This window comes from Aulonocara sp. 'chitande type north' Nkhata Bay, linkage group LG12 (assembly GCF_057382095.1).
Source record: "Aulonocara sp. 'chitande type north' Nkhata Bay isolate Kocher_YH1m ecotype deep benthic linkage group LG12, A_spYH_male_GT1.1, whole genome shotgun sequence".
NCBI classification, from domain to species: Eukaryota; Metazoa; Chordata; class Actinopteri; order Cichliformes; family Cichlidae; genus Aulonocara; species Aulonocara sp. 'chitande type north' Nkhata Bay.
The window spans coordinates 24,717,831-24,994,202 of record NC_141355.1 but is presented as its reverse complement, the minus strand read 5'-3'; the positions used below and the strand labels follow the sequence as shown (position 1 = coordinate 24,994,202).

At 40.4% G+C, this 276,372-nt stretch overlaps 5 protein-coding genes and 1 long non-coding RNA gene across 18 annotated transcripts in view; all 6 read right to left on the bottom strand.

The window, feature by feature from the left end:
* Positions 1-487, bottom strand: part of grid2 (glutamate receptor, ionotropic, delta 2) — a 576,013-nt gene extending 575,526 nt beyond the window's left edge. For all 3 annotated transcript variants that reach the window (XR_015131855.1, XM_086314608.1, XM_086314609.1), the window contains exon 1: positions 1-487. This exon is cut by the window's left edge and continues 594 nt beyond it. The gene's annotated coding sequence lies outside the window, so the exon portion shown is untranslated.
* Positions 488-33,805: 33,318 nt separating this feature from the next.
* On the bottom strand, positions 33,806-47,200 carry LOC147317547 (uncharacterized). The gene is made up of 3 exons (XR_015131677.1): positions 47,051-47,200; positions 46,853-46,961; positions 33,806-34,164 (listed from the first exon to the last, which is right to left on the bottom strand). It is a non-coding gene; the product is annotated as an uncharacterized LOC147317547 (long non-coding RNA).
* A 10,918-nt stretch (positions 47,201-58,118) lies between these two features.
* Positions 58,119-187,985, bottom strand: ccser1 (coiled-coil serine-rich protein 1). Of its 2 annotated transcripts, none has more exons than XM_086314606.1 (11): positions 187,787-187,985; positions 181,673-182,690; positions 180,569-180,986; positions 174,862-175,046; positions 163,343-163,433; positions 160,730-160,835; positions 139,602-139,776; positions 130,788-130,865; positions 119,265-119,342; positions 112,930-113,010; positions 58,119-59,610 (listed from the first exon to the last, which is right to left on the bottom strand). In XM_086314606.1, exons 2-11 carry the CDS (start codon positions 182,663-182,665, stop codon positions 58,789-58,791), a joined length of 3,027 nt encoding a protein of 1,008 aa, XP_086170732.1. In that variant the 5' UTR covers positions 182,666-182,690; positions 187,787-187,985; the 3' UTR covers positions 58,119-58,788. The 2 variants fall into 2 exon arrangements, with proteins under 2 accessions (XP_086170732.1, XP_086170733.1); XM_086314607.1 differs by having other exon boundaries at positions 187,916-187,977.
* Positions 187,986-192,138: 4,153 nt separating this feature from the next.
* Positions 192,139-222,282, bottom strand: trim36 (tripartite motif containing 36). Of its 7 annotated transcripts, none has more exons than XM_086314598.1 (14): positions 221,910-222,282; positions 217,416-217,662; positions 212,727-212,792; positions 208,647-208,990; positions 207,051-207,197; positions 205,814-205,909; positions 204,283-204,420; positions 204,008-204,123; positions 202,850-202,971; positions 197,378-197,495; positions 197,081-197,286; positions 193,428-193,611; positions 193,100-193,213; positions 192,139-192,684 (listed from the first exon to the last, which is right to left on the bottom strand). In XM_086314598.1, the coding sequence occupies exons 1-14, from the start codon at positions 221,970-221,972 to the stop codon at positions 192,315-192,317; spliced, it is 2,331 nt and encodes a 776-aa protein (XP_086170724.1). In that variant the 5' UTR covers positions 221,973-222,282; the 3' UTR covers positions 192,139-192,314. The 7 variants fall into 7 exon arrangements, with proteins under 7 accessions (XP_086170724.1, XP_086170725.1, XP_086170731.1 ...); XM_086314599.1 differs by having other exon boundaries at positions 217,428-217,662; XM_086314605.1 differs by lacking the exon at positions 212,727-212,792 and adding an exon at positions 209,881-209,961 and having other exon boundaries at positions 217,428-217,662.
* Positions 222,283-226,518: 4,236 nt separating this feature from the next.
* On the bottom strand, positions 226,519-245,692 carry pggt1b (protein geranylgeranyltransferase type I, beta subunit). 2 transcript variants are annotated; one of them, XM_086314597.1, is made up of 10 exons: positions 245,536-245,674; positions 243,978-244,111; positions 243,189-243,307; positions 241,875-241,939; positions 241,447-241,598; positions 239,611-239,743; positions 238,553-238,598; positions 235,163-235,347; positions 233,825-233,933; positions 226,519-229,835 (listed from the first exon to the last, which is right to left on the bottom strand). In XM_086314597.1, exons 3-10 carry the CDS (start codon positions 243,232-243,234, stop codon positions 229,669-229,671), a joined length of 903 nt encoding a protein of 300 aa, XP_086170723.1. In that variant the 5' UTR covers positions 243,235-243,307; positions 243,978-244,111; positions 245,536-245,674; the 3' UTR covers positions 226,519-229,668. The 2 variants fall into 2 exon arrangements, with proteins under 2 accessions (XP_086170723.1, XP_086170722.1); XM_086314596.1 differs by lacking the exon at positions 243,978-244,111 and having other exon boundaries at positions 245,536-245,692.
* Positions 245,693-245,875: 183 nt separating this feature from the next.
* On the bottom strand, positions 245,876-251,742 carry ccdc112 (coiled-coil domain containing 112). 3 transcript variants are annotated; one of them, XM_086314595.1, is made up of 14 exons: positions 251,713-251,742; positions 250,858-250,985; positions 250,322-250,443; positions 249,990-250,079; positions 248,952-249,027; positions 248,538-248,664; positions 248,221-248,337; positions 247,928-248,065; positions 247,316-247,437; positions 247,007-247,133; positions 246,649-246,816; positions 246,333-246,431; positions 246,074-246,192; positions 245,876-245,959 (listed from the first exon to the last, which is right to left on the bottom strand). In XM_086314595.1, exons 1-14 carry the CDS (start codon positions 251,725-251,727, stop codon positions 245,929-245,931), a joined length of 1,479 nt encoding a protein of 492 aa, XP_086170721.1. In that variant the 5' UTR covers positions 251,728-251,742; the 3' UTR covers positions 245,876-245,928. The 3 variants fall into 3 exon arrangements, with proteins under 3 accessions (XP_086170721.1, XP_086170718.1, XP_086170719.1); XM_086314592.1 differs by lacking the exon at positions 251,713-251,742 and adding an exon at positions 251,481-251,670 and having other exon boundaries at positions 250,858-250,988; XM_086314593.1 differs by lacking the exon at positions 251,713-251,742 and adding an exon at positions 251,481-251,668.
* Between the last annotated feature and the right edge of the window lie 24,630 nt (positions 251,743-276,372).

Below are 276,372 nucleotides of genomic sequence, written 5' to 3'. Positions count from 1 at the left end.
CAGCAGCAGCAGCCTCAACGGAGCAAGCCAACGGCCAAAACTTCCATTTATCCCAAAGGCTGTCTTTTTATTGTTCCTTCACCTAGCCACCGTTTAACCACCACAACAGGCAGAGCACCTTGACAAAACCCAGCAGCGACTTTTGACAGTCAATACAAGAAATGATGAAAAGCCTTGTCACATGGCATTAACACGGAGAGGTACCATATTCCGGAATTATCTGTAGCTTCCTGAAGAGATGAGAGAAAGAGGAGGGGGCTCTAACACGTATAGTATAGAGAGCTCCAAAAGCCACTATTATTTTCTTCGCCAGGAGGGGGGAAACGTAGGCTGGGCTACCAGGAGAAAAATTAACCGAGGGTGCGCGCAGCGACACTCCCGCGGTCCGCACTCCGTATGCGGGTGTTAGCGTCGGCCCCAGCAGCACGCGCGGTGGCTGGTAAAGAGGAGGTATGCTGCGTCCGTGAGGGGTGGGGGGGAAGAGAGAGGGGTGGGGTTGGAGTGAAGAGAGAGAGAGAGAGAGAGAGAGAGAGAGAAAGAGAGGAGGAGACCCAGGAGAGAGATAAAGAGAAAGAAGCGGCAGCAACTGTGAGCAGCAGCAGTTGCCAGCCGGGGCGCGCATCTACTGTCTGGAATTACCTTGGTGAAAGACAGATGAAATGTGAATATCAGGGAGGGCGGGGGATGCAGAGGGGAGTCTAACGAAGAGACAGACAGATGAGGAGAGGGGTAATCTGCTTTGCCACGGGCACTTCACTCAGCCGTTGATAGCTAACCCCCTTGTACAACAGGAGGTGGTGATGGGGATGCCAGTTTCTGTGCTGTATGAGGTTATCCGTCTCATCAACTGGACACTTTTTACATAAAAAACATTTCCATTAACTTTACCCTGCTGTGATGTTTTGTTTTAACGCGATCCTGTCTTTTTTTCTGATCAGTTCACTCAGTCACACCGCATCCTTGGAGCTGTCTTTCATACATTTCTATGTCCGAACTGGTTTCATTTCTCTCTGTGTCTTGTAGTTAGCTTAGTTTCCCCACAGTTATTCCCACCACGATTTACTACTCTCTACTCTGTCCTCCTCTGTCGCCCTTCCCTGCCTCCCTGGAAAGATGAAGTCCCCTGTGTTGCTCTTAATCTGCCCCAGACCGTGGATTAGAGATTATAAGGCCTGGGAGCCACAGGCTACTACTGGACTGACTATTTTATACGCATTCAAGGAATGAGGGATTAAACTGACAACAAAACTAAGACTGTCAAAGTTGCTCTCTCATGTCCTTGTTTCATCCCATTGATTTATTATTAAATGTTTATATAACCACTCACTTTGTATTTTACTACTACTTCTCTTCCAAAGTGACCTGTCTCACACCTGGTGACAGCTGGGATAGGTTCCAGCCCAGCTGCCACCCTAAATTGGACAAGTGGAAGAAAATGAATAGATGGAAACTAAATGAAAGACTTCAATCATGCAAAGTCCAGCGTTTTGCATTAAAAATAAAATACTTATAAAAAGTGGCTGGTAAAGAGGCGGTATGGTGTGTCCATGAGGATATCACTGATATTAAATAAATGAACAGAGAGAAAAGAGAGATCTTTGAAAGCATTCATTCATTTTATGTTTCACTTCTGTTTCTACTGTCAAGCAAAGTGATTTTTTAAAGTTTCCTTATATTTTTAATTTTCATTTTTGTCATTTTATTGCTTATGATAACCAAAAAATTTGTGTCTTTCTAGGGTGCTGGTTCCATTCCAACACATAACAGGTAAGAGCCTATTTATTATTATGGATACGCCTTTTATTCAGGCAGCTCACACAAAATTACAAGCATTTCTTCTGTTCTGGCACGCTGAGGCATTTGCACCCCAATTCCTGAATTTTAAAACAGTGCATAGCCACAAACTTTAAAGCACTCTTTGGCAAGTTTTATGGCTTGCTAAAAAAAACATTTAGCAGGTTGTATAATATGATATAATTAATTCATGAAAACCATTTTTAAAAAAGAGCTGTCTCAAATTTCTAGTGATTTATTTCTGTGTCATGAAATAATTAGTAAAATGGATTTTTATTTTTGTAGTGAACTCTCCAGTAAAGCGAGACCTTCAGCTAGAGCTTAAATGTCTAACATGTTGGAAAATACTTGACAGCCGTTGAGTAAACAGACAAAGTGAGACCTTGACCACCACTCAGATGATTGCATCCCTGCTCACCAGTTTATGTATTTTTGATAATCACTGCTTTAAAAGAGTAAAATCTTGCACCAGATGGACAGTGAACCGTCAGACCTAGATATCTATCCTGAATTTGGCAGAAGATTGATCCCTAACTGTAATTCCTCTATTACTGGTGCCCCAGAAGCTGAGGACGGTGTGGATAATGATAGTATCCTGTCACTTTGCAATGAATGAATGTACAAATATGGTATCTGGGAGTTGTAAAACTACCTATACTATATCTATATATCTATATCTATAATATAGATAGATAGATATGGATATAGATATAGATATATATCCATATTACTTCAGGATACAAAATAGTGAAATTAAAAACTTTTCATGCCTAATATCATCCATAAAAACAGCTGAAAATGGTTTAAAAATGGTGGCTTTCAAATGGATTGTGTTGTATATACATGACTATTTAATTCCATTTGCTCAGGAACTTTTATTACACTAGCTTCCTTATTAGTCTCATTTTTCAACAAGAAATTAGCCTAACAGAATTCAATACACAAAATTCTGAAATAGATTAAATGGAACTGTAGTCAGATGTTATCTGCTGGTGTCAACACTGTCATGGAACCTGTTCACATAACAATGAAGAAAGTCACTGAGAAGCTTGTTACTTGTTACTTAAGCTGTTTTGCACCATTTAACTAACCAAAAAGTTAACTGTCAGCAAAAAGTCATGAAACATATGCGACCGACCGACAGACAGTTATAATTTCACCCAAAAATGTGACCTCTTTCTAAAGGACTAAACCAAACCAGCAATTAAAAGCAAATATAAACAAGTAAATGAAAACCAGACAAAGACCAAGTGAAAACCAAGAAAAGCAAAAAGCTAAATACATCTCCCAAACAGGACATGAACCACGGTCTCTTCAAAGAGGATCACAATCTCTCATAATGCTACATTTGGTGCTTCCAGACAGATGCAGTAGACACAGATAATTAGTATAAAATATGGATAAACTTATCATAGCTGATTTTTAGGAGAACACAAGTTACAACAAACATAGTGACTCAACACTACAGTACTAAACTCACACAGCTTATAACACCCCGCCCTAGTCATCTCTCTGGAGAAGCAGGTGTCTGCAGCTACCCTGTCCTTGATGCCCATTATTGAGCAGGAACCCAGCACCATCAGCTGGCAGAGGCCATCATACTGCTAAAAGCTCAACTGAGAAGAACCTTTTTTCAGTCCTCCCCAAATAGCAAGGCCTCACCAAACAGAGGATTTAACCCTAAAACAATCCATTAAAAAGGAAATCTTCTTCATATCTCTGAGACAACAGCCGCCTCTGAAAGCTTTTGATTCTCTGGGATGAAATTTGTGTGTCACACTAGAAAACAAATACACTTTTTACTTAAGCAATGAATGTCACCACCGCTCTTTACCCCATAAGCAATAATAGCAAAGGAAAAACTTTTTGACTATAAAAATGGGTTTTGAGTTTTTTAGTAAACTCATGTTAAAAGCAAGGGCACTTGTGCTTAGGTACTGCAGTTAAGTAAATGTCAAATATTGTAAAATGTTAGTAAAGTATTGCTTGTTTTTTCTAATTTATTGGAACATATACATACACAACTCTTTGATTTATTTACATTATATTTACTACAACTTACTATGTATCATAACATACTTTTTCAACGCTATGCTGATGATACCCAACTTTATTTATCAATGAAGCCAGATGATACACATTCATTTGTGAAACTACAAGAATGTCTTAAAAACATAAAGGTCTGGATGATCTCCAGTTTCCAGCTTCTTAGTTCAGATAAAGCTGAGGTTATTGTACTCATCCCTGACAATCTTAGAAACAGGGTGTCTAACCAAATACTTTCTCTGGATGACATTACCTTGTCTATCAGAAACACTGGGAAGAATCTTGGAGTAACTTTTGATCAGGATATGTCCTTTTATGTGCATACTACAAATATGTAGGACTGCTTTTTTGCATTTGCTCAATATCTGTAAAATTTGAAACATCCTGCCTCAGAGTGATGCTGAAAGACTAGTTCATGCATTTATTACTTATATAGTCAACTACTTTAATCCATTATTATCAGGTTGTTTTAAAAGCTCCTGGAAAAGCCTTTAGTTCATCCAAAATGCTGCAGTGAGAGTACTGACAGGATACCAATATTTGCTCCATATTAGCTTTCTTCAATGACTCCCATGATTTGTGGTTTTTTTTGGTCCTGTCTTTTTTTGCTTTCTTTTTTCCCTTCATCATCCCTCAGGAGATAGCCACCAATCCCTGAGCCTGGTTCTGTTGGACGTTTCTTGCTTCAAAAAAGGGAGTTTTTCCTTTCCTCTGTTGTCAGTCACTCATAGGGGGTTGTTTCATTTTATCTCTATTATCATGATGTCTTTGCCCTACACTATAAAGGACCTTGAGGTTGCAGTTGTTTTGATTTGGTTCTATATCAGTAAAAATGAATTGAATTGAATATATTTAACTCTGTAATCTGGGTCACAAAGTATTTTCTGTTTTAATTTACACACCCATCTCTCCTGGTATCTGTTTGATAGCAAGTGAATTAAAAATAAATTAAGGACAACAATGACTAAATCTGTTTGCAAGAGTAAATACATCAAAAGCTCATCCATTATTCTGAAATGACTGTTGCTCTTTATTTGTGCAACTTAGTAGAATTACCTTGGAGGTTTATGGGATTGTAAGTGTAGTAGAGTTATTATCTGGGTACTACAGAGAGAAAAAACACAAAAAAGGCACATTCGGAAAACAGAAAAAATGTGCTCAAACCTCACAGAGTAGATTAATTCAGGTTTTAGCTGGGTGGCTTATTGTTATGCATATCTACAACAGTCAACTGCTCTCAAGGACATTGTCTGTCTTGGGGGGTAAGAGTAGATGAAGTTGTTCATTTGTATATTCATGTGGACATGGACGTGTGTGTGTGAGTTAATGTCAGCTGTTTTGCACATTGTATAAGCTAACCATGCTTGAAGCCATTAAGCATGCCACTGAAGCCATTAAGTGGCAGGCCAGTAAAAGCCAACATTATTGTGACAGAAGCAAAACCTGCTATCAAGAGGGTGCATCCTCTGAGTGCATCTGTTTGTGTGTGTTATGTTTGTGTGTCAGCATGTACGTGCTTTCAAACAAAAGACCAGACAGCAATTATTAAGCCCGAGCACCGTTAGAGACTTTCAAATGGTCTGCAACCCACAGAGATGATTTATTCTCAAACAGAAGACAAAGAACAAAGATCAGTTGAGTTGTGTTTTTCATAAACAAAACCAAAACTGTTTTTTGCTTTTTGTTTTTTGGTTTGTTTGGGTTTTTTTGGAGCGGGGTGTCTATGATTTAAGAACTAAGTTGAACTGTGTCAAACGATATTTAAACGGCAAAACATTATCTTCTGTTTGGGTCAACAATTTTTATTGCTTTCCCTTTTCCTTTTCTGTCACCATGCAAACAATACCAAGCAGCTGTGTGGTAGTTGGAAACCAATTACACTGTATTTTGTATGTGGTATTAAGTGCATCTTGCTGAAAAATCATTTTCTGCAGGCAAGGTTGAAAATGAAGCCACACACAGAGAGTACAATATCACCAACATCAACAATGTGAAGCTATCTATCAAAACCCTTCCTGTGGATGTAATGAATTCAATGAATTACCACAGTTCTGCTAATGATAGTAAGTGCTTCTTTATTTATAGTTGGTGTTTATCTAGCAATATGTTAGAGGTGCTTCAGTTGTCCACCTACCTATGGTTTTTGCATGCTAATGGCTACCTAATGTGGCAGAGAGGAATGTTTTTTCTGGCATCACAGGACCCAGTCTAATCCCAAACATACCCAAGCAACATGCCACAAAGCTCCCACAGAGATCCTTATTCCCAGGCACCGTAAATCTAACTGTGGCATTAAGATCACGCATGCACACAACCACCACCCAGAGCTAAACTTCGTGAATAATTGATGTTAATTAAAGTTTTTTTTCTTATCTAAGAGTGGTCGGACTAACAGAAACAAGCAGGACTTGCAGACAAACAGAGCGAGAGGGGAGGAAAAAGAACAAAGGGTAAGGTGAAAAGAGCGGAGAGGAGTTTTTGGAAAAGGTGTGTGTTGTGCAAAGATAAGAAACGTGATCAAGGCACCTGCATGTGCTCTTTGTGTGCGTGTGCGCATCGTGTCTCTATTTGCATTCTAACTGCATTCAAAATCTTGATTCCCTACCACACTTACCTCTCTATCACATGTCAGGGCTTAAATGAAGAATTCTGAAGAGAGCCATAAACTGAAATCCCTTTATCTCCTCTATTCCACTTGACCCAGGAGATTAAGAAAAAGGGTATGGTGGGGAGAACTGGTAATGGGTAGGGTGGGGTGTGGAGTGAGATGCGGTGGGCACTGGCAGGCAGAGATTTGAAAGACTGAGAACATAAGAAAGACTGAGCGAAAGAGTTAAATCCTAGCCTGGGGCCTTGCTATTGAGCTAAGAAAGGTGCTGAGAGGAGCTTCTCAGGCCTTACACAGGACCACACCTTTTTTTTTTTTTAAATTTAACCCTCTCCTTCATTCTGTTAGTTTTCTGTTTCCTTGAAAATCTAATGACTGTGAATGTCAAGTGAATGAGGAATGAAGACATTTCCCTTACAACAACGTAAAGGTGAAGATTTTAGTTGGAAGCATACATTGCTTTAAACATTGTTGACACACAATTTTTTATATCTAAGAACATACATTACGAGGGACTCAGTGTAGGAAGGAAAATTGCTTTTTTATGCATTCATTCACTGTAACATGTGTTGGCTTTACTAAAAGGTGTGTGAAATAACTACTCTGTGTTCAGAGGAAGCAAGTGTGCTAACACACTTGGGTGTATTTTTAAATGTATTAGCCAGATGTAATAAAGGTGTTTAATTTTTAACTGCCTTTTTTATGTAATACCCTATTTGTAGAACAGAGCATTTTATTTCATTCTTAATAAATGTAGCTGTTGCAGGTTTGCCAGACGGTAACATACGCATTTTTGGGGAGCTGTCCTTATACAATGGTGCTGAAATGTTCAGCTGGACTCCAGCTCAGCTCTGGAGCTCTCCAATATGATGGTGCTGAAAGCCCAAACAAAGCCTCTCCAGTTTCACATGTGGAATAATAGCCATCTTCGAACAGTATAAAGGCTCTCATGCTGGAAAATGAAACTTCAGACAAAATCTTTCTAGCATCAATGTAAAGAATTTAAACATTATTTAGTATCAGAGGGTCACCAATAAACTTGTAAAGGTACAACAGTATATACTGTAACTGAACAAATTAACAATCAAGATCTCCAAAAGTTGATTCTGTTCATCTGGATGTAGTGTTTTCAGTGGGAGAAATTCTACGTCCACATGAACAGAATCAACTTTTGGAGAATTACTTACCTGGATGATTGAGAATGCATCAAGACGTAATAATCAAGATGTAAATACGCTAAGTATGAATATGGACATGCATTTTCTGTCTATGTTTGAGATAATATGTTAAACTTCTAACATGTCTGGTTACGCCCTCCTCTTAATACAGAATGTACTCAGTGTTCACAACCGTAACTTCATGTAAAATAACACATTACCTACAGGCATAGACAGATTTAGTAAAAGACATATGCTTGTGTTTACTCTGCATCCAGCTTAGGAAGTGGTTAATTACATATAAAACCCCACATGCTGCAGACCTGTTGAAACCCTTCTGATTAGGATCTTTTACCCATTCCTTTAAAACACATTTTTGAGGTTGCACCTCCTAAACTCAGGAATAGCCTTCCTCATCAGGCTGGCTGAATCTGCAGTAAACAACTGCTGAAAACTCATTTTTAACAACCTAGCATTTCCTTCATCTTAATCTTAAACTTTTGCCTTCTTGTTTTTCTGCTGTGTGTTATGGGAGTGTGTATGCAGGAATGAACATAAGTTTGTCTTTTTGACTGAGCTTCTTTGTATGTTTGGACACTTTTGTTTAATGTGTGGTTTTATCCAAGTGTTTTTAACATGCTCAATATTACATTTAGTAATAAAAATGAGAAGTTTGGGGGGGTTACATTTTTTTGGAACTATTCACTGCATTTGCTTCTGAAGTCAGTGCAACATTTCATCCATTTAAAGTGATGAACAACACCATGAGTGCATACATTTTGCAAATAGTTACTAGTGGAAATACATACAGTCTCTGGAAAATATCAGCAGCTGGCTGTGCCAGTGGGCTTATATAACATGAAGGTTGTGTGGCTGGTGTGCATCATTGCAGCTGTCCATCAGGTACAGTCAGGAATCTATTTAGTGCAGGCATACACTGTTGGAGAAAAGTCTGACTACTGATATTCTGCTTTAGTTCTTTTGGTGAACTGATCAGCTTCTATTATACCACGTGACGAAATATTTGGCAATAAGAAGCTTTTGCAAATAAATAAGCCAGCAGCCATCTACTAAGGGTGGGAATTTAAAATGGCATTCAAACAGCATTGGGAGCTGTGCTTGCTCAGTGGAGCTAAAATATGGTAATATAGGCCATTAACATGTGATATTTGGTGGATGCTTTTATGCTAAGCGGCTTACACTTCCATGAGTGAGAATCTTTTTCAGCATGAATGACCCCAGTGGTAGTTGAACCACCTATAACTAGAAGTGGTCCCCTGTAACCTTCAATAGACTCGATCTCTGTATTTTATTTTCCTCTCGAAACTGCATTAAAAAAATGCAAAAAATTCTGGTTCTTTTTTTTGTATTTAAGCTCTCCTATATTATATATCTATCTCTATCTATACATATAAATATATACATATAGCTATATACAGACAGACAAACTGATAGATAGATATAATGTGAGCATTGATTATTAGTGCATGGATTGTAAATGTATACTGAAAATTCTTTGGTGAATGGCTGGAAGCTGTGAAATAAATTTAAGACACTGGGCAGTATAACAGGACACAGGAGTCCTGTTACCAGTGCTGCTCAAGGTTGAGTTGAAATGTTGGTGCCATCAGTAAATATTTTTTTCACCATTTAATTTTTTAGGGGAAGCTACTTTCTTATACAAATTCCCAAGGATTTTCTAATGGTTGTTTTGTAAGGGGCCGTGATCCACTGTGCACTCATACAATTTAACATCTATTAAATTACAAATGGTAAATATAAAATCACCATAAATTTACTTTAAGGCTGATACATCTCACCTGCACGGAAAAACCCGCTGTCCTCAAATAAGTGTTCCACACTGAAACTGATCTAAGTATATGCTAAACATGTCACGGTCCTGGGTCTCCTGACCCAGCGTTTTTAGTTCTTTGTGATTTTCGTATTATTGTACTTGTGTGTGATTTATTCTATGGCTTCTAGTTTTGATCCCTTGCCCTTCATGTCTCTCTGTGTCCCCTCTGTTCTGTGTAATTGTGTCTTTGCATGTTTGAGTTTCTTGTTTTCTGTCACTCTGCATTGTGCATTATGTTCTCATGGTTGGTTTTTTGTTACTCTCTCTAGTCTAGTCTCTTGTGTTCCCAGCTGAGTATTTCCCTGTGTATTTTGGTTCTTAGACCTCTGCCTTATGGTTTATGTCTCTGTATTTCTTAGTTGCTGTCTCCACTGTGTCAAGTTCGCGTCTCTGTGTGATACTTCCTGTTTTACTTTGAAGGTCCGTTTCTTATGTGAATGTGTCCTGCTTTGCTTGTCTCGTCAGTCCTGATTTCTCCCAGCTGTGCCCTCCTTCTGTGTCTCATTCCCCTCGTTACTCCCCAGTGTATTTAAACCCTGTGTTTCTCTGAGTCGGTGTGACGTCGTCCCTCATGCTGTGTGTGGATCTCCCTGTGTCTCGCTGTAGTTCTTAGTTTGTGGCTTCCCAGTTTAGTTTAGTTTGTATGTTTGTTTTACCAGCAAATAAAGCTGTGTTTTGAGTTCATTCCCTCGAGTCTGTGAGTCCTGCATTTTGGGTCCAACTCCCGCCTGCCGCACAGCGATTCATGACAAAACAGACATGTTGTCTGTTTTTTTTTTAAATCAGCACTCCTACACGGAAGCATCAGCATCAGCTCTGCTGCTCTCTGTCATAGCTCCATTGTAGTCACTGGGTCTGGTGAATAACGCTATCCCATCAAAAGCCCATTATTACATTAAAGCAGCCCTCTGCAAACATGAAACCTATAGAGATACAATACGCTCTTTATCTAAAATCTCTGCTCTGGCTCAGTTGGAATAACTACTATATAATATGCAGAAAAATACACATTTTGATTTATACACACAACAATACTGACACAACCTCATTTTACCTCCTTTCATATTATACCACATTATGGGAGTCATTTGTTTTGCTAACCTCCTGCAGTTAGCATTTTTCCACTGCCAGCCCTATTGAATATGGAAAGCACCGTAGTATCCTGGCACTGTGACTGCATGGCCATTTTCAAATTCAGTACTCTGGGAAAGCCAAGAAATCACCAAGTAGTGCATGATGTAGTGTGATATTCAAGCGCTGCAACAAATGTAGTCCTTCATTCAAATATCGTAAATTAACAATGATTTAGTCATCGCATGACGCAGACGGAGCTAAGGTGTTAATGTCTGAATGTATGCTGCCGTCCTACATGACCAGAAGCATCACTTTCTGCCAGTAAAAAGCATTAGAGCCGCCCACTGTGACTTGTACTGAAGAACAGATTGCCTTGTTCTGTTCTGGTTGTTATATGGGATGAGCTGAAGTGGGGTGTTGTCTAGCTAATATTTTCGTGTCTTATTTAAATTTCAGTCATTACGTGTCCTCAGTGTGTGAACAGTATGAGCTAAAAGAAAAAAGAAAAGAAACATAAAGCTGGTTAACCTTACATATTCAGTAATGTGATAATACATTACGGGTCAGTTACTAATAGCTGCCTGTTTTATTCAATGTTTTAACACCATACTACTGATCAAAACTTTTTTTTTTCAACTTTTTAAATCAAGCAAAATTCCAACTATGCATCCACTGGACTCCTGAACACTTTAAATGAGGTCTGAGCACTCCAGTACGCCACTGCACATTGGATCATACTCTCACTTTAGTCTCCCAGCTTAACTCCAGCGCTGTCTTTCAAAAAAAAACATGCAGAAATGAAAAGTTGTCCAGACCCTCTATGGCTCAACATCAGCTTAGAGCTGTACAGTGTTTATAAATGAAGAAATCTGTGGTAATAGTGCAAATGTTTTCCAGCTGGGAGCTTTTTCTCTCCTGCCATCTTTCACCTCAAATATAAAAGCTCCCTTTTCTCTGGCATAAAAGAAATGGAAGAGTCACCATGATTGGTGCTGAAGAGGTCCATCCTGCTGTGGTTCTTTATTAAACAGAATGCATACACTACACCCCGCATGCAAAATACTGCATGCACACTCTGTATCACCACATAAATAAAGAACATTTCTGTCAACATTATGGGCACCGTTTCCCTATATCATGTATAGGATATTGCATTTCTATTAATACGAGTAATCCAGCTGCATGCCTGAGTACAACTTCTGTTGAAAGATCAGTGAACTTATCAAGCATACTACAATAATTAACATGTATTGATTCATTCTGGATAGCCTGCTAGTTCTCCTTTCAGTTTGTACACAACCTCTTTGCTACTAAAATGCCATTCCTTTTTCTGTAATGTAATCACAGCTGGACACAGAAACTAGCGGTATATGTTTCAACCTTCTCCCAAAACAATAGTAAAAATGATCTGTTAGGCTCCATGTTGTGCTCAAAGAAACATTTTTTTGGTCTGTTAAATACCGTCACAACAGGGAACTCTTTTTTGGAATGAGTAATGCTTTGAGTAAATTTGGAATTAAAATCCAAACGAAAAAGCTGCTTTTCTGAAACATTTAAGAGATACAGTACATATGAATATCAAGCCAAAAGTAATAAAAGCAGTTCATGAGTCTTTTATTTTTTAAATCCAAAACAAAATGGCTTTGATGCAGCTACACAAACAAAAAAAGAAAACAAATATTTGTCTCTTTAATTTTGTATGGGATGCCCCTAATGCTTGCCGAGGCATGTGTTTTAGATAAATTATTTAAACATTGTACAGTCCAATAAATTTTGACCAAACCTCGGGGAGTTTTTCTCCCCCATTTTATCAATATGTCAACAAATGGCTTCCTGAAATCATTATGGGATTTCCTCTCACATTTAATGTGTTACTGGAAGGTATTTTATCAAGAACACAGCTTGAGATAAGTGCTCAAATCGAAATCCAGAAAATGTATCCAAGCTTGCCTGTGGCGTCGTCTTGGATTGAACCAGCACCGACAATGCATCTTCAAAAGTCATTTTATCAAGAATAGGAATAAACTCAGTGATGGTAACCATATACAAACTAACAGTCTATGCAGCTTCAGTTAATTTTGTATAAAACAGAAATCACTTCTAAAAAATATATATATATATTAAAAATATGTAGCTTTGACAGATTGTTCCATTTTTATACCCTCAACAGTGACACTAGAAATTAAAAAAAGAGAGTGAGGGAGGTAAAATGAGGTTGTGTCAGCCCACAGCAAACTAGAAGATTCAAGGTCAATTTTTATTTTTATATACGAATTTAAAAAAAAAATAGAGTTGACCAAAGTGGTTTACATTGAAAGTATAAAGCCAAGTATAAAATTACATGAAAATCCATGAAAGTTGACCACAATAAATTACATAAAAACACAAAATTAAAAAAAAAAAAAAATTAAAAGACAATAAAAGCATTCAAACATTTAAAAGAGAACAAAAGATCCAATTTGCAGAAAACAAATTGTTCTATCAATGCTGGTAAAATAAAATCTTACCCCTTAAAAACTTGTGAAACTCTGCAGCTGAAGTGTTAAGGCAGTAATCATAAACTGCAATGACCACTGTTGGAGATTGCATGGATGCCTCATTCCCTAATTTGTTGTCTACTAGCATCTAATGGAGGAATTAAATGCCCAGGAGCTAACCAGGGGTCTTCAAAAGACAGATTTCTGTGTAAGGGATGTGCTACCTTTCTCTAGAGGTGGTCGCTGTTGCTTCTAGCAAACAGCAAAGAAATAGTGAAGCCAACACATTAAGTGTGTTGCTATGATGTACATGCATTTCTGTTTTAATACTGGTTCATAGGGGTTTTTATTCAATCAGCATGAACAAAGAAAGTAATGGGCAGACACAAAACTAGATATAAATATCATCACCTTGCTAGTGCTGGGACAGAGGCTGTTGGAGGCTATTTGAATAAAATGAACTCACTGTAATGTTCAAGGAACCAGTCTGAGATGATTTGAAGTATGTGACATCACTGTGGTCATAAAGGGATAGACATAGACAGCAACAATACTCAGGTAGGCTGTCATTTTTAAATGATACTGAACGGGTAGTAAGGTGTCCAATACAATATCCCGCATACCATTAAATGCTTGAACCATTGATACAAGGCAGGATGGATTCGTGCTTCCGTCTATGTCAAATTCTGACCCTGTCATACGAATATTAGCAGAAATCAAGACTTGTGTGGTCCTACAGTGCAGACTGTGGCTTCAGTTTATGTTCTGAGGTGACACCCAGTATGGTCTTCTGCTGCTATAGTCCATCTGCATCAAGGTTTGATGTGTTGTGCATCCTGAGATGCTTATCTGCATACATTGGTTGGTTATTTGAGTTACTGTTGCTGATCTCTGACATCAACAAAGCATTTTTCCCCAGAGAAACTGCTCACTGAATAGTTTCTCTTTATTGTGCCATTCTCTGTAAACCCCAGAGGTGGCTGTGTGGGAAAATCCCAGAAGATCAGCAGGTTCTTTCAATGGACAAGCTTTTTTTTGTTGAAACATTTAATGCTATAATAAGCAAATATCAAAAATAAGAGCGACAAACAGAACACTTGTTATGTTATATTAAAGAAAAGATAACATGTGAGATATGTAGGGGAGGATGAACGAGGTTCCCTGAGACGGCACCCACACAGATTGAAGCACAATTTAAAGTCCCTGCGCAGTAGTCACTACTCTGTTAATAGCAGGCTGCCCCAGCTTTTGCCCAGCTGCGGCCCACTTTCACTTTCATGTTGCGCAGCCACACAATCCGCGAAGCCCCTCCATCCATCCATCCATCCTGCATCGCTCCCCGTTTTTCTCTCTCTTCCATTTCATATCTCTCATGTTTGATTTCTCTCTATCTATCTTGCTCGGCTCATCTACCTCCTCGCTACCTCCCTCTCCCGCTCTCCCTCTCCTTCTCGACTGATCAGAGAGTTGGTTGATCTCATGTTGGTTATGAGACAAGCCTGCAACAAAGCGCTACAGAAGAAAAGGGAGCCATTGTATTGTAAATACAATGGCTGACACAGCCAATATGTGTTGTTTAGAAGAGACAAGAACATAGAATTTGGAAACTATTTGACAAATAAGCAACTACAGGCCATAACAATCATCCTTTGTTGTCTTCACTTTATTACAAATGCCCAGGACTGAACTCACTGGTGTGATAGCAACCACACAAAAGCAAACAATGACTGGCATGACAATATCCAGCCACACAAAAGTGAACATGAAATATGAAATGATAAATGATTGTCCTGTTATTATTACAGATGTCAGGGCAGAGCGAGCTGATATTAAACCGATATGCGCACACAGAAATGCACAGCGCTTTTGTCAAATGCATTTTTTTTTTTATTGAATTAAAATGCAAATGAAAAAAATGTGTGAATTTACTGTATATGTGATACTGTTTTGAGAAATGCGAAAAGTATATGCAGAAAAATGTCCATGTTATAACCTCTTAGACTGATGTAGAAAAACAGAGGATGAAACAAGTAAAAACAGCTCACTGACTCATTGTGTTCTATCACAGCTGCCAAGGAAAGAGGTAGGAGGGCTGGAATAAATGATCAAAGGCCCCGTGGATTCACCTGCATTCATTGCACAATTTGTCCAAATTTAACTACATAGGGTAGTGGGATGATGTTGAAATTATGCACCCCCAGTTTTTTCATCCAACAAAGCCAACTGACATATACAGTAAACTGTCAAATCAAAAACATGTGAAATGTTTGTGTTCGCACGGCTAGTTAGATATCATATATTGTTAGTGGCGGGCACAGTGGTGCAGTGGTTCGCGCTGCTGCCTCACAGCAAGAAGATGTAGGGTTCCAATCCACCAGCCATCTGCCACCCCCTGCATAGAGCCTGCATAGAGCCTGCATAGAGCCTGCATGTTCTCCCTGTGCCTGCGTGGGCTCTCTCCAGGTACTCCGGCTCCCCACCCCCACAGTACAAAGACATACATGTCACCATGTGACAGCTGGGATAGACTTCAGCCCACCTGCAACACCAAATACAAAAAAACCCAGCATAGATATAATATTAACATTTATGGTTGCATTCATAGCTAAGTTAAAGCTTACTCAGCTTGAAATGAAGGAAAGAATGTTGAAGTGGTATTTTATGTAAACCTTCAGGGGATTTTTTAAGTTATAGAAAGGAAAGTCAACAACTTCCTGAACTGCATCCATAAAGTTTAAGGATTTCCTGCAACCTCTGGAAACAGTCCAACAACCTGTTCTTACAAAATAAACCTTTGGGAAGATGTTGTTGTCTCTCTCTGCCTGAGATGTTACAGCTTCTCGTCTCTGTAAAGTTCTTTTCCCCCTCCTGTATCACTGGCTCTCTAAAGTGAATGGCAATGGGCTGATTGCTGACCCTTTCTATGACTCATCCCTAATCTGTTAATACATGAGGAAGCAGCTATTTAAATATCAAGAGGCCAACATCCTGGGTAATAGATGTTCTCATTGATCCTGATGGAAATATAATCCTAACTTAAGTATGCAAAGGCTTATTAAAATCAACTAAATATAATGCATTATTTCATTATGTCTCTCCATCTGGACTATATCAAACAACAAAAAATAAGTGATTTATTCATAGTCAAACACCATGTTAAGTTTATATTTTCCCACTTTTCATATCAAAGCTAACTTCTGAGTCAGCAAACAGACAGCAACACTGAGCATGGTCGACTCAAAGTAGTCCACAGCAACCTGTAGTAATTAGAGACCACAGCAGAGGGCTCTGTTCCTACTAAATGTCTGACATGTATTCATACTCATATGCACTATAATATAATTGATGTATGGGGTTGAAGAGAAAGCCAACAGTAAAAGTTTTAAAGTCAGTCCTTTCAACATCAACACAACCTACAGAGAGGCACGTTTATCTTTACAGCATAATTTGGGAGGAACCTGCTGGTCTGATTACTACTCTAAACAAATTACCAACTGCAAACAATCATAGAAAGAGAGTTTAGCATCTCAGGCATAATTTTGTCAATGCAGCAGTGCAGTAGTGAAAAACAACATGTGACAGCCACAAAATGTTAAGCTGTCTGTCAAGGTAGGCACCAAGTTTTTTCCCATCACTGGATGAAAAAAAATCTTTTATAACCTTTCAGTATGTGCCTTTTGTAACTCAAGTGGTTTGAGGAGTAGCTAGATTCCTCTACTTCCTTGGGGCTATATTTTCAAACTTTAGAACATCTACACAGTGGCAAGAGACTCATTCACATGTCTTTTCAGAGCAGCTCAGAAAGCAAGAAATGATGGTACAATGGGTGTAGCACGGGCCTTTCATCTAGGAGAGCATGGCGTGAATCCTATATAAAGCCATAACTCAGAACTAACTTATTAGACTCATTATTGGCTTTTTACCTTACCCAAGCAGGTGCACTGCTGCACTCAACTGGTGGCTGAGCAGCAGGATGAGAGTTTACTATTTTCAATTCTGGCTGTTTTTTCTAGCTTTCTGCCTACTGCAGCTGTAAGATGAATATAGCTGACGAGAGGGTCCCAAATGGCGTACCCCGAGGAGAGCGCTGTTAAGCCTCTTTAAAGCCAATGTAAAGCCTACATGACAGTATTGTGCCCACCATCCTTTCTTTGTTTAGGTTTGTGAGGATTACAGTCATCTAAAAAAGATTTTTTTTGCTATGGGCCAGCAATGCTCCACTTTCAGCTTACAAGACTTGGATACAAATTATAACACAAGAATGGCAGAGACCAGGTATTATTCACAGAAATAAAACCTACAATATACGACACAAACAGAATGCATTATAATCAAAGCTGCATTAGATAATACCTCTAAAGTGGTAAATCCTCAGAACTCATTTTACTTTAAGCTCTTTGTACTAAACCTGTTCAAGTACAATATAGGAGTTCTTTGATCAGACGTCAAATGAAAAGCGTTCATGAAAGCAACAACAACATAACTACCCGCCTAGCTGAAATTTATAGAGCAACAAATTGCTTAATAAAAAAACCCCAAAAAAACAAATAAAAGACAAAGCTAACATAAGTTACTGAAATTTCAACAAACATTGCAAATATGCTGATCATGAAGAATGAAAATATAGGCTTTAAATGATTTGCAAATCATCTGTTTTCACATTTGTCACAAAAAAAGAAACTTTTTTTCCAGAAAGAATCACTGTAGGAAAATTTCCCCCACTATGCTTAATTATATTTATACTTGTGCAGAGTTCTTTTTCACTAAGACCTCATGATGTGGGGTAATAGTTGCACAGTGACTGTAATTACAGACTATAACTGGATTGGTCCAGTGTATCATGAGGACATTAAGCTGAATGGGAAGGATTACATTTGAGGGAAATGTGTGTGCTGTCACGCATTATATGTTAAGCACCCTGGACTTTTAAATGGACCATATAATATGGAGAGAGGAAGAAAAAACTAGGAAATAGATTCTATGGGAATAAACACTGACAGACTTACAGTTTCATTAGACTGTAAAAAGTTCAGAGATTTTGAGGTTGTACAGACCGTCCTGAGAAGGCTGGATAAGTAAGGCGTAGGTTTTTAGGAGGACGCTTTAGAGGAAATGTGTTGGCACGGTGTTGAGTTGATGTCATACCCAAGCTGAGCCTTTTTCCTGAGTTTTATAGACATATGGTTGATTGTGTGGATGATGATACAGAGGTACCAAACACTAAAGCCCAAGATAAAGTTAAAGCAATCTAGTGGGTTGGCCTCCTTCCTATTCCAAGGCATCAACATTAGGATTTGGCATCAGCGACATGAGAACATGGGTCCAGGCTATTAGTGATGGTGTAATGTGTGGGGGATATTGTGGGCATCTTGGTACCAGCCAAGCAGCATTTAGAAACCACAGTCACAGCCATGCTCTTAAAAGTATATCTGAGTATTGTTGCTGACCATGTCCATCCTTTTGTGAGGACCCATCACAAAATTCATCCTGCTTCCAGCAACATCATGAGCCACAAAACTCAAATCATCTCAAACTGGTTTCTTGAACATGACGATGAGTTCACTGTACTCACATCACCTCCACAGTCACCGATTCTTAATCCAAGAGAGCATCTTGCATGCTGGGGAGCTGAGAAATATGGAGTAACTGTGTGATGTTAGCTTATAAACCAGCCAATGAGTGTATGGTGACCTTTGCCAAAAAAAAAAAAAAGTGGTCAGTTATAGTATGTAACGTTGTAGCACTTTCAGCCGAATTCTGTTTGTACCTACCTTCACCTTCATGTCAAGGCCAGCTACACACTTACGTTTATGACTGATTATGCTGAAATACTCACACATACAAATACAGAGGTACATACCATACAGTGGTGTCTTTAATCATTTTCATTTTGCAACTTTGCGATGAATAACAGTCCTTTGGAAAACTGCTTACTCTATGTTAGGCCATCTGTTTATGCCTGAGTGTGACTTCTATACTGTGTGACTCTTGCTTCAATATAGAGCCCAAATAAATTACCAGTTTATATGGGTTTAAAAAAATGCTTTTATGTCATAAGTGCTGAGGTCAATGGGTTTTGATCTTACGAATGATATTGTACCAGTATTGTACCAAAATATAGTAAAAAGCAATTTTCCTCTGTGTTATGGCCATTCATAAGAAAATAATCACAGTGTGTTCTTTTTTTTCTAATTAATCAAACACACACACACACACACACACACACACACACACACACACACACACACACACACACACACACACACACACACACACACACAAATGAAGTGATCCTGAAAGGTAACAATAAAGCTGCCAAGGCAGGTGCTAAACAATCATTTGCTTGCATTGACATAACTGCTGGGATTTGAGCCACACATGAAATGTTAAGCCCACTGAGGCTGGCTTCAATTTACAGATTATCTCTAAGTGTTGCTGAAAATGGCAGTCCATTTGGAAATTACTAGGTTTCATGTGAAAAAGGTGGGAATGTAAGACTGTGATCGCGTGCAGCTGGTTCACAGCTGCACAGCAAAATCTCCAGTGTTAAATTAACACTGGAGAGTGTCTATATGGGTCCACACCTCTGAGTGTTAAATACAACACTGTTGAGTGTTAAATTAACACTTTTGACAGTGTTTAAAAGTAACCTAGTCAGTTTTGAAGATTAACAATGGCTAACACTGAGCAGTGCTGATTTTCTAACACTGGAATATTTCTAACATTTTTAGTTATTTTCCAGTGTTAGAAAATCAGCACTGCTCAGTGTTAGCCATTGTTAATCTTCAAAACTGACTAGGTTACTTTTAAACATATAACACTGTCAAAAGTGTTAATTTAACACTGGAGATTTTGCTGTGTGTATACTTGTGTATATACAGTACATGCTAAGGGCTACGTAATGAGAAATCAGTGTTTCGATGTGTCTTATGTCATCATAGCTGTTGAAGAAGCCACTTTGAATTATTTTTCTGAATGAAAAAAGAAGTAAAAATGGACTGCCCTTTAATCAAGTGCACATATTCCACTATTTGAAACACACACACACACACACACACACGCAAAATAAGGTAACCTGAGAGGCTGCGTGCTAGGGAAGCCTCATTAATCATGCTGAGCCAATGAGGAGACAGACAGCATAGAAATATGTTAAATAGGAGGTAAGTTCCTTCCTTGGGTTTTCCCAGACAATTGAAATTGTGACTATGATTGAGTGTGTTTGCTTGCATGCGCGTTGGTGGTAAGTGAACTCCTTTGAGAGAGCCTCTGATGTGTTGGCATTTACCAAGAAAGTAACACTCCTAAACATCCATGCCCTTGAAGTAGAAGCGTAGAAGAGCGAAGAGAAACGTGCATCAAAACTGATGATTGACTGTATTACTTTTTAATACATAGCATCTGAGAGTTTATTAATTTCCTTTGTCTCTTAATCCCCTTTCTCTTCTATGCTGATTTTGTTTTGTTATGTAGAATATAATATTTTCAGATTATTACTAGAAAATTGTTTCCATTCAATAGTTTTTCCTCCTCAGCCCCTTTTCTCTTTTCGCCCTAGGTCAGAGAGGTGGCTTTGTTTCTGGGCCCATCTTTTGGTTAGCAGGAAGGAAAGCCATCTAACCCAAGCAGCATCCCAAGCTACTGGCAGGAGGGAAGAAATTATGTACCCATAATTTGCTTATGCTTTGCAAATTGAGGGGTGAATTTGCTTCTAGCTCTATACTGCATCTGTCTCTTTCGTTCTTTTCCCTATTCTCCTCCTTCCACAACACCGCTATCCCTTTTTCCTCCATTTTTTTTAAAGAACAGTTGTGAGGAAAGTAGGCTATTAAATCCTTGGATATATGAAGCAGAGAGGGTATCAAGAGCTGATGTAAATTATCCCAATATTTGCATCTGGGTTTCCTTGCAAAAAGGTCCCCATCACTTTTACAACCCAATTCCAATTTCATCTAGCGGATAATTGTCAATTCAACCAGGAGTGTAAATTCTATCAATACGTCCCCCATCAATCGTCCCTCTCACATATACGCTCATATTTCCTCTCGCACATTGGTTTTCCTGAATTGTTTCAGAGAGAAGGAGAGAGGTGATCCGTTTTCTGAATTTGCTCTTCTCATTGCTGCTGTTGTTATTCCTCCTTACTTAAATATGAGAGAAGACGACAGAAGTGGAGGGTTTGCATGTGTTTCTAAATCAACCCAATATAGCAGTGTCAGCAGGGCATGGAGTATATTAATATCTTTGCCATGAGGCTTTTTTGTCTTCCCCTGTCTCTGTCCTCTCCTCTGTTAAAAAATAAATAAATACATACATACATGCTTACCAGCCAACAGATATACAGCTATAGCTTGGGTCCACTGTATTACAAGAGTATGACAGTCTAAATATAATATCTACTGATGTCCTTCTGCTGCATCAAATTGTCACATTGGCAATGACACATGCACACCCACACTCACAAACACACATATGCATTCCTAAGAGCAACATCCTAATTGTCTGTCTAGCCAGCTGACCCTGAACGCTATAGATAAAGTGAGGGAGGAGTGGCATGAGGAGGAGTGAGTGAGATAAAATGAAGTCAACTGCCTGGTCTATTGGGACCAGACAAATGGGTTCACTGGGATGCACAGAAGTCACAGAGGATTCAATGACACTTATGGGCTAAATTTGCAACGGCTGCACCTAATGTAAGTGATGTGTCTGACTATATTAGATGTGATGTTTGGTGTTAAATTAGTAAAGGGAAGGAAATGATTACTCCAGATGACAATACAGTGGGGCAAAAAAGTATTTAGTCAGCCATCGATTGTGCAAGTTCCCCCACTTAAAACGATGACAGAGGTCAGTAATTTGCACCAGAGGTACACTTCAACTGTGAGAGACAGAATGTGAAAAAAAAATCCATGAATCCACATGGTAGGATTTGTAAAGAATTTATTCGTAAATCAGGGTGGAAAATAAGTATTTGGTCAATAACAAAAATACAACTCAATACTTTGTAACATAACCTTTGTTGGCAATAACAGAGGTCAAACGTTTACTATAGGTCTTTACCAGGTTTGCACACACAGTAGCTGGTATTTTGGCCCATTCCTCCATGCAGATCTTCTCGAGAGCAGTGATGTTTTGGGGCTGTCGCCGAGCAACACGGACTTTCAACTCCCGCCACAGATTTTCTATGGGGTTGAGGTCTGGAGACTGGCTAGGCCACTCCAGGACTTTCAAATGCTTCTTACGGAGCCACTCCTTTGTTGCCCGGGCGGTGTGTTTTGGATCATTGTCATGTTGGAAGACCCAGCCTCGTTTCATCTTCAAAGTTCTCACTGATGGAAGGAGGTTTTGGCTCAAAATCTCACGATACATGGCCCCATTCATTCTGTCCTTAACACGGATCAGTCGTCCTGTCCCCTTGGCAGAAAAACAGCCCCATAGCATGATGTTTCCACCCCCATGCTTCACAGTAGGTATGGTGTTCTTGGGATGCAACTCAGTATTCTTCTTCCTCCAAACACGACGAGTTGAGTTTATACCAAAAAGTTCTACTTTGGTTTCATCTGACCACATGACATTCTCCCAATCCTCTGCTGTATCATCCATGTGCTCTCTGGCAAACTTCAGACGGGCCTGGACATGCACTGGCTTCAGCAGCGGAACACGTCTGGCACTGCGGGATTTGATTCCTTGCCGTTGTAGTGTGTTACTGATGGTGACCTTTGTTACTTTGGTCCCAGCTCTCTGCAGGTCATTCACCAGGTCCCCCCGTGTGGTTCTGGGATCTTTGCTCACCGTTCTCATGATCATTTTGACCCCACGGGATGAGATCTTGCGTGGAGCCCCAGATCGAGGGAGATTATCAGTGGTCTTGTATGTCTTCCATTTTCTGATGATTGCTCCCACAGTTGATTTTTTCACACCAAGCTGCTTGCCTATTGTAGATTCACTCTTCCCAGTCTGGTGCAGGTCTACAATACTTTTCCTGGTGTCCTTCGAAAGCTCTTTGGTCATGGCCAGTCGGATTTGATGCGCTTTCGCCTGCAGTGTGAACGTAGCTTTAGACTCCAGTGGGATCCCAAAATATTTGTATTTAAACAAACAAACAAAAACAAAAAAACACTAATCCGAGCAGAAATAGAAAGATGTGACATCATTAGGAACAAACTGACTAACAGAGTCATAAAAAATAGTGACGGGGAAAAAACAACCTGACACGACCTGCCCAGAATCCAGTCGGTAGAATGAGATTTAAGGCACGCTGGGTTGTATATTTCTTTTAATTTAACTTCTGATATTGTTTTGTTTTTTTGTTCCTACATAAAACAAATTACATTGAACCAAGACCACATCCAGAATTTTTTCATAGGCGTGGTCCACTAAAAATATTGGAGTGGCACACTGTTACATCCCCCAGGAGGATGTCTCTTCTCCCTACTAACCCTTTGTTTTGTCCAGGCTCCACCTCCTCTGTCCTGATTGGATGCTGCGCAGAGTCCGGCTAATTGGTAATCAGCAGAGCACTATTTAAGGCCTGTGGAGCTGTGCTTCTGTGCCCTCTGGCCATTTTGGTTGCCATACTTGTGCAGGCTTGCATGCCTTTGTATCTTGTATGAGCATTGTTGTTTTCATGTTCGGACTGCTTGTAGGGGAGAGCTGCCTTTTGTTTTGACACCCTGTTTTCTCCTGTTTATGTGTTGTTAGGCAGGTTATGGTTATAGGTTGTATATTTTGTTTCTTTGGAGTTAGGTACGTTTTTTTTTATTTCTACATCAGGGATGTTTTGTTTGTTATGTTGGCCTTGGCTCTCCCTGACGTTATACCTCAGTCTGAACCCAAATCCCATCACCAGTATTAAATAAACCTTCTAAAATTACCATCTTGGCTCCTCCTTCTCTATCCACCTTTATGTTCGTCCCTTCAACCCCCTAGACTAGCCAGGGGACGTAACACACACCAAAAGCAGAATTTCCAGTTTTATTATGCTGGTGTCAAATATAGAATTATATTTGACAAGTGAATTATATGCCTAGTTAATTTCCTGCTATTAAAGTTGATATCACTGAAAATAAGATTTTGAAATCCATAATAATCACCACTGTATGTTGGTCCTGAGATACAACAGTGATCTGTACAGGGATTGGCACCAGCTTATTGTTATTACTAACACAGGACAGTCTTGTCGGGGGGATGGCCAGTTCCCCCCCTTTGGTAGTGCCCCTGCTTGGAACTAGTCATGGCAATGGGAGGATCCCAGATATTAAATAACTTTTTTGACTTTTATAAGAAAAAAAAAACACTTTCTCTCAACAAAGTTGACAAAGTTTACAACCATACCATAAACACACTATTTAAAGCCTGTTTCCACTGCAGCATATTATGTATCATCATCAGTAGTGCAATAATGTTCCAACTTTGTCATGGCTACTTACCTCCATTTTCTTAAGGTCAGTGAAAATTGAAACAGTAAAAGAAAGACTTATAAGATTGGTTTTTTTTCCTACAAACAATCACTGTGGGTTGTGAAGGGGAATGATGCATGCCTTTGAAGCCTATCAGCATATACTCTACTTAGGTTTGGTCATTTGGATGAACTGGCCCTTTAAATAGCCAAAATGGTGAGATACCACTGTTTATTTGATAGATGTCACTTTTGTGAAGGGAGAAGTCCAGCATACAGTGACAGTGCCCAGTTCAGTCATTCATTCATTATTAACAACCAATTTGTTGCATGTTTTAACACACTCTTTATGATAAACACTCATATGCACAACAATAATAACATCATCACTGCTGACTTTGATTTCAGGAGGAAACCACAAAAAAGAAAATTAATCTTGCTAGTTTTTTTTTCTTACCTTAGTAACCTTTTCTTACCTTAACAAGAAAAACTTAGCTCAGACTTAAAATAACTATCCTGACCTTTGAAAAAGCAGCCAAAATGTGACAAAAGTGTAATTTTACAGTGTGCATGTGACAGTTCAACTGTCTGAGTTACTCCTGACTGATCCAGGTTGATCCTCCTGACTGATTCGACTAATTGAATGAATGAATAAAGTTTTTCCACATGTTTAATAAAAAATCAACATGATCTAGCAATCCTGAACTTGTTACCTGAAATTATTAAAAAATAAAGTCATGTCTTCTTCTGCGTGTGGCACAGTAAGACTCACTTCACACATTTGGAGAGTCTCTTCATAGCTGCCATGAGTTGTGCTGCACCCGATCTTTTAAGAGCAGGACAGAAGTAAAAGCTTTCTGTCTTCTTTGGATCTTGTGGTTTCCTTGTAAGACCAGAGGGGTGTACTATCAAACGAGATTAATGGATTAACTGGGTATGTTGAGCTCAAAGTTACTGTTTGCAGTGCCAAGGAGGATAAGTCTGGATAGATCACCATGGTAGCTTATTGCTGACACCTAATCTGGTCCAGAATTTGGTTTAAAATTTGCTGCGAGAACCACATTTTCACCGATTCTTCTGTAATATGCTCTCTAGCGTGTAACAGACTCTCTGCTGAAGCACTACAATAATGCATGCAACAAGCTGACATGTACCTCAATAATACCACTGAATGAATCCCTGAAGTAAAGTTACAGCAGATGTGTAGTAGTTCATGTATTTTATGTATTTCATTATCACAGGAATTTACTTTTACATAGTTGGTGATGCAATAAATTTTAAAATGTTTTCATGCTTGGTCCTAGTGCTGCTAATTTCCACTCTGAAGTGAGAGCATGTGATCGGTTCAGATTGTTTGTCCGTTAGTAGTCTAGTATCCAGTTTTGATGCCCTACAAAGGCATATCAGTCATTAAATCAGGCTTTTTACAACAGTTCTCAGAGCAAGAGACTCAAGAGTTAATTCAGATTGTTTTCGGTCTATGAATTTAAACGAGAGGTGAACTCTCTCACTAAGAGGGAATTTGTCTTAACAAGTGATTGTCTTTGTTTCTATATGTTTTCTATCTGTAATACATCTGCTTTTATTGGTCAATAGACTATAATCAACAGGATTCATGCAGGGGTTACATATATAATGAATTAATTACCTTTTTGACAAGTATGAATCTGCATTATTGTCCCTAAGCTATAGTCAATCCAGTCTTTTTGGCCACTTAGGATACCTTAATAGAACTTTAATGTTATATTTGTTAAAATGTCTGTTTTTATGTCAACGACACTTTTTACCTGGATAAATAAAGGTCACTTTAAACTGATTGTTGCTTCAACCTCGTAAGAGGAATTTTGTTTCGGGCTCAAAACGACTTGATATAACACGTAAGAGACATGTTTGACAGATTATATGTTGAAGTCATACGTTTGAAATCATTTCCGACACTTTAAATAGGGCCAGTCTTTTTTTGGCAAATATCAGAAATCACTTTTTGGCAGACGATCACTATTTGGAACAACACCAGTACTCAGACCTTAACTCCCATTCCAGAACATAAGTCTGTGATCCCAGGATTGAACAGCTAGGCAGTTTCCAGGTATCGTATGTGATGGGGGAAAAGCTTCAGCATGTAAGATGTAAGCAAACAGAAACCGAACAAATGGTGAACACATGCTGTCAATGACTGTCAATGACAGGCTGGTGGATTTCCTGATGGGAGTAACAAGACTGCACTGTGTCTTTTTTCTGATTATGTGATATGGGTTGGGTGTGTATGTAATGTGTCATGGACACATGACACATTACATGACATAGAAAAGGTGATTTCCATGTGGCTTCAAACTTACAAAACACAGTACCTATTCATTTACTGCTCTGTTTTGTCAATGCAGTCTAAAGTTTGCTGCCACATGTCGTGGTTTGTCTGGCTGGAGTCAAATGCAGGGCTCAGGAATGAAAGTTCAGTGAGTTTATTTACAGTATTGGTGCAGATAGTGCTATATACAAAGCCTTTGTGAAGTGCTCAGTCCAAAAGTCCAGACGCACAGGAAGACTGGAGTAGCATGGCACAACAAGAAGCCAAAAGGAAGGGACTCCCTCAAACTAGGGGTGGGTTTTTATAATCGATTCATCGATTAAAATCGATTCTGGCTTGGATAACGTAAAATCGATTCATTAAAATCCTGAATCGATTTTTTTAATATAAATTTATTTTGCCCGAAATGCCAGAATCTCTGGTGACATCTCACAAAATTTCAAGAACCACCAAACAGTTAAGACAGTAAATGAGAGCAGGTACACGGATTCTGCACATAGACTTAAACACACAGCGCGACCCGCGGATCAGAATCAGTGAGATGTCGCCTTTCTCACGGTCGGGGCTGAAAGCCGACAGCTCGCTGATTCTGATCTGTCGGCAGGTCCGCGCTTTGTGTTCACGCCCTTTATGAGCCGATTCTAAAGCTGTTAGTTTGATCTCTCTCCAAACAATATTGACCGAACCAGCAGCAGAAGAAGATCCAAACGCTTCACATAAACATCGTCATGAATTCACTCTGACTTTTACTGTTTTGCTTCCACCGCGATGCACAGCTCTCTCTCTGTACTTCAAGAACAGTTTCCCTTTCTTCATTATTCGCTTGCTTGTTACACAAGTCTACTGTTGTTTACAGCACTGTCAGCCGCTGTTTTTTTCCCTTTTACATTCTTCCAAAAAGAAAACCTCATTTCTGCTGTTCAATACTGAATAAATTTAAACTTTTTAAAATAATTCAAAATGCAAAACGCTTAACCGTGTCTCTAATAAAACCGCTGTAACTTCAGAGGTGATGTTCATATGTTGATTAATGGTTTTCTTTCATTTTTGATGTACTGCAGAATATTTTTATAAAATCCCAGGCCAGGAAAACCACCTTCATGTTTTTCTGTGTTTTATCTTCAGCTACTTTGACACAAAAGCATCTGCTGTGATGCTCACACCTTTGATAAAGTCTTGCGAGTGTCAGCTTCCTTTTTATAGATACAAAAATATGTAAATGTACTGATCTGAATTATAATATTTCTGACTGTCAAAATTTCCCAGATTTAAATCGAATCGAATCGAATTAAATCGAATTAAATCGAATCGTGGATCGAATCGATTCGGGACCTTGTGAATCGGAATTGAATCAATTCTAGAAATCAGTGACGATACCCAGCCCTACCTCAAACCAACAACTGAATATGACTAAGTTATGGAAGCCTTAAAAATCAGGCTTTCAGGATAGTTTCTAGAACTTTGACTTACTCCCAAGTAACTTGACATTCTAACATGTATATTAACAGAGAATCAAAGTCTTCTTGGTGCCAGTCAGATGTGTTAATCATATTTGTATAATCATCATGATATCAAAATTTCATATTTTAAATATCATGGTTATAATCAAAACCACTATTATATTTTTAGATATCATTGGATTGCACATGAGCAATATTTTACATAGTGACATTTGCTTTTTTAATTTTTTACATATTGATAATATCTATTTATGCACTTGAACTTTGGCACTCTATTTCCTGTCTGAAAAAGGTTCGCTAGATGGCAGAAACTGAGCCCAAGACAAATATCCCCAAGGAGCAGCATAACATCGATCTTGATAGCAGCTAATAAACCCGTCTGACTTAAGAAAACCCAACAAAAAACAACACATTACTATAGCTAGATTGGCTGTTGAATTTCAACTTTACACCTGGACTAAAATTAATAAAATGAACTAAAATTTTGCTTCGGTGGTGAGTGAAAGACAACACCTTTCAAAAGAATAAGTTTACAAAACTGCAAGATCCAAATGCATCAGCAGCAGGGCACTGCAAACACACAAAAAACATACACACAATGACCAGCATAGGCACTCGGACACACGCACGCACACATATGCGGGCAAGGATACACACAAACACTAATTCAGTCACTCACGTAGACACACATCAGATTAGTGGAGCCACAGGCTCTAAAGCCACAAACAGCAGGAACTTAATTGAAGCAGGCAGGAACCAAAGAATGTCCTGAGCGTGTCAAATGCGTTCTCTCACCACTGAGATTGTGACACAGACTTCTGAACCAATGGGTCATCATTATCAAATAGAGGCATGACTCACATGCTTACTCTCTCTTTCTGTATTACTCTCTCCATCCCTCTCTCTCTCTCTCTTTGTTTCCCCCGTCTTTCATTATCAATGAGACACATGACTGCTCACAGCTGCAATGCATCGAGGGAGCCATAAAACAGGTCAAAATAAATATTCTCTAGACACGCTTTAGACTCAAAATAGGATAGGCTCTGATGGACTAAGGAGAGAGAAAGGTGATGCAGAAGAGAAAGTTTTTTGTGTTGCTGTGTGCCTGTGTACACAAAAGAGGGTTTATTGCATATCTCAGAGGTTTTTTTCTTTTTAAACAGCTTCACTGTTTAAGTTGAGGGTTGCATATTTGACAGGTATACAAATTCAAAATATTCAAATCATTGACAGCACAGAGGTGCTCTGTCAGTATTTTGTCAGCTCAGTCTGCCAGGGTACAAACCCAGAGGTTGTTCAGATTTTGGCCGATGATGTACCCTCGGATTTCTCTCCTTCCTTATTTCTCCAGGGAAAAGTTTATCATATGCCATGTAGTTACTTATTGTGTCTTTTCATACTTTTTACTTATCATTTGCATGTTTTCTTTAGATTTCACTTGAATGCATTTATTTTGTAATTTGTTTCCATAAATTTTTACTTCCTACCCGTGTCTTCCCAATCAACAGATGAATCGAAAGACATACACCATGAGGCACACAGTAAAGCAAGAGGAGCTGGACAGCAGAGCAACCCAGCAGGGAGCCTAACGGAAAGTGGATGATAGCAAACTTTAATCAGCAGCCATGGTGGAGTGGCCATGGAGGGGTTCAGTTTAGTGAAAACGCCATGGAAACAGGAGGAGGAGCTCAGAGAACAGCCAGTTATTGGTTATGATGGCTGTGATACTGTTTTGTTTTTGTAAATATTCCCTCTCTGTCTAGTTAAGTTACCTTTTTATAATTTTATCTTGCCTATTGCCTATTGTTTTTTGTATGATTATTTTAATTAATATTATTAGTATTGATTTATTGTAAACAGAGATTCTTAATGTCATTAATTTAGCCTGCGTCAGGCCCCCCGTTGGCATCCCTCTTTCTTCCTGCTCCCCAGCTGCTTAAAATAAGTTGTGCAATTTTTATTAATATTACACTAGCCCATATTACAGTCCCATTTTGATTGCTTTTGATTGTGTGTGTGTGTGTGTGTGTGTGTGTGTGTGTGTGTGTGTGTGTGTGTGTGTGTGTGAGTGAGTGAGAGAGAGAGAGAGACTATTGTATGAGGTAACCACAACAACAGACAATATGTCCTTTACATCAAAATGTAACACTGTGAAACACACACATTCATTTTGTCATTGGATTTTATTTCATTTTATCTGTATCAAATTGTGTATTGTGTAATTCTACTAGTGGTGGTATCAACTAGAAAATCTCTGGTATTGTGACATCTCTACATTGTACAAAAAAAATAAATAAAAATGGCTGATCATTGTCAATTTTATATTGGAGTCACAGTCAAAATGAAAACACAATGCCACCGCCCATTGCATGAAATTACATGTATCAACTGTAGACCCCAGGGCTGGTATGAAGCATCACCGTGCAGCTCTGCAGAACACACACAGTGAAGTACAACCATTTAAAGTGTCTGTAGAGACAATAAAATATTTGTTTGCTTGCTTATGGATTATCTGCCTTCATAAAAGAGCTGGTCGATGTTCCACCTCATGTTTAACACAATTAACTGTGAATTTCACACTTAGACGTATAACACTGAGGTTGAGTTGCTCCTGTTATCCCATCTGCTGGAATCCAATCTAACATTATGGTGGTCACTAAAGCAGATATTGTAGATCATCTTCAGTAAATCTCTTTACAAAATAGATTAGTGAAGAAAACTAAAACAGCTTGAGGTGTGGCAAAATTATATAACAAGCAATGTAGAGTGTTACTGCTGCTGTTGCAGAGTAATACAAATCTAATAATGTTTTTTAATGAGTAGCATGTAATAAGACATTTTTGTTGTTTATCACTAATAATGTTCCCAAATGACCAGTGCTGCAGGAATACAAAATGATGGTGCAGACACAGATATAATTTTTATCCTAGAAAGACCATCAGCATTAGGAAATAATAATAATCCACAGAAGCCTTGCAGTGCCCCATTTTCAACAAATTCAAAGTAGGCATATATTATATGAAAAAAATGAAATCAATTTTGGTTAAACTCCAGACTAGAGATTCCCAAATTTAGCACCAAAAAGTCATATTTACTCTACAATAACTGTTTATTTCTGGGTCTGTGGTATGTGTTGACATGTGTTTGTCATTTACTATGATACTTAATTGAATTCAAATTTAATGATAGGATAAAGTCTGTTTTAGCAGTTTAGAGCCTGGCTGATATATTGGTAGGCTAATATTATCAGCTCGTGTAAGCTATTTACTGATGTGCCGTTATCAGCACTTAGACGACAAATGAAAATGTAAAAAGTAAAGAAGAGATGAGAGAAACATCCTTCAGCCCGTGTTGAGTGTTGACATTGCATAGTTTATCTATCAGAGAAATCTCTGATTAAACACCAAATATTAGTGTTGGTGTGAATAATCCTGTATTGGTCAGGGTCTATTAGATACGCTTGTAAAAAAGCTCTGAAAATCTGTTGATAGCTGCGTGATTAACAAACAAAAGACCTAGATTTACTAATCAAAGCTAACGATTATCATAAAATAAAACTGTATATTGTGACTACTTTACACAGTCATTAAGGTACTGAATGTAAGAGACACAGCAGCACAGAGACATTCACTCTCATCATTTGGCAGCAAGTGAACCTTCACTCGAGGTAGGGACAATTTTAGGTCGTTGGAAAAGTGGCAGGTACATGTCCATACTAGAGCTACCTAAAATTACACTGCTGATTGCAGCCAGTGCCTGCGGGGTATATGAAGCAAATGGAGGGTGGTGGAGAGTAGTAAAGAATGTGTGGCACAGGGCACCTTTTGTTAGACTGCCCAGCAGGGTTTTACATGATGTATTTCCTGTTTCTTTTCTAACAAATTGATATTAAGCAGAGAAAAACAGAAATAGATATTTCACTCATGCAAGTTGGGCTGAAATGTGTGATTGCATGACATGACAACATCACAAATAATCATTAAAGCAGGAGGATTATCAGAGAAGAGGAGATATATGATGACGTTTTATCCCTACATAATATCAGTTGGTACCAGGAATAAGAAAACTATGAGGAAAAACTACCAAGCTGAGCAGAATCCTTAAGGTCAAACATGATTATACAGGGCATAGCCTGTATCAGACATGTGGGATCTCTCAGAATATAAATGCAAAAGGGGAGCATACTCAGAAATTCTTGCTGATGTAGTGCATGTTAGAACATTTTTTTCCACATCGAGAAAACTAACTATTTAGGTGAAGTGACCTTCACCTGACAAGAAAGACACTTCATCTTTTTTTGCATACTTTTTTCCTTTTTTTTGAGTTGAAATAGCACGGACAGTTGCTTTGATGATGCAAGGACACTATGTGCCTGAGCCCTGCACTCTACAGTGGTCTCAGGGACCCATCCAGCTCTCACTGTCCTCGACTAATGCCGTCCTTAAGCATATTTAACAAGAAAGTGACAAGGATAGATGCATACAGACATAAAATTAAGTGCAAACAAGACTTGCTGATTAACTAATAAAAGGGCAAAAGTAGCCAGTTCAGATCCACTAAAGATAACTTTGTTGACAGTATTTATTGCCGCCGTGACACAGCCTACTGCACTGCATACTAAACTCCTGTCTTTACAGGGAGCAGAAGGGCACTGCCGGGGCTTTACAAGTGAGCGCAAAGACTAAGGGAATAAGTTAGACAAAGGAAGAAGTAAGGATGTTTCCTTCTGAGCATTTTTTATTCTGTTATGTAACATTTTGGCTTCTAAAAAGGAGATGAGTGGGAAACCACACGTAAGATTGGTATACTGCATCAGCCAGTAGTCCATCTTCATAAGGCTGCAAAAATTGTATCTTCAGCCAAACACTCAATAGGCTGTAATGTTGTTTTATTATTTTCACCTTCACTTGGAAACATTTCACTTCACATATTAGTGAATTCTAACAGCTCAGCATGTGGCATGTGCCTACATGATGTTTTGTGCTGTACTTGAGTAGTGTGTGTGTGTGTGTGTGTGTGTGTGTGTGTGTGTGTGTGTGTGTGTGTGTGTGTGTGTGTGTGTGAGGAACTACTTGCATGATCTTGCCTAAAGCACAAACATAACTAGGACCACAGCATGGATGGTGGCACAGGTAGTTTAAGCAGTGTATGGTGTCGATTATTACTTCTCCAGTTTTTTTTTTTTGGCTGTGCAGGCTAGCATACTGTAAAGTAGTTCTGGATTTATAAGGTTATTTAATGGCCCTAATTATACCTCACATCTATTCCACCCATTGACATCTGTGTCCTGAGGTGTTTATGAAGAGTTATTGGTCTTCTTTTCCATTTTTTTTAGCTCTGCAGATAAGTGTTTCGGCTCGGAAAATACCAATAATCATCATTATCCAATATCACAGACACGCAAACCCATGTCAGACTACACTGAGTCACAATTTAGCTGCTAAAATGAGTGGTTCATCTACACCCATTCATTTGCTTAATTTTCTTCGCTGGATACGGTGACTGTCGGAGGTTGGGTGCCAGATCTGTAGGCTGTCTCAGTGGTAGGGTTTTCCAAAGCAAACAAATTTATTTACAAATGCTGCAGAATCACCTATCAGCTACTGAGGTTGAATTTTCTCTTGTTTCCATACTGTTATTTGCTTCATGAAATATTTAGTAAAACACTTTAATACGTTTCCATCGAATTGTCTTTATAATTTTCAAGTAATGTAACTCTGAACTGTAAAACTGAAAACAATCAAATTCATTCAACCAAAATCATTTATTTCCATTAATAATACAATGTACTTGTTCTTTATACTGTGCCGAAAGATAAAAAATAAATAAATTCAACATTTTAAAAAAAAAAAATCAATGCACTGGGAATCACAACACTAGACCTCAGTGACCTAATCAGTCCTGAAACGTAGTTCTGCTCCAATCACGCACCTCTGTCGCCAATAACAGGTTGTGTTCCAGGCCAGACATTCAACTTGAAGCAAGAACATCTCCAAAAGAAAAAAAGGCAGATAAAACTTTAATAGAAAAATATGATGCTCTGAAAAACTGCAACAAAACAAATCTCATATCTATAAATGGGTCTGCTCTGAAATACATTTATATTTACTGGATTTTAGAATTTCACAAATACATCTTTTCATAAATGATTTTTTCCAACATGTCATACTTTTGAAGGTAAACATTTGGCTTAAGAGGAGTAGGAGTCCATTTCTCCAGCATACTAAGATTTTATTTGTGGTGACCTGTATACATGTGCAAAATTAGACATATGAGCTGCAGAAAAGAAAGAACTAATTACTTTGATAAATAAAAACATATTTTAAAAAAAAATCAGCTGCCTTTCCAGACAGTCTTTTATCCCACAGATGACCTTCAATTCTATGGTCTTAGAGTGCAGCTGGCATCTGTGGTCCTTGTTCTGCTCTACAGGCTCGGTGAGCTTGCTGCGGAATAACATAAAACAGTTTTCCTACTGTTTAAAGTGGCCCTCAACCTTCCAGCAGATCTCCAGAGCAGGACAAGGACTATCGTCACCAGCTGCAGTACAACTGTGGGAGGAGAGACTCTCTAGAGAGGCAATAGAATGACACTGACGATTGGCACACCAGCGATCGAGCCACTGAACTGGAGAAAGACGAGACAAAAAGACAAAAGACAAAAAAACCACTAACTGGTTAGTGCTAACTAAACTTTTAAGATGAAAGTGAATAGATTGCTTATTGAAGGGATAAAGCTTCTTATTATTATTTTTAAGTGATGCAACACGAGAAAAGCTGGCCAAAGAAGCAATCTGGCTTCATACAAAAACAACTAAGTAATCACGCAATTACAAACAACAGGACTTTCAAATATTTCCAGTGTTTGTTATCTTAACTTCACTTTTGGCAATATCTCTCAAAACTATGCCTAAAACAGTTTCCTGAATAGTTTCTCATGTATAAACTGCAAATAGAAAGCACACTATTTTGCCCTAAATCCTCACCCAGCAAACCTCTCAGAGAGCAAAACCCCCACTGAGTGGAACCACGCAATCCTAGTGCTGAAAATTTGTCCCCTTGGTGATGTTAGTGATACTTTTCAATCTTTAGCCTGTTACAATAATGTTGTGTGGATTGTGATCTGGCAATAATTTCGTTGAAACCTTGTTAAGACTTTATCAGAGGCAATGTATTTGCTCGAAAATTTGTTAGAAAAATGACCATGAACTGATGGGATAAAGCACACAAAGGAAAGTTCTACAAATATATTCAAACAGCTTTAGTCATACTGTCATTACGATCTGATCATGTTAACACATTACCATGCATGTATGTAACAAAAGAGCTTTATGACCTTCACACTTCAGTATGTATGAAAAACCTTCTACAACATGGGCCTTTAATGTGTAATCTTTTCATTATGTGTAGCAAAGGCTATGATGGCGTTTGACTTTGAATTTTTTTTTAGTAAGTGAGACAAGGCCTTGCGCCTTATTGTTAATGTGGAATTTGAATTAATGTGGAATTTTATAAGAAGAACAATTCTTAACTAACTCCACTGAAATTCTAAGGGGGCTTTTCAAAAGTGTCAAAAGGTGGATTTCTAATATTTATCAAATAACGGAATTATAATAATGGAAGAATGAAATCAGTCCACTTAGAGTAATGGGGGAAATTTAAACACCTGTGACTCTGTGCCTGCGGAGCGCTAATGTTTTTCCGTGAGAGGAGTCAAGACCCTCAATCAGACACGCACATTTTCCTATGACTGGAATTGTATCTGTCACAAAGTCTAAAAAGTTAAGACCGTCTTGGACTTGCTCAACTGACCTTAATGTCACAATATCAAAAGGATGCATGTGACCACACTCACACATACATGCACACAGACATCACACTGTTTTACACACATCAAAGCAAAAGCACAAGAGCCTGCAGACCCTCTTCTTCTAAGGCTGGTGCATACTGATGTGTGTGTGAGTGAGTGTGTGTGTGTGTGTAGCAGGTTGGAGAAGGTGTGTGTTATTTTATTCTTTTTTCTTTTTAATCTCTGTGGTCTTCTTAAGCCGGGGGTTTGCTTTTCTTTTCAACACATCAAAAAAAAAAAACAAAAAAAACAAAAAAAAAAAAAAAACGAGTGGGCAGTCCATCATCTCAGAGAATTTCATGGATTCCCCTTAGTGTTACCAGAGGTAACGGTCATTTTTAATAGCCAAAAAAACAAAACCAAAAAACCCAAAAAAAACCACACAGCAATTTTAATTATTTTCTTCCTTGAGATGAAGAATAAATCAGATTTATTTGATAAAACAGCTTAAAGCCTCATTTTCAAGAACAAAGATGCTGAATTGCTGGTGATAGAAAGTGCTTTAAATGAATATGTCTGTGATAGTTCTGTCATCCAGGTAATCATAGTCTAAGCGACTCTTTTTAGTTGCTTGAAGACGTTTCACCTCTTATCCGAGAAGCTTCTTTAGTTCTAGATGATCAACTGGGGGTCCATATCTCTCCCATAGGGCTTAAATCTGATCTGGGACTTTCCACCATTTGACCTTAGAACTGAAGAGGCTTCTTGGATGAGAGGTAAAACACCTTCAAGCAACTTAAAGGAGTCCAGACGCTTTTCTTTCAAAGCTCCTTGGACTACTTTAAATGAACTAATAAGTGTATAGAAACTAATAAAATAATAATATCAATAATTGTACTGGCCCATGTTGCAAAAATATAAAAATTCTGGTATTTTCTTTTTTTTTTCTTCGCTTGTTGTACGCTGTTCTCAGATCTGTGTGACAACAAAAGACCAAATTTACTGCTGAATTGTCGCTCAACTAAACAGTGCAGCAGTGTCCCCCTGTGACATTGCAGAACTTTCCAATCCATTAATCCACAATGGATTATTGTGGAGGTAGTGCTGATATCATTACCCCAAATTGAAAGCACGTTTTCCTACTTACGCCCTTCAGCTGATCTGTGTATATAGGTCGCTGAATGCCCGTCAGCCATACAAAACAAATTCCTCTTTGACCAATGTTAAAGGTCATAAAATGGAAATTCATTAAATACAAGATAACTGAGAGATAAATAAATAAGTATGTCCTTTGAAGCATCATCAACACGTTACCCCAGCAGTTGCCTAGACAGTGCTAGACTGTTGGCACTTGTTAAAATTTGTCTTTCTTCTTCATCTGCTTTGTGGCCTTAGGCTGGAACCGACTTTGTGTTACAATGACACCATCCGTGTCCACGCAATCTACACAAATACAGTTTCTGAACTAGCAGCAGCCATATGGCAGGTTACTGGCCTGCATAATTGGCTTAAACAAGAAACAGAGTGTGCAGTATCTGTGTGTGCATGCGCGTGCACGCATCACAGGGAGTGTGTGCGTAGGCAGCCTTTCCTCTATGTCGCAACAACTCTGTCGATAATCATGCAGCAAATGAGCCTGCTGTCATTGCTGTGGTCCCTTGACATAGCTGCTGCAGCCAGAGAGCACCCTCCTCTCAGAGACACTCACGCCCAAGACACACACTGAAATCTGAACACCTAAACCTCTTTATTCGTGATGCCAAGTCATTACGCATCATCATCATAATCATGGCGTATCACTTTTCCCCTTGAAGTTCTCTACTGGGGTATATAGTATATTCTTCTTTCCCCATCATATTTTTTCTTCTGGAAAAGCCCAACCCATCATCTCCTAACACATCTCCTGTCTATGTTCCTGTCACTGACACCGCCTCATCTCTCAGATGATGAGAGCGTCTCTCACTTTCTCACTATCCCGCCATATTTTTCAGTGGGAATAAACTCAAAGGTGGCATTAAGAATTGATACAGAATAAATGTGTAAATGTATAAAAATCATTTTAGATACACTGCATAAATCATGACGTACTTAAGCTCAGTCAGATTTTGGAGAACCAGATAATTTGATGATGGAAATGCTATTTTTAAGTTCAGACAAATTTCAAAATGAAACTATGTAACAATGTAACAAATGAAATTTCTAGCTGTTGTTGGTTTTTTTTTTAGCTTTGACTAAGATGTGGACCTTTTGTGTCTTGGATCCAGGCCAATGTTGTCAGATCAACTTTTAATCACTGTTCCAGTTTCCAATACGTGGCTTTTCTTGTACAGCTGTAATAGAAAAAGAAAGAAGGAAATCTATTTTCCCAAAACACTGTGAGAAATATAAATATAACCAGATGTGGTATATAATGAAATAAGGATATTGAAAATGGCACAAAAATAGCAATTTATGATATGACTGGATATACAACGGGTGGCGTAATGTGCTTTAGATGTGGGAAGTACTGATAGTACAGATACTTGTGTTAAAGAAAAAGACTCCAGTCAAAGTTGAAGTACTGATACAACTTGTTTACTCAAGTAAAAGTTAACAAGTTCTCTACCAGCGATGTTTTTACTAACTAAACCTCATGTCATATTAATAGCATAATGTCACCATCCTGTTACAACCACAATGTACCTATCTTCAAGATTACCACAAAAATTCACCTCGAAATGATTTCTTGAACATGACAATGACTTCCCTATGCTCAAATGGTCTCAGTCATAAGCCCAGTCACTCCATCTCAATCTAATAGATTGATTAGATTTTGGAGTGCGGTGAAGATTGCATCATGGATTTCCAACCTACCAATCTGCAGGAGCTCTGTGATGCTATCATGTCAAGATAGACCAAAATCTCTGAGGAGTGTTTCCAGCACCTTGTTGAACCTATGAAATTAAGAATCAGGGCAGCTGAAAGCAGCAGGGGTTCCAACCTTGCGTTACCAAGGCCTACCCAGTAAAGTGTCCAGTGGGGGTAGATCTTGTCAGTACTCTGGATAAATAAAGTAATAATGTCACAACACTTTGCATATGTATTAAAGTTATGTGTCACTCCCTATTCATTTAAATAAGGGCTTCAAAACAGCTGCACAAATAGCTACCCAAGGGTGTTACGAAGATGCCACTATGTTGTGCTAAGAACCTTGAATTTGCTTTCCACTATTTCACTCCCATTTCTTGGTCTTGTTTGTTGTTTCTCTATGTTGTTCTTTCCTGTATTCGCTTTATTTTCACCCCAACTGATTGCAGCAGATGGACGCCCTCCGTGGTTCAGCTGGAGGTTTCCTCTTGTTACAGAGGAGAGTTTTCTGTTTTGTTTTTCTCATAGGCTTGTTGATTGCTGGGTTTCTTTGTATAATTTTGTCTGCTCTTCACCTTACAATACTAGAGTGGATATTCTTGCAACCATAGTTGTTAAACAGCTGTCAACTTCTACTGCACACATTTGTTAGCACCACAACAAATTTAACTTACACGTTTTCTATTTTATCGGGGACAGATGCTATCTGTAAGGTATTCTCTTAGGGATTTCTTCCTGTTATTATCTGGCATAATTCTGAGATGTCTCCGGGTCATCTAACCCAGCAGCATCTACACTGCTAAAAAAAAAAAAAGAATGATCATTAATGACCATTCTAGTATAAGTCAGATAAACTCCGGCGATATTAATCTGTCCAGTTAGGAAGCATAAACCATCGTGAATCAGTCCCTGGTCTCCATGTTCTTGGAGCTTCACACTAACCTCCACTTTTTAGCCGATGGTAGTCTGACTGCTGTTAGGTACAGGGACAAAATACTTGTCACTGTCAGATCTTGCGCTGTTGCAGTAGCCCTGGGTTCCCCCTTGTGCAGGAAAACGCCCAGCATCACATGTCAAGAACATGTAGGCCTTTCCTGGGTAACAAAGGCACTGATGCCACTGACTGAGCATCATGTTCCCCAGACATGAATGAAAGTTTAAAACCTCTGGAACGTAATGTATCCTTACAACACTGCCAAATGGTGCCATAGACTATTCAACAGTTTAGTAAGGCCCTGATCAAAACCTAGGAGAGGATGTTGCAGTGCATCATCCACTGTGACTTCAGGAGCATTACTGGATGTAGGGACTGCATAAAGACATGTAAAGGCCATGAACATTACTGGGCTACACTGATGCAAGTTCAATAATTGCACTGAATCAATGCTGAACTTGTATTTAGTCACTTTTGCACCTTCACCTGTATTGAAACAATGCTGAAACCAGAAATGGTATTTTAATCGATATTAAACACATCAAATTGCTAATAATATTAAAAAATATTGTACTTTTTTATGTTACAGTAACATTGTAAAACAAATACAGTGTATTAGTCCATAAGATTGTCAAATAAGATTACACAGGTTTCCTGGGAGCCTTCATGCTCAAACAGTTCTCCACACTTCTGTTAACATCCAAATAAATACAGCTGCACTCAAGGACAAACCGCAAGCACTGAATGACTTCAACACTCCTTAATACTTATCAATGGATATTTAGTACAAAACATGCCATTACTTACCACAAGATAACTTGATTGGAAATATCCCAGCATATAAACGTGACAGCAACACAAACATACTTTCATGACTGTCTCTGCGCCGTTCCCTAGCATTCCTAGTTAACAGGCGTAGCTCAAAAAGAGCAGTGCCATCTGGTGGCACGAAAAAAACACCATCTGTCTCACCTACTCATATTTAATCTCACTACTAAACATTAGGCACATTTCACAACTTAACATTGGTTTAAAACACAACTTTACATAATGTATGAAATTAAGATTAGCTTAAAATCATTTTTGGCTAATTCAAATTGTATGATGTCAACATGGTCAATTTATGATTCAAACCATCTACTAAAGAAAAACAAAGGTGCAGTGAATGCAGTAAAGTGGATAATGGATATGAAAAAACAGTAAAATAGCTAGCTAGCATAGTATAGGGTCCTAGCTAACCTAACCCTACTATCATCTAAGCTGGCATTCATGTTCGCAGGCTAACATCATTAAAGTGTCTAATAATGTCCACTGTGACAGTCACAAATCTACAGATGGTATCACAGCATACAGCACTCAACAATGTACATAAACTATAACGAGTGTCAGGAAGCACTAAGTCCTTCACTATTCGCCAAAATAGAAGCAAAATGTTTGGTGTAAGTTACCCAGCTTAAACCTCAGTGGCAGCTACCTTGTCTTGCCGGTAAAAAGGAATCCACCTCAAATGCAGCTCTTTTAAAGGATCTGAGCTGGAAAGAGTAGGTATTTGGTAGGTCAGCTTTTTGCAGAAATTTAAAATAATTAGAAGTGTGAAATGACCTTTAAATTGCATTAAATTGTATATGACATGTCTGCTTCAATTTTTGACAAGTGATTGATAATGTTAGGATTAATTGTGAAAACTAATCTTCTTTGTTCTTCTTTTCCCTCTCTGGAAGGATTATGTCATAGGCCAGTTTGAATTGAGAAGGCGTGGTAAGAGAGTATATAAAGCTTAGAGAGATGGATAGGTGGCCATTTTGGAAGTTGCTGTGTGTGTGTGTGTGTGTGTAAAAGATTGGCCAATAAACTAAAGTTGTTCTCTGTTCAGTCAAAACAGAGTGATGTCTGCTGTTTTCACACCACACCCCTCTGCACTGTAAAAAGAATAACCCTATTCAAATTAAAAAAAATGATGTCCAGTTGTCACATCCAAAATATTTGGCTTTATAGAATCCAAATTGAGTCACTTGATATGACCTGATACTTTTATGTTGATATAAACAATATTACTAGACTTGACTGAAACTTTAAATTTTGCATTGATCCAAATTAATTTTTTTACATAGAACCATATTTTAATTATTGAACCAAGCTAATATATTGAAATTTAACCAACCTAATGTATTCACATCGAACCAAATTAACATGAACTAATATGTTTGTGTTGAAGCCAGGTAATTGATTTACATATATTCAAACTATATTTTTTACATTTCATTTTATTTCAGTTCAAAAATGCTCTGCATTTCCTATAAAAAACAAGACAGTTGGCCAACCAATTATTTCAAAATTATTTATTGTTCCAAACCATTTTAACTATAATCAATAGAGAGGATTAGTAATATACAGATTTAGTGCTACGGCAGAAATGATTAGAGAAATGTTTGTTTTATAAAACCTGCAATCTTTTGAAAACCAGTATAAAACCTGCAACCTGTCTAAAACTGGCATAAAACCATTATAAAAACTCTTTTTAAACCAATTTGCAAGTACTCAAAAATGTTTATATGTGCACTGTGCCTGTACAATGTAAAAAAAAAAATATCTACACATGTATCAATGAAATCAACTTAAATCTCCCTTTCAAATGGGTGTTCTTATAAATTTTGAATGTAGAATACCACTGCAGGCCAACCAAGCAAAATAACCAAGCACACATGCACATGCATGTGCACATACACATGCATGCAAACACACTACTGTGCAGTGTTAAGTTCACAATTAAGTTTGCGAATCTTAGAGGTCATCTTGTTAAAGTCAAGCTCCATCATAATCTTTTGAAGAGCCTCAAAGGTGAACCTGAATCCTCGTGGATATTCCATATTAAGAGCATAACAGAGTCCAAAGACCATTGCCACTCCAGCTGCCACAGAAGGCAACTCATTCAGGACTTCCACACCATCAATGATTATCCCGATGTCTCGAGGCTGATGTAGGAGGCTTGAGTTGTCCCTGAAGACGAAGAGTGCCATGGTGGTACTCTGCAGCTCTTCCTCAGCTTCATCTTTCTGGGATATCTTGAGGTAAAATATGGAACAAAATGTACAAGTGAAGAACTGAAGTCTGGCACACCTGATAAATCTTTGACCATAATAAACTACTATTTTGATAGTTGTTTGGTCACAGACTATTAGAACAATTATTTGACTAATCAGATTGTGAATTGCATAATCATTAAATTAAATCAATGGTGGAACATTTTCATAAATGTTCCACAAAGCCCAAGAAAAAAAAAAGAAAACAATACAGAACCCTAAGATATTAACTTGATGAGTTGATTAATCGTTGCTGTCCTACATTAATCACTGCATTTAATAGCAGAGTTGTCAAATTTACATCAAGAGACTGCATCTCATGTAGAGACAGAACAGATATGGACATACCATGTATTCTTTTATCAAGTCCTCAACACATCAGCAAGGTGAATGAGAGGATAATGAGGGAGAGTCTAGATTATTATGAAATGTTTAAAAAGGATGTGCAGTGTAAATGCAAAATGATACCTGTTCAGATTAAATGAAAATGTATGCTTCAGCCATGGAATGGATGGAGCGATCTGTGGTTCTGAAAGCATACAGAAAAAAAAGAATAATGTTACTTCTCTATAAAACACATTACATAGAAAAACCAAGAAATACGTAACATGACATACCAAACAGTCTACAGACCAGCCATTAGCGACTAAGTTTGGCATAGGGTCAATTTTTTGCTGTTAAAATTACAATTTCTTCAGAAAATGCACATTTTTCCGAGCCGCGCCTGAAAGTCAATTGAAGGAATTAGTCTTATGTCATTGATCTTATATGCTGGCATGTTATTTCTGTCTCTAAATCATGCACATTAATAATTATCTTTTGCGCTCGGTGTACACACACATAACACACAGATATTTATATGAAGAGAGACAAACGTGCGCGCACAAACACAAGCTTGTGTCTAGAAACCGCGAGCTCACCAGAAAAATTCAAACGAAGCGGAGCACGGAGTTATACTATGAATGTTATGAACTATGAACTTATGCTAGCTAGCTTTATCCACCACCGATGCATCGTGGTAACGCTAGCTAGTTAGGCAAAAAGCCGTTTTTTACCAGTATACTAACTTGTATTCCCGACTGTGATGGTCGGTTTCTGGTAACCAGTTCTAACGTTGCGCAGGATAGCTAGCTAGCTTATAGCTAGCAGCTACAATCATGCAAAAATTAGGGGTGGCTGTCGACCCAGCTTAAATGGGGTTATTTTCTGCAATTTTGGCAATACAAATTATAAAAGATTTTGTAACACACTTGGCTTTACTTACGTTTATTTTCAGATGAAATTAATCAAAGATGTGACATGATGTTTCCAGCAGCCATGCAGAATAAAAATGGGTCCCGGTCTATTTCTGGTGGGCGTGTTCAAGTGCAAATCACTTTGACTCAAATTAAAGATATTATCTGTTCAACATGAAAAGAAATATATGTTTTGAGAGAAATCAAAAACTTTGCGTTGTGTCCTTTGTACAGATATTTAGTTTCATCCAAATCAAAAGTGGTATTTTAAAATGCAAAAAGAAAGGGTTTCACAATCAAATCAATGATTTTATTCTGTTTTGAATGGCACTTATTAGATTGAATGAATGACTGCATGTTAGACTTTTTTCAGTGTGCGTAGCACGGGGTTAAGAAATATATATCATAAAATTAAAATATTACACTATAACAAAACGCTTACTTGACAAAATTCACAGAGGAAACCTCTGGGGTGGAATAGTGTCATCTACCGAAGGATCATCTTCCTGTCAGCTGTAACATACATAATACTCAGTACTGCAACTCACCAAGGAAAAAGAGCTGAGGTGATGTTAGTGGCCCTGAATATGACTGGGTGTTTAGTAGGAAGGTCTTTGTTGTTGTTGTTTTTTTTATCCAGGAACTTTCTTAGAAGATTCAACTGATCAATAATCTGGTAATTACATTTATTTCAGAAGCTAAAAGGGTCAGAAGACTGGAGTGGTGAGTAATGACTGTATCTGTTGAAAGGTGACATTTACAATGAAGTCTTCTTGATGAGTGGGGGATTATGACTTTTTCTAAGTTATGGCTACAGCTGGGAAAGAGACCAAGAAAGCCTGAGTTTCATCTAGATTCTTATTTCATATATAAAGATTGCATCTTCTTTCTTTGGCTGCTTACATAAAATTCCTGCAGATGGAAACCAAACAACACAAGCACATGATGGTAAATGAAGGAGCAATAGAGATCTGTGTGGCTGAAGGAGGAGAGGGAAAGTGGAAGAAATTAAAAGAGAACAGTAGAAAAATTAATCTCAGTGAATTTCCTCTTACAAGCCAAAAAGGCCCGTCATATTTGATATTTTGCATCTCGGTGGAGGAGGAAAAGAGCAGAGATGCTGAGTGGGCTCACTTGAAGAGTCATCAGTGGCAAACAGTATCGCCAGTATGATACCATACAATCTGCTTCCAGTAAAAGCCCAGGCTAAATTTGTCTTGTGTTGTACACATGGTAGTCAGGTAGCAGAAAAGCGGAGAGACACTGAGTGGGCAACATGAGCCCCGATGAGTATGCTCGCATAAAGCTAAGCCAACTGTTACGCCAACTGCCTAGTTCAAACACAAAAAAGCCATTCTAAAAATGTCAGCTGAAATCGAAATCGACTATCTGCTCATTTTTATTTGGGAAGACAGCGGCGTAGTGGAGAGTCAAACGATGCTTCTGTGTTATGAAGTCAAACCATATCAGAAAAATCTCTGGCTTCACACGCAGGACCAGAGAGGGATTTCAGAGAAACCCACTGCAGGCTGACAGGCTCTGTGAATGTGAATCATGATTAGAGGACGATGCAAGCCAGCACATGCCCTAAACTGAGCGTTCAGGCTGGTGAAGGATTGCTGAGCTTCCATGTGACCTTAAGCAAGGCATAAAGGCCTCCAGGTGTTTACATATATTTTCAGATGTCTACAAACCTGTGTACTATTTGTGTAGTTGTACAAGTGAGTTTATGTGCTGTATGTATGAGATACAGATTTGTGTAGGGAACCTCGAGTGACCCAGGAGCAAAATTCTCCGCAGACTTGAGTTCAGGGTTCATTTCCCAACATCTGTGCCTTCAGCTTGGTCCTGTGGTCCAACAAACAGAAACTGGCAGTGTTCCAGTGTGAGCAGCCAATAAGGGATCGTGTCCTTGTCACTGAACCACTGACTCCTACTGGGTAGGTTAAGGTCTTCTAGAAATGGCTGTGTGGGGCACTGAATCTGAAACCTCTAGTTGCTTTTGGTGAGGCTCTCCACTAGAAGCAAAAAAAAACAAAACAAACAAAACCCACTGCATGTGAATCCATTCCCAAACTATCTGGAGAGTACATTATGCAACAACAATCACTGTATGTAACTGAGGAAAGGAGGATAGATAACAGTGTTAAACAGTATTCAACACGCTTTCAGGACTATTACAATTACTCATTGAACTGAGTCGACCCAACATTTTCACTCATCTCAACATTTGAGCCACAACCCAGCAAAGATTCTTGAGGCAGTGGTGCTGTGTGCCTGGACAACAATAGCCGGGGGCAGAAAGCATAAAATTACAACAACGTCATTATTACCAGAAGGGACATTGGTCCCACTTCCACTGGTGTTCTACTCACTCACTCTCTGTTCTGCAAAAACAAATGCCACTGTGTAACACATGTTTTTGTGGACTAAGAGAAGGTATTCAATTACATCCTTCACGGCTTTTTGATCCATAAAACTGTAGTGAATTCTTGGTTAATAATATTAAATAAGTAATATTTAAATAAGTAATAATCATTAGCTGTGGATCTTAGATTTGCGAGGACAAGGACTGTCCATTGTCACCGAATTGGTTCAAAATCTTTTAGGAGCAGCCAAAAGGATGGAGAGTGAACTGTAAAGGGCGAATGGTGGAGGGTTCAGTGGTCTCAGGATATTATCTCAGCTTTTTATGGACAATGCAGTGCTGCTGGCTTCATTGAGTAATGAGCTCCAGCTCACATTGAGGCAATTTGCAGCCAAGTGTGAAGCAGTAAGGAGGGAGAATTAACACCTCAGAGTTTGGAGTTTCCAGTTGTCAGCAGAAGAAAAGGGTGGACTCTGTGCTCCAGGTTAGGGATGAGTTGTTGCCTTGAGTGGAGGAGTTCAAGTATGCTAGTTTCCTGTTCACAAGTGGAAGGAGAGTAAAGCTGGAGATTGACAGATGAGCTCTAAATCAACGCTGTTAATTTATCAGTGCTCCTAAACTCACCTGTGGCTCTAAAAGAATACGATCACAGATACAAGCAGCAGGTTGCTCCAGTGGGTGGAGTAACACAGAAGACCCACTAGTTAGTCCTCCACATCAAAAGGAGCCAGTTGAGGGGGATTGGGCATCTGCCTGTGCTTCAAGGACACCTTCTGAGGAATTTCACTGATATTCAAATGGATGGAAAGAAGCTCTTTAATCAATGTTTCTCTGGAATTTAAAAGCAGAGACAAGATTTGTAACATTAATTTTGCCCATTACCCACTGTCATTAGATGAAGAGCAGCAGGGATGTTTAAATTAATTTGTCATAAAATGAAACCAAAAGCAAAACTAATTTGACCATGACGTTGGTAAGAAAAATATTCTGCTGATAGCACAAAAGTAAGTGATGGCGAGAAAGGGAAAAAAATGAGGGAAAAAAGGAAAAGAAAAGCTTCCAAATTGCTACACAACTCTGTAAAAGCTCCTCTGCATGTGTTCCCACTGGATGCAGAAGTTTTCTGTAGAAAACTCTGAAAAACACTTTTCCTTTATGCACTGCATGGTAATTTTTATATGGCCAATAATGACTGAAATGATGGGGAAACTGTTCCAATAATCACCATTATATTTAGATGTCTGTCTATGAATCATCTGTCTTGAACATCAGTGAGATCTTGGCTCAGCGTAGCACGCTTTTGTCTCGCAAGACTGATGGATCGCTGTGGCTTGCACGTGTAAAACAGCCAAGATTACTCTGCAATCTGGATGACTGCAATCATCCAGCTCCACAATAGGCACGTTAAGGACAAAATAATCATTCACACTTCATCTTCGTCTTGGATCAGAAAACTTAGCCAAGAGCTTACAGATGGGCATCTCCTCCTGTTTGTGACTGACAGAAAAAAGGCAGCTCTCTACAAACAAATGGCCAGTGAGCAAAATTTTAAGCAAAACAAATTGTGAGTCAAAGCTTAAAAGGGAAAAAGATAAAGTGATTTTGAAAATTATTAAGCTCATTTTCAAATTCTTTTGGGCTTTTCTCCTCTAATCTAAATGGACCAGGACACAGCTACAGCAGATATATGAAGTCGTTCTTTACCAATATTTTTGTTTCAAAGCAACCTAAACCCTAAATGAATAAGACAAATGGAGAGGCTTCAGGAATAGTTATCCAGGCTTCTTGAAGGACATTTAAAGCTCTTCTTTGGATCTTGGCTGCCTTTTGTTCCGTTTTACCTCAAGGTTATCCCACACTGGTTCAGTAATACTGGAGGTTCCATTGTGTGTTTTTATATCATCATGCTTTTACTGTATTGAGTGTGTTTGAAATCATTGTCATGCTGAAAAATTAAGCCATTAAGAAGGAGAAACTTTCCAGATGGTATTTCATGTTGGATCAAAATCTGACTGTGCTTTTCTGTGTTCATAACTCCATGAATTTTGACAAGATCCTCAACACCACTCCAAACCATGACAGCACGCTGGAGTCTCCAGTGTGCTTTGCAGATGGCTGTAGGCACTCAGTGTTGTACCTCTCTCCCGACGTCCTCTGTACATACTCACAACAATTTGAACCAAAAATCGCAAATTTGGATTCATCACTCCATAAAATCTGTTGCCACTGAGCTTCAGTCCAATTCTTGTGTAATTTGGCATACCTCAGTCAAGAATGGCTTCTTGACAGCCGCCCTTCCACTGAGAGCATTTCTGATGAGGTTTCAGTGGACAGCAGATGGTTCAGATGCATCTCTCAGGTTGTGTGACAGGTTTTTGCTGCATTTTTCTCTCCATTTCTTAAGGACATGACATTCAGTGAATGTTCATTGTGAGGGTTTTTTTTTTAGACAGACAGACAGATAGATAGATAGATATACAGACAGACAGACAGTGTATGTGTAAATGAATGGTTCTAAATGCTGTGTATTTATAGTGTATGATTAATCTCTGTGAGCCTATTTTTCCTTTTCTTTTTTTAAGACTGTCACCTACGGTACAGTGCATTGGTGTGAACTGTGTCTGATTTTAGTTCTCTAATTTATGGGCAGCAAACTAGACAAGAAATAAGCTTGATTTGAAAATAAGGGAGCTGAAAAGATGTGTTGTTTTGTACGCACACACGTGTATGTATGTGTGCATAATCTCTGTAACTTCAGGGAAGAAGGTTGTGACTGAACACCAAATGTGACTGGCTGCACGCTGCAGTCAGTGCATGTCTCAGTGCCTTTGTGTCTCAAGTCTAAAAGTCTTTTGGCCATGAAATACAATAATAAAGTTTGCTTTAGACAGTTTTGGGGGACAACCCGAGTTATTTGCACAGACAGACAAAAAGAGAGAGAGGGGGGGGGGGGGGGGGGGTTGTTGCACACAGACAAGATGGAGGAAGGAGGAGCAGAAGAGCGAGCAAGAGACAGATGGGGGACAAAGCTAAATGGATCCAACACATCCCCACTGATTCTGACAAATGGCAGAGTGACAGAGTGAGGCGACTGCAAGACACACGCGCTCTCTGTCACAACTACAGGCATCAATAGTCGCGTGTCACAGTGGCAGTAGTTAGAATCCAAATAAGTTCAGCCAGAAAAAATAAAACCGATTCAAGTAGCAAATAATTGAGAGCAGTCTGAGTCACACACATATATACCAACACATACACAAACACCACCCACCTCTTTTACCCTTTCACTGCAGGCTTGCAGACATAAGGGAAGCATGCCTGTCACAGCATACTAAGCCAACAGCTAGAAGCGACAGTCTGACTGAGTGGTCTGGCAGCGCTTCAAATGCTGTTATTGATCTGTCTAGAAGTCAAGTTATATTGAGAAATGCAAAAGACTTGACTAGTTAACATCAAATGCTGCTCCTGAGCACATGCTACTACTGTATGATGTATGATGGACATGTGATGACTACAAAGTGAACAAAACAGCAGGCATCTTCTGACGTTTTCTTGTTTTTTCTTTCATTGCTGATGTCGGAGATAAAACCTCAGTCCTTGACAGGTCTGTTCATTTTGTTCACTTTACACTAGAATATATATGTTGAAGGTTAAAAGAAAAGAAAAGAAAAGAACCATATAAAAGACACGCTGATGTAAGATTAATTACACACAAATAAAAGTATTACATAGAGTCTGACTATATTAGATCACATATAGATTATATTTATTTATTTATTTACAAAAAAATAAATGTTCAAAATCAGTCTTTATCAGTAAGAAAAACTGTAAAACCTTTGAATTCAGGTAAAAGTCTAAAATGTATATCCTTCACATTTTTTAGTTGTGTCCAGTGGGCCAGATTAGAGTCTTTGGTGGCCTGATTTTGACACCCCTGATCAAGAGTTTATTTCCCTATTAGATGACTTTCTCACATCAGATCTATTGCGAGCAGTAGGAAGAACGAACTTCCTTTTAACACAAAGTGACCTCCATCTGAACCAGGCTCAGGGAGAGTCAGCCAGGCTGGCGGTGAGGTGAAAGAGAATCACATAATAAGGAGTATGGACTAGCTATATCACAATCACTTAATTTCTTTTAGATACTATGTTCCTAATTTTGGCACATATGAAAAAAGGAGCTCCAGAGATTTTTCGAATGTGTGAAATGAAAGACATACCCTGGCCAAACATTAGTCTAACATTCTGGACAGCATTATTGCAGCCTAAAGGAATGCTAAATACAATAAATGTAGTTTTGCCTGAAGTTTATAAAGTAGGCTTTATATCTTTAACACATGCTCATACTTTAACTGATTTGTGTCATGTGGGCTAATAGTTAAATATACCTGGGTGGATATCCACTGGGTGGAAAAGTCTGCAGTGGGTTTTTTGTTTATTTGTTTTTAAAAAAAATATTGCCTAATGGAGTTTTATATTTTTCCAGGCTTCCCAGCAGTTCTGTCAGTCAGATCAGTTTGTTCCTGGCCTAATTTCATAAAAGCATGGGTGCATTGTGTTCTTGGCAACCTCTAAAGTCTTTTGTCTCTTACAAGTTGGGCTGATATTCTGAGTTTCTTTTTGTTTTGACTGGTGGATAAAGTGTGATGGCCTGGAAAGTTGTTTTCGTGAGTCCTGATCAGCGACTCACAGGTTTGTGAAGTGGGAGGCAACAGTGAATAAAACTGCAGGATTAGTTTAGCCGCCTGTGCGTGTATCCTTGTTGCTTTTCCATTCATCTTCTTAACTGTTTGTTCAGTTCAGGATCACAAGGGGGGCTGGAGCCTGTCCCAGAGTTCAGGGGTACACCCTGGACAGATCAGCAATCTGTTGCAGGGCTAATACATAGAAAACCATTCACACTCACACCTAATACCAATTTAGAATCAAGATTAACATAATGTAAAGTCTTCGACATATGGGAGGAAGCAGAAGTATCACCCAGAATCTTCTTGGTGTGAGTGCTGGGCTGAGTATCTGACTTGTGTGTGGGTATAATACCATATGCTCCTGGTCTGAAGTATGTCCACACCCTTCAGTGGTCATTACCTACAATAAGGTGTGAGGAATTTTGATCACATGGCATTTGTGGATGTGTATTTGGTCCATGGCGTCTTTCCAACAACTGTGACATTGACTGTACATCTGCACAGAAGTTTTCAGTGCGAAAAGAAAAACTACTAAAAATTACCAGAACTAGTAAAGACAGTACAACGTGTGCACACACCGCGCTTTAAGTGGATTATAATTGTAAAGAAAAAGGAGATTCTTGGTTACCTGCAGGCCAACAGTGCATGTAATGCAGGCCAGTCATTTATTTATTTAATAGTTTCACCAGCTGCTGTGTGCTTTTGCACAGATTATTATCCTGTATTTGATTTAATTCACAGTTTCCAGTGCATTTTAGACAGACCTCATCTCACAGTTGTTTGCTCCAGTTAAACAGAGACATACACAAAACACAGAACAGATCAATACCTTAATTAATATGAACACTAAGTCTGTGTAAGACAGTGGTGTGGGTGCGTATTTAACTTTAAAAGGGAAAAACAAACAAACGCTAGCTTCAAAACAACATAAGATCAGTATGGTACGATCAGATAATTATTTATTGGTTGGTATTTAATGTGTCTTTTTGGATTGGTAAGTCTGTGCTTTGAAGCAGGATTTTATATTATCCACGTAAGGTCAAGTTTAATCCTGGCTTTTCCGTATTTCAAAGTATAAACAGAGAACAAAAAAGTATAGACACGCAGTATATTGCCATATGTTACATTTTAGATTAGCAATCAACAGGTAAAAATGACAGCCTACTCACCAATAAATTCTCCAGAAAATAGCGTCACCATTCCTAGAAGATTCCTCAGACCAGTGAAGATTATCTGATGTCACCTCATTGGTACTCTAACCCAGTGTTTCCCAACTTTTTGGAGCCGGGGCACATATTTCACATTAGAAAAATCACAGGGCACACCACCAAACAAAAATGTCACTAAAATCATATTGATCATTTTCCCCTGTGCACCAGGCAGAGCGGAATTGGCTGGATTTGTCCCCAATATACATTTTTTGCTTTCCTCTGACTACTACTCATGATTGGGCTTTCATCTGGCTCGAAATTTTCTCCAGGTCAGACTGACTACTTACAAAAAAATCTATTACTATTTCGCGCTGCGTTGTCTCACTCGCAGCATGACGGGATAAATTCTTCTTCGTCTTCTTGTTATACTGGCAGTTAGCGATACATTTAATTGGAACAATAAGTTGTATCGCCCTCTAGTGGAAAAGAATGTAATTGTTCTGTCCGTTACTCACGCCGGCCGCTGGGACGCTAAGCGACTTCTTGCTCCAATTAAATTATTCACTTTGTTGCCAGTAGAGCTGTGATTGGTCAGAAGATACCGATGAGCAGAAGAAACCCTGGTTTACTTTATAGCCATTTTTGTGATCGCCAGTTTTAGGGTAAGTGAATCCATATAATTGAATTATACTCTGGATATCTTACAGGTGACACTGTCCAAAACATCCCACATATACTTCAGTTGTGAGGATGGAGTGAGTGAATGAATAAACGAATTCATGAACAACCTTTGCCCTGTGATAGATTGGGATAGGCTCGAACCACCCCGTGACCCTGAACTGGATAAATAGAAGAAAATGGATGGATGGATGGAAGGATGGAATGGAAGTCATTTAAATGTTTAAAAAAGACACATTTATCAGAGGTTAAGGTTCAGTTACATTAGACTACTCTTTATAAGCCATCTATCATGTTATACGTTAATGTTTTTGTGGAAATACTGCAGAAAAATTCAAGCGAAGTCAACAAGAATGTCAGGAACCATAGTTTAACTTTTACATCTTCTGTTAATCATGTTAATAAGTCTGATGCAACTATAATCCATATTTTCCTAATAGCTTAATCCAACTAGTGTTACGTCAGACAGTTTGCAGCCTGGACAGATCACCAGTCCATCAGAGAGCCAACACAGAGAGACAGACAGCCATTCATGCCCACATGCATACCTACAGCCCATTTCCGCACACAGAAATGCATACGTGGGAGGAAAGTGGAGTACCTAAAAGAAACCCACGCAGTCTAAGAGAGACGTCCACACAGAAAGGCTGCCCGCCAACAGGAATGAACATTCTTGCTGTCAGGAAACGGCACTGACCACCACAAGCCGCCCGCACACACACACACACACACACACACACACACACACACACACACACACACACACACACACACACACACACACACACACACACTAACTAATCAGAATACAAGTGTCTTAGATTTATGTGCTTTGGCACATGGCTAAGAAAACAAGCAAGACATATTTAAGGGGTTATCAGTTGTCAATATTAGCAGATGATTCATTTTCAGCTTTTCGGTAAGATCAGTCATCTAAATTTTTTGAACTGAATATCAAACACCAGAAAGGCTTATTGCACAGCCTCCGGAGGATTCAGCAGCAGCAGCAGCCGCACAGATACACATCCTGTCAATTATGTGAGCTCTTTGGACTTCAAAGCTCTGTTAATCAGTAGCCTGTTTACTGATGTGCTGACCTCCTGTCCTATCAATTACAGCAAGTTAGTATCAGAACTGCTGTCTTGTGTGTGTGTGTGTGTGTGTGTGTGTGTGTGTGTGTGTGTGTGTGTGTGTGTGTGTATACTCCTCAACCAGTCATAACATTACCAACACTAATTGAGTGAGTCCAGAAATGAGGAGCGTGCACAGGTCCTCCCTAAGGGGTAAACAGTAAAAGCCTACATTCCCCCCCCCCCCAAAAAATAAAAAAAAACAAACCCACACACACACACAAACTTGTGCTAATGTAATTGATTTTCTAAACACTTCCATACTTTACGGTCACTGTCAAATGAAAACTTACTCAGATAGGTTGGAGGCTGATGTCAAATGAGGTAGAATTACTTCTGTCTGCACCCACTGCCGTGCACAACTCTTTAAAAGTCCACTCAAATGTTGTTGCTGGAAAAGTTTTTCCTCAGTCAATCTTGGCGAGCGATGGCCCCTAAGATTCTTTATTCATTGCTTTGTTGTATGTTCTACTTTCAGTCTTTGATTTCATTCATTCTTTTCTTTAGAGATTTGTGCAGCACAGTCTACCCAGTCTGAGAGAGGGAACATAGGTCCCTGAGATTTATTGCTTTATTGAGATGCACTTTTTAATGGAAGCAGAATCCATCACTCATTCTCACAGCTCAAGTGCATTCCAACCTTTCTTCAGATACAACTGACTTTGCACCACTGGTAATAGAAAATGGAATGAAAACATAAAACAGTAACAGATTCCACCATTTCTTTTTACTCGGCAATTTTAATTATATTAAATATTAACAATAAGGACACAGTGGACAAAAAATAGTTCTCATATGAAGAAAGAAATGTGAGGGTGTGGGGGGAAGAAAAATACTTTGGGTAAACATATACAGCAAAGCATACCGACCGCCAGTTAGTCCTTTAAAAGAAGTCCTTGTTAGAGAGATAAAATTCCTAAACTTTAAAGAAGGATCAAGCAAACTCTGAAGAGTTTCTTTTTCTTCTTCCACATCCATGTGGGTGGATTATTTCTAATAAATTGGTGGACTAACTGGTCAGGGGTTCACAGCACGTGTCTACCCGAGAGTTTTGTACACTTAAGACATACATGTGGACCTGAAGAGGAAAAAGCAGTTTTAACAGATTATCATCGTTCACTTTCTGGAGCAAAAGGCTGAAGCAGGGAGAGAGAAAGTAGAATGGCCTTCACACTTATTAAAACTGTCACATTTGCTTTCTGGCGTGTAACCAATAGTAACCTCTAATTACCTCTCGTTAATGTAAAAACAAAAACAAAAAAAAAACAAACAGTTTTTGTTATATTTTAATCTTCTGTGTGACAGCAAACAACACATTTGACCCCTGTTATCAATAGTGATCATATGAGAACACAAACTGTTCGTGACAAATCACTAATTTATGTACAATTATTCATTCAAAAAGAAAAAAACAAAACATGATTTAAATACAATAAGCACATTGAAGAGCTAGGACAGCATAAAAACTCTTTAATTCAATAAAATTCTAACAAGGACAGTTTTATTATTACTGTAATGTCCGTTGTGGTTATTATCTTCACTAATATCTTTATTTATTAGTGCCAAGACACTTCTTATTAAACTGCTCCTATGGTGATAAACAGATAAATAAGGCAAAAATACCCAAAACAATAAATTACTGCACAACAAATGTTTGTAGTGTCTTAAATCCACAACATGCTGCTAGGTGAAAAGAAAAAGATATTTAGAGGTACCACTTTTGCTGATTCTAGTTTCCTAACAGTTTATTCTTTTAATCTGAAAAGGAAAAATGTCTTCACATAAGACAGGCCCACGCCACATTTCAACTGCTGTCTTGTGTTTTCAGGCATTGACATATGACATTAAACAGCAGAGTACCTCTGTGGCAAGTTTTAAATTCAAACACGGTGGAAATGAGCGCAGCTGTGTGTGGAAAAAAATAACACCTGAGTGGGCAGTGGAAACGGGGTTAAACACTCTCCTAAGACGTTTCACATGCCCTCAGCTAAATTATGATCCATGCATAGATGAGGGATGTAAATAGAATTTCTTAAGAGGTCAGCCAGCGACAAAACATTGTTCCCCTCCACCTGTAAACAAACCGAGCAGGGAGTGTTTAGATCGCATTACAGCTGCGGTTTTTCAGTCCCGAGTCCTCAGGAGCCATATTACTGCCGCCTGTCTATCCTACCAGGTAGTTAATTGCATTTACCATGTGTAAAATTACTTCCCAACTAGGAAACTGGAATGAAAATCGGCAGCGCCGCGGGTCCCAAAGCTCAGGACTGAATGCCACTGCAACAGAGTCTGTAACAGACACGCTGTATGACAATACAAGCTGGGCTAGAGGAGCGAGCTAGAGTGGAGAGACCAGGGGTGCGACAGAGGGGCAAGGAGGATGAAAGGAACAGAGAAATAAAAGCAGCTACAGATCACATGCTTCACGAGAGGGACGGAGGAGAATAAGCAGATTGCATACATGACAAAATAAGAAAATATGTAGAAGGTTGGAAAAAAAAGGAGAAGAAAAAAAACAGACAGGAAGGAGAGTTGTAGCTTCCTGGCTGGGAGCAGAGCTGCCATCCTTTAGGCTTTTCTTCACCTCTACCAGCCCCTTGACTCATGAGGTGTACATTACAACACACACATGATTTATACAGCTACCCTACAGCCTGGTGCTGGGACAGGAACAGACAAGGTCAAGAACTTCTCTGAAATCTGTAGACGCTGGGAGCGGTGAACTAACCGTCTGCACTCGGCAGATGTGCAGGCTCCCACCGCCCGGCTAACATTGTGTACTCCAAACCTGTCGGGAGTGGCAGGGCTGTTTGATAAGTCTTGCCGGCAGAGTAAATATATGCACCAGCGGCAGACGGAACAGGTCGTTATGCAGTGCAGTTGTAAAAAGTTTCATCACTTATTAAAAGTTACATGTCTTGTCCCCAAACTGTGAATAATGTATGACTCAGCAGGTCAAGGAGGTTTCAATTAATATCAATTTCAAAACAAAATGTGTGTGTCGCATTGTTCAAAACAGCTAAACTGCCGTTATACCAAAAATGCCATCTCATTAGGTCAGTTCTTTAAAGTGTAAGCAACAGAACTGAGATCAGGAAGATCTAACAAGGCTAACATATGAGGGCTGGGTATCAGAGGAAAAACCCGGTGCTCGTGCTTCTGACAAATGAGTTTGTAAAACTGATTTTTGTTTCTTTCCTTTCTTCACTTGATCAAGTATATACACTTCAACACCACATTTGTTTCCTTATCTGCTTCTCTAAAAAATTATCAGACTGTTTGATTCCATCAGTGATGTAGTTTTTCTTCCTGAATCCCCAAAAACTGAGAAAGCACCAGTAAGTTTAATACCCAGCCCTGAAGAAGACTTGAAGGGTTTCATTCCAAAAACTGACACCTTCTTCCCTCTCATTATTTGAAGAAATGCATCAAATCGCTTGTGCCAAATTGAAAAACCGTGCTCTGTTTGAAGACCTCGCTGGGATTTTGCGAACTTTATATAGGTGTCATATTGTTCATGTCGCAGGCATCTCGTTTTTAAATGAAACCCTTCATTTCAGCTTTTGCACTCTACTAATCTAACATTGTAGGTACATGTTGATTCTTGTATATAATGCAAGTAACATCGCAGCATGGTATTTGCACAAAAACAACAGTGGTCCAGATTGAAGCACAGAGTAAATCTAATTATTTATGTGAGCAGAAGGAGGGACGTTTCTTTCTATACAAACGGGGCTCTTATTGGTTATGATTCACTTCTTTAAACACCGACATCAATCTCCACACCAAGAAATTGTTATGAAAAGACTTTAAAAAGTCGCCCCAATCCCGGTTTTGTTGCGGTACAAAATGCTCACCTGTATCATTTCATAAATCTTAGAAAGCATGCAGTAAAAGGGTCGCATCTGTTCGTCTAAACATGTTCCTTAATCTGGACCTTAAGTGGACGTCACGCAATGAGGATTTGATCTGATGCAGGATTTGGCAATGTGAGAATATATATATATATATATATATATATATATATATATATATATATATATATATATACTTAGAAGCGCAATTCATGGCAAGTCCCATAGTTCCTTAAGCAGCAGATGGTTTTCACTTTTAAAAAAAAAAAAAAGGTTAGATAAATGGATAAAAAATACAATCTCAACAATGCACACATCTCATCTCTGTTCGCGTTCACCACCCTCTTATGTGTGCAGATAGTGAAGCGGAGATATCACAGATGATGTCTCTGTGTGAGGAGTGTGTATTTTAATGTGTGCATGACAAGATTTGCGTATGTGTGCATGGATTTGAGGTTGTGAGTTTGTGTGCACTTTGTGTGTCTGTGGGCGTAAGCACATCTAAACTGTCAGCATGACACAACGTGGGAGGTCTGACAGACGGGTGAGTGCCTTTTTCATACTCACAGCTAGATGTGTGTGTGTGTGCGCGTGTGTGTGTGTGTGTGTGTGCACTTGTAGCTAAGTGTTTGTTTATCAGAGCAAATTTATGAACAAAATGTCAGCAAAGGGCTCGTCTGGATTGCAAAGAGAGACAAATGTGATTGTAAGCGCGCACGGTTCGTGATTCAGGGCGATACTGAGGCAGTGAAACATGGACAACTCGTACTGAAGGAGCAGCAGTTTTGCTTTTAAGTCACTATGTTGTCACTTAGGTTGATGATATGGCTGCTTATAGGTGGAATAGTGTGACTGTGTGCTCTCAACTGTCTCTCTGTGTCAGAGCTTGCAGTTCGGCAGTATGTAGGGAATGTTGGAGGAAGACATTTTTGCGACTGTAGCTATGCAGAGACAGCGGGCCTCGAGGTGGTTGTCCCAAACGGCCGGTAAACGTGGAGGATGAGGAGGAAGAAGAGGAGGTGGAGGAAGGAGTAGGAGGCGGAGGGGAGACTTGCTCAGATGAAGAGATGCTAGCAGAGGGGCTCCCTCTGCTCACAAGACTGTGGAGACTTGAAGAAGCACTGGCCCCGACTGCACGAGGGATCTGGCTGGGGGGATGGTGATCTCCTCCTCCTGCTCCTCCTCCTCTCCTCCCTCCACCTGGCAGACTTGCTCCTCCTCCTCCTCCTGGAGTTAAGGACTCTGCAGAAGAAGAGGATACCCCCTCCAGTAGCTTGGAGGACAGTGATGTAACTGGAGAATGAGTACCGGCCACCGAATTGGACACTGGGCATTGATTCTGACTGAGGCCCGGGTGTGAAACTTGGAGCTGGGCCGGTGTGGTAGACGAGCTTTGGGCCGACACTGCAGAAGTGGCAGAGGACAGGTTAGAGGAGCCTGGAGCCAGGTATAGAACAGGGTTACGGGCCACCGACTGTGCCAAGACCCCCTGGTGATGGCGCTCCTCCCTGGCAGTGTGCCGCTCAGAAGCAGAAGGCCGGCTATGCAGAGGTGGATAGTGTTGTGGGAAGTGCTGGTTAGAGAGGTCCCCTACGAGTGCACCCCGTACCACCCTTCGGTCCCTTGGGGCCAGACTGGTGCTGCTGCTGTTGCCGAGTCCTGACCACCGGCCTGGATGATTGATCTGAGAGAGAAGCAGAAAAAAAGGGAAAGGGCAGAAGTTAAACAGACTTTATAATTTACTCTGTCAGGGAACGTGTGATGTGAATCTGCCATTTTCCAAAAATTATTTACTGAGCATGTCTCGAGTGCAAAGGAGAAGCAGCGAGTAAAAACACAGACAGACAGAGACAAATAGTGAGTCAGGGAACACGAGACAAGGAGAGTGCTGCTGTGTGCTCAGTATAGATTGTTAATTGGGTGACATTTGGCGAATGATGTCTTTGGGTTCCTGCAGCTTCATCTAATTGTTTCTAAACGAACCGGAACCCTGCTCACTAAAAAAAGTGAAGAACAGACTCACAAATACCACTGAGAGACACGCACACATTAGCACACAAACAGGACGCGGTAACGTGTGGACGCATGGAGATATCCACTCGAGGTATGTGCAAATCCCCACTCACGAAGCAATGTGGTGCCATTGTCTTTCTATCACACACACACACACACACACACACACACACACACACACACACACAAGCTCAATGGGGAAGATGGCACATAAAGTTAGATGGCAGAAACAGAAGCCACCTGTTTTCTTTCACACTCCACTGCAGCCCCTTATGCAACATATCTCATCACTGCCCCCTTCTTTCTCTCTCAAACTCTCTCTCTCACACACACATTACTAAAATAACACTGGGACTAAGTGCGCAATGTTCACTATAGAAATGCAATCTCATCCGACACTGAACCTCAGGAGAAAGTAAGCAGAGTTGACATTTGCCAACACGATGGTTGTGTGTGTGTGTGTGTGTTTTTCCTGTGTATGGCATGCATATGCATGAGCGTGTGCACGTGCGCACGTATGCCTGCGCAACATGACGTGCATGTGCTTTCCTCATATTTCCACGCAACCACACACGCAAATTAACACTAAAAGAAATGTAATTACTGCGCCGAGGTTGTCGACAGGAATTTGGGGTGAAAGGTAGAAATGCAATTAGCCAGAACATAGCTAACCGAATAAATGCGGTATAACAATGGAAACGCTAATTCAATGAAACAGTTTTCATTCATGAGCTAATACGGCCTGAAATGAAATTTTTGAAAATTAAGGGGGGGCGAAAGTGGAGTACTTTCTAAGAAAGTGAGAAGATGGAGGTCCGTGTTACAAATTGTGCTTATTAGGCCGCTGTTGGTTATAGAGTATAGAACGAAAGAATGAGTAAAAACTGTGAAATGAGGAGTCTGTGTAGGTTTATAGCTGTGTCTTAGCAAACTGCAGCCAAATTAAAATGTAAGTCCTTAATCAAATTTAGGAGATGATCGTAATCTAAATGTACTATTATGATTCTTACACACGCTGGGGCAAAAGGTAACACATGCCAAAGGCCACTCACCAGCAGTGTCAACACAAAGCCTTTCAGGTCAGTCCCACTGTCCTATTTTCCAGCACTGACATGCATCGACGATCCAGCAGAGCAGCAATTTTAATCAAATTTACTCCCCACACATTTGACCACTGTGTGTCCACAGTGTGCCATTGGTGTCAATTTACATCCAATAAAGCAAAAGTGTGTGATTTTCACTAAAATAACATATTATTGTAGTGCTGATGTCAACTCAAATACAAATTAAGGCACTGGCTTTACTAAAAGCACATGTTGGGTCATTAGTTTAAAAAATCCAAACCTTTTAGCACATGGTACATACATTTAATGAGTATTTAGAGAGACATAATTAATGAAGTAGCCCTTTTATAACAGCAAAAAAATGAAATAGCCCTGATTACAATATGTTGTTGGAAATTTCAGCTGGTGAAATGGCATGTGAAAGCCTCCAGCTACTGAACATCACCAGATTTTTAATATCTTACTTACTAAGGTGCTATATCTAGCTTCTTTTTTAAATTTCAAAGTATTCTATGAGGATTTAGTTGTGACTGTGCTTGGCACTAATTTAGTCTGAGGGGGTGTAGAGTATGATGTGGGTTAAATATGATAAGAAAACAAATTCCTGAGGGGGGGAAACTGAACAAAACTGAAGTCGACCTTTCTTTGAACGTGTTTGTTCTTGCTACTGATTTTCAACACTGGAACTTGAAGATAATGTAAAATGAATTTCTTTCCTTTTTTGGTTTTAATAATAATTTAATTTTACTTGCATATACATAACAAATGTGACACAGCCACTGCTTTCAGAATAGATGGGATGCTTGAAAACAAACAGCATGTAAAAATGTGAAAATCTTTAAATCACACATTTCAATCACAGTTTGTCTTTCGTACTGACTACTCTCCTGAGCTTGGTTCTGCTGGAGGTTTCTTCCTCTTAAAAAGGAGTTTTTCCTTCCCACTGTTGCCAAATGATTGCTTATAGTGGGTTCTTGGGGTTTTGTCTCAATTAAGGCACTTTACCTTAGAATACAAAGCATCTTGAGGCAAGTGTTGTGAGTTGGGGCTATATAAATCAAACTGAATTGAATTAAATGACTATATTAAATGAAAGCAGTGCAAACCAATAACAAACAATAGATTTTGTCAGTTTCAGTTGATTTTTTTTTAACAACTTTCAATTAAATTCTGGGGAAAGAGTCACAGCTTGATAAAAAATGTTGACTACAAAAAGACTGTTACACTCTTAATCTGTCCATGCGGCCTGTCTCTAATGCTTGTAATGCTCCACCTACAGTATACAGAAACATAAAAGCAGTAGCTGACAGACTCACTGGGTTCAGAAATCAAAAATTGGAACTGAAGCCAAGCAATCTCCATTTTAACGGTTCCGTCTATATGCTTTCATGTCCAATGGTGAAAAAAAACTACAACAACGCTCAGCCAAAATGTCAGACGCTGTCATTGTCTATACAACTTACTTAAAGAGCTTTGGGAGTGGATCGCAGCTTTCTAATGGGCTTTAATGGGTGGATAAATAGTACAAGACTCCTTGTGAATTCCTTGATCTAATTAAGAGTGAGAATTTTCATTCCAGCCAAATTTTCTACACGGGGCGCTGTGAAAAACATGAAGGAATTGCAACAGCGTTGAATCTCTACTGTGGTGTTGCAGGTTTATGTGGGACGACTTAATTAGGGCTAAATCGCCAATCTTATAAAAAAAAATCTGTAGTGTTATTCCACCCTCAGTCATTTGAGAAAACAACAGAAGGTAAAGCGAGAACAGTAAGATACAAATTGGCAGGCAACTTTAAAGGAAATAATTACCAGGCACAGTACAAGAGTTAGTTGTAGAGACATATGCTCTCTATCAAAGAGACTTTTCTTATCCAAATTAGAAGGACAGACACTTTAGAGATAATCAATGACAATGACTCAAATAAAAGCAAACTGGTAAAAGTTGGCTGTATGTGAGTGTACAGGAGGGACATGCACGGGGGGGGGGGGGGGGGGGGGGGGGGGGGGGGGAAGGTCAAGCAAAAAAGTAAACAAAAGGAAGGAAAGGGAAGAAATGAGAAGGTGATTGAAAACAGAGATAAAGAAAAATGAGACCAAAAGTCGAGTGGACAGGAAAGTGCACAGAGAAAGTGAACAGGATAGATTTACAAACTCAGGTGTCCTTTCTCAAGTACACGCTCTGCGGCAAGCAAGCTACCTCTTTGCCACTGACAGAACAGCCTGTGTGCGCGCAAACACTCTGGAGAGTCTTTCTTTCACACACTGTCCTAAAAATACACATACATACACCCACACGCACACGTACACTAGTCATTGGTAAATCAGAGTGATTTAAAGGGGGCCCTCTCCTGCGGGCTCGGTTTTTATTGGGCAGTGAAGAATGGAGCAATGTTGTAAGGGCCAAGTTTGCATAAAAGACTTCCTTAAAACCCTAAAACAACCCTATACAATGTTTGCTATCTCCTGTCTTGGTAATTTTTATATTGGGAGAAGAGCCAGTGCGGGAGATTTATTTTATGACTTTTGCTTGCCTTGCAGCGCAGCAAAGTAAAAGCTAAATTCAGGTGTAACACAGGCCCAATGTGAGGAAAATACTCCCATGTAATTGCCATCAATCACACACCACGGCCCAGTATCCCGACACCCACACGCCTAACTCTAATGAAGGTCCAGGGGGATGAAATGCATCGGACCCCAAAACTTTGCAGCTTGAGATAAGAGAGGCAAAACTTTGTCACTGTGATTTCTGTATATTCTGTGACACCCACATACTTTGAACAAAGTAATCCTGTGGTTCTTTGGATGTGTGAAACGCTGGGGTGTTTGGTACAGATACAAAAACAGTGCAGTACACCCACATAGATGGTACTCTAAATCCTATTTAGACTATAACCAAATACATTCTCCAATTGTGATGCAGTAGCCGAAACCATCCAACCTTTCCTGTGCTGCATGCTCGACAGTCTCATATATATTTGCTTGAATATTTATGTCCAGCGTGATGGAAAAGTAGAGTTGGAAACGTGCAAAAAACAGTCAAATGGATCCTTATTATGGGATTTTAGAAAGCGAAATAAAGTGCACCGAGGCTTACAACAAACCAGTCCTCATGCACTAACAGTACTACCCACAGGTTTACAACCATGTTTGAAAGTGGAGTAGTAATAGAAGCAGGTCAGACAAGCTGAGAAACATGATGTCAGCACTCGTGAAATCCCACAAAGCCCTAACTAGCATTTCCTATGCCCTGATAGAAATATTGAATATTCACAGACAAGGTGTGTGCAAGAAGAGTCTCCGCGGGCACTTTGCTGGATAAATAATCAACAATCAAACGAGGGGTGAAACTAAGCCTGGGCTGGTGTCTCAAGGCCATAGCCTACCTTTACTTTGAAGATGCTGGTTTTCATCAATACACACCCCCCTAAGGAGGTGAATCTCTTGCACAGCTTGTAGCAGCAAGAGAAAGCCTTGCTTTCCCTCACTCAGATTAGTCTTCTTTCTTTGTCTCACCTCTGATCCTCGTCTCTCTGCACCAGTTCTCTATACAACTTTACCAATTTCGAACTGCTCACTCGCTCTGCAGCTCACCTCTCTTGAACTTTTATTCAAAAGATGGACAGTAAATCCACATAATCATAGCAGTAAGAACAGCAGTGGACATGGCAAAACGAGTAAATAAGATTTTATAGGTATATCACTTTCGTTGAAATTAGTTCAGACGAATCATAAAACAGGAATGGAATTTTTCTGTTGTTGGAGTCTTTTAATTAAGCTATAAGTTTTAACAGTTGAACATTTAATAGGTTTACCCAGCATTTGACTCTGCCAGTGCCTGCTCAGGCCCACGTTTCAGTTTAATTTCTCATTCAGTGAATGCTAATGCTTTCAACAGTGCGATTATTTGCATTTTGGAGGTTACCTCTCTGACAGCTTGCTCTGGACTGCTGGCAAAATACACAGAGTTTGTGGACCATCCCAGGATGCATGATAATAACCGCCAAATATGCTCTCTTTCCACGCATTGTTATTCTTTACTTGTCTCTCACCTTTTGTCCCCCCTCTTGACCTCCCTTCTTCTCTTATTTCTCACCTTATTACCCACTCTGTCCTTTCTTTTGTCCCTTCTTTTCTCTCTTTCTTTTGTTATGTAACTTGCTGGTTAAGAGTGCCAGTGGCAGCCAGGCTGAATAGGACTTGACAGCCGGAGGACTGATGGTTTGCTACAGCAGTCTGGAGACCACAGCGACAGAGAGAGATTGGAGGTAGGAAAAGTTTTCTCCCCCTTCTAGGTGGTGACAGTTGGGGTGGGTATGGGGCTGAGATGATGAAGAAAGATGGAGAATAAGAGGGGACTAAAGTTGAGCTGTCACTCCAACCCACACTGCAGCACACTGCCAACCAGTTGGCTGAATGTCACATCCTGGACCTTCCCAACAGAGGCGCATACTGAGAGGCAGACCACTAATGTGATGCACTGCACAGCTAATCGGCTCACAGTGCCACCAATCTTCAATGCCGTCACAGTGCTTTTGTAAAATTATCGACTTTAGGCTGATGTTATATTGAGTAACAGCATCCCGACACACTGCAGCCCATATCAAAGAGGGTTGTCTGTCGGTAACTTGATAAATATTTAGATTTACAATATCTTAGGCAGGGCAGCTTCACTGCATATCAGTGTGGCTGAAGGCCTGAATATATTACAGTGTCTAAAGCTTAGTCATCAGTTGCCTATTTGCAAATTTGGGAAAGAAAACAAACTTGGCTTCAGGGAAAAGTTGCAACTTGTAACCATATCTGAATGCCCCATAAACCATTACAAGTACACAACTACTAGCTTGATGCCTCTGTAATATTCAAGATTGTCTGTCCACTGGCTTGCTTGTCATTATTATAGTGTTAATGCACACAAAGAAAGTTTGCTTATCTGATCTAAAAAATTGATGTTAATCAGCTGGAGAGAGCAGGAGTAGCCATAAACCGTTTAAAGCAACTAGAAACATTGATAGAAATGCTACAGAGAGAGAAACTTTTCATGAATGCACCAATTGGATGGATTTTTAGATTCGTTTGTTTATGGTATTGTTAGGAAATGCTGCTGCTTGTAATAGTTGACTGACTGACATTATGTGTTGCCTGGCAACAGAAGGGCTCATCTCACTGATTAAGTGATCGGGATCACTGCGGGGAATGGGACCATCAACATTCACATCAGTTTAAAGACCTCCGATGTGATCACGGTCAAATACTGGAGTTGCTGAACAAGCGTCTGATCAGTGATTCTATGTCACTAGTTATGATTGTGGGTGTTGAAAAGTGCATAGCGCTAGGTCTTCAAATTCCTCTCAGGGCAAAAAAAGAAAAAAGAAGCGGGTTGGCGAGTACCGAAGCCAGTACCATGCTGCGGACAGGAGGCCTAATGAGGTTTCTTGAGCAGCTCTGATAGGCACGGATGCTGAGAGTCTGGCATTGCTCATCAACCACCATCTCCAACAGGTCTGTGCGTGCAGGCACATAGGCATGTGTCTTGCGTGTGTGTGTGTGTAATCATGGCAAAACTCATCGACCACCAGCATGTGCCAATATGCTTGGTGAACACTGCCCAGAACCACAAGCAAGAGGAGTGGGATGTAAAAGCAAAGGGAGTGAACAAGTAAAGATGAGGGGAGGAAACGAGTGAGGGGGAAAAGTGGGGGTGAAGAAATGAAAATGAAACAGTGAAGTGGACTGAAAGGGTAGAGTGGAGGAGGAGATGTAGAGGGGAAACGAGGACAAAAATGTGCGAGGAAAAGGTAAAAGACAAAGATAGAATAAGGAGCTAAAATATGGAGAAAAGAGGGGTCATAGAAAAAAGGGGATGACACAGTGCTAAAACAGGTGGTGAAACAACAAAGGAACAGAGAAGAGGCCAAAGTGTAGATGGGTCAGATGGATGAGAGGTACTCTAGGGGACAAAGTGAGAATAAAAGGTGCCAGCACTGACCCAAAGTTACAGAAGACAATTGAGATAATTAGGAAATGCAGAGACATGGTCAATGTTAGAACAGTGGCATCGATATGAGGCAAGAAAGCAACGTGGTGGAGCAGAACATTCACTCCTCAACAGGAATTATGTGTGAATGCCAATTTCTAGTTCCCATTGGTATCCACACAAATAAAAGGCTTTATTTCCCAATGAAATGCTTCAGTAAAAGTCATAAAGGCTAGCCCGTGTACACCAACACCTCAACATATATCATGTGGTGGTAAGTAGTGGTTTTAGTCTAAACAAGAGCACAATTATATTTGAAATAATTGCTGGGGCATGCATGCTCGTCATGTGCTGCTGCTATTAATTGTGGCTCAGGGAGGATTATTTTGTTACCTTTTTGGTTGCAAGCAAAAAAAAAAACCAACCAAAAAATCCACAACTGACTGATTTTTAGTTTCTCTCCTGTATATGAAAGTATCTCTCCTTATGCTCTCCAGTTGGATTGATTGCTGCACTTGGCTGCCCCCTCCGGGTGTCAACATGGTCCCCCCTGATGCTGTCTAATTATTGCAGAGACTGTGATCTATGCACCATTACTCTGTGCCTAATACGTTCCTGTAAGCTGTCACTACTGCTCACTCTGTAAGTGCACAATACTTACTGACTGTGTACTTCGCTGTCAGTGCTAACCCACTATTCCCAAACTGCATTTCACTGAACTTCTATCCGGTTGTCAAACTAAGTTGACAGCATTGCATTACCAGGGGCTTTCCTCAAAATGAGGATCCCTGGCCATACCTAAAGCTGGACTCTTGGCAGTGTCCCTTCTGTTGGCCCCTCGCTGAGACCTGGCAGAAGACCTGGGATTATTCCACCTTAATCAGGCTAGCACTGTAGGCTTATCATTCTTCTATCAGTCTCACCCTCGAGGCTGCGGGGGTGTGAAAGCCGTACTGTCTTCCTATATGCCCAAGGCTTGTACTGTTACCCTTAAAGAGCCTGCGTGCATGGCGATTAATCACTACACATTTCATTGCACTGCTCAGTAAGCTCTGTAAGCGTTTAAACTTGGCTATTTCACACCCTTACATCCGCACAAGAAGCATCTTCAGGACGGCAGATTTAAATTCTCAAAATGTCATCAGGCTAGAATATTTCCTCCTCCGGCCAAATCACACAGACATAAACACCTACCTGCCTAAATGCTCACTTAAATGTCATTTCCTTCAGCATTTACAGAGCATCCATCCTCTCCCAGTTTCACTCAACAGTCACTGGATCAAAAGAGCGTTAGTGCTGCTTCAATTACATATACTATCGACCTATTTGGCAACGCTGGCAATGCTTCGATTTAGCATAAAAGCAAAGTGTCTCTCGTCTTTTACTCCAATAATGTAATTTATGCATGGGAGACCTGGCAAAGTGGTTGGTTTTAATTTTTCCAGGAGTCATTTATCAATGACTCATTGTGCATGTGATGAATGTAGACAAACAGAAATATGAGTTCTAAAGTCTGCAATAAAGAATGGTGGCTTGACAGCTTAGCAGAATAGATCAAAGAGTGACAGTAAGGAAAATAATGAAGACTGTAATAATGACAGTGTGCTGAGGACTGTCAGAGCGATACATCATGTGGGAGAACTTAGCGGTGGTGCTGAAAGTGTGTGAGTCTGGACATCTTTACAGAGATGTGCACCTTTATAAATATTGTGTGAGGCCGCAGAGTGGCCTGCAACACAATTGTGGGCAGTAATGGAGTATGAAGATGATGGCAGAGGTGTGCACCAAGCCACACTCACACAAACACACACACACACACACCCTCCCACCCTTCTGTCAGTTGCTGCTGCTGCTGAGTTCATTTCCCAGTTTCTCATCTTGCTCTGTGTGACAACCCAGGTGGGCTGAAAGAATACAGGAAATCGGAAAGGTGAGGGTGAGGGGGAAAAATGATGGATGAAGAGAATTCCAAACAGGAAGAAGAAACAGGTAGATTTTCCATTAAATGTCTGGGAGGCCTGATGATAACAGTGCATCTGCCACCTGTGTCATCACGTTGAAAACAACTGACTGCCCTGCTGCTCCCACACTCCACTCGATGAGAGAGAAGGAAAAAGGAGGGCGATCGAGCGTTCTCCCATCACATATTTACAAAGGTTACTTAGCTACTTATCACATTTGCCAAAAAATGCAGAATAAGGAGGCAGATTATTAGCACGCGGAGCTTCAAAGGATAATAAAAGCTTTATAACTGTGCAGTGAACACCCGTGCTTTTTTTGATTGTTAAAGACAGATGCCACAGACTGGCGTACTGTGCCTGACGAGCTGGAGCAGCCACACGCTGGCAGAGAACCAAATATTGTTTCACTGGCAGATGTGGGAATGTGGCCACACCGACAGGAAAGTAAATAATTAATGCTACCGATTTTTGAGAAGAGATTTGTGGTAGAAATTTGCGTCTGCAAAGGAACTCTTAGCAGGATAAGCGGAGCAGAATTGCAATTCCAGAGCTCCTGGAAAGAATCCAGAAAGACATAATTTTTCCAAATGAGACACATTTTCCAAATGAGGTTGGGCACAGAAAATGAGTTTGCAAAAGTTATTTTGTTCTAATTATGTTTTAATGAACTATTTTTGTTCTGAATAATTGAATCTTTTCTCCTATAAAAGCCACAGAAATCATTAGCCTACATTCTACATTGGTGTTGTCATTGTTTCTGCACCGTGTCCCATTTTTAGTCTTGTTATCAGCAGATACATTAAAAGGCACTATTTAAATCACTACCCATTCCATAGCAGTTAGACCAACCAGCCTCACTGGGAAGATTATCTGCAGGGAGCCACAGTACACCAACCCTAAATTTGAGGAAAACAAGAGCTGAATTTGAAGCAGCTAGAAAACATAAAATGCACTCTATTTATACAAATGTGAAAAGACCGAGCACAAAAATAAATAAATACATTTTAAAAATTGCACCGTTTAAAAAATGCCTCAAAAAATGCCATTTGGCTCAGAAATAACCTTATTTGAAAAGAAAATGGAAACAGAGCTATATTTTAGAAATATCTGCAAAACTGAAGGAAGCTGACAGCTGGATGGTTAATCAATTTATTATCGCATATCAAATATCTCAGTGGATACAAAGAAAAAGTGAGGGGAGACGACTGAGAGAAGAAAAACACATGTGGCCTTCAGTGACTCCTGGTGTTCATGTATTAATCGTGAAAGTTCTGCATTAGATTTGTGCAATCGTGAGTCTGCGCTGTGGAGGCTAAGTATGTTTGCCGGTTCGTGCATCAGAAAAAGGTCTTGTCATATCGCTCCGAGTACCTGAGGGCCTCAAATCCAACACTGTACGTCTCTCCTTAATTATTAAACATAAGGAGAAAGAGCAGCAAAGAGAACACAGAATGAGGAAAGAGGCAGAGGGACGACACAAGCAGTGGACAATAGAGGACTTGAAAGGGAATGGCTGTCCGTGAATACAACGTTACTGGTGTAAGAAAAAGAACAAAGGAATGAAAGGACAGAGATTCATTCTGTGATTAATTATCCTCATTGTATTCTCAAAAAGCGCTGAGGAAAGAGAACCAGAGGCACGCACAGAGACACCGACTGACATACACAAACACACAATCGAGCAAAGTTTGAACAACAGTGTTTCTGAAAGGTCGTTAGATTCCCCTGAAGTTATGAGGACAGGGCTAAAATTACATTTTAACTGAGGTGGACTGCCTCTCGGTTTATGAAGTTATTAACTACAGGCTGTGTGTAAACACTTTCACTTTCTCGCTCTACAACTAGAGTTTGAATTCTGTAATCTTTTATGAAAACAAATTAGACCCATATTTGATTTTTGATGAGACTGCCCTGGAGTTTTAAAAAGGCTTTAAAAGTTTGATATGTGAAGGCTAAAACAGCCTGCAGCACAGAAAGACAATTTCCCACATTTGCAACTGCCATCAAATAGAAAAACACACACACACACACACACACACACACACAGAAAGGAAACATTCACACAGCCACAGTTGTTTGATGGAGCACCCTTCTTTCTACTTATTTCTTTGACAAGCACCAAATTAACTATGTAATGAAACTTCCATCACTTACGGTTGTCTGTATACATATGAACACAAACATAATAAAGCCCAGATTAAAATGGTCGATATTCAGGTAACAGCTCTGCATTTTCGGAAAATGTGCAGCTGCCTTGGCAACCTAATGGTGAAAACATCACTGCATCATCGGAAAAAGTCCCGTTTAAAACCCCGCTTTTGCTCTTTGCTTTTTGTTCAGATTAAATAAACATGACAAAATGAGTTAATTAGTGAGATTTAAAGGTGCTGGGAAGCAGGTGGGCCGCTTATGTGAGCAAACAGACATGAAAGTGGTATTGATCTTTTTCATCTAATTTTAAGCAAGAAAGTCAATAAGCACGCTTCACAAAACATCAATTGTCAAATATCATGTGTGTGTGAATAATTAAAAAAGAAAACAAACAGCCGTGTGAGCGTACCTAGAATAAAATGGAAGAGAGAGAATTACACAAATTGGAGTGTCTTTGTGCCGTAAAACAAAAGAAATAAATAAAATAAATAAATAAATCACACATTAATTGAGTATTGTGGTGGTGGTGGTTGGGGGGGGGGGCTAATAATGCAGCAGTTCTTTTTATTACTTCTGGGTAAAGCTGATACAAATACAAGTTGTGTAGGGTTCTTGGACCAATGCTTACAACAATCTTTCTGGTAAAATATGGAAACACGAGACAAAAGAGAGCAACACCTGCATTTAGCTAGCTTGCAGTGCATTATGCTCCAGTCTTGCTTGCAGGGCAGAGCACATCCTGATCTTTGTCTTGGCTATCTCTACTTCTAGAGCTTTAGCCTGTTATTAGTTATGTTCTTATGAATGCAGACAGGCCATGAAGGTTATAACCTCCAAACTCCAACACCAAACTGCAAACTAACTTCAGATAACACACGGACTGGATGCCACCTTCTATCTAACATCAGTCTTTCAGATAACATTTAGTCACAGTTTTGAACTAATTCCAGATGGAAATCATAAACTGAAACTCAACATTGATTCAGTATTAAATTAGCTGCACTGTCAAAAAAAACAAAACCCACTGCACATTCAGGGGAAAACATTATTAGATTTAGGGATAATAGAAGATATAAATCTCTAAATCTACATTTGGTTTCAGTCACACAGATCTGTCAGCAACTACTTGTGTCAACAAGTAATTTATGGCTGTCTCAAAGTGAACTAAATGACAAAGACAGGGCTGCACTAAAGATCTCCTTCTGATTGCTTTGGTTGCTGGCACATCACCATCCATTTCCAAGTAAAAGTTATACCTTACCTCTGCGACCAACATGTTTCAAAATGAGCAAACTTTACTTTGAAGGTTGGGACCCAAGGCAATGTCAATGATTTTGGTATAGCAACACTTGCCAACCGGTTATGAGATATACATTTTTCTCTATAGCACCTTGCTTTAAGCAGCAGGTTGCTGAGTGACTGGTCAGGTGGCTACAGGTTGCTAACTGTATGATTTTAGATGTACAAAATTTGAAGACAAAAGAAGCAATTAATCACAATTAACAGCACCATTGTTCACTTAATTTTTTTTATATTACAAACACTACAGCAGGGTGCCGGTTTAGCTCAGTGTGTTGAGCAGTCGACTACATGCCGTACAAAGAGCAGCCAGCCCAGGTTCGAGTCCAACCCGCGGCCCTTTGCCGCATGTCTGCCACCGTCTGTCCTCTGTTCACTGTATCTATCAAATAAAGCTGAAAAAAGCCCCCCAAAAAAGCGGTCAAAAACACTACAGCTGACACTAACACCTAACTTTTCACTGAATACGATTCTTCAGATGAATGGATCTTTCAGACAAATAAAATCAACACAAAGAACAGGAAACACAAGGAGGGGACATTAAAGGACAAAAAAAGACGACAGCTATGTGCGAATACAACACAAACTGTAGCTATCGTATGCGTGTGTGGTTACAACTAAAAAGAGTGTATGTGTGTTAAAGTAGATAGAATGGCCTTACTTAGAGTTGGAAGACATGAGAAACTCTGACAACTTTACATTCCATGTCACTAAATATTAATTTGCAACATTTGTCAGTGAAATATTCCATCTTTTGTGGGTTTGTGCATGTGTGTGTGTGTTTGTGAGGGTGTACGCGTGGATGTGTCGTACAATTTTGCCTTCAGGCCATCCGGAATGTGCAGATTGCAAAAGAATAGCTCATCAATATTCATGTGAGTTTATGCTTTCATTAATGTTGCAGCAAATTGTCTCAGATCAAACTCAGGGCTTGTATATGCGTCCACTAGTGTATCTCACAGACTGAGAAGGAAAAAGAGTGAAGTGAGAGAGTTATCAGAGGGGGATGGAGCTGGAGAGAACAAAGAGAGGGCTGGAGCTGCTACAGATGGCCCTATGTTTCCAGCAGATGAAAAGGAAACTTTGAAAAAAGAAGGGGAAAAGATCATACACATGAGGGGAGAAAGAGAAGAAAAAAGTGGGAGGTCAAAGGAAGAAAGAGACAAAACAGAAGAGTGTAAAAGAGAGGAGGAGAGAATGAGTAGGAGGGAGGAAGAAGGAAAGAGAGAAGAACAGAGGAGAGTTAAGTTCTAAAGGTATCTGTCCTACTTTGGTCTGACTAATGAACCTGAAGTGTCCCGAATCTGTCCTGAATCACCGGAGGCCCGGTTAGACCACCCTGTGCTCGGAGTGAGTGCACTTTTATTTTTTCTGGCATGGGTGTAAGCATGTGAAACATCTTGATGTGTGTTTGAGCCAGCGCGACACTGAATGTGCACTTGATTTAATATGCTCTCTCTACTGTACGCTGTAGTTGCGTGTGTGATCTCATTGCCCTGCCTGTGTTCAACGAACCCCTGCACCTTCTAGTCATTTGACTTCACAGCGACATGTGTCAGTGAGAAACACATGCGCGCACACACTCTTGCGCAGAACGGTCATGTATCATCTGACGACAGATTGTTGTACAACCTAAAACGGCAAATTTAAAGTTGCGGTGCCACAAACATACACGCTGTTTGGAAACAAAATTGTACAATTGTCTAACATCAAGAGAAAGAGGGAATACATCAAACAGCAGACACGTCCTTGTGATGTGAACATCCAGCAAATGTTTTGACGTTGAAAAACCATTGCCTGGCGGTTTTTACTTGACATCTAGTCATTGCTGAAAAATAGTTCCAAGATTAAAGCTGAAATATTATTTGTCTTTTCTTTTTTTAAACAAAGACAAATGCTCGTAATTCCTACTTTGCAAAAGTATGATCTATATTTCTCACTTTGTAGGAGACTGTCTAACCATCGACATCCATCCATTAACAGTCGGGTTTTTGGCATCCAAGGAGAGAGCGTCTGGGTTTCAACCAAGTTTTCTGGGTAATAGCAATAAGATGGGCATAGACACTAGCTCATAGTTCAAATCTCATTCTGATTCTCTGGGTAAGCAATATCTAGACCCTTTACATGTCTCAGCCTATGTGTTATCATGTTTAATCTCTATCCTCCTGCCACCTATGCATGATTAAATATGCTCACAGGAGACAACTATGAGTAAGCAGGAGTCATTAATGGCTTTCAGTGTGCTACATGAGGGTGCGATCCTCCAAGAAAGAAACATAACAAATGAATGTATGACCATATGTTTAGATATAATCGCTCGGAGATAACATTGGCCTAATGTTGGCCTGGTTTTTACAGTTCATTCTCTGAGTAAAGTCGATGTAACTGTCTCACAGTGCTAGAGCCAAGTTGCTATTGTAGAAAATGCGAATTACCATTAGCAATTTTCATTTATTTTCCCTACCAATGCAGGGATGTGTGGGTAGGGAACAGGAGAAAAGTGGAAGAAGAGACTGTAACAAAAAAATACAAGTTTTTTTGACAGTATTATGTAAAATGTATAAAGTGAGGTATCTAAAAGTTGCCAAGGTAACATTTTTTATCGTTTCTCCAAGAGAAAAGCTTTCACCTGACATTCTACTTTGTATAAATGTTTGAAAATTCTTTGATTTGAGAGGTCCTGGGTTTTTTCTCCTGGTACGCCGGCTTGTTCCCACTATCCAAACATGGGACAAAGAAAAACTGACCCTTAGCCCTGTGATGGACTGGTGGCCTGTCCAGAGTGTAACATGCCTCTAGCCAAGTGACACCTGGGAAAGGCTCGAGCTTTAAGAGGACAGATGGATGGATGGATGGATGGATGGATGGATGGATGGATGGATGGATGGATGGATGGATGGATGGATGGATAAAGAACACACTATGGATTCATACAAGTCTACATCAGCACTGCATATGTGTCTGCAAAATAGTCTAAAAAGAGACACAGTTAAAGCAACTTTCATCATCAAATCTCCTAAAGAACAAATTAATTATCATTAAAACAAACAAGTGAGGTGAGGCACGGTGCTGACGTTCACGCTGTTCATGCTGAAGTCAAAAAATTTCATTGTTTCAGTTCTTTTGTTTTCTTAAATTTTTAAAACTTCCCAATTCACTTGGAAAAAACAGATTTGATTTATCCATCTGTGTTTACTTTCTGAGGTTTCTTGATGTCGAACTGTGTCCGTTCATTAATTATTAAGGTTTAGACAATACTTTAGACAGACTCACTTTTAGCATGTTTGTAAATGATTAAACATCTGACAAAAATCCACTAGGTTTACAATCCAAACAGAATTCTTGCCACAGGCTAGAGACCAAAAAGTTGCTAGCATCAGAAAGGCGGTAAATTTCTGTGGCTGACAGGTGTGTGGTGTGTGTGACTGTGCTGAGCAGGGTTTTCTCTAAAAGATGAGAATTTTTCCCAGATGAAGATTTGGCAGAAAATAGTTTGCCCCAAAAAATGTATGCACTTTATGCAACAGAAACTATTTAATAAACATTTTTGATGTACCTTTGAGAGATATTTGCAGACAGTGATGTTAAGATATTTGAAATACGTCTGGTTGTTCTATACTGCATTACTGCTTGGACTTTTTTTTTGCACAACTGGGATTTTCAGTTTGTGTCTTAGGTGAGCTTCACTCTTACTGGCTTTACTCGTATTTTAGATATATGTAAAAATGTACAGTGCAAATTCAGAGTTAATACTAACTGAACCTTATCTGGCTTACATTCAGCTTGGTAATATCGTAATGATAGTAGTAAAACAATGATAATTAGATTAATAAAGTAGTAACTACTTAATTATTACCTTTTCATTAAGCATTTCCAAGTAATTACACAGTAATAACCAGGTATTAGCTTGTTATTAATGATGACAATTTATTTATTAATAAAGCTAGAAAATATTTGCCAATATAGCAATAGTCTGGTAAAAAATATGAAAACCTGTCACGAGAATAATAGTATAATATCAGTATTTGGATTGTAAATGGTACAGGGTAACATCAAAGGGGAAAACTGATCCTAATGAGGTAATAGCGGCTGATGTTTTTACATTTGCACCAATTTCCCTCAGCCTAATAACTTCAAAGTGACGTGAAAATTTATGGAAGTCATAATTACCATAAAAATACTACAATAAATAATTCCTTATGTTCCATTTACACATGCTTCTGTTATAACCAAACTGCTCTGCTACCTGCTTCTATTAGAATTCAGAGTAAAAATAGACAAAACCGAATGTGGAGAGACATAATCACTGAAAAGAGTGCTTCCAGGTAGCAACTTTCTTTGTAATCCCAAAAGTGTTTGGCACTTATTGAACGATAATAGAAATGTAATTACATCTAATTAGACTCCATGAACCCTGTATTTAAAAAAAGAAAAGAAAAATGAAGGGTAAAAATGGATAAATGAATAACAATTTCTCCTCCCACATTACAGGCACTGTAGAGGTAGATGTGCTTGCAGGTGACAAATGATCTAAACGCTGTCATTATAACTTATTCACTACATCCACTAAATATTGATTTAATTAAATTTACTACTACATTATCAATTCAGTCTTTTAACAATTTAAGCATATCTAAATTGTCCTTTGGCCACCAGAAAGAAGAAATGTGACCTTAATTTTATGCTGCAAGGCAGTTATGATCAACATGTGAAAAGCACGAAATACAAATACTTGTCCTTTATTGTTTGTCTATAAAAAGCTTCCAGTTCGGAAAACTGGATCTGACTCTATTTAGCAATAACAGCCCATTTACATTCCTCTATGTATTTTATATATGGATTAAATAAATATCTTATATCTCTGTCCTTTCCAATAACACAGCCTCCTGTTTTTATTATCTTCCTCTTCTTTCCACATATAGTGGCACAATCTTCACAGCTCAAAGCTGTAGAGGCTATATTTTCCCCTCTCTCCTTCACAACCCTCTGCAGACCTCTCATTCTATAATCTACTTGATTCTCACGTATGAAGCCAGGAACTAATTGCTTTTTTAATAGCTTGGATCATGGTTTATTGTGTGCCAGTGTGCGTCCCCATGCGTATTTGACTGTATAGCTGTGCACACGGGCATTCGTAGAGCGATGCGATGAGGAGCATTCTGCAAACGTTTTTCTCTTCTTATCAATAAAGATATTTGATGTTGGTCTCAAGCCTCACTGAGATGTTTCCATCATTCATTTACCTTATTGCAAGGACTAACGTGGGAAAATATAGTTTTTGTTTTCCCACATTTTTAATGTTATTGAATGTAACTCTTGGGCATGTCTATATATCATCTGTTGGATGAAATAAAGCTGAATAATTATTCCAATCATTTTTGTGTTCTTTACAACTCTTTAGGGAAATATAAAATTGGTTACTTGTCTTAGCGCATGTATCTACATTTCAATAACAATACAGCACTTGAATAATTATAGTTTAGCTAGCTGGAAGTGAAGTATTTATGTAAAAAATAACATTTGCACCAGTACAACATGCACCAGGACAATGACGCACAAGGCAATATCCTTCTAAAGTAAGAATGAATATATATATATATATATTTTTTTTTTTTTAATTAAGCCAAATTTCTTTTTAAATGACAAAAGGAAAGATGAATATGGTTTTAAGCAGTATGCAGAGAAGTGAAGATATCTGATATGGGCCTCTCTTCAAAGGAAAATGACCTTTCATCTCAGCTGCTGAATTTCACAAGCATTTCTGGGCAGGCATACACACACGAACAGACACGGTTCCTAAAAAAAGAAGTATTCATCCCCTTTGGACTTTTTTTCTATGTTACTGTTTAAAACTTAATCACAGGGAGTGTAATTATAGGCTTTAACAAAAAAAAAACATAAAAAAATAAAAGAGTCTTTATGTTGTGGAAACAAAAAATATACAAGTCAAAGGAGCTTGCAAAGAAAAGTGTCTGGACTTCTTTAAGTTGCTTGAAGACGTTTCACCTCTCATCCGAGAAGCTTCTTCAGTTCTAAGGTCAAATGGTGGGGAGTCCCAGATTTAAACCTAGTGGGAGTTTCCCCCCACAGTGGGACAAAAGGACCCCCTGATGATCCTCTAATCGCCTGAGCCAAGGTGTGAAACTGGGTGTGGGTCCCAATCAGCCAGGGTTTCGGGTGAGCTCATTGTGAAACCTGGCCCCACCTTATCATGCGAAATGATAAGGTGGGGCCAGGTCCTTTTGTCCCTCTGTGGGGGGATACTCCCACTAGGTTTAAATCTGGGACTCCCCACCATTTGACCTTAGAACTGAAGAAGCTTCTCGGATGAGAGGTGAAATGTCTTCAAGCAACTTAAAGAAGTCCAGACACTTTTCTTTGCAAGCTCCTTTGACTACGATGACCTGGATGACCGAGAACCTTCACAGACAAAAATATACAAGTTAAGTCAATGAGAAAAACAAATAGAAAACATAAGATAATTAATTGATAAGTATTTGTCTTTTTAAAAATGAAACACCTATCCGTCTTCCACATATAGGCCATCTGTCTACTTTTATGCCCATAATAATAAGTGTGTGTGTGCCATCAATGTGTCGGACCTTTTTTATGAGTCCACGTTACAGTGATGACAGCTTCCATTTTGCTGTATCATACCACGTCTGTCAGTTTCTCATTGTCAGTCATCGTTTCTTCTGTCTCTCCATTACATAGACCATCAATTTCTCTTTCTGCCTATGAGTCATTCAACCCTGTATTTCTTTCTACCTTCCTTTGATGATCAGTAAAAGACTGCTTTGAAATATTCTTCAGGTAGTATGAAAGTAAAAATGACGTAAAGTGATAAAGTGTTACACTGTACCGTATAACATTGATATAATGCATTGTAGAGACTCTATGTAGAAAATATAAATAAAATTAGAATATACACACACTGGCCACTTCATTATCTACACCTTACTAGTACTGTGTTGGACCCCGTGTTGCCTTCAGAAATGCCCTAATTCTTTGTGGCAAGCTTTCCTCAGAGATTTTGGTCTATATACAAATGACAGTGTCACAGACGATGTCCAACTCCACCATATCCCAAAGATCTTGTATTAGACTGAGATCTGGTGACTGTGCATAGCATTGGGGTACAGTGAACTCACTGAAACACGACAATACATTACACCACCACCTTGAACTGTCGATAGAAGCCATGTTGTCAGGATTAAGTCAAATTCTGAATCTAACAACTGAATGGCAGAGCAGAAATTGAGCCCAGGCAACTTCTCAATACTTTTCTGTTTTACAATTTTGATGAGTCTGTGGAAATGGTCGCCTCAGTTTCAGTCTGGCTATTCTCCTCTGCATTTTTCACTCAATGGATTTTTTCTCTTTTCCAGACCGTTCACTTTAAACCCTTGATATGGTTGTGTGGGGAAATCCCAGCAGATCAGCAGTTACAGACCAGTTACAGACCACTGGTCTGAGTATTCCGTTTTGACACCATCAAACACGGCATGTTCAGTCACCTTTCTCTGTCATTTTGACACCTGATTTGAACTTTAGCAGGTCATCTTGATAAAAGCCTACAGTACATGCAGGAAGTTGCTGCTGTGTGATTGGCTCATTAGATATTTGTTTTATAAAGCATTTAAACAGGTATACCTAATGAAGCAACCAGTGAATATATATCTCTTGTTTTCTTTGGACTGGTTTAATGAAATATAGGGTTAAAAAGACTTGCAAATCATTGCATTCTCATTTTAGTCTAAATATTGGCCTAAATTCTTCACTAAATAGTTTGTAGATGTAGATAGAAAACCAAAATTTCTCAAGGGCACAATCCCGCAGCCACACCTGTCCATATTTTCTAACTAGACTTTTCCAAAGTTTATTTTTAGGAAAAGTTCAACACATTTTGCTCCTTTTTTGCTCAATGAACAAACGCTACCCTTTTAAGTCAAAGACACTCTAAATGACCACGAGGGTCTGAATCTGCCCGTTCAACCTCACAGTTGTGGATGGCTACTCGCTGCTTTTCACTTGTTTGGGCTATTCCACGATACACTTGACTCACAATGATGTGATACAGCCATCAGTCACGCCTTCATGTGCACTGATACCATTACTGATGCTGATTTAAAGGATGGACAAAGGACATCTTGACCTCAAAGCATTTAACATGGTTACACACAAATTACATTGCTGCATCACCCTTTCCTGGCTTTCTAAATAAGCCTGCTTCCAACAATTAACGGCAAATTCCTCAAAATGCGGATTAATGAATTCAAGCAATTTTCTAGTTTATTCCTCATTAAGGTAACAAAAATTGGGCGAAAATCTAGCAGTGCACAGTGAAACTATCAGGGCTAACATTTTAAGTAAACACGTCCAATTAACACTGACTCATTCGGGAAACTGTGAAGTGATGTAACAGTACATTCAGTGGCTCCTATCATTATCTGTATTGTTGCACATTGCAGTGCCTACTGGAGGAAGTGTTCCTGACGGCCTTCGGGTTAAATGCCTTGGAGAATTTTACAAGCACTGTATGCTTACACTGCAGGGACTCCTGTTTCCTCTCTGTTGGTACCCATGGCAACTCTGAGATATTCTATCTATGTCCCAATTCTCCAGCTCCTTCTAAAGAAATGTCCTAAATTCTCTTCCTTCCTGACAAACTGTTAAATTACCTCCACTGCTACTGTATTTTATTTCGAATAAATGCACCCCCACGCTAAAAGTCAATGAATGTGTCAGACATGAGGAGCCACGGCCATCTTTGGAAAACTCTACGGTAAAACATAAAATGCATCGGAAAGTCACATGTGTCCAGTTATCCTAAAGATAATCAGATGCTGCTGATGTATCACACACACACACACACACACACGCCTCGCTGTCTGCAATACATGCAGTTAAAGCTAAACCTAAAATATCTGGATGCACTTCTGCAGGGGTCCATTTTTTACTTATTAGCAAATACAGGCTTTGCTTTAAATAGAATAAAATGCATCCTAACAAATCAAATATTTGCTCGCCATATTCACCATTATTTCAATAAACATATACACTTTTGAATTTATCAAAGCTGGAATGTGAGGTACACTATTTCTCAGTATTACGTTGGTTGCTAATTCAGGCATAGTATGATGATGACATAGTAGTATAGCTTTTTAAAGGGCAGCTATCTAGGAGCTGCTTTTTTAATAACAATAGCAGTGATGAGTTGACCTTTTGCATTTTTCTTTGTCCATTATGGAACAATGAAAAACTCATTAAAGCTGTTGAGGCCCATTTGAGCTTAATATACAGAGACCGACAGCAGCCGATCTAAAACACAGAGAACTGACTCATTGTAGTAAAAAATTTCATCATTTTGAGTCACACAAATAAATCCCAAATCATGCAAATTTAAAAGCATCCATCTTTCCACATGGCAATATGAAGCTGTAAATGGATATATGCTACAGAGGAATACATTTTTTTAAGGCCATAGTGACTATTTTAGGAATTCTGACTGGGAAAGATTAGCACAGCAAGATTTTTTATTCATCACCTCTCATAGTTTTCTCATTTAAGCAGAAGTGTCTCACCTCCTCTATTAGGCAAGTCTCCCTCGTTGCTTTATTATACTGATTTGCATCAAAGTTACTGCATGAAAAGAAAAAAGACTCAATGAACTCGATAGACAAGGTCACACCACGTATAACGCTCATTAGAAAATTATTAGGTGACTCAGATGGATCAACACGACTTTTAAAATAGACTTCCTGATGTGTGGACAGGTCTGTATATAATAACCATGGCGACGTAATGCAAAATAGTATATAAAGTCCAGTGAACTCTGGGAACCCTAGAAAGTTTAGGCAGAGCATCAACTATTGTCTATCAGCTACACAGCAAGCTAGAAGGCAGAGCTGGATGGTTTTTGTTCTGTGACGATTCCAATAAAGTTTAAGCTACCAAGGTGACTGTGGCATAATTGTGGACAAACAAAGATATGGGCAGTGTTATTGCATTGATTAACATTGCATAATATTTAATATTTGCCTGGTTATTTTTTTTTTTTACTTGTCTCCGGTTTTACAGCTTTTCATCTGTTCGTGCATAAAAACACAGTTAAGAGCTGGCTAGTAAGACACACTGGCTAACTTCTGTACGGTCAGTTTGCAGAAAATTGACAGAAATTCTGAATGTGTCAATTTGAATGTTACTAACCTTGACCCTAAAGCCACAATACACAACTACAAACTTAATGCATACCTAAAATATATATATTTTTTTTATTCTCTACTTTTCCATTAGTCACACATAGTCCGGCATAGCTGGCTTACTTATCTTAAGCAAAGCTGCACCAATATTATATAGCTAATCCATCCACCCACCTAAATCCTCCCCCGTGAGAAAAAAAGAAAAAAAGTTTAAAAGCGACTAAGAAGAATGACTAACAGACTTCATGTTGCATTTTCAGAGAGCGATGCAGAGCAGCTTGACATCACTTCTTTAACTGAAGCAACTGCCTGTTCAAGGATTAGTTTACAACTCTGTTTTAGACCCCTCTTAGATTTAAGCAAGAGAGAAAAAAAGCGTCATTTTAATGTTATTTGTCAGATGTTGTAAATATGCATACATTATTTGCATGCATCTCCCCATGAAAGAAAAACAACATTTGCATCAACTTTGTTGAAGCATCAAATCATCAGTTCCTACTTGTGACAGTTTTAATTCAGTCAGTGAGCTTCCACTTCAGACTTAATATGAAAGGACCCTAGATGGTAATACATGCAGTGAATGTGCCTTTACATCAGTTAAAGGTCAGCTGGCACATGCGGCTGCACCGACCATTTATTAAATGATGTACGTTTATGTCCTGTGTAAAAACTTATGGCTCTTCCTTTTCTCCATCTCTTGTTCTTGCACTCTATTTCACAATTCCTTCTATTCCGCCATTTCTTCTCCCTTGTGTCTGCGCGTCACAGTCTTTCACTCACATGTCATGTTCTTTCATGTTCTTTAGTTCTATCAAATTTAATTCCATATGAAGTCAGGCTGGGGGCGAGTGAGTCACTTGACTTCACGGTGCAGTTTGAGTAGTTGCAAATTTAGCTTAAGACTATTTATAAAGGTGCTGCATTTGTGGTTGATTTTTGCACTTAAAACACTGCTGACACAATTTCTTTAAAACCAACTAACAAGTTAGCCTAAGGAGCTTGGAAAGAAAGCGACTTCTTTACATTTCGTGAAGATGTTCCACTTCTCATCCAAGAAGCTTCTTCAGTTCTAACATGTTAGATCATCATATAAATAGACACTTGTTTTTAACTTCAAACTTTCTTTCAATTTCATTTTTCATCACACTGGCATAACCCAGTAACTGTTGCATCATTTATTAAATTAATTGCTTGGCTGGAAAAATATCAAGAAAACTGTAGAAAGAAGCTCAGCTGAAAAAGGTAGAACCAGACAATATTAGCATTTGTCTTGAATGGCTACTGTTACAGCTAATTAATTAGCGCATTTGCTGTTGGAATAACTAGGTAATCAGTTCAGATCTAGCAAGTGTGGCTAGTTTGAGATTAGAGACTTGCAAACGCAAGTTGAATGCATACTGAGTGTTGTGCTTAAAACTGAACAAAATCTGAGGCAGCACAACAGGCTATTCGAGACTGAGTAAGGGTGTCTAACAGTGAACCTGTCTGACACCCATACCTCTAAGGCCTTTCTTATATATATTGTAAATGCGGTCTATCTGTCTCTCCATCATGCTCTCACTAATTCACCCATTGTTCCCCTTAGTCTTACCCTAATTAATACTCTTTATCTACCTGTTTCTCTTTCTCTGCCTCATCCATCTATCCTTCCATCCATCACCCTCGCTGGCCTGCCCAGGTCATTACCCACTGTGATGATGGTTTTGTTGCACTAATTAGGCTAATTATAGTTGTCAGTTCTAACCTGGTCCTCTGCAGGGACTTTGTGATCCTACTGTGACTCGATCTGACCTTGGCTATTGACTGTGTGTGCATGTGTGTAATACCGCTGTTGCCATATCTGACCTCAACACTGCACATGTTGCCCCCGTTTTCACTTATTTTAAATTCTCTCTTTCAGTTTGTGTCTGTTTGTTTCCCTTCTAACCACCTCCCACTTGGTAACACTTACACTAGTTTTTTGGACCGTTCTCACCCTTTTATACTTTACCTGGCACCACACACATAAATCGCCCCATTGTGAGAAAACAACATGCAATTTAACTTTACTATTTCATGACCAGTCCACAAACGTCTAATGTTTTATTCTTTCAGTTTTAAGACGACACTAGATCTGAAGTTGTCGACCACCAGTTCAATTCCATTTTACTCGATCAAATAAAAAGCAAATATAACACACTCTCTGCTAGGCAATGGGAGTTGCTCTGAACCTATTTATGTGCAACAAGTATGAGCTTTATCTTTTTTTTTATCATTAAAAGTGCAAATTGTCTTTGTGTTTTTCAGTTGGTGCAGTTATTTTGGTGACTAAGTTGTTTTAAAATATATATACTAGACAAACATTACAACCTAAAATCTACAAAACTAATCAAACTCATTATTAGACTGCTGCCAGGGTCCAAATTTGAATATTTAAAGGTAAAAGTCAAAGTAAAGCCTAATCTGTCAGGAAGGTAAAAACATGTGTCACAATAACTGTGTCACATGACAAAAGTTTGACACCACCACTGAAACACATCAATATGTGAAATTTATTGCTATAAGTAGTTATTATTGGAGAGCAGCAGTATTTAGGAAGCAAGGCGAATCAGTTGAGCCACTGACTGTTGAGTAAGTTCCAAACCTCCACTGGTGTTAACATCAGCATACAAACTGTACGCCAGGCCACATAGCCTACCTTGGAAATTTGTTTGCTGTTTTTACATGAAGGTAGTGCTGCTACAGGAGACATGTTCATATAAATGACATAGAAGATGTCACCTCATCTGTTCTGTGAAAGCAGTGTGGAGTGATGCCAAATGAGAGTAAACGCATTTGATTTAACCTTCCCTAAAGAGTAGCCATGAGCTAAATGGTTGCTCCAAGAATGACTATTACTCAGAAGCCAGCAATTTCCTAATGTTGTAAACCTGCTCAACATTTGGCATTAAACCCCATTCTGATTCTGATTCTGATTCTGATAAGGTGGAGCAATACTTCCTATGGTGAACATCTGTGGCTATTTTAATTATGCACATGAACACAAAGTCACTGAAAGATTATTGAATGTTTATCACTCTGAGAAGAATAAACTCTATTAGGTAAACTGGTTTTCTAGCTAGTTAAATTTAAAGTTAAATTTCTGCTCTCTATAACTGTATCTCCTTCTGTCATTTTCAGCTACAATATGCCGTTATATTAGATAAATATCCAATATATGCAATCATACTGTATTCTATATGAGCAAACGTTATATTTTGAAAGTATACCGATACAACAACACATAACACACATTTCAGCAGTTTACTCACATATTTATATGTTTCTTATTTCCAAAAAGTGGCTATACAGTAACAAAGTGGAGAAAAGAAAGCCATGCGCCATTATAAACATTAAAAATAGTGAGCAGACTTTTGGTGTCTTAACAAATATAAATTCAAGAGACAAAGAAGAATTGTTTGCCTTTGGCTGTGGACCTGTGGTCGCATACTCACACATTCAAACTGTTTATTTCTCACATTTGTTTATTACTTCTTTTTGAAAAAGAAGATATGTGTTGTGTTATCATTTGGTGAGATATATTACGCCTGACACAGATAATTAAAGCAATAGGATTTACATTGTCCTTACACACCACGTCCTTTGGCTGCCTGCACTTTATGTACCTCAAATATTATTTACCACTTAAATTCCATCTTTTATTGAAGTGTTTGTGAGTGCTTGACCTCTAACTGTTTTTTTCTTTGGGTTAGCATCTTGCAGCCTGGAGCAGCCAGGGACTGAACCACCATCCTTCTGATTAGCAGATGACCTGCTCTACCACCTGAGCTACAGCCACCCCTTAGTGGCTCCAGGAACCCCTGGCAACCACTGGTCGCTAGCAAAAAATATGTATTCTCCAATAACTAACTGGGGAATTCTTGGCTGTTACTGGGTGAACTCAGTCACAAGACGTGTGCTGTACCAAAAACCTTCTCGTGAATGCTTTGATCACTAGCAGATTTATGTGGTCACCCCCAATATGCATGGAAGATGCCAACTTGTCTGCAAACAATCACTTACTAACCACAGAGCGGTAAGCAGAATAAAAGGTGTTTGGTAACAGTGAAACCGACACATTTTAAGGAGAAGTTCCAGCAGACACTAAGGGTTTTAGCGAGTAGTTATCAAGTGTCGGCGTGTTCCATGCAAACTACAATCAATGAGGTTTTTGGTGCAGCGCCGTCTTTGCGACCAGCATCAGCCTGCAACCTCCAGGCCCAGCATTAGTTCTAGTTACATGTATTTCTGAGTTAATTCGTGTTTTTACGATGATACCTGATGCGATCTGTAGAAGTATGTATATGGGTGTAAAAGCTGGACTCATTCAGTCTCAGTAGGAGCATTCCTGCCTAAGGGTCTGACATCTCTTCCTAATTTATTTTCTTACATTTCTATTTCAGGTTGCCTTTTATTTCCACTTTACTCAGCCTCAAACCCCCTGTAACCACAAAGCATCTCTGCATGGTCCTGTCTCATTCTGGCTCTCAGCATGTGCTCCTCTTTAGACCGCTTCCATCCCTCCCTCTCCCAGGCATCTTTCTGCTTTAATGAAACAGATGTCCCTTCATTAATAAAGACCTGCACTAACATGATAATGAAGGAATGAGCAAGCGTGCACAATAGACGGGGTGAGGACGCATACAAATGGATAATATTTAACATATTTGTCCGCGTCATACTACGAGCGAGAACACATTGTATTACATCAGGAACACATAACCTCACAAAACACACACAGACTGTTACGTGATGTTATCAAAGTTTTTCCATAGGCTACTGTTTTTTTAAAAGTCACTATTGGTTAAAAACACAGATATCGTGCCATACGTTAAGTCACACATGAAATGCTGGAAAGGATTTTTACCGCTCAGCTGTCCATAAATTACGCAAAGAAATAGAGCGTTTACCTGAGGCTGAAGCACAGTGTGAATCCCCTCATGCCCATGAAAGAGTACGGTAGCTAAAGGAAGTGCTTGGTTAGTTTCAAGGAGAATTTAAGTAGCTTCCTGTTGTGCTCTCATGTCTTTTCCCCATTGAGATTCCCATGTGCTGAGACATACCAGCTGTTCACAAAAGCTCTCATCACCACTCTTCCTCAAATACAGATTTGTGTAGCATAACCGCACGTGTTCCTATCCACTTTTTAATACTCAGTCATGGGAATTATCTTTTTAAAGCTGCCGATCTTCTGCTTCTTCTACTACCACTACTACAGATCAGTTAATCAATTTTTAATGTCCAAAATACTGCCTGTCCAAAACAAATCAATCAGCCAGTGAACTCTGGAGAACGGGGCAGGGGAAGGTGAAGAGACATGGGAATTGGAGGGCTCCAAGGGCCACCGCACTCTCAACTTCACACAGCTGGCCTCTTCGTTTTTGCCTCCCTGTGAACCACTAAAGGAAGGAAATGAAGGACCCCACTCCACTTTCAAAGGGAGAATAACTAGCTTTAAGGTCTCCAAGCTGCCTACCATTGTTTTTGTGCTTGATGCTAAACACTGTTCTGTTAATGTTTCATATTTATCACAGTCAGACAGAAACACCTCTTGAAATCATCAGCTGTGGAAAAACATGTCACATCATTAGAAAAGGGCAGACAAAATGTTAACTTCTCCCTGATAAAACACTAGAGACAAACTGAGCGTCGTGGCCTTCCACTCAGTGGTGAAATACTGAATTTCTTTCAGAGGCCGATTCAGTCAGCTCCAAACTGATTACGCTAACAAGCCTCCGCGTTTTCTCTTCATTAGACCATTTGCTCAGCCTTGTCCGTACTGGCCAATTTAAAAATCAAATCAGACTAACTCTGACTATTTTGTCCAATACAGGGTAATGCACAGAGAGGACGCTGTTATCTGCCTAGGCTCATTGCTGAACACTGTCTCTGTGAGCTGATGAAAATATCATCACAAATAGCTCTGGATCTAATAGACGACACACAAATACAGAGAAGAAATATTTAGTTAGATGTCAGCGTTGCTTTTGTATAAAAGCCACAGACTGACCTTTTATAATGTACCTCTGTTTAAACAGGGATCTACACTAAAAACAAAGCATCTTAGGCCAAAACAATAGATGGAAGAAGAATCCAACCGGTAAAGGAAAACAAAGACATCCATGTCCACTTCCACAGGAACAAAACTTCATTCCTATGATTCATTTGTGCCTTCAGGTATATCAAATAAGCATATACATGCTGTGCGATGTGTATAACGCAGTTCGATTATGTGACAAATTTGATTTGAGATGAGTCTTGACACTTAAGTCAGTCAAAAAATGCAATGCAATCACAGCTATGCAAATCACCAGCCATCAATCAAAATGGCCAACCGGTAGCTTCCCTCGGCATAAATTACTTGGCGACAGGTAGTTTGGGCATGCAAATCAATAGTAAGTCAAACTGGTTGATTTTTTTATAGCTCAAACAAGAATCATGTAGAGTGTACAACAAGATTTTAAAAAAAGGCTGATTAAACAAGAAAAGGAGATAATGAATGTTGAATTTTATGGCTATTTTAGGGACATCAAACTTGACATAATAGGATTATCAAATCATCATTCTCACATGCCATTATGAGAGATGGGTAATGAAACTGGTGTCGGAGTTAATAAATTGTCCTGTAAATCTTTTCAAGCTGGAGAGAGATATCTTTTAATTTGCTCATATTAGTACAGAGCTTGTCAAAGAGAAAATTATGCCAGAAATCATCATGCGAAATTAAAGAAGTTACTTCTTTTATTGTGTTACAGTTAGAAACTATCCTGTTAAATTGATCTCAAGTCAATGAATAGTGAAAATAATGTCTCAGCAGTCTGAAGTGGTCGTCCTGCTACAATCAATCACTGTCTTCTTTTTTTCCCCTTTTCCTGAATTCTCACAGATGCTGTTAGACTAACAGATGGAATTTGATTTCCATCTTTGAGAGTGGAGGTGGAGAGGAGACTTGGCAGGGCTAAGAGAGCCACTTGAGAGCACTGAGACCTACATAGAATTAGAAGGCTTTGGAGTACACCCATGAGGTCACATTTACTATAACGAAGGTAAATCAAATGTTCAGCTGTCTTGATTGGAGAGAGAAACAGGCTAAGCAATGAACGGTTAGAGAAATGATGGATAGATGGCAGATGGCACACACAAACCTGGGCCAGTTGTGAGCTTATCTCTGCCTAGAGGGCGAACAGACCATTACATAGTCTGTGGCCTGCCAGATGAGATCAATCAATTACAAAAAATAATGGAAAGATTTAAAAAAAAAAAAAAAGGAGTGAGATATCCACATAGATTTCATGTCTTTTTTTTATATGTTGGTGCCCTTCACAACAGATGTGGTATAAAATCTTGAATTTATAGCTGGAATGCAATAAAAACAAATAGTATTGGGGCAAAGCAATTTTCAGACCCAGGATTGTGGTGTCACCCAACTCACGCACCCATACCTGTTGCATTCCTCCGTCATACCATGCTGCTTACTGCTTCCGGACAAATGGAGGTAGACGCGTATGGATGGACAACATAAGAGAAGACACAAAAGACATGGTGTAGTGAGACGAATGTAGTTGAATATGAACATGGGATACACACAAATGAATGCAAGAACACGAATGAACGTAGGCAGGGAGGTGCACGGAGAAGAAACAGAGATGAGCGTGAGGGGATAGGAAACAGCATGTGTGAATGTGGTCCCAGTGCAAAGCTGAATATTATAGTCCTCTCCATGTACTGAGGATCAGATCAGATCAGCTCCTTTACTCTAATCAGATCCTTTACGTGTAGATTATGCACTGATATTAAAGTGTAGTAAAGCAAGATAACACCAAAGGTCCATCAAAGCAACACATGAGTCCATAAATAAACATATATGCTCTCACAACTGCAATAAAGCTGGCCTTAGCAGATGCAAACCTTTTTCTACAATACACAACAACACATCCACTAAGAAAACATGCAAGCACACAGCACGTTCACACGACAAACACTCATTCAAAATGCACCATAAGATAAGAAAACTGTGTCAGTAGAAGTAATGAGGGCCTAAAAATGAAGGGGGGGGGGAATGAAAAGGGAGGTAGACACACAGAGATAGAGGAACCATGAAAGGCAGCAGCACCTGAAGAGGATGCCAAGACAGTAGGAGGTCTGGAAAAGGGACAGTGGCGAATGGAGGAAGATGAGAGGAGGATCAAAGAAGAGGACAAAGGGATAAGGAATGAAGGTGCCAGTTTAAATTAGGATTTAAGAAAATGCCCTCGCAACCTATTCTATAGGTGAAGGCTGTTTTTATCAGTATTTTAAACTTGCAAATGGTACAGTAGCCAATATTTTCTTTATCAGTTTTGTCGTGCTGTACACTGCTGGCGCAAAAATCATGGCGCCTGGGCTCGAACGTGGCTATACCATGCCAAAACATACTGCCAAGCGTTATGTTAAAAATAGACGGAAACATGTCTGCTTAAGTTGGTTTGTCAACAACAAATATCAACACAAAAAATATTAATGAAGGGAAATTTTTAGAAATGATCAGCGCTTACAACCCTAAGAGCATGAAGATGAAAAGTGGATGAACAAATTTAAAAAGAAAAAAAAAAACCAAGGGAAAAAAAACACTGTACTGGCTTCTATGGGTATTTTTATACCTGCAGAACTGGGTTAGGGCTGTGATCCATTGCAAGTGTTGGAACGCCAAACAGACTGCAGCTGCTGTCTTGCTCAACAGAGAAAGCTAAAACCTTTATACTTTACTTTAAAGATAACAAACGTCTGATACTGAAAACATAGCTTTTTGTCAGACAAGATTATATTCCCTGTCATTTGAAAGCAAGTAACTCTCATGTGGGACACCGTCCCTCTTACTTGACATTGCTTCTGTGTGTGTGTGAACACAAACTGTTGCAATTTCTCTGTTTTTTTCTAGCGGAGAAGCCAAGGCTCCTTTTAGCTTTACACACCAAATAAAAGTGTGCCCTTTTCAATACACCTATGTGCAAGAAAGCCAAATGCCCTTTAACATGTACTGATTATCTACCAGCTGGAAGAGCTGGCATAACGTAAAAGACATAGATACAATTGTATCTCAAGTTGGAGACTCGCTACATATGCGGCCATTTCCCGACAATCCTTGTTTCTTTGATCGTTTTGAGCTGAAGAATAGCCAATGAGGATGGGAGATGTTATGAATTAATGATGAATTCAAAGTGAATGCTAAGAGGGCTGTAGAAAGCAACATGGGAAATAAAAATATGGCATATAGCTAACTTACAATACAGTAATGCGCCGTGGCTGTGACTGTCAATGCACTGGCTGTGACTGTATCATCTATTATAGGAAACACTATATATGCAAAATGTGACTTCCTGTAGCTAAAAGAGAAAAATGGAAATGAGCAAGGAGCTAAGAAGTCAAGGAAGGAAAGGGAGGATTGCAATATCGACGCCCAAAGTTAAAATGTTAATTTGGTCTCGACCTTTTAGAACTTATCTAATGTCGATGAGAGCCAGCAGGAGCACCGGCATCCACCCACGAGCCTTCTGCAGTCAAACTCTACACCCCTAATTATGTTAACCTGCTACTCAAATATATTAATAAGTGACCACAGATAGGGTGTTTGCGGCGGAAAGCTTGGAGAGCGGGGAGGTTCCAGAAGGAGAGAGAAAAGAGAAAAATGATGGGGAGACTAAAGCGACAGAGGTGAAGCGAAACAGGTACTAGAAAAAGAGAGCGAGATGGAGGGGAAGACGGCATATGAGGAGGAGAGAAAGAGCCAAGAGGCCCTCTTGTCATTCATTACAGATAAAAGCAGTTATAGGTCAGCGGACGACACACGCATGCAGGCAAGAAACACACACTCACACACACCACTAGATGCTTTGTCCACCTAAAGCCTCCCCTCTGACTTGTCACTGAACAGCAGAGTATTGCTTTCATCTGCCTTTCAACGTAGAGTAACTGACTCCCTCTTTTCCTGTCATGTTTCCTCAATTTTCATCCCACTTCGTCTTTACCCTCGCTCCCGTCTTGTCTCTTTTTCTTGTCTGATGTTGAATCCTTTCCCACTGCTCTCTCCACCTCTTATTTCCTTCACACGGATTCATACCTGGCTTTTCATCTCTCTATTTTGTTTTCCACCATAACTCCTTTATGGAGTTATAGACGCAAAACTAAAAACGATTTTGCCTTTGAGGTTTTAGCTTTTAAACTCTGGCACTCCAGCTACTACGGCTTAAAATCTCTAGATAGTGAAACGGCAGCTTTAGATTCACTTGCTCAAACTGTGTTAACTTATACATTTTTAAATAAATATCAATATCAACCGTTGTTAATATTTACTGGAGCTCTCAAACACAAACACTCAAACACACACTTTAGTCTTCTATCACTTTTCTTCGTAATTTCATATTCTTTCTTCATTTCCTTTGTCCTTTACTTGACAGATTCTCCTGGTTTTCTTTACTCTTCATCCTCTCTCGCACCCTTTTATCCTGCCTCCTTCCTTTACCTCCTCTGTCACTCTTTCTCCCGGTCTTCTCAAATCCTTCTTTGTCCATTTTCTTCACGTCCACCCCCGCCCGTCTCCTTCTCCCCTCCTGTCCTGCAGTTCCCCCTCCCGTCAACTCCGCTGTACCCAGTGTCATTGTACAGATAATTATTTATTAACGTGTTTATATCACCACCGCCCCTGTCTGTCTGTCGCTGCCATCTGTGCCCAGTTAGGTGCCCGCCTCCCTGTGCTGTTATGCCCTGCCCGGGGGGAGAAAGCCATACATGAGGACACAGATCAGAGACTCCCACACAAACACAAGCACACTCTCTCTGTCTCTGTTCCTCTTTCTTAGATGCACAGTCCCACACACAAGCACACCTTCTGCTGTCAGCCCCCACTCTCCCCTGCACTGCCCCTGGGGCCAGGTGGGGTTAGCCTGGATGAGAGGCACGCAGCAGTAGCCACCACAGTCCCTTCTGTCCCGTCCTGCTTGCTTTGTTCCCTTCTGTCAGCACTATGTATAGAGAGAGGTGGTGGTGGTAGCAGCGGTGTTACCTTGATAAAGTTATTTAGAGGACGCGAGAGGAAGGCGCAGTTAAGGCACATAAGTGAACTAACTATGCATCGCCTGGGAATCTTTCATCAAGCTTTGAGGGGCATACAAAGCAAGTTAAATTAATTGTATTGTTGCCTCCTGCTCTTGGAATACTTTTAAGAAAGCTGTGCTGGGAAACTGCAAATAGCTCCTTAATGCACAGACACAGGAAGTTATGTGGGTGACAAACTACAGGGGAGAAAAAAACAACACAAAGTAAGAAAGGCCAAGAACGACTTCAGTGCATTCTGTGATTGATTTTACTAGGCCTCTCGACAAGTCACAGGATAAAGGTGAGCTCTCAGGACAGCATCATATTGATTTGCACTTCCCTCTACGGAGCAAGTGTACCCAAAACATGGCACCAAAATGCCCTTCACAGGATAACATAACAATCAGATAACATCAGTGTGTGTAAGGTTTAAGGGTTTGATTTTCTTCTTTAATATGTCGCCCAACTGTAAGTTGCCTTCACCCAGACAAACTGGCACAAAGCCTTCAGAGTTTTTATCGAATATATCATATGGCACAGTGACTTATCATATGTTAACGTATCCTAACCCAGTCTCGAAGGATTTAAGGATTTGACTGCGTGCCATTCTCACTCTGCTGTAACATGACAGAATGGGGGAGGAGGAGGAGCACAATGAGAGAGGAATGAAAACGACCGAGAGGGATACATGAGGAAACAATGAGAGGAAAGGAGATGTAAAGATAGAGGGACAAAGAGAAAAGCCTCTGGGACTGTAAAAGGATTGTGATCATGCATCTTGGATCTCAATAAGTAAACAGAACAAATGTTCTCCATCTCTTCTCCTTCTCTGCTCTTCTCGCAAGCAGTTCCAAGTCCCCCGCTGTCCGTTCCCTCAACATGATCTCTATCTGTTGGCTTCTCCACTTCTTGGCAGACGTTCTCAGTCTTCCCCTGCACTCCCCATGGCAGCTTTCGATCATCCCCTCCGTTTTGCTCCACATCTCACTGCATTTCTATAGTTATCACTGCATTTGTATTATTCGTTTTCTTTTCATTCCCACTTCTGTCTGACAAATGGCGTACACATGTTGGTAACTTTCTGTATGAGTAGAAAGCTGAGAGGTAGGCTGCAAGAGGAGGTGGTCTTGGTGGCCTCCATTAAGGAGGAGAGAGGAGTGTGGCTACTTCCTTCATTAGCGTGAATGGTACACAGGAGAGCATGTAGAAACTGTGTGTATATGTGTCTGTTTGAGTGCCTCTGTCTATAATTAGGAGTCACAGTGAGTAGCACTGTGGATCACAGTTAGATAAGTGCTCTGGCAGCTAGCCAGCATTGGAGATTAGCTCATGCGTGCGCACACACACAAGCATGCACAAAGACAGCCCCCACTTCTTTAGCAGTGCTGTGTGGTTGGTGGTTGGGGGCTTCTGCCGTCTCTGAAAAGTACCACCTGCGCATGGACGGGGCCACTTGGAAGTATCCAGTTTTAGCTTGACAATATGTGTCGCTAGCTGGAAACCACATCCACAGATACACCAACCCACCTGCGCTTTCTCATCTCCCTTTCTCATTTTAGGTAGTCAAAAAGGGACATGCAATAGGAGCCCAGAATAGTGGATCAAAGATGTGACACAGCCACGTATGCGTGCAAACGCTATGAAACACTCAAAAAAGGGACTTTTCTTCTTTTAACCTCGGGACAGCTGAAGGCACCCGCGTACTGTGTTGTTGGTGCTATAAAAATGCAGTCTTCCTATGTAGCTGTCTGCTACCACTCAGATATGTACTTTATGCACTTTTGTTCATATTTGTGATGTCGCTGCTGGTAATTTTGAACAGAAAGCAAGTTTTAAAAAACACAAGATGAGAAGTGTAGAGGATTTTTAGTTGTCGCCAACCTTTAAACCAGTCAGCCGTCACTTTGTTCATATAGGTGGTTTGACAAACTCACACACATACTCCACAAAGACAACACTTCCTCCAACATGCAACCTCCACCTGGGTAGAGAAACCTTTCATCTTAATGTGACTGCCACTGGGCAGGCGGGCAGGCTCGAACACCCCCACGCACATTCATGCACTCTCTCTCCATCGCTTTCACTCTCTCCACCTGCTGCCCTTTTTCGCTATGTTGATGTCAGCGCAGCAATGGCACACACATTAACACAAGTGCTAACTCTGCTAGTTGACTAGTAAATGCAGATGTATGTTTTACAAGGCACTTAATCACAAAGATTCAATGTATTTACAATTCAAATGAAGTCATGGAAGCATTGTTTCTCCTGTAGACTCTTTTGCTCAAGCCTTTATGAGACGCTGCAAAACATTTCATCCTAATGTCATGGTTTACAACTTCAGTCAGAACTTTAAGACTGCGCATTTGATATAGTGCTTCTGACATCATCTCCAGTTTTATTTTGCCTCTGCTTCAGGTTTATCACTCAGTGCCATGCTGTTATTTGTTTGGAGGATAAAAAATTCACATCTTAGAGCATGAAAGGAGCTCAGAGTGAGTGGCGAATGAGTGGGAACCAATACACAGGATCCCTTCTAACATTTGCTAAAACATTCAAACTGTAAATAGAAACATTTCCTTACCTATATTAAATAGGGTAATAAATACTGTGCAGCGTGACTCAATTTATGTTAGTCGTGTAGGTTTATTTACATTTTTAGTTGACACGCCGTTTGTTAAGTACTTGAGCATAGACAGTTCTGTAGTGTAGATGTTCAGTTGAACAGGAACCAAAAAAGTTAGATCTCCAACTACCAACACATAAATATGAACATTGTGTACTCTTTTTTACAAAAAAATCTGAAAATAATAAATAAAATAATAAAGCATCCTATTATTTTGGGGTTAAGGTGCCAAATTGCATTTATTTACTTGCAGCCTTGAACAGAAAAATTAGTTTTAGTGGTTGAATGCTTTGAGTGATTAATTTCAGACTTCTCAGAGAAGTCCAGTGTGCCGGCTCAAATTTGGGTATAAAAACTTTAACTTAGTTTGCTATCCTAACAAATAACAATATTTAGATAGATTTATTACTCTACTTGTGCTTTCTTGCCTTTATTGCAGTTAAATTACATTTTTCATAATTGCAGATGATTATATATCAGCGAACCTCAGGAATATTAAATCAGTTTAACTTAAAGTTAAGGAAAGCTCACTTACTGTGAAGTTGTATAATTACACTAGGACGTTTTTGCAAGACCTGCCTCCCAAAAATTTAAGGTCTTTTCCACCAAAGTGGACATTATGAGAACTGCGTTAAGAGGAATCTGTGCCTTTAGCCTCCTCCGTTTTGGTTTCCACTTGGTTTGACCTTGCAAATGAGGTTTAGCTCATTATGTTGTTTTCACTGCAACAGGTCCAGAAGTGACTAATAATTCAACATCACAGCATTACTGTCAGTCCTTGAGGAGTTTAATGAGAAAAAAAAGAATCATCACCACGTGCACATTAGCACACAGGCACACACAAAAATGATGAGGTATTCTTGCAGCAAACCTGTATGTTTGGGTAAAAATAACTCAACTCCACACACAGAGGCAAACAACCGTATGCACATACAAAGACGTGGAAGTGTGTAGGTGCCCTTGCGTAAATGGGGCACCGATGGCTTTTACAGTCTCTTTGTGCTTTAACCTTCAAACACGGAGGTTATTTACCTCAGAAGCAACAAAAATGGTTCCTTTGTAATTGATGGTTAACATAAGACGTGTCCTTGAAAACTCGAAGGTCTTCATGTGCAAGCGTTATACTGAATCAATGCCTGTGTCTATCAAGGCTTGTGTGTATGTTATGTAATGCCAGGGTGGGCTGAGTAGAGAGGGGAGGGAAGGATGAAGCCTGTCTGGGGAAGGTCACAGGTCACAGGCGTCAATAAAAGGCTTGCATATTGTGACAGCTGGGATCGCAGTTCATAGTGCAATGACGGGGAGGGTTAAAGTTCACACAAGAGCAGGAGAAGAGAGACCGGGACACTACATTCAAGCACTGGTGCTCTGAATCCTAAAGCATGCTCGACTTTAGTACAGTGCAGGAAGGTAGGCAGGGAATACACTTTAAAAAACAAAACACACAAAAAAAACTACTTTCTTTAGGTCCCCAGAGGAATTTTCACCTTGGGAAGTTCCTGAACTTCCCTACAACATAATATTTTCTGTGCAGCGACTGACTTCACAGCATGTAAACTTTTCATACAGCTCGCGTGGAAGTTGAAATGAAGTTGATGAATCTTTTGAAGTGAAAACACTTAAAGAATATTTGATAAAGTGGTCCACTTTGAACAGTTTCACTTTGTGGACATCTTCTGGGTTGTTAATTTGTTGGGATGGCACGTCCCATTCTTTAAAGCGCTTAACAGGGAAAATAAGACCCTGTAAATAACATGTGGATACCGAGAAAAGATATAGATTTAGATTTCTTCAAATGGGCTAAACTCATGATTTGGCACTTGAATGCTTTGTGAACTTAGAAACGGAGACTACACTGCACACTGTTCAATATCTGAAACCATGCCATTTGTCAAGCTCACCGGCTTATAACAGAGATGATCTGCACCATCGAATTGCAGTATAAGAGAAATTATCTGTACCACTGTCTTCTGCTTGAACAGATTTTTCCCACTCTGACATAAACCACAGAAAATATTACATTGGCTTTTTCAGTGAACTCCAACAGACAGAGCAGCTCAGTTACATTGATTTAAACAAGAAAAGAGATGATCTTGGAGCCAAGATCTTTCTCGGTCACCATCCCTTTTAGGCAGGATTGATTCACATAGGTATAATAAATAGGCAGCATTCTTGTCTACGTTACAGGACAAGGCAGTGCAGGTGGCATTCATTATCGGACGGAGGGTCTCCACACTGGGGCTTGATTGATTCTTACAACTGGCTCAATGTACTATTTGTCATGATTTTACTTCACAAAACCAGCATCCATTCTCCGATCTACTTCAGTCTGTAGTGAGACAGTCATTCCAGATGTGGAGTGCTCATAATATAACTGAAAAGTTACGTGAGTAAAGTCAGGTTAATCAAAGAATGTAATCAGTTCTAACAGTGGATGTCAAGAACTGGATTAGCTCATTTTGTGAAGCAAAACAAGTGAAGATCAGAGTAGAGCCGTACAGATGAATCAAGCCCTAGTACCAAGACCCCCTGTGCTTCCATCTAGTACATCAAGATAGACCACTACATAGACACAGTCACGTTCAGTCAGGTGATAGCAGAACAGAGACACTCACTCAGTTGTCTCCTTGTTGACAAAGTAGTGCTTCCATGGGCCTTGATGCCCTGTAAACAAAAGAGATGATGACACAAAATAACAAGCAGCCAAAAAGAAAAAGAAAAGAAGAAGAAGAAGAAGAAGGGGTCGGAGACAAAGAGGAATTGTATTTAGATCAGAAGAGGGAAACATAGTTTTCAACTTCACAGCAATCCTAAAGGAGCCTCTAACACTTCCTGCCAGCTTAATATGCATGACTGTAACTTCTCATTACGTCTAAACACCGCTAACAGGTCTTTCCAAACTGAACAGGAATAGTCATTGATGCAAAGAAGCTTACAATGCTTAGAAAGCTGAATCCTTGTTCCTTCTGTTGGACCGCATCATGTCTTGCACTACAGTTCATTTGTTCATATCTCACTCACTCATAGCGACTCTATACATGCGCACCTGATACTTTCTTTCCGACGACTCGGCAATGCGAAACGACTGCACACTCGCTTCCTTTTTATACTACTGAAGAACTGTGTGGTGTTTTGCGTCAATGACATTGGTTTTTGATGAGCAGAAGAAGAAAATAGAGCTAGTGGGTGACACCACAGCAAAGTAGAGGGTTTATAAATACTGGTGCTTTGTTCTTCATGTTCCCACACATGCTTGTTCTTTCCTGTACCCACACAGAAATTCACTTGCCAAAAACTACAAATGTTATAGCAATTCCACAACAATGTGTTTAAAGCCAACAGACAAGGACATCATTTTTGGGCAATTGTGTAAACATGTAGGAACAATACCCAGCTAACAGCATTTCCATGGCTTTTTCCCTCCGCAGTTACCTCCGTTATCCATATTAATGATGTCCCAGCTGGCAAGGTTATATTCCTGTTACTATAATTATTTGAATTTTTACACTGTGAAACAAAATGTATGAATAAATATGATTAGTTAACACTTCTCTTAAGATACCAGAGGAAAAACACTGTCTATTTATAACATAATCTTAAAGTTTGTTATTTTTTTTGTCACGCTACAGTAATTTTTTTAAATAGAGCCCAACGTGTTTTCGGTTTTGCTGACTGCATATCATTACTACTTAATATAATGGTCAGCTCAGGAGCCCCAAATGGACTACTTAATGCGTCCAGGCTTTGTAGTGGTAAAATGTTACATAATCTCCTGTTAACAAGACTTTCGACTGTTAAGGAGGCCTTAATGGTGCCAGTAAAGTGTTAGCCTCACCAAAGCTGATTCTAAATTGTTTTATTGTTCCCTTTATTTTACTGCATTTCAAAACATTATGAAGACAGCAGATGAGCTATATAGCATTTTAGATGGTAAATGGTAAATGGACTGATTTTTATATAGCGCTTTTCTACTCTCCTGGAGTACTCAAAGCGCTCTATACAACACGCCACATTCACCCATACACACCCATTCACACAACCACTCTATGCTTTGTCAGTGCTTTTTAACTAACATACATTCGTACACATTCATACTCTGATGGATGCATCGGAGAGCAAGTGTGGGTTAGTATCTTGCCCAAGGATATTTGGCATGCAGACTGAGGGAGCCAGGAATCGAACCACCAACCTTCTGATCAGCAGATGACCTGCTCTATCAAATTTACCTCACACATACGAAAAAAGAAGGCACAGACACCCGACCTCTGTGACTATTAAACCCTTCCTTTACGACCCCCAAAATAAAACATATAAACTAAATAAATAAATGGCTGCTTGTACTGTGCATTTATTATTACTGAGCTGCTGCACACAATCTCTTCAACTTAATAAGCAAATCAACCTCTTAGAGGTATGACAGGATTTTATTATATACAAACCCCATACTAGAGCCTGACTGATATCTGATTTTAAAGTTCGATATCGATACCGATATTCTTGTGATTTTTTTTATCTTTCAAACGCTTGAAGTATAAACTGATTCCCTAACAGTTTTGTGTGTGTTTACTTATGATTCATTACCAAGATAATATAATAACAGAATATAACAAAAAATAAATAAATATTGCCAGTCTTGGTAGCCAGGGATCGCTCCGCCAGGATTATATTGCTCAGCTGGCCTGGGAACGCCTGGGTGTTCCCCCGGACAAGCTGGAAGAGGTGGCTGGGGAGAGGGAGGTCTGGGCTTCTCTGCTTGGGCTGCTGCCCCCGCGACCAGGCCCCAGATAAGCAGAAGAAAATGGATGGATTGACTAAAAAAATATCAATCTTTCATGGATTACTTTTTTTCAAATTTGCCCAAATTTTTGTTCGTCGCGCGTTACCAAAAGCTGTAGAGTGACCTCAGGTGGACAAAATATGCAACATCAATAGCTACAACATTTTTAACTGGAAGTTATAAATGCGATACCCGTGTACTGGCAAATATTTAATGTCAGCCCTGTCAATATATCAGCTGACCTCTACTCTAAGACGTGCAGCCAGCCAACCTCCGAACACATGCACCCATCATGATTTTGTTTGTCTTCATCTGTTCAGCTTGATCCCAAAAAAATAAAAAAAAGAATACAAATAAAATCACTAGACAAATATGCCTGCACTGTGCAGCAGAATATCAGGAACCAGAAATATAAGGCCTGTCCTCTAACACCTATAAGACCCTAAACCAACAAACTGCCTGCAGTACTGAGAAAAGGGTACCAGTCTTGGAGAGCTCAGACTTTCATCAGCTTAGTAAAACACACAAAGACTTCTTGCTTCATGGTCATTATGCCCTGTACTGTATGCCTACATGTAGCCTCTTCTGCAGTTCTCTTCTGGGAGTTTTGCACAGCAACTTCAAGCCTCCTCTAGAAACCTTGTAAAACAAAAAACAACAAAACAAAACCACCTTGATTCGTGAACACCTGCTAAATGAGAGAGAAGCTTTCTAAGGCCTTCTTCTTTGAAGAAGTCTGGTATTTTGATCCTTGGGTTGCTCCGTAAAAAGACCAGGATGACCACACTTCACCTCCTACAGAATCTTCTCCAGAAGACACTGACATTTAAAGTTTCTTAGCCTGCCTGGCCAGCTGGTCTGAGGATTATCAGCACATGGTTAGAACTGAGAATCCTCAAAGTCAGTGGGTAAAACAAAAGTTACTCCCAACAGTACCACAGAGTTTAAAACGCTGTCTGAGTTGAAAACAGAATTTAAAGTATGGAGGACTGACTGGTTAAAGAGGAGGTCTGTTGAGTGTCTACATCAGCCGGGGATAGAGGAACCAGACCAGATCCTTTTTTCTTTTTATTTAATCCAGACCTGTTGCTTAAGGTGAAGAAACTCTTGTGCAGTTTGAAGACAAAAGGCTCTGAATGCTAACCAGTCCAGTGAACTGATAGGTATGATGAAAGGATTACAAGAGGTACCCGTTTTCCTAAAAAGCAAGTCTTTGAGTTATTACCAACTCAGCCTCAGGTACATGCTACTTAGTTAAGCCATTTTTCTTCTCTATATTTACTTTGTTTTAACCAATTTATTTGCTGTCTGAAGCATCTCTTTTAGGCTAAACAGTTTCTTTTGAGTTGGCTATTCTTGACTAGCCAGCTTTCTAATCTTTACAAAAGAAATATAACAAACTGTCTGCCATTTTCTAGGAAATTACCGATCTCCTCGGGTGAATATGACTACTGATCTTATTTTTGAGACAATATCAGAGCACTGAGACAGGAAGTCATCTTCTAAGATTTCCACGTGTATATTTTCAACATTTCTGGTGTTTGATTCACTTGATTTGCTGTTTTTTCAGCCTCGGTTGTCAGACTTTCTATCTAGCGCACGGTTCTGTCTGCCTACTGCTTATATTTTTCTCCACAGCTTGTCCCTCAGTATTATCAGAGCTACTGTCTATCACCTCACTGTTATGCCTCACAATTCGTTCATTGTTCAGTGTTTTCTGTGCCCGGTGCCAGTGGGGGCCTTCCTTGTTCCATGCAGAGCTACCTGTGGGTTGCAGCTGACCTGTTTTGTGCATACCTCCCTAAAACTCAGCAATACGTAATGCAGCCCAGTTAAAGTGGAATAAAAGAGGAACACTGTGAAAAGTTGGCCCTAAAGGTGTGATGCTGTGGGATGGAGACCAGAAGAAACCTGTAACACAGCATGAATAGCGACGAGGAAGGCCAAGGCAGGGTGACAGCGTAACGGTAATAAAGGAGTTGAGAGAGACGAGCGAGAGGGACGGACTGTGAACAGAGGGGTACATGGGTGGAAAGGCTGATAATAAAGATGAGAACAGAGGAAGAATAAAAGGATATTAAGGAATGGATGAGAAATGTGAAGAGGATGGAAAGAAAAGAGTAAATAAAGGCAAAAGAAATGCTTGGAAGTTTATGGACAGATCAGACTGAAGAAAAGTGATGAATGTAGGAATAGGAAAACCAAAAGCAATGAAGGGGCACAAACAAGGAAGAAACAATTAAATTTCAGACAGGTAAGTAAGAAAGAATATGAAAGGACACGACGTGAGTTGGATATAAAGTAATAAAAAGAGAAGAATTTATGAAAACTATAAGTAGGACAGAAAGCTGCATCTCTCACGCTCCTCCTCGTTCTCGCTTCCTTCCTTTTCTCTTTTAGCAGCACCATTACTCAGTAAGGACTAGGCTGTACAAAATGATCTACTTTACAGGAATAGGAGTCGGAGACCTACATAGTCACAATCATCACTGGACCCTCCATCCTCTGGCTTAAACTGGCACAGACGTGGAGAGCACTAATGCTGGAGATCTGTATTAAATACTGATTCAGGATCCCCAGCTCCAGGAAGACACGGATGGATAAGTTAGCTGTGATTTTTAGGAGCTCGCATTGAAAACGGGGGGTTCGCTGAACATGATCTGTGTAACCATAGCAGTAATAGGTGGCTATAAGTACAGGAATACTACACTAAAGGCTTCTTTTCCCACCGGACTCGATTGATCAATAACTCTAGACAAAAACATCCCCAGAACAAAGGCAAAGAAAAAGGATGCTTTAGTTCGTACAAGTGTCGGGGCAATCATTTCACTTGGCTAAAAGGTGGCTCCAGTTTGCAAGCATCATTACTGCAACTGATCAGTTAACTGGGGACCTTTTTTTTTTTTTTACAATCAGTCTACTATTAAAGAGCTGACATGGAGAAAAACAACCTAAAGTTTTGAACACATTTTTGTGGAAATGTGATGATATGCAAACAAAGATCCTTGAAGTAGTTGCTGTGAATGTCTTAATGTTGTAATTCAACCACAAGCTGAAAGAGAACAACAATGAAGAAAATATTGTCTGCTCGGTTGGTGAGGTCACAGAAGAAGAAGAAATCTCTGCCCCAACCATGATACACAGCCGCTGAAAAAAAAAAATCAATCTGTACTTTAAAACTTAAACGGTACAGGAGACTATATGTGCTGCTTTTCTCCACAAAATTGTTTTCTCAGAAAGAACTTTAAAGGGCTGTCCCCACAGGGAGACGTGTCAGCAGAATAAACTTGTCCTTTGCTTCGGGGTTATGCACAGACATATATAAATATCTATTTCTGTTTTTGCTGCCCTGCACTGACATTAGCTGTCAGAGTTTTAGTTATTCAACACATCTAATTATGTCTAAACATTTATCTGCTAGTCTTGAGCAGCAGTGAAACCACAGAAACTGGAAAGTATGCTATTTTGAAAGCAGAGTGATTTCAAACCTAAGTCTAACTCATAAAAATACAGGCTTGTTATGCTTTGTGACCCATTTAAACTCATGGACCAATTTCATTAGGTACACCTGTTCAACTGTTTGTTGCTGTAAATACCTAATCGGCCAATCACATTGTAGCAACTCAATGAACTTAAACATGTAGACACAAACGAGATGCCACGCTAAAGTTCGACCCAACTATCAGAATGTGGAATAAAGGTGATTTATTTGACTTTGCACGTGGAGTGTTTGTTGGTGCCAAACTGGCTGGTCTGGTATTTCAGAAACTGCTGATCTGGGATCTTCCTGCATAGGCTGGTCAGATGATTCTCGATTTCTGGTGCAACGCTTGGATCAGAAATGGCACACTTGATACCACATGACGCGACAGTCTGCCTTAGCAGTTCTGCTATGTCCATCCCTTCATGACCACAGTGTACCCATCTTCTGATGGCTGCTTCCAGCAGGATAGCACACCATGTCATAAATAAGGCTCAAAACATCTCAAGCTGGTTCAATTCAGTTTCATTTATACAAGATCCAGTCACAACAACAGCAGTTGCCTCAAAGCACTTATATATATATATATATATATATATATATATATATATATATATATATATATATATATATATATATATATATATATATATATATATATATATACACACACACACACACCCATATGACAGAGACCCTACAACAATACAAAGAAGACTCCAACAATCAAACAGCCTCTGTAGCGCAAGCACTTAGCGACAGTGGGAATCGCTTTTAATAAGAAGAAACTCGCAAAATTGGAGGCAAGAGGAGGTTCAACACTGTAGTAGCAATTTCTAGAAATGAAAGTATTGAGTAAGTATATATGGGTTTCGCTTCCATCATAAGGTAAATTAAACTCTTATTAAATGTGTTGTTTACAATCACTTTGGCTTTTAACAACAGCCACCAACTATAAGCACTAACACTTTTATTTTCTAAACCTAAATATGTATAAATGATTGTGTTTTATCATGATGACCTGTCAGGTGGTGTTAGTCTGTGAGTTTCAACATTCACTCAAAAAAAAAAACGCCGGCACATTTTCATTCGAAATGACCCACCAAACTCAAAAAGATGCTCCTTCTCCTCATTAAACGTGGGAGAAAAATGTACTCCGTAGCACAGTGTACTGCTTTTGAGACAGTAAACCAGAATGATAGACAAAGAGGAAAGAATCTGCATGATCTTCTTAAATGTTTCTTTATTCAAATGTAATGGCCCACAAACAGACCATAAACGAGGCGCTCCTGTCATTCTTTTTAGATGCCACTGAGGCGATAGGGGATGAGGAGATGGGTGGGAATAGAGCAAGGGGAGAAAAGGAGAAAGAAGTAGGAGGCAAAAAAAAGGAAAGTTGCACAAATCTACTGAGAATACAATACGACGGAGTAAAGGAGTGAGGGGGACAAAGTAAGAAAGGGAACAGGAAAGAGTGAGCTAACTATCAAGAGCTTTTGATCCCATCCATAAAACGTTCCTTTTAAGAATGCCCATGAAATTAGCTTGGTGAAAGAAAGCAATCTCAATTGACTGAATCCACTCTAAGAAACTTTCAAACAGCCACCACATCTCCAGCTCTTAAGAGTCTCCGCGGACATAAAATAGCTCCTCGCCTTTTTCTCCAGGCACCTTCTTTTTTGTACTCTTTCTCAGTTTCCCTTTCACCTTACCTGCCAACTCAACATTGGCACAATCACAGAAAGAGAAATCTTTAAGTGTACAATAGAAAAAATGGGGTCAGTTGACACTTTCCAGTTTGTGTTTGACTAAAGCTAGGATGCTACTTGTCAGCTTAAGGATGCATAGAAATCAACGGGGGAATTCTGAAATGCTAAAGCCAGGTCAACATCTAAAACTAAAACACTGTAATCAATCATGCTGTGCTGACACATTCACACAGTAGACAGTGATGACCGTTTCCGCTTTGTCAGCAAAAGTGTATGTCCATATTGAAAAAGCAGTGCCGGTGCATTTTAACTTTTTTAAATTTACTGTATCCGCATGTTTGATTCGGCCACAATTTTGCCCCGGATGCTCTTCCTGACCCAACCCCCCTGTTTTATCCCTGCTTGGGGCAGCACTCGGAGTACACTGGCTCATGGCCTACCCTGTGGCTGGGTCGGCTAGAGCTGCCAGGCAGGAGGAAAAGAGGAAGACCTCAGAGGTTTATGGATGTAGTGAAGGAGGACACACAGAGGGGTGACGTGACAGAAGAGGATGCTAGGGATAGGGTGAGATGGAGGCAGATGATCTGCTGTGGCAAACCCTAAAACGAGCATCCAAAAGAAGAAGAAGAAGAAGAGTCTCACTGCATCCACAGCACGGCCTTGTTTCGAAGCTCTTGTGAGACAATCAGAGACACTGTTTGAACTAAGCTGTTACTGAATCTGTTGTGAACTGTTTACATGATGGGGAAAACAGTCACCAGAGTTTTTAAATGGTGCGTGCTGGATTTGAATGCTGATTCCATGTGTTCTAGTTACCACTGTAAATAAAGTTATGACGCTTTACTGTAGATAGATAGAGGCTTCAAAGTAACTGTCTCGATTCATTCCAAGTTGGCTGCTGGGTTGTGAGACTTTCTTTCATAGCTCTTGTGATAAGGATCCAGAATACCAACTATATGACACATGTCTAAATCTGTTTTAGTACACAGAATCCAAAATCACACAGATTGCAATACAAAAAAGGCAACTGGACCATAGCCACTTAATGAATAAACATATCATATATGCAGACATAGGGCTGCTCGATTATGGCAAAAATGATAATCACGATTATTTTCACTGAAATTGAGATCACGATTATTTGACGATATTTATTTAACCCTTTAAGACCTACCATAGAACCAAGTCCACCAGAGCTTATATTATTATTTTTTTTACATGTTGTAGTGCCATTTGTGGGAGCATTTCAAGTTGCTATACATCAATACAACTGTTATAGCCCATATTTTAATAATATGTATGCATTAAGTCCATAGTAATTACATAAATTGCAAAAAAGTGCAATAAACTACAAAAAAAATTGAAAATCGCTTTTGTTTTGTTTACATATATTTCTACTTGGAGAAATTTAAGAGGTTTATCCCTCAAAACTTTAAATACAATAAAGTTGCAAAAAATAGTTTCCCACCACAGGAAATTTATTTTGAGTGTCTTCATAGTTTTATTTTGGAGATACAGCAATTTTTATATACTGCAGGAAAAACAAAAAACAATCCTATGATGCAAATTTGCAAAGAAAACAGCAGGTGCATCATTTCACTTTGGGAAGTGTTACGAACAGCTGATAGGAACGGCAAAGCCTGTTTCTGGAATATTATGTTTTTGTTCCTGCAAGCGCTTTTTATGCAATTTTTGCAAAGCTATATGTGGAAGGAAACCGTGACCGAGGACAAGCTGATGGCATCAGATGTAAGTACAACTCCTCCAGTTTCATATGCAAAACAAATTATTGCGCTAGCTTACACGGTTCCGGTTCTACAGGGATTTAACAATAGTTACGCAAAACGGAGCATGCAGCTCTGACCGGCTTTAAAGGGTTAACAATGACTTTAAAAAAATAATATAAAATAGTGTGCAACACCACTGAAGTTTTTTTTTTTTAAACTCTCTTTTCAACCAACGGCAGTCACTCTCCAAATAACTTCTGCTTAGCTTTCCGAGCTTCCCTCGGGTCCTCTTAATCAGCGGTCTCCAACCTTTTTTGCGCCACGGACGGTTTATGCCCGACAATATTTTCACGGACCGGCCTTTAAGGTGTCGCGGATAAATGAGGGAGGGGCTAATAATCGGCTCAGTCATTTTTAATGATCGTTGAAAGCCCAGATCGTAATCGTGATTAAAATTCGATTAATTGAGCAGCCCTATGCAGACAGATTTTTATTTCATTAGTTACACATCAAATTCACATTTTTATTGCACTTTTACTCTTTTACCGAGGTCTCAGTTTTCCCATTATTCTTGCCAATTTATTCTGGCAATCTGTCGTCACACCAAAGCTTAAATCAGCTGAAAAAGGTCACTGGACTAAAATGTGCTTGATTAAGGGTCTTGTTTTTTAAAAAATTATTATTACAGCATATTAAATTTGCCTAACTTTGCTCGTTTTTCCAGCTACAACAGTAGGAAAGTAACAAGATGAGTATCTTTAATCTAATTGGACTCAAAATTTATGCAATCAATCACCTGAAAGGACACCCTGTACTTGTCAGTGAGAAGTGAGGCATACGCACGTGAAATTCAAGTAGCTCTTCTCTTTCTGACCTTAGTAGAAGGTCAGAAAAGTAGAATACAAGTGGTATAATGTGAAATGTCAGCCTGAAGTTGTAGATCTGTTGAGTACGGGGCCAGGAGCTGTCCCTGGGACAGAGTGTCAGAGGCAGGGAAACCAGGGCAGGACAATCCCACATGAATTTCCTGAGCTCGGAGAGGAGAGCTTCTGAAAGCTAACTTCTGTGCTTTCGGGGGGTCAGCGATCAAAAGCAGGATGGAAGAAAGAAAGGACGAAAACCAAGTGAGGAAAAGCAAGAGGACGTTCCAGAAAATAGGGAGCGTGAGGTAGAGAGAGAGAAACGGAGAGAGTGAGATGGTCGACCCCGCGAAAGTGGTAGAGGCAGTAGAAATAGCTGCCCCACTTGTAGACACACTTTCTGTTGCTAGCAGACTGTCCTTGATGCACTGGGGTAGCTAACCTATATAGGCTTGCTCCATGCTGTAGCAATGCACTCTGTTACTCTTCCCCTCGCTTTTATGCACACATGGTGGGGGGTGGGGTGGAGCACGGCATAAAATCAGGCCACACATGCTGAAATCTACTGCTGAGTTAAGTCACCTGCATTGCTAGCCTAGCTTGCTAGCGGGCAACCAGCTGCTCCTCTAATTAAGGGACCATCTTCTCGAGGGGCTTGAACATATGGAAGGCTGTATAGCCAGGTAATATTCTTATAATAGACACCAAAGCCATACTCTGGAGTACTGACCAGACTTCTTAAAGCTGGATGGACTCTATTAAGATGAAGAGATCGCTATATGATCCACGCCTATATTCCTTCCTTTACAGCGTGGTAAAAGAGTTTTTTGGAAAACTGCATACGTCCAAAGTACCTTCGATACTTCAATGAGCACCTTCAACGCCCATAAGACTTTTGTCCTACTGCTGTTAAACAGACCAATACAGCATGCTAACATCACTGTTTTCCACCTGCGGAGCAGATGAGACAATTAGTGGCACTTCTTGAATTAAAATGATTACCCACCAATTAATCAAACCACTTCACCTCAGAGAGTGGATATAACTGAGTGAATCTTTAGAGCTTGAATCTCTCTTTATATGCACTACATCGCAGCCGAACATATTTTTCACTACCTGGTGGTCCTGGTGAGGCAAATCAAAGTGATTGTCTGAAATTAGTTTTAATGAAAAGAATTAAAAGCAATCAGAAAGTCAGGGAGGAAAAAAATATTAGAACTTAGGGTATCAAACAACAGTAACTGCTCAATATGCAGTCCCTTCGTCAGGACAAACAATGAGTAATAATTCAACTAAAGTCATGTCCCATTAATGGCATGGCCATACTGATACTGACAACACATAAAACACACAAACAGCAGCATTAATGAGTGAATTATACTGTATGAGGCATAACGCAACCTATTTTACTGAAGTTACTCTGACACTTCCAACAGCATTTTATTGACACCGCTGTCCAAGGCCAGGACTAATGGCTACTTCGCAAAACAACCATACACACATACACACTTGCATAGGCAGACACATGGGCATGCATACAAATTTGCACACCAATACAACTGCAAACAGAGCGCCACACCTTTATTTACTTTAGCCTTGAGCACCAAAAAACTGCACATAGCTACTTCAGACTACGTTTTGAGAAGTCCATTAGCCAGTAATTGCAAATGAAGCCAAAAAAAAAATTGAAGTGAAGTAACCAACAGATGTATACGACAAACAACTGATAGGGAGAATGATTGCAGGTATGGTAAAATTATAGGCTTCAGGATTGTATCATCATACATATGTAGCAGTAAAGTAGCATTTTTCTGAGGCACAGCAAGGTCCCTGCCTTGCCTGCACCTGTTTTGGTGACTCACTGTGCATCACAGAGAAACAAAGTAGGGGGAGTGTCACTAGCAATCCTGCACTACACTGCAATTTTGGTGTCAAGATTCACAGAATTTTTCTTCTCTTAAGCCTGCCTGTGTGGACCTGGTCAAAAGTGCACTGCAGCTACTGTAGATCTGTGCTATTTTCGATAGCTAATGTGTGTGACAGACCTTTCAAAACCCTGTGTGAAAAAAGGCATATTTGTCTTGTCTGTTTCATATTTACTTTCCATTCTCCCGACAACAGAAACATCTACTAGCACTACATGTTCATAGCCCAAAACAGCTCGGTTTCCAGTCGGGTAAAGTAAATATTAAGGTTCTCACCAGTTATTTTGATTAAAGGCGTATCCAATTACCTGATTACTTTACTCAGCTGGCATAAAAAGTAGGCATGTGTGTTCAATCTCTAATTTGAGTAATGACATTGTTAAAGCACAGATGCACAAATTATGAATGCTTTGTGTTTTTGTTGGACTACACTGTATCGACACAATAATCTGACCAGGTAGCCCGGTCTGAACTGTGCGGGGTGTTGATTTGGGTTAGGCAGGAAAATGGGGATCAAGCAAGATAATGAACCATTTTATGTCATAGAAAAGTGAAGTTGTATACCAAAGACATACAAAAATTAAAACACGCAGCTCTGTGGCTTCTTTGAAGTTCTAGTATAAGGTTCACCAGCTATCGTAACTAGCACGTTTAGCTGTGTGGTAAACACATAAAGCCTTGGTTGCCACTATCTGTTTAAAGTCTTATCCCAAATCACCAGCTAGTGCCTTCTTCCAGATCACATTATAAGTGTCAAGAAAGAGGGAAAGCAGGACTGAGTGAGGAGCAGTATCTCTATCAACAGATTCAAGATTTTATGATTCTATAATCACAAAATCTGACACTGCGACCACTGTAACGGGCAAAAAATATATCGTCCAAGCACAAACAGGATCTTGATCCGCCGATGCCAAGATGTTACAAAGTCGAAATAAATTTCATAAATCTGACTACTTTAATATTGTAATATTCTACAGAGGCTTCGAGAGAACAGGGTAAACATGACAGACTTTTGATGCAAAGCTTCTTAGGTTGATATTAGGTAGTGGTGCAAAACCATATCTGTTGATTTAACTGTGTTTGTCGACTTTATAGCTACAGCAAGTGACTCAAGAGTCTGCACTCCACTGTGTGTTATTTATTATTTTTAGCTTTGATTTAACAAGTAGATTTTTCAATTAACATTCCACTCTCTGAGGTCTCTGCTTCCGGCTCTCATCTCTATGACTGCCATGTGTAGTAAGTGACAATAAAACTTAATAAAAATCAACTGCTTTAAAACTGATAGCTCTGCATGATATTTTTTTCTGTTGCTGAATACGTGGAGATGAAGGGACACTGCTGCTCATGCAAAACTGTTGTTTCTGTTACAATGTCCAAATAATGTATTTGATTTGCTCTCAAACACTATCCTGTGCCAGTGTGTGTTGGGAAGTCAGTGCGTTGGTGGGAATACTGTGCACCTACTCACTCACACAAATGCAAAGCTTTCTCTCTTTAACAGTGTTTCTTGCCAACTTTATACACAGCAGGATTAAAGACATAAAGGAACCTTGAGAGCAGCAAAGAAGACGAGGGAAAAAAGTGTTTTAAAAGAAAGAAAAGAGTGACAAAGAAACAGACCCCAAAACTCTGCTCCTGTTTCCACAGGCAGCCATTTTTAGACAGTCATCCATTAAGTCTGCTATGTTCCCATACTGTCAGCCCCTAGTGAAGCCAAAGAGGCCATGTCAGCTGAAGGCGTTAGGCAGCAGGCAGGTAGGATGCATCACAGCACTCTGAGCACTGTGGGAATTGGAGGAAGAAGGGGCGGAGCAGGTAGTGGACTATAATATGACTGTCACTGCAGGAAAATATCTTCAGAAAAAAGTAAGATGGATTATAGATTTAGTTCAACATGAAAAGATGGTTTTTAAGAGATGGGAAAAAAAAGGAGGGGCAGAGAGACAGCTGCTGTGACGCAGCATAAAATACAATGATATACATATGAGGATAGAAAAATAGGGAAGGAACGAGTTTGCACTGGAAAGTTAAAAACTGAGCCTAATTTTGTGACTCAGGTGTCTTAAAAGATAGTGTACAAAGCCCTGTTTGTGTGACAGAGCCTCACAAAGCTAAAGTGTGCCTACTGTCTGTGAGTGACTCACCTCTGGCCCCATGTGTTCAGTCTGTGTTGTGCGGTCAGTCATTTGGCAGTCTTTCATCTTCAGGGCAGCTTTGGCACTCTCCTGCACAGAAAACAAACACACACCCATCAGCCGTGTCCAAAATTTCACAAAAAAAATAAGCGAGAGAAACATCAAATATATATAAATGAGAACAAGTACTCTCCCAGCAGACTTACGCCATTTCCTCCACTCGCAACAGTTGGTACAGCTGGCTTGCATGCTTAGTTAGCTATCAAAAGAAAAAGAAAAACTGCATCTCTGAACAGCCTTAACCATTTCTTTCCTTTGGCTGCATTTTCTGGAAATCAAAGAGGTCGTAAAAATGGGCTGAATTGCAGGAAAACTTTTCTCCAGCCAAATATTGGAGCATGGACCTTCCACAAAGTGTAGCCTCAGAGAAGAATTCATAAAAATTGACAGGTAGCACTGTCCAGCTCACTAAAAAGGTCCTTCTACTGGATAATTAATAGGTTTCCTCTGGCAGATTTACAATCAAAGGATAGAGAGAAAAGCTTTGGCTCTTTTTCTTTAAATGCAGAACTTTTACCTTGACCGGGAGGCTGCCAACAACTCCGGTGTTACCCCTGTATGATTATTTTGAAAAAAGCAGGATGCGAGTCCTCTGAATGAAAAGAGCTGAGCACTACTTCCACCGGGAGCACTTTATGACGATGTCACTAATCATTCTGACATCTCTGCCCTACGCTGCTCATGGGTTACAGAAGAGAACGGTTTGAAAGGTGCAGTGGCTATGAAATATTGAGAAATTCATTAACCTTGATTAAAATTCATCAACCAAATTAGGACTAGGCGTAAGGACGGGTTCATGGTAAGTACTCTAGAATAAAATGAATTTATGTTATAGTTCTTAACTCAAATATATACTGTCTACTTCAGAGTGAGCACAAGTAAGCTGACAGATTGAGTTAAAAATCAGTTTTCATTAATCATGCCTTCAAATGCATAAAAAGAAAAGGAAGGCTTTCTGCAGCTAAATGCTGCAGTTGGAACACGGTCCTTCAACAAAATGCACCAGCAGAGAAAAAAGTGACAGCTAGTGATGGCCAGCCAGCTAGCAGGTCGTTCTAGGAGATAATTAATAGGTTTTCACTGGCAGATTTACAGACGGAGGCAGAGCGAGGAGAGCTTTGGCTATGAGCTGCCCTTTCCTTCAAATGCTGCACTTTAACTTAGCTGCAGCAGGAAAGGTTTCCCTTTTAGACTCTCTTACACAAAGACAGGTACAGATCCTCTGTAATGTTCACGCACACAAACTGCACAACTTCATAAATGTGAAGCAATGCCAATGCCCAAGGGCGTATGGGGCAGATAAAACAGGGCTAGGCTGTGGATGCAGTGCGGATGAGGCCTAGAGTTAGATTATTATTATGCAAACAAACACGCAGACTTGTTCTCGTGACATCACACAAGCTGTATATGTTTGGAAATCGTATCCAGCTGGTTGTGGGAGCCAAAACATCTCTGTCAGTGAGAAGTGCCAAGCAGATGAATACACACTGTCAGCGGTGATCAGCATCTGTGTGTGTCCGAGCATGCAAAAGCAACTGCATACCCTAAACTCTGAGTGATAGAACCATGTGTGATCTAGGAGAATAAAATGAGAATGAAAGAGAAGAATTTTGATAATCCCAGCAGGAAAATGTCCCCATGTAGAAGCAAAGGAAAGAGAGAGAGAGACAAAGAGTGAAAAAAAAAAAGCAGAAAAGAACCATAATTATAGATTCAGGTGTAAAGTAAATACAAGAGGAATGTGATTAAATTAGATAAAGACTTGGACTGTTTTATGAATAGGTCAGGTGATATTCTATATTTCCGTTAGTATGATAAGTAAAACTCAAGTAAAACTTTACCCAAGTTGAGACCTCAAACTTTTGCACACGTTTAAGTCACAGCGGGAGTGTTTCAGTAGCAGATCGTGAAGTTAGCATAGGGTAATTTCTTTGCCGGGTCTTAAAATTTGGTAAGTACAACCTCAGATGAATAAAAGCACGTTGAATATTACACTGTGTGATTATTTATTCAGAAAATTAAGCATGTGAAAAACTATGTACTCCTTCAAAAGGAATTATGAGGGTAAGTAGCACCCAGGTGCTGCTAATCAAAGGCACCTGATTAACTGATCATCACCTCTATAAAAGCACCAGTTTTGCCTGTTTTCTGGTCTGCAGCATTCAGGTGCTTTAACATGATGCCAAGAAGGAAAAACATCAGCAGTGATCTTGGAGGAGGCAATTGTTACTGCCCATCAATCTAGGAAGAGTTATAAGGTCATTTCCAAACAGTTTAAAGTCCATCATTCTACAGTTAGAAAGATTATTCACAAGTGGAAAACATTCAAGTCAGCTGTCAATCTTCCCAAGTGGTCATCTCAGTGCATCCACCCCAAGGTCAGACCTGCTGTGCTAAAAAAATAAAATAAAATAATCACCCGAGAGTTACATCTTAAGGTGGATTTATGGTATTGTGTTTGTGTCCATTTGTGCCTATACACAGCTTTGGAGACCATTGTCTACGTGTGGTAGCTGTTACCAGTGATCAGCGTCACAAACAACTGGTTTGTGGACTACTCTTGCTTTACACAAAGAGCTGAAAAGTCCACTGCAGACACTGACTTTGCCATGCTGTTTATTTTAATATTTGATGTTTTTCACACTACTTCCGTTTAAGCTGAAGTCTTCTTCTACTCCATTTCCTGCTCCGGCCTACTTTTAAACCAGTCAGCACAATTTGAGAAAGACTAGACGTATGACTTGTGTGGAAGGATTGTTCTGCGAAGTTGCATCTGAACGACTCAGAAGATACAGTAGGGCAAAAAAGTATTTAGTCAGCCACCGATTGTGCAAGTTCCCCCACCTAAAATGATGACAGAGGTCAGTAATTTGCACCAGAGGTACACTTCAACTGTGAGAGACAGAATGTGAAAAAAAAATCCATGAATCCACATGGTAGGATTTGTAAAGAATTTATTCGTAAATCAGGGTGGAAAATAAGTATTTGGTCAATAACAAAAATACAACTCAATACTTTGTAACATAACCTTTGTTGGCAATAACAGAGGTCAAACGTTTACTATAGGTCTTTACCAGGTTTGCACACACAGTAGCTGGTATTTTGGCCCATTCCTCCATGCAGATCTTCTCGAGAGCAGTGATGTTTTGGGGCTGTCGCCGAGCAACACGGACTTTCAACTCCCGCCACAGATTTTCTATGGGGTTGAGGTCTGGAGACTGGCTAGGCCACTCCAGGACTTTCAAATGCTTCTTACGGAGCCACTCCTTTGTTGCCCGGGCGGTGTGTTTTGGATCATTGTCATGTTGGAAGACCCAGCCTCGTTTCATCTTCAAAGTTCTCACTGATGGAAGGAGGTTTTGGCTCAAAATCTCACGATACATGGCCCCATTCATTCTGTCCTTAACACGGATCAGTCGTCCTGTCCCCTTGGCAGAAAAACAGCCCCATAGCATGATGTTTCCACCCCCATGCTTCACAGTAGGTATGGTGTTCTTGGGATGCAACTCAGTATTCTTCTTCCTCCAAACACGACGAGTTGAGTTTATACCAAAAAGTTCTACTTTGGTTTCATCTGACCACATGACATTCTCCCAATCCTCTGCTGTATCATCCATGTGCTCTCTGGCAAACTTCAGACGGGCCTGGACATGCACTGGCTTCAGCAGCGGAACACGTCTGGCACTGCGGGATTTGATTCCCTGCCGTTGTAGTGTGTTACTGATGGTGACCTTTGTTACTTTGGTCCCAGCTCTCTGCAGGTCATTCACCAGGTCCCCCCGTGTGGTTCTGGGATCTTTGCTCACCGTTCTCATGATCATTTTGACCCCACGGGATGAGATCTTGCGTGGAGCCCCAGATCGAGGGAGATTATCAGTGGTCTTGTATGTCTTCCATTTTCTGATGATTGCTCCCACAGTTGATTTTTTCACACCAAGCTGCTTGCCTCTTGTAGATTCACTCTTCCCAGTCTGGTGCAGGTCTACAATACTTTTCCTGGTGTCCTTCGAAAGCTCTTTGGTCTTGGCCATGGCGGAGTTTGGAGTCTGACTGTTTGAGGCTGTGGACAGGTGTCTTTTATACAGATGGTGAGTTCAAACAGGTGCCATTCATACAGGTAACGAGTGGGGGACAGAAAAGCTTCTTACAGAAGACGTTACAGGTCTGTGAGAGCCAGAGATCTTCCTTGTTTGAGGTGACCAAATACTTATTTTCCACCCTAATTTACGAATAAATTCTTTACAAATCCTACCATGTGAATTCATGGATTTTTTTTTCACATTCTGTCTCTCACAGTTGAAGTGTACCTCTGGTGCAAATTACTGACCTCTGTCATCATTTTAAGTGGGGGAACTTGCACAATCGGTGGCTGACTAAATACTTTTTTGCCCCACTGTATCTGGAACAACAGTGGAGATGTTTAACCATAAATCACAGCACTACATATGGCCAAAACAGAAGAGGATATCAACGCCATGATACATTGGCAATATCAACATGTGGAACAACTAACACGCAGAGTGAAAAAACAGACCCCCTTTTGCTACATCACGAACAATTAAACCTATAAACAATCTAGAGTACAAGATTTACCAAAAGGTTTTTTTTATTTATCTACTTATTTGATCTATTTAATCATAACACATCTTAGCTGTAGGGGAACAGACTCATTTTGGTAATATAAATTTTTTTGTAAGCAGCAAACATTTGACCAAACAGTTAAACTCTAATTTATTGAGGTCAGTTGTCCCATTATCATGACAGAGGGGGGGATATGAAGGAGGATGTAGATCCCAGTGCAAAGGCATTCAATAATAGGGTTGGTCCAAAAATAATGTATGGGAGAGGGAGTGTGAAACACTGATGCACAGAAGAGAGACCTGTGAATAAATGTGTTTTATTTAGAAGCTGCAATGTGAAAAGGCTTAAAAAGGTGTTTTAATGTGTGAGTGTTAAGTCTGTTACACTGCCCATCAACACGAATTTCAGAGAGGAACATTGACGTTACATGTAGCCTACTGCCTGTCTGCCTGCCTGCCAGCCAGGCTGCCTGAAAATTGCTCAATTTTGACATTAATTCGACATTAGATGCGCACAGCACTGAAAACAGCACAGTGAGAAAGAGAAGAGAGGGGGATAGGTGCTGCTGACAGAACGGCAGAACGCGAAAGGACGGGAGTCAAAGAGAGAAAGAGTTGGGGGGGAATAGACGCATGTTCCAGAGAATGATCAAACAAACAGATGCCACATGAGACTCAAGTCTGGGTTAGACTGGCATCTCTTACAATACCGCTACAACTTTGGCACATTATTCTACTAAAGCCTGGCACAATGTCTGCATTGCATTACATCGACAGAATAGGTGACAAATTGCAGACATTTTAATGGCATTTCTGCAGATGATCCAACAATCACGCTCCAGAGGACGAGAAGGAAAAAAAAAGGAAAACACTGTCAAGACGATACATTTTGCATTTACATCTCTATATTTCAAATAAATGGTGAGCACATTTAAAATGGAAAAGTCGTTGCTTCGCATCTTATACCTCTCGTTTGGCGGGAGTCCCAATAATTTTTTGTCATTACATTAAGCTGGCGTGAACGAGCAGTTTACATTAACGAAGACAGGCTTTCTGCTGTTGATGCTGTGACTTCAAGCCAACTATAAAACCATTCTCACATAATGTACTCTCTCTTTTATGGTCAATCTTTTCTAGAAGATCTTAAGAAGATGATAAACTGACAAAGCGATTTTAACAAAAGTTACACTTTCTAGTCCTTTGAAATCCATGTGTTTTGGTTTGTTGTTTTTTTTAGTTAACATTTCTTTTAAAAGTCTGAACCCTTAAAATGTGCTTCAAAGAAAATTTGTCTTTAATTTATATCCTTAAAACAAATAATTCAAACACACTCAAGCTGTTTTAATTATTCATATCAAAGTTCCAAAAGACAAAGATGAAGAAAAAGACACTGTGATAGAGATAAAACACAATATATGAGCAAACCTTCCATGTCTCAAACTTTGAGTTGCTTCTCTTATCACCTACAAAGACAGAGTATTTTTTGGAAGGGAAAAATAAATATTTCACCTCACTGGATTCATTTATATTTACTAAGGGATTCATCAGAAGCTGTCACTTACTGTCATTTTATTTTACTTTTTTCTTGTGCAAAAAAGAAAGGGAAAAAAAAAACATGCCACATTGCAAAAGAAGGAACTCGGGCATCATTATCATCAAAAGTCTACATAATGATTTGAATTACTTTTAGAACTAAGATCTTACCAGTTCGCTCTGGAGTTTCATAATCAGCTCATCTTTCTCTCTCAGTTGTTGCAGCAAGGCTTCCTCTCTGCTGGGATCCTGAACACAAGAAACAACAAACCATGTTTAACATTACAGTTTTATCTAAGGGACCATAAAGCCACCAAAGCAATGCATGCAGCCAAAAGTACATTACAGGGATGCTTCTGTGTGTTTGTCTTTGTATGTGATTCTCTGAGAGTTTCTGTGTGTGTATCTGCAGGTCTTTCACATGTACTTATGAGTCTGTTGAGTGTTGCGATTCTTGCTGAGCCCTGTGTTTGTGTAATAAAGTTGTCATGCGGTGCGTTCTGCACGACTGTGATCTCCTCTTCTCTCTACATCACAGCGATAAACTCGTTGTGTCCTGTGGCAGCGCCCCAGAGCACACAGCAGTTTTTATTTGACCTTGTGTTGTCAGGGGATGGTTTTTTTTTTTTTGCAGGGAAGATGAAGAGAAGCTCCAGAAGACATAGAAAATAATTAAACTAATGAAAACAACTTTATTCTTATGGCACCTTTAAAAACAATTTACAAAATGCTTAAGGGCAAAAAAAAAGAAATTCTAAGTGGTTGCGAACATGTCTTACATTAAAATCTGGTTGATATTTATGTTAGAATTGTGCCGCTGTCCTCATTTAACAGTGTTAGTCTCATTTATCCAGTGCAAAAGTAAAAAAAAGAAATAAATAAAAACAATTTTTGTCACGTAAAATTAGTTGACGTGGAATCTTTTTTTTTTAAAGCAAAAATGTAAGCGTGGCGCCTCCTTTTCACTGTCAGTGTTTTCAAATGCCTAGTCATCTTCAGACCCTGCCTGCAGTCAACAGAGAGCTTTGAGAGGATGGCTCATGGGGAAGTCAGAAATAAGATATAAGGCACAACAGTCTTCGCTAAAAATATTCAAGTTAAGTCTGCAACAGGCAGTTAGTTAAAATGTGGACAAAGAGCGACGCAATGTGAAGAGAGAGGGAACAAGAGAAAGGGGATAAGGAAGTGGGAGGAAACGAGCAATAAGATAGAGAGTGCAAAATGACAGGCAGATTGTCATTACCTCTTCAAGGACATAAAAGCAGAAGAGGAAACGAGGGGCAAGATAACAGGAGGAAAATGAGGGGGAAATGTGAGAAAAGGGGGACATTGATAGAGGAGAGGACAGAGAGGCCCCGAGGCTGAGCATGATGGTCTGAAACCACAGGGAGCCATCTAGCTAAAGGACACGCAGAGTCAGAGGGAGACCACAGGGAACCATATAGCTACATCGTCGTCCTTTAAATGACCTCTGTGATGCAAAAAAGACCCATCGAGCCTGACAATTTTCTTCAAGTCACTTCAAAATTCAGAGAAGTAAATATGGAACCTGTACGGTGAATCAGTACAGAACACCCCCGGGGATCGAGGGCTAGAAAAAAATATTTCTGTAAGTCTGAGTCTGTGTGAGAAAAAGGATTGTGAAACTGTAAAGATTCAACTTTCTCACCCTTTACGTGTAAACCATGAGGAGGTTGTAATCTGCCTGATCACTGTAGAGTACAAAGTTTTGTATTGTACATGTTGACACTTATTCATTCAGTAGCTTTGGTTGACCCTTTGAGACAATTGTGACTTAATCAAGGGGAAGCTAGATGGATGGATGGATTGATTTTTGGCTGACAGACATTTTAAAAATAAATGAATGAGTGTGCTGTATCAGTGTCGTCTATAAAGTTTTTTGAAAGTATGTATAATATCTGATTGTTTTGGCTTCATGGTTTATGGTTTTCTGGCAATAATTTCTGGTTCAGGGTAATATAAAGGAATTTTCAACACCATATCTTTAAAAAGGGAAATAATTTAATGTTAATATAAAGTTTACTATGTAATGTTTTGTTTCGACATCCAGATAATATTCTTGCAGTAGTGCAGAAAAGAAAAAACTGGCATGTTATCTTAGCCAGTCTGTTTTTCTGATTGGCTATAACACAAAACTGAACTAGCAATGGTAGAAGTGCCAGACTAAGCACAATTTGTGCTGTTGCACAGTGAATAAAGTTAAGGATATTATGATGTACGCGAGGTGTTGTATGTAGATGGGTGATGTATGTGTCAGTGGATGTACGTGAGGGCATAAGGAGGGAGAAGACTAGGCTGCTAAAACAAAATTAAAGAAAATATAAAAGGAAAATAATAGTAAAAGGGAAAAAAAACTAAAACTATTGAAATGTGATAAATCTTTAAACAAAAGGATCGTACCAAATGCTGTTAATCTTTTCAGGTAACCATTCACGGTGTTCCCTTGAGGTGTTTCCCATTGAAAAGTGCCAGAAATTGTGGTGAACAAAACAAAACAAAAAGAAATTTCACAGCATTCTTGCTTCTTCAATTATAAAAACTTGGCCAATCATGAGAGGTTGAGTCCCACCAATTTTGGCAATTAAGCAAAGTGGGGGGAAATCAGATGTTGTTTGATCTAAGCTTACAGTTACAGAGGTGGTGAGAAGGTTTCACACTGTCTGCAAAGTTTTTAAGGTGGTTTTTATTTTTTAACGGCTTCTTTATTTTGCAAGTCTAATTGATGTTGAAGTGTATGCAGGGGCCCTTACCTTGGCACACGATAATGGTCAAGGAGGACATAACTAAAAGCTTCACTAAGTGCTTCCACGGTAATAAAACCTATAAAAGAATACATTTTCCACCAGGAAATAGAAAAACAATTAACAAAAACAAAACCCAGTGGTGTTAAATCAGAATGCACTCTGTTTCCCTGCCTTTGCAGGGGAGATAACAGTATTTATAGATAATAAGGATATTATTTTCCTACTAAAGAACACACATACACACACACACAAATTACTAACATGAGATTTGGATGGGACTGAAAAATCACTAACATGCTGTGACAATTACTACATTAGTCAGCCTCTAAAATTAATCTCACCCGAACAGGACTGAAGGCTGCACTAAATGAGCTGTCTGGCTACAACGGCACAGTTGGTATCCCTCATTGTCTTGTGTGTGCATTTCTATGTGGCTTATCTGCAGCTTTTAAAAGTGCATGTATAAGAGTAGTTATATGAAATGCTGAGAACAGGCTAATGACTAAATCCAGGGACACTTTATTGACTTCGTCGGTTTGTTTACGACCCAGAAAACACCTTAGGAGTATAAACTGAAGAAAGACATGCGAGAGGGTATGTTAGAGAAAGATAAAGCGAGTGATAAAGAAATACAGCAGCTTAATATAATCTGTTTCAAAACTCTCACGATATTGCATCTTAACCGCTGAAAAGAGCCGTAGAATGCTCTGCTCGCAAAGAGGTGACCAGAGCATTAAAGTCAAACGCGCGTGGAGAGTTCCTCTAAGAAGATCTGCCTTTTCAGTTCAGGCCATGAATGAGTGTAACAACAGACATGACAGTCTGAAAAGATGGTTTGATATTCAAATGTATTTAATGTGTCATGTCCGTACTCAAATGGCCAGCACAGTCACCAGATCTGAATTCAATATACAATCCAAGGGATGAAGTGGAACAGGAAATTTGCATCGCAGATGTGCAGCAGACAAATCTGCAGCAACTGTGCGATGCTATCGTCGTGGTGACGTCAGTGTTGAGACTAAATCCAATGCTTTATTGACCTAATGGGTTTCTTTACAGGACAAAAAACACCTTGCGAGTATAAACAGAAGAAAGGAGTTATTGATGAGAACAGGCTTATGATTAAATCCAGGGACACTTTACTGAACCAAGATCTCTGAAGAATGTTTTCATCACATTGTTGATTATAAGCCACTAGAATGAATGCATTTCTTAAGACAAAAGGGGTCCAACCCAGTACTGGCAAAATGTACCTAATAAAATGTCTGGTAAGTGTATATTGCACTTATAAATGCAGCAATAAATTGATTTAGTCTACAATAATTCGTGGACATAAGTGGATGGCTATTGGCTGAACATGTGAAATATGTTTATGCAATATTATCTTCCTGTTTCTTTATTCCCCTTTTAAACTTCTTTATAGTAAAACAAAAAAAAAATCTATTTTCATTTTATGTCTTGGTGTGGTGAAGGTGATGGCATGGCATAGTTCATACAGGCCATATGTTTGGTTGATCAAATCATCCAATTTGTATCTACTACCTTTATAGTTTGGTTTGGTCATTTTTGAACAGTTATACAGTTGTCACAATTCTTCTCTGTACTTCTACTGGAAGGCAGACCTCAGCTTTACTTGAACAGAAATATTGCATTAATCCCTGAGGAATTACAATGCAATGCAATTTTTATCCACGGCCCCTGGACATGCAGAGCCAAGCAATGCCAGGGCAGTGCACATACAAATAAGATCTCAATGTGATGAACACATTTAAAGCTAAAATGAGAAATTTTATTCTGCTCGCTGAAAGAAGCGCCATAAAGTGCATTCAGTCACCCATCAGGTGGCATTCAAACCAATTTTTCAAGGCAGAATAGAATGGAGAACCCATGGCAGAAAAGTGGGGCATACAAATTTATTTCTAATGTGAACAGAACAGCCTCAGTGGGGCTAAATCTGATCAAAATCATTGGAGTGCATCCACTTTTGCAAAGAGATGTGATTTTGTAAAGCGTTTGAGGCTCTCTATGCATGTAATCAGCAGTCATTTGAAGAGGGTATGGGGATGAATTTTATTCCTCTTGTTACGAGAAATGATTCAACTTTTTTCTTCTTTTTTTTTTGGGAAACATCATTGAGAAAATGTGCTGGTTGTTTGTCAATTAGTCAACATCCAATTTTCTTTAATTTCTTTAACAAATTGGATTTTTCTTGATATTGATGAAATGGGTGTAAGCAAGAACAACATGACAAAATGCCTTCTCCGTGTTATCTTTATACCAATTTATCCAGCATTTAACCCTAACCTTGCACTTTAACTATGAGTGTTGGAGAATTAAACTAGCTAAAATGTCAAATGTAATAATAATAATTGACCACACCTGGAGTCTTACAATCGCACCACAGTTAGAGGGTCTCCCGGACAATTTTACTTTTAGCAGCACTGCAGCATACACATGTTGGGAAGGGACTCAGAAACCCTAATTTATTAAACTTTGCTTTTAGTACAGACAAAAACAAAACACAAAACAATAACAGCTAATCTGATTTGACTTAAACGTTTCAGAAGCGTCCATAAATCTTAAACCCGCAGGGAGGCACTTCCCGTATTCTCGGCAGCTGTTTCAAATGCTCAGCCACCCTTTAGCTTTAAATGGATTCTTTAAATGGAGTCTCAGTCACAAACCGACTTCTTGATGCAGGTAACGCACGGAGAAAGCCTAATGTGTCATCACAAAGAAAGACATGAACTAAATTGTGAATCTATCACTCAAAAGCCGAGATGTAGTCTCTGAGATACACGCGATTTCTCGTGAGAGATGGACTGAACATTCGGTTTTATCATTTTAAACCTGAAGGTTAAACAGGATGAAAAAGGAAAAATTCTTTCCTTTATACATATTACATCCATGCAAGTTTTTAAAATAAATCTTAATTACGCAAATGACTCCTTGTTTCTTACTAAAAAGTACATCTGTGGAAGTTCTGATCACGTTTTGAGAGTCTGATATGGTCACAGCTGAAAAATTACAAAATTAAGTACACTGAATGCCAGCTTAAGACTCCATGATTTATGTCCACATATCAAATGCTTTCTGTTGGTAAATCATTTGCATAAAAACTGTGTACTTAGCTACGCTGTGTGGAAGCCCCCCCAGAAAAAAGCGACAAAGACATGCAGCACAATGTGGACTCCTCAACACAAATGAACGGTCTATAAAAGTGATATGGCACAGTGTACCAAGACCAAATATAATTCAGGCATCTCACATATGGCTTCTTGGAGAGTCCAGTACAGTTTGTCCAACCTCACTTTTCATTTCGTCACCAAAAAAAAAAAAAAAAAATGATATCACAAAGACAAATGTGCAAACTGATCCAGCATAAAGTTGCTTGCCTCACGTATTTAGTATTCACCCTGTATCTGAATCCATCTTCATTTCTATCTGCTGGCTGTCTCTGTTTATCTACTTTATGTCTGCCTTGGTAACTATATTAATAGCTTATTTATGCACATTGAAAAGGGCAAGAGAAAAAGCTTATATCAACAGCCCTACAGATTAGATGAAAAATATGTAGATTTGATTTTGTTGTGAACTTTTCCGTTTAACCTCCTAACACCCGAACTCCTCCACGGCATGCATTTTTAATTTCTCTTTTATATTTGGGCACATTGGGACCTGATGAATGTAAAAACAAAGAATTACCAGATTTTTTTTTTTTGGCCTAATTTTTGTTTCTGAGAAAAATGAGAGCCACATATGAGGATATTCATTTAAAATTTTGATAGAACAGTAGCAGCATAATGTCCTCATGAGTGGACAGTTCCTTGTAGAGCAAAATTGAGTATTTTGGTCTAAATAACCCCAAATGTGATGTCCACATATGTGGAGGCCAGGTCCTAGGAGGTTAAGTTAAAAACAGAGAAGAGGTGATTCAAAATGTGTGATCTGCATCACATTATCAAGTCTTATCAAGAAAGGATAACAGGTTACTCTGACCTCGGTCAGCTGTCTTTTCAAATTAAATTAACTGTCAATAGCAGGTCACCATAATGTCAGTAGCTTTTAAAATTGATTTAAGTGGCTCTGGACACGCCCATACACAATGGATATATCTGTAAAGTAAAGTCAAATTTTATTTATATAGCACCTTTCAAGACAAGGATCACAAAGTGCTTCACAACAAATAGCAACATAAAAAAAGTTAACTAAATCCAAGTCTGAAAAAAGACAAGAAATGTGCTTAGTAGACATCTAAAACAGGAGTCTCCAACCTTTTTTGCGCCATGGACCGGTTTATGTCCGACAATATTTTCACGGACCGGCCTTTAAGGTGTTGTGGATGAATACATCAAAATAAAACCAGTACCAGTACCAAAAAAGACCCAGGGAATCAGAGTTATAAAAAAAAAAAATTTTAATAGATAAAAACACTAAAAAACCCTAAAAACACTGAAACCCATAAATTTCACACGCGAGCCTCAACTCTCGCAGCCCGGCACCAAACGACTCATGGACCAGTACCGGTACATGGTTCAGGGGTTGTAAATATACTCACTACACCGGATCGACTGCTTGTTCATGCTGTCTTTAACAAGCCAAACACGTGGTAGAAACTTAATGCACTTAGGCTTTGGGACATGATCAAGACAACCTCCTGATATTCAAACCAAGCTGAACGAATCAGAATAGAGAAGAAAGGTGATTTAACTTTGAATTTTGCATGGACTCGTCTAAGTAATTCAGAAACGGCTGTTCCACTGAGAATTTTCCCACACGATCATCTCTAGGGTTTACAGAGAATAGCCCAAAAAAGACCATCCAGCAAGAAGCTTTTCTCTGGGGTAAAAAGCCATTTTGATGCCATACGGCAGGAAGACTGGCCAAACTGCTTCACACTAATAGGAAGGCGACTAAACTAACGACTTGTTAAAACCAAGGTATGAAAAGCATCTCTAAACGCACATCATGTTGAGTCTTGTAGCAGATGGGCTACAGCAGTAGAAGACTACACCATGTGTCCCTCCTGTCAGCTAAGAATAGAAAACTGAGGCTTTAATTTACACGGACTCACAAAAACTGCCCACAGAGGATTTGAAATATGTTGCCTGGTCTGATGAGTCTCAAGTTCTATTTCAACTTTCAGATGGTAGGCTCAGAATTTGGCAGAAAACAACATGGAAAAGGATGGATCCATCTTGCCTGTATCAACGGTTCAGGCTTGTGGTGGTGTAATGGTGTAGGGGATACTGTCTTGGCACACTTTAGGCCTCTTAGTACCAAGCAAGGACTGTTTAAATGTCCCAGTCTACCTGAGAACTGTTGCTGATCATATCCTCCCCTTTACAATCACACTGTTCCCCAGTATCGATGGCTTATTCCAGCCTGATAGCTAAGCATGTCTCAAAGCTCAGATCATCTCAAACTGGTGTCTTGAACATGACTGTGATGTCAGTCCAACAGAGTACCAGAAGGGGAGATTCACATCATGGATGAAGCAACTGTTTGATGCTATTGTGTCAATATGCACCAGAATCTCTGTGCAATGTTTCGAGCACCTTGTTGAATCAGTGCCACAAATCATTAAGTCAGTTTTGAGGACAAAAGGGGGTCCAACGCTGTACTAGCAAGGTTTGGCTAATAAAGCATCCAGTGAGTTCATATCTGTGTAAAGTAAGAACTCCACATCCATTAAAGCTGAAAGAAAACATTTGGTTTGTAGGGAAATTTTCAAATCATTAAAATGTTTTCCTGTGCAGTCCAAAAGTTGAGTGCTGTGGTGATAGAAATAATATAATATATACAGTATCTGTACTTCCGAGGTTTAAAGCTGTCTCTAAAATATCACTTCTCGATCTCTGACCCTATTAGCAAATCACAAATAATGAGCCATGGTTTCCTCCTATCAGCAGGTGTCGTGGAATCAGAAACACAGCTGTCTAGTTCTAAGGTAGCCCAGGGGCAGGGTGGCAAACTTTTCAGGCTTTATCATAGCACACAGTAGAATGGTCTAATTTGTATTTTTTTTCTGACAGCTAAAACGTAATGAATAATTTGAGATGTAAAAAGGCGAGTTACAATTTCACTAATAACGGTTTTGATTTTAACCCGAGAACTCATATCACAGGACCACTGATGCAGAGGAGCAAAATTTGAAGAAGAAAAAAAAGTGGAATTTGATGCCTGAGCCTCACAACAATTACTAAACGCGAAGTTTCTCACGTAGTGTAACAGAGATAAAAGGTTATCTGGAAAGAGAGATTCAAAAACGAGACAAAGGATGAAACGGGGAGCTGAGAGTGGCAGTCTGTTCTGTGCTGCGGCTTAAAGAAATCACATTTTGTGCATCTCGATATAGCTGCGTGTTGTCTGTGTCAGAAAGGTGTGTATAACGCACATAGCCGCATATCTCCGTGCTTTCCTCAAAGCATGCATCCTTTTAACCCTCTCGCAGTGATTAGGGCATCACTGTGGGGAAAAGTCGGTAATTATAAATTCACAGTCATCAGAATTATGCATTATTAATTTCTAATTACGCTGCCTCTGACATGATGATAAGTGTTCCACTATAAAAAGAAGTTCACCGTGCTGCTGAAGCAAAGGTGAGTGTACACAAAACAACATTTCATCAGGTGCAAAACTTGCTGCCCTTGACATTTTTTTCTTTAATGAACACACTGGTGGAGTACACCTCTAGCGGCAACTCTAGCGTGATTTCTTTTTTCTGCTACTTTCTTCTAAGATACAGTAGAATACTTTAACTGGGACAAAATCTGGTAAAAATCATGTCATATGCATTGGGTCTAAATTAAACTAGGTCGCACTGTGACACTGCAGCCTCTCAGGTGGATACCGTAGATTATTTTTACACATGCCGAGTCGTTTTCTAGAGTGCCAGGGCAAATTCTCTTCTTCTCAGCCCTCCCTCTTGTTCTTCTTCCATCTTCACGCAGTATTTCTCAAACACCGGCTTCTTCTCTATCTCTCATTCATCGCTTGGTCTCGCCTCCACCTCTTGCACTCCGGTGTTTATTTCCTCCCCTTTTCCTTATCAAGTTAATGTCATCAAACCGAATGCTTTGCTCTTGAATGGCTACACTTCAGCTATAGCTCCCACACTTTTCCCAGCAGCTTTTCTCCCCAGGTGATTTAAGGGGCTTTGAATGTGCTATAGTTGTTGGTCTATTACCGATCCAATGGGATCTTCCCACACAACCATCTCTTGGTTTTGCAGAGAATGGTCCAAAAAAGTGTAAATATCCATTCCTCTTGATGAAAAACTGGGATTAACTGGAAATGTTCTGTTTTTAACTGAGGCACGATACACACTTCCAAAGTCGAGATAAAATCAAACGTAGACATTCTAACACAAATCTACAGTACTCTGATTGATCTGTACATAGTAGCACTCCAACCTTTTTCCACAGACGGGAAATTACAGCTTTTAGGATTGAAAGCCTAAGCCAGATGGTTAAAGTACATGTCACATAATCCAAATGTCCACGGTTCAATTCAATCCAGTGACATTTGTGACATTCTTCTCTGCCTCCTCAACATCCACTGTCACATCAGATAAAATTACCCCCAAAAAGAAATTTCAGGTTTCCCCTGTCCAGTCAAATAATCTTTTGATTATAGTCAATTGCCTGTCTCCAAGTCTGTTTTGGATAGTTTACTGAAACCATTTCCTACTCTTTTCTACCCCATTTGATCCCTTCTTTTCAATGGGTCCATGTTCCCTGTCTGTCCATCTGTACTTTTCAGCCAGAGCTGCTGTCAGCATGCAGTGTCCCATCCTACATTTTAAATTTTTCCTTATCGTCCAGCTGCCACTGATACAGCATGTAGGTCAATAAAGAGGGCATACACTCACACAAACATCCACTCTTTGTGAAACACTAACACGCTGTGACAACTATACAAACACAAAGTCTATATACAGCCCTAAGATTAAGTGGTGCACACATACAGGTGCCCTTAGTGACAACCAAACGCAGTATTTGTTGGCAGTGTGTCAGTATTTTGTGGGTAAGTATCACTAGACTGTATTTTAAAAGACCTTTACCAGTGTGTACATTCATGTATGTAAAGGGAACTTCATTATGTTGCAGTTAAAAAAAAAACCACACACACACATCAAAGATGAGAACCACAGAGCTGATGGCTCTACTACGCCTCCCTCCTCCAACAGGCTAACAAGACCTCTGATGTGACCCAACTAAATCCAGGGGGAAAGCTCGACAAAAGACCTCCCATGGCAAACTTAAATCCCGCTCACACACAAGCATGCACTTGAGCAATGATGCACATGCTCCCTACAGAGATTAATAAATCTCATCCAGATCGCACGGCTGGGATGGACAAGGTTGACAGAGGGCATCTGGAGCCTGTCAAGACAATCAAAACACGTTGCCCCTCTCCCATTCTATATCTGCAACTCTCCTGCTTTTAATCATCCTTTTTCCAACTCTTTCTCTCTCTCTCCTTCACGCTGCCTTCCTTGCTGCTCTGCTCTCTTTCTTCCTATTTGATCTTTTCGTGATTCATTAGAAGCTGATGTGAAAAAAAAGTGTTAATTGTTCTGATATGGGTAAAACTGAACGAGACACATGGATCAAAGGAAGATTCAGTTTTATATTTTTGATCACACCGAGCCTGCTGTGTTCTTTTAATTAAACTAGCTGGCTAATTGAAGTGAAGGGTTGGCTATGGAAAAAGAATAACAAGTGAGCACTACAACTTTACTGTGCATGTATTAAGTGAAAGCATAAGCTCTGTTTTTGTAAGATATAAAGCTGGGAGGACATTTTTATTAATATTTTTCATTGCCTCACACTTTTAATGCATCTGTAAATTTGATGCTTGTAATACAGCCGTTCTCACTGAACAAATAGCTAAATTTAGTATAAAACAGACTGCTCCGTGTTACCTTAAACGGAAGAGATTTTTCACTGCAAGGGCTGATGGGTAGAGACTGAAGGCTGCTGGCAGGACTTGTCTCTGTGCTCTGCAAAAAGACAAAAACACGGCTATAACCAAAACATCACGATGAGGTCTGCGTGCTGTACTGTGCTGAAGATAAACCAGTCAGATGCTTAAAATGACAACATTACAACATTAAGGAATTTTGTTTTTACTCTTCTTTTTCTGCTAAATATATTCACAGTTAGGCAGTATTACAAAAGCCTCGCTAAACATTCAGTGTGAAAACAGACGAAGGTATAAAAAAAACATTAGTTCTGAAGACAGGTGCTCATTTTCATCCCTGACTTTCCTTTTTTTTTTTTTTTTTTTTTACAGAAAATCTGATTCATCTATATTTGAATGACATCAAAAATGTAAATGTAGGTAACATGTCTGTATCAGAACAATTTCATGTTGCCAGCTGCATTATTTTCACCTGATTTCTTACAAAAGCTCTTTTTTTCTGATGACAGTTGTGATTTGACGCTTTTTGGCACTGCTTCTCAGCACAGTTATCTAGTGGGCAGAGAGCAGAGGCAGCCAGAAGGGGATCCAAAATGCACACGCGTACACACAAACACACAGCCTGTTTTCATGTGACAAAAGGAGCATGTGCAATCACGTACAATCTGCACACAGGTGCACAGAAACACCGTCCCTTAAGAAGAGCATATGCGGGTATATAGATCACTGCTGAGGGCTCCTGATGGGTCATATGGGAAAGCAGAGAGGAAAATCGTGTCTCAAGCTAGGACTGCTGCTATTGGTGTACTTTTGCATGGTAGGGACATGACAGTACACAGATGGAAGATATGACAAGATACATGATATAACAAGAGAAGGAAAGAGGAAAGGTAAAAATAAGTATCATCCAAAAAAATAAAACATTATCTCCACTTGAATATTCAGTAAAGTCTATTCCTTGCCATATTTTGCCCTTTAGGAGATTTATATGCCAACTAACCCCACTGTTGTTAGGCGAAATGACCAGATACAGTAAGAAGTCTATAAAAATTGGATTTTTAGGCTGAAGTTTAATCATATGTGCATAGTGTTAGCCTACTTTCAGCTTTTAAATAACCTAATTTGACAGATGGTTTCTTTCACAAACATTCTGAGATGATGTTGTCAAGGGCAAATACTTAAAAAAAAATAAAATAAAATACTTGGCAGGTGATTTGGTGAGTGTCTCCCTATCATGACATTTTAGATCACATTACTGAATCATATGAGGAAGTAAGAGAGCATCAAAGAGGAAACACAACATCCTGCTCTCTAAAGATCTTTGAAAGATAGAAAGCACTTGGCTTGCATTCTTTGCTCTTCTCTTAATTAAGATAATCTCCACTTTTGACAACACACATGCTATAGAAGCGGTTACACTAATCTCCTAAACAATCACACTTAAAAAGCCAAGTTGGTCTGCCTGCAGATGCACAGCACAGCCACTACAAAACATGACATGCCCACTTCACTGTTACAAGGTTAGGTTGGGATTGCGGTTAAATTCATTTAATGATAATCTTAGAGTAAGGTTAGATTAAAGTTATGGTTACTTGTAGTCTGCAAGTCTCTCGGCACAGCTGCCAATGTTTCCTCCTAAGATGCTGACTTGGTCTGATCAACTCAGGATCAGACACTTAGCTTGAAGCCTGACAAGATCAATTTCCTTGCGATTGTGATCTTGCGAAACTCACAAGATTCCAGCTGTCTCATTGGTTTTGAAGGAGGTTCTGAGAAACACTTGAGCCCAAATCTTTGCACAGCATAAACTTGATGCTTTATTGGTTTGGCTGACCTTTTAAAGAAGCATGCCTCCCTATCAGAGTTATAGGTGTGCTGTGGCGTCAGGCCCTCAATGTGTCATTGGTGATCAATGCCTTTTCCTATGTAGACAGACAGGCGTGTACTCAGTGACACCCCCCTAAACACACATACACACTCTCACTCTGTCTCCTTCTAACACATACCCATCCTCTTTAAGGTCACCCCTGTCCCACAGGCCTTAACACACAACTGTCCCCACAATTAGACGTGGCTCAGTAAAAAGGCTCTTAGATTTAGGAATTGGCTGCCGGGGAGCCATGGATTTAATGACTGGCACTACACTGAAACTAAATGTCACATGATGATGAATGGCCTAAGAAAGGAAAGCAGGTTTTGTAGTTTGATGCGCACCTTTAATCACATCCACACATGAGTTAAATCAAGAAATGAAAACCTTCAAATAACTCACGGGGCATTCATACCACCTCGCTCTCTGACAGACATTCGTCTTTTTTATAGAAATTGCTTTAAAATACTCTTATGCGATTAAGCAAGGACATTGAATTACTCCGCTTTGCTGTGTTCCACACCTATCTGTACAATCCAACACAAATTTATTTGTAGAAGTTCATCAGAACTTTTGGAAATGCTGATGATTCTGAATGACACTGTTCTTTCCAAAAACTGTTTTAACAGATTTGGATGGCACAATCGGAACTGCAAGAAACACCATTTTCAATGTCATTCTGTTATATCCGCATTCTAACAACGTGGTGGAGGAAGCAGTCTGAGTGTAAGCCGTAACAAAAAGTCAGTCACGATCTTCCTAGAATCCATCGCTGACACTGACAAATGGAGATCACCATAGGAAACATTTCTGGACACAGACAGTGGCATTTTACAAATGTTCATCCATGCAGCCGACAGAAAACACTGTTAAAAAAAATATATATCTGAAAGGAGTGTTCATGGTTCAAATTGTTTGTGTCTGCATAATGATAAGCATCTTTTATTTGTATAGGACAATCCTTTGTTATTATTTTTGACATCAAATCTTACTGCTTGTGCTAGTATTTTGATTTTTATTAGTATCGTTTGTATCATTTCAATTTGAAATCGGAAGCTATATAAATTGTTTTTCCTCAATTTTTTGAATTTTTGGTGCCATAAGAAATTTTTATCCAACCCCACTGGAAAATACGTTCCTCTTAACTAACTGATGAAAAGAAAATTCTTTTAAAACAGTTGTTAATCCTGTTCTACAGATATTATAGTCTATATGTTTATAAAGAATGGGAAACTGCATCAATTTACATCAAATAAGCTCACAACAGCTGTGTGCAGCCCAGTCGTGTCTTGATAACTTTTACAAGCTCCTGAATTCAAAGGTGTAGATCGCTCACAGATAGGCTGTCGCAAAAATCAAGGCTGGATTCTGGATTAAAAGGTCAATGTTAGGTGTCAATGTAAACTTTCAATTATGCAAATCTATTTTTTCTGAGACGTGATGCTCTCACATTCAAATCTTTTAATGTACTTTCAATGTTGGGCTTTTTGATAAGCTCTCCAAAGATCTTACTGTTTGGGAGTTGATATCTAAATATGTCGGTCTCTGGGGCTTTGAGAGTCTGCTCTGTTAATCTCACCCTCCATCTTCCATGAATTGTTGCGATGTATCAACTAGGTTCTTCAGTAAGGTTTCTGCAGTGGACCACTGAGGCCTACTGATGAGCCTTCTTTTTTGGGGGGAAAAATTATTCTTGCAAAAACCCGCGCATGGCAGGGAAGAAGATATGCAATAGTGTCTCCAGTCTCCTGGGAACCCAAGTGAAATCTGTTTGATGTCTCTAGAGCCTTGGGAGCTGAACCACAGGGAATTCTGTGTTTTGTTTCCACCTGCCATAACTTTGACATAAGGTTAAGACGTGGCGAGTTCTCTTTCCTTCAAATCATTAAAGTTTAGTTCATAAGTCTATAAGTTTAGTTCTGCAGAGAATTTCAACTCAAGTAATCTCTGAAAGCACCTAAATCGAGTGGTTTTGCATGTTTTTGGGGCACTTGAAAAAACAATGGAAATTAGACAGAAGTCAAAAACACAGTAATCTGAATTATATGGTCAACGTTAAGTAACTGTAAAGATTTTCCAGAATTTCAGGCTATGGTTTTGGGGACTTGAGGTTTTCAGTTTGAAATACATTATAAGTGAATTTCCATAACTTTCCATTTATTTGCAATTCAAAGAAGACACTGTAGAGATGTAAACCCATGATAGTATCACTCTAACATGAGTGCGGAACAACACATCTGAGCTTCAGTACCTCAAAGCAGCTGAAAATAATGACCAAAGTCCTTTTCAACAATCACAAACCTATGGATAGTTGAAAAATAAAAATTATAATTTTCAACCCAGACTGATGAAATGCTCAAAATTTGGGACTAATTTTTTAACATAAGTGAAGTAAGTGAATTTTGATTAGCTATATTTCAATTCATTGGTGACTTAAGCTCAATTTAGGGTTCTTATTGAGCCTCAAAAGTCCCCTAAATTGATTAACTAGTGTGTTACTTCAGAGGGGAGAATTCACAGGTCTGCACTGAAAGCTTGCAAGTCAATAAGCATAATTAGGTGAAAGACAAAATCTTTGGGTATGTTATGGCCCTGTCCATAATCTGTTTTGGTGGCTGTTGTTGTCTGTTCCTTTAAGTCTTTGCAGGTCCCGGAGTGGATGAGCTGACGGCTGCTGATTGGTCCCCTGGCCATGTGATCTTCTTCAAATCCCTCACCAGCAGTTGTCCCGGGGCAGCCACTGACAGCAGCAGCAGACCTGACCCTGGCCTCCAAAACTTGAGACTTTTGTGCTTGTGATTTGTGTGGCTTCTCTGAGTTTTGTATATAGTGTGTATATTAGCTTTCATTGTACATAGCACATTGTAAATAGCACTGCAACAGAAGGGGTGAGCTGCCGTATTGTTTTTCCTTGCACTGTTTTCTCCTGTTTATTTCAGTTAGGGAGTTAGGTGTAGCGCTTGTCTTTTGTTTGATGTTTGATTTCACATAGGGTTTTAGATAGCACCTCCTCCTGACTTAGCTTGTTTTGTTTGTTATTTTGGCCTTTGTTCACCCTGGAGCTTCATTTTTGCAGTGTAGATAATAAAACACGATTCACTAAGGAATTGGTTTCCCTCTGTGTATGGTTTTGGGGACCAGGGCGGGGCAGTCTTTTTAAACTTATGTTGCGTTCCTGTACCCCTAGACTGGGGCGTAACAGTAGCCTGTGGACAATCACCACCATAAAGTGTCTTTTGATTTCATAACCTCTGATAGGGTGACACAGCAACGGGGAGGTCTTCTCAATCACCAGATGTAGGTTAGATTAGACATTAGATAAAATAATCTCTATGTGACCTTGATGCACGTAATGCATGTAATACAGTATGTAATAATGATTTGATTTGAAGTTGAATTTCCAATAAATAAAGTAAAAAGTGAACAAATTACAGTCCGTGCACCTTTGCACACACAGAGGACTGACAGCAGGAATTCTAATCCCAAAGTTTCACATGCCAGGTTCCACATACTGCAGAGTTATGACCCTGTCTACTTGGCTGAGCTTCGGCCCAGTGATAGGACGTTTGAAGTGGACAAAAGTGTTTGACAGTGAAAAGTGTTGGCACCTGCTATTGATTGGCAAAAGCTTGCAAAAGCAGACACAAGTGTACAACGGCAAAGGTGAACGCAAGAGGCTATAAGTTAAGTTAAACAAAGCCAAAGACCGGGGCTCAATACCAGAAGGTCAAGCAAATGAAATGCAAAGAAAACAGACATGTCGAGTCACCCTCCCCTTGTTGCAGAATGGTTTATGTCTGCTTTTGGAAGGTAACAAAATTTGCAAGTTAATGACACAACAGAGCAAGCAAAGAGGGCAAAGAAACGCCTCTTTCATATTCATGTTCTGCTGCTGTGTACCCTCTCTCTCTGTTGCACTCCTTTAGTTTTTTTCCATCACCACTTTAGTTTACCTCTCTCTCTACAAATTATTATTTCATTTACATGTCTCATGTCTCTCTCACAGAGGTCCTGGGAGAAAAACAGAGATATAAGCAGGAAAGAAATCAGGAGAAAGCTATATATATGCCTCTGTGGACTGTAATTCACAGCAGGCTTTGATCTTAGTTTAGAGATACTAATGGTGTGGTTTTAGGGAAGGTCTGGTCACCCTTTTATCTTTTTGTGTATTTGTATTTTGAGTATGGGTCTGTATAATACTTCCATATATGGTTGGGGTCAGTCACCCATGTAGATTTAAAAAAAAAAACCCAAAGCATCAGACAATCAAAGCTAATGGATGTTCTTTCTAAGCTTATGCTATTGCTAACATCCCTTATTGGTATGTTGGCATGTATTATACACTGCCAAAGGGTATTAGTGAAAATATTAGCACTTTCACTCTAAAACAAAACATTCACCGTATATATTAAACACCATCAACATCCCCTTCCAAATGACTCCTACTGACACTGTGCTCGCAAAACTTCAGAAAACAATCATTTAGGCATCTGTCATTTTCAAGCAAAGTGTTATGATCTTTCTGGATCCTGATTTGGACTAAAATGTAAAACAAAAATTTGCATCTGCATCTTGTAATTACCCGAGACCCCTCAAAAACGTGTGGAGTCTGGCATCTAAAGAGGATATGTACAGTGGGGCAAAAAAGTATTTAGTCAGCCACCGATTGTGCAAGTTCCCCCACTTAAAATGATGACAGAGGTCAGTAATTTGCACCAGAGGTACACTTCAACTGTGAGAGACAGAATGTGAAAAAAGAATCCATGAATTCACATGGTAGGATTTGTAAAGAATTTATTCGTAAATCAGGGTGGAAAATAAGTATTTGGTCACCTCAAACAAGGAAAATCTCTGGCTCTCACAGACCTGTAACGTCTTCTGTAAGAAGCTTTTCTGTCCCCCACTCGTTACCTGTATGAATGGCACCTGTTTGAACTCATCATCTGTATAAAAGACACCTGTCCACAGCCTCAAACAGTCAGACTCCAAACTCCGCCATGGCCAAGACCAAAGAGCTTTCGAAGGACACCAGGAAAAGTATTGTAGACCTGCACCAGACTGGGAAGAGTGAATCTACAATAGGCAAGCAGCTTGGTGTGAAAAAACCAACTGTGGGAGCAATCATCAGAAAATGGAAGACATACAAGACCACTGATAATCTCCCTCGATCTGGGGCTCCACGCAAGATCTCATCCCGTGGGGTCAAAATGATCATGAGAACGGTGAGCAAAGATCCCAGAACCACACGGGGGGACCTGGTGAATGACCTGCAGAGAGCTGGGACCAAAGTAACAAAGGTCACCATCAGTAACACACTACAACGGCAGGGAATCAAATCCCGCAGTGCCAGACGTGTTCCGCTGCTGAAGCCAGTGCATGTCCAGGCCCGTCTGAAGTTTGCCAGAGAGCACATGGATGATACAGCAGAGGATTGGGAGAATGTCATGTGGTCAGATGAAACCAAAGTAGAACTTTTTGGTATAAACTCAACTCGTCGTGTTTGGAGGAAGACGAATACTGAGTTGCATCCCAAGAACACCATACCTACTGTGAAGCATGGGGGTGGAAACATCATGCTATGGGGCTGTTTTTCTGCCAAGGGGACAGGACGACTGATCCGTGTTAAGGACAGAATGAATGGGGCCATGTATCGTGAGATTTTGAGCCAAAACCTCCTTCCATCAGTGAGAACTTTGAAGATGAAACGAGGCTGGGTCTTCCAACATGACAATGATCCAAAACACACCGCCCGGGCAACAAAGGAGTGGCTCCATAAGAAGCATTTGAAAGTCCTGGAGTGGCCTAGCCAGTCTCCAGACCTCAACCCCATAGAAAATCTGTGGCGGGAGTTGAAAGTCCGTGTTGCTCGGCGACAGCCCCAAAACATCACTGCTCTCGAGAAGATCTGCATGGAGGAATGGGCCAAAATACCAGCTACTGTGTGTGCAAACCTGGTAAAGACCTATAGTAAACGTTTGACCTCTGTTATTGCCAACAAAGGTTATGTTACAAAGTATTGAGTTGTATTTTTGTTATTGACCAAATACTTATTTTCCACCCTGATTTACGAATAAATTCTTTACAAATCCTACCATGTGGATTCATGGATTTTTTTTTCACATTCTGTCTCTCACAGTTGAAGTGTACCTCTGGTGCAAATTACTGACCTCTGTCATCATTTTAGGTGGGGGAACTTGCACAATCGGTGGCTGACTAAATACTTTTTTGCCCCACTGTAAGTGCAGAGGATGGCAGATAATGTGGCTTCCTGGTTTATATTGTTAGACCTTGTAAAGGTATTCCAACGTGTCAGTGCTTTACTAAGTGACTGTTTCAGCTAATCATGTCCAGAATGGTTTGGATGTAATTTAAGTTGGTTCCAAACATTCACACTGAGACACACACATAGCCTGGGGTGAAACGTTAGCTTTAACCAGGCTAAAACATTTAAAGAGGAGATTTATAGCCTGAAACAGGAGGGATAATATGTGTGTGTTTGTGTACATGTAAAGCATAAACTGGCAGATACTTAAAGTCTCCCAGTTTCCCCCTCTAAACGTAGAATCTGATTAAATTAACAAAACAAAGTGATTAAATGGACCTTTTAGAGACGGGAAAGCAACCACTTTGACCAGATTTCATGGAACTGAAATAGAGCCTGATTAAAATAGGGGGTGAAAAATTCGTAAGAGCAGCGTGGTGCACAGTGGTTCCAGATGAAATTGCTTTTTATTGTTTGCTAGACCCTTATCCTCACTGGTTTAAAACAATTTGATGCGTTTCAAACTTGATAAGGGCTGTCGGTGTGGTCTACCTTATGTGCTCTGTAGAAGCCAAATATGCCAGACTCACTAAATGTAAAGCTAATCTTCCTTCATTTGTTTGTATGTCCTTGTCGAGAAGAGCTTGTGTGCTGCTGACTGTTAGCCATGTGCATTATCTCACCTCCTGCAGTGTCCGTCTCAGCCTTAGAAGCAGGGTTTTGACAGCAGTGCACTCCTGCTGCATGAGTCTTAGTGGAAGGGTTTCCAGTCCCAGAGGTAAAGGGTCATCTTCCTTCCCCGTGCCCAACCCGGCGCTCCACTCAGCAGGCAGCAGGCTGGTTGGACGGCAGGGTTCCCTAGAGGAGAGGAGGGATGAACAAAAAGAGAATAGTACATTTTTTTGTCTATGAGTCAGCATGAAAACTTGATCATAAACACGTCTTCCCCACTGTTCTCCACTTGTGGAATCTCATCATTGCCTTCGCTGGTTAGCGATTATATAGCTGACCCATTACACAGTAAAGTGAAGATGCCAGCTGCTTCTCAATACCCCAGTAATTCCTTGAAATCTGTGTGATACCATGTGTAACAAACTAAAGTGCACAAACATAGTCCGAACAATAACTTGGCAGAATGCAAAACAATAATTTGTAGCAATTAGATGCAACGTAGTAAACTACTCCTTCTACACAACCTTGCTGCATAGCATAAAGCTGTTATTCACAGTATTTTAGTCTGATTGAAACCCAATGTGAACATTTTGAATCTTTGATCTTTATTATTTCAGAGTCATTGAATAAAAAAAATAGTCCATTGCTGCAAAAAATAGTTGGCTTTAAAAAACACAGAATGAAAAGAAAATGAGAAAGACAGAAAAAAACAAGAGAAGGAAAATTAAACCAAAAAAAAAGTGACAGTCAGAACCGACTGTCACAATACACAGCAGCTACCCCACAGGATCCACCGAGGACTCGATTTTAATGACAAGTCATTTCTACAATAATTCTTTTTAGAGAAGGTTTTAAATCAACAACGTGAGGCGATAACAAACTACCACACAAAACAAAAGGTCCACCTTATCATCCTGTATAATGAAGTCAGGGGGACACTTCACTACCAAGAGATTTGTGGACGTCCACAAGAAAGTTTGAATGTTACGTGCAGCAGAGCTGACCGTAGGTAGATGCTGTTAAAAGTCCCAGTTTAAGGCTGGACTATTAACTATTAGCCTCCAAAAGAGGCAATGTTGTGATGGCACAGGATTGGATTCAAACACACACAAACAACAGGGGGGAGTTCAACCAAAGCCTTCTTGTAATTATCTGTCCCATTTGGAAACACACTCCATTAAACAGTAAACAGGTCTTTGTACCAGCATGTCTTTGGTCTCTGGTGCGTGGCCTCTATTCCTTGTCTCACCTGAAAGTCACAGCATTTAGGAAAAAAGGAGACAGATTTTTGGAAGGGATTCTTACAAAGAGCCAGACCTGCTTGGAGCATCTTTCTTTGCCTTCCTAAAGCTCAATCCATGCACCTCGGGCTCTTATATTAACATAGTCATTAATTGCTTGGAGTCTGCTTTACTCCTTTTGCCAGTTTGCCACATTTCCCTGCTCGAGATGTCAGACTTCTCTATAGTCCACCAGACATGAAAACAGTCTCCGAACAAAGATCAAGACGTTTTTATTCTATTTTGTGGCCGTGTGTGAAAAGCATCGGGAAAACAAAGCACATCAGTTTACTTTATGATAGCTCTGCACAAACATGACGGTAATTGAATGTCTGTGGGGCTACTGATGTGGTTTGTAATTCAAATACTTTTTTATTGAGTGGTAGAAAAAAAAGATATATTTTCTAAACAGACATTTTAATTCCCCGGCATTCTCATTTTGGGATTAGCACTTACCTGAGGTTAACAATTTACTTTTCAGACAACAGCAATTACACAAGCAATTAACCACAAAACACACTGGAACACTAACTGCATTCATGGGCATAACTTTGTAACCTAAAGGGTTACATGATCCGTAGATAAACATGATCCGTGGATAAACCTTTTGTTCTGTTTATGCACTTCTTTGCCTTTTAAAATGCAAGCCATCATCAATCCACTGGCAAACAGTCACAAACGACTCTGATCAATAAAAATGTGGCGCTGACTCTGACTTGGACATTTCGCCAAGTCTTCACTCTTAAAAGTTCCTATTAACACAACTACACGGAGCTAGATTGTTTGCAAAATAGACTTAAACTATTTCAACTATTAAACTAGAGTTGACGTATTTCACACAGAGAAATAACACCGGAAAGCAACTAGAATAATCAAACTTGTTTCAATAAAGTAAATTCCTGCATTAACATTTCTCTGCCAGGTTGTGATATTTTGACAGAAGTGAATAAAGGGGGATTGTGTATCTCACCTTCTTTATGACATTTTCAAAAGGTGAGCCGAGAAATACCACCCTCTTGTCTGAAAACCACACAGACAACCTCAGAGTTCACAGTCTGCATAACAAGAAAAGAAGAGGGATGGAAGACAGTGGAAAGGCAGACATGGTAGCAGAAACAAGAAGCTCTTAATCATCAAGAGCCCATGTTCACTTTCACAGATTTAGAGGGAGGTTCTAAAAGAAAATCACCAAATAAAGAGCAGCCATGAGCATTAAGTCAGCCAGAAAAATCTACTTTTTTTTTATTCTCTTTTCTTTCTAAAATAAAAAACATCACAAAAATATCGAACAACATAAGCCATTCTGAACACAGCTCGGTGAAAAGGTCAGGCTGAATCGCACCCTCGTACTTTCTTCTCTGACTGTTCAACATCCCACCCCTCTTTTGCCTTTCTTCCCCCTCCTCTATATCTGTCTAACCCCACATTGTCGTGCTTTTTCTATTCTTCAAACCTTCGTCACTCTCTCCAGGCTCCCACCTCTGTTACTTCTCTTTTGTTCCCCTGCCCTTCCCTTTCCCACCCCCGCCATACCCCTCACCTGAGTCTGCGTCTTCCATCTCTACAGCTCTGCCCTTGCCTCTTCATCTTTTTCACGTATTCCTCTGACAACCACTACACTAAACTGATGCAGTATCAAAGCCTAGGTGTCCCCCTGGGGATACTGCTGAGTACCTCATACAAATGTCGAGGAGGCCTGCTGTCTTTTGAGGACAGGTGAGCGCTGTCTGTCAACTAGTCAGATGAGATTTTTTTCCCCCCTCTTTCTTAAACTGAATTATTTGCAGCTTTTTGTTCCTGCCTGGCATCTCTGAAAAGAGTGAACTTTCTCCATTTATTTCTGGCTCCACTCTGCTATTCAGGTAGGATGAACAGGGGGTAAATAAACAACAAATGATCAATCGTGCAGTCTCTGATGTGTCTCTGATGTGTCAAATGGCACAGTGCGGTTCCAAAACAACATTTTTGAGGGGGGGGGGGGGGGGGGGGGTGTCTTCACAAGGACGTTTTCTTTATGGTTCTCTGCATCTGCACCTTACTCCATGCCTGACAATCTTGCCCTTTCTCTAGCTTTCACCAGGGTTTCAGGTTTGGATTTTTCTTTTGGTGTAGCTCAAACAGAGTGACAGGAAAATGAGTAGGAGTAGGGTTCAAAGAACACTTGAATCACCCATAACAACAATCACACATCAGGTGCAGGTATGCACAGTTTTACTCTTTCAGGGGACTAGAAGTTGCTGCTTGAACTGAGCAGCTGAGGGCTGTAAACACGTTTCATTGTGGACACTTTTTAAACACTTTTTAAAAAAATGTGCATATCTTTCAGTGCATGTCTACACTCTTTGTAATGCTGACAGGTCCAAAAACATTAATATATATACTTTAGGAAAGTTTTTGATATAATTAGTAGACATCAGGAGTTATACAAACATTTTATCTCCAAAAAGCTTTGTAAATGCAATGTTTGATGTACAGGGTGGGCAATTTATATGGATACACCGTAATAACATGGGAATGGTTGGTGATATTAAAGTCCTGTTTGTGGCACATTAGTATATGTGAGGGGGCAAACTCCTCAAGATGGGTGGTGACCATGGTGGCCATTTAGAAGTCGGCCATCTTGGATACAACTTTTGTTTTTTCCATAGGAAGAGGGCCATGTGACACATCAAACTTATTGGTAATGTCACAAGAAAAACAATGGTGTGCTTGGTTACAACGTAACTTTATTCTTTCATGAGTTATTTACAAGTTTCTCTTTGTTCACAGCCATTGACATGTCGAAGAGGTTAACACGTGAGGAGCGGATCGAAATTGTGTTGATATCTGGTGAACGCAGTAACCGGGTCATTGCAGCAGATTTCAATGCAAGACACCCTACGAGACCACCCATCTCCCATGCTACAGTTAGCAAACTGCTTGCTAAGTTTCGTAAAACTGGTTCAGTGTTGGATTTGCCAAAATGTGGATGCAAGAAAACTGTCACTAATGAAGAAACATCAGTGGCTGTCCTAGCTTCATTCAGCAAGAGCCCACAGCGTAGCACTCGCCGCATGTCACTGGAGAGTGGCATTAGTCGAACATCCCTTCGGCGGATATTAGCTACTCACAAATGGCACCCTTACAAACTCCAGCTACTGCAGCATCTCAACGAGGATGACCCAGATCGGCACACAGAATTTGCAGAATGGGCAAAACAAAAATTGGAACAGGACCCTCAGTTCACGCAGAAGATTTTGTTTAGTGATGAGGCAAACTTTTATGTGAATGGTGAAGTTAACAAACAAAACCGCTATTGGTCTGACACTAACCCACATTGGATGGATCCCTCCAAGACTGTTGGAACAATAAAAGTGATGGTTTGGTGTGGTATATGGGGTACAACGATAGTGGGTCCATTCTTCAGCAATGGAAACCTCAAGGCCACTGAATATTTGAAATTGCTACATGATGATGTGTTTCCCTCTTTATGCACTGAAGCTGGACCGTTCCCTGAGTTTTTCCAGCAAGATGGTGCACCACCACATTATGGGTGCCAGGTCCGAGCATTCCTAGATGAACAGTTTCCTGGAAAGTGGATTGGTCGTCGTGGGCCACTTGAATGGCGCCCAAGGTCTCCCGATCTGACCCCCTTAGACTTTTATCTTTGGGGTCATCTGAAGGCAATTGTCTATGGTGTGAAGATACGAGATGTGCAGCACCTGAAACTACGGATACTGGATGCCTGTGCTGGCATTTCTCCTGCGGTGTTGCTATCAGTGTGTGAAGAGTGGGAGAAGAGGGTTGCATTGACAATCCAACACAATGGGCAGCACATTGAACACATTTTATAAGTGGTCAGAAACTTGTAAATAACTCATGAAAGAATAAAGTTACGTTGAAACCAAGCACACCATTGTTTTTCTTGTGACATTACCAATAAGTTTGATGTGTCACATGGCCCTCTTCCTATTGAAAAAACAAAAGTTGTATCCAAGAAGCCTGGAGAACGATTCCTGAACACCACTTGAAAAGTAGAAGTAGTTTTTGCCTTACAAACTGTATGCCTATGTGTTTTTGCACAGCTTCCATTAAGTCTTTGCACCTATTTCCCATTTTCCTAGCAAAATATGACGAAATAAGTGGAAGCTCAAGACTTTTGTACGGCACTGTATGTGGGAACGCAGATGAATAAGCATGTCAGAATGCATACTTTTGCTGCAGTTAAACTGCAGTTACAGGCCAGACAAAGTCATTTCCAGCTAAGCATGAGTCTCACCTGCAGGTAATTACTGCACGCGCACACACACACACAGACACGCTCACGAGCAAGCGCAGGGCACAGTTGAAGACAAGTCTGTTCAGTGATGATAGATGTTACACAGGCAGGGAGGCCGTTCCTCTACTCAGGGTCATCTGTCTTTTCACTGTCATGAGCTGATAGCCCGACACTCTCACTCTATTTCCCTTTTTTATAACTCTCTCTCTCTCTTTCACACACACACACACACACACACACACACACACACACACACACACACACACACACACACACACACAGGCACACACGCGCAAACACACACCGCCCCTCTGAACAGCTTATATGTATGTGAGTGCAGAGAATGGGACCGTGTGATAGCAGTCAATTAGAAGATTACCCAAGTGGACCAAGTTCTAATTTGAATTGATAAAGATGTAGTATTACACCAGCTAGTGGTAGACAATGGCACTGCATCGTCAAATAGGGCATGTAAATGGGAAGATGATTACAAACAAATATATGGATTAAAGCACAATTAAATGTTTCCAAAGAGATTTTCCCTCTACTGTCTTTTCGGAGTAATTAAACAGAAAAGGAAAACACTGGTAGAGTATGAGTATGCCCCCCCCTCCTTTGCATTATGCTCTTGTTTTCTTTGTGCCTTCTGTTAAGTCATTTCTCCTCCTTTCTCTCCTCACTTTCATTCCTTTATAATCCATATCCTCCCCCCTCGCTCACCTCCTCTCTTTCTCCTTTGTTTTTTTCTCCTCCCTCTCACTTACTCCTCTCCATCCTTCTGACATTCCCCTCTGCTCTAAGAAGCCATTTCTCAACAGCAGCGTTAGAAGTGATCCATTTCACCGACCCGAAAAAAGCCAATTATCTGCGTTTTTATGACTTTCATTATTTTAGCACTCACACGGGGTTTTATGACTGGGTTGTTGACTACCAGCATCTTGTACATACCTGCACACACACACACACACGTTATCCACATCCACACATGCAGCAAACAATACACGCACACAGGCGAGGAGAGACCTGAGAAGCATGTATATGAAGATTTAGATGTCTGTGTTTACACGGTGTTCGGTTTGTGTGTCAAGTGACGAATAATGACTCCCGGTCAAATAAATCACGTGGGATTCAAGTACATCATCTTGAGCAGCCGTGAGAAGCGGTGGGCTGTACCCTTGTCAATCAGCAATATATAGAGACGGCATTGTCTCAGGAATAATAATAGTAAAGGACACTTCAGCGCTGAGATACGGCGAGAAAGCCAGTCAGTCCCCACTGCCAGCTTTTCCATCATTAAATTTTTACTGACGACAAAGAACATGTTTATGGGAACAATCCAATATATGAGTGTCTACGGCTGCGTGTGTGTATGTGTGTGTGTGTGTGTACTGCAGCCATCTGTGCGTCATGTGTGCTTGCTTGTCTGCACATGTGAAGTACAACTGTATACCACAGCTAAAAGAGAGTGATCACCATCATTTGTCACTGCTTTCCACCTGACAGACACTGTGTACTCATCTGCATTCAGCACCTGAGGCTACGGATGTTTAATGCTACCATTAAACTCATCTCCGACATAAAGTGCATCTGTGACTAAAGAGTGAGCGCAAGCCAGGCTCCAGGCAGTGAATCTAATGGTGAATTCAACTCTTCAGACACAGAAAGGGGGAGAATATAAAACTAATGTAATATGGCAGGGGTAACTTTCTGATTAACCCAACTGTCCTTTCTGCTTCCCTTTGCACTCTGCACTCTGAATGTGTGCTTCGTTTGCAAGAAATCCGTGCTTTTGCTTGACTCTTGCTTGTTTCACTCCCCCTGACTTCTCTAACCTCGATCTATTGCTGTCTGCCACTGCCCACTCACCGCTTCCTTGGCATCTGTGAGGTTAATCCATAAAAGGATGGGAACCACCACATTAGCTCTTTGTGGATGGTGGTGGTGGGGGAACCTTTGGGGAGTTATCAGAACATACTTGCACTAATTACTATCACAACTTATTGTTGCTCATAGAGATCTATTTAATATCGGTCCCATGTGTCGCATTACATTTTTCATTTTCCGTGAATATTGTCATGCCAAGTTGCCAAATCTTACCCTGTATAAAAGCCTCCAAGCAATATTCCATTAAAGTGGAACAGTTTCAATTTTTAGCACAGAAACCCTGCTGCGAGTCCACTACCAAAACGTATTGCCCAAGGGGAATCCGAGACATTTCTCTCTCTCTCTCTTGAACTTATGTTGTTATGCAAGCATGAAGGGATTTCTTCTATGATTCACGTTTTAAAGTAACTCTGTCAGGTTGCAATTTTTAGCGAGAATCGCATAAAAATGCCCGAGTGCCACAGGTGACAGCTGATCACAAAAGCAACCACTGGTTGACTAAGCCCGATTTTTATTTTATCTTTTTTTTTTTTTTTAAACTCCAGCCAACAAATCCATGTTTAAAATGCAAATTCTGCACCCAAAGGGAGTTTTTATTTAGAGGACACATTAATGCTTATCCAGTCTGTTCATTACTTAAGGACATGATAATTTTTGCATTATTTATTCTAAATCCCTGATAATAAAGGACCAGAATTTCAATGACCTTATAACCGTGTTGCCACTGCACAGCCTGATTATCTTCTGCTGATCCCGCAGTCATAAAAAAAAAAAACAAAAGCATCGAATTTCAGATAAGATTTTGACCAGAAATGTAATAAGTGCAAATTAATGTGATCTTAGCTGCCAATGTGTGACTCAAAGCTCATATTAATAAGACAATAAGACACGGAGGAGCAAGCTTGTGTTGTAAATTCCCAGTATAACACATGTTGTTTGAGACAAACACAAGTGATATTTTATGACAGAGAGTAACAGCATCACAAGAAATGTAAATGTTGCCTCTCTCCTTTTCATCTAAATTTCCTCTTGTCACTGTCAAACTGCCCACTTTCCTTTCAGAAAGCCATATATTGTTTAAGATGAGTCACAGTTTTGATTTGTTGTGATTTTTGCGGTGGCACTGTTGTCATCGCAATGACAAAATAATAGCACCTAAGAACAAGTTTCCATACTGACTCATGCAAAGGAAACATTTAAATGACAATTATTGTGCCTGCATGTTTATTGCAACAATCTCTGCACTTAGATCAGATTCACGTCGACTGCCCACACTTCCCATATTCTTGTTGACATCATTTCTAAATAAATGTTTCTCAGCATTCCCCTCATCGATCCCTCATTTTAGGCCTAATCTTATCGAGACTGCCGACATAAACATATTTCTTCGTCTGTAATCACCTGCAAAAGCTCTGATCCTTATTAAATAAGAAAACATATATAAAAAGGTACCACAGATAATCCTCTCCGATCAAGAACATTAAAAAGCACATATGGCCATCATCCTCATTTCTTTAAAAGCCGTTGTCATGGCAGTAGTGAAATAAGACAATAAGACTATGAGGTGCCTAATAAGATATTATGCACACAGAAAGCGACAATTTTGCTTTGATTTTGCACTCTTCGTGTAATTTTGTGGAGACTTACGCAAGTTGACAACAGAGTCTGCAAGTATTAGATCTGTTTGTTTGAAACATGATTTACCCATGCTGGGAAAACGGCGAAGACATCACCAATTAACACGTAATATCTACTGTTTTATCAAGAGTTCCACACTGAAATTGTATTTTGGATACACAATCTGCCCAAGTGCTTATGTATAGCATCTTCAGTTTTCCTAATGTGGTCAAGTGTGTTAAGATTTTCATTTTGGTCGCTGAATATGAACAATGGCACTTGGGCTTTATATCTTTTTCAGACTCTGGTGCTTTCATAGTGACCAACACTGTGTTTCTGTCTGATTTGACTGTATATCTGCAACACTGTGTGACAAAATTATCACGCACCTAAGTTAAAGATATTTACAGTTTTGTGTTTTTTAATTTTATTACGTTTTTTTATGAGGGATAAAAGTTCGAAGCCAGACGCTGGAAGACAAATGAGTCTCCAAATAGTTCAATATTTGGATAAAACATTAACCTTTAGAGAGAGTGAACAGTCACTGCATCCAGCTGTTGTTTGACATAGTTACAGCACTCCCACTGAACCTCTTTTTTTCACCTTTCTGCACCAAGCCAAGCTACCACTTTTTTGAGCCCAGCCTAAATATAATATATGAGATTATTTGAACTCAGCTTGCCAAAAAACAAGCACTTGGCAGTAATGGGAAAAAAGTTTTTGTAGGACTCTCTGCAGTCCTGTGAAAATATCAGTAATCCCCATGATTCAATAGCTTGTAAAGCCACCTTCAGCAGCAATACCTTGAAGTACTTTAGTTTATTTTATCAGTCTTTCACATCATTGTGGAGAAATGTTGGCCCTCTCTTCTTCACAGTGTTGCTTCTGCTCTTTGAGGTTTGCAGGCGTTTCTTTTTGCACACCTCTCTCAAGATCCTGCCCAAGCATTTAATCAGGTTGAGGTTCTTTTCTTTATTTTTCAGCAATTCTATTGTAGATTTACTAGCATGCTTGCCCCAATGTTCCACTGAAAGACCCAATATAGGCCAAGCCTTAGCTATCAGACAAATGGCCTTGCACTTGACTATACAACACTCTCCTCCTCAATAGAGAGGAGTCTCAGAGATTGCAAGGTGCCCAGATCCTGAGATTGCCCAAGCCCAAATCCTAACTCCTCCACCACCGTGTTTGATGGTATGTATAATGGATTGGATTTATATAGCGCTTTTCAAGGCACCCAAAGCGCTTTATAATGCCACTATTCATTCACTCTCGCATTCACACACTGGTGGAGGCAAGCTAAGGTTGTAGCCACAGTTGCCCTGGGGCAGACTGACAGAAGCGAGGCTGCCATATCGCGCCATCGGCCCCTCTGGCCAACACCAGTAGGCGGTAGGGTAAAGTGTCTTGCCCAAGGACACAACGACCAGGACAGAGAGCCCGGGGATCGAACCGGCGACCTTCCGGTTACAGATACGCTTCCCAACCCCCTGAGCCACGGTCGCCCCATGTATGGATGAGGTAGTCTGAGCTGATATGCGGTGTTTTCTCCAAACATGGTGCGGTCCTTTAAGGCCACACACATTGGACTCCTCTTTCTAAATCAAATTCTCCAGAAGTCTGTTGGTTTGTTAAGATGCAAATTTGCCAACATAAGCTGTGCTGCCATGTTCCTTGACTAGACTCGACTTGCTCAGTTTTTCTCTAATTGGACTTTCATCAACTTTAACATTTAACATGCTAACTTAAGCCTGTAGAGTCTGACTCATGGCTTCTTTGCAGTTGCTTTTTTGCTGTGATTAGCTGTGATGTCCACTCCTGGAAAGATTGCAGCATTTTGTTAGCACACCTAAATGGTGATGATCATTTAACAAGCGCAATTTACTCTCTTGATTCTTACCAAAGCAACATGGGTTGACTTAGTTTCATAACCTCTCTCCAGTCCTTGGATAGCAACCTTTGACTAAAACATTCACTAATACCCATTGTAAAGAGTCCTTTCCTTACCTGGATGATTGCATCAAGCATCAAGACTCGTGTAAAGAGGTTTTCTATTTCAAACTCTAGTTTTTTTTTTGTTTCTTTTTTTTTTAGGGGGGGGGGGTATCCTTCTTAAAGCGAGGTGCACCAGACAGCTACAAAGACCAAACATCAAGAAGAAAAAATACAACAGTAACATATTCTCATGGGAAATATTCAGCATTCACAAAACATTTTTTATCACTGACAACAGCAGAAGGAATGTGTTTGAAAAAGCAACAAAACGGGGCGGGAAATATCTTCTTGGAAACAGTCTCTAATCTCATCCTGTTGTATTAAAATAGATTTAACATTTGCATATACTATACTGTGGTCAGCAACAAATTGAGACAAGATAAAGAGAGCCAAAGACAAAAGTGCATTGCTATATTTATGATAAAAAAAAGTCTTGAAATGCTGGAAACGGTGGCACTAATGCCATGTGTCTTACAATCTGTTGCCGTATGATTTACAGTGAACACCACTTCAGCACTCCCTTTTATTTCTGGAACACACTAGTTGATTAAGAAAAAGGTTATTGGAAGCACAGGGATGTCTTATTTATTGCCAATCTACTGTTTTTCTTTGCGTTACAAATCAGGACAACAAGTTCCCGCTCGAAGCAAGTGGGATAAAAATGAAAGCCAATACTAATTAGTCTCCTCATGCTGAACATTTAATAAACCCTATAGGGTGATGTAAATTACAAGCTAAACAACAATTGACAAAAGAAATGCACATGCCAACACATGCACACTATAACGCTTTTAACAAGTTTAGAGTTTTAAAAATTAAAAGCTGTCAAGGCATGTAGCCAAAGCTTCTCCACTGAAAAACAACAGATAAAAACAAGATAAAAGACCGAGTCTTGTCGCTGCTTGTTGGATTAACAAATTCTGCATCGTTATACACCAGGAACTGAAAAAAAAGAGGGGGGGGGGGGGTCTACTTTGTGTTCCCTTCAACTCCCACTGTATGCTGTGTTTCTCTGTGTCTGAAAATCATGTTTCAGGGAATTTCGTCTGTCCTCAGCTCCACTCCTTAAACTGGATTCTTTATGCTTGTCTATTTTTATGAATGTGCATGCGCTTAAATGTTTGTGAGTATGTGACTTACGGTAGAAGGAGATGCGTGTGCTACTTTTGCAGACTATATTAAGTCTGGAGGGATTCGATTACAACATGGTCGATATACTTTGTGAGTCGTATTAACATTAAATAAATGTGTTCCTTCCTGTTTTTGTGCATATGCGAGAAAATTCTATAAAATTACAGATTACAGGCCTCCGTTTGAGACTACAGGATATATACAGGAGAGTATATCGCTATGTAGCATTCCAACCAAATGTGAGAGAATTGGTTTTTCTCTGAATTACAAGACACTTTCTCAACACTTGGTCTTTCTGCTCAGCAGTATCTTAATACCCAGCTGCCTCAATGAAGACAGCTATGAGTAGGCTGTCTTTTCTACCGCCATCTCACTGCTGCCATTTACACAGCATTCAGTTCACGAGCAGACCCAGCTAACTCCTTTCTCAACACATTCAACCAGAGCAAAAAAGATTTTTAACCTCTATATACGAATAAGGGTCAACAGGGTGAATTGGGACCTGCGCGCGAATGTTGACATTTTTCTGATGCGCCTCATTATGCCGCCGCAAGAGCATGTGAGTGTAATACCTACACGTTTAATCTTCAACTGAGAAGCGGAGATATGGGAATTGAGACTTTTGTGATCGTCCGCTGCATACTGACAGATAAGGACACCTCTGTGTTTGCGTGTCCTCTGCTCAGATTGCCCGTCTTCCACATAGCAATCAACAGCAATGAAAACAGAGAAAGGGGAAAATGAAGAGAAGAATGGCAGGGGAACACTCAACAGGCAGGCTGCAGTTACCATAGAAACAGGCAAGCTTTATCCCAACTGTCAAAATTTAATTTCCTCTGCATCTTTTTGTATAAGAGACGGGAGCAGTTCACGTCTTAAAAGAAAACAGACAATAAAGATACATCACAAATGGAACCAAAAGTCTCTGAGGGACATTTGGTATTGTCATGCTACTGGCAAAAAAAAGAATGCACTGAAGAGATCTGTCTTATTTTATTTTAGATTTCAAGGCAAATGTAAACATGATAGAAGTTCAAAGACATAATATCACACTGACCCAAACCTATTATACTCCAAGGGAGGTCTTCTGGTGCACTGCGAGGCAAGGACAAAGTCACTCGGGCGGAAATGTCTAGAGCCGAGGCACCTGGGTATTAATCGATTAGTCAAATATTTTTGTTAAGCCAGAATGTAAGCCATGTGCAGGTTTAAGCTGTGGAAATGGGGAGGATTATTCTGCTTTTCTTGATTTTCTGTGACAGTAGAGCTATCTTTTTGTTTGGAGTTGTTGTTGTTTGGTGTGGCAAATTTGTTCAGAAAACTGGATGAATCTATAATGAATTTAACCGATTTCAGAGCTGGAAATCTATCTAAAGTTGCATCTCTAAACTTTGTATTGTACTCTCCCTCATTCTCATCAATAACTAAAAACAACAATAAATACTGTATTCTACGTTGCTGAAAGCTGCTACGCAAGGTATACATATAGGGTGATATTGGATGCTGTGACACTGACTGATGTGTCAGCCCCCCCACCCCACTCTCTCTGTCTCTAAACACCTATGCAGCTGCAAAGAATGGAAATAGATTTTGAGCACCTGGCTGTTCGCTGACATGGCTTTGTTACTGCGATATTAATGTGTACAAAGTCATAAACATAGACAATTAAAACCCTGCCATCAAAATCATTCAACTGCCATACATCAAAGAGGTTGGAGCTGTGCCTGCACGCCTGTGTGTGCGAGTGTGTGTTTGTGTGTGCGTGCATGCAGCAGATGTTCTGTGCAGCCTGTCAGACAGCCAGCAGTATCCTGCAGCTGATACTCTCTCTGGACAGCCTGACTGACTGACAGGTGTGTGTGTGCATGATCCTGTGTTACTCATACTGTGGGGACATAAATCTGTTTACACAGTCATATTCTGGGGACCGGCTGTGGCTACAGGGGACAAAAAAACAAAGTAAAAATGGAAATTCAGTTTTATTACAAAGCCTTGATTTTAGATTAAGTTAGGTTTAGAGTCATGGAGGGTTAGGTAAGTTACAGCTGTGGTTAACATTCCAATAAGTCTTCAATGTAAGTTGGTGTAATGTCCTCTGAAGTGATGGAAACACAAATGCGTGCGTGCATGTGTGTGCGTGCGTGTGTTGTGTGTGAACAGAAAGGAGCTTGCTTTGCCTCCAGCAAATCAATGTCCCCTCGAGGGAATGTGGAACCTGAGACAAAGAGCAAAAGCAACTCCAAGAGAAAGAAAGACGGTGTGTGAGAGAGAGAGAGAGAGAGAGAGGAAGCCCTGGGCAAACAGATTTTGCTCTCTTCCCCTAGTTCCAATCTCAGGTTCTTCACTCGCAGACTTAAACATTTGGGTGAAAATATTTTGTTGGAAGAAATCAGCGAGGATGGTGAACTCAAACTGTAGGAAATTAACACCTGCCAGCAGCCTACATCCTGGTCAGGCTAAGAATCATACACCTGGTTTCATTATCTAACCAGCTCCGGTGTTTCCGAAGCCAAAACAGTATGTTAAAACTGTGACACTAGCACCTGATTTCCTGCATTTTAAAATGATGCTTTCTGAAATGAAACAGAATCTAAATTTACTCTGAATCCAAAACAAGTCGAGTCCACAAGCCTGCAGTTTCCTCTAGTCTTTTTTAGTGTTTACTGAAGCTGTTCTGCTTCTCTGCACTTCAGCTAAAAGAACTGCTCCTTTGCTGTGGAGAAGTTACCTCAACACACACTTCTCTCTAATCCCACTATATCATATCACTGTCTGGCTGTCAGGAGCACACTCACTGTTAAATTGTGTAATGTGTCTACAGTTTTGGAGGCTTAAGTCATTCTGGAGTACAAGGTTCAAGACTTCAGCGCGGACTGTCGAGTTGTTATAAAGGTTGGCATATAAGCCATTACTCAGACGCAACATGACTTGAATGTAAAATTACTGCATACACTTTTAGCCACGATAGCAGCATGACTCCTAGGATGGAAATGTCAGTCTGATGGTCAATTAGTCTACCACCTTGGTCCAAAATAAAATATGTATCTCAGCAAGTCCTGGATGGATCGTCTTGACATTTGGCACACATATTCACGCCCCGCTGCACCCACACCTCCACCCAGGATGAATAAACACTTTGAGGTGTACCAACATATTCCCTATCACCAGATAAAATGTTTATTTTCCCACAACTAACCACTTCTAACAGACTTGCATTTAGAGTTAATTTAAACATAAAAAAGTAAATCAAGATGAGAACATGGTATATGAACCATTATTGTAACAGCTGCTACACATCGCTGTGTTAACATGGTGATGTTAGGCCCCAGTCACATAGCCGAGAGACCAGACGGCAACAATCCGAAAATCACTGGTTGCAAAAATAAAAATATATATTCTCCATCCAGCTATGAGTGATTGCTGGATGTTACTGGAAGCTGCTGGTAAGAAATTGGTCATAAAGAGGTAAATGGTGCTTCTTGCGCTTTCTTTAGCAACTAGCACCTTGCCCCAGTCACCTATAGTTTGCACGAAAGGCATCAATTTGTCTGCAAACTACAATGGCCCTGAAAGGTCAAAGGACTGCAACTTAAGGAAATGCCAGCAAATAGACAAATGCTCCAAAAACACACAAAGCAACAGAAGTTGACTAAATAAACAGAAATTGTTTCTGGAAACACAAAAATGTTTGGAAACGACAGAAATCTAAATGTTTTAAGAGCACTAAGATAGACTTAAAAGAAGCAGAGCGTTCATCAGTGTTGCAAGGGAACCAAATCTGTAAGTAATGTGTGCCTTAATCACATGATTCAGATACATGTTTGCTATTAGCTGTTTACTGTTAGCTTTTGTGATGCTTTTCTCTAATTCCAGACCATATCACCTCACTGTAAAGCAATGACTATAGAAACCATGGACGACGCGACAGCTTTTCGAAAATGAAGCCAAAACGTCTCTATCGCCCCCTGTTGTCTGGCTGCAGTATAGGTCATAAACCCCGCCTCCTCCATGTTAGCGGATGGGACGGGGATCAGACTAGAATAAATTAACAATTTTTTCCCAAAGATTCTTTCTTTTGTTATCAATAGTTCTCACCACGCTGATTTATGTCCACGGAGATGTTAAATTGCGATGTAATGTCATCACAGCAGCTTTGACTGGCAGCTGCAGTCACGGAGAAACTTGCGTATCTCTGTTCGGGAATAGCAGATAGAGCGTAGGCTCTGAGAGGAGGGCCAGCGTTTACGTTACGAAAACACGATCGACTGTTTTAGCCTGACAGCCTGAGGTGTTCTTCAGTAAACTGGACTACCGACAGAAGGACCCGAGGCCCCGCTGCACTTTTTCGGTAAGTTAAACGTGTTTGTAAGCTAATCCGTAACTACCGTCCTTAGCTCGGTCCTGAGACCTAGCTAGCTAAGATGAGCACTTAGCTGTCGGGGAAACTTGTTTTCGTTCGTTAGCTAACCCGTGCAGGTGAATGAATTTACCCTGACTAAAGAAATCAAGAGAAACGCTCCGGGCTGCTCAGTCACTAATTATCGTTACTGTACTTTTATTACAAGTGTTATACTGTAAAAGCAACAGGTTGTACACTACTTCAGCTCCTGTGCGGAGCTGATTATTAAATATGTGCAAACAACAGCATGTTTTCTGTCTCTTGCCACATCTTTAAAGACGGTAACACCATTTTTTTTTAAAAAGCTTGTACTTCAGTAACTCCTCATTAATCAGTAACTGTGGATTAAACTGTAGAACTGAAAAAAATGTAAGAGAAGAGCTTCAGATCCTGAGTGTGTGGGACAGAGAAGGATCAGCTTTATTTCAGACTTGAGAGAAACTTTATATTTCAGTTTGTTATGGTTCTGTTCTCTTTGTGATTACAGGAGCTGCCCTCAGATTCAGACCTCAGCACCACCCAGTGACAGCAGACAGATCATCCAACATGTTCACATGTCAACTGCAAAATTAACTGATGAAAACAGTACAAAGGTTAAAGTACCACATGTGCTGTCAGTGAAGGCTGCAGCTGTTTATTGATAAAGTTAAAGACAAAAAGTCAAAAGGATTCATCACCAGCAGTGCCAGTATATATCAGCATTAACAGGACCTCAGTTTGGTGTTTTACAAAGCTGCTCATCTCAGACCTGTACAGCTTCCGTTTTAAATACTTTATGTACTCAGCTGCATGAAGAGCACATTTGATTTTCTCTGACACAATTAAATAAAACCTGATGAAGGTCAAAGGTCGCCACTTGGATGTTTAACTGCAAACTTGTCATCTGGAATTCTTTCAGTTTTTTGCAGATAGTGTGTCATTTACCATAAAGTGATACAGAGTTATTCATACCAGAGTAACCAGAGAGGATCATATATTTTTAAATATATAACTTTCTACAGGACTGTAGCCTCTGTGGAGTGTGCAGCTGATCTCATCACTGTCTAAAAATTGAAACAAAACCTAAGCAGTGCTGAATCCTTCAATAATACAGACTATTAAAGTAACAGGTGTGTAGCATCGCTAACTAGCTTTACACCTCCACCTCAAGTCACTACTGCGCAGACTCTGGCTCCAACAATGCAAGATGGCAGCCTCCACAAGCTGGATATTTTGGCTTCATTTTTGCACAATGGGTGGAGGCGCTGTCGCATCGTCCATGTTTTCTACAGTCATTGCTGTAAAGAGTGCAACACAAACAGAAAACTGAGAATATTCACCTTCAAAGCTGAACCTTTAGAAATGGCGATGTGCGATTGTGGCTCAAGAGTTGGCAGGGCATCTTGTAATCGGAAGGTTGCCGGTTCGAGCCCCGGCTCGGACAGTCTCTGTTGTTGCGTACTTGGGCAAGACACTTCACCCGTTGCCTAGTGGTGGTCAGAGGGCCCGGTGGCGCTAGTGTCACCCTGGGTCGCCTCTGTCAGTGCGACCCAGGGTGGCTGTGGCTACAATGTAGCTTACCATCACGTGTGTGAATGGGTGGATGACTGAACGTGTTAAGCGCTATACAAATACAGGCCATTTACCATTTTAAAGTTTCACTACGGCGTGGAGATTAAATGGTGAATGTCTGCTGATAAGTTGGCATCTTCCATGCATTGTGTCAACTAAATTGGCAACCAGTCTGGTGAAACACATTTTCCCTTACAACTGTTAGTTACCCAGGGTTCACGGATTGATCTCTAGGCTTGTGTGACTGAGACCTTACATTTTTAGCTAAAAGCACCAGCGTATTCATCTATTCATGCTTTGGTTCATTCATCTGCTTTCTCTGCTAAAGGGATCCTGTCAAAACACCAAGTCATGTCACTGTTTTGATCAAGAGGGATCGAACCAGTTCCTCAAGTTTTGACATTTCCAGGCTAAACATCGCTGGCTCAGTTCAGACAAGCTCAATCAAGCCAAAGAAGGTTTCAGCAGAATGTTATTTTTGCCATGACCTTGTACACAGAAGGCAATAATGTAAATATTTTTGAGCGTGTCTCTATGTGTGCGTCTGATATGAAAGCTCCTCCACTGCTTTTCAATGATAAGTGAGACTTCACTATAAATGAAACAACCAATGAGTCTGACAAAAACCTTGGATGATTTGAAAAGGTTGACTCCCGACTTGCATGATTCACTGACACTGTCTAGACACAGAATGTCTCTCTATTCATTGAAACTTTCAAAGAGAAGCGTTAGAAGCGTGATAAAAAAAAAAAAAAGAGGCCCCGGTTAAGTCCAATGACTCAATGGTATAGTATAAATCTCTACTTTAAAACCACTCACACAAGTTGATCTGCACTGTCTCCACAAACAGAAGATCAGAGCTAGTTTATTCAAGGAAAAACACATTTAGACAGACACAATTACTCTGTGGGTTCCAGCAGAGATAAATTCAACTAGTGAGTGGAGAAAGCAATACTGAAAGGTAAAGCAATAATCATCTTTATCTAGCCAATGGTGCTACAACCCCTTTATTACTCAGTTGGCTCCATAAAACCCAAATAAGCCCCATCTGAAAAGCTGCACTGTGTGTGTTTGTGCTTGTGTATCTTTATGCAGACAAATGGCTTTGCATGCAGGTTTGTGTGCGTCCAGTAAGACTTGTCCTGGTTCTGGGCAAAAAGAAGCAACAAGTGGGCAAATCTAATCTGATTTTGAACTGTCCTTGGCAGTGGAGCACATGTGTAAACAGAAACTCTTAAGTGTTTTGTTTCAGTCGCTGGCTACAAAGGGACAGAGGAGAGGAGGACAGCTTGCATATTTATTCAATCAGAATTAATTTATTTATATCCTTCTTGCTGTCTCATCTCTAAGAGAGGAAAAGATATAAAACATGTTTGCATGCATTTACACAGAACATTCAACATCAGCAAGTCCCAGAATAGACAGTAACCGCCCAGCTTTCTCGCTCTCTTCTAACATGGATTTTATAAGGTAAAATGAAAAAAACACGCCCACACACACACACTGTGCATGGCGACATTTTTTATGTGATTCTGGTTCTATTATCCCAGTCCGATATAGTCCTGGTTTAAAAAACATCCAAGTGAGACTGGGATTTCATTAACAGACATGTTAACAGAAAGTGAGAAAGAGAATTTTGACAAGTTCTCTAAGGTGCTGGGAACACCCTACCTTCCAAATACCTTTAAAAAACTGTGTGCAAGTTCACCTCCAATAACTTGACTCACTCACTGATGATTTGGGCATATTTTTACTTTTGTGTACTGCACTTACAGGTCGTTGCAAAACAGTAACACTGTGGTATTATTTTTTATTTCAAAAGTGTCCTCACCTTACTTCAGCGTGCATTGTTCAGGGTAATAATACACTCACTGGCCACTTCATTGGTTACACCTTGCCATCCCTTTGTTGGACACCCTTTTGCCTTCAGAACTGCCTTAATTCTTCATGGCACAGATTCAACAAGGTAATAGAAACACTCCTCAGATATTGTGGTCCATTATTTGGAATGAGTTGACTGTGGAGGCCGTTTGAGTCTGATGAATCCATTGTTAAAGGAACAAGAGTTTGAAATGATGTAATCTTTGTTATGTTACTTAAAGTACCCATCAGAAGATAGCTACACTGTGGTCATAAAGGGACATGGTCAGCAAGGAAGGCTTTGGAGTTTAAATGGTGCTCAACTGGTACAACGGGGCCCCAACATCATTACATCATCACCATCAGCCTAAATCGTTGATAGTGAGCAGGATGGATTCATGTTTTCATGTTGTTTACACCAAATTTTGAACCTAGCATCCAATTAGCAGCAGAACTCAAGACTCTTTAGACCAGGCAACACTGGTTGGATCTTCTATTGTCCAATTTTGTTGAGCGTGTGTACAATGTAGCCTCAGCTTCCTGTTCTTAGCTGACTGATCTTCTGCCACTGCAGCCCATGTGCTTCAGGGCTGTGCACTCAGAGATACTCTTCTGCACACTTTGGTTGACACACGTGATTGTTTAACTTACTGTTGACTTGCTATCAACTTGAAGCAGTCTGGCCTTTCTCCTCTGGCATCAGCAAGTCATTTTCACCCAGAAAACTCCCATTCATTGGATATTTTGTCTTTGTTGGACCATTTTCTGTAAATCTCAGATATGGTCAAATCTAAGTTGTTGAAATACTCAGACCAGCCCAACAACCATGTCACATTCAAAGTCACCTTTCTTCCCCATTCTGATGCTGTTTTTGAACTTCCAACAGGTCTGGATGCCTACATGCTTAAGTATATTGAGTTGCTGCCATGTGATTGACTAATTAGATATTTCTGTTAACGAGTAAAAGAATGGGTATACCTAATAAAGTGGCCCATGTGTTTTAAAAACTAGCTGCTGTTTTCCCTTTTTTTAAGAAGCCAAACAACTCTGCTCTTTATAAAATTACACTAAATGGACTTAAGAATTTTTAAGACAGTCCCTATAAACATATGTATAACACAAAGCACAGAAAAGCACTACAATAAAAACACACGTATTTATTACCTCTGAATATTTTCTTTTCCCAAAACGCGATCTCCAGATGGGTCCAAAGGTGAGGGCAGCAGGTTCAGACAGGAAGCTAGAGACTGGCTGGAGTCTTCTCTGGACACTGTGCACACAACCAAACAGACATGTAATGAATTGAAGTTGTTTTCTCTAACCCCAGGTGACAATCTGACTGACAACATATGTTAGCCTAAGAAGAATTCACAGCTCTCTGTTTAAATCTTCTTTTGAGATGAATTAGAGCTATAAAACTTGGATCAAAGAGGTTATTAAAATTCAGTAGTGATCCGTTGGGATCATCATACCATCAGTTGTTGTTTTTTGTGTTTCTTTACAATTATGCCTAAATATTCAATGGCACATTTAACAGGCCAATATAAAAGACAGTGAAATAAAAGTTGGATATAAAGCCAAGATTTGGTATTTCTTTATGTCTTTGCAAAGGTCTCTGTCTCTCACACTGTCCCTGTGTGATTCCACAGGGCATGAGTCACCATAGGAGTGAGAACGCAGAGCCCTGTGGGCCATAAATTGCTGTGAAACTGCTTGCTTTTTAATAACGGCTTCAACAAGCCACCTGAGAGAGGTCAAAATGAGGAGTACCGATGAGTGCGTGGGCGTAAGGGATTGTGAGATGGGTGTGCATCAAATTGTGTACGTATACATCATATACATCTTTATATGAACCTGTGCATGGATCTGCGCGTGTCTGTATTGTGTATTCTGCGTGAATGTCTGTTACGGTGTGTTTAAATGAGTTCCTGTAATTTGAGTTTGTGGAAGAACCTTACTCTTCTAATGCCAGCACAGAGTCTTAGTCCCTTGACTTTATGAGAACAATTCATCAAACCTTTAATTTCATGCTACAGTCTGCAAACCATTAGGTCTAATGACTAAGCATGCACGCTTGTGTGCTAGTGTGTATATTAATGATGGTGCCTCCCTTAGCTCTGCATCAGCCAGTGCCTGTAGAGATCTTTCCAGTGTGTGTGTGTGTGTGTGTGTGTGTGTGTGTGTGTGTGTGTTTTGACTGGCTGTGTGAGTGAACCACCCAGCCTCCCAATGCTCTTCAAACCCCATAAGCATAGGAAATTCTGTTTATTAGCGCTGAAGCTTCCATTGTATTCTTTACTTCTCAGTGCTGCTGAGCATTTTACTTTATTTGACTGCAACTGCAATATTCTAGGAGCCCATCTGGGACTTAAATATGGCCTAGAAATAGATGAATCCAACCTCACATTAACATATAATTTCACCGATAGATCTGTTGATAAGAGACAAAGCTAGTCAAGCTGACATAAACGCACCCCGTCGCTGCATTGTTGTAGTCCCTGTGTCTGAGCAACATGAAGCACAGAAATGGAGTATGATCACAAGCTCATGTTTACCTCGTTGAGTCATTTTCTTCGTGTGTTGCACTCTACCACACATCAACTATGTATATCTGTCTGGTTTGACGCATATTAATACGAACTAAACCTTTGCAAGCACAGGTCAGAAATATAATCAGTACAGACAGTAACTGCAAGAGCTTTCGATTTTGCTCAGTTATGTCTGCGCAAAAAAACAGCACTGCTGGTTAAAAGCTAACGATTTCACTGTAACATTGACTCATAACAGAAAAATCCCATTTTTAAGACATGGATGCAATAAAAGCCAATACATGAGCACACACAGAGTTTCTCTTAACAGATTTGTATGTTTGGTGGTTACACTGCACTTTTTCAGCGCAATACTATTCTTATGTGTTGTATGAGAGGAAGCTGGGGTTCAGGGTGTTTGGCACTCCTATGCTCTACCGTGGCAGGGCACGAGCAACGATTTTCCTCCGACAGACACTTTTCAACTGTGACGCATGTCAGGAGAAGTGTGATGGAAATGCCAGAACAACAAAGGAGATGAATTGGTGTAAATGAGGCAGCCGCATCAAAGTCCCAGCACGTGTTGAAAGAAGCAGGGAGAACACTGGTTTCATGCTTTAAGGTGATGAGGGAGAAGTGTACTAATAAAGGAAAAAGAGAGGCAAAGATTGAAGCAAAACCAGACAGGGGAGCGACTGTGACACCAGAGAGGAAGGTGAGAGAGGAGATATTCCCTTTAATTAAAAGAGATACAGATATAAAGGACATGAGTAATGTAACCTACAAACATGAGTCTGGGGGGTCAGAACTGTCCTCAAAGAGGGTCCAATCTGGCCCCCCAGACTGGATGGATTACCAAAGTGTAAAAGTCGCAATGAAGTCTTTTGTCATTGTAGTAAATGGGAGTGCAAATCATGAATCATAAAGAGTAAAAGAACTTGTTTAATTCCAAAAGATATCTCAGGGTTTTAACTTATGATGCAATTGTTCATCATCCAGTCACATGTCCATTAACTCCCCTACACAGAGTTCTTCTAGAAACAAGTCCCGCTGCATAGGAGGCATCTTGAAAAGCTATTTTGAAGTATTATCTAAATGAACTTTGCATGTACAGAATCATCAGTGAAATCTGCTAAGAACTGGTTAAAAAGATTAAAAATGGTTGCAGAATTCTCTCACCGATTTCCTACAATGTCACCGCAAAATATGCAAATGTTTATTATGGCGGAAACAGCAGAAAAAACGTTACCATGTCGGTGTCGCTGATCATCGGAGAGATCCAGATCTAACATGAGGTCGTCTTCATCCAGCTCCGAGGAACCCAGGTTGTTCAGAACATCCTGATGAGAAAGAGCAAAAACACAAACATGAAACAAACTCCGAAAAGGTGAGCGATAAAGCAACGACTAATTATTATCCTCACAATAACATAATACACGCTGGTGGTTTTTTTCCTGCTTTTGTAAAATGAACAAAAATAAAAGAGAATTTTTTGCCTGATGTTCTTATGATAGATCGTTTTAATACAATTTCAGCGAGGTAGTCATTAATCAAAAAGGTTCCGAAAACAAACGCTGAAACGCAGAATACTAATTACTATGTGACAACTTTACAAAAAATTATGAAACGATTCTCATCAAAGTAATCCAGGTGGGTCAGAACAATCAGAAGAAGAATCACTTAGCTGAAGAAATTAAACGTTATAAATATTAGAAATGATAATAATGCAGTTCTTTTTAATAGTGCACTGTATTTCTTCCCCCATTCTGCTTGCATTTAATAAGATATTTAGTTCTTCATCATTACATCCAAACTATCGAGAACAAATTGCTCTTCTTGTTATGCAGGGACGATTAATAAAGGGTTTAGTTTGAGAAAGCGAGAAAGTGCTCAATGAGGCTGTAGTTTGGTGCAGCCACTGTCAGCTTTTACCATGCTTCACAGGCTAAAAATTGCTGATGAATAAACAAGGGGAAAAAACAACTAGAAATCATGACAAAAAACGAGCCAGTGCCTTCTGATTACTGAGTTTAAATTAATTCTCTTATGTAAAAACCAGTGTTGTCCAAACGTCAACAATAATAATCCAACAAGAAAACCTCCCTCCACCTTGGGTGGCCTTGAAATATCAACATTATCTTCACTGACGTTACGGTTTTAAAATTTCTTACAAACTCTTTCAATTTCAGAAAATAACTGATAAGATTTTCCTAATCCTTCGTCTCTTAAATGAGCTATAGCCACAGCAGCGCAGTGAGTCATGCTTCATCACTTAACAGCAGATATTCACTTGTAATCTTTCAGCAGAAGCTTCCATGTTCTTGGCATTATGAGGTTATAATGACGCAGTAAGATGTGTTTCCTTTACGTTCAGGATTTTAAAAGTCAATACTGCCATCCAATGGTTACAAATGGGTAAATTCACTGCAAAAAAACACACAGAAGTATAGTGTGGCAAATACATGTATTAAAACACTGCATATTCCTGCCTAACAGGAAGTGTACTTATAGGCTTTATTTACCAGGTAATGTAATATTTATGAGACACTTCTACATAAACTCATATATGTCAACCTCCCTGGGAACATGTTTTTATCATCAGCAGGTCTCTGTTGACTCAAATGAAAATCACAACCTGCATGTCAATGCAGTTCTGCATCAACATGTAGTGTAAGTGGGTAGCATTCCTGTCCTGGTTGTACTGGTAGAAATATCTTCCCTGAACTTGTGTGCACTAAAAAGTTACAAACCAAAACCAGAGTGAAATACCAGTATTCACAAACTACCAAGTACCAGTCTGGCACAACATCTACAGATTAAAATGCATCAGAAAATCCAATAACCATCTCTGTTCACCCCTCATCACTGTTGTTTGGACATAAACTGCCTCCGAGCAACTCTGTATCGATCTCCTCCCATCTGAACCTCAAAGCTCAGTGGCATCCCTGACCATTAAACACACCTCTGAATTTCAAATCAGTTGACTTTATGTTCTCCAAAGCAGCAGTTACGTGTTTATGAACAGTCAAAATTCTATCCTTTCCTTTCCCCCTCTGGATGGCGGTGCGGTAAACATCAGAAAAAGCTCCGAACGCATTTCAGTGTGATGCGCCTGAACACGTAAGCCCTCATTTCAGGCATTAAAGCTAATAGCTAAAAGGTATTGGGAAAAGAAATGAAGAGCCATACTGTGTGATGCTACTGCACACAGACTTCATTTGAAGCAAAATTACCCATTTTAATGTGCCCCTCCAACCACAGAAATGTGTTAATACGATTTTACAAGCCTGAGATGTCACCTTTTTTACATCACTAATGTGAGTTGAATGAGTATAATCCTTGAGTTAATAGAGATAATATCAGATTCTGCTCTCATCAAAAAATGGCTCCATCTCTTAAATGCCTAGCAGAATGACATCCAAAACAGGGATAAGAGGAAGCAAGAGATTCTCTCTGTCCATAAAAAGCCAGAGGTTTCCATTCGCACTCTGTAAAAAATACCACATATACCGTCTATGAAAATTACATTTATTTACTTCTTTAATGTGGTGAATGCATTAGTATCGCAGCAGAGCAATTTGGCTTTGCAGCCAGGTATTATGGCTGCAGATATTTATGGAGTAAAAAATGACTTCCTTTCTGTCTGAGTCGACGATTCGCAGCCAGTTGTGTTTACAGTGCGCCTGAGGGCATGAAGGATTGAACGTCCAGTGAAACTTCCGTTGAATAACACCTACTTGAGGGGAAAAAAACCTTGTTTCACAACTTAACACCTGACATTTGACATTTTCTAACAGCCATCACTCAATACAGAAACACCAGTCGTCCAAGACCGAAGCAACCCGAGTAAAACGTTTTCATATTCAACGGGCGATTCGATAAGAGAAACAAATCCAGATATTTGCACCGCTGACGCTGTAAGAAACTCGCTCCGAACGCGTGGCTTAGACTGACAGAGCTACATTTCTAACTTCGGAAGCATGAAATCTTTCCGAGAAGATTAAGAAGATATCACATATTGCAGGTTAAGATTTATTTCAGGTCATCTTGGAAGGCCTGATGAAAGTTTGCAAGCATTTTGACAAGTCAGAGCAGGAACTCACAGGCAAATTTAACAACACAAAAAACAACTTCAACTCTGACACGAGGCTTTCTCAGAGAAAAAGTGTCGATCAGACCAGCTTTCAGATCCTCTTTACAGTGAAACAAGTATTTATTTCCAGTATCAAATCTTCATGGTCTGCGACGTGTACAGTCGGGGGAAATTGCCATGGAGCACTAATTCAAGGATCAGTTTGTTTCCATATAAATAGCTTTTATCATTATTATTATCATTATTATTATTACAGACTACTCATTCTCAATTTGCAATAAATAATAAAGAATATATTTGAATTTTCATGAGCTAGCTGTCAGACTTACATATAAAGAAAGCTATTGCAATTTGTTACTTTTTCTTTTAAATTCATTATTAATTCTTGTCTTTATTCAGCTGACTAGATTTGCTTGTTTCAACATAATTTTTAATAATTCTAAATGTTAAGTTTTACCACATTTTTTTACTGTTTTTTTTGTTACTACTACAATAACTGAACAACACATTAGAACAGTCTCAATAAAATATGCGCACCAAAGCCTCTCAAGTGCTGACAACCAGTTAAATAAAACCTAATTAATTAACAACAATAACCTTATTTATAATAATAATAATAATGATGATGCAATAATTTACTGCTGCCTTGATCTCAGGTACTTGTCTATCTTATCTGAGTGAATATATTCAAGTCTGAGTTTTGTTAAACAGTCGATTCTTGTTTTGATTTCTTGTGATGTTACAGATGTTTTTGATTCCTGTTGTCATCTCGTGGTTTTCTTGGTATTCATTTTCTCTGTTAGGATTCGGTGTTTTGGATCACGTTCTCAGTGATTGCCAGTTGTTTTGTATTGCTTGAGCGCTGCTCTTTATAGTCTCCTGGTTTTTCTATTATATTTCCAGTATCTTGAGCACGACTTCCTGGTTATTCTGGTTACTGTTTAGTGTTTATGGAGTCTGGATGCCCGTTAAGATGAATTACTGTTATAATGTTTAGTTGTTGAATTTCAATTTCTCTTTTGAGCTTGTTAATTTTCATGAGTGTAGTTGTCTTGTTTTTCTAAGTTTATGACTTTGTCCTCTAGTGTTTCCTTGTATCTGTCCTCTTGTTTAGTCCAAGTCTTCTTACGTCCACATTTAGTTATGTGTCTTTGCCTTGTTTGGGTTTCATTTGGCATATGTTTTCTGTATTGTCTTGCCTTGAATGTTGCTTAGTGTCTGACTCCCATGATTGCCCTGACTGTGTGTACCTGTCCCTTATCCCTAACAGTCCTTGTGTTTATATACACTCTAGTCCTCCTTATGTCCTTTGTCCTGTTGAGTGACTCTCCGTGTGAGCTGTCCTTCGCTTGCTCAGGTGTTTCCTGGTACTTTCTTGAATTACAGTCCACAGTTTTGTAGTTTAGGACTCTGATAATCCACAATAAAGTTTTACATTTCCTTTAGTGCTCTGCCTGCAGCGTTCTGTGCTCGGGTCCTCTGCACGACAATCTACACACTAAATGTGACAACTGCATACTTCAAAACCACCTTAAATTCGTGTTTATTTTGCAGCATTTTGGCTCATCTAGTCATTGGTGCGTATAAGTTGCAAGATCTTTTCTCCATAAACCATTACTGTCAGGGCTCTGCAGTATAACCATTGTGCATTAGCCTCAGAGAAAATCATTTGATTTGAACTTTCAAGTATATCATAATTGGTACTGCTTTTATGTGCTGTCTTGGGGCCAAGAGAGCATATAACACCAGTATGTGCGAACATCCTCTCTGTTTTTCATTCCCAAACCAAACCATCTGCTTGTGGTCATTACAAATTCTGTCTTGGAGAGGAAGTGAATCCTTATCTGTGTATGATTAATACAAGTGCCATTTATGCTATCTAGCCTGCACAAGGCAACAATCAGACTGAGAAATATGAAAACAAGAGCCACTCTGTATTACAACACTGTCTAGCAATCAAGAGACTGTCGATAGTTGATATACATAAGTAAAACAGTCAATGTAAAGTGAATTCTGCCATATAGTGATCAAGATGGCGCCGAGTATGGCAGCCTCGTCGCGAGCTCCCCCAAGCAACGGCTTTCTTCTGTGTTTAATTTTACTTTTCCTTTATTTTTTCACGAGCAGCACTTGTCTCCTTGTGTACGACCGACAAACCTTACTGGACATAAAAGACGGTCTTTCTTATAACTTTCCGGAGTTCAAGTTTTGCAACACGGACGCTCCGTTTGCAGACCCCCCATTCATCTCACCTGAGACGCCTTTGTTCTCTGGCCCTGGAGGCCGCAAACGCCGACGCAGAGGGAGAAGATCTGGCGTTCTGGTTCGACTGAGACGGCGCACTTACAGACCACCGTTACCCAGTTTATTACTGGCTAATATGCAGTCTCTGGAGAACAAGCTGTGCGAGCTTCGGGCACGGATCTCATTCCAGCGAGAGATGCGGGACTGCTGCGTGATCTGCCTCACAGAAACCTGGCTATCGGACAAAGTACCGGACTCCGCAATACAACTACCGGGGTTCTCTGTGCACCGCGCGGACAGGTCACAGGATCTTACTGGGAAAAGCAGAGGCGGTGGTGTGTGTTTCATGATCAACAACAGCTGGTGTGATTATGCGAACGTGCACCCGGTCAAATCCTTCTGCTCACCGGACCTGGAGTACCTGATGATTAAGTGCCGGCCATTCTGGCTACCGAGGGAATTTACAGCAGTGATTATTACGGCTGTTTACATTCCCCCACAAGCCGACACTGACCGTACACTCAGGGAACTGTACAGCGCGATCAGCAGCGAGGAAACCGCACACCCAGAGGCAGCGTTTATCACAGCCGGAGACTTTAATAAGGGAAACCTGAAGAAAGTCTCACCAAAACTCCATCAACACATCCTTTTCAACACACGTGGAAACCGGCAACTCGACCACTGTTACACCTCTTTCCGGGATGCGTACAAAGCCCTCCCCCGCGCCCCATTCGGCCAATCAGATCACTGCTCCATCCTGCTCCTGCCCGCCTACAGGCAGAAGCTGAAACAGGAAGCTCCAACCCGGAGGGCGGTGCACTGTTGGACGGACCAATCGGAGTCTGCGCTGCGGGACTGTTTTGATCACGCGGACTGGGAAATGTTTCACGTGGCCGCCAGAGACATTGATGAATACACAGACTCAGTCTGTGGATTTATCAGGAAATGCGTGGAAGATGTCGTCCCATCCAGAACAGTCAAATCCTTCCCAAATCAAAAACCCTAGATTAACGGAGATGTTCGCGCGGCACTGGCGGCACGGAACACCGCCTTTGCCTCCGCGAACACATCGGACTACAAACACGCACATTACCAACTCCGGAAGACGATCAAAGCAGCCAAACGTGAGTACAGGGACAGGGTGGAGCAACAGTTTGACAACCCTCGGAGTATGTGGCAGGGACTAAACACGATCACAGACTTTAGAGGGAAAACCAGCACACCGCAGACCACGGCCTCTCTGTGTGAGGATCTAAACGTATTCTACGCTAGATTCGACACAGCGAACACCATGAGACCGGACAGTGTGCGCACCGCGGATGACGTCAGTGCGCACACTGTGTCTGAGGAGGATGTGCGGAAGTGCTTCAGGAAGGTGAACGCACGCAAAGCTACTGGTCCGGACGGGATTCCCGGCCGCGTCCTCAAGTCATGCGCGGCTCAGCTGGCTGGAGTGTTCACGCACATCTTCAACCTTTCCCTCTCTCTGTCTGTAGTCCCAGCCTGCTTCAAAATGGCCACCATCGTCCCTGTACCCAAATCCTCCACCATCTCCTCATTGAACGACTGGCGACCTGTAGCCCTGACCCCCATCGTAAGCAAATGCTTCGAGAAGCTGGTCAGGGACTTCATCTGCTCTGCACTACCCGACTCACTGGACCCTCTACAGTTTGCATACCGCCACAACAGGTCCACTGATGATGCCATAGCCCTGACACTACACACTGCCCTGTCACACCTGGAGAAGAGAGACACGTATGTGAGGATGCTGTTTGTAGATTACAGCTCAGCATTCAATACCATCGTTCCCTCGAAGCTGGACAGGAAACTGCAGGATCTAGGACTGAGCAGCTCCCTCTGCAGCTGGATCCTTAGCTTCCTGTCTGACAGACGCCAGGTGGTCAGACTGGGCAGCATCACCTCATCCCCCATCACACTGAACACTGGTGCTCCACAGGGGTGTGTACTGAGCCCTCTCCTGTACTCACTCTACACCTACGACTGCACAGCCACTAACAGCTCCAACATCATTGTGAAGTTTGCGGACGACACTACAGTGGTGGGTCTTATCACCAACGGTGATGAGACGGCTTACAGGGAGGAGGTCAGCGCCCTGACCCACTGGTGTCAAGACAACCATCTCACCCTCAACGTCGCAAAGACAAAGGAGTTGATAGTGGACTTCCGGAGGTGCAGAGAAGTACACACCCCCATCACCATCAACGGCGCTGCTGTGGAGAGAGTGAGCAGCTTCCGGTTCCTTGGCGTACACCTGGCTGAGGATCTTACGTGGTCAGTACACACAAACAAAACAGTGAAGAAGGCGCAGCAGCGCCTCTTCTTTCTCAGGAGACTGAAAAGATTCGGCATGAGCCCCCGCATCCTCAGGACCTTCTATCACTGTGCCATTGAGAGCATCCTCACTGGATGCATCACCACCTGGTATGGCAACAGCACCGCCTACAACTGCAAAGCTCTCCAGCGAGTAGTGCGGTGCTCTGAACGGATAATTGGAGGTGAGCTTCCCTCCCTCCAAGACATCTACAGGAAGCGGTGCCTGAGGAAAGCGGGGAGGATCATCAAGGACTCCAGTCACCCCAGCCATAAACTGTTCAGACTGCTTCCATCAGGAAGGAGGTTCTGCAGCATCCGGTCCCGTACCAGCAGACTGAGAGACAGCTTCTTCCACCAGGCCATCAGACTGCTGAACACGTCATAGACACCTCAGCTTCACTACTGGAACTTCAACATTATGCACTCCACACTGTATATAAATGCCACTTGTTTTGCACATATTCAACTCTGTATATTTTATATATTTTATTATTATTATTATTATTATTATTATTTTATTTTATTTTTTTACTATTTAATTTGTAAAAATGTGTATACACACACACACACACACACACACACACACACACGTAGGAAAATATTTAGTATACACATCCAGAAATGCATACACTATTATATATTGTACATATATTTATTAGTTTCAGGTTGGCCATTTTTGTATTTTGCTCGTTTGTGTTGTTGTGTTTGCACATCTCTGTTGCTTGTGGGGCTCGCACACAAGAATTTCACTCGCATGTGCTGTGCCAGTGTGCCTGCACATGTGATGTGACAATAAAAAGTGATTTGATTTGATTTGATTTACATATCCATCAAACTACAAACTAAAATCCATGTTCAAAGTTGTTTGTTCTCTGAGATAAGAGACAATTCCCCAAGAATGTTTTTTTCAGCCACTTTTGAGTGTAATCATTGTCAGACTGTCACAGTATTATCACAGCTGTCATTGAGAGACTTATGAGCAAACAACACTGAATATGGTGACAAAATAAATATCTCACAGCTTCTCAGAGGGATATCAAAAAACAATAACTACTGGAATGAAATCGCCAAACGGCTCAAGCAAACATCGGCTTGCTTCAGTCCACAGCGGCGCGTCACAGTTTATCTTTGCAAATTTAACAAATTAGTCATTTGTCACTACAAACTAAATCTTTAGTTTTTTGTATTGTATCCTTCAGCCGTTCTCTGTTTTGCGTCGCATAATCACTGTATCCCACAGGCTCTGTAACACATTACCACCATAATCATCCAAACAGTATGCGTATAAACAATAAGCAAACCATTTGTATCCCAGTCATGCCCTCACTAAGTTTAGTTCTGTATTTAATTAGAAAGCTCACACTTAGGTATATACCTAACAGCTACCCCACAAATTTACATGACGGTAACAGTGGTGATGCATAATACACACTCCCAGGCTCGTACCTTTCCTTCATGACTCAGGCCCCTGACGGGCCCTTTATATACAAAGAAAAGGGAAAGAAGACATTCCTTCATCTTTACTGAAGTGTGCATCATGTCCAGAGACAGATGCAATGAGTAAGGTATAAAAGACTTGTATTAGGGGTTGGAATCACACAATCCCTCATAGTATGATACAATACCATAGCAATGAGGGATTTGGCAATACACTGCAAGACCATCATCTACACCTGACATGCACTCACCGACCAAGAATTAGAGTGCAGTAACCCTGCCATATTCAAATCGGCACGGTGAAACTGCTGATCTATTGGCAATTTCCCATACAGCCATCTATAGTGTTTACAAAGAATGGTCTAAAAAAGAGAAACTAACCAATGAGCATGCAGTTCTCTGAGTGAAAATGCCTTGTTGATGCCAGAAGTCAGAGGACGTCTGGCTTCTTATCAGCTGGACTGCTTCTAGCTGATAAAGAAAGCAACAGTAACTCACACAAACACTCGTTACAAGCCAGGTATGCAGAAGAGCATCTCTGAATGTACAACAGCAGAAGACCACTCCGGGTGCCACTTCCTGTCAGTTTAAGAGCAGGAAACTGAGGCATGAAATCATGGATCCATCCTGCCTAGTATCAAGAGTTGGGGGGATATTTTATTGTCCCACTTTGGGCCTCATTTGGGTACCAATTGAACATCATTTAAATGACACAACCAGCTTTGCTGAGCATGTAGATCCCTTAGTAATAATCTGTGAGTTGATGAACCACTTTTCCCTAATCCGTTTGTTAAGTACAGCTAAAAAAAATCAAGAAGTGGTGACCCTCAATAAACTGTTCCACCTCTACAGTGTACACTTCTGCATTCACCATTTCATTTACAGTCGATTCAACAGCGTCTCATTTCAAAATGTTACTTCCTGAGATTATCAGGACACTTACTCACCACCAACATACCATCACACCAACAATTTACAACTTTTTTTTCTGAGTCAAAGCTGAAAAAGTAAACAGAGCTATGTCTGCATTGCTGAGGGCATGCTGGAACATTTAGTGTTTGCATAGCCAGAGGCATGAGCACTGAGTGAGATTAGGCCGGATCCTTTATTACATTACATATTAAATGGCATTGCATTAGTGGTCGGCTATGATTGAGGCCAATTACATCTTATCTTTTTATTCCCTTTCAAAAGAGACACAATTTTATACTTGAAATGACAATCAAGTAATCAACTAAAGAGGGTATTTTTACCCTCATTATCTTTATGTGTATTGTTGAAATTAAATGTAATCATTTAAAAACATGGTTTTAAATAGCAAACCATCTTCATCCAGACAAGGTTTAATTTTTTTTTTTTTTAATTAAGTAGTAAGTAGTACTAGTAAGCCTGTAAATGCATTTCAAATAACCCTTCATGTACACTGAGTAGGCATGCCAGTATGAACAGGCAGTACAGTGTTTACACCATTGCTGTGTTTGCACAGCAATGGCAAAAAGTAAGGTCAGAGAGTCGTAGCACTACTTTAATAATGACTTGATGTTGTTAGTGAAAGTGACCAAACCCAGCAGCATTTCCACAAGTATCCTCTTTAAGGGTACTTTAGCCAGCGTGAACGTTTTACATTTAGAACTGCACAACTTTTATTCAGCACCAGTATACCCCACCCTTAGTGTAGTTTGTTTGTGCAGATGTTAATGTGGTAATTCCACTCAGGTGTGGATCAAAACAAGACGCTTTGGAGAAGGTGGTATGAGTCCAGTTCCAGATAAACTCCAGTGGGGTTTGTTTTTGGCATAAATGTGATCCGACTTTGATCCGATCCAACTACTGTGTGTATGCTGAAAGTTGGAGCTAAACGCCTTCCTGTAGCCAGCTATGTGGCCCATTCTGGGATGCAGCAGAGTATTATAGACATGAACAAACTATAGCAACTACCTGCAAAATTAACCAGTAGCTCACTTGGTATGTTGCCTTATTGACAATTTGGTCAAAGGACTACATTTTTTATCTCCTTCTGTATTTATTTAGTTCACGTGATTTGTAGTGATGCTTTTGGATTTGCTTGAATTTTCTGTGTGAAAAGAAACAAAATCACAAACTCCATACCAGAGTAAACAAACCGTAGGCATAAAAACACCTTAAATACCTGTAACACTGTTTCCACAGTTGGTTGTTACAGCATTTATCACAATAAAATCAATTGTCCCTTCATGTTAGCTATGTTTCTGAGGAGAATTTCTTTGAAGCAGGGCCAACAGAGTGGTGTGGCCAATATCTCATCTGAGATGCGTGCATTTAATAAAGTGCCTCCATCACTGACCAAAAAGGCAAAACTCCCGTAGACACCTCAACACAAATGAGTATATATGCATGATATAAAGCAACACAATACCACACAAATAATAAAGCACAAAAGTGCTTTAAATATACAGAAACACACACAAATGATATATTTTTAACTTTTTTTTTCTTTACACTTTTGTGCTTTATTATGTATTATAACCTCACAAAAATATATGACTAGCTGATGTAAAATATATACATAAATAAAAAATAGTTTACCGCAAATGTGCACAAACAACTACTGATGACATAATCATCAAAGGGCACTGCTGTCGAATAAACACACAAACAAACACAGAAAGCTTAAGCCCTACCAGGCTCCCGAGTTTAGACGATGAGGAGTTGTTTCTGTGTTTGAGCAGACCACATCCCTCCATGCCGGGGGCTTCTCTGTGGTTTCCATGGATACGAGGACCACCAGCCCCCTCGGACGAGGAGCGCAGACGTCTTTCCATCCGCATCACCTCGTGGTAGGGGCTGGCACTGCTGCACAGTGAGGCTGGAGGAAAGAATGAAACAAAGAGAATTACACAATCAGACAGATGGAGAGAAATAATGTATTCAGGTGAAACTGTTATAACAGTGATTCCACAAGCATAGATGTAATCATGTTTTATTGTATTACTAATGCAGTCAGCCCTATTTCCTGTTAGAAAGGGGCTTTTGTTTCATGAAACTAAATCACAATGTTTTATATATTCAGCATTTTAAACGACATTCAATCTTCCATTTACAAAGCTTTTCAGCAATATTGCTTTTGGTCAAATGCTATTTATTGTTTTCAGGGGAAATACTCCTTAGACAGATAAATGAAAGATTGTTATAATTGCTCTATTTTGATCTCCTAGAAGATTGAAGTGAAAACAGAGAGACAATACCACATCCTGTCACTAAGCAAGAGGAGACACACAGACATACAAAAACAAGACTTTGTATGAGCCATTTTATCTTCCTTATTTCTTGCTACACTTGCACACTGTTACCTGAACCTTTACACGCGCAAACAACAGGCATGTAAGTCGGTAGTCTTCATGCAAGAACTAAGCAGACATGAGAACACTGAAGAAGTGCCATGATTGCATCTGTAACTACACATGGAGTTACAACACATTGGGACCCTTATTGTAGACTGTTCAAATGTTTGCACAAAAAATTCCTTTTTTGTAGAGTCAACAGATGAGCTTATTTGTCTCAGTGATAGTCTGTCAGTAGTTCTCACTGCCTGGAAGCCAGAAACTCAAAGTGTAAATCAATATTCAGCTATTTTCCTTCAGGAGGGATTGCAACATGCTGTGTGTGTCTGTGTGTTGCTAAAATAGGCCATTAATACCATGTTATAGGGCTGGGCGATATGACCCAAAATTCATATCTCGATATTTTTTAGCTGCATGGTGATATAAGATATATATCTCAATATTTTTTTTTAAAAAGCCATAAGTTAAGAACAAAAAGAGAGTTCTTAGTCACACTGTGTCCCAGATGTCACACGGGCATTTTCTTTACATACAGCGTAGATGTACATGAAGAAATTACTCATAAATAAATTATCAGCATTTATTAAATAATCATGGTCCATAAATAAAAGAAAACAATGTTGTTTTTGTGCATAACAAAAAGCTCACAATTGTGCAGTCAAAATGTAAACTAATAGAAGCTGAGCATAATAACAAAGAGACAGATTTCACAGCTGCACCACGTCTCTGAACAGGTGCCATTTGTGGTCCTTATACACACACAGTACGGTAATATTACGTTGAAGCACAGTACGTATCACTCCGCGAGGCGGCTCCATCAAGCGGTGCAGCTCCTTAGCTTAGCAAAGTCATATTAAAACATTTTTTGACAGATTGCTGAGCGCTGTGCACCACATAAAATCGGTTCGCGGTCAGTAAGCACAACCAGAATTCATACATAAGGCGCACTGTCGAGTTTTGAGAAAATGAAAGGATTTTAGGCCGTGCAGCCCCTTCGGGCTGCATGTCGTTAGCGCGGTTAGCTCGCTAACACGTTGACGCCGTCCAGCCCCACGCACGGGGCGATCCGCGGTAACTCGCTAACGGAGATTTTCCGCTTTCATCTTGTCATTGCCTGCAGGTGAAGCTATGGGGGAGGCGGAGTTGTGTTCAGTGAAGGAGAGGCGAGGCCGAGTAACGTTTCGTAGAGACAAAAGTGGACGAAAGAGAGGCAAACCTGCGGCTCCACAACGTAACATAGACTATATCGATATAAACGATATTGTCACATCTTATATCTCGTATGAAAATATATCGATATTTTTAAAAAAACTCGATATATCGCCCAGCCCTACCATGTTACGTGTTCGCTTGCAGACAGTCCTTCAATCAAGCCATGTTTCGACTGCACAACAGCATGCCTTGAACAGTTGCAATAATCAAGGTTACAGTCCTTCTAGAGTTTCTAACAGAAGGGGGAAAAAAGGCAAATCGGGAGCATCATCAAAGTGTATCAATGCCCACATTTTATACAGGAAACGTTTTGAACATGACTAAACCTTGGTGGATTATCAAGTTTCTTATCAGTCTCTTCAGTTTCAACTGTGAAGGTAACAAAACAACAATTTAGCGCTACAGTGGTTAACACATTTGTCTCACAAGTGAAAGATCCTCAGTTCAAGACCGTGAGGAAACACAAATCCAGTCAGAAGGCGACATAATGCCAGCACTAAGCCCGGATAAAAGAGAGGACTGCATCAGAAATGGCATCTGGCATAAAATTGTGTGAACCAAATCAAACGAGTGGATCCATCTGCTGTGGCGAAGAAAATAAGGGAGCAGCCAAAAGTGCCTGTACTGCCGGTATGCAACTGACCTCTGATTCCTCATCAAACAGTTTAGACAGTCCTCCCAGTGAAACCCTGGACTTCATGTTTGAATGATTCAAATTTTCTTCTTCTATCGCCTGGTGCCTTTAGGGCTCGCCACAGCAGATTGTCTGCTTTCATCTCACTCGATCTCTAACATCCTCTTCTGTCGCTTCTGTGGTCTTTCTCTTGTCCTTCTGCCTGGGAGCTCCATATTCAGCATCCTGTGTCCAGTATATCCACTATACTTCCTCTGCACATGTCCCAACTGTCTAAACCTTGCCTCTCTAACGTTGTCTCTAAACCACTCAACCTCAGCTGTTCCTCATTTCTTTTCCATTCCAGTCAGTCCTAACAAAAATCTTAGCATCTTCAACTCGGCTTCTTGTCTTTGTTGTAAGTGCCAAACCACACATCATAGTAGGTCTCAGTACCATATTGTAAACCTTTCTTTTCACTCTTGCAGATTCCTTCTGTCACAAATCACCCCAATAGTCGTCACCAACCGCTCAACCCTTTCTTCTTCACCTCTCTTGAGCACTCAGCTGCTCAAGAGAGCCGTTTTGTAGGCATTTTTTGTTGTTACCAGAGAAAGTCTGGCAAGAAGAAAGTGCGCATTGTGTTGCAGCAGCTGGAGGTGAATTAAGGATAGCATTAACAAATCAGCTTTATTTAAGAAAAACACTTTCAATGTGACACTTACTGTTTCAGTCAGTCCACAGCTGCCACTAATTTAATATACTGAAAGGATTTTTCCAGATTAACTGCCTGAGCTGCTGCAAGAAGGACTGACAGCCACACGAGTTTCAAATCTGATTTGAAATTCATGTTGCCGATTTCCAGCCCTAATTCGTTTATTGTCTGGAAACATTCTCACTCCCAACTTTGAATTAGCAAACAATTTGGAAGCAAACAATGCAAAGGCATTATGCTCCGTATGTCAATACAAATCATCTTGTAGTCTGCAATCATCAAGTGGGAACAAGCTGTGAGACATGAGAATAATATCATTTTAAATCTCGATTATGCCAATTTACAGCACCTCCACTTATCAGCTTCCTGGGAGAATCTCTTTGATAGGCTTGATAATGAACTCTCAAGATTTTTATTGGCATTCTAATTCACACTTGTACAATCACGCATAGGGAAGTAATAAAACCAAACAACACTGAAGTAGCAGGAGCATAGCATCACTTTAACTTCATAATAAATGTTTACTGTCAAACTCATTTCAGCAGAGATGAATGTGGATCTTTTTTGATGAAAACGTAACAGTGACTATATTAACAGCAATTTGTTCAGATCATACTTACAAATGAACATCTCCAATAATACAATAATACTGTTGCCATAAATTTTTTCATGGAAAAACAACAATTTAGAATCCGACAATGATTCACGTTCAATATGTTTGCATGCATCAGCATGTGACGCAGGTCCACGACATGTTTGAGGACAGTGAGACAGTGATGAGGTGTATGTTAGGAGTGACAGATGAGTTTAAGGTGGGGTAGGATTACATCAGGGATTGGGCCTGATGAGCCCTCGTTTGTAGTAGTAGCGCAGAATTCTCTATCGACTATAACGTTTGATGACATTGCGATTGCCCCTGAGAGTAAGTAGCAGGTGGAAGAGAAACAGGTGGGGTGGAGGTATGCTCTAGAAAGGAGGAATGAAAGTTAGAATACACGTCTGTGAACGAGAAGGAGACAGGTGTAACAGTGACCATTCAATGAGCAGAAGGGGTGAAGTCAGATGAGTTTAAGTACTTTCGCCTGTCTCATGCAAATCCGAAGCAACAAATGGTGCTTAACAGAGGTGAAGAAAAGAGTGCAGCCAGGGTGGAGTAGGCGGACAAAGGTGTTAGGGGTGAGTTGTGATAGAGGATAGCAGCAAGAGTCAAAGGTAAGGGCTACAAGATGGTAATAAGACCTGATATGATGTATGCTATACTGCCATAAGTATTTATGCACCCACCCAAATAACTGAGTTCAGGTGTTTCAATAACCTTTATAGTCACAGGTGTACAAATCAAGCACCTAACATACACACTGCTTCTGAATACCTTTGTGAAAGAATGGGTCGCTCTCAGGAGCTCGGTGAATTCCAGCCTGTGCAACAACTCCGGTATTCGACAGTCAACTATTAGTGGTATTATAACAAAGTGAAGGTTATATATAAAGTGGTAGGCGACATAAAATCACAGAGTGGGCTCAGTGACTGCTGAGGTGCGTAGTGCGCAGAGTCAGTTGCTACAAACTTAATGTGACCTTCAGATTAGCTCAAGAACAGCATGTAGAAAGCTTCATGAAATGAGTGTCATATCATGATATCAATGATATCAATCAATACAGCAATTCCAAACAAGACAAGCCCAGGCATATCTGACAGCAAGAGCCATGTGTCAGCTTCTCACGATGATGATTTAGTACCAAATGTGTTTCGCCACTTGAGGCCAAAACACACCATCAGAATCCACACGACGTGGAGATACTAGCAACTGGTCATGTGCAACCAATAGTAAACAAATGACTCCCCCAAGCATGGCTCGGTGTGACAGGACGAGCAAACAGTGGAATGAAATTACTGATTTGGTTTGCTGTCTCACCACTATTGCGCTGTAAAGCTGCTTCTGCTGGCACCTTGTGGCAACAGATTTACACTTTCAATTATGTAGTCTGTCATCACTGACAGTAACTCGCTGGAAAAGGAGGACAGAAAATGCCCTCATTTTGTTTGCAGTAATAAATGCTGCTCTCTGCCGCTGCAATTACAGATAAAATGTTGTTCAGTAGCTTTTTCTCTATATCTTGTAAACTGTCATCAAAATCATGATCGTAAGTTCCCTTAAAATGTTGTGATATCGTTTTGAGCCTTTTATTGCCAAACCCTACACTGGTGTTTTGGAAATGCCAGTCAGTACAGTGAATCTGTGTGTTTAAGTCATAAAGTGTGGAAAGAAGTACAAGACAATGAAAGTGTCAAAGTGAACTAAGTGTATGTGTGAAGTTAAAGGCTTAGTTTCCAGCAAACGTAACGTGTGTACATTTTTTTCTTGGTGTGTGTTTCTTACATCATGGGATCAGCCCAGCTCTATGACTCACACTGACCACATAGGCTGTATACATTTGTATGCCCGTGGCTTTGGCTTTGCATGTAAATATGTTATTTACCTGCAAGCATTTGCTTGAATTTGATACCTGTGTGTGGTTTCCTCAAGTGAGAGGGTCTGGGTTCATGGCAGCCGCAGAAGCTTCCTCTTTCTTGAAAAGATCGCGTGGTTCTTGCCCTCCTCTCTGACTGCTCAGGGTTAGAGTGGCAGCCCTCACTGCGTACGACGCACGCCTCGCTCTCACTTGTGGTCTCTGTGTGGTAACCTGTCTTCCTCTCTAAGTCCAAGTCCTCCCTCTTCTCTGCTGACAACTCTTTCCTCGCTTCCTTCCTTTCCTCCTCCCTCTCCTTCCTCTCCTCCAGTGACTGTTCCCGCAGAGGTAGGCAGGGTACGGCCGTCTCAGGCTCCGAGACGGAAACGGCAGTTTCATAGTCCGTGTTGTTGGCTGTGCTGGTGTCCGGGAGTAAGGGTTTTTCAGTGCTTGATTGGGCAGGAGTGAAGAAAACCTGAGGAGAAGGCATTTTATTTAGTATGTGCAAAGTTCAAATTTCTCACTGGCAAGATAATGAAGCAAAAAGCTAACAGTTTACATACAGAAGATTGCCCTTCAGCTAGCATTTAAAAGGTGGATGTTTGTGTTCTCATGCACCAAAGTGCACATGTTTAGAAGGCAATCTTAATGCAGTCTTTACTACTCTAAAGCCATAAAAGAAAGTGAATGGTTTCATTTTTTGAAGTTCCCTCAGCTGGCAGTAAAACAGAATAATATCTCTGAATAAATGCTTTGAAGGAGGAAAAGTTGTGAGCGTAAAGGTGTGAAATGGGAAGGGCAGAATTCAGACATGCACTAGTCTTCTTTTTCATGCCTAAGCTCTTTCAATAAAAGGATTTTTTATGCCCGGTGCTCAACTTTTATTCCATATTTCACACACTCCAAACAGTGGTCACAAATACTCGTCCTTTGTGCTTGTTCTTGTTTTTGCATTTAACGGCAACTGCAGCTGTATTCCTGAAGCCCTAACATTTTTTGATCTTTTTAAGTCTATTTGGTTACATGCAGACCGATTACTTAGTATTTAAATGTGGTGTGTTTTTATCATAAAAGCTGTTATGTGTTATTAAACTCATTGTTAGTCTATACTGGTTAACCTCATTTGATTTTAAACCTTCTTCAACAAAACAAACATGATACCTGGGAGGTAGAGACAGCCACGCTGAAGTTTTCTGGAACAGGTGGATGATCGGGTGGAGCAGCTTCCTTATCTACCCCTGGTGTAGAGGCCGGTTCTGGTGCTGAACCTGATCCGGGGCTCGGAGCTGGCAGCGCATCTACTTCAGATACAGAGTCTTCAGTGATTGGAATGAACTCGGAAGGAGTGATCGCTGTGGTTCGATCCTCTGATATCATAGGGGACTGGAGTGAGCTCTCACCACCAGCACCAAGTTCACCAGGCCAGGATCCTGGGGTGAGCCCTCCTGCCCCTGGAGTGATGGTAGCGGTGGTGCTGGGAGGCTCCAGCTTCACTTCAGGGGGCCTGTGATGATCAGATGTCCGGGAGAAGCGTTGGTGAGCTGAGAAAGACTTCGGAAGCAGCTGTTTCTTCTGGCGTGATGACCGTCTGTTGTTGTTACTGCCGCCACTGTAGTCATCGAGGATCCCGGAGTCATCGCCCTCATTGGTTCCCGAGCTGCTGATGCAGTTGATGAACACATTTCGATTGGTCGTAGAGGACGATGATGAAGCCTTGTCAAAGTCCTCAGTCTGAGAGCGTGTGATTTTCTTTTGCTTGTGGCTGCCAAATCCAAATGAGTGGCGTGACTTGGGCCGTCCGCCGCCATCGCTGAACCCCGTTGACACCGACGTGCTTATTGCCTGCTGATTATTTCCGTTGGCATCGGTGCCCTGTGTCAGCGGCGGTGTGAGGTTGAGGTTGATAGGCTGGACACGTGGATCGCTGTTCCGTTTACTTGCGAAGCTGAGAGACGGCGTGCGGAACAGGCTCCGCCGTTTCCCGGTGCTGCCGGAGCTGGAGTTGGTGCTGGAAGGCGAGGAGGTGTGGACGCCATTTCCCACTCCGCCTGAAGATGGAGAGGAGGGAAGGGACTCCTGCCTCTTGCTGCTGCTGCGGCGGAAGATTGGCAGGCGGGAAACAAGAGTTGATCGCCGTGAGCCTGATTCACCCATTTAAAAGCTGAGGCAGTGGGCCACTCTGAGAGAACAAGCAGACAGAAACATTTAATAAATAAACCATTCATCAACTCCTGAATACTGCATGGCATACACCACTTCTTCTCTGGTGCCAAACCCGTATGTGGCTAAGAACTCTCAAAGTCCGGTCCATTAACCCTTGGAGCACAATTTTATTTTTCAAAAATGGAGTTTAACTGCACAAACTGCTCACATTTCCCACTCTTAAAGTTCCTGCTGCATCTTTACCCATTCTGATATGGAAAAAGTGTCATACTTAAGAGATTTTTCCCAAATCGGGCGTGTGAAATGACTCCTTAAACCAAAACAGTGTTGTTTACACCATTTCTCCTACTGTCTATGTGTGAACTTTCTCTAATGGAAAAATTTAATCAAACACCTGCCTCAAAAGAGCTCAAAAGAGGCAAAAACAGAATCTGATTTCACATTTATTCCATACAAATAAAGTGGTTGTCAAGTCTGAATACACCCAGCATACTGAAGGGGCTTAGCTGAAGTGTACTTCTGTATATTGTACATCAGTACATGTGAACAAAGACGGATCTAACACTCTCACAAAGGTGTGAGATCTCACAGAATGAGAGGCAGTATTTTTCATTCGGTAAAGCAGGTATTCTGGGTGTAAAAGGCCTTTTTGTCTGTCATCAGCCTGTCAGATAACATTCAGCGCTAGCAGCAGTCGATGTTCATCTGTTGAGCCACATCAATTCAGGGCTTGCTAAATGTCTGAAGACAGGAGGGATGAAGGGGTGAAAGACTTTAAAATAGTTCAATTATTTTTTTATAATGAGAATGTCTTTGTTTCTCTCTAGCACAAAAGTGGATTAAACTAACAAGAAAACCAAAAAATAACATCTGTTTTGGCATCGGCTACTGGACAAATTGTTTTTTTAAAAACATCAATACTAGCCGAGAACTTCACTTTTAGCGCATCCCTATTTTAAGGTCATCTGGCGTGTCTCACAAAAAAAACTGCTGCTCTGATACATCTCATATTTCATAAGATCAAACAGTAAAAAAGGCTCTTTATTGCCCCAAAACGTCATTTTCACTTGGAAGTGCATGTGTAAAGAAAGTTTTTACGTGACTATTATTAGATCTGCTATGAGACCTGGAGGGTTGATTTCTGTTTAACATTTCACACATTGCAATTAACATTTACTTGACAACTAAATTGTGCAGACAGACCTAACCCAAGGGGAGAGCCAGACAAACACAGAATGGAAAGAAGTGAAGAAGAGAGAGTTACAAAATATCCTAAGCGCTCTTTCAGGGGGTTTTTTTTGTATGGATGTACTAGAAAAAGATCAAATCTTAGCACAGTTATTTACAGATACAGTAAGTTCATTTTTTAAGGTCATTTGATAGAAAAAAGAATGTTGTACTCATGAATATACACTTTCCTTCTAATAAACAATTTAATTACGTTCCCACATTATACGAGACTTTATCCACTAAGTATCTCAACTTTAAAAAATGTTTCATTAACAGAGACTAACAGCAGCTAACAGATGCTAACAGCAGCTAACAGATGCTAACAGCAGCTAACAGAGGTTTTTCTGCGCTTAACAACAGAAAAGTTCAGCGTATCCTCAAAGCTCACCTCGGTATCACAGAAGCAAGCTTCACTTAATTGTTTATCCTACATTGACCACCATAGCTAGGATTCTGCACTTGAATTAGGAGGGGTAAGGAAATGACGTCCAGTATCACCTTCAGCCATACGCAATATGGTTGAAATGACCTGTGGCTCTTTAGTGGTTCACTGTGTGTGTGTTCCCCTGGTCTTTCTCCTCTCACTATTAAATAAAGGGGAAAAAATGCCCCTAAAAAAATTCAGTAATGGATTTATAGATTTTACGCGCTGAACCTCTATGTGTTTGCAGTGGTGCAGATTATCCATACATTATAAACTACTATGTAGCTTTCACAAGCACTAATAAATCAGCCACTGACTGAAAGCACAACATGGAAAAGAACAAAATAGGAAAGACCAGAATTTTGGAAAAGAAATATAACAGCACCAGTACAACTCATGGCCAACCATAACTTCCTGGCCTATAGCTCACCCTCTCACCTGCACTGGCTGTTGAGAATACAAAATTAGAGCGTCAGCCTACAACAATGTTCCTCACATGACCTTACAAAGAGAGTCTCTGAGTAAACACAATGCCCCACTGCTAGTAGGAACTGACTAAAGTTCCCCTTTTTGAGTCATAAAGGAAGGCTTTCATTTGAGCAAATACTCCTGTCATTGTTTTTTTGCACTCAGTAAGCGTAACAGTGACTATGCAGTCCCTGTACTATTGAAGAGCCGACCTCTCTAAGAGCTCCTGAAGTGTTTTGTTTTCAATCTCTGCCTAATAAGCTTACATTAACACTCTCCACTCTGAAGTGGTGTATTATTAGTGTCACCTACCTGAAAATAAATGTTCTCATATTCTAAATGTGATGCAAATTTTAAATTACAATTTAACTCAATGCAACGTATAAAACAGAAAAGGAAGAGAGAGAGGAAGTCAATAAATAGTACTGCCAAACAACGGCGTTAATATCACACGCACACGTATTAGGCTAGGGTCTGTCCTCGATCACATCTAGCTGTTCGTGCAAGTCAAGACAGAGCGGTCACCAGCCGTATCAAACGCGTTTAGTAGCTTTAGATTTTCAACCCACCACACAGCCATTTGACCTGGTCATAGTACTCTGGGCTAACCGATTAAGACAACCAATTAGACAGATTAAATCAGATTGAGAACGCCTCTCTCATTTAACAATAAGGGCAAACAACCTGTTGTCAGACTTTACAGGGGCTGAAAATGTCAAATATACACTCACTCAATACTACCTTTGGAAGCATTGTTTTATTATAATCATGCTGTCATCTATAATCTAACATAAAATTACATTATAGGCTCAAAAGAGCTAACAGACACTCAGGCATTTGACTAAACTCATCAGTAACTGCTCATGAAGCGAGGTTACCTACAAAAAAGGAAGCAAAACTTCACCTAATCTGAGTTCCCCTTTGCTTTGCAATTAGTCTGAGAGCTGCTGAGCTGAATGCAAAGTGTTCGTTTTGCTGTGAGCTGGCGTTGCTTCTATATAACTGTCTGCTTAGATGTTCACTTAAATCAAGAATTACTTGAATTGGAGAAGAAAGATTTCTAAGCACGTTTCTAGATCTCCAGCTCTAGTTTTCCCAAATTAAACACATGACAGGTTACGTTTTCTGTCATTGCGGCCTTCACTCCATGTAACAATAGTGATGCATTAAAATCACAATCCTCAAATAAACCAAAACAGAATGAAGAACTTTACTCATGCAGCGCTCTGTGGTTTTTGGCATCTTATCGACACACCCTACAACAATAGTTAACAATCAGCAGACAATGCCACAAAGACACCCTCCCATCTCAGAGTAATTTTACACTGATACTCTACATGATCATCGGTTTGAAATAATAGGTGTGTATAGGGTGTGAAAAATGGGTGTTTCCTATAAAACAGGTTCTGGGTGCGATAATTTTGAAAACCATAACCACATGTTAGAGTTAATGCAAACCATACTCTTCTATTCAATGTAATGAAAGATTGCAGGGAAGGAGTGCTATTTGAAAAGCGTGTGTTTTCATAGAAGGAGTAAGCAGGCTGCAATGCTGCTGTAGACAGTGTTATCAAAGAAAAACATTCCCATATTTTTTAGCAAATACCTCCATGCTGAAAAACATAAATACTACTGGATTTGAACTACAAGCTATAGTGCTACATTACAAATAATCTAGTGATACAGCCAAGGTTATAACTAGTCTTTTATCAGTCTATCTCATCTAGCTTCTTCTGATTGTCTGTGTTGATAATATTTAATAGACGCACACACCTCTTTCCCACAAGCCAGGGCATGTGGAGAAAACAAAAAACAATCTTAAGCGATAGGATGCCAATTTAACCATGAATGGAACTGAGAACTGTAATCCGTCACCATTGCTAGAGTGAATGGAAGATTAGTAAAGTGCAGTCTGCAAACATATCCTAACATAAACTAAGCAACTTGTTATATAAACGTCAGCCTGATATTTGGACAGTAAATGTTTAAATAGGGAAGACATGTGAGTGTATCGTGGATAGAATGCAAACAGGATACATATAGGAAACTTGAAGGATTAATGAAGCATAGAAGTAATATGTGAGCAAACAAATCGACTGAATGAACAGCAACAGAATGATGTTATAACTGTGTCACTCACAAGCAACTTATAACACTTTAATAACCCTGTAATATCCAGCAGTTCAGCCGCAACACACTTACACTCTATTACATACATTTTTATAGGAGTGTGATACACTGCACCGGGATCACTGGAGCCATGATCACAAAATACTGTTGTAAACAGTGCTGCACATCATGCCAAAATAAGGATTTTTCCATCTACCAACACAGACCATCGCTGTGTGCCAACCACGCACAATAATAAAGCTTCTATTAAGGTGAAGCAGCGATGTTAGATAACCCTGAGGCCACAGGAGGCATTTCACAACTGCTTTCATGAGCTCCAGCAATGAATGCTGTGGTCCTTTAAGCTTCTGCTGAATTACATGCTTCTTAGATCTGCTGCTGCTGCTGATGATGGGCTCAAAATCACAACAATGAATGGGCCTCAGCGTCTGTAGTTACAGTTTAACCTGCACTTCTCACAACTGCTCAGAGCACCCTGCTCATTTATTATTGTGCCCGTGAATCAGCCTGCAGCTGCTTCTGATTGTAAATTATTTGCATTAAGATAAGAATTGTGGATGTAAATGAGTGAAGCCAGCAGGTCCTCAGCGGGGCGCCGACAACTGTCAAACCGAAAACGTCAACAACGCTCTGAAGCCTTGCGAAGCCTTAAATCCCGACTAGCTAACCGAGACCGGGACACTGAAGTGCTGGCGCTAATCGCCACCACGACGCTGAATCGGTAAAGCAGTGGGAATCGCTTTCTCTACTCCGCAATGGTCAGCGGTGTCCGGAGGAAATACAGCGGCAGGCTCCGTCCGGTGGTTCCGGTCAGGCTGGCTAGCAGGTAGCGGACAAACACACAAATGTGCGTATTTTACCTTCAGAGGAATCCCGGAGTCTCCACCGAGGCCCCCCTCCGGCGCACAAACAGATGGATATACCTTCGCTTTGTGGTCATACGAGTTATTATAACCTACATGAATGAAAATATCTGGGATAGGTAGCACCTTGTGTTGCACTGACGCCAATATGACACCTCAGTGACGTGGATTCGCCCTTTCCTCGTTCGTCGCTTCCGCGTTGCGACGACGGGCAGCGAGCGTGGACAACGTGACGTCCGTACTCCTCCTCCTCCTCCTCCAATACCCTCACAGACCAGCATCCTCCTGCAGGTGGATGATTGGACGATTCAGTCTTTCTTTGGCGAATTCAACCACAAGAAAGAGAAAGGAATCCTGATGTGTGCCCTTATAGTCAGAAACCACTAAATACCAGGATTGCAGGGTTCTTGTTTCCTAAATGACTACTTGTTATTTTTTGTGTGCTAAAATGTGAAGGCTATGTTTTGTTTTTTCAATTTTATTATTGCTAACACATGGGAATTGAAGTATCATTGCACAGATAAGACAAAAGAAAAGACTGAAAAAAAGAGAAATGCACGACGTTTACAAAATAAAGCATTTCGAAATGAGGGTAAAGGCCACTAAAAATATATTTTCAGTACATCTTTGGATACAGCCCTGCTTGAAAATTCAGAAGTGAAACTGTTAGATACTGGAGAATGAGCTGATCAGTTATTATTATCATCATCATCAGGGGTGGGCCAAAGTGTGCAGGTTATCAAAAGGATTCACACATGCTGGCTCTGACACATACCTTGCTAGTACTGGGTTACACTTTTTTTTTTTTTTTTTTTTTTTTTTTTAAATAAACACACCTGAGCTTTAATTTCTTGTGGTGTACCTTCAACAAGGTGCTGGAAACGTTCCTTGAGAGATTTTGGTCCATACTGACATGACAGCAGCGCACAGTTGCTGCAGATCTGTCGGCTGCACATGTATGATGTTAATCTCCCGTTCCAAAGGCGCTCTGTTGGACAGATCTGGAGACTGGAGGCCATTCGAGTACAGCTACCTCATTTTCACATTCAAGAAACCAGTTTCATCGAAGTTTCTGTCACAAAGCTCAAATTAAATGTACACATCAGAAAATGGTTAAAATGTGGCCATAAAGACGTAAAGATTGTCAGCAATAACACTCTGATAAGACTGGTGTCTAAGTGATGTTTAGCTGATACTAAGGGCCCAAAGTGGACCGAGAAACCCCAACACAACGAGCATGATGGATCCATAGTTTCAAGTTTGTCATATTCTGGCCGTACTATCCAAATTCTGTGGTTCAGTCTCAAATGTTGATTGCAATGCATACTATATCTAGATTAACATAAAATCTTGTTTGCAGTATGATTGTAAAGTATGAAGACTTAACTGTAACCGGACTTGTGATGATGCTAAAGAACATTTTAAGTCTGGTAACTGGAACAATGTTCGATTCATTCAGCAGTTGTAATACGCACAAAAGTAACCACACAGCTGTATAAATACATAAAGATCACAAGAAAATCTGCTTTTAAAAACAGCCTTTATTTCATGAAATCCCCACACAAGAAATTAAAGTGTAGCCTTTACATGAATCAGAGCAAAGTATGACAAATCTTTAACGTGGTACACACAGAAATCCACCATTTACACACCACATACAGTTCTCTAAAGAAATGCACTGTCACCGATATACAGGATAGAAAATCTCAGTGTTGCACTTACAAAAGAAAGTTTCAACATTTACTTTGCATCAAGCTAAAGCCCAATTTCTTAAAACCACAAAACCTAGAAAATGTTAGCAGTGCAAATTTTAGTGTTCTCTTCAGTTCTGCAGCCCAATAATATTGCACACCCATTATACACACACACACACACACACACACACACACACCTGCAGAGCCAAACATTTGCTGACATGCTACAGATTTTTAAAGTGCTAGCTTGGAATTAGATTGAGAGCCAGCCTTCAAAAATATTTGGTTCTAAATTTGTAAGCAAAAAGAACAAAAAAAAAAAAAAAAATCTTATTTAGGATGCAGTTTAATGTAGAGTCAGCTGTGGTATTGCGATTACAGGTCTTGTATCAGGATGCTATAAACTACATGAGTGTGCTGTGACCCTCAAGTGGAACAACTACATACTCAGGAAAAATTAAGAACCTGAAGACATTCAGTTTGTTCTGTGATTAAGAATACATTCTGTGATGGAAATAAAACATAAAAGCTGCACTGCCAATTCATAAATGCATAGAAGTGTTTTACAAAGATGTTGAGGACTCAAGTGAAAATAAACATTTAAGGGGGGGAATTTAAAAAAAAATTATATATATATATAAAACTTTGCACCATAAGAGAAATTAAATATTTCACCTTGAGACTAAAAATTTCTATCCAGATAAAATTAAGAGCAAATTTCATGTTTTTAAGACCCAAAACAAGAATGTCTCCCAAAAAAGGCAACTGAACCAGGTAACATCTGCTTACAGTAATTTCCATCAAAAGTGATCTACAAGCAAAACACCAACAGATTATATGAACATTTGTGTACTTAATTTCACCCAAAATAATATACTCTTGATTAAACTGTACATGGAATTAAAAAGCAAACACAAGCAATCAGCTTATTACGTGACATGAAAGAAGGCAGATACTGCACTGTTAGGTGGACAGCTGTAAATCAAATCAAACTAGTTTCTGTAAGGAAAGGTACAGTAGTTAAGGTTTTCCAGGCCTGATGGACAGAGGTAGGTAGCATTGAGCCTCAATCGAGGCCAGAAACCTGAGAAAACGCACACACACCGACGACCCTAACCCTCCAGAAATCAAAATATATATACACATGTACAAGCAAACCCAGGTGCAACCACATACAGTATGCGTGTATACAAAAAACAAATGTGGTTTCCTATTGAACAGTCTAGTGTGCTCTTTGAAAAAAAACAAAAACCAATCAGCCACTCTGGCATCTGATAGCGACACATGCTACACAGCATAGCTACTAAACAGTGCAATTTGTGATAGCACTTTTTGTAAGAACCTGAAGAGCTAGGTCTTTTTTTTTTTCCTGAAACTAAAGGCTGTGAGGCCACAAAGATGTGGGTTGCAATCAAGTCAGCACCAGAACCAAAAAAAGCTTTGGCTAATATGCTTTATTTCCACCAAAGCAGTGCCTAGTCTACAACTAGCTCCATGCCTTTGAATTAGACAGCACTACTGGGTCCTAAAAGCTAGCCCCAAGTTTGGATTCATAGTAAGTGGCTACAAAAGGCACTACTGCAAGAAAGTTAGGTGATTCACAGATGTAGGCTGAAAAAAAAAAAAAAGACCCAACTTTTATGTAATGCCATGCAACATTTGCATCAAACATGTCAAAGCTTATGCTGGTTCTCAAAAGCACCAAAGTAGAACTGGCACTGCATCAGTGGTGAAGAGCCATTTGTGACTTTGCAGCTGTCAAACAGTAAGCACCTGGTGTTCTGATACCTTGACAGTTTTATGGTGTTTAAAGTCAAATTGTGCTGTGCAACAGAAGTGAAAGCAAAAAAACAAAAAAACAAAACAGGAAACACAAAAAGTCTCAAATCACAGTAAATACTCCAGGGTTTATATCTGTTAGTGAAGGTAGCTGTGAGAGTGTACTGATAGCTGTATATCGGCAACGTTTACGCTAAGTAGTGATCCAGCTGTGAAGACTAAAATTTATTGTGCAAGACTCATTTTATTGTGCAAAAACAGCTAAACATAAGTGTGAGGAGGAGTAGCGTTTGTGACAAAGAGTAAATAAGTTCTAATATCTACGAGGCCAGTGTCTGATCCAACTGTACCGACACCAAATCCTCACATCCAGTATTTAATGTCAACATCTGGTTGCTAGAGAGAACTAATTCATCCATTTCAAAAAAAAAAAAAAAAAAAAAAAAAAAAAAAAAAAAAAGGCACAAAGGCGCTAGCTTCAGTTAGCTACCAGGCTCTCAGGTCCACTAATATATCTACACCTATGCTGCTACCTTAACGTAAATGGTTACAGAAAACAAGCAAATACAAACCACCCACTAATTGAAACAAACACTATTTAAACCGAAACCTGAAAAAAGAAAAAAAAAAAAATAAGGAAAGGAAGATCGAAGGCGTTTAATGTTAAAAGACTCAGTTTGAGCAGTTCATCATAAAACCAGGTCCAATACAATTACCAGATCCAGAGACTTTGGTATATGGAGAAGACCTTTTACATCTATACGGACTACCGAAGACCTCTGTATGCAGACACTGATACTCAGTGTAATTATCTTCGTGTGGGTAATACATTATACATGCCAATACGGGGGGGGGGGGGGGGGGGGGGGGGGGGGGGGGGGCCCAGTCCCTGGCAGGGATCCCATTTCCACATTAGGACCAAGTGCCCTAATCACATCTGCCTGATTTGACCTTCAAAAATGGTCTGAATTGTATTCCATCACCCTGTCAATAAAACCTGTTCTTCCCAGAACACACTAAAGATGAAATGGATTCCAGGCTTAATGCACTCCTTAGAAGGCCAGTCTCTTACTGGCTAGGAACTCTTCCAGCTGAACCTTGCCGCTGCCCATGAGGCCAAAAGCCGGATACATTGTTCCCGAACAATCCACCTGCCTCTCGTAAAGGCACCTCATAGTGTCGGCGTCGTAAAAATACACTCGGCACGCGTCATAATCAAGGCATATGCCCAAGCGCTGGGGCATAGGAAGGATGCGGCTGCCGGGGTCAGCTGACTGTGCGTTTGCTGTGGAAGAGCTAGACGTTGAAGAAGACTTCGGGATGATGAGTTTGCCCATGCCCAAGGTGACGAGGGTGAAGGGCTGGGAGAGCTCATAGCATGCATCTTCACTGCCGCTGTCGTGCCCGCTGTCGTGGTCATACCTGGTAAAAGGAAGGTACCGGTAAAGATTTGTTTTGCACTTGGAAAGTTTATGCAGAACTTTATTAGATGAACTTATGAATTTCAGGCAACTGATCTGGAGGAAACATCTAAGCATTGTCTGAACACTGCCTGGTCCTTGTCAATTTGCATGCGTCACATAATTACCATAGAAGTCAAATTTATTTGCATTATGTAATGTTTTCCTTTACATGGGCTAATTTGCTGAAAAGGCCAAGCTTCGTCTCAATAAGCTCTTTAAGAGTTTATACTGGTTCTCTTGCGTCACAGGATTAGGTATGGCTCAAATACACTTGGCGCTATACTGCATTTGTTATGGTTAGATTTGTCACCTGTAGACCACATGCCTATAGATTATAGAAACATAAGGGGGGGGGGGGATATGGCTGCACATACCTTGGGCTGCTTGTATCTCTCGGATTGTGAAACCATTCAATCAGCTTTGTGTCGGAGGCCACGCCAACTTTAACCATGTAGGAGTATGGTTCCACCTTAAAGGCCCAGTAATGTCTGCAAAAAAAATAAAAATGCAATTTTTTCACCTCAGAAAGAGGTTATGATGACCAGTTTGCCCATTCATTCACTAATGGGCTCATTTGTACCAAACCTGGGAACTGGCAGAAGATTTTGCAATTAAACCTACTTTGCACTGACGAAACAAAATCTACTGCTCAGTGAGATTTTTGTATCAAGTCCCAGTGTTGGTTGTTTGTGTTTTGCATACCTTCCCTGAGAGATGCCCGTGTCCCCAATTATGTAATCTAGTCCAATGTAGCTGCCTGTCTGCACACGTTCGGCTGCGAGCAGGAAGGCCATGCCGGCTACGCTCTCCACAGTATCCCGTCTCTTATTTAGAATGAGCCTCTCCGTGCTGAATCCACACTTGTCACTGAACAGGAAACCAAACACTGCATGCAAAAAGGCAGAATAGAAGAATTAGATAAGCGGGACATAAAAAGGGTGAACAAAGAGGAGTACATGGAAATCAGAAATATGAATGGGACAAACAGACCCAGTTTCAGAAGAAGAGTCCTTATTGAGCATTTAGCTCACGTAAAAGGGAATATTTTCTCTATTCTGTTACTGGGTAAGTGACAAAGACTGACACAAGAGGGTGCTATAATACAATCTTAAAATGTACATAAAGAACTACAAGTACCACTATCATCATAACACCATGACAGAGAAGTCTAATGAAACCATGTCCTATATTTCTCATCTGGCTGCAAATGTATTCTATAAATAGTCTGAAGGCCAAAGGCCATGATTACCATGCACCAGGATACATACAAGCTAACATGATTATGCCGGTTCACTCAGCCATTCTCTCCAATCTGAGGCCTACACTGGGGAAAACCTAGTTAATTAGCATGCGTCTAGGGAAATCCTTTAAACAACTAGGGCATGATGATCATGTTTGTATAAGCTAACCCAACGTGTGAAAAGACAACGAGACAGGAGTTTTATGCAGTCTTATTTAGCTTTGCATTTGTTTCAAATATTGCACACAAGCTGGTAGATTCCCATTTTCAAGTATGATAAACTTTGTATCGCTGATGTTGAAATATGTATGCAAAGTGACCTGAGCTGTTTCCATTCTTTAGATTTTATATAAAGAATTCAATATTCTCTGTGCACCCTGACATCCAAGAAATTCCACTAAAGGGTTATACACCAAAAGTTCAAACCCCTAGGTGAAATCCTTGTCTAGTTATCGCATTCACTAAACTTTCAGATTCTAAACATCTGACCTTAGCCTCAAGTTCACTGAGATGCAGATTTGTCCAAGACTTGCAATAGAAATTCCCACGGTATCAACTTATAAAAGGTTCTGTGTCGCTTCATTTTCAAGTTATCGCATTCACAAACCTGAGTGTCCATGTTTCCCACCCATCCACCGACTGCAATACCATAGCCTTTAATGGCTGAGGGGTTAAAAACTAAAGACAGTCTGTAGACTATACATCCATTACACACACACACACACACACACACACGATATCAGATATTTACATCTGACATTATTTGAACTACTGATTCCACATACACAGTGACACAGGGTGACTTTTCCCTCCAGACATTGGATGCATGAGTCAGAAGCATCAGGAGACCATCTGTTAAATTTGACTGCGGTATTACAAGTCCTCAGCAACTATTTGTACTGTAACGTCAACAATGAATGTGACATCATGCAGAAGTATAAGGCTGTGGGGGGGGGGGGGGGGGGGGGGGGGGGGTTGAGGAATTTGTCTGACATAAATGGTCATCTTTAACCATTAGTACAAATCCCCCCCCCCTCCCCCTCCTCCACACCTTCTCTAACCCAGATTCTGAAACCACCATCTGTTCTTCCAGCCCTAAAGAATGCAGCACCCCATAATGGGGAGGGGGAAAAAAAAATAATAATAAAAAAAAGGGCCAATATGCTTTGTGCTTGTCCATACCATTTCTAAAGAAACAGTTTGTGCTGTCCTCATTAAGTACAGTTTTAGTGGAAGATACGGAGGAAATATTGCAGAACATAACAGCTGCAACTCCCTCGATACATAAGGCAGGTGCAAGAACCCATGTCTCAGACTGGATTTCTTATTTTTCCCCAAGTCGATTTAATTAGAAAACTCAGTTAAGTAAAAATGTAAAAACTTATTTCTACTACTTCCAATCAATGACCAATTATTATGTTTGTTATCGATCTGGGTATCAGTGGGTCTAAGGTTTCCCTGATCTCACTAAACAGTTGAATCATAAATCAACATAAGTAAATTTTTATTAATAAACAGGTTCTGTAACTGGTGTCAATGGCTCATCCTTCTTTAAAAATATGATGCAACACTGATGAGTAACCAGGTAAAAAAAATACTGACAAGTCAGGTTTGCTAAGAACAACAATCATGTCATTGGTTTACAGATATTTTATGCTTTTGCTCCTGAAGCTAGATGTCCGACAGGCCCGTCTGCATTTTTCTTGCCACAGCCAGGGGGCAAATAGGAACAACACTGGATGGAAGCATTATTCAAAATTCCTAATAAAACATGGATGCTACCATCCATTTATTAAATCTTTAAAGAAACGATAGCTCATACAATTTATGCAGCTTGAAATTAGTTTCCAGGTAACCATTTTTTAATAATCATTTTAAATCAAATTCATGTAAATATCAACTTATGAGCACTTAGAACAGGCAAAGTTTAAGCCAAGCCAAGTTTAAGCCAAGCAGGTGACTGACATGTCAATGTTTGACATGTCAGTCACCTGCTTGGCTGGGGGCAGAGTGTTAGCATCTCATAGGAACATCAGGCTGTCTTAAACTGAAGCTGTTACATCATAAACAGCTCCTTGCAGGAGCTACAAGGGTGTAGGTTTTGTCTTTTGCATTTTTGCCTCCCTTGCTTGAAATTCCACCTCATTACTGACGCACACAGAGTCCATCCATTCAGACTCACACGAACCAGACAGCACAGGAATGTGGACGCTCCGATCGCACAACAAAACACCACAAATAACAACACTTATCCGCAAATCAAAACGCAGGCCTATCAGATCACAGGGGGATGCAACATGTTTACAGCTGATTTTGATACAGGCTCCTGGCATGACGGAGTGGTGGAGCCTGGAGATTATCAGATTTTAAGGATGACTCATTACAAAAAAGGCTCTGCAAACCTCCTGAAATTATAGCATACACCCAGAGAAAACAGCCCAAAGTGAGGAGACTAACACCTTCCAAGCAGGATGTAAATCAAAGTGATACAGTCCCTTACTGGGAAGGCTCCATTTGAATTCAAGCCCAGCAGATGGCTGGAAATGATAATCCTTTTTAATGAATTCCACCTTGCATCTTTGAGGAAAGCTTAAGAATGCCAGCAACAGATGCAACTGCAGGTTTCTTCTCCAAGCTGACATGCCATCCACTCCCACGCACACAGACAAAAGCTATATTGGTTTCAGCAATCTGAAACAAAAGCCATTACTATGGTGATAAACTGCACCACCACTCTGCTTCATTACCTCCATCCTGCATGCTGTAAGGAAATTCAAAAATGTTTTAAAAACAGTGGAGCATCCATCATTTTATAATCTCCCTAAAGTAGAGCACAGCATTCAGCACAGACGTGCTTTGAGAACTAGAGGGGATAGAAAAAGCTTAGCTGCTGCCAGAAAGAGGCCCAATAACAGGGGTTGGTCCTCCAGTAGTCAGCGTGGCAAGTCATTAATGAGCTCAGCATCAACAACAAACAACAGCTTGAATTGAGTAAGTCACCACATTCTTTAACACTTTTACTCTTCCGTCTCCAGCAGAAGAACCAACACAGGATTGAAGGGGAAATGCAACTAATTTTTAACTAATTGGAATAAATCATGCGTCTCAGGCTTACCGGGTGCAGGTGGCGTGTGGAAGGTGACCTCAGGACTGTAGGGGCTGAACATGGAGTTCCTGCAGCTTCGTACTCTGAAGGAGTACAGACTGTCAGGCTCCAGGTCACACACCACGGTGCTGGGGCCGTACACTCTGTCTGTGGCCCTCCAGACACCATTGTCCTCACCATCTTCCTGGGATGGGGACTGGCCTGGGCCTCCAAGTCTGGAGAAAAATTATATTTCTCCTTCAAGTATCTGCAACTCATCCGTGGCACTACACATCCCTCTACTCCCAAAGTCATGCTTGCACTCACCTGCGGTACTCAAGCATGTGGTGATCAGTAGGTAGGTGGTCATCAGAGAGCCTCCAGCAGATTGAGGCCTCATTATAGACTCTGCTATTGGACAGGTCAATCAGAGGTGGGTCTGGAACTGGAGAAGAGGAAGAAAGTGTAAAGAATAGAGCAAAGGAACCAGTCAGTATAATCAGGTGAAACAACAACTAAGGACAAACAACAAGTAAACAAACTGCAACCAGGAAAGCCTGTAAAATATAGCATTTAACATCTGTTATGAAGATTTTCAAAACAATGACAAATCTGGGGAAGAGCTTGTTTTGTCCAAATTTAAAAACAAATCTCACATGGCAGACCGTAGTTCTGGAAGATTTAGGATTTGCAAGACAACAGACCATTCAATTTTATTTAGATAACAGCAACTTACAGTCACCTAAAGAGATGAAAGACGCATATGAATTTAAGAAAATAAAAATACACAGCAATAGCAGCCAAATTACTTTCATTCTAATCACGCTGAGCCCTGTATTTCAGCTACATAGCTTGGGCTTAAGCAAATGAAGCAATGCAAGTATAGCTAAGATTAGCTTTGTCGGGATCAAGACTATCCACTCAGGACAATGGACTATCTTGCATAATGAAGCTTAAGAGTTTTTCCCAGACTCACAGCCAGGAAATGCACTTACACCCAACTCAGCTTCTTTCCCTTACTGCACTTTGTTTTTCCCCCATCCATTTTCTCAACAGTCATTTCAATTTCCTGCTTGTGTTGTTAACCCATCTCTCCATGGCTTTACATTCACCTACATATATACTGCCTCTGGCTTATGCTAGAGGACAAACCCCTTGAAGGATTCCCTCAGTTACACTCCTCAGCTAATTTATTTCCTCCAGAAACAATCAAATTACTGCATCCATGTAGGTCACAGCTCCTCTCCAAGATCAAAGCATTTCTCTGTATACTTCCATCATCCTCCCAGTGAGAGTTCCCCTCATCCCTTTGGTTATATTTTTCCCCCCCTTCTAGTTTTCAATCCTTCCCATTTTTGTCATCTTTTCCCCACAATAGTAGATCCCCCTCACTGACCAGTGTCACCACTGCTGTTAAGCTTTCAAAGTCACTTTGCTAATCCCGAGTCCCCAATTTACTTCTCCCAGGCAGCTCTCCTTTATGAGCTTGTGTAATCTTAAAGCACAATGTATTAAGCATTCTTAATGTAGATTAGCATTAACTAGGGAAAGTAAAGAGTAACCACCACAGGCCCTCTTTTTTTTTTTCTTTTTTTAAAAAAAAAAAAAAAAAATCAAAGCCATCTGCTACCCTGACAAATAAAATTTTATGTTTTCACCTGTTCAAACAAGTGAGGACCAAACGGGGCAGTCAGCCATCCGACTCAGCAGGAAGCCCTCGTTCAGTGATTCGGAAGAAACACTATTGATCATGTACATTACAGCTTACACTGCAGGGAGCTGCTCCGACTCATATTCTTTATCATTCCCCTGCTCCCTGCACTGGACTTTCAACAGCTCCCACTTCAAAATCTTTAAGCTTTGACATGAAAAACATCCTTTAAGAGACATGAAATGTTGAGACCTCTGATCATAGTCTGATGTTTAGCAGAAACTCCAGTTTGAAGCTGACCACAAACGGGCATTTACACTTGAGACAAAGCAGTCTTTCACATCCTCTTAAGCAGAGCTTTTTTTCCCCTTTGGGGGGGTTCATACGCCACAGTATGGCCATAGCTGGGTTAAAAGGAGTGAGCACAAACGCATCGTTATCCAAAGGATGACGAGTGCACTAGAAAACATGGACAAGACACAAGCACTGAACAAAAAACACTTGTCAGTCTCAAGTTTTTAAAAACGCAGTCAAGTACAGTACAAGGATGAAGGAGAGGATCCACCAATAATGCAGTCATTTTTAAACCTCCTTAAATGTAATTACTGCAGTATACAGGCGCACTCACAGCTTATTATCTCATAGGCTTGGACTAAGCTGGCTCCTGCAGGCCTTTAGATTAAAAGGCTGCCGCCAAACTGCTGCATGCAGCACTTTTCTAAAAAAGAAAATGCATCACTGCTACACAGGCAACACTTTATACAAAGAAAGTCAAATCTGAAATATAAAGGACGTTTTTAAATCAAGCCGAGGACTAAGCAAGTAACTTCTTTAAAAATATAAACTCGCTTAAGTCTTTAAACAGCTTCATTGACTATTCAAAAAGAAAAAGGTTTTCCAGCAGCATTACCTTCCCCCCCTTTACTCCTGTAAAAAACAGAATCCACAGCTCTCTGCTCTTGTGGCCTTTGTACAGAAAGCTTTTCCTACACATTTTTATGTATCCATCGTTTTTAACCACAGTAAATTAAAGATGGCCTGTAATCAGATTATAGAGGAGATAATAACTAGATCGTTATCCAACCGTTCTTCGTGAGTCACAGAAAAACAGACCATTTTCCTTCAGTGTCTACACCGAGCCAGCGGTAGCCTTTGAGACGTCTCACATCACTGATTTTCAACAAACCGAGCGGGGCTGCTCTTCAGTGCAGTAACAAAAGCCCATAATCACAAATTCATGTCACCAACGGTCACTGGAACAAATGCCAGCTATTTAGTTGCACTAAATAATAATGTTCGGTTGCCGTTTCACTGAACAGCACCGAGAGGCCTCAGTGCTGTCTATAAATATCAACATTCAATCCCTCGATATTTACCATCTAGCGCTTTGTCTGAAAGAACATCTGACAGAGCTAAAGCCTTTACTGCCACCGAAGCAGCTTGTCAAATAACTGCTATCAGTTTTCAGGATGGCCTCAAACACCAATCAAGTGTCACTGCATAACTATGACTGAAAGTCCTGTCACAACTAACCATCACTATATGCGGTGGAGAATATCAATACCACCTTCTCTCAGTCACTAATACGTATTAAGTTGTCAAGTTAGATTAAAGAAAGTAAAGCGCATGAGGAATGAGCCTCTCAACAGAGTCACAACATGGCTGTGTTGAACTCCAATTTGATTATTAAGGAAAGTCAGACAACGTCTGAGCTGGCTACCATGACGACAGCTATTGGTCTGTGCAGTCTGAGCACTTTGATGGCTGCTTTTTTTCCTCTCCTTTTAAATAAATAAAATGTGGCTAGTTGTAAAGTTGACAGAACCAGAGATGATTATATGCATACAAAAACTATTAAGTATGTTTCTGAGAAATCAGGTATAAGACAAGACTTTATTGATCCCACAGTGGGGAAATTTTTGCATTAACTCAGCTCAGGTATAGATAGAAGGAACATACAAATAAAATACCAATAAATATAAAATAAGTAAGATAATGCACAACACACACACACACACACACACACACCATCCAGTATGTGATTATGGATATGGTTGTGGAAATATGCAAGACAAACTATAAAGTTAACTATTCTACCACTACTATTCCTATGGAAGTCATAGATATTGTACAGTAATGCCACTGTTTTGCACATGTCTCACTCTGTATATTTTATTTAATTTATTTTATATATTTTATTTATTGTTTACTCTATTTAATTTGTAAAATATGTGTACACACACAGAAAAATATTTAGTATACACATCCAGAAATGCATATACTATTATATATTGTACATATATTTATTAGTTTCAGATGTAGCCATTCTTGTATTTTGCTTGTTTACATTATTGTATTTTGCACAACTCTGTTGCTTGTGAAGCTCGCACACAAGAATTTCACTCACGTGCTGTACCAATGTACCTGCACATGTGATGTGACAATAAAAGTGATTTGATATGTATAAGTACAGACATGTACACACACTTACACACTAAATATACCTGCACATGTCCAGACACATAGAAGGTCCAGTATGCATGAAGTGGTGACTGTGGATCTCCACAATGTCCAGTGACTTATGACATTGTGATTGAGGAGTTATAGAGTAACTGCTGTTGGGATGAATGATCTGCGAAAGCGCTCCTTCCTGCAGCGTATGAAGTACTTTTTCTGCCCAACCAGAGGTCATTCGAAAGAATGCAAGTTTGCAGTGCTTCTAGTCTTCAGTACGAGTAAAACAGTGTTATACAAGTACCAGTCTATTAACCATTTACTGCTCAGATACACAGGCTGTTTCAATTATACAACTAGTCTCCCTGGGCATGTCTATGATTGGAGCCAAATGCCTGGAGCTGGGCCTTCTTATAAACAGGAGACTGGGTTCCTAGGTGACACCCGTGTCACTTTTCCATTCCTTCAGTTTTAGTGACAGTTCGAGGGAGGCATTGAAGCCAAAGATGTCCCCTTTGCTTTTTCAAATCTCTGGATATACTGATGTAAATTGTATAAATTAGGACGACTGACTGAAACGTATGGGGTTGAACCAGAATTTGAGTTTGGAGTGCAATTCGATGTAGCAGTTGAGGCTGGAGTAGCTTCTCCAGTTTTTCTTCACATATTGTGTGTCAGATAAATGTCAAAGAGCATCATCTTTTAAGGTTCTAGCGTTGCCTCTGACCGGCCTTTCAGTGAGCTTGTGATGACTTGCAGTTCCTTAGCAGGACATTTTTGCAACCTGCACAATAACCTGGATGCACTTTAAATAATCCAGGTCACTCCTTCACAGACCTTTGAGTCTCAAAACGGGTGAACAGATTTAAAAACAAATCTGTCAAATCAATATAGAGAGGTTAAGTACACATAGCTTGTTAGATAATGAACAGTTACGTACCTTGATCAGATATTTAAGACATTTTTGTTTGAGCGCTTTATGGTCTTGCTTTGAGATCAGTCTGCTATGACTTACTGTTTGCTCATTATTTTGAGGCTGTGGGAAGACAAACCTGAAATAGGTCAGAATAATGCAGGTTGAAGAAAGCATATATATTCTCAGCCCTGGGAAACTTCTACCTGAGCAGCTTTCTGACAGAGTAAACGCCTTTATAAATCAGCAGACCAGAACAAACCACCAACATCCACAATCTGTGTAGTCACGGCTCTCATTTTGGTTGCCTACAAATGACCTCTGACCTCTTAGCATAGCACAGTTTGAATGGCTCTGCATGCAACAACAAAAAATAACTTATTCAAGTTTTAACCAACTTGATTTGTAAGGAAATACAACAGCAGGGCTCTACATCATATTGCCACATTTTGTCATGATCTGGACGAGCCACAAACAAAGCCGGTCTTCATGCTCACAGATGAATAGAAGCATAAATGTCACCATGTTTTCTTTCATGAACTGATGGGATCACTTTTTCCAGCTGAGGACGATAAAGAAGCTCGCTGTTTACCACAGTTTTTCCAGAAATGAGTTTGACTGAGCACACCAAACCTCTGAAAACAATATTTGCAAACCATCCTGTAAACAGATTCACCTTTTAGTGCATCAAAGTCAACTGAAACAGGGTTTAAGTCAGAAATGATTCAATAAATGACATTTCTGCCAACCCAAGTGTTGCCTTTACTCTGAAATCATTTACCTCCACCAAAGCACATCTCTTTAAGCAGCATTTCTTCTCTGGATGTGTCCAGGACAAACTCATCAAAGCAGGGGTCAGCTGCAGGGTGAAAGGTCCTCAGAGACTCTGTGGCTTTCTGGATCCTAAAACATAATAATAATAAAAAAATAAAATAAAAAAAACCCTCATCATTAAGGTAAGATTTTTAATTATAGACTTCTGTAAGGACACAAAACAGCAACACTATTCACAGCAGACAGAGTGCCTCCATTGCCCTAATGTATTTTCAATCAGTACTGTACTCTGGGGTCATCTGGCTATTTTTAATACAGTCTCTCATAAGCACAATGAAGGATTAAAGGCTGAATCTTTGTCAAGAGTAAACTGGACAAACCATCCTATCATGACTGTAAGAGAAAAAGGTTCTAGCTTACAAAAGCTGCTCAAGGAGATCAATTAGTGAGCTTAAAGGAGAGGATACTGAGATACACAGCACTGACTTGGCACTGTGGCACAAGTCTTCTTTAAACTGTCCTTGAGTTTGGTAACACGTGGCTTTGTGACACATTTTAGTCAAACATTTAATCTGATTGAATGCAGCACAAAAATAAACCAAATCTAACATAGACAAAATCCTGCTTATGGCATCCAGAGAATAATAAAAACTAATGATTCAGTTCAGATTTCAAACTCTAAAGGCTAAAGTTATTTGTAGTTTTTGCGATTAATTAACTATGCACAGTCATGCGACTCAATATTGTAATCGTTGGACAGCCCTAACAATCATATTTAGCTTCATTTTTTAAAATGAATGTATACTTGGTTACTTTATTCATAAATTGTCACTTTGACAGTATTTAACGTCATAATTCTGTAGCTCATATTTGCTTTAAGTGCACTGCTCAACTATTCCTTCACAAAAGTGCAGCTTTCCTCACGAATAATACAGATGATTATATACGGGCAGCTTTTACTGCTCACCATTTGCATCTCTAAGCTTTGTTACATTATCAATCATTTCTATTATTGTACTTTTATCCTAAATGTTATCATTTTAAACAGATGACTGTAGTGAAGATTATAGTGTTCTGGTTTCTGAACCTTTCCATGTGCACCTGCTGAGGGACGTGAATCTCTCTACAGATGAAATATAGATGTATATCTCACCAATTTGCATACCTGACATGCAGCTGCTTCGCAGTCTGCACAAAACAGGATTGATCGGTTTCCTTCAGCACCTCCTGAGCATAGCCCACCAACCCACTGTTCTCCAGCATACCTTGGTACTCTTCCACCTGGGCAATACCATTTATAAGTCAGTTATAAGTGTTTGTTACAATTGTGACAGCATCTTGAGAAGTCAGGCTAGTTTTTAAACATCTAGAAAAGTTCAAAGTACTTATTATGGACTTCATGCAAATATGACGCATGAGATAGAGAAATCAAAGTCTCACCTGGCCTCTGAGCTGCTCCATGCGACGGTTACGAGACTGCTCGATTGACCTCAGCATCTCAGATTTTCTCTCTTGCAGAGTCTCAAACAGACGCTCAAAGTGCTCGTTGGCTTGACGCTCTGCTAACTGGCCATTTTCCTTTAAGAAAAAGACAAGTTTCTCATCATCTTAAACTAACAGTATTCATTAGATGCAATAAGCAGACATTTCTTTAAGCCAGCCAGAGTGCAAGTCATTGCCACTATGATCATTTAAAACAAAGCAGTGGGCATCGATTCCTCACTTTTTCCACTCGAGACTGTTGAATGAACCTTGACGGTACGCATTTCATTTTATTGTAATTCAGCTGCAGACATTCAACATTTTAAACTCATCTCATCTAAGCCATTGTTCGACACATAAGTAGCAAACATGAATGAATTAAGGCCTCTGTTTAGTTTTGAACAACATAAAAAAAGTCACTCCCATTTATACTCAATGAGACAGAAGCATCAATTGCAAAATGAAAAATTAAAAGCATAACAATCACCTATTGCTCACACACCCAGTGCCCTTTACAAAACTGAAAGCGTGGGTATGTTGAGCGCTCGCCATCTATGACCAACATCAAAGTAAAAGAGGAACCAGCTGAGACACTAAAAACCCCGACTTGCGTGAGGGAACCAAATCCTGCGTTTCCTTGTTTGTGTGGTTTGCATACTGCTTGTTCAATGATGCTGCTTACTCTTACAAAGACTGTAACTGTTCGACTCAGGCTGCTTTCTACTGAGCCGTATTAAAATTTCTTTTCTGCAGCTATCAACGGGAATTAACAGATGCATTTGTTTTGCACCATCTCATTATCAATTTGACTAGATTCAAAAAGGTTTAGACAGAATAAAGCTGCTCCTTCTCCTCAAGAAGGAGGAGCACATTATTGGCACAAACTGATTAGAGGAATGCTAAAAGTGTGAACAAAGTTCATAATACCTTGATAAATGTGATAAAAAGCAGTATAGTGATAACCGGCCCTTTTATTCCATCCTGAGTTACAGATTCTTTCAGCTGCTTCCTCATTGGGTCACCACAGTGGCCAGATCTACATGTTTGACTTGGCACAGATTTTACACCACATGGCCTTCCTGATGCAACTTTGCCAATTTATCCAGGATCCAAATTTGTTCTCCTCTCCTCCCAGCATCTTTAACAAGTAAGTAAGTGAGTGAGTCAACCACTGCACCATGTAGCCACCTTCTGCTCCTTATAGATTTAACACCGTCCAGGGATTTTGCAGAAGATGATAAAGTCGGAATTGTTGATATGGACATTTTGTGTGCACTTTGACGGTCAAAGAACCTCAGAGATGATGCAATAACCATAACCCAATTCCAGGTCTTTCGAGTCCAAGTTAAACTAAATCAAATCAGGTCTTTTGCCTCTGACTACAACTGATGATTAAGGGGAAAAAAAAAAAAAAAAAAAAAAAGTCTGCAGAGCATACAGTAACATCAAAGGATCTGAGAGATACAGCAGCATGAGTCAGCTCTCTCACCTCAGTCTTATTGATGAGCACCTCAAGCTCAGTAATCTGAGTCCTGACCTGGTCCTCTTTGCTGATGAGGTAATGGATACTCTTGGCCAGCTTCTCCTGGGGAGGGAGGAAGGAGAGAAAAAAAAAAAAAGAAAAAGTGAGCAGCATTTCAGTATTTACAGTGAGCTTCACAGAGCCTTATACTTGCTGGCACATACACAAGGCATGAGACTAATAACACAACCTTAAAATACATTTTCTGGGAAAGAAAACCGTAACAGGCACCACTTTAAAAAGAAAAGGTTTTGTAGTTTGAGACGTTCATCAAAAACAGGGGTCCAATATATCAGTTTATTACTGATGGACATCTCCGGACACAGTGACGCTGCACTTCTGTTCAAAGAAATTATAACTGACATAGGTTTCTGGGACTGATCAGGACATCTGATACTCCTCCCAAGAACTCAAAGGCAGAGCACACAAAAAAATCACATGGAACAAATGGTCTCATTAAATATTAAACACCAATATGTTTGTATCCACAAAAACCAGCATATAGAATTTCACAAAATCTGCCTCGACTTGCTAAGCCCTGTTAAATAAATCCCTCTAAGCAGGATGACGTTCAGGCCAACAAAACAATTACTATTGAATGCATTTTAATTAAAACCTATTCTGCTGATAGCCTCATTGTGCTTTAGGAGTGTGTGGTTGCTGTGACAGCAGCTGCCAACACAATCTCATGACATTTTCGTCTCCACGGGAACTAAACAAAACACTAAAATGAATTAAAGGTAATCATGGTGAAAGGGAAAGCTCTCAAGAGGAGTTTGAACTCAATTAGCCAGCCTGGGTTTAAGTTTCCAAACAGTGACTGACATCTACAGTGTGCTTGCTAGCACTGGAACAGGTCAAGCATTAATATTACAACAGCAGAGGAGATGAAATCCAGGAACAAGTCGGTGTGTGGCCCACTACAGAAAAAAGCTGCCTCTGAACTTCTTTTGTTGCATACTTCAGCGATGACGGGGAGCGTGGACAAAAGGCTTTTACTTGAGTCCAATTATGCTAGCACCAAACTTCTGCACAACAATCTGCCCTTAAAGGATTCTCAAAACCTCAAATCATTCGTTTTATCTTTCACTACAGTTTACCTAGTCATTACCAGTTTTTAAATAATACAATTTAAAGTGTACTGACTGTGTGGGGGAGAGAAGAGAAAAAAAAAAAAAAAAAAGGAAAGGTCTGAATGTGTTACCTTGAGGATCTTGTATGCACTGCCCATGGAGGTGACTTTGTGGTTAGCATGGGATCCTCCAAGCTTGCACAAGTGACACACGGGACGCCTGCAGACCTCACAGTACATGTTCACCTTCTCCATCTCGTGCTCTGGGCACATGAGAACCTGCGAGATTAAGGAGAAAACATAAATTATCGCCCCCGAGGACTCACTTTGTCACAAGTACCACTTAAGTCCCAGTTACATAAGCTCTGAAAAACAAGGACTTAAAATTAATCCAAAGAACGCATGTACACATTAAACTGCACTGTGTTAGACTGCATAGAGCTACACAGTGTTGATAAAATGTTGACAAATGAAGTGAAACAGGAAGATGAGCTAAAGCCATTAAAAAAAAAAAAAAAAAAAAAAAAAAAAAAAAAAAAGGTGGTAGACAGCTCGATGAACCATTTCCTGATGGGTCTTAAAATAGAACTCAAATCAGCGCTCCAAATGCCAAGATCCTCATCAGAGGCCAAAACAGCAGATACACCACTCCTCAATGAACATGGAATGCAACAAATACACAAAAACCAAAAAGAGAAAAGTTTGTGTTTCCAATGGACAGTCTAGACAAACACTACACAATAGGAATGTATAGACATTTGAAACAAGCTCTGGCTTGACCCAAACAGGACTCCAGCTCGACCCAAACAGGACTCCAGCTCTATTGCTGAGGAACTGTTCCCCTTTCCTGGATGATTGCAGCTTGCTCCGATGAATACATTAACCCAGAATGTCCAGGTCACATTTAACAGGAGACATATGGGGTCTAAATGCTAGCCAGGGAAGTCTCTAGATATGTCCTGATCCAGAAAGGTCTAGGCTACTCTGGCACGGTCCCACTATTAAAAAAGAAAAAACCCCCAAAAAACAAAACAAACATCCACAGGGCATAAGTACAGGTAGGAGCACATCATCTTAGGTCCTCTGTCCAGTCAGATTCCCACTGAGAACAAGCAGATCAGAGATGGTGCTCTCGTGGACATGGAAGTCTGCAGCAACAGCTCGGACAGATGCCAGCATCCAGCGTGGCAATAACCTGGCCTTGGCAAACTTCACTTAATCACGTGAGTTTGTGTTCAGCAAACAAATTACCAATCCCCAGACTAAAACCAAACAACAAGAATTGAAGACTAATTACAGAATTTGTTTGGGTTTTCACATGTAAAAAAGATAAAACTTGCACTTCTGTTTTTGACTAGTATATGACACAGGAACCAATTTTATAGTTCTGCTGAGAGTAAAGTATATTTGATTCTGTTTCTGAGTTACACCATGCGTCACTGACCTTTCTGAGCTTCAGAAAGTGATTAAATATAGTTTGATCAGCAAAGTTAAGTTTTAAGCCAAACTTTCTGTATAGCAATGATTAGAAAACCAACACAGCTGGTAAAATTCACCATGCATGACATGCAACTCTCATACCGCCATTCAATCAAGTAAGCAGAAATCTATCAACTAATGTTTAACTCTGTGATAACATATCTTGTTAACTGTTCATAGTTCAAAGTTGTTTTGTTTATCGTTTATTACTTCGTGAGAACAAACTGACAGCTACTGAGCCACACTCACCTTGGGCCTAAAATTCGTCGTGGGACCAACATACTCGTGCTGGGCTTTGGGTGTGCCCCAGGGGTGGTGCAGCTTGAAACACTCGTTACAGTAGCTCGCCTTGCAGTCCATGCAGCTCTTTGTTGCCTCCTGCTGTGGAGGCTTGCAGATGTTGCACATGATGGCGACGGCTGCGCGGGCAGCCTGCCGGTAGCGCTCCACGATGCTCTCCAGGGTGAAGTTTCGGAACAACATGCTGATGCCGCGTTCGCCCAGATCTATGTCATGCTGGCAGCCTGGGCACGGGATGGCGGTGACCCGGGGAGTCACAGATCCTCTGCGCCATCCCGGAGAGGAGATTGAACCTGGAGGAGAGCAACGAGGGCAGAGCACTGAAATGAGTGTCAGGAATATAGAGTCACAGCCTCAGGACACCCATTTTCCAGTCTTGCCTGAGGCCCTATTTTATTATGTGAAGAACAATGTCCTCTGATTTCTAATTACAGTCAATTAACAGCTTTCAAGAGGTTCCAGCACAGTTTAAAGACAAATAGATTCGTTTTGAAAAGCAAATTCACAAATAGAGCCTCAGCAGGTCTCTCTTTGTGCTTCATTTCCACAGTGACAGCTGCACAATTGAGGCATGGCTGTATTGGGGCAATACACCCAGCAGCTGTCAGGGGGGGAAAAAAAGTCCACAAAGAAAGACCATCAAGGGTACTGGAACAGGTTAAGGAGTGACGTTTGGCAGGAAAGTCAGCATCCTTGGAGCTTATACACAGTCTTAATAAGAAATGCATTTCATTCAACACTTACTACATGAAGGAAGAGTATTTTAAGTGCTCACAATGATCTGGACAAAGGAAATAATTCAATTTCCCTTAAATGGGTGATTGGCAAAATAAAGATGAAAAACAAACCACATGATTTAAACAAAAATAAAAAACAAGCAATTTTAACTAAAGTGCACTGTAAGACAAAGAAAATAAGCTTTCAATAAAAATTTCAAGCAACTGACATGTCCAGTTCAATGCAGGAACACTTCACATAGCACATCTCTTAAAGCGACATTGCTTTCAAGAGTCTCACAACATTGTGCTTGTTACTGATGCGGCAGCATCAGAACAAGGCAGCAACACGGTTACACGAGATCACATCACAGACACAAGCAGGGTCTGTCAAACAAAACATCGTCACCACACTTAAAGCCAGCAAACTGACGTCAGAGCACGCAAAAATTAATATATTGCTTCACGTTTTTGAGGGACAGGGGAAGCGAGGAGTGCTGGATTTATCTCTGTTTGCAAGCCAGCATTTCCGCTCCGTTTCCGAGGACCTAAAAAATTAAATCAAACACTCCTCAGGTAAGCAAAACACAGGAAAACGATTTGAAAGCACCACTTCAGCAAAAAAAGTAAGGAGGGGCAGCTGAGGGAAAAGCAGCAGCAGAACAGCAAACACACTGATGTGATGTGTAGCCATGCTGGGTTCTCAGATGTATCAGTGAACACTGATGGTGCACCTCTACGAGGTCAGATCTGACTGACCACAAACTATAGAGCTTTGTTCACCACAGTTTTTTCTACCTGAATTTATTTAACATAGGTGAAGTTAAACATTTTGCTATGATGTTACGATGAAAATCTCAGGCTAATGATGGAAATGAAGATGGCATGGTCTTATTAAAGACAAGCAGAGTCAGTGGATGACAAGTCTGGCAAAGAAAAAAAAAATGTAAAGAAAAGCCTTCATACTTAAACGAATGGTGCTGAAGGTCTTTATATCCTGCAAAGACTGCACGTGCGTGTCATGCAGGCACTCTGACTCAGGTTCTGGTCAGCACATAAGGTGTGAGCAAACAAGGCCCACAGAGCAGATGCCTGAAGCAAAGCGTGTTTGTGTGTTGATTTGTGGATCTGCAGAGGGAGCAGAGCCAAAGGCAAAAACTGACAAGTCATTGCAAAGAAAAACTGACCTTTTCTTTTTCCATCCTGTCCAGACCTTTAGACAGTATAATGCAGAAACCTACCATTTCTTCCCCCCCCCCCCCTTAAAAGGCTTCAGATTATCAGGATACATTCTGGATGTTTAAACTCACTGGCAACTTTATGAGGTACACCTATTTAACTGTTTGTTAATGCAAATAGCAGCAATCCAGTGCATTTAGTGTATGAAGACATGGTCAAAACGATCTGCTGAAGTCCAAACTGAGCATCAGAATTTGGAAGAAAGGTGATTTAAGTGTTAGTGTAACGGTTTTTGGTGCCAGATAGTCTGGTCTGAGCATTTCAGAAACTGCTGATCCACTGGGATTCTCCCACAAAGTTATCAACAGAGTTTACAGAGAACATAATGTTACAACGGTAACTCAAATAACGCAATTTGTTACAACCAAGGTATGCAGAAGAGCATATCTGGATCTTATATTAAAACTTAAGCAGCACTATAGCTACTGCGTGCCACTCCTGTCAGCTAAGACAACTTACATACGCTCAGAAGACTTGGGGTGGGGGTGACCTGATGGGTCTCAATTTCATCTGCAACATCCACATGGTAGGGTCATAATTTAGCCCAAATATCAAAACAGGTATAATGGCTTGGCACACTTTTGCTCCAAACGAGCATCGTAAAAAAAAAAAAAAAAAAAAAAAAAAACAAAAAAAAAAAAACCAAGTAGTATTTTTGCTAACCTGCTAACCACGTCCATCCCTTGATCATATTGCACCACATCACAAAGCATGATGATGAGTTCACTGTACTCACTGTAGTCACCAGATCCCAATCCAACCTTTGGTCTGTGGCTGAACAGGAGATCGTTGTGCGTGTGAAGCCTGTATGGTACCATCATGTCAACATGATCCAAAAATCTGAGAAGGGTTTCCAGCACCTTGTTGAATGCCATGGAGAATTAAGGTAGTACTGAAGGCAAAAATGGGTCCAATTCAGTACTAGCAAGGTGTACTTAATAAAGTGGCCAGTGAGTGTATACTATAAAAATGGTTAAGTCTGCAGTTTATGAAATATTTACTTCTATGAGCAGATATCCAAGGCAGATTAACAGGACTCCAATTAGTACAACTACACTTTGTTCAATATGGAAATGTAAAATATTAACTTAATACATGTTCTCCAAGGCCAGAAAAAAATATAATATAAAATCAAGTCAACTCCCATTATTTTTTTGTACTTTTGGGTTTGTTTGTTTTTTAAGGGCTTTGGGGACACTACATTATTTTTTCAGTGTTCAAGAAAGAGACGCTGACTCTGCTTCAAAGCTGAGAAAATAATTGCACCCGATTAAAAACATCCACTGAGCATGTTAAATAAACTTCATTAGTTAAACTAAAAGGGCTTGTGTTAGTCTTGTTTTACTTTGCTGGCAATCTGACACTTAATTCATCATGCTTAAAATAATTAGAGGTAGGCTCAAACAGGTTTGTGTTCCTATAAGTGGTTTCTCGAACACTCATTGTCAGGTCAAGCATAACGAGCAAATTAAAGGCAAACATATCAGGAAATAATGACAGTTAACAAACTTGGCAAGTCCAAACATACTGTATGCTTTTTTTTCCCCCCACTGTGTGTTTAACTTAAGAGACCTACAGTTCTCCATGCCTATAAAGCTGCTTTAGTTGCTACCGTGATTTAGCGAATAATGTAAGGCTTAGTCCACACACACATTCTTGTTCCACTTCAACTCCTAGGAAACTTCCTTGCCCCATTCTCACTAATTTGAGCTCCTTTCAATTCCTTTTTGGTACGAAGCAAACTGTCTGGGACACTACCTCCCTCCCTCACTCAGGCACTACTTTCTTTTACATACCGGCTCATCGTTGGAGCATTTCATACCCATTTTAACACTCAGGTTTTATGCTCAGTGGATATTTTTAAGGGCCTTTTAAACCAGATATTAGTCATTAAGTGTCTAACATAGAGTTAAAAGCCTACTTTATGTATTAATCACAGAAATTCTTCATAAGAACCTATTTTATATCTGGTGTGAGTCTGAATGGTCGTGTGAATAGGGCTAATGCAGACTATGTAGAAAAGAGGTTGAACCAAACTAGGGTTTCACAGGGGTTCTAGTAACACTGTACTCACTACTACAGCTACTCAAAACACGGAGCCCGCGTCTACCTCGACTTCCAAACGACCTTCGCACAGTGGCTGCAAGCAATGAACAGAGAAGTGAGGTGAGACAAACAAGGAAAAAAAAAAATCCTTTAAATGAAACAAAGCATAATGTGAAGTGATGCGTGAATAGAGATTTTTAATATGACACTGGGAAAAAAAGTTAACTTATGAGAAAAGTGACAAAAATGGTAATGCAGTTCAGTGTCATGTAAAACATTTAAAATACATTTTGAACAAAGTACAATTAACTCTTGATTTATGCATTATTACTAGACAACTTGTATTAAAGGAGAGAGAGAAACATACATGTCTGGACTAATAAATGTGGTCCTCATTTTATTTTTGGCCTAGAATGTGTATTAATAGCAACAGTTTGGCTTATGAGAAATGTTTGTCATGTTTATATGCCAAGCATAAAATTTAAAAAAGGAGACTGTTAGCTTAGCTCACCATTAAAATTAGGCAAAGCCAAAACCACTTTCCTACCAGCACCACTTGCAGCCTTTTGCACAGATTTAAGGGAGAAATCTTTTTTCCTTTTGATGTTCAGACACCATTTTGCTCTCAACAAATTAAACAGGGATTGTCAAAGAGTAAAGGACAGATATTTCATTCATTAAGATCCAATATGGGATTTAAAAGTAAGCTTAATTTTTGTGAGATTTATATTATAACCCACATTATATTATTTTAAGGTTTACCTTACAAAATAAAGCCTTTTGAGGCAACTGTTGCAGTGACTTGGCACTATATGAATAAAACTGAACTGAGATGTTGGCTGAACATTGATATAAACTGACTGATAGCCCTAATTATGCTGGCCTATTACCATGTAGAACATTTGACTAGGTTAATTGTCATTTACCTGTAGGCAAAGAATCAATCATGCATATGCTAAACAGATTCTGGACACCACAATAAATTAACACTGCGGAAGTTTGTTTATGCCACTGGAAAGAGAAGGAAAAAAAATTATAGCCATAAATAAGACAAATTTTAGAGAATGTAAACTTTGGACTTATGGGTGGAAATCCCCCCCCTTTTTTTTTTCCAGCGGCAGCTCAGAGCTAAAAACATTAGCATCTTTAGCCAACTAGCTAAAGATGCTACCAAAGTTGATGAGTTACCAAAATTAAGTTCGCTAAAGTCGGAAACATTTTAAATCTCCCTTAATTTTCGAAGCAAGTGTTTTTAAATTGTATAATAGGGCTGTTCGATACGTCTATCGTTTCATTTTACGCCATCATTTGTGTCGCAAAATAAATTGTTTACAGCAATATTGTTTCATCGTTTTGATGTCACTGTAGTGGCCATATTAATTTCTTAAAGTTCTCTTTCTCTTATATTTAATATAACCACACTACAGATGGATAAGCGCCTGTTTTTATGCCTTGTGGTTAGCAAAGACTGTGATAAAACCATTGGGTGTCCGCTTGTTTATGTTCCACATAAACCTTTCACAATAAAGCTCAAGATCCTGTTGAGACTTCAAAATAAACTGAATCACGTGAAAGATTATGCTGAGTATTTATGGATGAGAAGCAAAAAAAGAGCCGTCAGATGCTAAAAATTAAGACTTAGAACAGGCTTTTCCCCGCAGCACGCTGTGTAATAAATACACAAAGACAACAGCGGCCTTTACAACTTATGTCTAAAAATGTATCGTTTTATGCATCAGTTAAAACACTTGACTCCAGGTACACAACGTGCAGCTGGAAACACTTCACGCAAGTCCAGCTGCCCATATTCACAGAATTTACAGAAAATGTAAACATTTTGTGATTTATATCGTTATCGGACGATAGATGTCTTATATCGGGATATGAGATTTTGGTCATATCGCACAGCCCTAATGTATAATTCAGTTACATTTTCCAATAAGAGCATGGAAAACATACTTTAATAGAAAGCAGGCAAGCAAAGCTAACCATCTCCTGGTTATAGTTTTGCATCCAGCATTTCACTTCTAAAACACCAACAAGAAAACAAATTTGCTTATTTCTCAACATGTGACAAGATTACTAAAGCCAACGCAGCCTTCGCCAGCTAACTCTTATTGAGGGTTAGCAGTTAAAGGTTAGCTGTGTTTATAGCCCCAAAACTGGGAAACGTCACGTTTTAGTAACCGCCTTTTTCAAGTCACAGTACAAGGCTTGTCCAAGCTGCACACTGATAAATATAGTCTCAAGTCTTTTCTTTCTCTCCCTTCATCTAATCCCTCAGTCATTCCTCTCAGGCAGGTTGCATCACCATGGCTACCAATGAGCTGAGCTCCCAGCAGTGAAGGCGCTAGGAGAGTTAGTTTGTTCTGTTGGGAGTTAGTGTTAATAATGTACTTCAAGGCTTCCTTCTTACACTCACTGGAAATCTGCACTCATGAACAGCCTTATTAAATATCATGTCAACCAAATGTCACTGAATTTACTGTACGTTAATGCTGTGCATTGACCTGAAAGGAGGCAGTAGTCATACTGAGTCCAGTGGCTCTGTGCACAACCTGGATTTTTGCAGGACCTCAGATTTGTTTACTCAAAAAGCAGGATTTGATTATTTCCTGCATCACCAGACGCGGTCCTGCCAGTAAGGAACAAACTTGAGCCGAACAGGGAGACTGTTCAAGAGCCCTGCCTCAGTGGTTTGGAACCAGCGCTGAATAACTTGCAAAGAGTTCACCTCAGTAAACTTCGGTTTTGTTAGTGCTACCCTTCTGATTTTGACAGTGTTCCAAGACAAGATGTTGGTTAAACATTACTCAGTCTCATACAGCACGAGTTACTGAATAGCCATAATTGTAAGAAAATGAGTGCCCACCTTTATGCACAAGTCTGCATCAGTTCAAAAATAAATAAATTAAATAGAGTCTAAAAATCAAGCACTGTAAACTTGATTTTAAATCAACTTTCACAGCATAATCACTCAACATGTTGATTTGGGGTCAGCCATTGATTATGCCCAAACGTCATCTTAAAGAACAAATTGAAAAATCAATTTAAAATGAAAAAAAAAAAAAAAAAAAAAAAAAAAAAAAAAGCACAAACCTTTAATACCAGTGATTTAAACACATTACATTCAACACTACATCTCGAATGGTGTCCCAGTTCAATACAACACACTCATAAAACACTGAAATAAAAAAGGATTCATCAGCACAGATGTTTGACATTTTAAGGCATGCATACGCTCTCTGGTAAACATCAGAGCAGCAATGTCACAATTTACTTGATTTTTGTATCTGTCGTCTCCTTTTTTAAAAAGGGGAAAAAAGTAAGAATTGCACAGAGAGACTTGATTAAACTCTGCAGATTTCAAATATGCACACACTCTTTCCCAATCCCATTATTCCAGCATGAACCCACAACCTGCTTGGAGTTGGTATGTAGCATTTAAGTCAGACACAGCCCGGGTGATGTCAAGGGAGCAAATGAGACAACATCTTTCAGAAAATGGCCTCCAGCCCAGAGCTCTCAGGAGCCACAGAGGCGGCCTTGTGTCCCACCATGACGCTTTTTTTTTTTTTTTTTTTTTTTTTAGGCTTAGACATTGACCCGCTTGAGCCGGACTGCAACAGTGCAACGTGCTGTGCAGAGAACATAAACATAATTTAGCCACCTGCGCCCGGACGAATCTCAACCAGCTTTCCTCCTCCCAGCTCAGCTTGGTTTTAAGAGTTTAAAATTACTCTAAATAAAAACGCAAAAAAAGGAGCTTACAGATCTCCTTTGTTCACCCGTGTGTACATAACATGCACACACAGACGATACACACATATCCAATTAAAGGTGTAGTGAAAATGATAGCTGCTCTTCTTGTCATTACTTTAACATTTCCAAATTTGTTTGATGCCCCGGGGACCAATAGAAGGCAGACAGTGAGGATTAGGGCCTGATGGAGCTTGTCAACATTTCTTTTCGAAGACAAAACTTAAGCTCGTCGACTTACTCTTCTTTCTCTCTAATGAGGCCTGCAGAAGCAGACGGGATCAGAAGTAGTGATGACTGACGGTGTTACGGCTGAGGGGTAAAATGATTAAAAATCATTTCTCAAAGTTAGTTCTGCGTTATCTAGGACAAGAAGAGGGGAGAGCAGCGTCTGAGGCGCACTAGCACCCAAACGTCGCACAATACTTGGCCTATTTAGAGTCTCTCCCAGTTTCCACGAGTCTATTCACACTCAACCATTAATTTGCATTGGCTAAAGATTTGCTTATTTGTTCATGAAGCACTCTTCTCAGTTGCACTACCTTTTTTTTTTTTTTTTTTTTATTCTCCACCCAAGCCTTCGGTTTTTATTTGTGTCATACTTTTCCTTATTTGAGAAGCCTTCTTTCCCTTTCTGTAGAGGAAAATCCCAACACCTGTTGCATGCAGCCTTTTGACAAGAAGCAAAAGCAAAAGGTGAAGTTGAAGGAACAAGGAGGACGATGTTACAGGAAGTTGGCATTACCAATTCCCCTAGGAATCACCACAAATGGTCGAGCATTGCATTTTGTGTTCTGATTATTAGCTTCCATTAGGCAGTGCAAGAGCTCCCACTGTTCCTGCTAATGCCCTCGATACACAAGCTTTTCAAAACCTACAGAAATATGAGATTCAACTCCCCACACCATAATCCTTCCTGTGAAGCTCACTTATAAGTTAACAAGCTTTGGTTCCTTACCCTGAGACCCACCTGATCTCACAAGCCTGTCCAGCCTCTCCATGGAGGGGGAGGGCACCCTGGACCTGGGGCTGCCCGGTAGGGAGCACTCAGAACCGGCATCAAAAGAGTCCTCGTGGTTCAACATGAGCAGCTCTTTCACACATTTGTGGCAGACGCTGTGCTGGCAGGGCAGGATCAGCGGATGGGTGAAGAGCTCCTTGCAGATTGGGCAGATCAGCTCCCTCTCTATGTTCTTGATCGGGACCTGATGATGGAGAAGGGATATCTGAATAAACTAGATTTATTTTTTAACATTTAGAGGCGTTTTCAGACAGCGCAAGTGCTGTCAGGTACACAGAACAAGACAAAAATAACTTGGAAACAAAAAAGGTGAACAGAAAGACAGAAATAGCATCACAGCTCAGAAGGATACAGCTCTCTTTGATTCCCAGACAACTACTATAATGAAGATGCTGTCTGAAAATCTGAGCAGGTATGCTGTGTCACTGCAGGTGGAGAAATGCACTTTAAGGTGGGCACACTGGGGTGTAGGTCTGACGGACAGCTATACTGATTTCAATCACTCCCCTGACTATCACAATAATGGCCATCCGCAGTGTATTTAACATGTTAGCGATAGATTACATAAACCGGGATTAAGCCCTGCTAAATATAGAGAAACAGTGAAACGCATGAGCCCAGCAGCTCACGTTTCAGCACATTAAAGACGATTACGAGCGCCTCTGCAGCAGTCCTAAAGCGGCAGATTGGTGATTTCTTTCAGGTGGTGTGATGAGACATCCTGGCGTAATCAATCAATCCATCCTCCTGCTGGTGGTGGTGCTTGAACAGCAGTAATTTAGAGAAAACACTCACGTGTTAAATACCCAGAAGGATAAAGGGAAGTTTAAACAGAAAACAGTGACCAAGCCTGTTTGAAGCGAGTCACTACGCAAAGAAATAAGTGAAACAAACGCTGGAGTCAGCAATGAATGGAGACTGGTAACTTTTAACAATGCCCAGTCCCAGCAGCAGAGGCGAACAATGACGAGTCTCACACACACACACACTACTATGAAACTCACTTTTCTCCAACTTACCCCGTTTATGCTGCTACGCCGCATCTCTGCAGACATCCCGGGGGAGAAAACGCTGTGTGAGAGACTTAAAAACACTTAACCCGGCGTGTTGGCTCGAGCTAAAATACCCGAACTTCTCCGACGCGACGTGAAGATGCCGACAGCGACGGATGAGTGAATTTAAATAGAGCGACGCTGCTGAGAGAGTCTGCGCCGGCCGCCCGGAGTGAATCAGCAGCCGCTTCTCTGCTGCAGGAGAGCAGGCGGGGGGAGGGAGGAGGGGAGGAGAGCCGTGTGGGAGGGGGGAGTGCGGATGGGCGGATCGAGCCGAATATCGGCAGTATCGTTACTGGCGCGATAGAATCGATATTTTCATAAGAAAATGTTCAAATACACGAAACGTTGAAAGGTTGTTTTTTTTTTGTTGAATTAACTAATTCTTGTGAAAAGTTACTGAATTATGTTACTAGGTCATTGAAACACATGCAAACATAGGTGGAAATACAGTATATAAGGCAAAAACAAAGTTTGTACAATCCTAATAAGCTTGCAAGTCAATATTTGGTGTGACTCAATATTTCTTCAACAAGCTTGTAAATTCTTTGAGTGCTCTTCAGGAACAGTTCTCCGGGCTTCTTGAAGGACATTGAAAGCTTTTCTTTGGATGTTGGCTCCTTTCTGTTCTGTTGTTTGTCCAGATGATCCCAGTCAGTGTTCCCAGTGTGACTGTCAGTGTTCCATTGTGTGCTTTTCTATCCTGGTATGCTTTTACTGCTCTGGCAGTGTGTTTGGGATCATTGTCATGCTGGAAAATGAAGCCATTGCCAATGGAACGCTGTCCATTTGCATGATGGACTCCCTCTTGCCAACCGTTCTTTCACTGAGACCATTTCTGATGAAGCTTCTGTGAACATCCTAAGCCTCTCTCAAGTCCCGTGTCCGATATTTGCTGGATATGTTTTGTTTGTTTATTTCTTAGGGATATGATACTCAGGTGCTGTCAATCTGCTGTACATATGTTTTAATGCATACCATTTCCTTTTCTGTCCTCCAATTGTCCAGTTTCTTCAATTTTTTAAAGTGCACACTGCACACCATGCTGAGATATGCCAAGTTTTTGGCTAATAGCACCTCGGGAATTATTGGTGCAAAAATACTGCTTTATTTCTATCAAATTATATTATTTTTGGCACTTTCTATAGATTCAACTAAAGAAATGGGAACATATATGGGAAAGGCTGCCAGTAACAAAGTGCCTTAAGATGCAATTTAAAAGTGGTTCTGTTATGTGTTATGTGTAGACACAGCACTAATTCACCACTAATTCATCCCTTGAGTTAAGTTACCTTCTTATGTTTGAATTATTCTTAGGTCAGTGTTAGGTAGCTTAACAAATGAAACATTCTTCTGAAAAAATGATTAGGTACAAGGACTGGACTGAACATGAGTGAAAGAAACGTCGGCTCCTTGGAAACAAAGAAAAAGAGAAAGAAAGAAGGGCGGGGGGCCTCAAGACTTTTGCACAAAGCTGTATATCAGGGTGACAGCCCAGGTTGACATTTTTGGGAGACAATGTTGAATGTTTGCAGTCATACTGAAGAAAAGTATGCTGTGTTTGCAGATGTTAGCAATGTGGTGTTTAATGTGTGAAGGCTTGTTGAGAACAGACCGGTAATTAAAGTGTCTTCATGTGCCGATCAGCACTTGAATTTGAAGTTCAAGGGAAAGCTCTCAAAAGCTTTACAAAAGTGCTTAAAATACAAAACAGCCTACCCTTTTCAGTATGTCCATCTTTACACCGGGTTACTACACTGACACCCAGAAGCAAAGGGGGCCTGTAAACTGAGACTGCCGTGCTCGTTACAACGTCAGGGTCCTTCCCATTACATTAGAGGATTTATGACTCTATAAATGCTTGCTGTAGTGATTATTGCGCAGGTCTGCAATTATTTTATTGAACACTAGGGTTGCCTGGCAAGTCACCCCAATAATGTTTCAGTTAGAGAACAAAAAGTGACCATAAAATAAGTTGGGTGCTTTGAGGAGGAGCTGTAATTCCTTCAAGAAGTAAAGTGGCCATGTTATTTGAATTGATTAACCGGCTTCTGCATGCACAGTCACTGGAGGCACAGAGGGCAACTTTAGGACTCTGTTTAGTCATTTGTTTGTTTGCTGGCAGACACTCGGGCCTTGCAGCGACACTGCCAGACAGCACTGTCTTGCTGCTGTGTCACATGATGAAGTTTCTGCCACTGTGGACTTTCACTGTGCTTCTGTTCCTCACAAAGTCCAAAGACTTGACAACATTAAATGTCCTGTATGATGTCATTATGTCATATGCTGTATGTCAACCTGTGACTGACTGACAGCCTGTCCTGAGTTTAACTTGGTCCTCTAGGATTTGATTCACCCTCCAACAGCCCTCTTTGATTGGATGGTGATCTATTAAAACTAAATTTAACAGTTTCACAGAGGTCGTAGAAATGTTCTGACACATTACCCTCACTTACAGCATTTTTGCACTGCTGTTCACAGAAAGACGCTCAGCAAAGAATTTCTAGTTACTGTTTCATTAATAGATTTACTGGGCTCCTAATTTTATTTATTCTCTGGTATAACACTATCACTCACTGTGCACGACAGGTCTTACAACAGCTTAAAATATAACAGAAATCTGCAACTGCGGCTGGCATGTGTGAGTCAGTCGCCTCTAAGATCTTCTCCTGTTTCTGTCACACACGAAACACATGTACAGCTCTGTGCACGCATGAACGAATGCCAGAGATTGTGCTAGCAGGAGAGATACATTTCAGCACATTCTGTCAGTCTGGAGTGCATGAAATGGGTAAAGACACCCACCCAGCCCTCCCCTTTTAGTCGCAAACACACCTCAGTAACCCAGTCTCACCAAAACCACAGCTGCTGCCAAGTGGCCCACATAAGTCGGTGTTCTCCCTGCAGCAGTAACCAGTAACACACCCAGAAAAACCTCTAATTAAACTCATCATGTTCAATTTTTAGATAGATAGATAGATAGATAGATAGATAGATAGATAGATAGATAGATAGATAGATAGATAGATAGATAGGTGAGGTTAAATTAAGGGAATGAATCTCTACTTTTGAACTGCAATAATGTAAAGTGACAAATTTTCCAAGAACAGAATAAAATAAAATAGTTTGTGCTACAGGAATACAATAGGTGTGTGTCTTAATAACTCAGTCATGCACTCGTAGTGTATATAACGTAATATAATAGGATATTGTGTGACACCAACAAAGAACAGATTAGAATAGAAGTCTATGAGCATGCCTCTCCATCCTCCGACAGTCCTGCAGGCCGGCCCGGCGCTGCTGTTGCTGTCGGAGCATGCTGACAGGCAGATCGCCGCTGTCAGAAGGACCATAAATCATCCGAGCGGATGAGCCTCACCTCGCCCCTCTCGATCCGCTCCACGATGCTGGCGAACTCCGTCATATCCTCCGAGTCCGACATGGCTACAGATGATGGTGATGATGGTGGGAATGACGATGGATGCACAGTAAATAGAAGAAGAGAGCACCTCGATATTTAAAAATGCAGGAAAAAAATGACGCAAACAACTGCTGCGGCTTGTTAAAGAAACAGGATAAAAGCTTCACAGCTTCGCAGGGGAGGTGAGACAACACCAAGAGAGGAAGAGCCGCTCCTCAGACCATATCCACATCATCCATCCTCTCTCGTCCTCCCTCCCTCTTTCTCTCTCCGCACGGGTTTAGGTTTGTCCGTGGAGACTACAGTAGCCCACATATGCCGACAGCAGTTTAATTTTAGTTAGCCTCATCTTGGAAGGAAAAACCCCGCCCTCCCTCCTTTGTAGCCTCCTGTGCCATCTCCCTCCTTATCCCCACATCATCCCTCGGCGGCGATGTCTCGCCTCACACAGCTCTTTGTACTCGCCTGATCTACCATTTATCACCCCCCGAGTGAATGACTTCCCTTAATCTGTCAATCACTACAAAATCATAATCATGTCAGCCTGAAGATTAAGGGTCGGGTAGGGAGGGGGGGGTCTCAAATCAGTTAGTTAGTTAGTGCCGCTTATTCAAGTTTCTTTTACGCATGGCTGGCGGCGCACTCACGTGCGCACATGACGCTTTATGGGCCGACTTGTGGTCATTTAGCCTCACGTATGAGACTACAGGTAGCCTTTTTGTGCCACTATTTGGTTCATTTTGTTGTTTGGGAAGCTGAAAACCGCCCCTTGAATGTGACGAATCCAGACGTGTAGAGGTTTGGAGAAAAAGCCAGATTGTGAAGCCGGATTAACTTCGTGTTTTTAATTTTTCTGGCAATTCCACTTGTTCCGCGTCGGCAGATGGCTGCACGGCTTCATGCAGATATATTCCACCCCATTGAGCATGTGGAAGGGGGACAAGCAGGCACACTGCCCTGACCGAACAACCGAAGCATAACAAACTTATTAAGTATGTTTCCAGTGGCTCCCAACCACGGATACGATCACAGTCAGCTGGCAGCAGTCGAAAAATCTCCTTAAAAAAACATTTAAAGATGCAGGTACATAACTTAACTTCTAATAGAATACTACAATAAAAAATACGAGCACCCCATCGTTGAATGATTTAGAGGTCACTAGGATCAACTTGTGGACTGAACAGACAGCAGTGAGAGGCTGCATTTAGCCAACGATGAGGACAGAAGGATAAATTGAGGGATTATCAAAGCTGAACTTCTGTCTGAGGGCAATGTGATTTCACCAGATTTCAGTGGAAAAATCTCACACCAAAACTAAATGTGGCCCTCATCATCCTGGCACAAGGAAAACCTGAGGGATGACCACACACCGTTAGTAAGAACTCATCGTGTAGGAGGCATTAATGTCTGGAACAGAGTTTATGGCCATCCATCACGTGCTGCTGCGATGCAGTGCTTTAGTTGTCATGTACATAAACCCGAGATGACACATAACTACCCCTTAAAATGCCACAGTGCTCTACACCTATTGCAAAATCAATATAAAGTACTGATTAACGTGTTTCACTAAGTAGGACTGACAGAGAATACATGTTTTATAAGCACACATTAGTTCACCTAAGGCCCTGTGATCGTTCCAGATGAGTCATTAATATCACATGAAAGGCAGAGTGGTAAACATGCTGCATTTCTTCACTTGTTTTAGTAGAAACAGCTCAGTTGGCGACTGAGTTTGCATTAAGCGATGTTTACCGACTCATATTAGGTCTTCTTTGCTGGCAGATATACATGTGGGAGCATGAGAGGTGTTGATGAACTCCACAGCTGCAACTTGCTGCCAAGGGAATATCTCCAGACATCACCAGTCTGGGTTAGGCTGTAATCACTTGGGTAAAAATACTTTCCTAACCTCATGTTTGTATTTCTATTGCTTTCTGTGGAGTGGGGGGCAAAATGTAAGATCCACTGCTGTTTAACATTTTATAATGTCCAAAGATTGGATATCAGTGCCACTGGGCTCCATTAGCCTGGCTCGTGTTATCCTATCAGTGCCAACAGTGAAGTCTGTGACTGTGCTGTGCAGCTCCCAGGTGGGACTCCATGTATGTTTGCACGTGTGATCTGTATCCAGAGGAACCCCCCACCTCCCCCACAGCTTTTAATGATGTTTCAGTTACTGACCTAATAAAGCAGAGGGGAAAAAAATCATCTCCCAGCTTTACTCACTACACAAGCCATCCACACTGTAGAAACATGAAAGGCAACTGAGGCAAATTGAGGGAAAATACCGACCAGCTGTCATCTTTCGATGTAAAAATAAAACAACAACAGTTGAGTCACCGAGCCATATGCAGGACACAGTGAAAGGAAATAAAGCCTTTCATAAAGAAACTCAGCTGTTGCGGGCAGCATGAATCATGTAACACCCAAAGGAGCGAACACTTGCTTTGTCTCTTTTTGCTGTAAGGAAGTATTTAACATGAGATACTTCCATCCAGGAGGCATTAAGCAAGGGGAAATCCATCTTTGGCATGACAGCTGGGATGACAAGATTCACAATAGTGAGAATAAAGTGCCATGCCATGACCCGTCAGACCCAGGAGAAGCATTTTTCTCCCCACCACAGCAAAGATCGAAACTTTTATCCAAACTTGGTCCTGTTTTCATTCTGAGACTGATCCAAGACCTTTAAGGTGGACAGGTGAGAGTCCATACTCATGTTTTAGTGCAAAAAGGGGACAGGGACTGACTCTGAAAGGACTAGTTGAAGATCACATTTTTGATAGTTTTGTGTTTTAAGAAATTCGTGCTTTATTTCTTTCTGTGAGTATTTATTGCAGCTAATGATTAAAGAGATTTTTATTGTCGATTGTCTGTAATTGCTGTTGCAGTTGTGGATGCTTATTGTAAATATGGCCAAAGTTTCAAATAATGTCTCTGTATACCCAGGCTTTAGACTGCTCAAAGTGTTCACTTACAGCTTTTTGGGATCTTTATGAGGCCAAACAGGCTGACAGCTCTGGTGCTTCCACTCAGAATCAAGCAGAGCTTGATGGGAAAGACAGTTGCAGCGTGGATGTTTGAGCTGCTCCCATTTGAATCTCATTCATGTTTGGAATCTTGTCCTTTCAGTGATAAAGCCAAAGTATTTGTAGGCTTAGGTTTCCTTATGAAATGATTTTTTTGAAGAAACTTGCCACATAGGAGGGTCTCAGTGGCAGGGAGGCAGGGATAGGATTTATTTCCTTATTACACCTTTGTGCAGATAAAGGCATTTCAAAAGCTACAGGCTACTTGCTATATGAAATTTCAATCTGTATTTTTCATTATAAGAGGAAAAGCCTTCTTTCCCAATAAAACAAACACATGGCATGTACAGTATGTTTTTTCCCCTTTTGGTGCACATCTGGAACATAATCATTTGCATTTTCGACCAATTTTGGTAACCCCCATGGCTTTTCACCTCCAGGAATGAGTCTGTTTTTAACAAGCAAAATCAATAATTTGTGCCGATGATGCACACTGGCCCCACGGGACAAAACTAAACTGTTTTTTTTTCTGAATCTGAAGCTGTTGATACTGAAGGAAAAACTTCAAGAGGGGCCAGTAGATTTGTCCACCATCTCCCAGATTACAGAGTACCTGACAGACAGGCCACAGTTTGTCAGACTGGCTTATCATCGTCTGACATGGTGACGGGCTGTCTCCATTCCTGTTCCCTTTGTGCACCTCAGATTTTGAATACAACCCTATAGAAACACTCTGACGATTCTGCAGTGGTTGGATGTACTAATGATAAGCAAGAGGAGGAGTACAGAGCACTAGTGGATGATTTTGTGTGCATTCTGTGAGGAATCACCTGCTTGTGAATGCGAATAAGACCAAAGAGATGGTGACGACGAGCACAGCTACACGACCAGTGTTGGTCCTGGGACCGATTGTCTATTTGATGGAGGTTTACCCATGCAACCATGACGGCAACAGGCTGACCTGGAAGATGAGCAGGCTCTGTTTACTAATAAAGCTGCAAACCACAGTAAAACAGACATTATCAGTCTGCTGTAGCGAGCACAGTGTACGGAGCAGGAAGGCTGGCTCTGTGATTGGCTGAAGTAACAAACCTAACCACCTCTGCTGCACGCACTGGACAGCAGCAGAGAAACTTTCTCTAACAGGCTGATTCAGCCACATGGACAGATACAGGAAGTCTTTCATAGGTCATGTGACACATCTATCTGAAAATCATGTTTTCTCATGTTAATGGTTTATTCAAACCCTGCACCCAGGAACCAGACACGCAGCAAAAAAAAGGGTGGACAGATCTATATTTAAACGTATACTTTGTTTCCTTATTTGGATTTCAAATCAGATTTTACTTTAGTGAAATATGTTGCCATTTTGAATTTTATTTTACTGCGCTATACACTATTATACCTATATTGTTATAGGTTGTATTAACCTTTATTTTTAACTTCTGTACCGAAGAAATTCTCCAGCTTTTGAGGTTAAAGTGCGACTTAGCTAAAGTGAAAAGCTGCACGAACCCACCCACAGAAAACAATTCAGACAGTTAGTACAGGTTTTATTTACCATACATACAGTTTGCACTGCCAATCCAGAGCCAACATCATTTCATTCAAAGCTATAGACAAACAGTACATCACATGCCAACATTTGCATATCCAGTTCCTCTAACAGTCTCACTCACGTCACCGTAAACCTGGTTCTCTCTTGCACGATAGAAGTCACATATTTATAGACATTTACATGTGTATCTACACTCAATATCTCTACAAAGCATAGAAAAAATAAATTTCATTACCTTTATTCTTACATTATTCATTATTACATTATGTATATTTATTGATGGCAAAGCAGGGGTTTATGGTTTGACCACATGTTGCTGGATCTCGGAAGGAAAACAGTTTTCACTGCAGCTTAAAGCACAAAGCCGTCGTCCACCTGTTTTGGGACAGAGTGGACTGCGATGCGACCGGGGGAGAGCACAGGTGACTCTGCTGAGACACAGCCTTCATCTGCAGTCACGTGGCAGAGCCATTAATCCAATCTTTCATGCTTTTTAAGAAAGTGTCCACGGGGAGCGTTAGAGTGAAAAAACAAAACACCCCAAAAACAGATTCCAGTAAAAAAAAAAAAAAAAAAAAAAAAAATCACTTCAATCAGTCAGATCGTACAGTCTGATTGTATAAGCACATTTAACAAAAATGGGAGGAGCAAAGAGTTTAGAGAGCAGTCGTTACCCTTCCTGTAAGTTTACATGCATTTAGAGTAGATGGTTCCTTCCTCTTTATTCTCCTCCAGGAAAGAAAAATATCCTGGGCGTCTGTTGACAGAAGGAGCATCCCTAACCCAGTTTAACTATGCTGCATGTACAGAATTGCAGTATTCACAGAGCACTGACCCAAAACGACGCTGCACGAGGCACATTTCAAAGTCAAATTTGAGCGAGTGACAGGCCGAGGATGGCCTGAGGAATCTGTATAGGAAGCAGAAGTGACGTCCTAAGATGCAGATCATTAAATTTCACCGGATCTGGCTCTACAGTGGTGCAGCAGAAGTAACAGTTTTCTTTCTTACAGAGCAAAGAAAATCACAACACATTGATTCAAGAATATAATGATGACTTTAAAAAAAGAAAAAGAAAATTACTTTTTTTTTCTGAATTCAGATCCTTTCTTTACTTATCTAAGGCTTAATTCAAGAACATCTGAAAAAGATGCACTGAAACAAAATCTTAGGAAAAATGATACTATAGTAACAACGAATAGCCACAGCAAAGCCTGTCGCTTTAGGAAAAGCATGCAAACATGAACGATAATAAAGCATTGGCTAAAAAGTAGCTGTAAAACCAGGCTATATAACACTGAGGGCTTTGTTGGGAGTCGAGGAGAAGACGTCAGCCTACATTGGTTTACTTTTAATAATAGATGGCTCAAATTATTTATTTATTCACCTCTTCTTTCCTCCGTCTCCCTGGTCTGTAACCTTAACTGAAAACGAGGTCAATTTGGAGGAAAGGGAGATGATGCCAGGACCGGCTTTAGTTTAGATGGTAGGATAAAAAGAAAAAGATTGTGAGAACGGCTGTTGCATGCAGCCTACAGTGAGGGTGCAACCACTGCAGGCAGCGTTTGCTTAGACGGCGACCCCGGTATGAAAGGATGTGGCTGGGAGAAGATGGTTATTTGGGAATGAGAGAACCTCAGTGAGGGCAGGAGGTGGCGGCTGTGATCAACTCAGTGTCGTGTGTCACTCTAAGGGTTGTTTTTGAAATTTAAAACTCTCTGCCTCGGGTCAAGAGTAAAAGGTTGCCTAAACGACATGTGAGTGGTGTTCCTTTGAGCACCTGTGCGGTAAACCCTACCAGCTCTGCCTCAGTGCTAAATACTTTGTGATGAACATTTTCGGTGGGGGGGGATGCAAGTAGCTCGTTGGGATAACACTTGCTTCTGTTTCCTGACACTCTGTGGTCCATTCTGCTCACGCTCATTGTTCTCTGTTGTTACCTTGCATCCTTTCTGCACTGAAAATAACTGCACTGTTCAAAGGAATACATTTCCTCAAGCTACGGTGCTATTGTCTCATCTTTTCTTACCGGTTTGAGGCTGGTTAGCGCCTTGCAGGGAGCATGCAAGCTAGCGAATGAGCACAGGTCAGGATGCAGGAGTTGTGTTAGGATGGGGTCTGCTGCTACAACCGGGAGCTACTACCTCTGCAGGAAAGAAGGTGGTTTTCCCCTTCTTAACAAACTCCCTGGAGAGGCTCAATCTCTTTTCTGTTAGCCGTCAGAGAAAAATGCAGACAAAGAATGATATTTTCTAAAATGATTTGCCTGCAGCTAAACCCATAACCACCTTTTCCATTAATTTCACACCAGGCGCTCTTTAATTTAAATTTTGATCAGTGCACACAGCCTGCAGTGGTGAAACTGGGAGATGAGTAAACCTGGCCTGGTATCACCTTTGGGACATGAGAGCTTGAGGCTTTAAACAGGTTCACAAGCAATGTCAGGATGGAAATGCTACAAGGGCAACAAAACAAAAAGCAAAAGAAGGAAAAGGAGACTATGCTTCGAATTCTTTAAGTCTTTGAATGAAAAGGAGACCTTAACAGATCTCACATTTAAAATTTAGAGACATTACTCAGCAATAGCATAATCTTAGCAAATAAACCTGATAAAAAGACAGTGTGGATGCTCCCAGCCCTCCAGGGATCCCCCCTTAAACACTTATTACAATGTTTCTCATGTACATTTAGAGTTTTGATCCTTGGCTATGAAGATATTGTTCACAATGATGATGAGCAGCAAAGCTCAAAAGGCCATTATCTAAAAACTCAATGGAACAATGGAGGCATCAGAAATTTCAAGTTTATAGCAGCTCAAATTTGACTTTCTGGCACGTTTTTATTCCCACGAACCACAAACCGCACCGTTATTGACTACTGTGCGAATAAAAGGCAGCAAAAAACGTGAGGCGTGTGGCTCTTAACGGAAGAGTTGCACTGGATGGATTTAAAGTGAGCGTCCCAAAGTTACTGCTTTTGTAAAGAAGAGCGTTCTTCAGTCCTCACATGAGATGGCCTCTTGGTAAGTGGCCAAACCTCTTCAACAAGTCCAGTCCTCCTTGACTGGTAACTGTTCGACGTTGCTGATAACTGAAGCCATTGAGAGGGAGCGCCGCGGTTCATCCGGCTTTCAGTGCTGACGTCCGCAGGTGTCGGTGTTGTCTCTCCATGTCTGCTGCAGCTGTTGGAGGTGCTGAAAGGCTCTCTGGGTGATGTTAAGACCGGGGTGGACCTTCTTCAGATTGGGCTCTCCAATCAGGGACAGACCACAAAGCCCTAAATATGCATGAAGAGGATCTGACAGAGAGGAAGAGAGATTGAAAGAGTGGAAAGAAGAAACTAGGTCAGAGATGATAACATGCATCACAGCACAAACACCTGTATGTGACGGGTCTGTAGCCTTTGCAGTACTCGTACACTGACTGATGACGCCAGAGGAAAAAAATGGAAGCCATTTTTGCTCAGTCTCTTTCTTATTGTTGAAACATGAACTCTGACCTTAACTGAGGAAAGTGAGGCCTGCAGTTCTTTAAATGATGTTCCAGGTTATTCTAGGTTACAGAGCTCTTGGAACAAATTTGCCAGGTTGGCCACTCCCAGGAAGGTTCACCACTGTTGAAAGTCGTCTCCATTTGTCTCACTGTGGTTCACTGGAGTCCAAAAGTCTTAGGAATAGCTTTATTACCCTTTGCAGACTGACAGATGCCAGAGATTTTGTTTCTCAGCTGCTCTCGAGTTTCTTTAGATTGTGCCATGTTGTGCACGTTATTCGAGATCTTTTAACCTGCTTCACTTTGTCAGACAGCTTCTATTTAAGTGATTTCTTGATTCACCAAGAATCTAGCCATAATCAGGCCTGGGAGTGGCTAGTGAAACTAAACCCAGCTTTAAAAAAAAAAAAAAAACGATTTTGGTTAAGCACATTTAATTTATGATTTAACAAAAGAGGGCAGGCGGGGCAGGTTAGATAACTCGAGTACAACAAAGCCATCTTTGTCTAATACTAAAATGTGTTTGATGATCTGAAACATTTAAGTGTGACAAATATGTCAAAGAATAAGAAATGAGGAAGGAGACACATAACTAAACAGATTCAGAGTCTATACAGCACCATGAGAGCTGTTGGCATTTTTTGCACCATCATCATATTCTATCTGCAGTATCAAGGTGAGCTGGTACCGTTACTAGCTTGAAATCATATTACTGGGAGCTTTCCAATTTCATGCTCAAGTCTAATGTAAGAATTCAAGAAGACTACAACTATGAAACTTGACCGGCCTCTTAAGTAGAGGAACAAGAAGGCAAGTAAGGTCTAGTAATGAAAAATCTCTGCATGGTCCCGACGTCCGTCATAAACCCCAGTTTAACCACTGGATAAGATGAACGTGCTGGATGTCCCTTTACCCATCCATATGCAGTCAATAAAACAAAAACCTCATTTCACATAAGAACCTTCCTCCATATGGTTTTCTTGCACTGAACCTTTAAGTAGATATAAATAATGCATGCAGGTCGCCTCTGTGGTCGTTTCACCTCCCCTGGGACGAGAGTAAAAGCTGCACGAGCCAGTAAATGAGCAGTAATTGAATTATAATGAAATGACAGATGATTGGACACAGACATTAGAGTCAATCAAAGCACCATTAGTGGCATCAATCAGGAGTCAACAAGGACTCAAACTAAAGGCTGAACAGAAGAGACGTCTCCATCAGTCCAAGGTTTGAGGCGGTTTGACTGATAAGGAAATTATCAATGTCCATTTAGCAAACTGTCTACTGGGGCGATCGTGGCTCAAGAGTTGGGAGTTCGCCTTGTAATTGGAAGGTTGCCGCTTCGAGCCCCGGCTTGGACAGTCTCGGTCGTTGTGTCCTTGGGCAAGACACTTCACCCGTTGCCTACTGGTGGTGGTCAGAGGGCCCGGTGGCGCCAGTGTCCGGCAGCCTCGCCTCTGTCAGTGCGCCCCAGGGTGGCTGTGGCTACAATGTAGCTTGCCATCACCAGTGTGTGAATGTGTGTGTGAATGGGTGGATGACTGGATATGTAAAGCGCTTTGGGGTCCTTAGGGACTAGTAAAGCGCTATATAAATACAGGCCATTTACCATTTACTTACCCAGAGATGCAGATGAACATTAAAGCAGAGCTGTTAGCTCTGTTTTAGTTACAAATAATGATACCTCTATCTGGCTCTTTAGCAGCTAAGTGCTAAATGTGTGGGTCCGAGCAGGTAGCACAGAGAATTGTGTGACAGACAAATAGTATCTTTAGGCACTTCGTTACTAGCAGCCTGTCACAAACGCATCGTTTCTTTCCGTTTCTTTCCATTTCTTTTCCGTTTCGTTACAACTTGGCATATCTTAGCATGCTGTGCAGCGTGCTCTTAAAAAGATTGAAGAAACTGGACAAATCTGAAAGTCATGTCCTTAAGAAACAGGAAAAAAAAATGGCAAAAACCTGACACGGGACCAGAGATGCACCTGAACCTTCAGCTGATCCATCTACTATTAACATCAGCCGTTCTTAAGGAAGGAAAACAGGGAGAGAAGGCTGAGGTGTGCTAAATTACACAGCCATCTGTAAAACATGGTTGATCTCTGTCATGGTTTGGCACTGCATTTTAGCCAGTGGTGTTGGGATCTTGTAAAAATTGATGGAAATATAAATACAGAAAACTCTGTTTAGATTTAGATCCACATGAAAATGACCCCAAACACACTACCAGAGTAGTAAAAGCATACCTGGATAGAAAAACCATACAATGGGGCAATATCATAGATTGGTCTCCCCAGAGCCCGAACCTCAATATTATTGAAGCAGTGCGGGATCATCTTGACAGAGAACAGAGCTTTGAATGTCCTTGAAGAAGTATTTCCAAAGACTACTTAAAGAAATGACAACAAAGCTTGCCTAACAGAGTTCAGGCTACATTGAAGAATAAATATTGTCATATCAAATATTGACTTTCATGCTCCTCAGAATTGTACAGCCTCTGTTTTCCCCTTATATCTTGCATTCCATTTTATTTTTGAATATGTTTCAATAAATCGCTGCACCCATTTCCCGTTTTCCTAGCAAAATATAAAGAAACGAAGGGTGACTCAAGACTTTTGCACAGCAGCGTATTGATCAATGCCACTTCAAAGCACTTTCTCCAACATGAATCAGCATAAGGCTGCTTTGATCACTAAGCTACGCCTTTGGGCCACGAACTGTCTCTTGTAAGTGTTATAAAAGCAGAGACACGCGTATACAATAAAGGCAGGAGCTTTCTTTGTGACAACCATTTGGTTTGTTCAAATTCTGTCACGTCACTTACAGCAAAAAAAAGTTAGCTGAAAAGACCTGTGGATTTTATTTGATTTTGTTTTTTTAATAAACAGCTGATATTTTGTTGGTTCAATTTAATCACTTTAAACTGGAATTTCAGCCACTCTTACCCCATGTAATCCCACATATTCCTGTTAATCAGATTGTTAAACAGTACCTGTGGACAAACTTGGGCTGTGCCAAATGTTCAAAGTATATTTGGCTTTATTTGGTGCAGATCTGCTAAACAAATACACAACACCTTCTTTTGTTCCGGGCTATTGTTGCTGTCCCATCTTCCCAAGCCAGTTCCTTCCTGTGCATGACTGCGCAGCTCAAACACGCACACACACAGAAGTCCAGCGGTATCTGTTCCCATACTGCTGCAGTCTCTTTTATTTCCTAAAACTCTCCTTTGTACATGTATATTCACACGGCTTTGTCATCACACTGTCTACCTGCCCTGTTCACCTCATTGTTCCTTCCACCCTGTCTTCCCCTGCCTTGTTCCTGTAACGTGAGGAGCCCGATCTGCTGTGTCCTTGGCTACCAACAACAACCACCTCATCAATTACACATTACAAGGGCGAGGAAGAAAGCACAAATACGGACCAGACGAGCAACTAGACCATTGAAGTTTAGGGTTACAAGAGCTCATCCGCTGATCTCAAATAAAACCGGCAACCACAGCTCCACCCTGACCTCCCTGTACCTGTGGAGGGCATGGAAACTGTTCAGTAAGAGAGAGAGGAAAATAAAGGTATCCTAACTGCTTACATCCACCACCTCTTATCCTTGAGATATTTAAAGCCACAGCAAAGCATAGTAACCTAAACAGAGCTTCTACAAAAATAACCTCTATGCAAACAAACAGCAAAACTGATTTTTGTAAAAACTATGGGTGGAATCCACATTAGGCTTTTGAGTAGTCGGGTACTTTTTGCACTTTACCTAATGACTACATGTACTGTGAGATGCTTACCTGGATGGCTGTCTGGCCATTTGGCGAAGCCGCCCACCAACCGATCCTGCGTGGACAGGATGAAGCTCCGGTTCTTTTCAAAGTTTGTATACTGGAACACATCTAACAGCTGGAAAATAAGGGTAATAAGAAAAAGGAAAACATCTGCAAGAGACTCTAACAAAACAAATGCACTGGTATACATTTAGAGAGCGCTGTTTATTATAAGATTAAACTGGCTCAGTACACACTCATTTCCAAAGAAGCAGAGCAGACTGTGTTTAGAGAAGTCACACACATATGACAACATTTATTTCCACAAAGGTGAAAACCAGTGATTACACACACTTGATATTCTCCCTCTATATACAGACATCAGGGGGGAAAAACATCAAACCTCAGTGTGAGCCATCTGCAAATATTTTGCTTGACTGTGAAATTTTAATCCTTCTGGCGCTTGACAACCCACAAATCTACTGTTTTCTTGCACTGGGTTTGCTTTAGCACGAGTGTGTTTGTGTGTGTATTTAGGTCAGGCTTTTAGCCTATATGGAAGTGAAAACCAACCTATGTATTAATTACCACATGTCCCGGTGTTTTATATGCTGTGCAGGCTGAAGGACAGAAATAACATGCTGGGACTTTTTCTGTCCCCAGCCTACTTTGTGGTCAGTTTTTCCCTCAGGGGCAAAAATATTTGTCCCTCCAGTTTGTCTTCATTGTACATTCCTTCACATCCACCCTGATCATTTCAGCAACTTGCGATTGAAAAATTCAAAAACTGTGGCAAAAAAGTAGCCGGAAATGCCACGGGGACTCAACGGCACCGAGCTGTTGTAATGTAACTAGATGATTACATTTCCGTGTCCATATCAGGTGACGCTGTAGGGTTTCAGAGGGGTTTGCGGCTTACAAGCAATTAAATCCCCCAGTAAACCACGAGTTTAGACGATGTGAGATTTTCAAAAATGATTCACATTTAGTGAATGCCAATATATTCTAAAGTGTAACATCTTCTATTCTGTAATAAAGAGAAATTTCATAAACTTAACTTCTTAAAAGGTTCTATAAATGAGACAATCGACAGGCCCACATTTTTCCCAGTGTGAACATGTAGGGTAATAGCCTCTGTAGGAGGAAAAAGAGCAGCACTTCCTCACTGTGTGCTGCAATCTAAGCTTCCCTATTTAGTGTTTCGGTATCCGGTTTGGCTGTGCATCCATGTTGGTGCACAGGAATCACTTCCTCTTAAACTGCTGGTATTTTAATTGCCATTTAGTGCAGCACCCAGCTTCACTTTTAATGCATGCAAAACGGTGTCTCTATATGCGTGCACGTGTCTGTCCCACTGGTCTTTACCTCCAATGTAGCTCCCACCCAAAAGGAGTAGCATGTATCTACGGGTTTGTTTGGGCGGCCGTGGAAACCGCTCTGCTGCCTCATGATGCACCAGCGCCGGATCCGGTCCAGTTCCCGCTGACTCAGTGCCTCCTCCAGTCGACCCATCAGACACAGAGAGGCTATGGCGCAGTACGTCCAGCCGCCTAGAAACACAACACAGGCTCATTAAATTTGACTAATCTGACAATGTATTCAAACTGGAAAGCAGCGCCGGTGGTTCATATGTTTTGGTGACAAACAAGATGATTGCAGGGCACGGCAATCAAAACACCGATTTTATATCTGTGTGTGGGCTCAAATAACTCACAGGCTAAACGTAAGACGAGAAGAGAAAAACCTTTAGAGATGCTTTGTTGAGGGCTGAAAAACAGAGCATCATACAGCTGGACTAATACCAGCGTGAGAGTTTTGATTGATTGATGATAAGCTGTTATCAGAGCAGCCATAAGCAATCTTCTACAATCCAGCTGTCAACTGCTTTCATTATCACAGCTGCTCTAGCTGACCTCCACACATTATGAACATCACTGCCAGCTTATCTGTGTTTGTTTGAACGTGGTAACGTGTGAAGGGGAGACACAAAGAAAAGGCGTGGTGAAGTGTTTGGGTCACGAGTGTAAATCTGCCAACATGCTACACTTGCCTATAATCAGCCATGTCTAGCTCCCTTTCTGCTTGAGGCGAAGGAAGAGGAGATAAATATAAATGTCAAACAGAACTGAGGGGAATCCTAACCATTGACTCTAACCGCAGGGTTGGGAACAATCGGCTTTATAATAAAAATAGACCCATAAAGCAGCTTTCTGTTTGGAAAGTATAACAATATTCACACCTGAATGTAACCTTATTTCCTCCTGTGCCAACATATACACTAAAGTCCCAAAGCTTGAGCCAACTTTCATTGATTTATTTTAAATAATCTGGGGAGTATGACCTTCTTGTCATTTTACTTACTAGTGGTCTTGAGCACTAGTTCTCCAGGCTTTCCCAAAATTAGTTTCTAAGTTCATTTTTGGACTTCGGCTGCTTTTTCCACTCATTTTCAGGCAAGTCCTTTGACCGAAACATTTTCAAAAGATGTAAAAAAAGAGGTGGCATGAAAATGAACCAAACTCACGGGATGAACTAGTGTTACAACAGACAACTTGGCAAGGAACTAATTTTAAATTGTAAATAAAAGCACATAATTTATTCTCATTTTAGTTTAATTTAGTTTAATCTTCCAAAAATGCCAAATATAACATAAATTGACAAGGATAAAATTGTATTTTTGGACCAACAAGGTGATTCCCAAAGTGCTACTAACCCAAAATAGGAACATTGCGGCATAGTGTGCGGTTAAAATTAGGAAAAGTGGAAGATAAAAGAAGAAGTGGCTTGCCTTAAAAAAATAATAATAATAACTATCTACAGGAGATGAAATTAATCTGAAATTCATGTCCTTATGAAACAGGACAAAAAAAAATCTTAAGGGAGGGGGAACAGGGAGAAAGGGCTGAGCTTAGGGCTGTGCGATATGACCAAAATCTCATATCCCGATATAAGAATTCTATCATCCGATAACGATATAAATCACAAAAATTTAACATTTTCTGTAAATTCTGTGAATCTCGGGCAGCTCGACTTGCGTGAAGTGTTTCCAGCTGCGCGTCCTTTACCCGGAGTCGAGTGTTTTAACCGATGCATGAAACTATACATTTTTAGACATAAGTTGTAACGGCCGCCGTTTTCTTTGTATTTATTACACGGCGTGCTGCGGGTTGCCTGTTCTAACGTTTGAGTCTAAGGTTTATTTTTTAGCACCTGGCGGCTCATTTTTACTTCTCATCCGTAAAAAATCTGTTCTTTCACGTGATTCAGTTTATTTTGAAAAGTCTCAACAGGATCTTGAGCTTTATTGTGAAAGGTTTACGTGGAACATACACAAGCGGACACGCGAAGGTGTTACCGTCGCTGTTGCTAACGACAACACATAAAAACAGACGCTTGTCCCTCAGTAGTGTGGTTATATTATATATAAGAGAAAGAGAGAACTTTCTCTTATATTAAGAAATTAATATAGCCTCTACAGTGACCATCAGAACGATGAAAAAATATTGCCGTAAACAGTTTATTTTGCGACACCATGAAACAAACGATAGCGTAAAATGAAACGATAGATGTTTTTATATCGTCATCCAATATATATCGTTATATCGAACAGCGCTAGCTGAGCTATACTAGTGAATAACCCAGATTTGACTTCTTTGATTCAAATCATCACCGAAATGTGTGGAAGTCAGGAGAGAGGTGCAACATTGTGTCTACAGCCACCTGTAAAGCAGGGTGGAGGCTCTGTGATTTGGAGCTGCATTTCACTCACTGCTGTTGGGAATCTTGTCAACATCGGTAAAATTACAAATGTGAAAAAGCACAATCAGCTTTTGATCCACCATGCAATACCATTTGGAAAGCACCTGACTGGCAGCAAATTCATGTGTCAGCATGACAATGAGCCCAAACACACTGATAATGCAGTTTAAACACGAGGGGTGACATCTATGGAATTTCTCTGAGGTCTATTTATGACAAAAATGTTGTTTTCTTACCATCTTAAGAAAACAACCATGCATGGCAAGAAAAAGGAGAAAAGTATACCCTGCACATAGTTTTTAATAATACCCCATTTTATGCATTTAACACAATTATCAGCAAAACAGTGCAAAGCAAACAGCGTGGGAGGCCTTGCTGCTGAACAAACACACTTTAGGGATGTATGGGCATCTACTCTGCATCTCTACTGATGTGTAATCAGCCTTCAGACAGAGAATTGGCATGCTTGCAGAAGAGAGCAGAGTCTCAATGAAGGCTGTAATCACAGAGGTCGAATTTATCTCAAGGAAGGAAATCACTGAGACACACTAGAATCTGTGCCTTTGAGCGGTTTCAATTTATGCGTTCACAGCGCCTCACAAAGCTACCACAAAATGATTTCTTCACTGTGCCAAGAAGGTGACAGTAAATGTGTTACTGAGAAGTGTGTGTATTTGTGTAAGAGCATGTAGGATGAAGGCTTTTGTGCCAGAATAACACGGTTTAATTTGAGCGGGGGAGAGCTTAATGAGGGCAAGGTACTGTATCTATAGAGAGTTATTTAAATGGCTAATCCTTTAAAGCACTTAGCACCATCGGGGACGTTCATACCCTTTACTGCGACACAGGCATACACACCCACAAATCCTTTGATCTGATATGAACTCACAAATCGAATCATTATTCAGAGACATTTGTGCTGCGAAATGCAATAATTTTCTTCCTCAATGTTTACTTATCTGATAACATAAACAATTAAAATAATATCAGACTCACCATGTGACTCTCGCCCAGCTCCCTGGCCAAACCCGCTGTCATAGGACTAGAAAGAGAGAGACAACGGTTCAAATGTGAGCAAGGATAAAAAAAAATCACCACATCAGTCTTCTGAATATATATTTATTCACACTGACACCCAATTTAGTAAAAAGATTAAATACATTTGTGTTGCAATCTGTTTCAGTTTTTAGAAACTACCGTATATAATCTCAGTAAAATACATAAACATGCTCTGAGACAGCTCGCAGAGCTCCGACTCCTTTTTCTTTCTTTAAAAAAGCCCAGATAAGGTTACCCTGTTGTTTTAAAAGAAGCTGAAACTGTCATGAAACACGACAGTTTTCTACACATATTTATGAAAAACCGCCACCTGCTACAATAGGCAGCTCATACAAAACTCACACTAAATGACAGGCGGTACGCGGGAAAGTCAAACCATGTTTTGTCCCTGTGTATGATCTGATCACGCCTCAACAATAAGGTTTGTAAATGGATACGTGGCTGCTCATAAACAGGCCCTCTGATACATAACCACCCACCACCCACTGCTTCTGGCATACTTACATTCACGAATAATTAACCTGCTAAGCAAAAAAAAAAAAAAAAAAAAATTGGTATCCATCCAAAAGTATGAAGCCTGTTATCAACACACCAGTGAAACAATGATAAACTATGTAATAAAAGCCTCTTGTGCTAACTGCCAAAATTATATGAGCTTGTCCTGATACAGAATCAATTTAAGGATTTAGTGGAACCCGCATTGCTTCGAGGACTTGAGCTCTTGATAAAAATATCAGTGTGGTGCAAAAAATGTGTTTTCCCTCCTGGTCGGGAGGGGGGAAAGAACACTCTGCTACAGCTTTAAGACCACACCGCACTGCTCAGCCCCCTCCGTTTATTATAAATGAAGTATTTCTCGGCAGAGTGCCACCTACTGAAGGTGGGTGGCCTGTTCTTCTCATTCAAATGTTGCCGCGCTGTGTTGTTGTTTACAGCTGCACCCAGTTACCAGGAAGCTACATTTCATATTTTTTAATTTTTTAACATCTACTCACCAAACTTCCTCGGATGTATTCAATGGCCTTTTGGATGTCCATGCCTGACCAGTTGTCCAGCATGTAACAGATACTGGCTGCACAGTAGATAAAGCGTATATCATTCTCACTTCCTTCTGGCACTGCGTAAAAACTGGAAGAAAGAGGAAGCAGTAAAGCCGGATGAGCTACATAAACAACTGGAAATAAGACTGCTGTCCATTCTGAAGACGAATTAGATTTTTATAAAGCTTCTCAGATAAAACTGCTAAGGCATTGTTTGTGCCGCATTAGAGAGCTGGCAGTCGCAGAGTAAACACTTATTTGTCATGTGTTTGTTCAGAGGTTGCTGACTAATGTTGCTAACTGTCGTTTTTGACCTGTTTTTTTAATCATTAGTGAGGCGGCTGTTACTTTTCTTAACACCAAGTGAACTTGTCAAAGATACTGGCAGTTGTGTTGGCTACCGTTGTCGCCCTTATGAATGGTGGGCGTGCCAAAAGTTACATGTACATTGACAATAAAAAGCTATTCTATTCTATGCTACAGAGAGCACAGATATTTTGTGGAAAAAGTAAGATGTGAGATCTAAGCTCACGATCCATCTCAGGTCGCAGGTTATTGGCTGGAAAATGACACACGTGACCTCGGCCTTGACCGAAATTTGGTTGAACACCTAGTAGGTGGTCACTGTGTGCAAGTGTCACTAAAATCGGATCAATATTCTTGGAGGACTAGTGAATCTTCTGAAAATGGAAAAACACCCACAAGTTCGATTAAATTTTGGCCGACTTATAGGAAGAGTGGATGTTTGGCAGACGTCTGGCCACGGCGCTGGCTCATCGGTCATTTGACCAGATGAGCCAAAATCCTCTCGATCGCTTTGTTGCCCGTTTCGTTTTCTTCTATTCTAATTCCCGCACTGATCCAGTGATTGTTTCTGCGTTGTGGCAGCACGCCTCAAGCACAGCTATAAATAGTTACAGGGATGTGGTGACGTCACAGTTCCCACGAGCAAAGACCAATGCCAACAATAATGCCGCTTTGGGAAGGTTTATCCTGCTGTGATGGTTAGAAGAGAGTCGTTAAATTTATAGAACATATAGGCGTCAAACATAAGGCCCTGAGTCCAGAATCGGCTCAGCAAAGACTCTAATTTGGCCCACTGGATGAAAGAGGGCATAAATTTTAGACTTTTAACTGTAGTTTTGCATCTTTTTTCCACTGATAAAGATCTCTCCTATGGCCATTCATACTTCATCAAGGTAACTAAATAACAGATAAACAACTGAATGACAGAACAGATTCTTTTTTCCACCATCTACTGTAGAATTGTCTGTTTCTTGTGTTTTTACAGTGGTTTTCACACTAAACTAAAACTAAATGCATTTTCTGGAAATGAACAAAGGCTTTCTGTCTTATAATTACAGGACATTTTCGGTAGTTTTATATGTTCGTTTCTAACAATGACATCCCAGGAAGTCATGCTGACTGATTCATTTCAGCAGCATTTCTTTATCATGTAGAAACACTGAGACATAATCATCAAACTGCACTTCTTTTTAATAATAACATAAGAAAAGATATCTCAGGGAATAAATGTGCAGCTGAACCTCTTTACACAAACAGAAAGGGACGTTTCACTGATCTACCCCACTAAAGATTTGCAAGCGTTGTATTGTTTTCTTGTTGTACAATCTTTTATCAGGGTGCCTGGAGACTTGTACACAGAACTGCTACTGCAGAATCAAATGTGAGTCAGTCCGTGTTAAGGCTGCTTGTTGTCTCCACCACCTCAGGTGTATTTAAATCGAGCTGCTGAAGGAAATCAGAACGTGTATGTGTGTGCGCTCTGACCTGCCATCCTCCAGCTGCAGCGCCCTCAGACCAGCCAGACAGGCCTGCTTGTTAACCCGGCTAAGGTCATCTCCAAGTATCAGCAGTGAGCACAGCCCAGTATAGGTCATAGCTACATGGCCACTGTCATATGGATGGAGCACACCTGGGCCCTGGAGAAAACATCAGCAGGAGATATTATTTTTACCACTGAAGCTATACGGGAAGAGATTGTAGACAGAATGGTAATAGTTCTGACTACTAATCCTTCAGCTGGAGGGAAGAATAACAAAATATTTGGAGCAGGATTACCATAAATATAGAAAACAACAGAAAAATAGGGATAATAGTAGTGAAGCCGCCTCTAAGACTAATGCAAAAGAAGGTGATGCTTTAGTTTTTACAAAACATAACCTCAAAAAACATGCTGGGGTGGGCGATGGCTGTACCTTAGTGCTGTAAGGGATTCCAATATGTGATGATCCCCGAAACCCACATCGACTTAGGTTGGATTCTGAAAAAAGACAAGAGCGGAAGGAAGAGCAGATATTTAACAAAAGGTCGTCACTCCACACAGGTGAAGAAAAACTGGGACAAAGAAAGCATTACTAGATTTTTTTTTTTTAATTCTCCCGAAAAATAATAATATAAAAAGAACACTGCTGCCATCTCCTGGTTATGACAGAAACACCACTTACAGTGGACAGCATGCTCCAGCAGTTTCAACATACGATAATTAAACAGTTGTTACATGTCGCACATTTATCACCATTACATCTACAGATCATTATGCCCTGAGTGGCAGGTGCTATTCGCACTTATTGTTGAGTTTATACTTGCTCCACAACACCTTTATCATTTTTTTGATGCATAAATATAAAGATTAAATCACTCGAAACATCTGCAGTTTCATGCCAGAGATCTATTTCCATACCAATGATACATTAGGAAATCTCGAGTGCCTCCTGAGTTGTGTTTTTCACACCTAATGACAACAAATTTAATGTGACGCCAAACATATGGCAGCAACAAAACCGAGACCAATCAGGCATGGCTACCCCTCTGTAATTTCTGTTGATGGCTTGAATAATTAACTGAATGGGCATCTAAACAGATGGCACAGACTGGCTTGTTAGAGACAAAAAAAACCAAGTCATTAAAGATTTAGAGTCCAACTTTCCCTGACGAATGAATGAATGTAACAGGGTAAGCGAGGAGAACACCTGGAAGTTGGTATTGGTTTCATAATCCAGACTTTCAAGTTCGACAGCTTTGAAGTCGACAAACATGAAGAGAAAAACCTGAAATGTATCCTGGGGTAAAAATCTTAAAAAGGCAGAAAGCTGAACTTCTCAAGAGCCCATCAATCCCACAGTAACTCAGTCTCTCTGTAATATCCTGATGATATCTTAGGGACTGACACGCACTAACCCTCACCCCCTACCAGCATCCCGTTTGCTAACAGCACCAGAGATTGATGATGAATTCCATAATTTTCAAATCTTTTTGATTTATTTTCTAGTGCAGTTCAATTTAGGTACTAAACCAGTTAAACTTAACTGTGGAATCTTACACCAAAGAAACAGGGCACAAATGTAGGCAAAGATGCAATGCCTGATTAATGCATTCAGGAACTCTGACAGCTGTATTGCTCTACCACTTAATGTTAGCCTTTGTAAAAAATAATATTCCTACTGACAATGATTTTTTTTTGCACTGCCAACTGCTAAATAGTTATAAAAGTAGGAAAATGTGTGACTTACGATCCTCAGTAGGCAGAACCTGTAGTGAGTAGATGTACTCAATCATGACGTTCCGATCAATCACTTCTAGGGCATCCAGCACATCCAGACCAGACAGGGCGAAAAACACGATGGTCAACCTAAAAACAAGGTGAGATTTACATTCATTTTTACTTATTACAAATATATTTGTGAGAATGCAAAAAATCAGAGGCAATGTAAGATGTGGTTTATTGTAGTGGTGTGCGGATACTGAAATATCTATTCCTCCGATACCAGTTATTTATGCTCTAGAATTGATTCTCATATTAAAATATTGATATTTTAGTAATTTGGGGTAAATTTGTAGTTTATCATTAACAGGAACACAGTGGAAAGAAACAATATCATTACGATCATCTAAATTGGAACTACTTTCTCTTCCGCCTTTCATAGTCATATGCGAAATACGGCTGTATAAATGTGTGGCAGCCCCTTGGCGTGCGCACTCACAACAATGGCTCATGTGTGGACGTATTTTACCTCCACAAAAAGCCAAGACACGGTTTGCGATACATGTGGCAAGACAGTGAGGTGTTGTGGCAACACCGCTAACCTCGTCAAACACCTCAGAGTAAATCATATAAGAGAATATGACGAGCTTATGTTGAGGCGAACGGAAGAGGAGGAGAGGGACAGGCGCTGCTAGGGCGAGACAGACGTCTCTCGAACATCTTAACACTTTCAGCTCCACCTCCTGTTTTCTAGTTAGTGCCACCGTTACTAAACCATATATCACAGTAGTTCTCATTACCATCTTGTAAACCTTACCTTTCACTCTTTCTGCTATCCTGACAATCACTCCACCTTGCCTGCACTCTCTTCTTCACCTCTTATTGGACGGTTCATCACTTTGGATGGTTGATGTCAGGTACTTATTTTTCTTCACTGTGACACCTCCTTCCCTATCATTCACACACATTTCTGCCATTTGCGCAATATCTCCAAAATTAGAAACATCCTGTCTCTAAGTGATGCTGAAAAACTAGTTCATGGATTTATTACTTCTAGGCTGGACTACTGTAATTTGTTATTATTAGGATGTCCTAAAAACTCCCTGAAAAGTCTTCAGTTGATCCAAAATGCTGCAGCACGAGATCTCACAGGGACTAGCAAGAGAGAGCATATTTCTCCTATATTGGCTTCTCTTCACTGGTTCCCTGTTAAATCCAGAATTAAATTTAAAAACCTGCTCCTCACATACAAGGTCTTGAATAATCAGGCCCCATCTTAATGACCTTACAGTACTCTATCACGCCAATAGAGCGCTTCACTCTCAGACTGCGGCCTTACTTATGGTTCCTACAGTATTTAAAAGTAAAATAGGAGGCAGAGCCTTCAGCTTTCAGGCCCCTCTTCTGTGGAGCCAGCTCCCAGTTTGGATTCTGGGGACAGACAGCCTCTACTTTTAAGATTAGGCTTAAAACTTTCCTTTTTGATAAAGAATATAGTTAGGGCTGGACAAGGTGACCTTGAATCCTCCCTTAGTTATGCTGCAATTGATGTAGGCTGCTGGGGGATTACCATGATGCTTCTTCAGTCATCTTTTTCACTCACTGTGCATTTATACACCTCTGCATTTAATTATTAGTTATTATTAATCTCTGTCTCTCTTCCACAGCATGTCTTTCTCTTGTCTTCATCCATTCACCCCCAACCGGTCATGGTTCTTTGTATTATTGTAGGGTCTTTACCTGACAATATAAAGCACCTCGAGGCAACTAGCTTGGCGAGCAGAATAAATAAAACTGAATTGAACTGAAATATTCCGCCTTGCTTCTGGTGACTTTCATTACTTTTTTATGGATCTCTCTCAACCACCTGCTTCGTGTTCTTACTTCAGATCACAGCCTAGTTAGCCAAGTAAGTACTAGTTAGTACTTACTTTTCATTTCATTTATTCTGCTTAAATTATGGTAAACCTCTCAGTTCGTTCTACATTAGAGACACATTTTCTTTATAGCGAAACACTAGTTTATAGTTTGTAAAGCGGCGTTTTCCGTTAATTAAATAAAAAAGTTGAAACACGTACAGTTAATATTCAAATTTACAAATTACAGTTCGCTGCAACACTTAGGTGAGACCAATTCCCTTGATGACTATGATAATAACATGACCTATCACTTAATAATAAACACCTCACTGCATTGTGTTAATACATCTGTTCATCTGCCATAACTTGGCTAAGCTGGTGCTTGCAGTTATGCTATGCTACTAGCATTAGCCTCCATTCAAAACTGCTTGTGAAGACCACCTAGCTTAGCTGCTAGTGAAGTTCTTCCACAAAACACACAAACTAGAGCATCTTTGTTCATTTCGGTGAACTGACCTGGTCGTTTCCAGCGAGGCGTATCTCTCAGGTAACACCTGAAGTGTTCGCTGAAAGAATCGTACATGTCGATCTCTTAGAAAGTCTATTTGCTCAAATTCTTCAAACTCGTTCTCCTCTTCCGCCATCTTTGCTTTCGCACCTATGAGAATCCTTTTCCGGTACGTTTAAGTTTCAAAATAAAAGCTCATACTACTTCGATGTACCTAAAGTGTAAACGGCACATCACAATAAAAATCTTTATTTTAAAAATAACAGTTTCACAGTTTAAAATTGAACTGAATTGCACCTTAAAAGTTATATGACAAATTAAAAAGGGACAATTCGGGCGGTGTATATCTTTATTTTCTTTAAAAAATAGAAAGGATTCTGAACACAATGCAGGACTCTTCATCACAGGCCTTGTCTCCAAGTGGGAACAGCTCTGTAACAAAAAGAACATTTCAGTCATTTAGAAATAAATTACTCATTATTACCAAATGTTTCTTGACAGAAACTTGAAAGATTTACAGAAAAAAATTAAGTTTAGGAGGCAAACCTGTGAAACATTTGTAGCATTGGCCCATCTCCCGACGGTCCAACGTGTTTCAGCCGCTCCTCCCATCCCTTCGTAGGGCGGGTAAGCCTGGACGGGTCTCTGTTGACATGATTGTCCACCTGAATGTGGAAAAAAAGGACAAAACGTCAACCTTGTTCCCACACGCAGTTTAATCTTCTTATTTCAAGATTTCACAATGATGATTTTCCGATTTAGTGACTTAACTGTTACTTTTTCCACAAGAAAACAAACCTCTCACCTTCTCCTTCAACTTGGCAGCGAGTCTCCTCTGCCTTTCCTCTTGCTCTTTTTCCCTCAGCTGTTTCTCATGGCGCTTTGCCTCCACCCTATGAAGATCCTGCAGAAAGGCAGAGACGAGCCTTGTATTTCTCAGTGTTTTGACATCACAACCTCGCCTGATGAAAACCGCGCTCTTATCTAGAGCAACATCCTGTTTAACACCAGAAATCTGAAAATCTGGCATTTTACAGCAGTCACTTAAGGCATCTCAGTTTAAAACACGCAAACATCGCATCTTGTGTTTCCTTGTGTCTGTAATTTTGGCACTTTTGTACCCTTTCATTAAAACGCCTGATGCTCTTTGTCGCCTCCTTTCTCCTCTCTTCTCTTTCTCTCTCTTCTTCTGCTCTCCTCCTCCTCTCTTGTTCCTCCTCTTCTACTCTCCTCAGTCGGAGCTGCTCCTCTACGGTTAGCTTCACTTCCAGCTGCCGGCGGCGCTCCTCCTAATAAAAAGTATGAATACATTATTGGTTAAAGTAAAAAGCAGTTCAGGACACAACATGCACATATTTACTCCTTGGTTTTACTCTGTATTTTCATTTTTACATTAAATGAGTGCATAACTACACAGAAGTGCTCCCTGACTAAACTAAACTACAGCGACAGTAAAATGACACCCGAGCACAAAAGCACCTTTTCCCGTTTCCTCTTTTGAATCTCTTCAGCCAGTCTTTGTTCCTCTTCCTGCTCCTCCCTCCTTTTCTTTTCTTCCCTCCATTCCTCCAGACGCCGTGCCATCTCGCTCCTCTCCTCCTCAGTCCTAAAACAAATTATATACCATGAACAAACGACACCCCCAAAAGTCCATCAATCAACTGGGTGCTCATAACATGAGGTGGGATTTACAACATTGGGTTGAATTTAACCGGCATAGCTAGGAGATCAACCCGCCTGCATCATCTCCTTTTTATTTCATGCTAGTGTGTCACACTCCTGGCTCACCTGTGTTGCTGGGCCTGGCTTTTGGCCTCCTTCTCCCTCCTTTTTGCCTCTTCTGTCTTCTCCTGAGTCTGTATCCTGATCTGGTGTTCCTGATGCTTGCTGGCTTTCCAGCGCTGAATAGCCTGCATGTGGCATAAAAATAAGCAGTGACATAAGAAACCACAAAATACTTAACAAGCAGCAGCACGGGTTGCAAACAATTCTTATGATGTGCTGTCTATTTAATGTTAACACATAAAGAAAATGTGAGGTAATGTTCAATCATCGCCATTTTTCCAAACGAATCGGGGGGGATATGTAGTGAAGATGAAAATCTAACTCTTTATGATTGCTTAGTTTTCAGTTAAAAACAGTGGACTGTCAGCAGAACTTCTGCGCTGATGTTTTAAGTCTCCCCTCATAATAAATTATTAAAAGCTTTTTGTAACTCTGTCTGAAAACTCAAAGGTCAAACTGGCTCACCATCAATGAAACTCAAAGGTTATTGTAGGATGAGCTAAAAGTGAAGTTCACAGGTGCTTTTTCTCCAACCTCACCTTCACGTTTGTCTAATGTGCACATATATAGATAATAGTTGGATTTCTATGCTGCTCAGACATGTTTTGTCATTACCTCTTTCTTCCTGTCCTGCAGGTAGATGAGCTCCTGATGCCATTCCTCGTGTTGCTCTATCTCCTCCATTGTTCTACCAGGCAGATACAGCTTGGCTTCTTTCCTGTAGCCCGGCTCCCCACTGTGCTTCACCCAGACCTGTGAGTCAGATTACAGACAGACAACCGCGCTGAGGTCACCAAGCTTTGGGCTGGCAGCTGCTGAGTCTGCCCGTTAGTTTAAGCAGTAGTGTTTGACCGTATGACATGATCAGCAAGTGAAAGGAAGAGAAATAACAGTAATGGTTTACTTGCTTTAAGAAAAGCTTCATGGTCATATTGGTCCCAGCCACCATAAGAGCCTCCAGTCTTCTGCAGGAAAACCTCCAGCGCTCTGACTTCTGCTGGCAGGTCTCTGTCGGGTGGTTTGGTCTTATGGAAAAGAGGCAGCTATGAATTCAGGGTGCATTTTGAAATAAAGTCAACTGCCACTGTGTTGGTTAGAGAGATATTTATTTATCTTATTCTAATTCTGAGACTTCTAACTGAAACTCATCTCTCTAATATTTTACCACCTAACTGACAAACACGAGAGAAAGTTCAGAGAGGAGGAAGACGAGACAGAGACACACCCTAACAGTGGGAGCTGCGGGTAGTTTGGGATTCGTTTTGACAGCAAGGCTCCAGTTTTCAATCTTCTTCTCATAAGCGGTGATTTCCTGTCTGCATGTCCACTCTTCCTTCAAAAATTCCTCAAAGCTGAACGAAAAGCAAATCAATTTTAACAAAATATTGACATCAGTACAAAAGTTCACCCCCAGAAAATATTAAACGGTGGCTGCTCTTTCTCTCCTTTAACGTACATAAAGCTGGAATCATGTGCGAACGAATGCAACATGTACAAGTGCAATGTACCTGCTTGCTTCACTATGTTAAATATTATTACATTTTAAGTTAAAGGTAGTTTACTTTAATATGGATGACATATTTTAAAATGGATTTTAAGCCTCTACATTTAACTCAGCTTGTTTGGTTTATGCTGTTACCGTGAGCGCTGTTCCTCCTTCACGCTGTTAATAGAAATTTCCACCTCTGACATGATTTCCTTCAGTTTTTCAATCACTGAAAATCCAAGAAATGCAGAGACAATAAGAACTCTATACATATAACAATGCAGACAACTTTGTTGAGCAGTGCACTACTCAGATGCATCGAGTATTTCCTTTTCAGTCACTTTTCTCACTCAACAAGTGTTAATAGACCTCTCTGCTGAATCACACTTGTTATTAATCTCTGGCTCTCGTCCACAGCATGTCTTTCATCCTGTCTTCCTTCTCTCTCCCCAACCGGTCGCAGCAGATGGCTGCTCCTCCCTGAGCTTGGTTCTGCTGGAGGTTTCTTCCTGTTGAGAGGGAGTTTTTCCTTCCCACTGTCGCCAAAGTGCTTGCTCATAGGGGGTCACATGATTGTTTTTTTTTCTCTGTATGTATTATTGTAGGGTCTACCTTACAATATAAAGTGCCTTGAGGCGACTGTTGTTGTAATTTAGTGCTATATAAATAAAATTGAATTGAATTGAATACTCTGCAATAGTGGAAATTAAATTAAAGAGGACCTATTACATTCATTTCCATTTCCAGCTATTTACTCTTGGATCTTTACTACATCAGCTTTGCATGATTAAAAGTTCAAAATCATCCCCATTTACTTCATAGTAAGTCTCGTTTACTCTGAAATGAGCTGTTTTAGCTCCTTGTCCTTTAAGTAATATTTTTATGACTGGCTGCCAATCGAGAACAGAACGCTTAAATAGCAGCTGGAATAAGATGTCCATATTAGGGATATCCCATCTCTTTGACATCATCCAGACCCAGGAGCAGAAAAAAACAGTCTAAAGGGGAGCTTTAAGCGAGGTCTGAAGCCTGAGCTTGTGGCTCACAGGGATTTCTTGCACAAATACCAGCTATTACTAATTAAAACCCTCACTCTGTTTAATGTGAGCATTTACCAACAGTATAATATATATGACTGGAATAAGGAAAAGCAGAAATGGTCCACTTTAACATAAATGAGTAAAAACTTACACTCCGGAGTTGGTTTCACATCAGTTAGATGTCTTTGAAATTTCCTCACACCATTATGAATCTTCATGAGCTGCTTTTGAAGATTTATCTCTGAAGAAAAAAGAACAGGTTAATGAAAAGCAATATTCATCACAAAGGATGGATGCTTCTTCTAATAAATGTTTATTGCTATGCCTCCAGTTCCAGAGATTCCAGCCTCTCTGGATCTGATAATAAGTCTTCCCAGCAGGGTATTTTATACCCCACAGAAAAAATGCCGAGTGAGATGCCCCGTCACCTCGCAACATTAAAATGTCAGGTGAAAATGTTAGTATATGTAAAGAAAGACCTACTCTCAGCATTTCTTTGTCCCTCCAGCACATTCTCGTACTCTTCGATCTCTCCACTCACATCCGCCCAGCCATTCTTTCTGCACTGAGAAATCAGCGTCCTCTCTTTCTCCAACTTCTCAATCCTATGAAAAGTTCAGCGATTCATTTGATCTGTTACACATTATTACAAATAATCTGATTTCACCTTATTAGAACAATTAAAATTACAAGTAGACATGGTCAAGATGACCTGTGATTAAAATTATCTTCAGGGTTTAGAGAGAATGGTCTGAAAAAGAGGAACTATCAAGCAGTTCAGGCTGCTGGTGGTGATGTAATGGTGTGGGGCATATTTTCTTGGCACACTTTGGGACCCTTAATACCAACTGAGCATCGCTTAAATGGCACAGAGTATTATTGCTGACTGTTTCCAACTCATCTTCAGTGAATGAGAAATCAAGATAACATCGATATGAAACTTTTGACGATGTAAATAAAAATATGTGTTAGAAATTCAATTTAAACGCAGAAGAAGTGACAGCAGCAGTATTACTTACTGCCTCCTGTTCCTCTCAGCCTCCCTGAGGAACTGTGCAGTTTTCTGTGTGGCCAGTCTGTGGTCCGCACTTTGACCGCTGAGCAGGGGTGATGTGCATGGCTGCAGGACACTAGGCTCTTCCTCCCCCTGCTCATATTCAGTTAGCGTTAGTAAAACACAAGTGCTGCTCATGCCAACAACCTCAGGTGTAGATTTTTTGCATTTTCAAAAGTCCAGAAGTTCTGTCCAATAATAAATTCACAGTCTACTCAACGACATTGGCAGCTGTAACCATGTTATTTATACAGCATCCATTATCGGACAGACGCAAATTTAGCAACAAAAGCTCTGAAAAACATTTCAAAAACAATGAAACTATTAATGGCGCGCGTATGTCAGAGTCCTGCATACTACTGATTAGCGCAATAAACAAATCTGTAAAATTACCAAGCAGTTTCGTCTCTTAAAGCTAACTTTGCTACCTAGCACTGACTAACGTTAGCTCTTTAGACTTTCAGATGGCCCGAAAACTGAAAGTAAAACGCGCCAAAAAGAAAACAAAACATATCATTCAAATACAGCCGCCTGACTAATGTAAGGCAGTTTAGGAATAAATGAAATAATGAGCACTATGACAGATACCGAGTAATGTTTATCATCCTCCCATGCAGTTGCTAGGGCAGCCATGTTTGGAGTGGAGTACTTCTGCAGTCACTGGTTTGTACCAGCAGAGGGCGCTGCTGTCATTAAGGGACTGTGGTATAACAAGTGACTGTAGAAGAACCGTTGACTGCACGTAGCTGTGTATGACTGTATGCATGTATATGTATATGTATATGTATATGACTGTATATAACCACGAAGAAAACCTTACACAAACATGTTTCATCCTTTCAGCCAGTGTGAAGCTGTCACATGGATACCACGCTCACTCCTTAAATGTTTTGTTATTCATAACCACAATCTTTTCCTGCCACTGCCATGTGGTTTTATTCCCAGCCTTGTAGTTTTGCATGTTTTCTAGAAGATACGCAAAGTCAAAAGCCAGAAAAGTCAGTGAGCCAAAGAAATATTGAAATCTTCCTTGAATTAATAATCTTTCAATTGCTGAAAGTTGATTTTAGTGTGGCCCAATAAAACTTACGAAGTATAAAAAGTCTTCAAAGAGTATTATTCCGTGTTTTCCTTTCAGTCTCTGTAAACCAGTTCTCGAGTTATAAAATCTGACGGTACCCTGCAGCTTGATAGTTAAAGTTACCTATATGCCTCTCACTCTCTAAAATAACCGCCTGCGCAGTGTACCGAGGCCTCGGCTATTTCTGTAACAGCTTTTTCACGATGGCCAACAGCTATAATTATTATGAGTCTTGCCAAAGTGACAGTGACAGAGACACTGAGAGAAAGAGAGTGAAGGCAGTATAAATAGAAACCTGAATCCATTATTGAGTGCAGATATTGGGGATGGTCTCTCCCTCGGGTGCAGAGGCAGAGTTGTGATCGCAACATAAATAGCAACCGCTCTCCTTAATGGAGAGTGTTACAATTTCCTGTCCTCATCCTCAGCAGAGGGACCCACTTAATTTGATAAAAGAGGCAATCAGATGACTGGTTGGCATGACAGATCAAACAAGTGGGTACAGCAGAGGATTTCCAGACCACATAGTTTGTATCTGCATACAAAAATGTAAATGTCAAGGAGAACAAATGAAAGCAGCTTGAAGATGACATAACTCGTTCCAGTGTTAAGGCATTAGCTCGGCAAAACAACTCATAACTCAAAGTTCACCTACTACCACGTGTCTATATCTGGCTGTCATAAGTTAAACGTGTGATTAGATATGTGTCATAGCAACAGTACAGGAGAAATACTCAATATAAAATTAGCAGTAGCACAGAGTGGAAGTTAAAAAACAGTTGTTTAATTCAACATTTTATTCAATAAATCCCGTGCACCACCACCGTCCTGAGATAATGTTAGCTGAGGGAAGTTGCATTAAATCAGCTCGACTGAAACACCATCCAACACTGGACACAGCGTGATATTCTGAGCAAGCTAATGGCTCAGCCACAGGAGTAGAAATTGCGCAGCAACCTCCTTGCAAGTATAAAAGAGCATTAAAAAATAATATTTAAAAAAAATGTGAAGTTTCTTTTAAATGAGAAGCACCAGATATGAGATTTTCTAATGATTTATCATAGTTAATTGCTGTGTTATCAGAAACAGATTGCATGCAGTTGCCATCTTGACCCCATTTGTTTGCAGACTGATAGCAGAGTGACTCCAGCTTCTGGAAACATTTTATGGCAGGCTTTAGTGAAAGCGTTTGTATGCTTGACAATCTTATTGGATAAAAAAATAAAGACAAAATTTATTTGTCTTTATTTAAAACGATTTTTATAGTTTCAAAATAAAGTGCAATATTCACTATAATATAGTTTCTAATGTTTTGAGTCCTAAAATCCTGCCATGATGTTTCTTTACCGCTTATCCAGCTTAGAGTCCCCGGGCACTGGAGCCTATCACAGCTGTCTCTGTGTGAGGAGTAACTCAAATAAATGACATACAAAGAACTCAGAGTAAATGCACTTTTTCTTTTTTAGAATTAGGTCACAAAACCGATTAAAACTTAAGTCAAACTTTCGTAAGTCAATGTTAAAATCATGTCTTAAAACTGGAAGGCATGTGGATGAGGCAATACAGGTAGGAGAAAGAATGAAAGAACCTCTGACATGACCTCTGACCTCTTACTTAAGAGCCAATGAGCTATTTGGAAATGTTATGACACACGATCGCTGTAAACTGAGTGGACAGTTTTGCATTCTTGAACGGTGGAAGTATCAGTGTCACTCATGCCAGATCTTTAAATTGAAATTTATGCCATTCTTCAAACTGTGTGTGTGTTTCCCATAGGAAAGCATGAACACACACATACATGATGGCTGTTTAACAATCTATCCAAGGGGACTCCCATGCCTCTAGTTTTAGTTTTAAATGTATTAAGTTATATCTGCTACCTGCAGGTATAGCGGAGTCTTGTGGAGGTGCCCAGCTAAGATATTTATGGACAATAAAGATGTGAAGTTTTCTTTATGCTATTACCAAAGACATCCACAGTATTGAGGAAGTTGTCTGGGCTCTGGGGCACAGCAAAGCACATCTCATCCCCTCAGGGGATGGGAAAAACTTCTTACTGATAGAAATAATGTCAACTAAATTTTGTTTTTGAACCCTTTTAGGTCTTGGAGCTCTTTCCTTTGATTGCATGCCTGCCAAAAGTTCAGGCTTGTTTTACTTTTAGTCTCTATTCCTGTCCCCCTTTTTATCTTCTTTGCCTTCTCCAACTGCCTCTTTTCTTTTGCCAAAAATGAAAGAAAAAAAGCCCAATGAGACCTACTCCAGCTGTCCCAACATCCAACTAACTGAGAAAAGGGAAAGCGACATTTCTCCTGTTCTCGTTTCGTTGTAAGGTTGTGTCTTAATTTTGCACCCAGATGTAGGTGTGACAGTGAAGCTTACAGAAAAGTGTTATTTAGCTAATGCAATAGCTTATCTGTTGCCCATTTAACAGGTTCATTTGACCATGCATGCGCAGGCAGTTGCACATCCATCACTGTACCCTAAATCTCAATCTTCTAACATGTCTTCAACATAAAAAACTGAGTGATCTGCATTGTAGTGGAGTGGATTTTTGTCCACTTAAGACAGTTCCAGTCTGTGATGTGACTGTCTAAACAGATTTAGGTCCTCACAACATGAGCAATGCCGTGCACCCGCATACGCAGAGTTTGTTCTGACACCTGCTGTAATTGTATACGGTGCTACAAAGCAACACGATCTGACTGTGCCCTGCGCATGTTGAGCATGTTAGACCCATACAGGATGCCATCCGGGGCGGACACATGCATTTCTGTATGTGTGTGTATGTGTGTGTTTGTATGCATTTCAGTAAATCACTTGTGTTCTAAGGACTTGAGTAGGCAGTAGGAAAGTGATCAGTCTAATTGCTTTTCCCGCTGTGCTTCGTACTTGTACGTCCTCTCTGACGTCAGCACATAAATGTTTCTGCAAATGTTTCTTTCGCTCTGACCTTCTGGTCATTTATTGTGAGTGTGTTAATGCCTTTATTTCTTTTATTCTTGCCCTTAACATAACCATATTTATCGTCTGCAGCCAGACTTTGTAGGAACTCTTGCTTCAAAAATGTCAGTTTTGCACCTCTTTCAGTGATCAGAGGAGACGTCTGAGGAGAAGCGATATCGACTTTTCTCTTATTCTTACTTTTGGACAGTTGACAGTTAAACAGTTGCTTTATTTCACACAGCTGCAGGGCATGAAATGGGGGTAATGACTGGTCTAGAAAGCAATAATGCAACAGCTTGGACAGGGTGAATGTTTGGCATGCAAACCTCAGCGGTCTCTGGAGTCCTGCTAACTTCAGTCATCCTCTCTTCTGACCTTTCATTCAACACCACCAGTGGGCCGTCGTTTCTGCTCATCCAGCACTCCGCTCTATGCAGGATGGCTGAAATCAGCTGCAGTATCATTGCACCTTTACTTGTTAAATAAGTGGCAGTTTAATAAGAATCATTAAAAGGAGAAAAACCTGGTGGCCTTAACTTTTTATGAAAGGTTGGAAACATTTTAGTAGCATGCTTGTTGTGAAAAACGTATGCGCAGCGTATTTGAACTGCTGATTTAGCCCTTCCTTTAGCTATTTTTACTCTCTGACCGCATTGCTAATAAAAATCATGGTACAAGTTCCTGAATGAAATACTTAAAGGAAGCTATATCAGCGTAGGCAGGAAGTCACACAAAAATGAGTAGACGCTTGAGAGATAACAACCCTGAATGTCATACAGGGACAGTCACAGCCGCACTTCCAGTCATGCCGAAAGCTATACATTCTGCTTAGCTTTAACAAAAAACTTTATATTACTACCAACACTTAGAAACAAATCAGGTTTTACTGTTTGCCTTCCTTATACTATCCACTTTTATGTGAGAGAGCCTCTGGATAAGAGGCCCTCTCACATGACTCTTTACCTCAACAACCCTCTCAGATAAGGGATGTACAAGCAAGGCTTTTCACTGCTGACCTCAGATAACCTGTAGAGAGGGTTATGTTGTTAGTCTAATGCTTTATATAGAGTGGCGGGGCTCTAAATCTTACATAATATATACACACATGCACCGCACATACCTACGCCCAATGTGCACTTTTATGGGTTTTAATGGAAATATCTAATCAGCCAATCACGCAACAGTAACTCAAATAGTTGTTACAGTGAAGGTGTGCAGAAGAGTATCTGTAAATGCATAACACAATGGACCTTGAAGCAGACTGACTTCAGCAGCAGAAGAGAACACCAGGGGCCACTCTTGTTAGCTAAAAACAGGAAACAGAGGCTAGCGCTAGCAAGGCTAGGTTTGGTCAGAAATTTGTGTAAACAACGTGAAGCGTGGCTCCATCCTGTCTTGTATCAGTGTTTCAGGCTGTTGATTGCGATGTAATGGTGTAGGAGATATTTTATTAGTATGCCTGTAATACCAGCTTAGCACCATTTCAGCACCACATCCTACCTGAGTCTGACCGTGCCTTTATGACCACAATGTACCCATCTTCTGACGCTTCCAGCAGGATAACATCCCGTGTCACGAAGCTCAAATCATCTCAAACGGGCTCCTTGAACACATCAGTGAGTTCCCTGTACTCAAATGGCCTTTACAGTCACCAGGTCCAAGTGTAAAAGAGCACCTTTGGGATGTGGTTGAAGTACCTATGATCTATGCATATCTAAAGCTTACCCAAATAAAAGATACAACAGAAGGAGCTAACATTACTTCATATGCAAATATGAAGTAAGGTTCCCTGAATGGCTGTCACAGAACTGTTAATTTCATCAGCTTGGGAGTTTTGACCATTAGTCATATAATTGGAGGCAGTTAAATTTCTTTAAAGACTTTAAAGACAAGCTTTATGGAAGTGTAAAGCTGCCACCCAGACAAAAGAAAAATAGAGCCATATCACGTTATAAACAGGGGTGCACATAAGGAGTCCGCAGGTGCGCCTGGGGTGTCAAAATAAAAGACGCGCACCAGATAAGAAGTTGCAATGTGCATTTGCGTACATATAAAAGGCACTGTTTTTGTCCGCTAGAGTGGGATTTTCATGGCATATTCTGCACCACATCTCAGTGCGTTCATCATTTGTTTGAAGCCAGCTCACCTTCTGCAACCACTTTTCCGAGAATAAGTGCTTCTTTTGCGGTTCAGAGTCTTTCTAACATTTCTTTGGAGGTGGAGGAACACCAAAGTAATTGCTTAAAGGAGCTTGCTTCTTCGACATCTTCTAAACAAATGTCTGTCCTCCTCCAGAAAATCCTACTTACGCAAACGCGCGTTGCAACTTCTTATCTGGTGCTTTTATTTTGACAGCCCATGCGCACCTGCGGACCACTTATGTCAGGGGTGTCAAACTCAAATACGCAGTGGGCCAAAATTCAAAACTGGAGCAAAGTCGCGGGCTAACATTAATATTTATTGGAAAAAAAATCTTCCTCCAGATATAAGAATGAATCTTTTCTTATGGACTCAAATAAGTTTTGCTGGAAAACTGAATATGGAACAAGCAAAGCTTAATACTAAACAATATATATATTAGCTATATAATACCAGTAGGCCAGCTCTGATAGTAATTTGGTATGGCTTCGCGCGCCAAATGTAATTAGGCTGCGGGCCAAATTTGGCCCGCGGGCCAGAGTTTGACACCTATGACTTATGTGCACCCCTGGATATAAAGTGAAAGGTTTATTGTTCTAACAAAATAAATGGTAAATGGTAAATGGCCTGTATTTGTATAGCGCTTTTCATGTTTTTACAATATACTATCATGTTAGTACAATATACTTTTCACGTTTGAACAACATAATATCTCGTTATTACAATATAATATTTATATTGTAAGAATATGAAAGGTTTTTTGTCATAACGTGATACTTATTTTCAAATGTGAAAAGTATATTTTTAGAAAAATAAACTTTTCACGTTATAACATGATATAGCTCTTTTTTCTTTTGCCTGGGTGGCAGCTTTATGCTTTTGTTAGGTTTTGTATTGTTCATTGTCATTTATGCTTAGAAATATTTACTCATATATGCTTAGAAGTATATAATCATTTGTAGATTGAAAGAATGTCTCATCCTAGGAGGTCTGTAACAACTCTGTGTAGCATGAAGAGGGGGGTGCGTTCACTCCTCTACAGAGTGTTCTGGCATAGATCACACACCTCCTAGGAGAGGTCGTATCTTCTCTTTGTTGATATATGGCATAGCAAACACACGTATATATCTCTTTAAGTATAAGAGCCTTTTGTTCAGATGGACCCGCTGGACTCCTGGCACCAGCTTTGGGGAGTCTTCACAGGGTCACATCTTGACCTCACACACACACACACACACACACACACACACACACACAAAGGCAAGGTACTCTTTGTGTGTATGTAGACGTCATATGTTAATGAACCTATGCATATTCATGTAACCTCAATAAAAGAGTAGTGTTACGGGAGAACGGACGAGAGCAACTGGAGTCAAGCGAAGAAACGGCGTTTGTCCGGTTCTCTCCCGTGCACGAGAAACATGAAGAACTTTGCCTACTCGTGTCTTGCTTTTCTGTGTAATTATATTGTCTTCAACGTTCCAGCGGATAGGTTCAAGCTACAAACCTATCAGCTTTCTTACAAATATGATGAAAAACCCTATTAAGTTCTTTTAAAATGGAAAACTGAAAATCAACCAACTATACAAAAATGTATAGTTGGTTGATTTTTTTTTAGTCGGTCCTGCTTTCAAAACCTCTTAACTTGTACATTACAACTGAAATTTAGATTTTACTTTATTACTTAGTATTGCAACTAATTATCCACAATCTAGTTTAACGAGAAAAATAAAGTCATATCACACGGCTCAGCCCTCATGTTGGACATGTGTGTGCTTGAGCTCTGGCTAAAAGGATGCTTTCCACAGAGTATCCTCATGGGATAAACACGATCCGGCTATATGCAGCATGTGTATGCCAGAGTTTCTACCTATAAGTTTAACTCTGTTAGAATTTCACATCAGTGCTACTGCTAGCAAAGTTTGCCTGACAGCCTGCTGAGGTTAAAACAGCAGAGCTGCACTGTTTTATTTTAGCTTTCCTCTTATACCCCTTTTTTAAAATACACTTCTAAAACTAAATGTTAATGATGAAAGACTAACCTTTTTCCTTATACACACAAGCAGATCACATAATGAAGTGGTGAAAAATATGCTTTTGTGTGTTGGGATCCATTTTTTGCATCTCTTCAGTGTTCATGCAGCCCTCTCATATTAGATAATTAAGGAAGTTTGAGAGATGACCCAAAAACAATGTTTCTAACCTCATTATTAGATTAACTCAACATTTTGTGTGAAATGTTACTCAGATAACTCATTCTGAAATTAAACCAACAACACAGGATCCTGGAGCTTTCTTCCCTTTTCCTAAATTAACAAACTTTTACATTAAGAAAATCCATAACTAATTGAAAACTATGTTTGTGATGTCAGCAGACTCTTGCTTCTTCTTTGGAAAAGTAAATTGTGTTGGAGTAAAATCTTGTGGCATCTGTGTGTTTTCTACAAGCTGATTAAGCATTAACTGGAAGAAAGTGAATGAAGACTCACATGGACATTGTTGTCATTGACCACACGCACAGTGTGTGTGTGTGTGTATGTGTATGTGTGTGTGTGTGTGTGTGTGTGTGTGTGTGTGTGTGTGTGTGTGTGTGTGAGTGAGAGAGAGAGAGAGAGAGAGAGAGAGAGAGAGAGAGAGAGAGAGAGAGAGAGAGAGAGAGAGACAAGTGTTAACGTTACAGAGATGACCCATGGGGCTTATAGGAGTTGATTGCAGAGATGCCACTCAGGGTTCAGAGAGTGTGCTTGGGTACATTTAAGTGTGTGTGTGTGTGTGTGTGTGTGTGTGTGTGTGTGTGTGTGTGTGTGTGTGTGTGTGTGTGTGTGTGTGTTGGTAGTTTACTATACTTGTGGGGACAAACAGCCCTCGTGGGGACCAAAATCCCGGGTCCCCATGAGTTTGAAGGCATTTTTGAGACTCAGAATGTGGTTTTGGTGTCAGGGTTACAATTAGGTTATGGTTAGGTTTAGGGTAGGGGTCAGGGTTAGGCATTCATTTTTGATGGTTGGGGTTAGGGTAAGCAGCTAGGGAAAGCATTATGTCAATGAGATGTCCCCACAAGGACATAAATACAAACGTGTGTGTGTGTGTGTGTGTGTGGTTTAATGAGCAGTCTGTCTGCTCTAAAGTCTGTGGCTGCTGGTGTCACCCTACTCCGAGAGTTTTATTACAGTTTAACACAACTACTAAGACACCTCTCTTAAAACTTTCTAGCTTTTTGTCAAAAGTGTGAATGCAAAACCTCCAACTGATCAGGCAAGTTGCAACGCTGCAAACAGACAGCTTTTTGTTTGGGGAAACTATTTCCACAAACTCATGCACAATGATCACATTTCTTTCATTCAGCTTGTTTTGTCCTTCTCTTCTGGGTCATGGATACTTTGAACAGAAGCTCGCTTAATCAGATTGTTTAATGATCTACGGGCTGATTGGTGAGTCTCAGCAGTCAGCCAGAATCCCTTTAAAACAGACACTTAGATTTGGTTTTCTTTGACCAGCCTTTGCATGGTGAGTTTCACTTTCTTCCTTGTGGACACAGGCTTATAGTAACAACAAGGTATAAAAATAGATTTGCTGCAGGAGCCATCACTCAAATAATTTTCCTCTGAATTTCCCTATTAGCAAAACCACAGAGAGTCTGTGGAGACTGAGTTGAACAACTGCTTCTTGTCTTGCTCTTCTCATCCTCCTCATCCACTAGCTCCCAAACACACACACACACAGTCTTCCCACTCTGCCTCAAAGACTCAGCAGATCCACATCTTGGTTTCAGTGCACACCACACTGTGCAGTCTGAGCTCGTACTGTTTATAATGCTTTCATCACTTTCATCATTAGATACAAGCCAGAACAATCTTTAGTACTTCTGCAAGCAACAACACCCAAGCTGTGGTTGAGTTTAGCTTCTGCCATCTGCGGTTACAACTGTGCATCACATGTGTTCAGAGTAGTTGAAAAAGAGTATATGAAGTCTGCAAAAAGTGTTCAATTAGGTGATTTCTTTATTGAGTTTAACAGTGATCGATTAAAGCCTTGAACATTTTGCTCAGAGAATGTGACGTGAGTCAGACTGCGCCACTATCACAGCTTTTTACTGCTTAAAAATGGCTGTCAGTAGGAAATAAGAAGACTTATCTTTTCATTCTGAATATAAACCCAGCCTCTTCACATCTCTGCTCCTTTGAACTACTGGTGCTTATCTGGAAAGGCCTCTGGAAACCCATACCTGAAAGATTTATGAGAGGCTTTAAGTTCAGACACAGATACAGATGATTCAATAAAGAAAATGTATGCATCATGAAGCACACTGACGGGCTATTTCAGGGCAAACTGGGGTTTCTGCTTTAATTCTGGTATGTGACCACATTATTTTTTGATTTCTCCCCTCCCTTTACCACACCTGTGGGTTTCCCTCAGAGTTTCATAGCCTGAGAGAGGAGAACAAAAATGAGCAAACAAAACAATGCTGTAATTTCACACACCACCCTTCATAATTGTGGATTGTTCTCAGACACTCCCTTATTTGAGATGTAACGTCATAACAAAATTGTCGAAGAAGTAACAGAGATATGATGTAAGCTTGAAACCAGGAGTAGAACTACCAAAGAAAATTCACAGATAAAGGCAGTGGACACAGACAGAAAAGAGAAGCCGTGAAAGCTCGGGGTAAGGTGTCGGCTGCACCAGTGAGATCGTGAGTAATGGACACCAGCAGGCTGGAGCATCAAATTTATCCTCCAGACACTGGATCTGTCGCCGCCTGTGCCCAGCAACTCAGGATCAGAGCGAATGCTGCCGCCACTTTTTGGTTAGATTATCAGCTACTGATAGGTGCCGAGGTCGGGAGTGAGCGAGAGAGAGAAAGCGAAAGAGACAATATATGTGTGTGTGAGTGTGTGTATGTGTGTGTGTGTGAGTGTGTGTGTGCACACTTTTTCACACGTGCAAATCAGTGTAAGCCTGAGCAACAGAGGCATGACAGAACATTCCAACAAGTGAACCAGACAATGAGGCATAAAGCTGAATGAGTGGGATAGGTTTGACGTGTGTGATTGGAAATAACTGTGAGGTTCAGGAACAGGGCCGCACCCATCCTGTCATAAATGCCTACCTTTGCCTCTCCCTCTTCTTCTGCCTGACATTGACTCACATTGATCCTCGAGCGAAACCTTTCCCAAAGCCCATGTTCTTCATCTAGTCTAGTCTCCATCTAGCACTCCTTCTCCTGGTGCTTGCTCGTGAAATCTGGATGCCCCCCCACCAACCCCCAGAGTTATGTATTACTTGCACAGTTGCCTCACAGCTGAGCTTCTGAGCCACGACTGCTCTTTTATCTGCTGCACTTCTGCACCCACATACTCAGGTCTGAGTTCGTTTCAGCGCCGCAGAGCCGCAGAGAAACACCGGGCAAGGTGCAGTACATTGTTACGAGACAGAAAAGGAGGTACCTTGTGGAAATTATGGATTCTCAAAAGAGAGCGCAGGCGGCTCTGATGAGTCAGTGCTGCTTTGTGGCAGATGGTTTGGCATTGGCAACAAATGTGGGCGCCGCCAAACAATTTCACTGATCAGGAGGAACTGTTGTTGTACAAGCTGCATTTTAATGGAAGCACTGAATGGAAATGGAAGCATTTCTTATCTCGGGAAAACGCTTTTCTGTAATGTAACCTGAATGCTTTTCATTAGAGCAATAGAAGAGGAAAATATTCTGACTGTAATAAACATCCGAAACCAGAGAAACGCTTTCAGCTCGACGTGCTTTCTGTGAGGCAGATAGAATTTAAAAAATAAAAATAAATGTGAGCATCTGCTGTAGCAGAACATGACTGCCACTTTCAGATGATTCATAATGATAAGGCAGGGAGTGCAGACGCTGATATCGGTGTTTGTGTTTGCTAATTTAACTCACTTTCCTCTTATCTAGCCTGTAAAACTGCAGTTCTCTACAGTAAGTGGCAATAACAGTTTAATGTGCGTGACTGATAAATGAAAGCTCAACAACTTGCATCACAACATTTATAAAGAAAATAGGTTTAATTGGTGAAACAACAATATTGTGCTGTTCCACCTTTTGCTGACCCGACTCTATTAGTCCCCTGAAGGTGTGCTGTGGTATCTGGCATCAAGAAGTTAGCAACAGATCATTTAACTCTGTTTAAGTTGAGATGTGGGACCTACATCTCCGACTACCTCACCGACAGGCCACAGTACGTCAGGCTGAAGGACATCACGTCGGACACTGTGGTCAGCAGCACAGGAGCACCACAGGGAACTGTGCTGTCCCCACTTCTCTTTACCCTGTACACCTCTGACTTCTGCTATAACTCTGAATTATGCCACATTCAGAAGTTTGCAGATGACACAGCCATCATGGGGTGTATCTCGGATGACCAGGAAGAGGAGTACAGAAGTCTGGTGAGGAACTTTGTCACATGGAGTCACACAAACCACCTGCAACTCAACACTTCAAAGACCAAGGAACTGGTTGTGGATTTTGGGAGGTCCAGAGCAGGTCCACTGCCAGTTCAGATAGAGGGAGAGGAGGTGGAGGTGGTCAACAAGTACAAGTACCTCGGGCTGTGGGTGGACAACAAACTGGACTGGTCATGCAACACAGAGCACCTGTATAAAAAAGGCCAAAGCCGACTGTACTTCCTCAGGAGGCTGAGGTCTTTCAACATCTGCAGGAAGCTCCTGAGGATGTTTTACCAGTCAGTGGTCGCAGGAGTCCTTTTCTATGGCGTGGTGTGCTGGGGGAGCAGCACAGCAAAGAAGGACTCATGCAGGCTGGAGAAACTGATCAGGAAGGCTAGCTCTGTGGTCGGCATGAAGCTGGACACTCTGGTGACAGTGGCAGAGAAGAGGACCTTAAAGAAACTGATGGACATTATGAACAATGCCGGGCATCCTCTGCACACGGTCGTAAACAATCAGAGGAGCCTATTCAGCGACAGGCAGCTTCTCCCAAAGTCAAAAACCAACAGACTTAAAAACTCCTTTGTCCCACACGCCATCACTGGAGGGGAGAGGGAGGAGAAACAGGAGGACAAGGGAGGGCAGGAGCAACTGAGTTGTAGGTGCTTTTCTACACGGTGCAATATTTGCAATATTTGTTTTTTGTTTTTTGTCTCTTTCTTATATTTGACTGTGCAATAATCACTGTGCAATATACTCACTCAAATGAGCAATCCTATTTATCCATATTGTATATTCTGTATCTATATATGTGTATATGTGTATATATGGTGTATTTATGCTTATATCCTTACTCTCATTCCCCTTAATGTATCTGTAACGTGCAACTTCTATCGGTGCTTTGCTACTGGAAACTGAATTTCCCGGAGGAACCCACCCGAGGGATTAATAAAGTTTCATCTATCTATCTATCTATCTATCTATCTATCTATCTATCTATCTATCTATCTATCTATCTATCTATCTATCTATCTATCTATCTATCTATCTATCTATCTATCTATCTATCTATCTATCTATCTATCTATCTATCTATCTATCTACATGGATCGGACTTGTTTGTCCAGCACATCCCACAGATGCTCGATTGGAGTAAGATCTGGGAATTTGGAGGCCAAGTCAACACCTTAAACTTGTTGGTGTGCTCCTCAAACTTTTCCTGAACCATTTTTTTTCTTTTCGGCACTGAACATTATCCTGCTGAAAGAGGCCACAGCCATCAGCGAATACCGTTTCCAAGGGTGTGCATGGTCTGCAGCAATGCTTAGGTAGGTGGTATGTGTCAAAGTAACACCCCCATGAATGACATGACCCAAGAATCAGACTGCCTTCTTCCTGTAGTGCATACTGGTGTCAGGTGTTCTCCAGGTAAGCAACGCACATGCACATGATGTAAAAGACAACATGATTAATCAGACCAAGCCGCCTCCTTCCATTGCTCCATGGTCCAGTTTGGATGCTCATGTGCCCATTTTTGGCACGTTCAGTAGGGGAGAGAGGTCAGCACGGGCACCCTGAGAAGCAGCACAAACGTTTTCAGCAACTTGAGCTAAAGTAGCTCGTCTGTTGAAGCACACCACACAGGCCACTCTTGGCTGCCCATGACGCTGTGACTGGTTCACCACTGTTCCTTCTTTGGACCACTTTTGATAGATACTGACCAATGCAGACAGGGGACAGCCCACAAGAGCTTCTAACACATCAACCTTGAAGACGAAATGTTCACTTGTTCCCTAATATATCCCACCTACTAATATGTGCCACGATGAAGAGACAATCTGCATTATTCACTTCACCCGCCAGTCGTCATAATGTCATGTCTGATCAGTGTATACAGTTCAGCAGATTAGTCTTTTAAAACCTATGCAGCAGGATCCAGCACAATTGTAGTGAAAAGAAATATCATGAAGCCAGAGACAGTGATAAGGGGGATGAAGTCAGTTTACAGTTCTCTATATCAAATCATTCTGAGCTTCACACGCTATAAATGAGCAGCCTCTGGTCTCTGGAGACCGAAGTTTCAAATGCCTGATTAATCTCTGTGTAAAATGACTCCTGGCTCTTTCAGCGTCAGTGCTGCCAGCAATCGTTTACTTTGAACAATACTTGAGTTTCAGGATGCCCACTCTTGTGCATGTTCGTGCCTGGACAGCTACCAGTATCAGCTGCACCGGGCAAGCCAAATTAGCTACAGAGCATGAGTAGAAGAGCGATGAAGCAGATCCGTCCAAGAGTATCTTCAGAGCTGAGTGCCTGATATGAGCATTGAAATCACAAGGGACAGACACAAAGATAGAAAAATATCTGAAGTAAAGCTTTCAGAGCACACTGGGGACTGAGCATCCACTATTTCAACAGTACATTTACAGTCTGACAGATGAGAAGCACTGAAGCCATACAGCCAAAACTTTCCCCCAACTTTCCAAAAGCAAATTTGGAAAAAAATTTAAAAAGCAGATCTCAGACTGAGTGGGACAGAGCTCTGCCTACTTCAGTTCTCTGTTTTGATTGATGCACAGTCAGCAGGTACTGATCACATGACCTCTGGGGCCTGCTGCTAATGTATGTAAAAGTTTACTGATGTGTACCAGAGCTTGTCTGTGCACCAGAGCTTGTCTGTGCAGAGCTCTAAAAGTCAAAGCCACCTAAAAAGACTTTGAGGTTAACGGAGAGTCAGAAGAACTGAATTAGCAGTGGTAGTCAGAAGCCCTGCAGCAGCTTTCTGAACAACCTGCAGAAGTATTTATTCACGAACCCTTACAATTGTTCTGGAAGCAATCTCGTCTCATAAACAAAGTCTGTACAATATTAATTTCCCTGATAATTTTGTGTGGGATGCGTGTCGGCCACAGTTTGGGCAGCACAATCTTAGGTTTTTTAGCTCCTATTAAATAGTCCTGCTAATAATTGATTACCTGGCTTGAATTTCCTCAAACATCACTGTGATCATGCCCTCCGAAAAGTTAGATTTTCTCTTTAGAGACCATCCAAATGCAGAAAGATACCAATTTAGGGTGATTTGAAATTTTGCGTGGGTTCTGTTTGGGTACTCCAGCTTCCTCCCGGAGCCCAAAAACATGCAATTAGTGGGGTTAGCTCAAGTGGTCACTCTAAATTCCCCATAGGTGTGACTGTAACTATGAATGGTAACACCGGGCTCTCCGCATTAACCCTGTCTCAGATTGCCGACCTGTCCAGGGTGTATCCCGACTCTCGCCCTATGGTAGATGGGATAGGCAAAGGTGTAAGCGCCCTGTCCCTGTGACCCCGATAAAGAGAAACAGGAGAAAATGGGATTCACACAACCTGTTAAAGCATTTTTTAGAAATCAGTCCTTAAGTGCACCATTGTGCAGGAGTTCTAGTCTAAATCTACTACTTTTTTAAATAACTGAACTACCTCCAGATCAACGCCAGTAAAACCAAGGAACTGGTGGTAGACTTCCGCAGGCACAAGCATTCTCCACTGCAACCACTGAACATCCAAGGTATGGACATTGAGGCTGTGGACAGCTACAGGTACCTTGGTGTTCATCTGAACAATAGACTGGACTGGACTCATAACTCAGACGCCCTCTACAGGAAAGGGCAGAGCAGGCTGTACCTGCTGCGGAGACTCAGGTCGTTTGGAGTGGAGGGCCCACTCCTGAAGACCTTCTATGACTCTGTTGTGGCTTCTGCTATCTTTTATGGTGTGGTCTGCTGGGGCGGCAGCATCTCTGCTGGGGACAGGAAGAGACTGAACAGGGTGATCCGAAGGGCCAGCTCTGTTCTAGGATGCCCTCTGGACCCAGTGGAGGTGGTGAGTGACAGGAGAACGGCGGCTAAGCTGTCATCCCTGTTGGACAACATCTCCCACCCCATGCAGCAGACTGTGACAGCACTGAGCAGCTCCTTCAGTGGGAGACTGCGGCACCCACGGTGTGGGACGGAGAGATTTCGCAGGTCTTTCCTCCCCACTGCTGTCAGACTCCATAATAAAGACTTTAACTGATCAAGCACACACATCCATACATATGCAATAATGCTAAGTGCAATAATCCTTTCTGTCATCGTTGTATTTTTACTCAGTTGTATATAGTATTTGTATTCTATTTTTATCTTATTGTATATTTATTTTTATTTTATTCTACTGTATATAGTATTTTATTTTATTCTATTCTGTACAGTTGTGTACTGTATTTATTCTTATTGTATTCTAATTTTTGCCTCATAACTTTTGCACTGTCCACTTCCTGCTGTGACAAAACAAATTTCCCACGTGTGGGACTAATAAAGGTTATCTTATCTTATCTTATCTTATCTTAAATAAATAAATAAATAAATGAGGCATCAAATATCAAACAATTAACTCAGCAAACACACAACACACAACATACAACATACAAACAGGAAACCAGGTAAAAATCTCAAATCTCAAAGGCAATAACAAAGCAGAAAGCAGAACAACCGCACCAGTGTACTATACGTGGCAAGCGATTACAATATAAAACAGGAAGTGATCGTTGGGTTGCCAATAGGGCTGCCACGATTAGTCGACTAGTCACGATTACGTCGACTATCAAAATCGTCGACGACTAATTTAATAGTCGACGCGTTGTTTGAAGCTTTGTAAGATCCCAAAAGACGCAGGAATTAGTAGGATTTAAGAGTGTAATAACGGACTGAAACAGAAGATGGCAGCACTGCATGTACAAGGATGCCAGCTGCCGTTAAACCCCGAAGAAGAAGAAGCTCTGTCCCAGAATTCATAGCGCGGCCCAGCCCAGTTTCCAACAATGGCGGCAGCTAGTTAGTTTTAATGTTACTCTTATTATTCTTTCTGGGTCACAAAATAAACGTTTAACATATTTTCAGGCGAGAATGTAGCTGTGTAAACCTCAAATATCTGCTCAGTTTATCAAGACACCACATATTTTCAAAAGCGCTCCGACGTTTTCGGAGACCTCTGTTACCCACTAGCTCGATAGCGAGCCGGGGGCTAGGCTCACTAGAGCCGTGAGAACACCGGACTCCCGGCAGATCGTTTTCAAACCCACTGCCCTCTTTCGCTACTCAGGTTAAATATATATAAGTCACTTAGATAACTTAAAATGTTATTGTTTGGCTTTTTTTAGTATTTTATTTGTTCCTGAGTAAATCAGTTTGGCTGAGATTAAAGTTATAGTTCTTACACAGCTGAATAAACGTCAAGCAGACAGCTGATTATCAGAAGTGTGAGATGCTGGAAAATTTACTCCAGTGTCCCGTTATATTTTAGATAGCAAGGAGTTGATTAAACTTCACCGAAACAATCTGCAGATTTCATTAAAATTGAATAAACTATCATCTTGTCTTTATTTTTAGTTAGCACAGACCTTAAACACTTAAAGCTGTAAGCTAATGATAGTTATATAAGAGCAGATGCTGCTGGTGCAATAAGCTGTAGTTTTACGTCCAATGGATGATGATCTGATTAGTCGACTAATCGCAAAAATAATCGGTGACTAGTCGACTATCAAAATAATCGTTTGTGGCAGCCCTAGTTGCCAACGTGGATGTAACCACCATGACGTCACCCACAGGTTTTAGAATCCATATTCTGAGGTTTCACTTTTAGTTTTTTTGAGCTATGTGGATAAAACACTGCAGTGTTAACTTATCAGCAAACACAAACAAACTTGGTTGGTTAGAATGCTGCGTTCAGACTCTATGGGTGGACTTATTAATGCAAAGTAAAAGACTATTAAACACTAGAATTTGAGTCACCGGGTCACGCAGAAGAGCTGAAAGCACGGCCATGAAACAAAAATAAATAAATGAATAAACAATAATATACTGTAGCATTTCCCCTTTTTCTTGTTTCACAGGACATGTCAACTAATATTAATGTGACAGATTGCAGAACTGCATGAAAGGCTTTAACATAAACCTTAGCAGAGCTGCAATATTCATGCTTGTAATCAAGCCACTTATTTTTGTTGCTCCACATATTTTTTTTCTTAATTAATTCATGAATTTATTTATTTCTTAAGTCCAATAAAGGCAAAAAATCAGTGAGGATAAATACAAATATTAAAAAACTTGGCAGGAAGGACACGTGCGTGTGTGTGTTTGCGGATGGTGTGTGTGTGTAAGTGCAAGTATGTTTGCTTAATATTATTCCTGAAGATTTAACACTGTATATTAATGAGCCCATCTGAGTGTTAGATCCTCTGTCAGAAGATGACCGGCCTGTGTGTCTGTTGTGCGCATGTGTGTTACATTAGTGTATTTGTTGTGCTAATCACTGCCATGCCAGCTAATTCCTCCTCTATTTATATGAGTGTTATTTTGACAGCTGACTCAAAGCGGAAAGTTTTAGTGCCAGTGAGCTTGGAGAGCAGAAAACTCTATCACACATACACACAATAGATCATTTATCCCTCACAGTCACCCACACACAATTAGCATTGCCCCATGCTCCAATCAACGACTATGTGCGCAAGTCAGAAAGAGAAAAGGCGATGTGGAGACTGTGTCCAGGCCACACCAGTGTCAGATTCAGACCACAGTGATCCCCACATTAATACCCTGCCAATCTATTTTAGCTGAGGAGTCTCTTATGTAATCTGTCACGTTTTCCCAGCACCCCTTTGTCCGTCACCACATTGTCATTTAACAGTCAGCAGGTGCTCCTCTCATCCAAAGAGATGCAATGTTGGACCATGAAAGTAAACAGCAAAGCAATGAGTGACCCTCTGGTGAATTGATGCAGAGGATAATCTCCATATAAACTCTGTTTAAAAGGGACGGCGATGACAGATTTACTGTCCCAAAGCTGTGGGGCTGCGAGCAAACACAGGAAGACAGCCAGGAACACGAGCATGCAATGTGGTCTGCGTGTATCCACGCTGAAAGCTTCATTTGAAATATATAAGAGGGGAGATGCTGACATCTGGCAGCTAGCAGTTATGGAAAAGTCCAGATTATTGGAGATTAAAGGAGCTCCTGTTGCATTGAGTTTAGGACAGCACCTTACCACTTGCATCATTTATACATTAAGCTTGCCAGTTATTATTTTTAAGTCAGAGATAAAATGCTTAACCTAAAAAATGTCAGATGAATAATGAAAGACATGCTGGAAACATGCTGGAGGCAGGGTGAAGGTATGGGCACATATAGCTGCCAGTGGACCCAGGTCACTAGTGTTTATTGATGATGTGACAGCTGATAGACGTAGCAGGATGAATTGTGAAGTGTACAGGGATATACTCTCTTCTCTGGTTCAGCCAATTGCTGCAAAACTGATCAGACTTCACTGTGCAACTAGAAAAGGACCCAAAGCATACTGCAAGAGCAATTCAGGAGTTTCTCAAGGCAAAGAAATTGGATATTCTTCAATAGCCATCTCAATCACCTGATCTCAGAACAGCATAGCATGCATCTGAATTACTGAAGACAGAACTGGATGAGAGAAACCTACAATCAAGCTTAAGTGAATGTGGCTGCAGTGAAAGCAGAGCATCTCAAGGGAGGAAAACCCCAAAACAATCAATTCTCAATCACTAAACACAATGAAATCCATCCTTGAAACTAGAACCAGACAATGTTATTCTTAAAGAGATATTTTCTTTATTAGAGAAGTTAAATGACTAAGCAAAAAATGGAAACATTGCCTATTGTGTCATTGCATGAGAGCAAAGTCCAAAGAAAATTAGTTTCAAAAGCAGCAATCAGTTTGTCCCTGAACATTGCTTCTATTGATGCTTTTTCTGTGCAGTAAGTCAGACCATCTGACTAGAAAATCAGGTTTCCTTTGAGTCGTGACCGGAGAATTCATCCATTTATAAAGCTTTCGAGTCTCCTGCTGCTGTGGGGAAGGCCAGAGAGGATCGAAGAGACGGCAGACTGACAGCCACACACAATAACGCAGGCAGAGCTCCTTCAGTGACAGACTGCTGCATCCTCGATGCATGAAGGAGCGTTTCCGCAGGTCCTTCCTCCCTGCAGCTGTCAGACTGTACAATCAGAACTGCTCCCAACAAACATAGATGTCTACATCTGCGCTGTAAGTGCAATAATTTAATCAACCGATTCAACCTGGTTCGCCTCTTATCTGTAGTTATTTGTATTTAATTTATTAACTGTACAGTACTCTGTTTATAGTAACCATTGTCCATATGTAAATATGTAAGAAAAATTGTGTATGTTTCTGTCCTGTGTACTGTTTGTTTGTTTGTATATATGTCTTTCTGGCTGCTGTTACAACCAAATTTCTCCTTGTGGGACAATTAAAGGATTATTCTAATCTAGAGAAAAGCAGTAAAGCGTTAAAAAAGGACAATAGACCAGATTTTTGTATTCATATTCATGTCTTGGTTTTGTATGGTAGCATTATCCTGCTTGTCTTGGCACTGAAGCGAGCTGAAATGGGTTGAGTGGCACACAGAGACAGGCTGAGGCACGGGGAAAGAAAAGGTGTCTGGTGGTGAGTTCACCTGCAGGTATTCAGACACGGAGGAGCACGGTTAATGTAGGACAGCTTTCCAGCAGGGCATTATTCAGCCCTAAATATAGACAGGGCAGAAGTAGGCCGAGCTGACAGCACTGCCAAAAGCCATAAAAATAAGACTTGATGTGAAGCCTTGTGTACAGTGAGTGAGGACTCACGGTTACACGTTCAATCTTCACTTTCCGCTTTCTTTTTTCTGCCCTGATTGAATGTGCAAATGTTTAAATAAATTCAATTAGCTGCTATTTCTGAGCTGTACTGAGCTTGTACATAATAGAAAAAGGTGGCAAAACAGTGTCAAAGCACCGTAATTGTGAAAAAAATATATACAAAAATGTCATTTTTATACTGGAAATGGCAGAAACACATACCTGTATATACACTTTGCCAAAACAAAATCAGTCTGGAGTTTAAGTGACGCATCATAAGCATCGCTCTCAGATACAGAATATATGGAGCAGGTGATTAAAGCCTCCCACAGAGTCACTGATATCAGTAAGATGAGATGTCTGCGAAGAACCCAAAGGATACTAAAAGACAGTTCTCACCCCAGCTGCAGCCTGTTCACCCTGCTGCCATCTGGCAAGTGATACAGAAGTATCTGAAACCGCTAAACTCCAGACAGTTTCTCCTCTCAGGCTCTGAAAGTACTGAGCTCACCCTGTACACTTCACAAGTAATGGCTTTATTACTTTATCACTTGTCTGTTTATTCACTCATATTTAGTTTTCTGGAGGCATGCAGGGGCTTCATTGCAATTTCATTATGCAGCCTTGTGTTACACAATTAAAATGAGGCTTGAATCTCAAACTCCTCTGTATTAGCTCATTTGTATTAGCTCACTGATTGTTACAGCTGTAATCGCAACTAGAGAAACAACAGTCTTCAGAGAATTTCTCAAACATGTCACCAGCTCAAAATCATATTCCTGAGCAAACCTCACTAAATAGCTAACTGATCATCTGCAAGGGAACGGCTTATTCTGAGAGTTTCACTCAGGATTTAGAGTGTCACAGAAACAGCACTCGTGGGTGTTGCTAACAACCTTCCTATGGTCTGTGACAGTGGATTCATTTCTGTAGACCAGAGTGCAGCATTTGAATCATATCTATCTGTCAGACTCCAACCTACTCATGTAAATGCGGAGTCGTCTTCAAACATTAGGGTTAATTATGGAGTTCCACAGGGCTCTGTGCTTGGACCAAGTCTATTTACATGATACTTATTTCCTTTAAGCAGAATTATTATAAAATATTCATTCATTTCATTTCATTCTCTCCCACAGAGATTCTTTTCCTCTCTTTTCTTTCCTTCACCCCAAATGGTTGTGACAGGGGGGTAAGGGAGATTTTCCTTCTCACCATCTCCACGTGCTTTTTAATTGGAGGTCATCTGATTTCTCTATTTTTGTCTTGTTATTTAGTTTGTTTGATATTGTAGGTTCTGTAGCCTGCGATATAAAGCACACTGAGGCAATAGTTGTGAGTTGGGGATATATAAATACAATGAATTTAATTAAATGAGGAAATCTTTTCCCTTTTTTTTGGCTGATCCTTAAGGGGTCACCACAGCAAATCGTCCATCTCACCCTATCCCTAGCACCCTCCTCACACCAACCCTCTCCATCTACTCCTTCAATACATCCACAAACCTCCTCTGTGGTCTTCCTCTTTACCTCCTTCCTATGTACCCATGTGTAACTCTGCACCTTAAAGCAAGAGATGGAGAAAAATACATTTGCAAACACTTCAAAGTTAAGCAGTTAATAAGAATGTGTTGGTGGAAATAAGGGCATGTCACTATTTTAACAGAGATATGAACAGTTTCATCCTTTGAATAGGCGTTTTATTATAGTTTAGTGAGAAAGAATGACACAATTTTGAAAGCTGGTAGGGAGCCTGAATTTTAGTAAAAGACAGTTCAGCATGGTAGATTCTCATCATCTTCATTCGTGAGACTTCATGGGCATTCCTCTGACTCAGTACACCCCCTCCCTGCTGAGCTGACAATTCCTTTTCTAGAAACTCTGGCTTTTATCCACACAGCCTTAGTACAAACTTAACATCCTCATATCAGCCTTTCACCTTTTTTCCCCTGCACCCTTTTCAAACTCTTGGACACAGAGCCACTTCTAGTGGGGCTGAGCGACGTAAACACCAGTACAGTGATAAGCCTCGACTTGTTCCGTGCACTTCGACCCAGAAACATCTAAACTGTATATTTCACAATTACCATCAATGAGGTATGTTAGCGTTCCTGCAGAAGGAAAAGAAGGTTACCTGAGCTTTGCATAACTGAGGCTGGAATGGAAGATGTGCGTAAAACCAAATAGATTTTCCAGCTACAGTTACACCTCACACTAAATAAAAACATGTGTCCACTTTCACCTCATGATACCTTTGCTAATTTTAGAAAGGTAATTCTGGGCGTGGTTGTGAAAATGCAAAACAGCAAAGTTCAATTGCACTTCTCAGAAAGAATGGCGGTAAATACTTCCTCAGAAAATTGATTTACCTGTTTATTTGTCTCCATTTCTCTTTTCAAGAGGTTTTTTTTTTTTTTGTGTGTGGCTAGATCTGTTACACAAGAGTGACATGATTTCAGATGGCTACATGCTATAACCACTTATTAAGGCCCAGCCAACATGTATATATGGGCCCCACCTGGTTTTTGCTCGGGCTGGATGGGTACCATGTGGGCATGGGCTCAAACTGGGCTTTTTGTATGGGGCCTACTTGGGTTCTTCACATTAAACCCATATGGGCCATCCCAAGTGAGCACTTTTAGTAGGTCCTAGCTGGGTCAAACATGGGAAACACTTAACTTGGTCCAAAATGGGAAACACATGTAGGACCCACTTGGGTTTTCCACCTGGGATAGACATGGGCAAACACAGTCATTTAAGGATAGGCTGTTGTTGTGTGCCCCAGGTGGGGCAAAGTTAGGTAATCAATATATGTTTTAGTATCGATGACACAGGTGGGCCCCACCTGGTCAAACTAAATGGGTCGCACATGGGCAAATGCAAGTCAGACCCTGAAAACATGTCTATGTGGGCCCCAGGTGGGGCAAAGTTAGGTAATCAATATATTTTTTTAGCACTGATGACATAGGTGGGGCCCACCTGGTCAAACTATATGGGTCGCACATGGGCAAATGCAAGTCAGACCCTGAAACATGTCTATGTGGGCCCCAGGTGGGGCAAAGTTAGGTAATCAATATATTTTTTTAGCACTGATGACATAGGTGGGGCCCACCTGGTCAAACTATATGGGTCACACATGGGCAAATGCAAGTTAGACCCTGAAAACATGTCTATGTAGGCCCCATATGGGTTATGTTAAGTTAATATGGGCATATATTTTATGTGGGCTCAAGATTGTTTAGTATATATGGGACCCACTTGGGTTTCTCACATGAAAGCCATATGGGCAAAACCAAGTGGGAACATATAGTAGGTCCTGGCTGGGTCAAACATGGGAAACACTTCACTTGTTTCAAAATGGGAAACACACGTAGGACCCACTTGGGTTTTTCACCTGGGTTAGACATGGGCAAACACAGTCATTTAAAGAAAAGCGTTTGCTGTGTGCCCCAGGTGGGGCAAAGTTAGGTAATCAGTATATATTTTTTAGTACTGATGACACAGGTGGGGCCTACCTGGCCAAACTATATGGGTCACACATGGGCAAATGCAAGTCAGACCCTGAAAACATGTCTATGTGGGCCCCATATGGGTTATGTTAAGTTAATATGGGCATATATTTTACGTGGGCTCAAGATTGTTTAGTATATATGGGACCCACTTAGGTTTCTCACATTAAAGCCATATGGGCAAAACCGAGTGGAAACATATAGTAGGTCCTGGCTGGGTCAAACATGGGAAACACTTCACTTGTTTCAAAATGGGAAACACACGTAGGACCCACTTGGGTTTTTCACCTGGGTTAGACATGGGCAAACACAGTCATTTAAAGAAAAGCATTTGCTGTGTGCCCCAGGTGGGGCAAAGTGAGGTAATCGGTATATATTTTTTGGTACTGATGACATAGGTGGGGCCCACCTGGTCAAACTATATGTGTCACACATGGGCAAATGCAAGTCAGACCCTGAAAACATGTCTATGTGGGCCCCAAATGGGTTGTGTTAAATTAATATGGGCATATATTTCACATGGGCTCAAGATTGTTTAGTATATATGGGACCCACTTGCGTTTCTAACATCAAATCCATATGGGTGGGCATCCAATGTAGGTCCTAGTTGGGTTAGTGATGGTAAATGTGTACATTGGTTCAAAATGGTAGCACATGCTTATGTGAGGATTCTTCTTCTGTGAAGAGCCTGAGAAAGTGTTATTTGAATAAAGG

What these genes read in the sequence shown, in the direction of transcription:
- pggt1b (XM_086314596.1), bottom strand. Translation starts at nt 245,663, where the DNA reads ATGGCGGAAGAGGAGAACGAGTTTGAAGAATTTGAGCAAATAGACTTT. An exon ending in GAATCCCTTACAGCACTAAG is followed by an intron (nt 241,599 to 241,874) that starts GTACAGCCATCG and finishes TGTTTTCTCCAG; the next exon opens with GGCCCAGGTGTGCTCCATCC. An exon ending in AATACATCCGAGGAAGTTTG is followed by an intron (nt 238,599 to 239,610) that starts GTGAGTAGATGT and finishes CTCTCTTTCTAG; the next exon opens with TCCTATGACAGCGGGTTTGG.
- trim36 (XM_086314605.1), bottom strand. Translation starts at nt 221,972, where the DNA reads ATGTCGGACTCGGAGGATATGACGGAGTTCGCCAGCATCGTGGAGCGG. An exon ending in TGCTCATCAATAAGACTGAG is followed by an intron (nt 204,421 to 205,813) that starts GTGAGAGAGCTG and finishes TTTTTCTTAAAG; the next exon opens with GAAAATGGCCAGTTAGCAGA. An exon ending in TGGAGCAGCTCAGAGGCCAG is followed by an intron (nt 204,124 to 204,282) that starts GTGAGACTTTGA and finishes GGTATTGCCCAG; the next exon opens with GTGGAAGAGTACCAAGGTAT.
- ccser1 (XM_086314606.1), bottom strand. Translation starts at nt 182,665, where the DNA reads ATGGGTGAATCAGGCTCACGGCGATCAACTCTTGTTTCCCGCCTGCCA. An exon ending in TGGCTGTCTCTACCTCCCAG is followed by an intron (nt 180,987 to 181,672) that starts GTATCATGTTTG and finishes CCTTCTCCTCAG; the next exon opens with GTTTTCTTCACTCCTGCCCA. An exon ending in TGATCAGCGACACCGACATG is followed by an intron (nt 160,836 to 163,342) that starts GTAACGTTTTTT and finishes TTGTGTGCACAG; the next exon opens with TGTCCAGAGAAGACTCCAGC.
- ccdc112 (XM_086314592.1), bottom strand. Translation starts at nt 251,525, where the DNA reads ATGGCTGCCCTAGCAACTGCATGGGAGGATGATAAACATTACTCG. An exon ending in GGGACAAAGAAATGCTGAGA is followed by an intron (nt 250,080 to 250,321) that starts GTAGGTCTTTCT and finishes TTTTTTCTTCAG; the next exon opens with AGATAAATCTTCAAAAGCAG. An exon ending in ATGCTACAAATGTTTCACAG is followed by an intron (nt 245,960 to 246,073) that starts GTTTGCCTCCTA and finishes TTTTTGTTACAG; the next exon opens with AGCTGTTCCCACTTGGAGAC.